This window comes from Amphiprion ocellaris, chromosome 5 (assembly GCF_022539595.1).
Source record: "Amphiprion ocellaris isolate individual 3 ecotype Okinawa chromosome 5, ASM2253959v1, whole genome shotgun sequence".
NCBI lineage: Eukaryota > Metazoa > Chordata > Actinopteri > Pomacentridae > Amphiprion > Amphiprion ocellaris.
Window position 1 is genome coordinate 35,001,264 of NC_072770.1, and position 288,358 is coordinate 35,289,621.

The 288,358-nt window shown below is 39.7% G+C and overlaps 10 protein-coding genes across 16 annotated transcripts in view; 8 read left to right on the forward strand and 2 right to left on the reverse strand.

The window, feature by feature from the left end:
• The first annotated feature begins 3,687 nt into the window (after positions 1-3,687).
• LOC111588016 (alpha-1,3-galactosyltransferase 2) lies at positions 3,688-17,611 on the forward strand. 2 transcript variants are annotated; one of them, XM_023298113.3, is made up of 6 exons: positions 3,688-3,917; positions 8,484-8,580; positions 8,716-8,805; positions 9,162-9,257; positions 13,939-14,076; positions 14,238-17,611. In XM_023298113.3, exons 2-6 carry the CDS (start codon positions 8,576-8,578, stop codon positions 14,920-14,922), a joined length of 1,014 nt encoding a protein of 337 aa, XP_023153881.1. In that variant the 5' UTR covers positions 3,688-3,917; positions 8,484-8,575; the 3' UTR covers positions 14,923-17,611. The 2 variants fall into 2 exon arrangements, with proteins under 2 accessions (XP_023153881.1, XP_035798740.1); XM_035942847.2 differs by lacking the exon at positions 8,484-8,580.
• A 971-nt stretch (positions 17,612-18,582) lies between these two features.
• si:dkey-264d12.5 (coiled-coil domain-containing protein 30) lies at positions 18,583-31,217 on the reverse strand. Its single transcript, XM_055010445.1, has 18 exons — positions 30,934-31,217; positions 28,681-28,854; positions 28,469-28,589; positions 27,617-27,828; positions 26,715-26,810; positions 26,194-26,359; positions 25,819-25,890; positions 25,068-25,183; positions 23,392-23,502; positions 23,116-23,214; positions 22,910-22,980; positions 22,662-22,788; positions 22,062-22,174; positions 21,715-21,856; positions 21,319-21,455; positions 21,062-21,179; positions 18,963-19,024; positions 18,583-18,880 (listed from the first exon to the last, which is right to left on the reverse strand). The coding sequence occupies exons 1-18, from the start codon at positions 30,949-30,951 to the stop codon at positions 18,667-18,669; spliced, it is 2,169 nt and encodes a 722-aa protein (XP_054866420.1). The 5' UTR covers positions 30,952-31,217; the 3' UTR covers positions 18,583-18,666.
• Positions 31,218-32,746: 1,529 nt separating this feature from the next.
• emp3a (epithelial membrane protein 3a) lies at positions 32,747-36,925 on the forward strand. The gene is made up of 5 exons (XM_023298133.3): positions 32,747-32,905; positions 34,283-34,423; positions 34,642-34,744; positions 34,857-34,997; positions 36,404-36,925. Exons 2-5 carry the CDS (start codon positions 34,346-34,348, stop codon positions 36,577-36,579), a joined length of 498 nt encoding a protein of 165 aa, XP_023153901.1. The 5' UTR covers positions 32,747-32,905; positions 34,283-34,345; the 3' UTR covers positions 36,580-36,925.
• A 528-nt stretch (positions 36,926-37,453) lies between these two features.
• Positions 37,454-45,243, forward strand: fam83e (family with sequence similarity 83 member E). The gene is made up of 9 exons (XM_023298134.3): positions 37,454-37,812; positions 37,909-38,583; positions 39,021-39,167; positions 41,737-41,861; positions 41,944-42,378; positions 42,609-42,668; positions 42,909-43,140; positions 43,230-43,430; positions 44,629-45,243. Exons 2-9 carry the CDS (start codon positions 38,125-38,127, stop codon positions 44,809-44,811), a joined length of 1,842 nt encoding a protein of 613 aa, XP_023153902.2. The 5' UTR covers positions 37,454-37,812; positions 37,909-38,124; the 3' UTR covers positions 44,812-45,243.
• An 11,859-nt stretch (positions 45,244-57,102) lies between these two features.
• On the forward strand, positions 57,103-66,920 carry utp3 (UTP3 small subunit processome component). The gene is made up of 16 exons (XM_023298109.3): positions 57,103-57,297; positions 57,664-57,751; positions 60,013-60,069; positions 60,161-60,217; positions 60,303-60,408; positions 60,488-60,556; positions 60,663-60,784; positions 60,897-61,052; positions 61,189-61,260; positions 62,532-62,572; positions 62,651-62,747; positions 63,370-63,507; positions 64,875-65,011; positions 65,089-65,158; positions 66,395-66,502; positions 66,626-66,920. The coding sequence occupies exons 1-16, from the start codon at positions 57,281-57,283 to the stop codon at positions 66,713-66,715; spliced, it is 1,425 nt and encodes a 474-aa protein (XP_023153877.1). The 5' UTR covers positions 57,103-57,280; the 3' UTR covers positions 66,716-66,920.
• On the reverse strand, positions 66,779-70,131 carry ppcs (phosphopantothenoylcysteine synthetase). The gene is made up of 4 exons (XM_023298110.3): positions 70,010-70,131; positions 68,385-68,922; positions 68,207-68,310; positions 66,779-67,518 (listed from the first exon to the last, which is right to left on the reverse strand). The coding sequence occupies exons 2-4, from the start codon at positions 68,917-68,919 to the stop codon at positions 67,192-67,194; spliced, it is 966 nt and encodes a 321-aa protein (XP_023153878.1). The 5' UTR covers positions 68,920-68,922; positions 70,010-70,131; the 3' UTR covers positions 66,779-67,191.
• foxj3 (forkhead box J3) lies at positions 67,385-149,170 on the forward strand. Of its 3 annotated transcripts, XM_035942844.2 has the most exons (13): positions 67,385-67,525; positions 67,716-67,820; positions 104,048-104,548; positions 126,997-127,071; positions 130,207-130,290; positions 131,736-131,837; positions 135,775-135,903; positions 138,063-138,237; positions 140,267-140,779; positions 141,391-141,492; positions 142,076-142,267; positions 143,210-143,308; positions 143,474-149,170. In XM_035942844.2, exons 3-13 carry the CDS (start codon positions 104,228-104,230, stop codon positions 143,584-143,586), a joined length of 1,905 nt encoding a protein of 634 aa, XP_035798737.2. In that variant the 5' UTR covers positions 67,385-67,525; positions 67,716-67,820; positions 104,048-104,227; the 3' UTR covers positions 143,587-149,170. The 3 variants fall into 3 exon arrangements, with proteins under 3 accessions (XP_035798737.2, XP_054866549.1, XP_023153909.2); XM_023298141.3 differs by lacking the exons at positions 67,385-67,525; positions 67,716-67,820 and adding an exon at positions 73,364-73,612; XM_055010574.1 differs by lacking the exons at positions 67,385-67,525; positions 67,716-67,820; positions 141,391-141,492 and adding an exon at positions 73,362-73,612.
• A 1,387-nt stretch (positions 149,171-150,557) lies between these two features.
• LOC118469543 (fibrous sheath CABYR-binding protein-like) lies at positions 150,558-155,699 on the forward strand. The gene is made up of 4 exons (XM_035942855.2): positions 150,558-150,787; positions 151,994-153,127; positions 153,347-153,456; positions 154,433-155,699. The coding sequence occupies exons 1-3, from the start codon at positions 150,715-150,717 to the stop codon at positions 153,448-153,450; spliced, it is 1,311 nt and encodes a 436-aa protein (XP_035798748.2). The 5' UTR covers positions 150,558-150,714; the 3' UTR covers positions 153,451-153,456; positions 154,433-155,699.
• A 4,740-nt stretch (positions 155,700-160,439) lies between these two features.
• prdm2b (PR domain containing 2, with ZNF domain b) lies at positions 160,440-178,844 on the forward strand. 2 transcript variants are annotated; one of them, XM_023298105.3, is made up of 8 exons: positions 160,440-160,649; positions 162,935-163,052; positions 164,123-164,226; positions 164,960-165,112; positions 168,105-168,231; positions 170,646-170,750; positions 170,913-175,450; positions 177,121-178,844. In XM_023298105.3, exons 2-8 carry the CDS (start codon positions 162,938-162,940, stop codon positions 177,136-177,138), a joined length of 5,160 nt encoding a protein of 1,719 aa, XP_023153873.2. In that variant the 5' UTR covers positions 160,440-160,649; positions 162,935-162,937; the 3' UTR covers positions 177,139-178,844. The 2 variants fall into 2 exon arrangements, with proteins under 2 accessions (XP_023153873.2, XP_054866443.1); XM_055010468.1 differs by lacking the exon at positions 160,440-160,649 and having other exon boundaries at positions 162,923-163,052.
• A 5,731-nt stretch (positions 178,845-184,575) lies between these two features.
• Positions 184,576-288,358, forward strand: part of LOC111588010 (kazrin-like) — a 117,675-nt gene continuing 13,892 nt past the window's right edge. For 2 of the 3 annotated variants that reach the window (XR_008601634.1, XM_023298107.3), the window contains exons 1-5: positions 184,582-185,033; positions 185,163-185,258; positions 208,066-208,223; positions 241,251-241,458; positions 276,355-276,462. Coding sequence is in view for 2 of the 3 variants with exons in the window: in XM_023298107.3 (XP_023153875.3) it covers positions 184,760-185,033; positions 185,163-185,258; positions 208,066-208,223; positions 241,251-241,458; positions 276,355-276,462 (844 nt within the window). In the remaining variant the exon portion in view is untranslated. Of the gene's footprint in view, positions 185,034-185,162; positions 185,259-208,065; positions 208,224-241,250; positions 241,459-276,354; positions 276,463-288,358 lie in introns of all 3 variants that reach the window. The other variant, XM_023298106.3, reaches the window with a different exon arrangement.

Here is a 288,358-nt window from a genome sequence, read left to right on the forward strand (position 1 = left end):
TGTACATATTGTTGTACTGGTAATGGAAACATGGCAACTTCTGCATTTATTACATGTAAAAAAATACAGTTTGTTACCAGTCAAATTGATGTACTTTTGTGTTAATAACGGACACATGCTTACTTAAAATACATATATTTAATGTTAAATACACTAACTGTTGTGCTGATAATGGAAAAATGCTGTATTATTTATAATAGGTCACACAAATTTTATTTTATATTGTATTTTCATGTAAATTTTTAAAGGTTAAAACTTTTTTTAAAGTAAAATATGGAATGATGCACGTTTTTTAACCCTAAAATCAATGATGTCAATACGTTTCTTCACCGCAAATGTAGAAAATGTTTTACCGTAATTTTACAGTAACATTCTGGCAACCACAGCTGCTGGAATTGTACTGTAAAAACAACTGTTTTTTTTAACAGTGTATGTGCATGTAAACAAAGCAAAGTTTGTGAGAAACAAATCAAATTCTTTTACACATAAGATGATTTTGGAATTAAGCAGACGACAGCATTAGTCAAAAAAACTGCAGCACAAATTTTGGTTTGATGCAATGACGACAAAGGAATATTGCAAAATAATGTTAAGACAAAAAACTCAGTTCTTCTGAATAAAATGCCACACAGACCCAACACCATTTCCCAGCACTGTAGCATACAGTCACAGGTGTTGGATTGGGTTATCCAACACCTGTGGCACCGTGGTGGCATCAGTGTGCCACTGTGGCACCGAGCCACAGGTGTTGGATAACTCAGTTCAACAACTGTGAAACTCTGGCACTGGTGGTGGTTCTGGTGATGAGTAATCCACAACAGAATGTTTTCTCAGGAAATGTGAATCAAAGCTGTGAACTTGAATAGCGCTCATCTTATTCCTCACCTTAATGTTAACCACTGAAACAAACAGGTTTAGAGCTGGCGAAGGAGGAAATGTTGTCGCCAAGTTACACTTTGATAAGCAAACTGATTGTCATTTACATGGAGTCATTAACCCTTGTGTCGTCCTGCGGGCCAAAATTGACCCATTTTAAAGTTTGAAAATGTGGAAAAATATTTATATATTTTCACAGTGAAACTTCTGATGTCCACATTTTCAACATCCTTGGGAAATCTTTGAACATTTTTTGATGGAAAAAGAGAAATGTTAAATTGTTTCTTAAGAACATTCACAAAAAAATCTACCAAAATCCAGCAAATTTCGCTGGATTTTGGTTGATTTTTATTTGAATGTTCTTAAAGAAAATATTAGAAGTTTTACTGATGTATATATAATCACTTCAGATATTTTTAGGATTTTTTGGGAAGATTTTTACTCAGTTTTTGAAAACATTTACAAGAATTCTCTTGCCGAATTTGGGGGATTTTTTAAAAATAAAACTTTTAAGGGAAACTATTGGAATTTTCTTCCTGAAGGTTTTGCAAATTTTCAGAAATTTGGGGAATTTTTTTGCTGAATTTTGGGATTTTTTTCAGACAAGGAAACAATATTTTTTGGTGCCTGTAAATGAAGACAGCAGGAGGGTTAATGTGAGATCAAATATATTCCACTGAAGAGGACTGTACGGCCTAAAAATGTATGAAGCCCCAAACTGGCAGTATGAAATACAAGTGTCCTTGGACAAATAACACATCTGAAAAAGAGCTTTTGACAAGTTGTGTCCAAATCACAAATATTTCAGTCCTGGGTGAGCAACACACCTCCAACCCAGGTGGAGCATTCCGCTGGTTTCCAGTAAAGGACCATGGTCTCAGACTCAGAGATACTGATTCTCATGCCAACCACTGCATGCTAAATGTCACGGCTCGATGAAGCTAACAGGGCCGCATCATCTGCAAAAAGCAGAGCTGCTACTCTTGGGTTCATCAACTGTACAGCCTCCTCACCCTCACCACACCTGAGATCCTTTCTATGAAACAAACAGGATTTGAGACAAGTTGCAGCCTGATGAATTGTAGTTTACTCAAGGTGAGTCAATGGATGGAAACCAGTTCTTCTACTTGGTCAGCAGTGCTCTTTCAAAGACATGCTGTAACAAGGAAAGAGGTGCAGACTGGGTCTTTGTGGCTCCATGGCATACTTCAGGACAGAGAACGTGGAAGGTAAAGTGGAAGCAATCTCTCTCACATCCAGATCATGCGTTGCCTGTAAAGGCAACAACCTGTCCTTCATGTTGAACTGTGAGCAGCACTGAGCACTGCTGACTGAGGTGATACAAAAAAGCTCAGATTACCATTAACCCCTTCAAGCTAGTTGACGCCCCAACAGAGGGCAGCTAAAGCAGCTACAGGAGGCAGAGAACTTCCCATTTCTGCAAGTGCAGCAGGAATTATGGCTGGTAAACTTCCTTCAGGGTGGCATAGTGCCATCATTGTAAAAGACTGGAAAACTGTCATGAGGTCTGGATGCAACTGGGCAGATTTCCTTTAGAAATACCAGCGTGCATAAAGATGCTTATCCAAACAACTTTTTCTGTGTTCAAACAAAGAGTTGTGTTGTAATATGGGTTTGTAAGAGTTTTCGGTGGTAAAAACAGGATGAAAGCCAGAGGTACTGAGGTCTAGCTATAGTGTTGTGGAAATAAGCAACAGCAGAAGTGACATTTCTTTCCTAGAGCTCTGATTGTTACCAAACACCTACAAAACAGCATGAGGTTGTTGGACAAGAAACAACAGATTTACAGGTTCAGCAAATTCTAGAAGCAAAGATCACATGCAGCCTAACACATTTTATCACTCTAGTGGTTGGCAGTGATTTCCTGAAACCAGTGTGTATCAAAGAGGCCACCGTCAGCTGGTGTCCTGTAGTCATCCTTTTGTTTCAGATCTGCATGTTGGAACCGAGAATAGGATTTGTCCACTCAGTTTAGTCCGCTCCCTTTATTCCACCTGTCAGTGGGATTCTAATGCAGGCCAGAAAATCTAAATTTTAGAACAACAACAAACACAGTTTGGCACTGTGAGAAAACATTTGTGTTTTGTTTTGGTTTTTTTTTTAATCTCTTAATGGCGCTATTAAAACGCTTCCTACACCGTCCACATCTAATGAAACTGTGTGCGATTGCTTTATTATTTTTTAGCTCCATGTGATGCACAAATGATCCCTGAGCCGTGCGTAATGGTTCCCGCGTAAAGACAGCTCAGCCTTTCGCTGTTAATGTAATTAACTGACTGAGAGGAAGAATGCTTATAAAAAAAGAAGAAGGGCGCATTTACATCTATTACTATTTAACTGTGGAGATCAGGCTCGTGGATGTGAGCGTGTTTTAACGGTGATGGAGATTTTTTACAAACAGGACAAGACGCGCTGACAGCTTTGTGAATCTGACCAAAGGAAGTGCGTTTCTGTTCTCAGGGATTTTTTAAAAATGGTCGTGAATCTACATGTTTTTTATGCATTTTTCACTTCCGGGGTCCTGACACGTGATCATATTTTGTGTTTGAATTTAAGCGATTGTGCGTAAAGTCAGTCGACTTTTTTTTCTCCAACTAAATTTTACTTTTTGAAAAAGCATTTTCTCTCTTTAGTTTGATTTCTTTTCTGACTCTAACTTGTCATGCATCAGGCATCTCATAACAGTCAAGTGCATGATGAATAAGGACACATGGGACTCGTGACTAAATAAATTCATCTGTTGGCGCAGCAGTAGTGTCCAGTGCCACAGTAACAGTTGCTGCTGCAGTCCAGGTACATAGACAACCATCGATGTCAGGCTGCAGCCAAGCAGAGCCGTTCACGCTGTACCTTTAAGGTAAATACCTCTGTAAGGGGCCACTCCCTTTGTGCTGCTCCCTTTGGGGACGCTGCGTCTTCAGCTGCTCACGGCGACACTCGGGATAAAATTTACGCGCGTCCAATTGCCTACCTGAGGATTTATATGGGACGAGTTGTGGATACTTGCAAGTCACCCACAGGTAGGTTATTAGCCCGTTTCATCTCAGTTTTAAGATTTTTTTAAGGCTGTGATCACACTCTTTAATGAACATGATGTAATATATATGGTGTTTTTTTACAGTTAAAATGTGCTTAGCTGGTTTTAGTGCGATATCAGGTCTCAGGATGAGTCATACTACCGGCTCCCTAAACTAACAGAGGGTAAAATCAGCAGTTTCTAATTTAATTGGACAGCAGCTGATCGCTTTCCACATGTGATTGTGAAGGCACAAGGAATTAATGGGGCTATTGAGATCACTGAACCAAAAAACGACGAATTTGTCTAATTCTTGGTTTCTTAACTTTTTCACCAAGCACAAACGTTGATGATGAAACTCTAGACCAGCTTTAGAGAATGAGGAAACACCAAGAAAGTATTTTAGAGCATTACTGGGGGAAAAACAAAAGAAACTTGATAAGATAAACCTTATTGATCCCACAGTGGGGAGAGTTCACCGTTACAGCAGCTCCAAAGGAGAAAAAAGTATAAAGACAGTACAAGAATAAATTAGAAACACAGTGCAAAACGTGGAGAATATTATACACACATAAGATGAGTTTTTAAAAAATATTTTTAAGAAGACTATTTACATGAGGATGAGGTTGAAACACTTATTGCACTAAGCAGTATGCAGATGTAAGGGGGGGAAGTGCAGCAGTAACAGACCAGTTTATAAGGCGGTGTTGTAAAGTCTGACAGATGCTGGAATAAAGGACCTGCAGAAACGCTCCTTCTTAAAATGCACTGGGCCATCTGGAGGAAAATAATGTACAGTAAGTTAAGAAAAAAACGCAATTCTAAACACACGTGTCTGTGCTTTGAAACCTCACCTGCCTATACAAAGCATCATTACTGGCGAACATAGGATAGCCATTTTTCTTGGTTTGATATGCCCAGCTATATGATAGGAGTGTTCCTCTATGCATATTTGGTAGCAGATAAGAGTTGCTCATTTAAGATTGCAAAAGACGTAGTGCTTAACAAATTAATTAGACAACCAACTAAAACATGTATTGTTATTTATTAGGCAAACAAAGTGAAAATTAACACGTTAATGATAAATCTGATTAAAGTTTTTAGCGCAATTAACCCGATCTGTAGCGCAGAAAGACTCAAACGTCTCTGGAAACGCATTTCGGGCAGTTTGTCCAAGCAGACTTAGCGTCGCGCATGCGCAAATGGGCAGTTGATCCGGTGGTGGCAAAAGCAAGAAACTTCAAATGAAAGAGGCTAAACAGCACCTTGGCTATCTGGGTAGGAAATGTATATGAGAAACGCAATTATTATAGTTTAAAAATGAATGATATTTAATGGTAATTAATCAAAATTAATCCACAGCAACCCGGTGATGAATCTGATTGAAACATTTATTCGTTTGTCAGCACTGATTGAGCAAAAATCTTTTGTATGACCTCCTTTGACCCTGGATAACAGCTTGCACTCTTGCTGCTATTATTTTTCTGTACTTTTGGACAGTCTCGTTTCTTATTGAGTTCCAGATAGTTTCTAGCTGTTCCCAGAGACTTCCACTACCAGTCAAAAGTTTGGACACACCTTCTCATTCAGTGCTTTTTATTTATTTCTATTGTTTTCTACATTGTAGGTTATCACTGAAGATTAACGCCCTTTTGTCTACAACATAATTCCATATTTGTTCTTTTATAGCTTTGACGTCTTCAGTATTAATCTGGAATGTAGAAAATAATTCAATAAAACCCATCGGATGAGAAGGTGTGTCCAAACTTTTTGCTGGTAGAGAACTTTGAAGGAAGCTTTTGTGCGATCTGTTTTTGAATTCAATAAATCCCAGATCTGTTCAATAGGATTCAGATTCTTTTCCAGTACTCCAGATTCTTTTTTCTTGTTCAAGTAATCTCTGCACAGCTTTGAAGTATGCTTGGGATCATTGACTTCTTGGTTTATGGACCCAATGCAGCGACTCCAGCATTAAAACATTCTCCAGCTTTTCTATGGACGTAAACACGACGATGCTGACTGAGGAGTTCAGTCCTGGAGTGGTCCGTCTAGCACAGGGGTGTCAAACTCATTTAAGTCCAGGCCCACATTCAGCCCAATTTGATCTCAAGTGGGCCGAACCAGTAAAATCACAGCAGAGTAACCTACAAATAACCACAACTCCAAATTTTTCCTTTTGTTTTAGTGCAAAAAAGTACAGTCTGAAAATGTTCACATTTAATGAATTATCTTTTACAAAACATTATGATCAGCCTGGAATTTCTAAAAAAAAAAAAAAGGTTCGATATCAGCAATATTATGCCTCAGATTTTCATTTACACATTACAACTTACAGATCACAATCTTTCTACAAAGGAACAAAACATTTAGTCAAAGGTGTCTGGAACTGAACAATCTAGTATTTGACGTTATGTGTTCTCTTGCTTTTCTTACTGTCACTTTGCTGCTGTGACATTGCAAATTTCCCCTTGTGGGACTAATAAAGGATATTCTATTCTATTCTATTCTATTCTATTCTATTCTATTCTATTCTATTCTATTCTATTCTATTCTATTCTATTCTATTCTATTCTATTCAAAGCTGTTCAGACCATCAGCAGACTAAACTCATGAATAACAAACTACATTCTGCTTTGTTTAAAAAATATAAAATCAAGACATGCGCTGCTCATTTCATTGCCGGATGAAGCTTTATGAAAGACAGACAATGAAAGGACAACATGCAAGATGGAAATAACATGTAAAGGAAACACATGAACCAAAGGCTCAGTGAAAAGTGACAGGAAGTTTAATAATGTATTCACAGTTATATTCTTTTTTGTATGACCTCCACTAAATGTTTCCCTTAGTTTCTGATGCCTGGTGCAGATTTTCTGAACTTTACAGCATTGTTCAACCCTCCTTGTTTTCCGTGCTACAGTGGATTTCTTTAAATCCCGCCGAGGTTTTTCAGTCGGCTTCAAATGCAGCTACTCCGGAAAGTTCCAGGAACCGTCAGGGTGCAAAACTATCCCTGGACGGTCTCGCTAGAAAGTCCAATAATTACCAAGCTTCAGTTTGTGCTCTGAGGTAAACCACATTCACCTCCAAAGCGGCTGCTGATGCACAATCCCAGCATCAACTGTTGCCGTTCCTGCAGCAGTAAAGCGCCTCCACTGATGCTCCTTCATGCCCTTTTTACAGACGTACCGCTGATCAGTTCACTCTCATTGCTCTGTAAAACAGACACACAAGACTCTGCATGTCTATCCACGCTTTTTCTTGCATTTTCAGATCAATATTTATGTCCTTTTTGGTCAAGAATTGGACTGCGGCAGCGTTTCTGGGTCAGAAGTCTTTGCTTGTTTTGTTCTGTTTGAGTCAAGCTGTTGTTTGCACTTCTGTTCCCGCCATCATCAAAAAATTGACAAAAAAAGTTACAAAGTGACAGAAAAATGGACATACTACAAAAACGAGACAACAAATTACACAAATGAAGTGACCAAGACTAAAAATGACAAAAGTGAGAAGCAAAACAACAAAAAAAGTAGACAAACAACAGAAGTGAGACAAAAAAAAACACAAAACGGAACAAACGATACACAACGAATAAAGCAAAACAGATAATGACAAAAATAAGACTGAAAACACAAACGAGACAAAAAAGAAACACAAATTGACAAAAACATGAGATAAATGACAAAAGTCAGACAAAAAACAATAAAATATGACAAAAATGAGACGCAGAATGACAAAAGAACAACGAGCGATGTAATATTTTACTTTATGATCAAAACAACTTGTTGAGGTCTGGAAATGATTTTAAATTTACAGTTTTACAAATTTACAAATTGCAGTTAATGTCTTCTCTGTAATTTTTACCCTTTGCAAAGTTGTCCGGATTAGACCCTCTGGCAGGCCGGTTTTGGCCCGCAGGCCACATGTTTGACACCCCTGGTCTAGAATACCTTCCTCCAGTCTTCTACAGTCCAGCGTTGGTGCTCCCTGGCAAATTTTAGGCATTTTTGATAGTTTTCAGTTTAAGCCTCCTGTTGTCTTCATTTACGGGCACCAAAAAATATTGTTTCCTTGTCTAAAAAAAATCCAGCAATAGAAATTCTCCAAATTTCTGAAAATTTGCAAAACCTTCAGGAAGAAAATTCCAATAATTCCTTAAAAGTTTCCCTTAAAAGTTTTATTTTTTAAAAAAAATCCCCCAAATTTGGCAAGAAAATTCTTGTAAATGTTTTCAAGAAATGAGTAAAAATCTTCCAAAAAAAATCTTAAAAATATCTAAAGTGATTCTATATATATCAGTAAAACTTCTAATATTTTCTTTAAGAACATTCACAAAAAAATCGACCAAAATTCATCGACTTTTGCTGGATTTTGGTTGATTTTTTTTTGTGAATGTTCTTGAAGAAACATTTTTTTTTGATATTTCTTTTTTTTCCACCAAAAAATGTTCAAAAATTTCCCAAAAAATATTGAAAATGTGAAAGTTTTCACTGTGAAATTTTACACCTGCCACCCCCCAGTGAGCCAGTAAACATTTAGAAAAGGTGTGACACACCTCTTCCTTTTATCTCAGAGCTGCCGTTTCATCAATGAACCTCTGACTGCTTTCAATGTCTTTGAAAAGACTCATGGTCCGCTGAAACTGAACACCGGCATTTTTCAACTATGGGGTAACTATATATATATATATATTCAGAATCCATCTTTATTGTTTTCTCTATGATAACACATGACTATACATGCTCAAAAACACTTGGTCTTGCTTAATTGTTTGAATTAACAATCAGCTTTTCTGATTCCTGCAGATACATTCAGAAGACCAAGAGTATTTTGAAATGTGTGCTTTGCTTCCCGATCATGCTCGGAGTTTTCTACTTCACTTCTCCATCTCTAAGGTGAGCAGCAAACAAGTCAGTATTAAATTACCAGAGTCGTACCGTTTGCTCAGCGGCGGTTTAAAGCAGCTAAATGCTGAACAGTGTTGCAGAAGAGCCTTGTTGATTCAACAGTGGGATCGTACGTTTTGGACGTGGTGTATAAATTGTGGTGATGCTGACTGTTTTTTTTAACAGTTCAGTGACACCAAAAACTACATCATCAAGACTCATTTCTCTTAAACAGCTTGTTTCCTCTAAAACCGAGCATTATAATCGTCACGAACGTTTGATTTACTGCAGGACTGTTGAACTACACAGCTAGTACGATTGAATTGTTGTTGTTTTTTAACACTGTCACATGTTTTTGATGTCAGACTTTTAATAGGTCTGTTGCCAATGGACAAGTGCTCTTTAGAAAGTGGAAAGATGCTGAATCTGGACAACAGTGTCGATGCCACCTTAGACCTTTGGTAAGAACATTAAGTTTTATGTTGCGCTGCTTCCTCTTCCTCACCAGCGCTTCCCTGCACACTGAACATAAACCAGTCTTCCTCATTGAAAAGCCACAGGTTTTCAGGGAAACCAAAGTACCTACAAACAAAGAAAGAAGTGCTGAAAAGATGTTTGCTCACTGATGGCAAGTTTGTGGTCTTGGCTCCACTCCAGTCGCTTGAGGTCAAGTTCAGGGTGTAGAACGATAAAAAACAAAAATAACCTGTTGGCTAATCTGTGGTGAAGGACTTGTATATTTTGCTATTATGGTGGTGTAGTCACCACCATAATAGCAATTCTGCCATTCTTATTAGCTTGCCTGCCACCATGCTGTGTATTTTACACTGTTTTATCTGCATTAAGACTGATCTTACTGATGGAATGTGCTGCAAAAAATCTGTCTACTGACATGAGGCGACATGTTACAACCTGAAATGATATTTAAACAACTCACAGAAATCTCAGTATTGTAATTATTTGAGTTGTTAAATTAATGGCTGTTTTATTTCAACTGAGGTTTACAGATAAATTCACTCTTAAGCAAAGTTAAATAGAAAAGAAAAGAATCAATCACAGAAACTGTCTTGTCAACTTGTTTTGTTAAAATTCTATATTCAGTTCAGATGTAAAATGTACTTCCTAGAATGCATAAAGCTTAGTGTGAGACCTGCTGTGAAAGGACACAGCTTTCATTTGTTTGAATAAGAAACACATAATCTCATACTAATGACTTGGTCAATAAAGTAGCCACAGTCAGAGCTGTGCTGGTGGCTCGGTGATAACACTCGAGGTGTTGCAGCAGAACGTTGTAGAATATTTACACAGGGCAGTTTTGTAGTTTCATCCGAATACTGGAACCATTTGGCATTTTGTTCCCTCTTTCTCCCTTTGTAACTATTAACAGTTTGACTCAGGCAACACTGAGTTCCCTCACTTTTTTCTTATTTTTATCATTTATATTGTGTATATAGTGTATATATTAATTTATAGTTGTGTTCTCTTGCTTTTCTTACTGTCACTTTGCTGCTGTGACATTACAAATTTCCCCTTGTGGGACTAATAAAGGATATTCTATTCTATTCTATTCTATTCTATTCTATTCTATTCTATTCTATTCTATTCTATTCTATTCTATTCTATTCTATTCTATTCTATTCTATTCTATTCTATTCTAAGCTGTTCAGACCATCAGCAGACTAAACTCATGAATAACAAACTACATTCTGCTTTGTTTAAAAAATATAAAATCAAGACATGCGCTGCTCATTTCATTGCCGGATGAAGCTTTATGAAAGACAGACAATGAAAGGACAACATGCAAGATGGAAATAACATGTAAAGGAAACACATGAACCAAAGGCTCAGTGAAAAGTGACAGGAAGTTTAATAATGTATTCACAGTTATATTCTTTTTTGTATGACCTCCACTAAATGTTTCCCTTAGTTTCTGATGCCTGGTGCAGATTTTCTGAACTTTACAGCATTGTTCAACCCTCCTTGTTTTCCGTGCTACAGTGGATTTCTTTAAATCCCACCGAGGTTTTTCAGTCGGCTTCAAATGCAGCTACTCCAGAAGGTTCCAGGAACCGTCAGGGTGCAAAACTATCCCTGGACGGTCTCGCTAGAAAGTCCAATAATTACCAAGCTTCAGTTTGTGCTCTGAGGTAAACCACATTCACCTCCAAAGCGGCTGCTGATGCACAATCCCAGCATCAACTGTTGCCGTTCCTGCAGCAGTAAAACGCCTCCACTGATGCTCCTTCATGCCCTTTTTACAGACGTACCGCTGATCAGTTCACTCTCATTGCTCTGTAAAACAGACACACAAGACTCTGCATGTCTATCCACGCTTTTTCTTGCATTTTCAGATCAATATTTATGTCCTTTTCGGTCAAGAATTGGACTGCGGCAGCGTTTCTGGGTCAGAAGTCTTTGCTTGTTTTGTTCTGTTTGAGTCAAGCTGTTGTTTGCACTTCTGTTCCCGCCGTCATCAGGTCCTTCTATAAGTCTTTGTTTGTTTTCATTCTCCTTGTAGATATTTGGCTCTATAATCCACCCCCAGGAACGTCTACTGCTGTACCACAAGTTTGAAGTTGAAGTGTTTTTTTTAAGTTGTGTTTTTTAAGTATTTCCTCTCTGTTGTAATGAAAAAGATCCCTGTAGCTTTAGAGACAACGTCCTTTTATTTGTCTTGTTTATTCTCTGCTTAAACACCAGGATGTAGGCATCGTTTACATTATTTGTATATTTGCTCAAGCAAATCCAGTGTCATTACCGAGTTATCAAAAGCCTAACTGCACTTTGCAATGACTTTAAATAATAGTAACATAATGAGAAGTGATTAAATAACAGTAACATTATTTACAGATTGAATATTTATAAATTGGCTGCATTTGAAATAAATCTCTTCCTAATTTTTATTATCCATTTGGTTCAATTACAGGCTTCATGCAAATGTAACTCATAAAATTACTGGAATAAAATAATATGTAAATAAACGTAGCGATGGCAGTGGCTCACTGAACATCTGATGTGGAGTCCACGTTTAACCTTCCTGTTGTCCTCATTTACAGGCACCAAAAAATATAGTTTCCTTGTTTGAAAAAAATCCAAAAATTCAGCAAAAAAATTCCCCAAATTTCTGAAAATTTGCAAAACCTCCAGGAAGAAAATTCCAATAATTCCTTAAATGTTTCCCTTAAAAGTTTTATTTAAAAAAAATCTCCCAAATTTGCCAAGAACATTTTTGTAAATATTGTAAAAATGAGTAAAAATCTTCCAAAAAAAATCCTGAAAATATCTAAAGTGATTACATATATATCAGTAAAACTTTTAATATTTTCTTTAAGAACATTCACAAAAAAATCAACCAAAATCCAGCGAAATTCGCTGGATTTTGGTTGATTTTTTTTTTTTTTTTTAAATGAATGAATGTTCTTAAGAAACATTTTTAACATTTCTTTTTTTCCACCAAAAAATGTCCAAAGATTTCCCAGAAATTTTGAAAATATGGACATCAGAAGTTTCACTGTGAAAATATATATATTTTTTTCCACATTTTCAAACTTTAAAACGGGTCAATTTGACCTGCAGGACGCCACAAGGGTTAAACTTTTGACTTAAACTGTATTACTGGAGTTTATTTTTCCTTTTACTTTTTAAGGTGATGCACTCCATATCCAAGCGATGAAGATGCTCTTTAGTGTAATGGATTCTTAGTTCATGCAAAAATAGATGAATCATTTCAAAGACAGTTGGGTTTTTCAATCTTCGCTTGAAACTTTTTTTCATATCATAAACAATGGATTTTAAAAGTTGCGTCTTTGAAATTTTAGATTGATGTGTCCAATACTTTCTAAGATTTTTCTTTTTTTTTAAATTGCCAGCTTTTATTTGTATATTGAAATTTGAGGCTATGTTTAGATGACAACATCTCAGGAACTATTAAGAACCTTTTCTTAGTTCTAGCTTGAGACCATTTTTAAACTACAGAACTTTTACTTGAATCAGGCTAACTTGCGGTATTTTTGGGGTTTTTTGCAGTACAGCTTGTCTTACCTGCTCAATTATCAAAACTGAATGAAGCTAGCTATTTTTTTCATTTTCGGGACCAAATATTTTCTATTTAAAGTATTCTATGTTTTGTTTGTATTATTGTTAATATTACTAGTTGACTTCTGCATTGTCAATGTTTTTGTTAATGTGCGTTCAGACATGGGACTTGTCATGAGTGTTTATTTTTTCACATTTCAACTCGTATATTACAAAACATTATCAGACATTATTTGTTCTACTTGTCCAGTATTACAGATTCTGGATTAATGGTAAGAAATAATGAAAATGTCAGGCCTCTATCTTCAATAGTTCCTGAGATATTGTCAACCAAAAAGAACCTCAAGTTTCAATGTGTGAGAAAAAAAACACTTTTAAATAGGACAGGCAGCTTTTTTAAGTACCTTGGAAAGTACTTGATATATCAAGCTAATATATCAAGTATGTTATTTTCATAAAAATCCACATTTTCTGCCATAAAAATTCCAGACAAATGAGAGATGGTTGAGCACAAATTGTTCAAAGAAACTGATGATACTGTATATGTATGTTTGTATTTCTTCCCTGCATTGTTCATCTACCTCCCATATGAAAGGTGCCATTAACTGTATTTGCACTAAACTTGGTTCTCTGTAATTTTTCACTAAAACTCTGGCACACTTTAAACATGCTCTTTTAGTGGTAGTTACACACTCATTTTCATGTTTCCCTGAGATGGAATGGCCCAATATTGCTGCATGTTGTTTTGCTATCGTGTTCCAGGTCTCTTTGCCACTTTTTTTTTTTTTTTTAAATAGCATTTTGGCCCATAAATCTTTCAGATAGTTTCTGCCTAAGCTCTCCCAGCATGAGTACAGGAGTAAAACCTGAGATATGTATGAAGTATTTTGGTTGATTTAGTGCATGTTGGATGGTGGGTTGTTGTCCTGAGCTGCGGTATAGGGACGCCTGGCTCAGAGAATGCAAAAAAAGAACACTGAAACAAAACTAGTTGCAATGAATTCCGCTTCTTCAAAAGGATGGCGCAGTCACTATAGAATCCATGGAAGTCACCAGCTGAAACCAGATACGTGTGTTTAAACTTTAAACAGTCTTTCTCTGTTTCAGGTCTAGACGTGACGTCCAAACATGCACATCTTGGAAAGCTCCCATCATCTGGGAGGGGATGTTTGATCCTGATCTTTATGACCAGATGCACAAAAAGGAGGGAACCTCGGTCGCTTTGACTGTGTTTGCAGTGGGCAGGTTTGTGTTCACATTAATACAGTGAGATTCAGGGTTGTCATCCCTAAACACACCCTGATATCTCATCTTCCATTCATTTAGTGAATGTATGCAGAACTGTGGTCACTTTTAAGGTGGGAAATTAAAACATGAAACTGCTCTTGTCTCCACTACCATCAAAGGTACCTAGAGGAATATCTTGAGGTCTTCCTGAACTCATCAGAGCAACACTTCATGTTGGGTTTGCCCGTGTCGTACTATGTATTTACAGACATGCCAGAGAAAGTGCCAGAAATCAGGCTTGGTCCTGAGCGAAGCCTGCAAGTGATCAAAGTGGAACGACACTCCAGGTGGCAGGACATCTCTATGATGCGAATGAAGACGATATTAGATGTGATAGAGTCGGACATTCGCCACCACTGCACGCACGTCTTCTGCTTTGATGTGGATCAGGTGTTTTCTGGGAGATTTGGTTCTGAGGCTCTGGGAGACTCTGTGGCTCTGCTCCACGCCTACTACTACCGCATTCCAAAGAAGCTCTTCACCTACGACCGCAACCCGAAGTCCAAATCGTACATGGGAACTGGAGATTTCTACTACCACGCCGCGGTCTTTGGCGGCTCGTGGAAAAGTGTAAAAGCCCTGACTGAGGCCTGCTACCAAAACATCATGGAGGATAAACAAAACAATGTGGAGGCTTTGTGGCACGATGAGAGTCATCTAAACAAGTACTTTTGGCTTCACAAACCAAGCAGGGTGCTTTCGCCAGAGTACTGCTGGGACACCAGTATCGGTTACAGAAGTGACATTCGAGTCACTCGACTACTGTGGGCACCAAAACATTATGATACACTGCGCACTCCTTAGTGTGTTTTACATGGAGAAATGTGCCAAATCACCTACTGTACAGTGCCTATAAAAAGTATTCACCCCCATTTGGAAGTTTTCTCCTTTTGTTGCTTTTTAACGCTGAATCGTGGTCAATTTGACTTTCTGACAAGAATTTACAAAAAAGAGCTTTTCATGTCTCAGTGAAAACAGTTTTACACAAATTAATGTCAACCAATTAAAAAAATCTAATGTAAAATAAGTGATTGTGTAAGTTTGGCCACAATTACAGCTGTGTCTCAGTCAGCCCTGCACATCTGGACACATTTTACCCAGTTCTTTGCAAAACGGTCTGGTTGCACTGGGATAGTGATAAGTCCAGTCACAAATTCTGAATTGGATTAAGGTCACTGCAGAACTTCCACTTTGTTGTCTTGAAACCACTTCTGTGTAGTCATGACCATATACTGCAGGCCAATGTCTGGCTAGGAAACAAATCCTCTCCCAAGTCCAATGTTTTCTTGTATTGGGTTTATCCAGGATTTTTATTATACTTTCTGCATTTATTCTGTCCTTTACCTTTACAAACTCTCCAGGGCCTACTGCCAAGAACCATACAGACATCATGATACTGCCACCACCATGCTTTAGGGTGTGTTTCTCATCATGTGTTTGGTATCGAGTCTGATGGCCAAAAAGCTCAAATTTGACCTCATCAGGAGTCATAGGTGTCTTGGTGGCCTCCCTCATTATTTTCTTTCTTGAGCGGTCACTCAGTTTTTGTGCCATATAAATGCGTTGTATATTAATTGCGCTCCTCATTGATGAATTTAACTTTACTGTAAGGAATATTCACAAACTTCAACATGTTCTTGTGTCCACCCCCGGCTTATAGTTTCAGTAACCTTCTCATGAAGTTGCTTGAAATGTTAACTTGTCTTCAGGGTGTGGGGAGTACTAGACCATCCAGATACATGCGTCCAATTACTACTACTATCTCTCAGATAATCTCTGTTTCACGAATTGTGTGACTTTTAGCAGCAAGTGTCGAATAAAGTGAATCACTTTAAAGGCTGCGAATACTTATGCAGTTACTTATTTTACATTTTATATTTTCAGTTGTTTGACATCACTTTCTTGTCAAAAAGCCCAATTAAATTGACCTTGTGGAAAAGCAGTAAAATGGAAAAACTTCCAAAGAGGCTGAATATTGTTATGCTGTATTTAATTAATGGCATGAACTATGACAGACATCATTTTTCCAGGTTCCCGTGCTCCCTTGATCTTTTTCTTTCTTTTGCAGAGTTGGTTTACTCATCTGTAGGCGTGGGTTCTTCTACTGTAGTGACAGCGTCTTTCATAAACCAGCTGCCTTTACAGAGGAGTTATTTTTCATTTGTCATTTGGCATGCAAATGCCACATTTGCTTCACCATAACTGCATACAAAGTGATGCACGTGTTTAAATATACCGATGACTGAAAGCCGTAATGAGGCATACTGCACAGCTTCATGACTCTTTAAGTAGTCATGTTATTTGATTAATTTGATTCATTTTTTAAACTATATTACAGTTATGACTTGAATTGCCTTCTTGTTAATTTGTGTGTTCAAAGAATATCAAAGTTGATGTGTATTATTTTTTAGATGTTAACTGTCTATACTAGTTGATTCAAGTTATATTTATGTATCCGTCCATCAGCTTCCTCCACATTTCTCCCTTTCTGTACAGACGATACGTATTGAGCCTGAAGCTGCAGTGGCGTAAATGATGAAAGGTGACAGGGAATTTTCTATGAATTAGTAAAATGGCTCATTCGTATTTCCTTTCCCGTGAAGCAACTTGCTTTTTCTAAATTTGTATCCACAGTGTTTAAAAAAAAAAAAAGTAAAATGCCCAATAATAAGCCTTTATGAATTTCAGGTGAATATATATTATCCATGACGTCAAATCTGAGCATTTAAAAAAATATAAAAATGTGGGGGGATAACATGTTAAAATAAACCCTGTCTAGTCCAGTTTTTGAACCCTGTAAAAACTTGAGTAGGAGCCTGTGAACTGAGAAATATGATCCAATAAAACACTCAGACGTATACATGAAACATTAACCGCAGGTTTTAAGCTCAGTTGATTAGACTGTCAAATTTTCACCATTTGAATATTTGAATTTGTTTACTTCACATTTTGCATTGACAATGACAAGACAGTTCTGGCTGCAGATAATTCCAGGGTTTTTTTTCTTTTTTACCTTGGGGCTCCTGGTAATTTTTGCTGGTTGCATCTTTGTTTTATTGTCCATTTGCCATTCAAAAAGTTTGATTCGCTTGTTCGGTTTTATATTCGTGTGTTTTACACTGTTGTTAATTTTGAATAGTTCTTGTCAGGTTTCACTCAGGAGAACTTAATATGAACTGGTGATGTTCAAAATTACAAGCTTTCTCTTATATTCATATTACTGTACTGTTGTGTGTTGTACATTTTTAATTACAAATGTGCATAAACTTATCTTGTGCTGAAACTTTACAAGATTACATGTGTGCAGGGCGTCGTTGAGCTCTCTGTGGGAGATGCAAGGGTGGCATTCTTAAAGCAGCAGATTTTGCTAGTCGAGAATTTTTTATACTTGCATTGATTGCTTTTCTGCAATGCAATTAGCAGTGTTTGTTTTTTTTTATTATATATTTGTAAGATTCTTTCAAGGAAAAAATACAATATCTGAGAATCAGCACCTTGTGCCAGAGAGGTTTCTTTTAAAAACAAGCCAACATTTACATTGATATGACCGTAAATAATGCAGGAAAGTCTCAGAGAACCATGAAGTTGAAGGTCTGACCTCTTCACAGGATACTGGATGATCCTGGCTGCACTGGTAAAGCTGCAATACGAGGAAAATGTTGCTTCTGAAATGTTTTTTCTGACGCTTTTTTAACTTTCCTGCTGTCCTCATTTACGGGCACCAAAAAATATGGTTTCCTTGTCTGAAAAAAATCAAAAAATTCAGCAAAAAAATTCCCCAAATTTCTGAAAATTTGCAAAACCTTCAGGAAGAAAATTCCAATAATTCCATAAAAGTTTCCCTTAAAAGTTTTATTTAAAAAAAAAAAAACCCAAATTTGGCAAGAACATTCTTGCAAATATTTTCGAAAAAATGAGTAAAAATCTTCTAAAAAAAAATCATAAAATTATCTAAAGTGATTAGACATATATCAGTAAAACTTCTAATATTTTCTTTAAGAACATTCATAAAAAAATCAACCAAAATCCAGCGAATTTCGCTGGATTTGGGTTGATTTTTTTGTGAATGTTCTTAAACATTTTTAACATTTCTTTTTTTAACCAAAAAATGTTCAAAGATTTCCCAAGAATGTTGAAAATGTGGACATCAGAAGTTTCACTGTGAAAATATATTTTTTTCCCCACATTTTCAAACTTTAAAACAGGTCAATTTCTACCCGCAGGACGACACGAGGGTTAACTGATGATGCCTCAAAAATGTTGGAGTTGTGCAGCAGTAGTGTTGGATGCAAGACTGAGCCCCAATTTACTTGCTCAGTTCTCATTAATTTACTCATTCTTATGAAAAAATAAAACTCTAACTTAGTAGTGTGAAACCAGAGCTGGCAAATAGATGTAAAATCTATCTGTGAGCACTAACTGAGCTCGGTCTGATTGGTTTATTTTAACGGACGACGAACCCAGTTTAATTCAGTTCTGTTGTTTATTAATTTAACTTAGAAATAAAGTATTTTCTGTACAGTATATTCAGGTTGCAGATTGAAAACCTCAGGCATGTGTATTCTCAGAGCTGCTGAGGGCGGCTGGAGGAGCTGGCTGGTCGGGGCCGCTCTGTGTGGAGGTCAGGTTCAGGTAGCCCATCTCTGCTGATCGGAAAGGCCCAGAGGTCCAACAGTGAGGGGAAGGAGTCGCATCTGTCTGCTTGGTGGGACCGCTACTGTCCAATGAGCTCTGAATTTCAGACGGCTCCAGTGGCGTCGCACTGAGGACACAGTTTGCAGACATTTAATGGTGTTTTATTTTACCAAACGAATATTCAAGTTCTGAAGCACGATCAGACTTACCTTGAAGTGTGCACAGGCAGAGATTTAAAAACCTGGAGGTGATTTGATATTTTCTTTAGTTCCTAAGCAAACAAAACAAAAATTAATGTCAGATCATTTAAAAGAATATATACTGGGCCTTTTCTATTAGACTGTGTGGTGCAGGATATAACATCAAGGCAAATATTGACTGTATTAACATTAAATTTGGAAGGGAAACAATCCAGAAAGGTTGTATCATAGTACCTCAGGTGATCCCTTTGTCCAACATTTCAATGACAAAAAGCCTCATCTTTTCATTTGAAATTATAGCGGAGTCATTCCATCTCTGATAGACCATTTCTGATTTGCCCAAAACTTGTACAGCATGAAATACGGATATTTATAAAGATTTATGTGAAACTGCAACGACATGTGGCTCAGAATGTATCACTAGTTGGCTTCTGCGTTATCTTTTTGTTTTGTTTTGTGTGTGTCCTCAAAGATGGGACGTTTCATGACGGCTTCCTTTTTTTTTTTTTTTTCATATTTCAACTCATCTGTAATTGGAGATTATTTGACCTACTTGTCCAGTATTGCAGATTCTGAATCGATGACGAGCCTCAAATTTCAATGCGAGCAAAAATGTGTTGAAAGTGAGTAGATGGGCAATATATTAAATAAATTATCTCGGAAAGTACTTGATGTACACTAGCGTTCAAAAGTTTGGGGTCGCTCAGACAATTTCATGTCTTCCATGAAAACACATTTATTCAAGTACTAACATAATTTCACAAGGGTTTCTAATCATCAATTAGCCTTTCAACAGCATTAGCTAACACAATGTAGCATTAGAACACAGGAGTGATGGTTGATGGAAATGTTCCTCTGTACCCCTATGTAGATATTCCATTAAAAATCAGCTGTTTCCAGCTACAATAGTCATTTACCACATTAACAATGTCTAGACTGGATTTCTGATTCATTTAATGTTATCTTCATTGATAAAAAACTGCTTTTCTTTCAAAAGTAAGGACATTTCTGAGTGACCCCAAACTTTTGAACCGTAGGTATCAATCCAAACTTATACAAATACCATTTTAATTATCCATACTTTGTGTCACTAAGTATCAAAAACTTGCAATATCGCAAAGTCTGCCAGGGGCTGGTTCCAAAGAGCTCTGGCTCCATAGACCCCAATTCTACAAGGGAAAAACTAAGATTATTAATCTTTATTATACAGTCTATGGCTGTGCCTGAAATCAGTCCAGATTCACTATACTGTGTGGTTCACTGTGTCTGAGTTTAACCCTCCTGTTGTCTTCATTTATTGGCACCAAAAAAATATTGTTCCCTTGTCTGAAAAAAATCCAAAAATTCAGCAAAAAAAAAAAATCCCCCAAATTTATAAAAATTCAAAATCTTCAGGCAGAAAATTCCAAAAATTCCTTAAAGGTTTCCCTGAAAAATTTTATTTAGAAAAAAAAATCCCCAAATTTGTCGAGAAAAATTTTTAAAAAAATAAAAATTGTAAATATTTTCAAAAAAATGAATAAAAATCTTCCCAAAAAAAATCTTAAAAATATCTAAATATCTAAAGTGATTACATATATATCAGTAAAATTTCTAATATTTTCTTTACGAACATTCACAAAAAAATCAACCAAAATCCAGCGAATTTCGCTGGATTTTGTTTGATTTTTTTCCGAATGTTCTTAAAGAAACACTATTTTTTTAACATTTCATTTTTTCCACCAAAAAAATGTTCAAAAAATTCCCAAAAATGTTGAAAATGTGGACGTTTTCACTGTGAAAATGTATTTTTTTTTCCACATTTTCAAACTTTGAAACAGGTCAATTTGACCCGCAGGACAACATGAAGTATAATATATGTTGGTAATAATGTACACTATACAATGTTTTGCTCAACTAATAGTTAACCATCTTAGACTTGGTAAGCAGACCCTCCATTTGTCATCCCATTTTATTTTCTAGTGCATATAAGGCAATATGGACTCACAGGCGCTGGCATCTATATCAGCTTTATGACAGCCAAACTGAAATGTGATAAAAGGTAGCAAAGCAGCAGTAATTCTACATCCCAGCATTTGTACGAAGATAAAGCAGACTGTGACTGGTACCTCAGCAAACTGAAGCGAGTGAATGTTCTGCAGGCTGCGTTCCAGTACAGCTAGCTGGTTGGACATGTGGAATATTTTGTTTTCCAGTTTCTTGTTTTCCATCTCTAAAAAATCCACCCTTTGAGATCAAAGCAAACGTTTCAGTTTTGTCAGTGAACACACGTTAATTGAACAGATTTATGGTCTACTTTAGCCATTTCCTTCAAACATGTGAAGGAGATGTTTCATCATATACTGCATTTTGGTCATTTCAATACCTGCATTTGGACAAAGAAGCTGTTAGATTACTGTCCTTCTTGTGGTGCTCCTCCTCATTTAGCTGCTGTAGAAGTCTCCTCCTCTCAGAAAGTAGTTTCTCATTTTCAACAGTCATGCTCATGACGAGCTCTTTCTCCTGGAAGTAATAGAACAGCAATATTTTTTGACTATCGCTGCTTTTACACTTGAGCGCTGTCTTTAGAACACATGACCTGTGAATCAGTGACGCAGGAACTTCTTCCCGTGAAGATGATTTAGTCTTTCAGCACATTTGAATTTGAAAAAAAGAAGCAGTAAACCTCACACTGGCAGAAATAAAATGCATGTGACATGTTATAACATCACGATTAAGATGAGATACAGTTTGAAAACAGCGGAAGTAGCTGCAGACTCACCTTCGTTACTGAATGGGAACACAAGGACAATTCTCTCTCCAGACTTTTTATCTTCTCATCGCGCCACGTGGTTTCATCGTCAAATTTCTGCTTGGCTCGACACAGCTTTGCTTTATGTTTTTCCTTCATTTCATGGTATTTACTGTAGGTACAGGGAAACATAAATGACTCATAAAGTCAGGCTTGGATATAAAAAGCTGGTTTCACTGTGGTGAAAGAAAGCTACACCTTATACTCTTCGGTGTATTTTAATGGACTTGAAAGGACAATGTCATTTATTTTCACTGTCTCTAGTTTGTGTAGTTTGAATATAACATATTTACTAGATAAAAGGATGCACCTCTTACCTTCGTTCTTTGTCGAGGCATTTCAGAGTTTCACAGATCTCCTTCTTTAGAGTCTCACACTCCTCTTGGGTGGACAACAGACTCTTCATTACATCTTCATAATCAGGACACTCCTACTGTCCAAAACAACACCATCAGTATTGTTTCAGTGTTTACAGTTTTTTCACTACCTGGCCAGCCCCGTTTCCTGAAAATTGTGTTCCTATACAACTATATTGAAATATGTATTAAATGAGGCGGGACTTTTAATCTTGGTAACCCAGAAAAATGAGAAGAAGATTCAAACGTGTTGTGAAAGGGCTATATTTTAACCTAAACCATGGTATTTCCCAAAAACTAACACAATAGTTTTGTTGTCTAAAATCAACCAGGCTTCTAAAATGTAGCTAACATTGCAAAAGTGTTCATTTTAACCTAAAGCTTGAGGTTGTTCTAAAACTTTCCAAACTGCAAATGAAAATGAAACTAATTTGTCTGTTCTGACACATTCAGATCTTTTTTCTTTGAACTGAACACATGGATGGCAATAGTGTTGACCCTTCACTGCTGGCAAATAAGTAAAAAATTAGAGTCATTTTTAATCCATTGTCCATACATGACCTTATTTAGTGTGTCTTCTTTGCACAGCTGTGTCTGTAGCTCTTTATCTTCTGTCGAAAAGGAGTCTTGCGGCTGACAGTGAGCGTTTTCACAAGGATGTGAAACTGCCTTTTTATGCTTCAATAGCCTTCAAACACAGACATGGACACACCCATAAATTCTCACTTTAGGTATATCTTGTTGCAAACTTGAGAGGTGGCATACACATGCATTATGCAGCTGGAAGGTACAAGGATCGAATGTCTTACTTTTGATCCTGGAGGTTGTTTTCTTCGGTGCAGTTTTTAGCATCGCCCAGCTGCTGTCGAAGGGAACGTATCTAATGGGGGGAAAAAACAAATTGACATCAAGTAATAAGAAAAAAAAGTCTTTACGGTACATTTCTATAAAAATAAAAGAGAAATGTAAATATTGGAAACCTCTCCGTATTCTTTTAATTAACTGATCCACTCACTTCTGACTCCTTCTCCAAAAGGGATCTCACATGAGCACCGAGTTTGTTTTGTAAATCTCTGCAGGTGTGATCGCTCTGAATCAGCTCAGCTGCCCTGGACTGGAGACACGACAAGATTCAGACACAGCTTCATTTCATGAGGTATACTTAACAACACAAAATGAAGATTTTCTAAAACCCTGGGTCAGCATTGTTTGATTGGTGATGGAAGTTTAGGCTTGATGACAAATAAAAGCTTTTAGCATCATGCTCAGGAATCTGTCCAGTGGGACATACTTTAGCTAACTCATTAGCTTGGTCCGCCTCAACCTGCACAGTGATGAGCTGCTGCTGCTTCTCCTGCAGGGCCGACCCCAGCCGCTTCACCTCCTCCTGCAGAGATTCAACCTGAGACAACAGTACGCAGATCAAAGTAGTTAGCAAATGTATGTGTTGGCACAGTCAGTTATGAAAGTTGGCGGTGCACGAGAACAAATTTAAATGTACACACTGCAGTAGTGTTATGTGTAGGGTACAGTGTTGTGTTATTTCCCTTATAGAATGAACAGATGGGAATGTGAAGACTTTTATAACCTATTTGTATAAAAGTCTTCACATTCCAGAGGCTGAAATCTGTGATATTTGCTCATTTTTACTTGAAAAATTATTTAACTCTCATGTCATCCTGCGGGTCACAATTGACCCATTTTAAAGTTTGAAAATGTGGAAAAAAATATATATTTTCACAGTGAAAATTCTGATGTCCACATTTTCAAGATTTTTGGGAAATCATTGAACATTTTTTAGTGGAAAAAAAGAAATGTTAAATATGTGTCTTAAGAACATTCACAAAAAAAATCAACCAAGATTTTGGTTGGTACTTAACAACTGCAACTCAATACAAATCCTTTCAATTTTGTCAAATATTTTCTAATTCATCACTTTAGAAAAACATTTAAAAGCTGCCTCTCGTGACTTTTTCTACCTTGTCATGTCCATAAGAAGATTTTTATGTCCTAGAAGACACATCAGGAGTAAAATAAAATGCCATGTCTGAGTATTTCCACTGGGAAACTGCAGTGTACCAATAACAGTCTAAAAACACAGACTCAGACTCCCAGGATTTCATACGTAACAAACCTGAGTAACCAATCAGCTTGAAGGGTTTCTGTATCATTCTTCTTCTCTAGAAAGGGTTTCCCGTTTAAACATGCTGGGCTGAATTACTCTAATATTACAACATGCTACTGTGTAGTGTAGACTATTTTAATAGGGTTTAAACAGAGTTGTAGGTGAGCTGGTGTGCTTGAGGTGCCACGAGTTGGGAGGGTTTGGGCGGAGAGCGAGGCCGGGCTTCATAGAGCTGCACATTCTGAAGGAAGCAACAGTGCTGAGTTACTTTTAAGTAACTTTAATGCAGGGAAGGGTAATTTAGTGGGAAAACAAACTTCTAAATATGCAACTTTGATACAGCGAGATGAGTTTTTAAAAACACACCTAAAACCAAAAATACAACCGAGTGTCAGACTGTAGTCAACACTTAAAATCCACATTTCAAACATTTCTTTCTCACACTACGTCATCACACCGCGGTTAGCTATTCTAGGCACAGCGCTGTCATTTGTACATTGTACCGGTGGAGTGAACAGGGAAGCTGTGTGGTTAACAGCAGTGTGAGTTGGTTGGTGCAGTTGTTGCTGATCATGTCTACACTGTGCATTTAGACTCCAAATAAATGCTGTAAAGTCTCAGCTGCTGCAGCCAGTAAGCTTGATTATTCTTGCAAACATCCAGGACAAAAGGTGCAAGTCTTTACGAAACTGAAAGCAACAATTAGACTGAAGTATGAGGAGTATAAATGTAGGCTTATTCTGTTATTGAAGTCCTTGATATGCCTCAGTACAGTGCTTTCATGTTCGGGTTCTGTGAGGATCATATGCTGGTAAATCACCGTCCTCCTGCATGTATCTTACCGTCTGCTGCAGGGAGCTTTTCTCAGCATCCAGGGAGCGTACTCTGTTCCTCAAGGCCCTGATCTCAAGGTCCAGACGATCATTCAGCTCTTTGGCTTTTCTCAGTTCCACCATTTCTTTTGAGATAAAGTCAGACCATGTACTCATCAGGTTATAAATAACACATGTTGAAGGATTTCACTTCCATTGTGCATTCTTTTCAGTGAGTCAGTGATGGATTTTAACACTTTGAAGGTTCTTTTTTATTTGATTTGAAAGATGGGCTCACGGTTTTTGGTCGCACTGGAAAATAAGAGATGTCATGGGGTCACATTGAGAATGAGTGGATCAGGGAGCATGAGATGGATTGTCCTCCACAGAGTCCAGACCTCAGCCCCACTGACAGTCTTTGGGATGTTCTGGAGAAGACTTTGAGCAGCAGTCTGACTCTCCCATCATCCAATTAAGATCTTGGTGAAAAATTAATGCATCTCTGGACAGAAATAAATGCTGTGACACTGCAGAAGCTTATCGAAACGACGCCACAGCGAATCAGTGCCGTTCTTAACGCTAAAGATGGTCCAACAAAACATTAGAGTGTGTGACTTTTTTTTTTTGGCCGGGCAGTGTATATAATGAAGCATGTATACGAAAAAATGGATCTGAGCTATGCGGAGACTGAAACACATCTCCTTTTACACTCCATACACATCCACTGACTTTGGGCAATTCAGCTCACAGAATACAGCTGAATGCAAAAATCATTTCTCACCATATTTCTTCAGTTTTTCTACTTCTTTTCTGAGCTGCTCCACCTCCTGCTGTGCCGACTCCAGCTCAGGCTCTGAAAAACACACATGCTAGAATAACTGCAGTTCCAATGCTTCACTTCCATGGTTTCTTCTTATTAGAGGAGCAAAAATTCAGGTTTAGTTCAGAGGCTGTCTGGGTGTTGTATGATGGAAAAATAACTTCAGAACATCAGTAAGATACATTATTTATTAAGGACTGTGCTGGAAGTCTGAGGTGTTTTCTTTTCCGGCAGCTGTGGCTGACTGGTTGAGGGATAGTTGTTCATGTGTATCACCGTGAGAAATCACTTTTGGAATGACAGTGTCCTAATTAGTAGCTGATGAATATCTCTCACCGTACGTTCTTTGGGTCAAATGAGCAGACTCCAGCTCATCAGTCAAGCGCCGGATCTCGTTGTGGGCCATGGCCAGCCGGCGGGAGCCCTCCTCCAGGTCCCTCTCCAGACGGGAACACTGCCTCTCCAAACTGCCTGCCTGGCCAGCCAAATGCCTGGCCTCAGCCTGCACACACACAACGCACAAAAACTTCACAAAGGGCCAACACAGATGTGAAGGAGCAGGAATGCGAGTGAGAATGTTCAGGAATATACGCAGAACCAGACAGGACACCTTGAGAAGTGCTCTGGATCAAGATGCATTAAGTGGTGTTGTAGCTGGAATCTCTTCTGCCATGCAAAGTTCTCTAGCTTGTGCTGGCAAAAGAGCTTAATAACACTGGAGCAAAAAAAGAAGATGCAGTTAATGCGGTTGCAGCCGAACAAGAAGAGCTATGATACACAAACTAAAGTCGTCAGTTGTGAGTGCAGTTTTAGTGTTTGTTAGAGTTTTGCAGGATGTACTGACATTATATACGTACAGGAATGAACGAGTGTTTGCATTGTGAAGCCTTGTGGAGCCCTAAGAGTCTCTTCCATGCGCTCTGCCCGTGTCGTGGCGCCCCCTTGTGGGTAGACTGTGGAATAACAACATGACAGAAACAGAGGCATTTAACCCTCCTGTTGTCTTCATTTATGGGCACCAAAAAATATTGTTTCCTTGTCTGAAAAAAATCCAAAAATTCAGCAAAAAAAAAAAAAAAAAAACTAATTTCTGAAAATTTGAAAAAAACCTTCACGAAGAAAATTCCAATAATTCCTTAAAAGTTTCCCTTAAAAGTTTTATTTTAAATAATCCCCCAAATTTGGCAAGAAAATGAGTTTATAAAAAAAAAAAAAAAGAGTAAAAATCCAAAAAAAAATCCTAAAAATATCTAAAGTGATTACATATTTATCAGTAAAATTTGTAATATTTTCTTTAAGAACATTCACAAAAAAATCAACCAAAATCCAACGAAATTCGCTGGATTTTGGTTGATTTTTACGTGAATGTTCTTAAGAAACATTTTCAACATTTCTTTTTGTCCAACAAAAAATGTTGATATCAGGAGTTTCACTGTGAAAATATATTTTTTCCCACATTTTCAAACTTTAAAACAGGTCATTTTGACCCGCAGGACGACATGAGGGTTAAACGAGTTATGGTGTGGTTATAAAAAACGTTTCACAGGGAAAAAAAAAAAATCACATTTAAAACAAATAAATAACGAGGGAAAAGGGGCAGTAGTGGCTTTATTTTTTCATATATTGGAAATTTAATGCTTTTATTTATTCCTCAAGAAGCTAAAAGTGTAAGGAAAAGTCTGAAACATGTCTCTTGCTATTGCGCATTCTGTTAATCATCAAAAAAAAGTAAGGACTAATACAGGGGTGTTCGTCTGACCTGGCGTACGCTGGTGTTCAGCATTTGTGCTTCTGTTCCCAGCTGGCTGGTTGTGTTTCCGTCACCCGGCAGCTTCTCAGGACCCTCGCTGGTCTCCAGAAGGGAAGCCCTCTCCACTAATAGGTAGGCCACCTGCTCACTGGGGCTGCTGTGAATTAACTCTGTCAGACCCTGCTGGTACAGCATTTTAGCCACCTCGCTTATCTGGGCATCTGTCACAACAAAGAAGGGAGAGGAAGGGAAAGAATCTGTAATTATAAATACTGATTTGGTGATCTTGTCCGAAGAAGGCAGTCGGTTCAAGTATTTTGATTCACGTGTCTCAGAAAACTGACCAGTTGGACAGAACAACTCAGATTATTTTCTAATAAAGTTCAAATTTGTGAGTGAGGTAAACTGTTTTTAGGATTATATAAGAGCCTTTATTTTTGCAAAATCTACGTAAATTATACAAATTTATAGCGAGATGCTATACAAGAATGTTGGAAATCTGCAATAAATAAGTTTTTTTTGACTATATTTTTAACTGTTGTGCTCTTGGATCTTGAATCCATTTTTTTCTATTACAGTTTTTCAAATGTAAAAATATTTTCACTACTTTGCTCTAAGTCTTCAGTACGTTTTAGTACTTCTGTGAATACTCCTGCAGTGTTAAATGTGGGTTGTTGACTGTGAAAGAAAGAAAGAATCTATCTATCTATCTATCTATCTATCTATCTATAGTCTATCCATCTATTCATCCATCCATCCATCCATCCATCCATCCATCCATGTTTGCAGTCTGCAATAGAGAAGTTTTTTTGCCTTGGATTATTCCGATCTGTGGGTGTTGTGTAGGTAAGAACTACTAACCTTGAAGTGATATCAGGCGCCGCAGCTGCTCCTTGAGCCGATCGTTCTCGTCTTGTATCTCCTGAGCCAAAACGTCTTTGTGCTCCGTAAAGATTCGGATCTGCTCCAGCGACTTGCGAACCTTACCGACAGACGGACAGCAAATGTCTTGGTTGTTAACAGAGAGAGATCTCGTCTTATTCTTGCTCGTCTTGACAGCAGTGATAACTTACCTCTGCCATTTCTGCTAGGTGCTGCGAGCGGTGGGTTTCCAGCTCCTTTGTCACATTGCTCAGGAGGCTTCTTGTGTACTGGAGGGAACGCCATAGCAAACACAGCTGAGCCTCTTTGGGGGCATCAGGAGAAAGACCCTCCTCACTGAACCATGTGGCGATCTGCTTCAGCTCCTGTTTGGGACAGCAGTTGAGGTGACATGTGGTTGCTGACTACCATCTTATTTCATGCTGCCTGCATTGCATATACAGCAGCTGTAACTTCATTAGCACAGGATCTGAAGGTTCCACACAGATTCCAGGTTTGTAAAGTGGAATTATTTGTATAAAAGGATCTTTGAATGAAACCTGAGAGCCATCAAAGATGTCAGGGCGTGTATATTAAGATAGACTTTTCACTACACATAGAATTACATTTCAGTCTTTTTAATTAAGTTATGTGACGGGAGTTATGGAGGTGAACTTTTCAGTCACTGACTCCCTCAATGACAGACAGACAGACAGACAGACAGACAGACAGACACTTTATTAATCCCGAGGGAAATTCAAGTGTTCAGCAGCTTACATACAACAACATAAAATAACAAAAAAGGCAGGTTAGTAACATTAAAGGTTAGTATATACTCTGAAAAATCTTGCTGTACAATACTATACTATAAAAAAACGCTTCTAATTTTAAAATCTACAGAATACTAAATGTAATTAAAATTCAATATACAATATTTACACATTTCAAGGCCCGGTGATTTAACCCTCCTGCTGCCTTCATTTACGGGCACCAAAAGATATTGTTTCCTTGTCTGAAAAAAATCCAAAAATTCTGCAAAAAAATTCCCCAAATTTCTGAAAATTTGCAAAACTTTCAGGAAGAAAATTCCAATAATTCCTTAAAAGTTTTATTTTTTAAAAAATCTCCCAAATTTGGCAAGAAAAATCTTGTAAATATTTTTTTAAAAAATGAATAACAATCTTCCAAAACAAAATCCTAAAAATACCTAAAGTGATTACATGTATATCAATAAAACTTCTAATATTTTCTTTAAGAACATTCACATAAAAATCAACCAAAATCCAGTGAAATTCGCTGGATTTTGGTTGATTTTATTGTGAATGTTCTTAAGAAACATTTTTAACATTTTTTTTCCACTAAAAAATGTTCAAAGATTTTCCAAAAATGTTGAAAATGTGGACATCAGAAGTTTCACTGTGAAATTTTTTTCCCCCACATCTTCAAACTTTAAAACGGGTCAATTTTGACCTGCAGGACGACACAAGGGTTAAAGTGAATTTGAGTGATTTAAGGTGACTTGACAGGTAGCAGGAAAACAGTTTTATCAAACTAGTTTTATCAAAAGCATTACTCATACCACGATATATGTCTAGATAAATGCATTATGATGTTTTTATGTATACAATTCAGCCCAAGTGGGACTATTCTGCAACCTTACGTCTGACAGATGATTCAGGCTGCAGAATGACAACACTGCTGCACATGAATACAGTTCTGAAGCTCAGTTTTAGAGAGTGACTGTAATTCTACGTTCCATAATAATATATAATAATAATGTCCCCCCATGGAATCGCCTCCTAACACCAAACTTAGCAGACGCCTCTCTTGTCTGTGGCTGAGATTGTTTGCACATTTTTTGGAGGAGCAGCTGTTTGTCTGTGGAGACAGCTGACATTGTCAAGATGTTTCTGCTGAGCTGCTTCTTCCTTTTGTATCTGGTGGCCAAAAACTAGAACTGCAACCATTTACTGATCAGTTATCAACCACTGAGTCCATTCTCGGCTATTTCAACAACTGATTAATCAATTGAAGCATTTTTTTAAGGACAAAAAAGTCCAAATCCTCTGATTGCAGCTTCTTAATTTCAATATTTTATTTTTTATTTACTTCTCTGTGATATAAAATCAAATATATTTATGTTGTGGACAAAACAAGACGTTTGAGGACATCATCTTACAGCCTTATTTAAAAGCAATCTGAGAAATATGTGACTTTATGCCTAAACACTCTGACTGAAACCCACTGAACTTTACTATAAAGCTCCCACTGGGTGGATTTTAGTGGGAAAACGTGTATTAAATGATGCACAACATTTCCATTAGATGGTAAATACACAGACCAACAACACACAGAGCTAGTTCAACTGATGTGTGGAGTTTTTTTTTTTTTTTTAGCTAAAGTTGAGGTTTTAGCTCGTTAGCCTTGTAGCTGCCTTAGAGAAAAGTTAGCAGATGTTTCGGTACCTCTGCTGGATCCATCATTCCTCCGGCGACAAACAGCCTTCAGTCCTGACTTATGCTCACATTTTAGCTTTCTTTTTTTTTTAATTTCCGTTAAATGTCCAACTCAGACCGACACGAAAATAAACCAACACCGAGCCCGGACGAAGCCTCGGGCTCCAAAACACCGTAAACACACCAGTCTGCTGTTGTTTCCTCCCCGTTGTTCAACGGTTGTAACGGAGAGGAGGGCATTCACTGTACTCCAGACAAACAATGAGATTTAATTAAAATACGCTCAAAATTACACTCCAGACCAGCCACAGAGATAAAAACATAACCTGAGTTGACCCTGGAGGGATGTACAGTACAATATGACTGTCTAAGAACGCGTTTCTTGTTGTAAAAAGTCACTGCGCACTGTAGTTCTGAGTTGTCCGTGAGTTCCTGAAGGCGTCACAAGGGTCATTTAACAGCGTGAATAGTTTAGGTTCACCGCTAAACATCAGTAACTACTAATTACAGTTAGACTTCTCGGTAAAGCTGTAACTCTTACAGAACGAAATGATGGGATGTCGCTGGGGTGGAATATTATTCTTACAAGGACAAACCTAAGATTTGAATCTAAATCTAAACCTTATTTGACACGTTGAGTTTTTTTTTTGAAAGATTGTTCTGTTTAATGGGCAGAAATAAAAGCTAATGCTGCTGTACTCCATGTAGAGGAAACTGTTGTATAATTCAAGGGATTTTGTTGAGATTTTTGATTTTCAAGACATTTTTGCACACTATATTTTAAAAAATATTCCAACAATTACCTTAACTGTCTTTTGGTTGCCAAATATAACTGTACAGAACATAGAAAATATTTATTGATGACACGCTCATCCAGGTTGAATATTGTTACTTTTCTTTAACGACATGAATACTTCCTCAACCATTGATTGTTGGTTAATTAATGAAATATTACTTGTTGTTTGTATAAGCATTCACTGTTGCTGCAGCTGCTAATAATATATAAAGAAGTAATATATAAAGCATGCTTCACAATTTAAGAGTTGCAAACATACACATATCTGTTAGGAACAATCAATACAAGGAATTAACAGCACTAGACTTTATTTAGCTGATTTTTTTTATTCATTTGCATCAGGTGACAACAATTTTTGCACGTAAAAACATCACTGGTCATGATTTGTGATGCATATTGTGTATTTATTTGTATTTTTTATTGTATGGAATTGATTTGTTAGTGAGAGAAAAAAATCCTCCTCTGGTAATAGAACAAGTCTCACTTTTTAACACAGCATCATTTCATGAAGCAGAAGTTGCCCCTGGAGACTGAATTAAGGATTAAACACTCCATGTTGTGTCTTGGGTGGTCTGAGATTTCCTGCACATTTACAATCAAAAGTGGGCAGCAATCAGCCCAGATTTCCTGCCATTCAATCACCTCACATGGGAACTTGGTTGGTGGTTTTCATGCCAAGCTGCACAGCTGCAATAACAGCATGAGCACACGTTGGGCACATAAAAATAAAAATGTGGTTTTAATGATACAAAATGCAACCTCTGGCAGCCCACACATCGGGGACTGTTATGTTGAATACGTTTGATTCTTTTTGTTCCTGCCTCTAATGGACACGCAGAGTCTTATTGTATGTTGTGCCTGTACAGATTGGACGTCTGCAGTGCAGCTTTTGAGAACAGATTCTGTGTTTATGCAGGTCCGGAGGAATGTTTTTCTTTTTCGGTACTGAGTTGGTCCAGACCACAGATTTGAGGGGGAGGGCAGGGCAAGTTTGGAGGAAATGGGTGTTGAGAACTCCTCCTATATCTAACTCCACATTCCTCCTCGGTGCCCTTCTCTCCAAGTTGGTGAACTAAAGTGTCTAAAGGGGAAGAAAGAGCAGAGAAGGAGGAGAGCAGCAACAGAGAAGGAAAAAAATAAGAGGATCACTGAAGGGTTTAGACTCCGAGGCCTTCAATCTAACGGGTAAGAATTTCATCCAAAAAAGTCTTGGTTATGTTTACACAGAAATGATCTGGCTGGTTTTCCTGACACGTGCAGTTTTAGTATGATGAACTAAGGCCTGAAGAGATGGAGGTCACACCCAGATGTGATCAAATGCTGGCAAAATACTCTTTTATGGTATTTTTTCTACTTTATGACAATGTTTTTCTGTTTGTCCATCGTGATATACTTACATTTACTGCAGTCATTACTGTAGTTCTGTCTGTGCCAGGTACCTTAAAGTGTTACATAAACCAGATGTATGTAATTCAACACATGCCTCTTTGAATAGTATAATAGCAACAGTAATTTTCCCAGAGCTGGGAGGCAAATACAAATATGTACAAGGTTTACAACACAAACTCCTGCGAGTCTAATTGCATAGTAAAAGACATGCAATGCACAAAAGATGAAAGTTCGAACAGTTTTGTTCAGTAACTCAACTGTTGCATCAAAAAGTGAACCACATTTAATTTGTTCACAAGTTTTGTAATTCAGCCATCAAAAACAATTGAAAAAAAACCTCAACTGAACATAATTTAGGAGAATTCCTCAAATAATTTGCACTGTAAGCAAAAGTCAGTGTTTAGTCATTTCTGGCAGCTGTATCTGAGGGAAGTGAAACTAAAGAGTCGTACTTAATATGACTCTCTCTTTGGATAAAGTTCTTCAAATATAATAGGATTACAACATCTGTGATCATCCTGACATCTTTTGTTGCTGTAGTAACTGTTGCTGTCGTTATATATCTGAGTCACTCAGAATTCAGAGATTTTGCCTTTTATATTAACTTTTTGCTGTTAATGATTAGTGAATGTGTTGAAAACGATATGAAAAGGCAACACATTTGTAGTTTTTCATACATCCTGAATGTTTTTGAATGACAAATTGCCACCTTGTGTAGGTTTTAAAAGAAAGGTTATACCCAGATTCACAACAAAAGACCACAGCAGTATGTTGGATCGTTAGTTTCAGGCTCCATGTTTGTTTACAGAGGTTACAGGGTGCTGATGTTCTGATGTTTCCTTCAGAGACTGTACAGACTCAGAGGATACATTGACAACCCCTCCTCCTCCTTTTTGTCCTACATGCTTGAGGCCTGATAAATGGCCAGAGATTGTCAGTACAGATGCAGAGATGCATGATGAAAGTGCTGCTAGTTTCCTGGAGAGGCAGACAGACGCTCCACTGTTTCAGGCCACTGAAGTCTGCAGGCCATTTTAAATCACAGAAAATGAAGGGAAAGTGTTTAACAGTTGTAAATAATCTTCCTCTGGCTTTGGCAGCATTTGTTGTTTGATTCTTTAATAAAACCTTTCATTCATTAAAAATGCATTTTTCATTTTTTATCATTCTCAGAATCACTGCAGGGTTGTTTGTACTCAGGACACTGCAGGGTCTTCCTCTCTTCACAAAGCAGTCATGGTCTTTCTGCTCGTATCTCTGACTGTGCTGCATTTGGTCACATTGGCCATGCTGCTCATCGCCACACTGGAGAAGGTGAGAGACTGTATGTCTGTAAACTGCTGGGTTAACTTCCCGGCTTCTTACAGTAGATGTCACTGTTATTGTGTGTTGTATATAAAGAAAACCAGACATAGAAATGCTGCACATCAACATACTAACTGTCTTCAGGGTCATCACTACAGTGCAGACATTTTTTTGGATTGTATCTGTTAACTTTCTTGTCTGTTAACTCTTCTTCTTTCTTCCTGTAGTCTTGGTGGATCTGGGCAGATTCAGAAATTACTGATCTCTGGTATAACTGCTTCCATGATAACGCCACAAAAACCTGGCTGTGTGCTGCTACTACTGAAAGCGGTAGGTTGTCAAAAGATGTTTTCATGGATACACGTTGATTGGCTCATGTTCTGGATTTCTACAGCATTAGATATTACGCGTCTAACGTTTATTCTCTAACCTGTTCTCCCAGACTGGCTGCAGTCTGTCCAGGCCCTCATGGTCCTCTCTGTGGTCTTCTCCTCCATCTCCTTCCTGGTTTTTCTGGGTCAGCTGTTCACCATGTCCAGAGGAGGCCTCTTCTACTTCACAGGCCTCTGTCAGGCTTTTGCAGGTTTGTTTAAAGCTTATTCCCTTATCAAATTAAACAGTGTAAAGGACAACTCGACAATATTTTTATTGCTGTCATTCTGATGAAGACTACTGGAGCTCTTTTGCTTTTTTTGCAATTCAATTTACACTTACATTGGCTTTCCAGAAATATGGACACATAAAGATATACAATTTGAGCAACTTAAACAGCTTGCTTTCAACTATTTTCTATTTTTATGTATCATGCTCATTTCCTCCTATATACATTAAGGTTTGGGGTGTTATTTTGCACAAACAAATCAACAAATTTCAGTTAAATACACTATATTGCCAAAAGTATTGGCTCACCCATCCAAATAATCAGAATCAGGTGTTCCAATCACTTCCATGGCCACAGGTGTATAAAATCAAGCACCTAGGCATGCAGACTGCTTTTACAAACATTTGTGAAAGAATGGCTCGCTCTCAGGAGCTCAGTGAATTCCAGCGTGGAACTGTGATAGGATGCCACCTGTGCAACAAATCCAGTCGTGACATTTCCTGGCTCCTAAATATTCCACAGTCAACTGTCAGCTGTATTATAAGAAAGTGGAAGTGTGTGGGAACGACAGCAACTCAGCCACCAAGTAGTAGGACACGTAAACTGACAGAGCGGGGTCAGCGGATGCTGAGGCACATAGTGCCAAGAGGTGGCCAACTTCCTGCAGAGTCAATCACTACAGACCTTCAAACTTCATGTGGCCTTCAGATTAGCTCAAGAACAGTGCTTCAGCAGAGAGCTTCATGGAATAAACACACTCCTAAACCTTGTGGACAGCCTTCCCAGAAGAGTTGAAGCTGTTTTAGCTGCAAAGGGTGGACTGATGTCATACCCTATGGATTAGGAATGGGATGTCACTTACGTTCATATGCGAGTCAAGGCAGGTGAGTGAATACTTTTGGCAATATAGTGTACATTGGGACTAGCAGTGAATTGGCTCGTCGAACAAGCTTTGCCCCTATTGGCACTACCTGTTATAGCTTATTCTTTTGTGCCATAGACATCTTTTTTTTTTTGCCATAAACTACTATAATAAAAGCATGCCAGTTCACTTCTGTCCTGCTCCTGTAAATACTCAGAAGAAAATGCCAAATGTGTATGAAACCACATCGGAAAACAGCCATCAACTATTGCAGCATTAACATTTGTTTCAGCAATGTTTATTTTTAACTACAGTGTCCAACTGTTAGAGAAATTGTGCCTTTAGCCGTTCAAAATGCTTCCCGTTTTAAAAGATTTTTGTGCCACACAGCTTCGGGAAGTTGGAAAGTATTAAGAGAAACACTTTTTGTCTTTTCAGTGAATTTGTTGCAACACCTAAATACTGTTGAATATTGTCAAGTTAGTATATATCAAGCGTGAATCTTCTCTATTTGGGACTTTTGCAGGTTTCACAGACTTCGCCGCCTGCCTCATCTTCACCTTCCACAGAAAGGAGATCTTAAGTGACACCAGGGATCTGAGCAAAGGGCGCTTTGGTTACTGCTTCATCCTGGCGTGGCTGTGTGTCCCTCTGCTGCTCGTCAGTGGATTCCTATATGTCCACCTGCGCAAGAAGCAGTGAGCCGAGAGACGGAAATAAAGACCTCCTATTGAGAGTGTGACACTCTCTTCAGCCACTTAACAATAAACACACGTGAGGAAACAGGATGAATGTAATGTCAGTTTAATTGAAACTATTCTATTTTCTTTCCATACTTGCCCAACCCAGTTTCACTGTATGTGAGACATTCAGTCACCAAGGTATGAGAAACACACAGATGTGTCATACAAGAATAGATCAATGTAGCTAAAAGTTATGAAACAAATAGTCATGTTGTGAGATGCAAAGCTCATAATAATGTCTTTGTTAAAGGATTCTGTCTCAGAGAAATCAGGTAATAAATGCATATCTTGTTGTGTTTACTGAATACTAAGTGGAGCTTAAATTACTTGTTTTTGTATTTTGTATGCAGTATATATGTTTTTACGTCATGAAAAAAAAAATTAACTCGTTGTCCCTTTGTATACATTATGATGATCTGTTTTCTCCAAATGGGGAAACACGTCAGCTTTACGAAAAAAGCGTTCCAGTGTTTAAACAGTAAAATCAATGTAAACCCTGTTTTGTTTCCAATTAAGCGCTTTATGTGCAACATAGAGTGAATACAATCCTCTGACATAACACTGCGATTGTGAAAGCGGGCAGCTTCTTTGTCATTTAATCACTCTTCAATTTGTGGCATCCATTGTTTTCTTTGCTAAAGTACGTTCATGCGGTTTACTGAAGAATAAAGGTGGAGCATAATATCAAATTTACTGGCTGCAATCTGACCGGTGGCATTTCTACAATGTGAGGCTTCATAAAACCAAACTGATTCTTAAAGTATTTCCAAAGAAATCCTGAGGAAGCTGTGGTGAAGTCAGATACAGTCTTACATGCTGCTCATAAACCGACCTGTCAGGCTGGACCAGTCCAGAAAAGGAAACAAGTGAGGTAAGTGTCAGCCTCTTAGATACAGAGTACATGGGAACAATATTCAGCAACACACTGAGGCGGTTTAGGAACTGAAACCTGAATGCAAGAGTTTTGTGGTTTAATTTAAATACTACAGTGAAAGCCAGGGGAGATAAAGCAGAGTCACAAATGGGTGGCAGATTGGTTCGCTGCACAGAATGTCTGGAATCTAAGAACAATGTCAGAATTAGGGAGTGGAAGTGTATTGAGGAGTGACAGGACTTGAAGGGGAGGAGACACGTGAACAATCACAGCAGCTGAGAGCTCACTAGTGATACTGAGAGACAAACTGGCCAGCAGGTGAGTGTCACAATGTCTTGATCTTTGTGTCTTTTCTTGAATCTGACAGATAAACTGATCAACTCAACTCCTTTTTCTTTATGTTTTGGGGGATAGAGCTGAAGTACAATGTGAAAACGGAGTGACGTGGAACTGTCAAGACTGACAGCAACATCAAGATAACCAGTTTATTCCTGGCAGCTCTTCTCGGCATGGAAATGTAGCGACTTTTTGCCTGAAGGATGAATGAAACTATCCCTTGAGTTGGCCAAGGATGGTCTACTGAACTTTGAAAAGTAATTCTCAGTCCCAGAGACAAACAACGCTGTGGTCATGTCAGACTCTCAGGAACAGAGTCTGGATGAAAATGCAGTTTTCCTGCCAGTAGATGAGTCCTCCCCAGAGTTCCTTCACTGTGAGAGGGAGCGTGAAGCCGTGGAGAGACTCCTGAGTGCAGGACCGGAGGCCTTCTACAGCTCCATCGGTACTGAGTGCTCCGGCTGCTTCCTATCTTCTGAAGAGGTCAGCCAGATAACCAGCTGGGCTCAGAACTATGATTTCAACCACCTACAACAGGAAAATGCAGTGGAAAGCAGCACAGACGTGGAAGACTTCAGTTCCACCTACTTCCCTTGCCACTCAGACATGCCGACACCAAACCTGGAGCTGGGCTGGCCTGAGAAGAACAACTGGGTGCCACAAGGAAGCGTTACGGTCCACACCAGTCCTCCTGCTGAAGGACAACCTCCGGTCCGAGAGGTCATCAGACGGCACTTACAAAAGGCCAGCCAAGTACGCAAGTGGATTCAGTTTTTATGGATAAACACATCTTTTTATGAGTCGAGATGAAATACAAAACTGAGGCTTTTTACTTTTACATGTCAGAAGGAAGCGTACTTTTGTTTTTGCATCATTAGTTTAGTCGTAGTTAGTTACTTTACTTTTATGAACAAACTCTAAAGATTTCAGTTTAAACTCCCTCACAGTTTGAAGTATAGTCAGACATGCGGCAGCCTACACCATCTACACCATCTAAAATGCTGAATGAATACATTATTACCAGAATATAACATTACGATTTTATGGTTTCTTCTTCAATCGAATTTATTTAGCACATGTTTAGGTATGTTTTGTGTTTTATCTGATTGTGAGCTTTAGAGATTTTAGTCAGTAAAAGTCTCTTTCTGAGTAATTCTCCCAGTTAAAGTGACATTTCCCATGCTGTGCAGGTAATTGCCATTGTGACAGACAGATTGACAGACGGTGCAATAATTGGGGATTTATATAATGTAGCCTCCCGAGGTGTCCCTGTCTACATCATCCTGAACCAAAGGTCCATTCAGGAGAATTTCACACTCAACAGGCTTAGGCATCCGGTGAGTCAACACCTACACATCACATACACCCAGCAGCCGTCCTCCCGTTTATGTTTGACATGGCGATGAATAAACCGAAGATTTTAGTTTGACAGATCAGCACATTATGCAACAGGGTTCTTTCAAATGTGGTGAAAGCAAGTCATGTAAAACTTGACACACTGCATATATGCTGGAGGGAGGTATCTCATAAACTGGAAGTATGTCTTTTACTTTGGCCTGCTTATGATAGGAATGTAACATGCCGATTTCACCACACATAGCTGAACTGGTCGCACGGCTTTTAGTGTTGTCTCTGTTTTCTTAAAGTAATGGAAAGCATGCCTGGTGCTGTTGTTTATAAAGCAGATGAACACTGAGTTCAAATTCGGAGTCGGTGGGAAGATCTGGTTTGCAGTGGCTACAACAATGTGTTGCACAGATTTTGAACCTTCTCGCAATGTGGCTTTAGGGATGGCTAGTTTAACTCTGGGGTCCAGACTCAAATATCACAGTTATGTACTTCCATGTAATCATGTACATGCATTCATGGTGCGAAGAGAAAGAAGGCTGCATACTTTTGCATAGATTGGTGCAAAATTTGGTCCACACATCCAGAGTAAGGAGTTTCAGCAGAACACGAGTGGATGCTCCATATCCGTCAGTCCTGTCTCTAATGGTTCTGAAATGGCCATTTTCATTGAGGATGGCATAGTCATGTTCTGCAGAGATCTGTACTTGGACTTCCATGGTTCCCAGATGATGTATTCCAGTGTCTTGATTGTTCCCCAGACCTTTCATCTTGCACTATCAATAGGTCAAAAATTCTATTTGTTCTATGACTGAATATCTGTAAAAAATAATAATTCTGGTACAAATTGGTGCGAATCCAACAGTACAACTCCATAACCGGCTCTTTCAGGCTTTCTGATAGAGTCCAACGGGTTCTGTGTCGATGTTAACTTTAAATGCACCAAAACAACAACAACTAAGAGTTACTGGACCTAATTCTAGATCTATAAGCTCATAGTGGAGGATTTGTCGTGTTCGGCTATATGGTGAAGTGTGGATGGTGATGTTTGAGAGGAAAATACTGCTACTCATAGGCAACATTGGGAGGGAAGGAAAATGGAACCCATAACACATTTTAGGGCTCCTCAGAAGTATATATACTGGAATAGAATTACACTGTTTACTTCAAATTTATGCAGTAAACAGTGTAATGAGATTCCCATGAGCCTCAGTTGAATATTGAGTTTAGTGCTAATTAGCGCTAAATAAACCATGAGTCAAATAAACCAACCCCAAATTTATTCAGTAACAGTTCCACAGATGTAATGCCACAATGAGCAATCTGCTCACTATGGATTAACCCTTGTGTCGTCTTGCCTTCTGATTTTTATGTGAATATTCTTAAGAGAATATTAGAAGTTTTACTGATATATATGTAATCACTTTAGATATTTTTAGGATTTTTTTGGAAGATTTTTACTCATTTTTTGAAAATAGTTACTAGAATTTTCTTGCCAAATTTGGGGGATTTTTTTTTCTGGAAAACTTTTAAGGTAAACTTTTAGTAATTATTGGAATTTTCTTCCTGAAGGTTTTGCAAATTTTCAGAAATTTGGGGATTTTTTTTCTGAATTTTTGGATTTTTTTCAGACAAGGAAACAATATTTTTTGGTGTCTGTAAATGAGGACAACAGGAGGGTTAATGACACTGTAAAATTTAAATGTGAAATAATTCTCTTCAGTGAATCACCAGGCCAGGGTGACATTTGAAAAGCTACCGCAAAAAGAGCTAGAGGCAGCAACGCTACTGAACCTGTTCTAAAAATTCTCATCTGCAACATAGCTGATGCAAGAGCATGACGCACAGCAATGCTACACCCATTATAAACATAGTATTACTAGGCGGCCTCTTAAATGTTTTAACCCTCATGTTGTCCTGCGGGTCAAAATTGACCCAGTTTAAAGTTTGAAAATGTCGGGGAAAATATATATTTTCACAGTGAAACTTCTGATGTCCATATTTTCAACATTTTTGGGAAATCTTTGAACATTTTTTGGCAGGATAAAAGAAATGTTAAAAATGTTTCTTAAGAACATTCACAAAAAAAATCAACCAAAACCCAGCAAATTTCACAGGATTTTGGTTGATTTTTTTTGTGAATGTTCTCAAAGAAAATAATAGAAGTTTTACTGATATATATAGAATCCCTTTAGGAATTTGTAGGATTTTTTTGGAAGATTTTTATTCATTTTAAGGAATTATTGGAATTTTCTTCCTGAAGGTTTTGCAAATTGTCAGAAATTTTTCGGATTTTTTTGCTGATTTTTTTTGGACTTTTTTCAGACAAGGAAACAATGTTTTTTGGTGCCCGTAAATGAAGACAACGGGAGGGTTAACAACAGATAGAACTTTTACAGGCTAAAGCATCACTTTACCAAAGTGCTGCCTCACAGGGTCTTGGTCTTGTTTACAAATCTTTGTCTATGATTTGCCAGTGGACCACTCACAGTCCATCCTGTATGAACTTTTAAATTATGATACATTCTTGAGTTTCAACTTGAGCTTGTGATCTGACAGAACATGCGGGTCCGAGTTCTTGGAGGGACAAGCTTTTGTTCGAGAACAGGAAGGATGGTGTTTGGGGAAATGAAAAACAAGTTCCTTCTGGTGGATTTAGAGACCGTGATTCATGGCAGCTACAGGTAAACACACATGCCTCTCTTCCTTCATTTACAGTCCACACGCCTGACAGGGACCTTAACAAGCTGCTGTTGTTCTCTGCAGCCTCACGTGGACGGACGCCCACCTGCACCGGCAGCTCATCACTGTTCTGAGTGGACCAGTTGTTGACGCCTTTGACAGGGAGTTCAGGATCCTTTTTGCTGCTTCGCTCCCGGTCCCCAACACATGGAGGGTCACGGGCACCAATGCACATGTGAATCACCAGCTTAAAGACTTCCCACCTCTTCGGTTCCAAAAGCAGGTCTCTCTGGAGCCCGACATTTTCAGCCCTCCATCCCCTCCTGCTGATTTCCTCATGGACTGGGAAGCGATGGGTGTTGTTCAGAGAGACGGCAGCCTTCTGGGCAATTCTCTTGGCCAGCATGAGGAAACTGTGGACAAGGAAATGCCACGAAAGAACAACATGCTATTTGATAAAAGCACACCTAATGCGGACAGACTCGCTAACAATGTGAACCAATTTGTGGATAAGAGAAGGTACCACTCATCACATCATTAGGGAGTTTTGAAGATGAATATAAACCATGCATTTGTGTGCTTGTATCTATATGCTTTACGCAAAGTTTTTGTTGATTTTATTACTTTTAGCTTTAATTTACTCTATACTGACACTAATACCAAAATCTTGAAACATATTTTCAGCTTCTTTTACATTCTTTGAGTATTTGAAACAGAATCTTTCCTGATGTCTTTTTGTTTTTGAGCAGGTTTTGTGAAAACACCTCTCCAGTGACAGCCAGACCTCCAGATGATTCAGCAGTTTTCAAGTGAGTCTTGTTACAACCAATAAAAACACAATATTGACTCATAACTGTTAGCTTTTTTTTTAATGAAAATCCTTGATTGGGATTTTGATTATTTTCATAGCAACAAAGAGCCTCTATCAACAGACCAAGCAGCTACAGAATGAATGAGGAGGGAACATGAAAACAATAAAAGAAGCAAACAGAATAAATTAGGTCTAAAATGTCACATTCAATATAACAATAATAAAAATTCTCCCACAGGATGGAGCATAAAATGGAGAAAGCTATTTCCAGGCAACTCTCCATGGAGAAGAAAACTAATTTACACGACAGAAATGCAACGAGACTCGACAATGAAGCAAAAGAACCAACACATGTACTTCCACCTGCTAAGAAAGGAGAGCGCTGGAGGAGGAGGAGGGAGTCTATTTTGGAAGAGGAGAGCATAACAGAGGAAGTTGTTTCCAAAATGGAGAACAAACCATCTTCTAGAGTAAGTAACTGCCCTTTGGTGTCAAAACACTTGATCTGACCTCAATATGAAGCTTCTGGAGATGTTGAAATGCATTTCTGTCCCTTTAGAAACCTATAATCTTGAGGATGCCACAGTCTGAAAGCTTCAGCTCTCTAAGTGACATCATGAAGAGGATTAAACAGGAAACTTCAGGAGGATCAAATTCTACTTTGTCTGAGCGAACCCAGTCCATGATGGATCTGAGCATTCACGACATGGACCAAAATGAAGACAAGAGAGGAGTCCCAGTGCCGAGGTTTAAGGCCAGTGTAAGTGTGTAGATTTGATGTGTTTCTCTGCATGTAAGCTTGAAGGACCACACATCTTACAAACATACGTAGATCTTAATCTTCTTACAAATGAATTGATTAGTATTAATGTCTGTCTACTTGTATGAAGACAGTGTGGATTTCATTTGTTCAATTTTGAGCTATTCACCTCTGCCTCTTCCTAAAACACAGCAGGGACAAAAGTAATGTCTGTTTGGAGAAAAAAAATGTCCCCCATTTCCTGAAATACTCCACAAAACAAACAGTTTGCGCTATTTTGTTTGTAGAAACTCTTTTAGTGAAGTCCATGCATAACTAAGTCTGAGCACAAAAATGATCAGCTGTGTTTTCTCGAAAGCAAAAAAAATCAGAGCAGCTGGTTTTCACAAAGATGTAGAATTCTCAAAATTTGGTTAAGTAACAATGAAACCATCTGCTGCTAGGAGATAATATGAAGGAAAAAATGAAAAAAATGTTTTCCTCATTTTGATTAAATCATCCTTTATCCTTTAAAGCTTTATTTTAAAAATTATGATGAGGGGAGGTGTCGGAATACTAGCAGAAAACTCAAACGTACATACCAAAAGCATTACTTTCATCAATCAATCAATCAATCAATCAATCAATCAATCAATCAATCAATCAATCAATCAATCAATCAATCAATCAATCAATCAATCAAAACTTATTTATAGAGCACTTTACAATACTCAAAGTGACCAAAGTGCTTTCCAGTTAAAATCAAACAGTAAAATTAGAATAAAAGCAAATTAAAAGAAAGCAACAATAGAACACGTCAATAAAATAAAATAAAATAAGATAAAATGTTATTTTCATCTCAGATCTCAGTGTCTTTTTCGCTTGTGACCCTTTCTATAAACCGTGTCCACTTGAGAGTCGTGATCCTATTGTGACTTATGAGCAGCTCAACTAAACCATAAATTGTTCTTTGTCAGAAAGACAAGACATTTTACAAGCCGGGGAAAGCAAAAATGTCCAGTATTACAAAGGAAAGTTAAAAAATGTGAAACATTTCATCAGTTTTATCCCTTTAATCACCTTGTGACCTCCCAGCATTGATTAATATTTCACTCATTTGTGAAAATATGTTATTTGTTGCTCAAATCAGATGTGGTTACCTCAAAATTGTGCAGTATTCCATACATTTAAATTAAATTATCTCTTTTTTCTTTGCCAGTATGAACCGGATTACATGACACCTGCTTTAGCCCTGATGAGGAAGAGGAACGATGAACTAAAATCTACATTGTACAGAACTCCAAAGTCCTTCCTGCCCAGAGAGAGGCCTCGCAGCACCAGTTATACTCTCCACATGGACTGGAGGAAGCCACTGGCAAAGAAAGAGGGAGAGCAGGAATGAGGAGCGATGAAGGAAAATACATGAACAATATGTCGTGATCTTGTGTCACTGAAGAAAGGCAGCTGCAAGCAGCGGATACTTTGGATATCTGCAGTGTTAACTACCTAAGCTATAAGCCAAAAACAGACAGCGAATGTTCAAATAAAGCTACTGTTACTATGCAGATTATATATAAATTTAATCTGTTGATTTGCCGCCTCACTAAATCTGATTAAGATTAAACGTTCCACATGTACAGTATGTTTTACACAAATGAAGTACTTCTGTTAATGCTGCTCACCGTCAATAATGAAAATTGTTTTATTTGCTGGACTGCTGCTGCAAAATACGAAGCCAAGTAATTACAAATTCAGAAAAAGAGATTGTTGACAGACAGTTTGCTTGAGATTTGTAGCAGTAACAGTGCTTATTTTACTAAACCTTTCGCAAGTCTGTGGAGAGTTTCTGGTAAATTTGAAAAAAGTGATCAATAAGTCAGGACTAATTTAACCCCACAAAACTCATCTCTGACTATCAAAGTTACATATTTAGAAGTTTTTCCTGTGAAAACAATCTCTTCCTGCCTTGAAGTTTATTAGCTGTAACTTGATACCATTCCTTTCTCTAGAATGTGCAGATCTATGTGGTCCCTGCATCCTCTCCTTTCTTATGACCTAATGCGACTTTATATGGAACATCTTAAAAATGATATATGACAAAAGGTTTGTGAGGGACATTTGAAATTTGTGCTCATAGGATGTAAAAAGTTCAGTGTAGAAAGTGACAGCTGGGATTTTGTTGTGATTTTTTTTCTGGAAATAACAAAATGTTTTAGAATTACAGCCTTTAACTCTCGTATCATCCTGTGGGTCAAAATTGACCTGTTTTAAAGTTTGAAAATGTGGGAAAAAAATATTTTCACAGTGAAACTTCTGATGTCCACATTTTCAACATTTCTGGGAAATCTTTGAACAGTTTTGGTGGAAAAAAGAAATGTTAAAAATGTTTCTTAAGAACATTCACAAAAAAAATCAACCAAAATCCAGCAATTTTAGCGCCAAGAAAAGTGCACAGAAACACATCATAGCTGCCACATATTCCTGGGAAAGTGGAGAAATTTCTTGGAATGTTCTAAAATCAATTTCAAAAAAGAAAATAAAACCCCAAAAGAAAATAGCTACTGACTAACTTTAATCTAAAAAAAATATGAAAAATTAAAAAAAATCTAAATTGTATGTGTTCATTAATATCAATTTAAGGCTGACAGAATCAAAATTAGAAAAGAGTAGAGAATTAAATGATTGCTAGGGATAAAAAGATTAGACGTTTTATTAATTCTTTCCAGATATTTCTCAGACAACAAAATTACAGAACATGACCTTAAATGTAGTACATAAAAGGAAAAAAAGAAAGATTTAGGTACCATGAAACACTGAAAATAAGTAAGCTAATCTAAGACTGAAATATAATTGTAAGTATGGTTCTGATTTAGTAAATTAATTTGGCAAGAAAGTTCTTGTAAATATTTTCAAAAAATAAGTAAAAATCTTCCAAAAAAAATCCTAAAAACATCTAAAGTGATTACATATATATCAGTAAAACTTGTAATATTTTCTTTAAGAACATTCACAAAAAAATCAACCTAAATCCAGTGAAATTCACTGGATTTTGGTAGATTTTTCTGAATGTTTTTAAGAAACATTTTTAACATTTCTTTTTTCCCAAAAATGTTGACGATGTAGACATCAGAAGTTTCACTGTGAATATATATATATATATTTTCCCCCACATTTTCAAACTTTAAAATGGGTTAATTTTGACCCTCAGGACAACATGTATGGAGTCACAGGAATGACACAATAAAATATAAATAAATAAATAAATAAATATAAAGAGAAATGAATAAATACATAAATGTGGAAATATAAAGAGAAACAAATAAATAAATAACTAAATGTGGAAATATAAAGAGAAATAAATAAATAAATGTGGAAATATAAAGAGAAAAAATAAATAAATGTGGAAGTATAAAGAGAAATAAATAAGTAAACAAACAAACAAACAAACAAATAAATAAATAAAAAGGAAAATTTTGTCTTTGCTTTTCCCTTTTCGCTTTTTTTCCTTTTATTTTTCCATTTTATCATTGTCTTTTCCGTTTTGCATTTGCTTTTTCATTTTGTCATTCCTCAGTTCACCAAGTACAAGCAAAGACAAAAGCCTTTGCTTTTAATTGGTGGACTGAGCTGTCAATCAAATTGTTCTGGGCGGGGCTTTCTGTCCAGGGTGGGTCGTCATACCCATAGATATGAATCAGTAGATAGGACACGCCCCCTTTGAGCTGCGTGCCTACGGCGAGGCTAAGCTAGTGGGGGCAAAGTTTCAGTGCATTCCGTTGATGTAGACGGCGTGAAAACGGAAACAAGAAGTATTCCGGCTCACTGTGCTGCATACAGTTACACACTACGTCGTACGATTGAGACAAGGAAACTTGGAATGACTTTTCATAGGTAAGAATAGTTTTTGGCTATTTTTCCAGTATTAAATCTTGTTGAGAGCTTCCAGTCTATGAGAGCTAACTAGTTATCCACTAGCAAAACACTAACGCGAGCTAGCAGCTTGACAACCAAATACCAGACGATTAATAGTAGCTGTAGTATAGTTGTACAAGCAGTAGTAGTAATACTAAAAGTACAAGCAGCAGTAGTAGTATAAATAGCTGTTCGAGTTGTAGAAATAGTATCAGCATTTGTAATAGTATTACAAGTTGTAGTAGCAGTGCCAGTATCAGCAGCAGTAATATACTACCACCACTACTAGTAGTAGTCCCATTACTATTACTACCACCAATACTACCAATAGTAGTTATAAAGCCTAACTCATATATATCCAGATTAACATCTATGTTCTTCCTCCAAACCCATTTTATGATTGGGATTACAGGCAGTTCTTTAGCACTGCTCTCAAATAATTGAAATGTTACTAAACAAGGTTATACTTATCAAATTAAATAGCTCTGGTCTCCAGTATATTGGCGAATTTGGTTCTTTGTACTTAATTTATTAGCATGATTTCTTTTTAATATGTTGTGTACAAACTTAATTACTTCTCTGTCTACTTTTCTTACTCCATGTAGGTTTCCCAGAGACTATGGGTTGAGGAGGAATTGAAAGTTTGTCGGCTTAGACCTGATGTCATTCTATCAGTGTTAAACTTCCCGGCTCATCTTGGAAGAGTACGTGCCAGAAAGACCACGACCAAGCAGCCTTGAGATCTTTGGCAGCGTCTCCCTGAGGTGGATGTTGACGGTGTTCACGGTCAGGTCTGTGGTAATCCCGTCAAAAAACAAAACAGAAAAAAATCTAGATTTTAAATCAACATGTAACCAAAGCACTCTGTGTATAACGCCATAGTATAGGATGTAGTTCAGAAAATGTCAAAGTATAGTATGCTTTACTCAAGAATAACATAGTATGGCCTGTAGTTCATAGTACAGCACGTTGGCAAGAAAAAAAAAACATAGATTATTATGTGGTTCAAAAAGCGCAAAATGATAGGATGTTGCCTAAAATTGTCATGTATGATATGTGGTTAAAAAAATGTCACAGTGCAGTATATTGTCAAAATAGTATGTAATTCAAGAAAATATCAGAGTATAATGTGTCGTCTAAAAAATGCCATAGAATAATATTTCATTGCACAAGTAAAAGTATAGTGATTTTTAACACTGTTCAAATTCTTAATGTTGCTAAAAAACAACCAAAAAAACTAAAACAAAAAAAAGTCATAGTAATATGTCAATTAAAAAAGCCTATAGTATAGCGTGTCGCCCAACGAACGTCATAGTATAGCATGTCGTCCAAAAAACATCAGAGCATGTTGCTCTAAAAACGTCATAGAAAAGCCTTTAGTCCACAAAACGTTACGTCCCGGCTGTCTGAAGTAGGTGAGGAGCAACACAAAAACAGTCCAAACGCTGGTTTCCAGAGGGTTAGACGAGTATTTATTTAAAAGAGAAAGTTTACAACAACACAACGTGAGGGGGTTAAAAACAAATTGGTGTTAATAAAATAAAAATAAACAGAACTAAAAGTGAACTTCATGTTGACATTGATGGGCATTCCAACCAGGAACAAAGTAAAAGATAATCAATTCTAAAAAAAATCTCTTCCTGTCCACCTCTTAAAACCAAAAACACACTGCAGTAGCACCCTAAACTAAAACTACCAATGGGTTCTCTGTTTTCCTTTCTGAACAATTCAAAGGTCCCTCTCTATCTCCCTACACATCCACCAACCACTGGAACACATCTCCAAAGTTCTGCCGGGCCAGCTCAGCTTCCCCTCAGAAGAAGTGCCGCCACCTGCCAGATGAAGGAGCCTTTTGAGAGGCAGCTGGCATCGTGATTGGACTGTACTTTGGTCTGTTCCAATCCAGCTTCAGCTCCAGAGACGGCAGGCGGGACGAGTCAACGGAGGCCTGGTGGACGAAGGCATGCAGCTGAGTACAATCCAGAAAACAACAGAGGAGGAGTGCAAGCAGCCCAGGGCCAGAACAAATAGAGTAGTCAAAGTTAAAGTTAGCTTTATTGTTAATTCTTCAATATGTACATGACATACCAAAAATCGAAATTATGTTACGTTACGAGTAGCATAGTATATCTCTTAGAAGACATTATAGTATAGCCTTTGGTATGAAAAAACGGCATCATATACATCGTATATTGTACAAATAACAAGTCAAAGGAAAGAGACATCCACTGTAGAATTGTAGTAATTGTGGACTGACTGATTTACTGATTATCAATATTTTATTTTTTACTGATTTACGGTAATAAATACATTTAAAAATGGCGCTACTTTGGCTCTGAACCTTTATCTACCTGTGGTCGCTCTGTCTTCTGGAGTGATTTGACTGGTTGTACGTCACGAATAAAACTCCTTTAACTTAACATCTGTAAACAAAACAAAAACGTATCAACAAAGTTTTCTGTTACAGTTTGTGTTCTTCAAAGTTTAACTACAAGATTTTAAATTCTTTCATTTACTGCAAATGAATATTTACTCCAAATGTCTCACTAATAATCATTATCAGCCTTAAAAACCCACAAAACACCCCTTTATACTCCACCACACTTAGTACAGTCCTGTTCCCCCTTCTATAAATCTGCTTGGAATCGTCCACTTCCTGTTTGTCAAAGTGGCCTTCTACCTGGACAGGTTTTGTTGGAGCTCATGCAACAAACATTTTGGGTAACTGCACTTTAATATGGATGGATGACACTGAATTAGAGTCTGTTTTAATGAGACTGAGTTAAGATGTGTAGCTCTGTCATTAAATAGGAAATTATTTCTCAGAATTCACAGAGAAAAGTCTGAAATGTTTGCTAGGTTAGCGTCCCACATGTTCTTCGGCTCAGCTAAAGCTAACTCTCTGCAACTTCTGGATGTCTTGAGTTGCTTGTTGTTAAATTATCTTGCTAGAGGTGCTGAAGCTCAGAACGTGTGAGATGTTTGTTCAAAATAAGCTCATTCTCAAGTCTTATCTAAACTGTCCTCTTTTGTTTGAACTTTCCCTAAACTTATGAGTTAATGACAGAGCAGCACATCCAGACTCAGTCTCATTTATGTAGCGATTAAACTTCAGTGTCATTCATTGATGTTAAAGTGCAGTTTTTCAAATGTTTGTTGCACATGCTCCTGACCAAACCAGTCCAGGTGGAAGACGATGTGAAGAGAAAGCTCCAGAGGATGAATATCACACATTTCCGTTGGAAATAAATGTCCTTTAATTAGACATTGTCATGCAAAAGTTGGATTTCCCTTTAATGATGTTCAAATCTTTGAGTGTTTTGTTGATGTTGGTTTCTCAATGTTTTTTGACATTCGGCCACAAAGATTAAAACCTTTTGTGGCTCACAAGCTCCAACAATTCACACATTAACACGTTTTTATGACAGTAAACTGAATATATTTGGGTTTGACATTTTATAAACCAAAACAAGAAATGAATTAGTGGAGAAAATAATCAACAGATTAATGAACAAAGAAAATGTGTTTTCCAACATATATGGCTGAATTACTCCAACATTACAAGATACATACAGTTTTAATACAATTTTATTTATATAACACCAATTACAGGTCAAATTGTCTCAAGACGCTTTATTTTTATATTTTTTTGTCATATTTAAAATATGACAAAGTAAAAAATTTAAACCTCTTGACTAATCCAATTTATTATTTGTTTTTTAAGAGACTAATCAACAACTAAAATAACTTTATCCACCTAAAACTAATAAACAAGGTAAAATAGAAGTAACAGTTTTAAATACTGCAGTCCCACGACGACAAGAATAAAGTATCTCAACAAAAACTAAATCTGCTGGTGGATTCCATTAAAGTCCTAATAAATGATAATAAAGTGTGACACTAAAGATTTGTGGTGCTAAAAATGTCAAAGTAAAGATATGAAGTTGAACATCTGGATGGAGGTTGATAAAAGTTGACCTCCCTTCATTTCTCTGGAGTCGACTCCATGTATTTTCTGGATGGTGGTTAAAGACCTGCTCTTCTAGTGGTCTTCCTTCTAGTCACTGTAAAAAGTCAGTCCATCCTGGCCGACTTCAACACCTCTTCGTGACAACTTGTTCTGCCTCCGACCTGGTGGAAACTCCAGAAACTCGGGAAAACCCGTGGAGACTCGAAGAACTCGTGGAGACTCGAAGAACTCGTGGGGCGGGGGAAGGTGTGGTGGGTGGTGTGGGGAGGTGGGGGAGTAGAGGGGGGAGGCCACCACCCACCTCCCCGCCTACTCTCCTCCCTGACTCCACCCAGACTCCGCCTTGGCTCCACCCATGTGGTCACTTCAGGAACTACGATGCCAAAGGGACGACGAAATTATTTCTTTTTATCTGATCTGTAGCTCAGTGAGTTAAGGATTTGCCTATGGAGCTGCAGGTCGCTGGTTCAAGACCAGACACTTCTTAAATTTTCTCAAAATACTGACAAAGACAAAGAAAGAAAAAGGCCGGTGGCGGGTCTCGAACCTGCGACCTTCCGCTTGGTAGTCCTCTTCTTATCCCCCTGAGCTACTCGCTCAGATACTAATTTTTCTTTTTTTTGCGCATTTATCATCTATTTTTTTTCGTTTTCGACTTTTTTTTTAACTCGTGTCTCATCTCGACTGTTTTTCTCGGGAGGTTGGACTTCGGCCTTTGTGCTGGAGGGTGGAACCCTCAGTTCCAAGACTTTCCAAAGCCTCCACACCTCCCGAGTCCTCAGGACCTGAGCTTTCCCACAGTAGTTCTCTGTTAGATTTAACTTTCAGACAGTCCAAGGACTGATATCTTCTAAGTTCCTGAGTAGTTCTCTGTTAGTTTGAACCTTCAGACAGTCTGAGGGCTGAAATCCTCAAAGTTCTTGAGTAGTTCTCTGTTAGTTTGAACCTTCAGACAGTCTGAGGACTGAAGTTTTAAAAGTTTCTCAGTAGTTCTCTGTTAGTTTGAACCTTCAGACAGGCTGAGGACTGAAGTTTTAAAAGTTTCTCAGTACTTCTCTGTTAGTTTGAACTTTCTGGTTAACAGAAGCCTTAAAACTTGTGACCATGAGTCTTGATTTCACATTTAGACCATCCATCTGAGTTCTTCTCAGACCTTCACCTGTGAGTTTTTTAGAAATCCCCAACAAACTTTGATTCTCTTCACTAAACAGTAAAGTTTGTAGAGATCAGAAGGTAACATTAGTTTGATCGATGCCTTCAGCTACTAGTAGACTTTATCTGGAAAGCAGTTTTCTGAAATGAGCACTTAGTAAATCTGTCCACAATCAAACCAAGAACATAGAAAGAGGAAATGTTTGACGAAACAACTTGATGTTTTCATTTCAGACTAGAAAACGCTTTAAGACCTTTATCTGTTATTGGTCTTTTTGATCGTTTTATTGTCTCTTCTGTTTAATTTGATCTTCTAAAGTTTAACTGGTGTCTTTTCAAATGTTTTGTCTTTAGTTTGATTCTTCTTAAATGTTTAGAAAAGAATAACAGAAAAGAGCAAAACTAATATCTGATTTGATTTCCAAATGTTTTGTCTTTTTAATGTTTGTTAATTTTTCAAATGTTTTATCAGCTCGTTTGAAAAATGTCCTTTTCTTTCCCTGTGTTTAATTTTTCAATTAAATCTTTGTTGAGGTTTTTCTTTTTAAATGTTTTACCACCTTTTAATGTTTAATTTTCTTTTTAAATGGTTCACTGTATTTTCTGTTGAATTCCTATTTAAAGTTTTATTGTCTTTAAGATTTAATTTTCTAATTAAACATTTAATTTTTTAATTCAATGTTTTGTCTTTTTAAATGTTTAATAATCTAATTAAATGTTTTGTATTTTTTTAAATGTTTATTATTCTTGTTTGTGTTTTTTAAATGTTTATTTATCTAAAATATTTCGTCTTCAATGTTTAATATTTTTGTTTAATTTCATAATTACATGTTTTGTATCTTCTGTCTAATTATCTAATTAAATATTTTGTCTGTTTTATTTAATTGTATTTAATGTTTAATTTTCTTTCTAAAAGTTTTATTGTATTTATTGTATTTGCTTTTGATTTAATCACTTTTTTTAAATGTAGTTTATTTCTTTAATCTTTTTCTATCAAGATTTTAACCCCAACCTTAAAAATGAAACAAGCCGTTAAATCACAATTTTAATACTTCTGTTGTCACAATCATGAGTTAGTCAATTATCAAGTTTATCAATTCAACTTTATTTGTTTAGCACCTTTCACACAGATGACAAAACTAAACAAGCAAAGAGAAAAAACTACGCTAAAACAATGATTAAAACTCAGTAACATTTAAAAAAAAAAAAGTTTTAACATGGTAATAAATTACGTTGTGTCCAGGGGATGGAGGGAATTTATTGAAGTCTTCTTGGGCTCACATGGTAAATCATTTAAAATATAAACTTGATATTTAGTCTAAGGAAACTGGAAACTGCAGAGCGACAGAAGAACCAACAATATCTCCTGTTTTCTCCTTTAATGAGTCAACTCTTCTTGTGCTTTCAGACCAAAGAACTACAGACTCTTCACAACCTGCTCAAACTCCTGGTACAGGACCTCACCACACGGGTCAAGAAGGTTTCCTTCTCCTCATTTCTACTCTGAAGCTCACCTTCTCCTGCTCAAACTGCTGACAAATGTTTCTGCTGCTCTAAAGTCTGATCTCCAGAACTTCCTAAAAACTCTCAAAGTCTCTTCTGCTGCAAACAAACCGTTAAATCACAATTTTAATACTTCTGTTGTCACAATAATGAGTTAGTCAATTATCAAGTTTATCAATTCAACTTTATTTGTTTAGCACCTTTCACACAGATGACAAAACTAAACAAGCAAAGAGAAAAAAAACTATGCTAAAACAATGATTAAAACTCAGTAACATTTTAAAAAAAAAAAAAAAAAAAAAAAGAAAAGATTTAACATGGTAATAAAATGTGTTGTGTCCAGGGGATGGAGGGAATTTATTGAAGTCTTCTTGGGCTCACATGGTAAATCATTTAAAATATAAACTTGATATTCAGTCTAAGGAAACTGGAAACTGCAGAGCGACAGAAGAACCAACAATATCTCCTGTTTTCTCCTTTAATGAGTCAACTCTTCTTGTGCTTTCAGACCAAAGAACTACAGACTCTTCACAACCTGCTCAAACTCCTGGTACAGGACCTCACCACACGGGTCAAGAAGGTTTCCTTCTCTTTATTTCTACTCTGAAGCTCACCTTCTCCTGCTCAAACTGCTGACAAATGTTTCTGCTGCTCTAAAGTCTGATCTCCAGAACTTCATAAAATCTCTCAAAGTCTCTTCTGCTGCAGGTTGCTTTGTAGAACTGTTCCAGAAAACCTCACTAAACCACATGGAGGGGCCTCAAGATAGTCGTCCAAATGAAACTGTACAAAAACCAAACTAGCACAACCCAAAAGCTAAAGTCTCCTGCAGCCTACCAGAGAAATTCTTTAAACAGAGAATCAGGACAGGAACTCTTACCTTCTGGACAACCAACGCTGGTTCTCAAACAAGAATACAGAATGTGTCTGACCAAAAACCTCTGAAGACTCACTACAGCCAAGATAAAGACACAACTCAGCTGCACTAAATCCACTAATCACTGCACACATTAGCACCATGTGCTAACTGTGGCTAAAGAACCACATGTACCAAGACAACTATCTGGTACAAAGCCCTAAAACACACCAAGAAACACATTAAAGACAATTTTACTGCTGGAAGCTGCAAGCCAACGCCTAAAGAACAAGCTAAAGCAACGGAGCCAAACCCAGTTCAGTGGTGAAGAGAAGCAGAGGAAATGTTTGAATGCAGCCAGATAAACGAGGAAGACACTGAGCTGCTCAGGTGTTCCTGATAACACCAAGCTGCTCAGGTGTTCCTGATAATACCAAGCAGCCACCTGGACAGCCAATAGGAACACAGCTTCCTGGAAGTCCAGAGGGCTGGCTTAGTGAAGGAAATTTAGTTTAAATTTGAAGCAGAAAGTTAACAAAGAAAGTTGAAAACCACCTTCTGATACCTGAAATCTCTGAGTTTTCACACAAAGAACACCTGAACATGTCAAACTGGTTCCATAGTAGAAACCTCATTGTAAAAACGTCATAGTATGGTGTGTTGCTCCAAAAACATTAGGACCCGGCTGTCTAGGGTTGCAGAGGAGCAACACATAAACAGGACAAACACTGGTTTCCAGGGGGTTAGGAGGATATTTATTTGAAAGAGGAAGTTTACAACAACACGTGAGCAGAAAAATCACAATGTCTGTCTTTAGTTGAGCTGAAAATATTGTTTTTTGTCTTTTTTATTGACCAAACTTTTCAGGAAGTAGATGAAGAATAATTAAAGCTCTCATGTAGAAGTCCAACTTATTTTGGATCCTTGTGGAGAGTTTAATCTTAGAGTTTGTAAAGCTGTTGTGTTTTTAGAGTCCTGAAATAAAATTACAGTTGTGGATTTCTGTCATTTAGTCTGGACTAAACAAATAACAGCAGCATAAATCTCAAACATCATTATGAGGAGTCTGGATTTAGGTTTTTCACTTGATAATGATCAAAACATGAAATTTAGGTTGGTTGAAAGGAATATTCCACCTTAAATCTTTGAATGTTGAACTAAAAGGTTGGTTTCAGGAAGTATTCCACCTACACGGCCCTTACACATCCACCTTAAAGGAACATTCCACCAAAAATCCTTGGACATGCACCTAAAATGTTGGTTTAACCGAGTATTCCATCCAAAATCCTCAAAGAGACCTGAGGGGCTGGTTAAAAGGAATATTCCACCTAAAACCTCAAATATAGACCCAAAAGGGTGGTTTAGAAAAAAATCCTTCAATGTAGACCAAAAAAGTCAGTATGGAGGAATATTCCACCTGAAATGTAGACCTGAGAAGTTGGTTTGGAAGAATATACCATCCTAAACATCCTTAAATGTAGAGTAAAAGAGGTTTGGAAGAAAATTCCACCTAAAATCTTTCAATGTAGACCAAAAAATCAAAAGACAAAATTTTCCTTATTTATTTATTTATCTTTATATTTCCACATTCATTTATTTATTTATCTTTATATTTCCACATTTATTTATTTATTTCTCTTTATATTTCCACATTATTTATTTATTTCTCTTTATATTTCCACATGTATTTATTTATCTATTTCTCTTTATATTTCCACATTTATTTCCTTATTTATTTATTTATTTATATTTTATTGTGGCACTCCTGTGACTCCATAAACACGAGGGTTAAACATGACAATGAAACATTTCACTTGAAACTGAAATATAGCACAAGATAATGGGATACTCCACATGGAATTGAAAGCATGGATGAATAGTGTATGAGTGATTTATTCAGATAGCTTTGGGGGAAAAGATGTAATAACCACAAAAAACTGAACAATTTTAATCTATTGAGCAGTGGTCATCATCAAATAAATGTTCAGTTTTTTCTCAATATCGAACAACTGCTTCTGCTTTGAAGTAATTCAGAGATAAACGTTCAATCTGTGCTTATATTTGAATTTTATCTGATATATATATATATATATATATATATATATATATAGATAGAGAGAGAGAGAGAGAGGTCATCTGTCAGCCTTTCCAGTCTTTTTCTCTGTCACTGCACTTTCATTTGTATTGGTACTTCGGTTGTAATTTGTGTAAATGCAGTTGTGTTGTTACACCTCCAGTCCGGTAGGTGGCGCGGGAGGTTCACGTTTCCTTTTAGACTGCCATTTAAAGTAGAGACGAAGACGAAATTACGGAAGCACATGGTAACCAGTGTTGAATGTGTTCAACTCAACTGGACTATTTAAAAACAGTTTTTCTTTCGTTTGAATGCAGATATGTACATTAGTTGAACGTGATTTTCCTTGTAGCGCCTTGTCTTCGTTGCAAACGTGTAGCAGCACAGTTTAACTTATTTCCATCATGGTTCGAGCAAAACGGTGAGTTTGACTAAAGTTAGCTGAAATCTTCATCGTGTTTTCTTTTCATTGCGATGTAATGCTTTCCTGTTTTTCTCGGACTCATAAACAGTTAGTTGACTGTATTGTAATAATCTGTAGCTGCTGTACATTTGATAATTTCTTGGTTGTATCCCAGAAGTTCCACATCGCTCTTTTATACTTAAACATGCTCCTGGGCTGTGATAAGCAGAATGAGGGGTCCTGGATCAGAGCCAGGAAAATCTGTATAATGCAGAAGTAAAGCTGTACAATAATGCAGTGCAGTATGGTACAGTGATATATATGAAACCCCTGTTACAGAGCAGAGATTTAACCACTTGCCTGTCCCCTATTTTTCCACTTTAGGGGTAAACCAGTACAGAGGCCAAAAAAGACTCAGCAGTATGGTGAAGATGACCCAGAAAGCTACAGGAACATGCCTGTCCCTGATAAGGTAAGAGATGCTGTCTGATCGAGTGTTGTGATTCATCCTGCTAAGACCAGCTTGTACATGTGTTGTTATACAGCTAAAAACAGAGGCTCAGCGTATCAAAACAGTCAGGGGGGGGGGGGACATTTGGAACTGATTTGCATTTGCATTAACATTAAACATCTTGGTGTCAAAACATTCCAAACTCGAACACACAGCTTTGTTAAAATGCCTTTGTTTGTTTATGTTTTCATGTTTAACTACAAGATAATTTTTTATCATTTATTCTTCGGTGCTAAGAGGTTTTTATTTGAAGTGTAACCAGGCATATAGTGCTGTTGGTGGGACATTGTTCAATAGTGTTGACCACACATAGAGAAAAGTGAATGCATCACAGCTAAAAAGCAGCACATTTTCAAATGTATTTATCTTAGTAGACCGATTAATAAATGTCAGAATTGATTGACACTTATCTGCAGTGCAATAACATCTGTCAATGTTATAACATCAGCAAAACTGCTCAAACAGCCCATTAAAACGGAGTTGCCAACTGTAAACATGCTTGTGTTTCCCACAGACTTTCTTGTCGTAGAGTACTTTTGTGTCACATTACAGTTATAGGAGGTAACCCTCAGTGAAATGCCATAACCTCAAGTGTAAAGCTATTCCAGTTATTTTGCCTTACAGACAGTGTAGATATGTTTACAAATATAGCCCAAACAGTTTTCACATTTTAAAATGTATTTTTTTGTGATGTATAGTACACAAGAGAACTAAGTTTTTGTTATACTGTATGCATCCAGCACCCAGTTAACTGTATTAATAGTTGGCTGCAAAAATATTTCATATCAGTGCATGCAATTCACCTAGAAAGGTAAGTTCAGAATTTATTATTGCGATTGAAAGCATAACTCATGGGTCAACCAGATATTTGGGGATTTTGTTCCTCACCTTCTTAGCAGCACCAGCCCTCCTGTATATCAGGTGCTCATGCTTTGTTTCTCATAAATCTTCTTCATTCGTTTTCTGAGTTTGTAATCAGTGACAGTGGCAGTGTTTTGACTGTTGAAGTGTTTAGATTTAGTGGATACCAGAACCAACGACGAAGAAGCTTGTATGATATCAGACAAAACAAAGTACTTGGTCTTAAATAGAAAATGAAAGCATTTGAAGTCAAACATATTTATAAAGCACATTTGAAAACAAGAGTAGAACCAAAGTGATGTGCAAAACAAATCAGTAAACAACAAATCAATCATTTATCATTTATTTAATGAAAAAATCGTATAAAAATAAACTTCTAACACAATAGAAAAATGAAGTCAGGGTGCAACACCCTACTCGAATTGGATTCCAGTTAGAAAAGATGAATCTTCAGCAGCGACTTAAAAGTCTGAACAGGCTTTATGTGAAAAATTAAAATGTTCCAGAGATGAGGGGCAGCAAAGGCTCCATCAGTCTCAATGTAATGCCTGATTGTTTGACCGTGGTGCTTTAACCCTCCTGTTGTCTTCATTTACGGGCACCATAAAATACTGTTTCCTTGTCTGAAAAAAATCCAAAAGTTCAGTAAAAAAAACTCCCCAAATTTCTGAAAATTTGCAAAACCTTCAAAAAGAAAATTCCAATAATTCCTTAAAAGTTTCCCTTAAAAGTTTTATTTTTAAAAAAAATCCCCCAAAGTTGGCAAGAAAATTCTTGTAAATATTTTCAAAAAATGAGTAAAAATCTTCCAAAGAAATCCTAAAAATATCTAAAGTGATTACATGTATATCAGTAAAACTTCTAAGATTTTTTTAAGAGCATTAAGAAAAAAAATCAACCAAAATCCAGTGAAATTCACTGGATATTGTTTGATTTTTTTGTGAATGTTCTTAAAAATAACTTTTTTTTTTTTACATTTCTTTTTTTTCCACCAAAAATGTTGAAATTTTCACTGTAAAAATATGTTTTTCTCCACATTTTCAAATTTTATAATGGGTCAGTTTGACCCGCAGGACGACACAAGGGTTAAGAGTTCAACCTAAAACTATAAAATATTTTAAAATGTCGAACTCTTACTCTAACTTAACCTATTATTTTCCCTTAAAAAGCACAATCTGACATTATGAGCAGGGTCAGATATAAAAAAAATGTTGAAGATTAGTATGGTTTCATTTTGTGACATTGATTCAACAGTTTATCTCCCAGCCACTTCTTACCCAACTACCAACTTTCATCACACCAACTCTCCTTTTGTTTTTGGGCTTGTTATTTCCAACACCGTCTTCTCTTTTCTGTTTTAGAAATCGTCACAGTACACAAAGGACAAAATCGACGAGTTTCACGATGAAAAGATTGCAGTAAGTTCTTCTCATCATGTGTTTACTGTTCAGTGCGTGGCGCTGCTGTTGCTACTCTCTAACTTCTTCTGCTGTGGTGTCTTTGCCTCAGAAACTTCTCGCCCGCGGTGTTCAGATGGAGAGCGACGAGGAGGACCTGGATGACGAGGTGAGGGCTTACGTGTTTATTTGGAAGTAACGTCAGATGATAAATGTCGTTTCAAGAACAAATCCAGCTCATCTGAATTTCACAGGAGGAAGTGATGGCCCTGGACGATTCTGAGTCAGATGAGGAAGAGGAGGATGAAGAAGAAGAGGGGACAGACATGGAGAGTGATCTAGAGGGGAAAAAGGATGAAGGTGGACATTGAACATAATATTTTTTTCAGTGCATGCTTTGCTGTTGATCGAGGCTGTTGACTGTATTTGTCTCCCACAGATCTCCCTAATGAAATGGCGTGGGGCACCAGGAAGAAAATGTTCTATGACTCGGATTATGTGACCACCAGTAAGGGTCTTTTATCTCCAACCATTTTATTGAGGCATTTTGTCATGATTTTGCCATCTGTGTGACTGATGTTTACTTATATAACCTTTTAATTGTGTTATTACAGAAGGGAAGTCACAAGAAGAGCTGGAAGCCGAGGAACAAGAGGAAGAAGAAGAGGCCAAAAATATCCAGAAACGTTTAGCTGCGAATCTGAGCGAGGAGGATTATGATTTAAACTTTTTTCAGGTATCTTTATCGTAAATCTCTCTGGTACGCATGCAGTTAATTTGTCATGTGGTAACGATGCCAATGTCCTCCTTCATGGATTTTGTTGTTTTATGTGTCTCCTTAAATGAAGGATTTTGCGGTGGAGGAGAAGGATGAAAGTGAGACTGTGGACAAACAAGAGAGGATTGTGAAAGACCTCAAGCAGATGTCTCAGAAGGAAAAAATGAAGCTTTTGAAGAAGGAATCACCAGAGCTGCTTGAACTCATTCAGGACTTCAAGGCAAAGGTAAGACATACACGCAAAACACATAAACAACCTTTACAGCCTAAAACAAACCCAGACTTAAGAGGCCTTTAGGTGTTTAACACAGAACAGCATATTATTAATGTGAATTTTTCCTCTTTCTGTGTGATGTGTGCAGCTCACTGAACTGAAAGATGAGCTGCAGCCCCTCGTACAAATGGTCAAGGACGGAAAGATCCCAGCAGGGAAGGTGGGTGAACTTAACCTCATTTCAATCTGTGAATTTATCACACATTCTACAGTGGATGAATCAGTTTTTAATAATAGTTTAGTATATAAAAATTCAAAAACAATCCAAACAGTTTGATGAAGTAGACGAGATTGTTAGTTATGATAACCCTACAGAGAATTATCACCTGAATCTGCTGCATTTCTTGGCTTTATTAAGCTTTATGTTGAATTTTAGCGTATTATTTAGCTGCCCTGATTGCAACTTTGCTGTTTTGATTCAGACTTAACACTCATATTGTTACTGTCAACCACTACAGACTGTTTTCTTTGATAAAAATATTTTAATCTTTACTACTATGCATTACCTGATCAGCACCACACCACAAGGATACAATGGCCACTTAACTTTTATACTTAAAGCGCTTACCAGCTCAGTAACCTGATATCTTCTCCACAAACTGCTAGAGACCAAAACTGAGCTATAATAGAATAAATGCTGGACTTGCATTTGCCAAGTGGTCAGAAACGCCAAATAGGTATTATTATTATGATTTTATTGTTAGATATGAAATTGCTGCTTTCAAGAGGCCACAAAAAGTTATTGCAGGTTTGATGTTTTATAAAAGTACAATCACAATAGTAGAACTGCCAAACAGTGACATTTTTTTTCTGGTAGATCAGAAATAGTCTGAAATCAACTCAGAACATTTGATGTTTCGTTATTATTTTTACTGGATTGAATTTTGATTGACTCTTCATTCTTACAGGCTGTTTACACATTTAATCACGGGCAAATTAAAACCTGTCTAACCTTCAGTACAGTCCGTGTTGGCTTGTATCTCAAAGTTGATCATTGCTGAAGGTGGTGTCGAACAAGCTTATGGCTCATCTCTCCATCTTGATCTGTTTTTTTGTGCTGCGAAAAATGACATAATCAAAATGTGCTTTTCATATTGCCCTCAGTAAGAATGGTTTTGAAGTGTCACAAGCGTGGTGACATGAATAGCCATTACAACATCAACAACTCAACATGAGTGTATTGTATGATGTACCGTCTGTAGCCTGTTTATAATGAAAACCAAATTATTATTTTTCAAAGTTTGTATTTTTTATATTTATATATAATATATGGATTTATTCATTTATGTTCATAATAAGTTTTTTGTTCTTTGTGGCGTGAATAAGGAAGAAATGTTTGGTGCTGGTGTACTCTTGTACTGTGGATACATGCTCTAGTAGCAGGAAACATGTAGTCATGAATCTGAATGATGTTCATTCTGTTCTCCAAAGGGTGCAGACTATCTCAAGACAAAACAGCAACTTTATCTCAAGTAAGTTAAATGTTTACATTACAAGTGACAACATCATGCCACGGTACATCACTGAATAACAATTCTTTCTTTCCGCAGTTATTGCACAAACATCAGTTTCTACTTGGTGCTCAAAGCAAAGCGAATTCCTGCTCACAACCACCCTGTGATTGAAAGACTGCTCACCTACAGAAATGTGAGTCAGCATGTTAACACCTGAGGCATGTTTCAAAAAGCAGGTTAAAGTAACTCTGAAATGATCTCTGAACCTTGAGTTGCCTGACCCTTAGATGGGAAACTCAGAGTTTTCAGTTACAGAACAGCTGTTCACGGTTCCTTCAATCCGTTGTCTGTAGCTTCACTCTGAGTTAAGCATGTGCACATGTTGAATGACAAAATAACTCAGTGGAGCTCTGATACTATGATTTACCATGGCAACAGGTATATACAGTTTATTAGGGAATGTTCCTTTAATGTCGCACAAATGTTGAAGTACAGACGTCACTGAAACATTCAGTTGAGCTTTAATGTGATAATAACATGGTGAAGCTGTTCCATCAGTGCAGCCTGTCACAACATGAGTAATAATTATTCATGAACCAGTGTCTTGTAGCTTCACGTCTTAATTCACACTGACATGTGCTTTTATATGTATGAACGAAGAAATTAAATGCAGCTTTAGACAGTGCTTCAAGCTCGACAGGAGGGGAGGAAACAGACAGACAGAATCATGAAATGACTTCACACACACTCACACACATTGCTTAGAAAACTACTCACAAAACAAGCCTCTGTTTTATTGACTCTTTTGCCTTCAGCTCATCAATGAACTTGGTGCAGTAGATGCTCGGCTTGTGCCAGAGTTTCGCCAACTACTAGCTGGTGAAGTAAAAGGAAAAACCAGCAGCGAGCCAGCAGAGGGCAAGAAAACCAGAGTCCCCAGTAAGAAGGAAAAGGTGAGATTTTGGTGTTTTTTCTTCTGGGTATAACCATTAACCCTCTAAATGCCAAATCTGGAAGTTGATTTTAAGGGCGTGTTTTCTTTTTAAAAGATGGCAAAATTCCACAATCACTCATAGCCAGAATCTATAAAAAACAAAACGAAGAATCAACAGATTTTTATTCTTTCAGCAGTCCTTGAACGTATCATGTCAGGCATGTGGTCCATCACGAATTCCAGTCTAAGCTTGAAATATTGGTATTGGATTAAAATTACTTTTTTCATTATGTCTTTCAAAAAATGCAAGAAACTTCTTGTGTTAACCTTTTCCTACAAACACTAAACATGTTGCGCTCCTCAGCCTAACTGAAAAGCCATATCCAAGTTAGCTTTGACCAACACTCCCATAATACACTGCCTGTCCAAAAAAAAAGTCACCACCGGGATTTAACTAAGTAAGCAAATAAGTAAGAGTCTTCTACTGGATAATTACAGCTGTGTAGTTCTAAGAAAACCACTGATCTGCAAGGCTAATCAGAAAAAAAGCTTCAATTTGCTATGGAGCATAAAGATTGGACTCTGGAGCAATGAAAGAAGATCATGTGGTCTGATGAGTCCAGATTTACCCTGTTCCAAAGTGATGGGGGCATCAGGGTAAGAAGAGAGGCGGATGAAGTGATGCCCTCATCATGACTAGTGTCTACCAGCCTGTGGGGGTTAGAGTTATGATCTGGGGTTGGTCAGGTTCAGCAACATTATGTTCCCAAAGAATGAGGTCAGCTGACTACCTGAATACACTGAATGACCAGGTCTTTCCATCAATGAAATTTATTTCTTCACTGATGGCATGGGCATGTTCCAAGATGACGATGCCAGGATTCATGGAGCTCACATTGTGAATGAGTGGATCAGGGAGCATGAGAAATAATTTTCACATGGGGATGATGTCCTCCACAGAGTCCAGAATCTCAAACTGAGAATCTTTGGGATGTTCTGTTCTTATATAGAGCACTTGTTGTTTCACAATATTGGTAACACCCATGGGTACTTGAAAAAATGTTCATTTTTCTATTTTTGTAAATATTTAAACTTTAGTTTTTTGTTTTTTTTAGAATGACATTATAACTGTCATTCTTCACAACAGACATTTTTGAGTTCTCTCTACTTCTAGCCATGATTGTTGTGTTTCCATAGAAGTGCAGGACTTTATATTGCAGTATAAAATTAGCCCACAGTGAGTAAACAGGTGATGAGAGTGAAAGACATTTTCCCACACTGCTTGGTGTCCAGAGGGTTAACTTACCAGAGGGGCTCTTTCATTTCGAAGCTGTTGCTGATGTTTAACATAAAACTTGAATGCTAATGAGTGCACATTAAATCCAGGATTCTGGAGACGCGACGCCTGAGGCTGAGGAGGACTCAGACTCTGACCTGGATGAGGAAGCAGCTTTGCGTTTTTACAGAGAAGTGGAGGAACGGATGAAACTGAAGAGGAAGAGCAACAAACCAGAAGCTGAAGTGTAAGAATGATCTCAGTCTTAAATGGTGGGTTGGACAGAAATAAACTAGGACTTGACTAATTCTCAATTTGATGCAGGTTGGAAGAGAATGAAGGTGATGATGATGAGGACGAGGATCCAGATGCTAAGAGAGGAATCACCTACCAGGTACAGAGTGACCTTCATTCACACACAGACATATGACATGAATATACAGTGCTCTCTCATTTGTTGCAAGGGCTGTTCCAGCCTTCTTGTAAATATTTTCAAAAAATGAGTAAAAATCTTCCAAAAAAATCCTAAAAATATCTAAAGTGATTCCATATATATCAGTAAAACTTCTAATATTTTCTTGAAGAACATTCACATAAAAATCAACCAAAATTTTGGTTGATTTTTATGTGAATGTTCTTAAGAAACATTTTTAACATTTCTTTTTTTTCCCACCAAAAATGTTCAAAGATTTCTCAGAAATGTTGAATGTGGACATCAGAAGTTTCACTGTGAAAATATATTGTTTTTCCCACATTTTCAAGCTTTAAACCGGGTCAGTTTTGACTCGCAGGACGACACGAGGGTTAAGAGAACACAGATTAGTTGAAGATAGACATTTCACAGAAACTAAATGGTTTGTCCCAATGATTAGTGGGACAGAAATGCAACATAGACCATGGGAAGTTATCAATGAATTGATAGTCTGACACGGGCTACCAGAGCTGTTTGTTACATGGAGAATACACATTTATGCAGGGCCTTGTAACTGCTGAGAGGCCCTATTGCAGTAACTTTTTCGCTGTCTTTGCATACAAACACTTTCAGTGATTATGGGCTTCTAGAGTGTTACAGTTTCTAACAATTGTCCCTCTGTCCTTGAAGCACAAGTCTGTTCTGTGTGTGTGTGTCTGACTAGTTGGTTAGAGCTAGATGCTACTAAATTGCGAAAAGTATTTTTTTGTGCACGAAAATAGCATATAATGCAGACTTACTTGAGCATTCAGTCTTTCAGAAGCGCAGGTTCCTCTATGTCAATGACCTCGTTCCCCCATTAAGGAAGACAAATCTCAGAAGGTGATTTTTAAGATGTTCTTTCAGAGAGGACCCCCTGCTGGATAGTCTCAGTACAGTTGTGTCAACACCACAGCTTCAAACAGAAGTGCATCAGAGAAAGCTTATAAAAATGCTTCCCTCACCACTGCTCTCGTGTCTGTGAATAATCATTATTCGCTTCTTCTCTTCTACTGCTTTCACTTTGAGGCTTAAGAGAAATTTCTACATGCATCTTTCAGAAAATAATTCACTATACTTCAATACAATGTATAAATCACTTAATACTGTTTGACTTCATGCATGACTTTGTTCTTTCTGCACTGTTATTCTGACAATGTGTGTCTAACAATTCCACAGATGGCTAAGAACAAGGGGCTCACACCAAAGAGGAAGAAAATTGACCGTAATCCCAGAGTCAAGCACAGAGAAAAGTTCAGACGGGCTAAAATCCGCAGAAAGGGCCAGGTTTGTATACCACACACGGATGAAACCACATTTATAGCATTACTGAAGTGCATCACAAAGCTTCCAGGGACTGTCTGTAGTTTCATCAGTTTGAATCAAGAATGTGTTGCTCATTTTCTCCAGGTCCGTGAGGTCCGTCGAGAGGAAACGAGATACAGTGGAGAGATGTCTGGTATTCGTGCTGGTGTCAAGAAGAGCGTCAAACTTAAGTAGACAAGAGCAAATTCAAAATATGCTGCCCGGTGTCGCCATGGGATTGAAAAAATAGCAGTGGACTGTCATTTTAAATGTTTATTATAGGTGAGCTGTGTAGTAAAGCATGTAACTGATTATTCAGCACTCAGTCACTGCTGTAAAACCTTAAAATGTTTTCCTGCACTAGATTATTGGACCACGTAAATAAAAATGTTAAAATCTGTCCATAACTTGTATCTTGTCCCTGTACAGAGACGGCATTATGACCTTCAAGGCCTATTTTTAAAATACAAAAACAGACAAAGAAGGTAGGATCTGTTTGAAGTACCGTTATACTAAACTTACGCAGCCATGTAACCTACTAAATATGCAGGACTTTGTTAGCAAAACAGGCAAGTATGAATTTAAGCCAAACTCAAGCCCAGAACAGGTAAGAGCACATAAACCAACAACTTACATCTGCATCTTTGACTCAGACATGCACATAATTACGGTCAAACCACTTGCTGAGTTATGAATTTGTTGTGTGCCGATGTGAGGTTGCTCACTATCCTCTCCTCTATCTCCACCTCATTCTTCACATCCTCCTCAGTGAGGATCAGCTCGGCCTGAGTCTCAGGGGTCACCACCACCACATAACCCCGTCTGGAGTCCAGTACGTTGGCCACCACTGCCTGGTGCCTGTAGGTGTCCAGAGCCCGTCGAGCCTTGTCCAGCAGGATGGTCGCATCTGTCTCAAGCTTGAAGGATGTGACAAAAGCCTGAGGCGCCCATTCCTTCACCAGTGGGGACAGTATTTTAGGGACCATCTTCATGCTGAGCTGAAAAGTGAGGAAAGGGGAGATTTTAATTAAAATCAAAACTAGAATAAGCAACCTTTATTAGTCCCAAATGCATTTCAGCACTGTGAAATTCTGTTTTCGCATATCCCAGTTCAGGTCAGGGCAACTCAGGATACTACTAAGGATGCTAATTATTATTCCAACTAATGCTTCCTCATGCTCTCTCTACTCCCTAGATTGTTCCTTATCCACCACCTTGGAGGTCTTAAAATCGTTTGAATGCCCCTTGAGGAGACAAGGAGGCTTCCAGAGAGGCTTAAGAGTGTGTATTTCACAAGTTGGTATGTTTGCCAAAGTTACTATCTTAGTTTCTGCTATATATGGTAATTAGCAAAGAGTATAGCTGAGGTCGATGACGACATTGTCAGTTTTTCAGGTATTTAGTCATTAAAGTATTAGAGAAATAGAAATCTGTACCTGCTAATGATGTTAGATAAAAGTACTATTTGCTGGGAGGATTATGTCCTTCGTATTAGGACATCATCGGTGTAATTAAAGGCTAATAACCTGTTGACCAAAATTTGGTGCTAGTTCACAGACTAGCTGTAGAGATGTGTGAGCCTGAATCAAACCGACATTACCATGCATGGAGCCATGGCATTAGCTTGGCTGAAAACAAATCTTGTATGCATAGCAGCATTTACTGGAGATCTGATTTTTCACTCACTTGAAGAGGACCATTGGAAGACTGGATCTTGTGTTCAGGCATCTCTGACGCTGGGATGTAGAAATCAGACACAGCTGCAGCCAAGTAAAACATGGCCTTTGATCCTAAGAGCAGAATAAACATCTGAGCACAGGTTTTAAACATATGCTTGAGCCTGTAAATGATTGTTAATCCGTACCTATCGTGCTGAGTGCCTGTGCTGCTGCTTTGAGCAGATGCAGATACTCTGACAGAGTGCTGAACTCAATGGGAAGGAGAAGCTCGCCGTCTTTGACTTCATGGTATCGCTTCAGCACTTTGGCAATGTTTGGAAGCACCTGTTGGTCAACCACCACTTCACCGGTGTTACTAGATGCTCCTTCTTCACCTCTAAACTGCAGGGCATCAAGCATGTTTATGGTTAAGAACATGCGAGAGTAGGGGTAGAGGGAGCGATGCCTGTGAAGGAAAATGACAGCATAGCCGGAGTCTATGAAATACTCTGCTGAGGCGGCTCCCCGTCTGCCGCTGCTGAAGTTGTCAAGGAAGCGAACAGTGCGGGACTCGAGGGGAACCTTGGTGCCTCCGGATGTGATGAGGACCACCCTGCGACCTGCTGCTGTGTGACAGCCGGCAAAGGCAGCCATCTTCTCTTTGACCTCCTCGACATGGGAGGGAACCGCAAACTCTTCAGCTAACTTCCCATCAATAGAAGATATTCTGGGTTCAGCCATGACCTGATGAGAGAGAGAGAAGCATCAAGAGATGGGATTCAGTACTAGAGAGTGGTGATGGAGACGTCAGGAGTTACATGGTGCTTTACAGAGCATTAAAAAACCACAACAATACATTTAAAAATGACAATAGAACATTAGCAGTAATGAAACTTTCTGGCTGTCGGGGAGCCAAATCCAGAGCACTGGGGCTTAAACAGTAAAAGTCAGTCCCCCTTTGTTTTTTGCGTGGACTGTGGAATTTTTAACTGGACCTGATTCTCTGATCTGAAGCTTTTAGGTGCAGATTAAGGGGTTAAAACTTCAGAGATGTAGAGCAGAACCAGATCATGCTGAGTTTTGCTCCTTCCTGTTAAACCAGGCTCACACTGACTAAAGGGGGCTTTCTAAAGTCCTCTAAAGGTAACTTCTGATGATGTAATGAAGGACATACAGCAGAACCCACAGCTGCCTAAGTATCTGTGTACATGTCAGACAATGAGTAAAAACAAAATGCAGTACATTAGAGGATATTAGAAACAGTGATTAAATTAGTCTGTTCATCAGGAAGTTATTTTTAGAACTGTAAAACTGCCCAGCTCAATAAATGTATTAAATTAAGGGATCCCCCTTAACAATTTGTGCAGCAGTTTTACGTTAAAAAATAAGACATTAGTATTGCCATCTGCACAGTTATACCCTTTAACAGATCACGCAAGCCACAGTGTGCAGAAAAACTACAATATATTGTTCTACATTATAGTACAACAGTGAGTTATGACTTTATTAGCTCTGCGTGAATGAGACTAGTGCAATACAATACGCTCTGCCAGCAGCAACACAAACTGCATCACCTTAAAAGCACACTTTATCTACAGGTTTATTAATATATTCATATAAACCGAAGCCTTGCAGAATGAACACAGCTGAACTCTTGACCTCTATAATAAAAGCCTCTCAGGTGGTGACTTTGTTTACGTGCAGATGTTGGGTAATGAGACAGGTGAGCAGCTCTGGACAGGTGACTCCTCCCGCACAGTCCTGGACAAAAAGTCACAACGCGTAACGTTTTCTGGTTGAATTAAACAGAAACGACGTGTATTATACTCACAGATAAACTGCAGAACGTCCTGCTGTGTATTCCGGTTAGTTGAAGACCTCCAACAACAACTTCTGCACTTCCTGAAACCACTGAGCTGCACTCTTTGGTTTTAATAAACACAGCAGAAAGCCGTCAGCGCCCCCGGCGGCAGCAGGCGGTATTACACCCATCACACAGACGGTGCTTTTGAGTCACATTGAAGCAGGAGTGCGTCAATTATTTTTCACTTTCATATGAGGTGTCAGACTCTTTGAAACATCAGCATCATCAGCGAGGCTCAGAGAGGATACGGGGAATTTCTCTAAAAGGGGATCTTTTTGGCCGGACTGTCCCACTGACTCAGCAGGTGTGGAGGCAAACAGGCAACTTGAATTGTTTCATGCTGATCTTCTGATTCTTCTAAATGTTTCCTTTAGAAAATCATTTTTAAATGGTTAGGAATGGCATCAGTGAAAACTCTCTTTGTAAGATGCTCATAAATGGAAATGGTTTCACATTTTTACCTCTAATTTCTGGTGAGTTTAAATATTTTCCTATTCTTCTTAATCTTCCTGTTATTATTATATGATTTTTTAAAAGTGTTTTTCTTTTTTTGCTACTGATTTTCTTAAGGGAGCGGATTTCATTAATTTGAAAATGCAGCTACAAAATGAAACAATGCATAACTATAAAATGTTTAGTATAAAATATTTTAATTAAAATAACACTTGAGAATATGTTTTGATGATTATAATCTTTGTTTCTTGCAATATATTGGCTGCTAAATTTGAATTCACAAATGTTCAGTTGAGTATCAGAAATTAATTTGAACTTATCTAAAAAATGAATGTATGGCAAATTTGGCATATCTCTCGGTCTTATTTTTTCAGTGTATTCTTTTTTAAAAACTCAATAATAAGAACAAAGTATACCTATAATTTCAAGGGGGTAAAAGTTGCTTTTATAGATATAAAAATCTTTTGCATGGGTGTATTGGAATAATGAGTATTTTCATGCACTGTCTTGGGAAATCAGCGTTGGTGATCTCTGCTAATCCCTGCTTTAATCTGTGTTTGAATCTTAACCAGTGCATTATAACGAATGACTCGGTCAGTTATTCTAGTTGCAAAGGTTTTGATGAAAGATTTTCGATCATTTTGCCAATTTGTCTTTATTAGCTGCAGTACCTACGATTGACCCACAAGAGGCGATGTTGCACCACTAAATAGACAATTAAGCATCCACAGTGTGCCTGTTTACGGTTCATTGATTACCCTGATCAATTTCAACGCATTTTCCTATATTTACTGTATTTAAACGAAACGGTCCCTTCATGACTGATATACCAGCAGTTTTATAGATAAATTAAGAGTTCAGATTTTAAAGAGAAAGCATATCAACACACAGAGCAGCATAGTTCAAGAATCAGTTATGCTGTTTGCAATTGATGCAAAAATCTAAAAGTTAATGTTGCAAAAATATTATTATATTAACAATTATTACATCTTCTGGTGAACATATTGAGGTAGAACACTATAAATTGAATATTTAGTTTGTAGTTCATGAATGATAAAAAAAAAAAAAAAAAAAAAACAGTTGTGAGCATTGTTTTTCTGGGATTGTCTCTTTTTCTTTCTTTGTAATTTTAGGACCTTGTTTACCACCACAGATCTCATGATGATATTTTTATTTTGATTGCCTGTAAGCCGATATAGTGAAGTTTGAGTTCCCTGGGTGAAATGGAAGAGTCTATGGTTACTGGTAAATTCACAGAAAACACATTTTAGAACCTCAACAATAAGCAATTATTACAACAATTTACTACAAGAACTCACAAAACAACTAATTCTACACCAAATCATTTATGCACAGTACTCCAATTCACACATTTTTTTATTTATGTATAATTTATGAAAGTAAGAATAAAGCATTATAAAGCTTTTCACCACTTAAAGACACTTATTACTCAAGAGGGATGAAAAGGAAATTAAGAAAAGGCCATAATAAACTCACCACCGAGTCTAAGTGCTCCAGATACCACTGTACATTGATGTCATGTCCTTGGTAATTTTTCTCTAAGAATTTATTGGATAAGACACACTGGAATTTTAAAGAGCAATAGACAACATTTTTTTTAATAGTCATAACATTTGAATGGAACAGTTCTCAGGCCAAGAAAACCTAAGATTGAATGGAGGAGATCAGTATTTCCTCTTGTCTGAAACACATTTAAACTCAGGTGTGCGGAGAGTTTAGGGGCATACTGATACACTGGATGTGATTCAATTAATTACTATGTTTAGAGACTAGAGACAGTTATTTTTAGTAGTAGTCTATATAATTTACATTTTGTAGTAATCTTACATGTATTAGGCCATGCATTCTGGCTTTTGTGGAGTCAAAAACAATAGTTTCAACATAGAATTTAAAATAGTTCCTCTAAAACGAATGCTCCTTCATATTTTAATTATAAACCAGAATCTTTGATATGTTTTCTTCAGCTCTTGGGTCTGCATTTCCTCTTTGGTATTACATCCTTATATGAACACCTTTTACACAGGGCTGGAAACTGTAACTCATCCCTTTATTAATGATGAATAAATAATTAACTTTACAGATCAGCCATTAATAAGAACAACTTGTGGGTTTCCAGGCTGTTAAATTTTAATCTGAAAGGTGTTTCTTCTGCAGCAATATGCTTTAATTCAGCAGAGAGACCACTTACCTTCTGGAATATTCTACTGGAAATTTGGAGCAGAATCCATTTATTAACAGCTTATTAATATTTAGATTAACTGCAGACTTAATGACTCTTTAGAAAGTGTGGGAAAAAAATGAATTATTACCATAAAGAAAGAATACACACAGTCAGTGGATTTTGCTTAAACCTGTTCTCTGCTGTGGCTTGTAATTGATGTGTAAAGCATTTCCAAATGATTTATTACCCTTTAAATAAATGGCAGTAAAAGTCATTAATTACAACGTATAAACCTTTTATAAAATATGACTGATCAGACAGCGGTGCCCACGTGGAGTGGACTGCTTTCTACTTTTTCTGCCTCTATTCTGTGGTGCTGACTTATTTCATTGTGTTCGTTAATTATTAGGCTGTCTTACCTTCGAAGGCACTTTGACTCACATCCACTCACAGTGCGCTCCAAATAAAGCAGTTTTATTGATCGGGGTATTGACTGATGTGCGTGCATGTGTGGGTGCAGTTTCCACCGCGGGCGTGTGCGTTTATGGTTTGACCGCGCTCTAGTTTCTGTGGCGGCAGGGGAGGCGAGAGACGGAGAGGAAAAAAAGCCCTTCATGTGCGCCGTCCTATGTGAAAGTAGTTCCGGGCAGTTAACCCAAACGGGGGGAGAGTCCCGGATGTTGGCTCGGCCGCCGAGAGAAAGGCGAACGGGAGAAGGCGGAGAGAAGCTGAGGAGGGACGCCACGGCACCGCAGGCACACCGGCGAAGCTACGGCGGCTCTTTGCACAGGACGATAACGTCAAGAGCACAAGACACTCCCGGGGAGGGGGACCCGCTGTACGAAGAAGAGGAGGTGGAAGGAAGGGGAGACAGTTACTCTGAAACTACCGTGAGGATTTACAGAGAGCTACCGTCACGGCAGCTTTCACCCAGAGTAAGTGAGCTACACGGGCATGGAAGTTGAACTAAGGCCCACGAAATGGACGACTTTAACTGGGAAGTGAGCTGCACTGAAGTTGTGGGGATTGAGCCCGGCGAACAGGCCCTGACACACAGCTTTGGGCTCGCTGTGGCGGGGCGTGCGGGGACAGCTTTTTTCTCAGGGAGCCAGGCAGTGTTTCCCCCCGTGGTCAGTGTTAGTACACCCCGGCCGTGTTGCTGTAACTCTCCAAGTTGACAGCTCCTGCGTTAGCCTGCTAGCACCCGCCGTGCAACCGGTGACAACTGACAGGGCAACTTTGACAGCTAGCTAGCCAGTTTTAGTAGCCAGCTAACTTTAGCTGAGCGCTGTCGGTGCTGTCTCCAGGGCCAGGGCTAGGTGTGTGTGTGTGTGTTTTCCTCGCATTAGGTGGCTATCCGACAGCTATCGTTAGCTAGCTGTTTGTCAGACGTTGTGTCCAGCATGAAGTGAGTGTGTGTACGAGCCCAGTGTCATTTGGCTTCCCTGCGTGCTCTGACGGTATTTGACTCACAGCTGTTGCAGTGTGTTTTCTCGTCTGTCAATCGTCCGTTTCTCGGGCGGCTAGTAAATTTCTCCAGAAAATAACGATCGTCGTCTGTAAAACTAGTCGTCCGGTGCGACGGGGCGCAGGATTGTCGTGTGGCTGGACAATCAACAAGTGCAAAACATGTTTTAGGTGAATTTTTATGCCTCCGATATCGATCTCCAGACTGTCTCTGGTGGTTCACCGCTGTGGATTGTCCTGAGATGGCACAGGCGGTGTTGCAGTTAAATGTGCAAAGGCATTTCTCGGGGCATGTTTTCCTTTTACTTTGATGTTTCACTAGTTGGCTTGTGATCCCACACAGAGCAGACACCGATTAGTTAACGCGGCGACTTTAAACCAAACAGCTGTGGTATTTGCGTGCAGCTGTATACAAAACAACGTCCTTGCTTTATCCTGACGGCCTTTTATTAGAGGATGGATGACTGAACTCTTAATCGGCCCCGCTGTCAACTTGTGCAGGTTCTATCAATGAAGGCAAGGTGTTAGTTAATGATCTGCTTGCAATGATGTGCAAATTATTAGCTACTCATCATATACCTTCTTGCTCAATTTATTTTGCCGTAAAGTCAGCATAAAAAGGTTGAATTTATGACTAAAAGCAAACATTATAAATTGCCCCCTGAACATCCCAACACTGCTAGACCTTATGCTTCAACTAACAAAATGCCCATAGCGTTAGTCAGCACCCACAATCAAAGGTCAGACCTGGTTTGCTTCTTAATCACCCATCCTTTAAATAGCAGGCCTACAGAGCTGTCTGGATTGAGGCTATCTGTGCATGCAGCTGTAGAAAACACATGGCGTATAAGTTTTGATGCTGCTTCATCCAGGTGAGTGGCGCCAGATCAGTTTTATTCAGCATATTGTCCAGAAATGAGTGTGCCTATTTGTCACGTAATCCTTTTCCTGTTACTGTAATTACTGTAGTTCCGCCTTTCAAGAAATTATACTAAAAATGAAAATCTACCTAAATTACTATGCTATTGCTGTGTACAAGGTTAATTTGATGTCAAAAGACATCTCAACTCCTGCACACGTTGGTCCTTGTGCCATTTAATTCGTTCATATCCTCATTCAACTTTTTGCAAAATGTATTGTTTTTATAAGCAACAACTTATAGCATTTAAACAACTGTATGAAAACAGCGGTGGAATTATTGGCAGAGACAATGACGTTTTGCGGCTCTTTGCTGGCTCCAGAAAGAATAGAACCAATGTACAGTGAATGTGTGCTTTTTACAGATTGCTTGCAACAGTATGAATCATGGCATACACGTCAAGAAATGTGTTCTTTAAAGCAGTACTATATCATACATTTAATTCAGATTATGAGCACTGGGGTTATTAATTTCTTTTCACAGTGGAAGATGTTGTGCAGGCTCAGACTTAAGGACTCCTGCATATGCATTTTGGCTGTTTATAAGCACAGACTTAGTAATAAGACGACACTTTATTTTCTATTTTGCATCAATTTGCTCAGACTTTTAGAGATTTATTTATTCTACTTTCTTAAGCAGCGACGATCTTATGATGAATGGACTGAGTAGTCGAGAAGAAAGTATAGAGAAGATTACACATTTGTTTACTCCCACAGTAACCATTTCTCAATCTGAATAGGAGGATGTGATACGGATTCTTTCAAATGGTGATTTTAGCTCACAATAGTCTTTGAAATGTCTACTGCCTAATGATTTAAAAATGCAGCACCTACTTTTCCAAGGTCCTCTGGTGTTTGGTGTGTGTGTGTGTGTGTGTGTGTGTGTGTGCGCGTGTGTGCGTGTGTGTGCGTGTGCGCTGCCAAAAACACATTCATCTATCATCTCTGAAGAAATCAGGCATCATCATCATCTGTAGAAGATGGGGAATATAGAGTAAATGTAAATACTTACTAACATTTCATTGTTGTCTCACATACAATGTTCAACTTGGGGTTGATAGTGTATAATTTAATAGATTAAATCGAATAATGTCATGATGTGGGTCTAATCTAGATATATATGTCAAGGGTCAGAAAGCCAGTATAGGTGAGTGAATTTAGAACGGTTTCTACTTTTTGAATACAGGCTGCTCATTTGGAATTCAGTATGTGGCCCTGTGCCTTGCCGGTCTCACTGAGAGGGCTTTTTAATTTCTCCCCTTGTTGAAGTGATTATTCAAATGGCCATCCATGAGGTGCAGTTATCAGACTCCTGGTGGTAGTTGAGCCTGTGGCAAAATGAATGCCCACCACCACCACCACCACCACCCTGTGTAGTTGGACAGCACCCAACAGGTACCCTCTGTTGCAACCCCTATTAGGCCGTCACATCTTACCCCTCAGGCTGAAAACCTATTGTGTTACGCGATTGGCAGATGGCAATCTATTCGTGATGACTGCTGATGCTGCTGGTCAAAGGCCTCTGTTTAGTATTTTTACGATAACTTATTTTTGGTCTGAATCCAAAGTGGGCTTTTTTTTCAATCTCTCTCTGCTCTGGAATGTGGAGTTATTTTAGGTTGGAGTTTTTTCTCCTCACTTCAGCGCCCATCATCTTGTCCTTCAGTGAGTTTTTCTCCTTGGATGGATGAAAAAAAAAAAACAGGATCCTCTTTTTCGTTTCAACAGCTGTTTACTCTATGTGGAGGCTGGGCTGTCCTGTAATGCGGCTCAGACCAAATGACCGGATGCTCTTGTTAGAAATTTCTCCCCATGCACTGCTCATATGTGTGTGTGAAGTTCTGCTCTCATGGAAGCCGTGTTGGTGAGAAGGGACCGGCTCAGTCTTCATTAGCAACGCTGTGCATCACTAGAATGCAGATGAGCTATGAAGCCATTCATCTGCTGGAAATGCCTCCCTGATTCCAATTTGAATCTTGTTTGCAGTCACATTGTGTGAGCCCACTTCTCCATGTTAAAGAAGTCTCTTTATGTGAGAGATCAGAGGGGGATAATTGCACTTAAGTGAACCTCATTTAGTGCTGGCCAGAGCAATTACTGTAACTGCAGTTCTAGGCGTTTTTTGGGGCCTGGAGCAGCTGTCATTGAGTCTCTGTAGCTGAGATATCAAATAGTGAATAGAATGGCATTGGCATGGCATCATGGGAATGGCATATCCTTGGATGGATTTTAATTAGTTTTTGCAGGTTTTTGCTCAGATCTTTTTTTTTCATCCGAAGAAAAGTTTAATTAAAAATGACAATTAGAAATGCATTATTTTAGTAATGATTGAAAATAAATTATTCTCAAGGTGCTGTAAGGTGAAAAAAGCCAGCAATGTTTCTTCAGGCAAAACCCCCTGGGCTTGAGGGAGATGTTTTATCATTAATGTTATTCAGGAGCCAAATTTTGAGTTTTGCTCAGCTGGGTGCTTTAATCTATTTTTGCTGTAAATTAATGAATTTTTAAAGAGCCCCTCGCTGGATACGGGGTGGATGTGGGAATGCAGCGCTGGTTCAGTTTTCAAACAAGCCTCTACTCCACCGTCACCCCCACCCCTTCACCACCCACCCTCCTCACGGGATGAAGAGAGTGAATTTACTGAAGCACCACACTTTCATTTTTTATTCATCCAGCAATGCACTGTCTAGTTTTCCTCATCCCACCACCTCCCAGTCTATTGAGTTGAATTTGTCAGTGAACTAGTCCTGTATGCTTCAATTCATGTCCTGGCTTGAAGTTGGATGTAGACATGAATCACCGAGGGGAGCATACGATATTTAATTCTACTGGCTCGTTGCCTATTATCGGCACATTTGCTCAGAAACGCGTTTTATCAGAAAGTGTTTATGCGTTTATTTCCCCAATCTGACTAATCAGGGATTATCTCTCTACAGGGGAACTACTGTAACTACCCACACTGCAGCTTGCTGGGTAAGTTTAGAAAGTGTAGGAGAAAAGGGTGGGGTGGGGGGTTGGCGTCTCCTGTAGTGCATGTTGGTTTCTGTGACTCATACAGGCCTAGTGGTAGCAAAAAGGCTAATAAATTTTGTGGCAGCCCTATTATAAATGTTAGGTTTGATCTTATCTTTTTATTAAGTTCAAATTTAGGAATTGGAAGAGGTACACAAACAGGAGTGTTTATATTTAAAAAAAGCATTAGAGCGACATAATCAGGGAATGCAAATCAACCTTATTAAAGGGAAATTAATGTGCTATGCTTAATGGCATGTAAATCAGAAAATTTTAGAGTAAATGCAGTGTATGTAGTAGGCGTGTCATGTGAGATTTTACTTCCATGGGTGTTAACGAATAGCCAAATCCTAAATGAGTAAGACTGATGTGAGTTTTCAATGCCTTGATGGATTAAAAAAAAAATCATCATACTGTATGCTTTGTCCTTGAGTTTTGACAGGCCCTCGGTATCAATGTAAGTGTTTTTTGTTCTTTACTCAGTAGAAAGAATTGATATGCTTATATGATTCACACTCTTAGGAGACCTTCGTGCTGTGTGCAGGAAGGAGAGCTTGCTAAGCTGACACAGCTTAAGTAATAAGAGTGGAGCTTTCATTATAGTATTTGGTGTCTGTTTTAATCATTACAGTGGCTCCTGTGGCAGATATAATATTTACTCTCAGGTAACAAGGCAGCATACCTAAGGATACTTTTAATATGGAAGAGACGGGGCATGCTCTCAATTTAGAATGTGGAAAATTTTAAACTAAACACAGTAGCACCAACAGTGCAGCTTTGTCTGCATATGAGCAGCCACAAAGCTGTTATTTATGACAGATCATACAAATGGTGGCAACAGCGCCTGTGCTAAAATCTCTCCAAGAAACGACAATTTAATAACATGATATTCCCAGATGTTACCTTCAGCTCCCGTGTGTGGACTGCATGCATGACATGGCAATTTAGAGGTGATACCATGGCAATGACACATGGAGAGTCTGACATAAACCGACTTGATTGAATATGATAATCTGTCTGCTCTGTGAGGCGGTAGATGGTTCATGTAGCCAAGCATAGGAAAAACACTGCATGTTGTGTGTGCAGTTCACCAGAACATAAGATATACTGACTGTTGATTTAAAGAGATAAAATATCAGGTCTAAATTTACAGTCAAGGTGTGCTACCAGACTGGAGCAAAGTGAATCCACTTCTCTGAGAGTGATTTTAATTCTGCTGCTGAAAATAGTCAGCGATGCTTGGTGGGATAATCTCTTCTGTAAACCGTTTGGTTGTTTACTACAGCAGTATTAATATCTGTAAAGGAAGTGTGCAATGCAAGTTGCAATTGTGTCTGCCCTCGTAGGTTTATTGGCTTATTGCTGTGTGCTGTGCATTCACTGTGGCAGTGTACCAACAGTGAAGATTTTCTCACATGTTTAAATGCCAATCTGCAGAGTAGACTGAAAGGAAAGTCAGAGAAGGTCAAGTTTAATTAAGTCTACAGTCCTAAGTGTGCTTAGTAAGGTTGAGTAGTGGAGTCTTGAGAATGTGGTTTACTGCCACATCACTCAAGTTCAGTAAACTGGTGGGAGACGGATCATTTATCATGAAATCACAAGGCAGTATGCATTACAACAGTCCTGTGTTAGTTGGTCAGACGGGAACGTTTTGTATTGCTTCTTCATTTGTTTTGTGATTTCAGACAATGCTGATGTGGGCTGGTCCAGAAATAGCTTCATGTAGAAGTTGGAGACTGTGTGTGATGTGGTGTGTGAGGCTCATGATCTGTAGGGGCGAGTGCCAAGTTTTGCAGATGTGGTGCTATTTGGGAAGGAGCTGTGGTGGATCTGTTAGACTCGATGATTTAACGCTTTTTCTTTATACCTCTTGCTTGTGCCTCGTTATCCTCTGCATGCTCAGCAGAACCGCACGTCAAAACCTCGCTCTGCTGTCGTCATTTGTTGCTTTTTTTTCTGTGTGAACCCTGATGGATTAGCCTTAGATGTAGTACTTGGAGTCTCCATCTGTGATTCAGAAAACCCCTAGCAGAAGCCAAGGATTCTCTCGGTGGAGTTGGAGGAAATGTTGATCTGTGTGGACCAGGAAACCCACACAAGTGATGACTCGCTCTTGCCCCATCGTTCCCACCCCATCACTCTTTCTTGCTCTCACACGTAGTCTGTCTCTTGATTATTGTTTTATTTTGTGGCTTCTATTCTTTTCTTTATCTCTCTCTGCGCAATACTCTCCTGTGCTTTTCACTTAGCAAACAACACGTCTGTAGAGAATTCAGAAGAATGCATCTTGTTACTCAGATGAGTCATACTTCCTCTGGCCTGCATGCCTTTCCCTCAGGGTGGATGAATGAGAGGGCGGAGAGGTTAGCTGGAGGAGGGGCTCAGTGGCTGAAGCTACGTGGTCTGTGCCAGTTGCCCAGTGTAATTAAGAAAGTATCAGTGTGTCGGTCATAATGCTTGAGACATCTACCACCTCAAAAATGTGGTCGTCCCTAGGTGGCTGCCTGACTGACGGCCTTGACCCGGCTGAGTCACCGCCTTCAAATGTAACTGCTTGGAAATCTCAGGCCCAGTTTTGACCCCACAAGTCAGCCACTTTGCCAAGGTGCTGTGGCCCTGGGAGAAGAGCCCGGGGCCTCGGCTCTGGAGAGAAACGAGACTGCACCTGCAATCTGAGACATCGGTCTCTGCCTCAGTGAAGTAAATTTATATGGTGGAATGAAAAGACTGTAGACGAGTTTGCATGCAGTTACTAGGATTAAATGTTCCTCGGGAGGCCTGGCTACAATATAATTTTTTGTGTGTAAATTTTGGATACAGTTAAGCGTGTAACTCTCCAGTTTTCTGTTTTTTATTCCCTAAACATATGCGTTCAATTTAGCTTCATGTCACTTTGTACCACAGAATGCACAGAGCTGTAAGTAACCTTGATTATCTTTATAAAACTGAAGAAATAGTATCAGTATGCCATTAGGCCTCACTCTGCTCTAGCTCCGTCTCCCATACCTGCTCCTCTTGGTCCCCTGCCAAAACCTATGACTCACAAGAGACTGAGTGACCTACTTTTTATGTCTTCTAGGAGTGCCAGAAGATCTTTTTTTTATTTACAAGACAATGCACTGGGTAAATATAAGTCAATTAAAATGCACTTAATGCACCCATTTTTGGATTTAAGCACCTAAAGGCTGTGTCAGCATGGCAGCTACCTCAGAGGATTCCCTTCATTATCACAAGCAAAGAAGATATGTAGCAAACAGTTGAGCTTTGATATCTCATTAGAAGCAAACTGAGTTTAAGGCCACACTGGCTCCCATGAAGCCAATTTGAAAATATAACTCATTTAAGTGCTCTCATAATCCTGCTGTATCTGTGCGCTTTCATATTGCTCATTCCTATTTTATCCAGGTTGTCAGAGATTATGGTTTCTACATGTAGACAAAGCATTTATCTGCTGAATCAGTGAAAGTTGCCTCAAGGCCTAGTCAGTTTGTTTTAGTAATGATAGAGTTTTGGCTGTACTGTCAAGGTAAAGTTTGAACAGTTGCGTTTACATATTATATGGATTAGGACGGGATAAAAAGTTTGGGAACAGAAGCAGTCTCTCGAATGCCTGGTTTCCAGTTTGCCGACCTCTGAAAAGAAAAACAAGAATGGGATCAAAGGCCATAGGATCACTCAGATGCTTTCAGCTGGTTTTTGATTGGAAAAAGATGCTGCTTTGCAGCAGATGGAATTTCCACTTTAATCGCTAATTGCCGTTTTTTGGTCGTGTTGTCTCTCATTGATGCAGAAACAAGCTGTGCAGTTGAATATGTTGTCTTGGCTGCTCCTTTCCCTTCTACAAGGCTTGGCTCCTTTGATATGTCAGTTTTGTTTTAGTCTGCCGCCTTCGTCTTGACACGATTGGCCCCGCTCGCGCCGACCTCCTGGAAACCCCCCGGCATGCCCGCCCCAGGGTGTGTGTTCAGTCATTTATTCGGCTTCCTCTGAAAGACTGCCATGCCTTCACTTCCCTTCTAGTTTCCCTCCTCTTATTAAGATGCAGAAGGCAGAGCAGCGTTTGGTCTGAAAGGCTTAGTGCTGGGGAGTTACTGGTGTGTACAGTGGGGGGTTAGGGAGGGACGGTAAGCATGGGGACTTTAATGACTTAATGTGCACTGTATGGTCTGGCCACACTCCAACTAAGTTCTGCAGGCAGCTTACACTACTCTGATTTCAGCCTTTTTGTATGAATCCACTCACAGAAAGTCAAAATGATGCTCTGACAAAAGTGACTATAATTGGAGAGGAACAAATTATCAAGTCTTTGGTTAATGCTGATTTCTGCTTGGGTTTATGCCTGATAATCCCCATTTAGTCATCCGAAATGACTGCCTTTTTGAAACCTCTTTTTTTTTATCTTGTCTTTTCTCCAATGAATTTTGCCATCTATTTGCTTCTTTATAAGTCCCAGTGGTGAACCACTTTGGCCTCCACTTGGGCATTTTGACTTTGTTTTTTGTTTCATCAAACATTCTGCTTTTAGTAAAATCCTTCTGGTGCCTTTTTAAAGCCCAGGCATGAAAATTTCAGTCCAGTGTCACACCTATATTGTTGCCTATTCACTGCACTATATAATCAGTCGGCCACAAAAGCACGCACTTATGGAGGTTGTGTGTTTCGCTAGAATATTGCTACTAAACCAGGACAAAGGGCTACAGGATGGTACTGGTGCCAGTTAACTTTTTCTGTTTCTGGCTCCGGCACAAAATATGGTCACCCCCAAAAATTTACTACGACACCACATATGATTTGCCATGAAACCGCACTTATGCTTTTTAATCATGGAAAGCATATGTGTGGTTCAGTGACGTATGTTTTTTAGGCCAAGCAAATCAATGTTAAAGCAGCAATAATGATTATTAATCTACTGAATCCTATTGGATGCATTTTAAGTAAAAGTCAAAGAGGTCACACAAGGCTGAAGAATGAATACACAGAGCAACATTAGGTGCTTCATTGCATTTCACAAACCAGATAGAATAGAATAATCTCCTTTGTTGCCAAGTAAACATCTAACTGTGTCCAGATTTAGTTCAAGCCATGGAGACACGTGGAGACGACAATGTAGTATGTAATGTCAGTAATTTTCTGTCGTGCACTTCATTTTGTCTATCTTTATCTTCTGGTTGTAAAACCATGACTTGCTACATTGGGAGTACAATGTGTAACATAGCCTGCCTAATTTTTGCATAAAGGATGTGGTCCTCCTGTTTATCACTACAGAGACTGAAGGTGAAAGAGTGAAGAACATCTCACACGTGGCAGAGACACACATCAAATGACAAATTGTGCAGCTAAATTATAGTTGCATTTATGGGGTCACTGAACTTTTTGGTGACTGTCTGTTATCATATCTGTCTAAAGTAGAGCTTTGATGGTTCTCACCTTTTCCCAATGTAGAGTTATTATGTATACTGTGGCAAGTTGATTCATACAAAGCAGCAGTTTCTGTTTGCTGTAAAGCAATGTTTTTGTTGTGCAGGGGGAAACTGTCAACAGACTGACCTATTCAGCAAAAGAAAAAAAAAGTTTCATAATTTCGAGGTGTGAAGAACTTACAGTATCTAGCACATTGCTTTGAGAAACATTTAGAAAAGACACTGACTAATTCTGGGACTTTTGAAACTGGCATTAAGTTTATCTTAAAAATGGTGTAGGCAAATATGTGTAGCTAAATAAGAAAATTAAACTTCTTAAATTTGCAACGTGTCAGTAAAGAAATAAAATCCATTGCAAGTAAAGTTTTGTTGGAGTTGGAGGTTGTTGTTTATTTATTGTTGTGGCGGCAGAAGGGTTTTTGTGACGTCAGAACTGCCTGAACCACCACCGTCACCACCTTTGGCTGCAACAGTGCAAACTCTGCAAAAAAAAAAAAGAAAGGGAAAAAAAAACAAGTGAAACACTGATTCATTTTTGGATCGCAGTGAACATATTTTGAGGTCATTTACTTCTGTATGACTGTGAACTCACACTGCTGTCAAAGTGGAAGCTTTGTTAATTTGTATTCACATTAAATAGTACTAATTGTGTTTCCCAAAGCAGATTCTTCTTTCGTCCTCAGGGCAGATTTATGTCAGATGACCGGGTAAAAAAGTTACAAAGTGTATGGGGAGCTAGCAACTTCCTGTTTAGTGCTGGGGCTCTCAATCAATACTGTTGACTCTTATTTTGCAGTAACTGCTTTGTATTTGTTGTATATCTTCAAATACAGTAAGATAGCAGTTGAATTGTATGAATCACATTTATCTATTCTTGTCCAAGAATATGGATCTGAAAGTATTGAAACTAAAATTATGCCTGAGTTCTCATTTTTAATTTCTCCTTATTTTATTTGTCTGCTTAGTAAGCCGTCACATACGTATGACTCAGAGCAGACTGAGTAGGATTTTCCTTTTTCTTGGCATCTTATATGATGCAATAAGTGTGTTTCAAACTGCAGAATGAAATTGTTAATGCATGTTGATTTATGTTCAGGTAAAGTGTTTAAAGTATATAAAGCAATTTAAAGCTTTTCAAGCATTTCTTTTTTGTCTCAATGGCCTTCATTCTTGATTGAGACTCAGTGCTGTTTTGCCAAAGTGAAGTCTGCGGTCAGTGGGGAACAGTACGGGTCAGGTCAGGAGCTTGTACGCTATAGGACTTAGTGCCCTTCTCTTTCACAGTGACTCATGTTTCATGGCACATGATGCACCACTTTCGCCAAGTGAGTCATCCAGAACAAAAGCACCTAATTTGAAGAGGACCAAAAATGAAACATGGACTGCGCCCTCTCCCCTTCCACCCTCCCGTCCTCCTTTCTTGTGGTTTTGCGATTTATTTAGCTAGGTGTGTGACATTTACTCATTGCTCTTGACCAAGAAGCTTGCTTATTATTTGTACTGCTGGTGCTAGTGTAACGATGGTCGCTGTGTGGTAGTAGTTTGTATTCAGCTTTTCTTCGTTGAGTGTAGTACCAACTTGTACAAAATTAAAGATGATCTTTTGAATCACTTTCAGCTTTACATTTCATCAAATAACAGACAAAGGGCGAGACAGTTATTTTTATAGAAATTTTGCAGCTTTACAGTTTTTACAGTCCAAGCTATGAACTGTGCATTTAGCTTCTTGTACATAAAAGACACACAAGAAAGAGAAATTCTTTGGAGTGTTGTTTCCTGTGATGACACACCTTCCTTTCCTCAGCTTCTATTGTCCAAGCTCATTTGAGTTGTGGAGACCTGTGAACAAAATTAAAATTGCAGTAATTATTGGAACCGAGCAGTTTTTAAATTGCATGTTTCAAAATTTATTAAGTATTGTATTTCAGACAATGCATCCCAAGTGATTAAAGTGTTTATCATATTTTTTTATCACCGTAAATAATGGTTATTTACTTTATCAATTAGTGAATATCAATTAATAAATAGTCTGACCAACTGTTGGAAAACAGATTTGCAATGAACAAATCCTCAAATTTGAATAGCGGGAACTAGCAAAACAGAACTTAATAAGTGATCATCAGTTGGTCGACTGATTATTATGGCACTTATACAACACAACAAAAGGTATCCTAAAAATAGTTTTTAAAAAAAGCTCAAAAGTATTTTTTTATAGATCTGATTTAAATTTAAATTATCTCAATATGAGAATGCTTGTCATGGTGCTGTTATTTTTATTTAAAAAATTTTTAAAAAGTTAATAGTCTGCAGTTTATAATGATCACCCAGTCATTGCTGTCTCATAAATTGATTGTGATAAAATCCAGAGGACAGGTTTGGAGACCTCGACACGCACATAAAAAAGATGGTCATTGGTCTCTCAGCGGGAATGGAGACTGATGGCACAGTAACTTAACTCGAAGCCTCATCTTTCCCAGGTGAGCAGTCTTGATTGGAAATGTGCAGGAGGGGAGCAATGTGCTGAAAGATAGACGTCTGTGTTTCAATTTATTTCTTGCATGCAGATATATTTAAACTGAAAACTGTGCAGCGTAAATTCTTTCCATGGGAGTATCTCTGTGTTTGTTTGTGTGTATGGCCCCTTTAAGAAGCCTGCATTTGTTTGCTGGCTGTGTCTGGGGCCCAAAGTGGAGCTCTTTCTGTCAGATGAGTGAAGCTCTGCAGAGGCAGCCACTGGGAGTTCTGTTTCATCTCCTCTCATACTGCTCTGGAGCAGACATGCAAATCCGCTGTAATGAGCGCAGCCTGTGTGGTGGTGGTGGTGGTGGTGGCGGTGGGCGAGGAGAGGGGGGATGAACTCAGGAATTTAAACTGGAGAAAGGGAAGGTGGGGGGAAGAAGGTGAGACGCAGACAGCCTTCCCAGATAGCAGAGCATGAGAATTTAAGGGGTTTAAGAGAGGGTTATGTCAGGAGCGCTGGAGGTGACAGAGAGACTTCCCTCTCAAATCAAACATTCATTAGCCTGCTGTGCCTGCTGTCTTCCCTTCGCTGTTGAAACACAGAGGTAAAGATGCAAATGGTGCCATGTTAATTAGCCTTATCTTTTACACCAGCACGAAGTGGTGTGAAATTAAAAAAAAAAAAAAAAAAAAAGCCTCATCATCATCACTGTTAGTTAATGTAATGAGGCTTTTGTATGGATTCTGCTGAAAATTTAGCACCCTAAAATGCTTGTTGTTGATGCAATCTTTAGGTTTCTGAATGTCTGGGGTTTTACAGTTGATGACAAAGAGGTAACAAATTAACTTAACATGGCAACAAACATTTTGAATGACAGTTTCTTTTATAAGAAGAATCACACCAATAGTTTCAAGATGGAACACACTACTTAAAAACGGTAATTCTACCCTCTTTACATTCTTCAATATAGAATAGAACTGGAAAAAGATGCTACTAGGCAGAGAGGACTGAGAGCTCTCTGCCAGCCCGGGGTGATGCATTGGATGGAGGTATTGCTTGTGTAAATTAACTGAACTGTTCTCAAACTGGATACTTCATTTACTGATTTATAAAGATAGGTGAATACAGTGCTGCTGACTAATGTGCATCAGGAATGTGCACCATCCTCACTGCATTGTGTGAACTGTATCATAAACCTCATTAGTCTGTGCTGGGCTGTCCAGTAGCCATGTGAATGTAATTATATTCCCTCATAAAGGATTAAATCCCCAGTCAATGTTGGGTTGCTTTGGCCTGTCTCCATCCAATAATGTACAGCAGTCAAGGCTTTTGATGAGCTCTGCAGATCAAGCAGAGGTTAACACTTCACATAAGCTGGCACCTACAATATGTTATCGAGTCTTTAAATCCAAGTACCTTTTTATGGGGCACAATTGTTGAGCTTTTGGCCCAAATTGTCCCAGAAACTATAAGCTTTTGGATCTAAAAGTCAGAAACTAACTTAGGAAACAAATGATCCTTTTGTTAGCTTTCTGCCACACTTCCAGAACCATGAAGATTAGGCAAATTAGACAGATAATGGCTTAAAAGGCTTTGTCTGAGATTACAACGCTGTGATTGTGTTGTTTCTTGTAATGCGTGGTTGTGTGACATATGTTGGAAGGGAGATGCACATGTGGAACAAGGAAGAATTTTTCATCAAATGAGTCTGTGTATCTACGAAACCTCAAATTTGAGTAATAGACCTTATATCAGACAGACTCCTCTTGTATATTAGTCATGGAAATTAAGAACTGTGCCAACTTTTTTTTTATGCAAACGGCAAAAATGTCATTGCATGATGTGCTGATTTGTTTAAGTTCACAACACACTTACGGTAATGCGATGTGAATACTGTATATGCATCTCATTGTTGATCCTGAAATGATATACCATGCATGCCTATGAGAAGATTTCCAGTATAGAAAATCTGCTAATTGTGTCTTTTTTCAGTTTTTTGTTGTTAATCTTGAGTGTATAGCTAGATTGAAACAACTGACCAATAAACTTAAGTTTCATTTCACCCTCTAACTTTTTCAACCAGTCAGAAGTGAGCCACATACAAGTAACTGTAATTTCTTTTCTGTCAGAATAAATATGATATAATTACTGAAGTCTAAGGCTTTTGTTTAACAAGTAAGCAGTTAGTTGCTTGTCAATGCAACAAGTAAACTCTAAGTGTTTAGTTGTTTGGCCACTGGAACATAGTACCTTCAGAGCAGACACTCTGAGAAACTCTGGGACTCAACCTTGACCAAGTTTACTCCAGTTGATATTCACCTCAGTCCTCCAGGAGGTTCTGTGGCACAGAAGGCAATCTGTTTGATCAAGTGTTTTGTTTTGTTTGCACATGGCTCACTAAGAATCAGTAAACAGACTGAAAAATTAACTAATCGGTGATCAAATTTCATCTTCTGAAGTATAAGATGTTAGCCCATCGTGGACAATATTACCCTAGACAGCAGAATATACACGTAAATGTCAGCTGCCCACACAGCTTCTTCACCTTCCTCCTCTAAAATTAAAGTTCCCCCTTGGAAACACCACAGCTAATTTCACAATAGTACAACAGTATCTCCTTCTGCTCGTGCCTTACTCTTTGGCACACACTTAGACTTCTGCCTGACTGCTTCTTCACACTGAAGGGAGTTCCTGTGTTTCTGATGGGTTGGGCTGTCACAGGGAGCACTAGGTGGGGACATCATTGGAGTTTCTTAGGGCGTCTGAGGTGACAATGGCCTTCATTTGCCACTGACTGACTAACAGGTCGACTATTGTTTATCCGTAGTTGAAGAGTGCACTGAGTGGCGTAATTGAAAGTAAATGTACAGGTATTGCTTTGAAATATTGATATTTGGGCTCAGCCTGATGTGTGACTTGTAGATTTAAATGGTTGATTCGGTAGAGTTCAGTGCTGCAGCTTTTGTAATGGAATTTAGGGGCCTCAGCAGTGTTTTGTATGTTGTTACCCAGTGCATTTGATTTGATGATATGGGTATTCATTTGCTGCCGAGTAAAGTCATTGTCTTCCTAATGTAGGATTTAGTCGACTGCTTAACAACATCCCCAAGTTACTAAATTCATGTAGGCATTTCTACGATGTCTGTGTTAATAAATGAAGGATTTTAATTTTGTTTTAGCATTATTCCATCTTGTTGCCCATTCCTTGTGAGACTACAAGATACCTTTGCAAAACATCAGTAGTGTTTACCGTGCACAGTTTTCCTTTGCATGAGTTAAAGCTAAGGACATACAACAGTCAGTAGGATTGAATTACTGTCCGATTAAGGCAAATCTAGGATAGATTTTCAAATTTAGCATTTAGATTTATCCTGTGTTACACTGAGCAGTTATGTGATGTTCTTTTCCTTTACATTTTCATTCACTATTTTGTAGCACTTTTGCTATCCCCTGTAAATGCTATAAATCACATTGTGATCACTATGTTAAATTTTCAAAACCACGTTTGATTTTCATTCAATATGATGAAGGAATGTTTAGCAGCAATAACAACAACAAAAAAATACATAAAAGATGTGTATTTCAAGGCTATAAATGGTTGTAACGGACACACAGCAACCTTAAATTAGTCATGCTTTTGCTTTATTTTAGTTTCTCTGTTGTATTAGACTGCCTCATGTGCTGTTAGCTAATTTGTTACTTGTGCTCAAACAATGCAGCAAATCCATTATTTGCCTAAAAGCTTTTAGTCAAAGGCACCACAGGCAGAGTGCCAGTATATTTGAGTTACCATCAAATCTTGTCTTGTCAGTTAAGTAGTGGAAGCCAGAAACCTTTGACTCTAGGCCTAAGTCACGTGTGTGATGTTTAATATGGTAAATCCTCCGGTTTTGTGATGACCTGTTGTGACTCTTGGTGAGGCGGTAACCTCACAGTGATGAATTCATATCTCTGCCAGTAGGTATTTTGACTGCAGAGCTTAAACCAACAGTGACTGCTGCTACCTTCCCCTCTTATCCACACCCAAATAAATAGCAACATTGTCTCCAGGAAACCAACTTATTTGAAATTATCTGGAACGAAGCAGAGTGAAGAGAACAGGTATAGACACCGACAGCTGTCTGTTCCACGTGAAAACAAATTCCTGGTCAGTCATTCCTGGTCAGGCTGTAGACAGCCTCAATTTCATGTTTTACTCTGCTGCTCTCTCCTTAATCAGCAGTAGACGAAAACCAAGCTTCCCTCAAATTACCATGGAAGTCATCTGGAGAATGCCCAAGGAATTTATTAGCTAGTATAAACACAGACAATTCCTGGTGACGCAAGACAAAGTTGGCTAAATTCAACAGCTGAATGGAGTGCCTTCAGACTATTCTGTAACATTGGTTAATAAATCTTTCTTTAAGTATGTGATGATTTTTGACCAGTTAGACTGAAACTGACAGTGTGTCTGGAATGTACACATGAGCTGTTGATGTGTGTGTGTGTGTGTGTGTGTGTGTGTGTGTGTGTAGGTGTGTGCGTGACCTGCATATTCTGTATTTGACAGAGTGATTCCAGGGTCTGAAGGTCAAAAACCTCCTGTCCATTTGTGGCTACAATGTCTGAGTAATGCTGAAGATAGAGACTGAAGAAAATGTGAAACTATTGACCCGTGACTTCTAATCCCACTAATAGGTTCTGTGCTGTGTTGTTGTGTAACTTCCAATGCTGGATGCATTATCATCAGGGGAAAGGGCACAGATTTATGGCAGGTGGCTGCCTCTCAGCAATATGCTATGAAAACCTTGATCATAGTTTGCTTTCATTTCCTGTGACGGTTGTGCATTCAGTAGACTTGCATAAGCCTTACATTTGTCACATACATGTTCACTCAAGTAGCTCCTGGTGTTGCATGTTAAAAGCCATGTCTCAGTGAGAGTGGGAGTGTATACATGCTGCATGTTATCACTGGACTGTGTTATTATCTGCAGATACAGTATGACTCCAGGAGCATTTTAAAGAGCCTGTATGGAGGCGCCGTAAACCAGTGAAATGGGACATGAGGAGTCAAAGAGCAGCGCTTCAACAGCTTAATGATGTAGAGGCATCCAGCTCCGTCAGGCAGTAAACTCTTTAATATGCTGTTAATTATTTCTGAGAGATTGAATATTGATTAAAAAGCAAAACGGTTTTAATTATAACTCCAGCTCTAGTGCCATCGTAAATGAAGACGATTTTCGACTTTACGTGAGAGGAACATCTAACGGATCAACCAAACCTCGAGCTATTTCAACTCCATTTGAATTCTTTCACTTTGTACTTACAAGAGACTGCTCTTTCTTTGTGTAACCAGTGTTACAGCTTTATAGCTGCCAATGCTGATTCACTGTCTTTGTATTTGAAATTCATGACCTGATTCCTGCTCTGTGTTGCACTCTAAGCATGCATTGGCCACTCAGGTAATTCCTTTAAACCATGCTTGGGTAATTCTAGCAGGGTTTCATTTTAACGCTTCTTGTAGCACTTGGAAATGTGCTGAAACTTTTTTGATAGAAATGCTGATGACACATTTAACCACTCCACATTGTGTCTGAGTTTTAATATGACAAAAAAAATCTCAAGATGCATAGAATTAAATATGCACTGTTGTTTTAACCTAACATTTTTTGGTACATTTTTTATCACATTATAAGTATTTGAACATGTTTGTCACTCAGGGTTAATTTCTACTATCGATATGTGTGCTGATTATTTCTTTCATAAATTAACATGGCAATTATTTTCTTGATTAAATAATTAATTGCTTGGTCTCTAAAATGTCACAGGTAGAAAGTAGTTTGCAATGTCTTGAAGCCCAAATTATCAATTAAAATTGCTTGTTTTGTACAAATAATTTAAATCCTTTCAGACGTGCAGTGTCATATGACATTAAATAAAGAAATTGGCATATTCTCACAGTTGAAAAGCTGGAACCCATGAATTTTGGGGTTCAGAAGGACTTGAATGAATGAATTGAATATCAGCATCATTGCCACTTCATTTTCAGGCACTTACTGAACTCCCTCTGACTATTCTAGTTTGGACTAAAATCATTTTTTCAGATTAATTTTCTAAAGAGGTAAATTGTAATCCCAGATGGACCAAGACTTTCCTGGCTATGAGTTTTTTTTTTGTGAGAAACAGCTTTCTGATCCCATGGCAGACACACTCAAGTTCATCTTACCTCAGTGCTCGCCTCAGAGACTGGCTCAGTATTTAACAATGACACAAAGCTAGATCTAGCCAATGCAGATGAGGATAGGCCCTCAAGATTGCCACCAAATGCTTGGCCTGCCAGTGCCTTAAGTGGTCTATTTGTGATTCTGCAGCAGGATCTTGCTGGCTGCCAGGCTGGCATGGAGTCAACCTCCCAGGGGGACTGTGTTAATGCGGGCCCTCAGGCCGTGGGACTGGGGTAATTGGGTTCGCATGGTCGGTGTCAGGGCACCCCCACCACCTCCAAAACAAAGGCCACCTCCCAGGCAAGCTGTTAGAGACAGAGAGACAAACCCCTCCTGATCAGTGCTGTGATTCACTGGAAAGGCTTATTCAATTACTGGAATGTTGTATGTGGGTTTTTTTGTATTGACCTGTAGATTGCACAATGAGCTGTGGGCCTTGTGCTTATGTGCACGCCATTCATCTGCTCATCTATCCTTTTATCTATATATACATTTGTATCCAGCCCACCAAACCCACGACATGGAATGTGGCTGACGGCTGAGCATCTTTCCAATATCTGTAATATCTACTGCTGCTGCATCCATTCACATTTCTCTTTTGGTTTGACTGTCTGGATTCAGGGGTTACATACCCTCGTTCTCGCTTTGTGGTCTCTCCAAACAGCCTGGAGCAGCTCAGTTGATCCCCAGACAACTCCCAGATCTTTGACTACTCTGATCCTCTGTCCCTCTGCCCAGCCTGCCTGTCTTTCTGTTTGCAGCAGCTGGATGCTTTTCGTCTTTACCACATATTTAGAAGAGCTGCCTTTGTTTGGCACTGACTAATAAGACAAAGGTGTCTCTCTTGCCTTTTTAAGGTTCGATGGGTTTAGAGGATCTCAGGGTTTAGCTCTGCTTTGTTGACATCTCTCTCCTCAGCATTTAACTGCCCCACAGCCACAGTTGCGCTCCCGATTGATTGGCAGAATAATTATGGACTTGATTTGTTCAACCACAGGCGAAGTGGGATTTAGGGGGTACGGGAGCAGAAAGAGCATGTATACCATTTTTCTTTTTTAAGAGCACAGCAGAGAGGTCTGCTTGCCTGCATCTTAAAAACCAACTTTAACAAAATGTACTCTACTAATAAAACTGACACAGAGATTGCATTGTAAAACATATACACTCTTGCACGTTCTGTAAGTGGTGAGAGGCCTCAGTTGGTGACCGGCTCAGCTGTAGGCTGCAATAAGCTGAACAATGTGCTCAGCCGTGTGAGCGGTGAAGCGATAATTGACACATCCTAAAAATGCAAGTAAGGACTGGGTTATTAATGCTTTCTTCCTGGGGGTGGTTTCAGCGGAACCATTAAGCCTTTAATTGAGAAGGAAGACTGACATTAAAAGCTGTTGCCTTGGCATTGCTGTTACCTACTTTCTGTTTTTTTAATGAAGATGAGGCTTAGGGTAGTTTGCTGCAAGATTACAGAGCTCACGTGCAATCACAATACTCAGACACACTGCTATTTTAGTTTGAGAGATCTCAAAAATAACTCCCTAAGTCCTTTGCCTCCAGGGGTGGAAAAAGTGAGGAGTCTCTCTTTGACTGAAGGGCAGGTGAGCAGAGTTCCCACCCCTCCCTGTTTATCCCCCGTGCAATCACTAGGAAAACAAGGGCTTCTCCCACGCTGAATATAAAGCCGTTGATATGGAAGGTATGACCCGGGTTTCGGTCGAGAGTACGGATGCCAAAGGCTTGTTACCAGGTTACATCACTGTTGTTGTTGTGAGTGCATGTGCCAAATCTTCAGGCATAACAGAGGGAGCACACTTAGCGATTCCCCTCCCTTTTGCCAAGTTACCATCACACTACAGGAAGATTCTTGTCATATTGAGCTCTCTCTGTTTCTCTCATTCTCTCTCTCTTCTCTATCTCTCCCTCTTTCTTGCTCCCTCTCTCCACGCACACCAGAATCTGGGCAGCATTTAACAATCGGTAGTGTAAATATTTATTGTGGTTTGTTTGAATCCTAGTGACATTGTTTTTAATGCAGCATTCATCACATCTGCAGCTCTGAAGTAGCATGTACGGCAGCATAGTCATCAGAGGTCTTAATAGTTGTGTCTGTGTTGCTGAGCAGACACATGCTGTCGTAGTGTTACCCATGACGGATGTATGACTGCAGTAAAAGGGGATTAATCGCGGAAATTGCAGATAAGTGCAAGAGAGCGCTGGTCTGGTACCTATCAACAGTCTTCTGTCTGCAAGTGGGAGTGAAAATGTGAGTTGAAGAGCCTACTCTTTTCTCAGAGAGGAAATGATGACAGTAATGCACAGGTATTTCAAGGGAAGTTGTTCTAAGTAGACAGCTAGGTGTTCCTGGTAGAAAATAACATAGGTTAACTGTGTTGCAGTGTTATTATATAATAGTATGAATACATTTTTGTCTGTTTGTGTAAGTGTTTGTTACCATGTAGATACCAGGGATGCAAGAGCAAATTGAAAACTTAAAATGGCAAAGCACAACATGAGAACATGAGAAATGAAATGCTAATGCTTTTATTTAATGTATCCCATACATTTAATAAAAGTAACTGAACATGGTACCATTGTATTCATGATATCTTCTAAGAAATATTGGTACGATTCTAGCAAGAATGTAAAATAAGAGACTAAATTATCACAATGTTACCAGTGTGTTTACAATGTATCACAATTGAACTGACTCAAGTGGGATGAATGTCTCAATGAATCATGAGTATTAAAGAAATGCAAGTCAAGCCCTTTGACTGATTTTTTGCATTTCTCCCTCATATTCTGTGGTGTGCATGTATATATTCAATTAGTGTCTTTTGTGTACTGATGGATTTCCATGATCTTTGATATCAGATTTGATATCCCAGAATCTTTCAAAATAAACTATTAATTTAAAATTCTGCAGCTCACAAAGTGTGTCATCAAACAAACTGTTCAATTTTGCCAGACTGAACTTTAATGATGGGAATGGTATGAGCAGTATCCTGCTCATGTTAGGAGCTATTGCTATGTTAACCTAAACATGCCAAAGTTAGCCTTCAACAGATGCAGCTGTGACACATAACAGTAATGCTAGAATTTGAGGATATGATCATTTTAACAAAATGTTATTAGTATGAAGTCATCTACTTAAATTTGCTTGTGTTAAACTGTACAGATCTAGATACCTGTGTTTGAGCTGCTCAGATACTGTAATAGCTGCAAATGCTCCGACACCTTTTGCAAACTACTTTTAGGTTGTCTGTAACAATATATGTTGTGTTGGACCTGCATTTGCACATGTACCTGTTTTTGTTAGTGTCTAATATCTCCACTACTTACGGCGTCACTGGCATCATTGGTACCACCTTTATTGAAGATGAACAAGGATGGAGACATTTCAGAATTTTGGTGGTAACTTGGTACCAAAATATCTTGTTTTCATGATATCCCCATACTGAACACAGAGTGCAGATGGGTTAGTGTTTTGACCAAAAATGGACATCCTTTTTTTGTGATGTCACATCATTTAGGTTACTCAATACAACGACATAAAAAACTATGATACTATAAAAGTTTTATGTTGTGTTTAGTTCTGTTCCACCTCTCACATGTACTTCCAAGTGTAACGGCATACTGAACACAGGTTTAACCAATTTAGGGTCTTGGGTGAATACTTGGTTATTGCTGTTCATGAAATCAGCAGCTACTGTTCCATACATGACAAACCAGTGCAATGTTAGTGCAGAGTAGTTTTATTTACAGACATTGCACATGGTGTGCAGGGTGGACAATCAGCGAGTTGCTCAGGCAAGCATAGAAAGGAATCGATTGAAATCTTGGATAATGTAACCTCTTCCCCTACCTTCCAACTCTATAGACAACATATTTATTGGTGGGCTGTAGAGTGGTTGGTATGCAGATTTTTGAACTTTGGGGAGGCTAGCTATCTCCCAAGCTTCCAGCCTTTTTAGGTTAATTGGCCCTCGTCGGTTCTAGCTCCATACTTCAGTCATACACATTAGAGTGGTTTTGATCTTCCTATAACACCCTCAGAAAGAAAGCGAATCATTATTTTTCTTAAGCTTTAATGTTACGGGATTTCTGTACCTTGTTCACTTTGAAGACTGTTAAACTTGTGGTTATATAGTCACCTTTATGTGTTGTTCTACTCCAGCGGAGTTTGAACCATAGCTTATGTGTTTTAAGGAAAAAAGTCCTTGTGTTGTCCTCGGTAGCTGCTGTAGTGAACACAGACACAGTGACAAATGCCTTTTTTCCTTTTATGCTCTCCATAAACAGGTAAACTGATATGAATTGGTTTAGTCAAACACAGTACAAATTCATCTTGTCAGGCTTATTGACCGTACATTATTGAACAGAAATGTCAGATGACAAACATTCAGTGAGCATGCTGTCTGTTTCAGTTACACTACTTATCCTTGACTAACATTTCTTGTGGGATGTCATGTCATGTGTTTAAATACTGATCCCTACTGGGAACGTGCTACATCCGGATTTTTGTTCATGTGTTTTTCTCTTGATCGAGAAGACTTGGACTGTAATTGAAATAGTAAAACTATTTTATTCACCTTTTTTGTTTTACCTACTTCCCTTTAGTGTGGCTCTCGTACTTCTGCTTCAGTCAGTAGTTCCCTCTTTTTCACAGAATGCCTTGCCTGTGATTCATTAGTGTGGAGGTTGTATGTGACAAGAGTGAAGTGGGCTTATTATAGAATATTTTGTGGGACGTTTATCTGAAATCTTGAAACCAGTGGTTTGAGACTGATGCTTGTCGTTCAGTAATCGCAGCTCAGTATTTCTCATTTGCTGTTTAAAATCCGAGATGTTATTGCTGCATTTAGTATTCAACCTGTAGTGTTGGACTTTTGTCACCCTCACCTGGCAGTGACAGTAGCTACACAAACACTTTTGTTGCATGCTCATGATACATCCCTTACTGTCAGTCGCTTTTTGTTTAGACTAATCTTTTCTCTCACTGATGAGTTTTTTGTTTTTATACGGAGCACAAGAAACTTTTCTTGGACACTTATTAGATTTTCTGGCCTTGGGCTCAACCTTTCTTCAAGTTGCTGTAGTCTACTCCAACTTCGTTGCTACCAGTGCACCAGCATGAAATGGTCCCCACAGAAGTCAGATTATAATTGTAGTGTACAGCCATATAACGAGAGATTTACCTGGAGCTGATAGGCGTTGTCTTTTTCCGCTACATTCCTAGCTGCTGTAGCCTGCTTTATATCTGTCCCTACAGTCTCTCCCCTCTTCAGCTCTGACAAACTGATTGGTTGACGTAAAACGCATCACTACTGGTGCGCCAGTGTGGGAATGTTGCCATAGAAGGCAGATTAGATATAGAGAGATTCACCTGGCACTGACAGGCTTAATCAGAATTGTGGGAATTCAGACAATAATTTATATGTAAGAATTCTGCAGTCCAGCTTTAACACCAGACACTCAGTGTTAAAGGTATACACTGATGTGTCTGTTTCTAATAGTGGTGTTACACTTAGAAGTATGAAGTAATAACTGTTTCACATTGATTTTTAGTTCCCAGGTTTCATGGCTTCGCAACAGATTGTAGAACAGACGTTTCTGATGCTGTCGACTGCTATGCACTATAACGGAATTTTGACAAAAGCAAAACTGGGCACTTTTTGTAAGATGAATTACTTAAGTCAGCAGGTACAAGGTGATATTAATTCTGTACTGTAGAATATGAAAAAAAATCACATTCAGCAATTTGGAACAACATGCTTTATACTGTAAAAAGCTCAGCATTATTATGAAGTTGACATTACTTCATTCTGTTGGGATTGGACTTGCAAACTGGCTTGTGCAATAAATGATGTGGTGTGTTGCATTCGTCAATGCTGTGTACATGCTCTATAAAACTAAATGGACTCAGACATGCCAGAACTATGCTTTGGGGTTTTGACTTTGACACAGTTAAAAATCAGATTGTATTTCTATTTGTATTTCTTAAATTTTTATTTGTGTCCTCAGTCTGTAAGGTGAAACGACCTCATAGCACGGTTTTTGCAGTTTTCCATAATTTAAATAAAGTGGTCTAATTTAGTTAGAATAAATTTTATGCTGCACCTGCACCTTAAAGCATTAAGTTATACTTATAATGACTATACATTACATTCAAGCTCTTGCCAAACAAGTTAACACAATGCTGATTTAGCCCATGAATGCCAGGTACATCTCTCTTCACAGTATACCAGAGTTTTAAATTTGATTTCTGTGGCAACATTCCTGCATGGCATACCAATAGCAATGGCTTTTATGTCAGTCAGCAGTAAGTGATTTACCCATAGCAAAGACGGGAGCAACCATAGTGACAAAGAGAAAGTAGGCAACAGCAGAAAAACCTCAGAAGTGTCCATGAAAAGTCTCTGGGTTTTGTGTGTTTTTGAACCCAGCTGGATTAATTAAGAAACCACTATTTCAGGTTTATGCTCCAATTGAACTGATAAGTGCGATGTGTTGTCTCATCACATCTAAAGACAAAACTGATCCAACAGGCCACCATTTAAGGCCGCGCAGACAGCCTGCCGTTAAAGAAAAGGGGAAGATGGGATTATGGTTCAAACTTTTGTTCACTTTCCTGGAAGGCTTTGATTTTTCTGTTTTGTTTTTTTTTTTGTATTTGTGAACAGCGATTATGAGACAAATTCAACGATTGCATATATTCTCATTTTCACACAGCTGCTGCGTAAAGTGGGTGTGATCGGGGACTTACCTGTTTTACAAAGATACAAAAAGTATTTTTTAAGATTAAGAATTGTACAAAGCGCTTGTCCACTACTCAACAGAGTATGCTAGCACCATTGTAGGTCCATTGTAGGTATGTACGTACATACATACACACAATTATCAATCCTCCATACTTTCTAAATTAGAATTAGAATTTAGCAAGCAGTTATTGTCATTATATAAAATGTTGAAGACATTTAAGTGCCATTCACTGTAGCAATATCACAGCTGAAATATTAATTTCACCCCGGGCCATGCATTGTTAGGGGCACTAAAATTTTAAATGCTTGCTAAGTACGGACATCAATTTTGCAATAGTTGAGATGGGGAACAGCACTGATTTTATGACGCAGTTGATGACTTGCACCCAGTACGTACTTGCCTAACGTGATGAAGTTGACGTAATCTGCTGTGTTGCGTTGAGTAATCCCTGGTTGTTACTCAGCTTGTTGCCTCGTTGGGGGTTCTTGAATTAAAGAGGGCCTGGCACATGTATAATCGCCATGCTGTCAGTCTGATTGAGCCACTTCAGACTTGGTAGCTGAGACACAAAACACAATCACTGATTTTCTGTCAGTGCTCTGTTGGCAGCAGGACGGTTGATAAGTCCTGTCAAGAACTTGGTAAATTAAGATGTTTCAAAAACGCTTTCAATTTCTCATTCAGAACTAAATCTGCCATTAATCCCTGGAGGATAAAGAAACTTTGAGTGTTGAATAGAGAATGAATTTGTCCATCCATTTCTCCCTCGCAGCCCTCCAAAATACTCTCAGCGCTCCGTTCTAAAAAACAAATTAAAGTCGAGAAAGAGAAAGAAGTTTTCTTTTTTTTGGCAGTGACAGTGACAGAACCCCATTTTCTTAAAGCCAGATCAAAGCAGCTCCGTGTGTGGGATCGCAGTCTGCTCCCTTGGGCTCGTAATCATCGAGTCTAAACTCTGACCCCTTGGATGCAGACCATTGGCACTTTCTACTCTCTGCCAAGCCTGATGTTACGTTGTGCCCTTCACACCCACCCATACTGCTCCATCTCCTCTGGCTTTTTTTCTGATCTTCCCCGCCTCCTGAACACTCCTTTGCCCACCCTCAGACCCGTTAGTGAGCATACTCAGACAGTCTTCCCTGACGCTGCAGCACGCTGGGGCTTGTCCCTGCTCTGACTGTCCCACAGCTTGGGTAATGAAGGCAGCAGGGGGGCCGTCTTACTGACTGCCTGTGTTGCGCTTCATCATTCCTGCCACAGCCCAAGGTTCTCTAATTAAAATACTGTCTTGGCCCTGCAGATTATGTAGCAGCTGGATCATTAGTGTGGAGGGTCAAATGGCATGTGTCTCCGTGTATCGGGCGGAGCGCCTTTCATCAACCTTTGTCTCAGTCGCCTCACCTCTGGCGACCACGTGAAGGCCTGACCTGCTTACTCCTTTCTAGCCCATTTCATACTGAGTCCTTGGTGTGAAAACATTTACATCAAGACCACCAAGAATCAATGTCTACATGTACACCCAGCTGCTACTTAATTGGCTGCAACTACTTAAACCAAACACATTGCTTTCCTATCTTTTTTTTCCACTGCCTTTTTTGATTTTGTTATACAGTATACAGAACAAGATAATGTAGAGGTGAACAAAATTTTAAGAACAAACTAACATTGTGCCGTACATGAATACATGCATTACACATCTATACAACTATGTTGTTTGGCAATTTGTTTTCCAACAACGTTGATTGTTTTATAGACGCATAATTTTAAAATGAACGACTGCAAATCCATGTTTGTTTTGCTCAGAAAGCTTTCTTTAATGCGTTTTGTGGATTTCAAACTTGAATGTTCTGGTTTGTTTCTATTTAAATGATACTTAACAGTTAGTCGATTAGTAGATTGACGGAAAAATAATGACCAATTTTGATCATTGATTAAATGTTTAAGTTACTTAACGAGCAAAAATGTCAAACATTGATTTGTTCTAACATATCATTTGTGAAGATTTTCTGCTTTCTTCTGTTTTATCATTTCAAAACAAATTATTTTGGTTTTGGACTGATGGGACTAAACGGACAACTTATGTTTACTGTAATTGTGCATATTTCTTTATTTTATAGACCCGACGACTAATACGACTAAAAAATCAATCAATAAATTTATCAGCAGATTGATAAATTACTTGTAGCCCTAATTAACAGTGTGGTGAACATATAATTATATGGATTACTGAGTGAACCGAGATTAGTTTAACCTCTACAGTGCAGCAAATTTCAGAATGGCAGCTTTACTGGTTGGAGTTGCAGTGATGGCTTGACACTGATGCAAAATCTGTCCTGGAGGCCCAGTGAAATGGATGGAGTTTTTGAGTGATGCTGCAGATACTTTAATGAATAATAATATGTAGATTAATATTAAAAACCTAATTGTCAGTAGGTATCTATTCAAAGGGGAAAATTACTGCCATTAGCAGCCTGTGAGTCACCTTCATTTCAGATACAGGGTGGAGGTACCTTGTGTATGATTTGTTTCTTTTTGGTGATGAGGAACTCTTCTGCATCAGTCTGACTCACATGTCCATATAGTCAGTCAGCAGGTCTGCTCATTTGTTAGTCTACTCATGACTGCAGAGGTTGGAAGAGTTGCTTTCAAGCCTTCTGTGTTTTCATTAATACCTCCAACCTTTGAAACATTATGACACAGGTATTAATGAAGAAAGAATACAAAAGCACAGTGGGAAGTAAATCTGTGGATGTTCTCAGTCATCCAGGTCATGATAAGTCTCAAGCAAGCATAAGTTATGGCAACTGGACTAACCTCGTGTGAGTCGGAAGTAAATAACTGGCTTTTATCTGAGTGAACAAATTAAAGTGAAGTTCAGATCAATTCAGTTCAATTGTGTATTATTTATATAGCCCCTATTCACAACGTATGTCATCTCAAGGCACTTCTCATAGTACAGTGAAGACCTTACAAAACTTTTACAGAGAAACATAGCAAAACCAAAATGAAGTTTATAGAGGCCTGAAAGGTTTTGGATAGCTTGATTTTGGTTAGTTAGAATAAATTCCAAAGGTGACTGCGTCACAATGGGATTACAGAATCAAAACAGCCACATACATTTCTCAAAACATCTCCAGCATGATTTGCATCTTTCTTCTCCACCTTCATGCTCTGTATGTTTGATTCACAATTTAGTAAAAATGTGGCTAAACTAGTTGCTTCTATGTTTTGCCGTCTCCTTTCCCAAAGCTTCAAAGCTCAGCCATAGTTTTTGTGAAAACATAAAGCATAATTGTAAAACAAAACATGCTGATCATAGAAATGGATAGCATCATTCGGACCTTTGGTATTTCTTTTTCCCCAACATAAAATCTTTATTATGAACATGAATTCAAGGTGACCTTAGCTGGTGTTCTTCATCACATCCACCAATCACATTTATTCAAGCCTGAAAGGGAAAACTTTTGCTACTCAAAGCATTCTTTACAGGCAGAGTATCACTTTGAAAATAGATAAGAAATTGAATGAATAAAAAACATTTTGCTCCGAAAAACTTAGATTAGAAACTTAACAGTGCCTGATGAAACCCAACTCTGATTATAAGAGAAGATTTAAGATCAGTTTCTTACTCCATTAATGATCTCCTGCAGACCTATTTGGTATTTCTCTTCTCTGAATTCAGTTTGGATGTGTGAAAATGCCTTCATCATCTGCTCTGCCTGTCTACACTGATAGTGGATATTGAATTGGCTGCTGGGCACTAGCTAACCCCTGCTGTGAGAGATCAATTGAAAGGGACAACCATAAACCGCTCCTGACCAACTGCAGTTTGCCCAATTTGGGAATGTCTTGCGATTCCTGTTACATCTAATATTGAAAGCAGAGGCCCATAAAATTATGTTTTTTTTTCTATGTCCCTTGCCACATTCATGGTAAAGTAAACAGATGTAAAACAAATACGAGATGAAATGTTCCATTTAAGTGTCTAGTTATACATTAGATATTTTAATACTTCAAATCTTTTTTAACCTATTTTAATAAAGAGAAAACCCATATTCATGAAAACATATGTAATGCTGCCAGATTATATGTAGAAAAAAAATATAAAAATGATTCTTAAATTAATTTGAACAATTTGAAAAGAGAGTTAAAATAATTAGAGGTAAAATTCCACATTACTCAGAAATACATAATTTTGGTGTATGACCTATTGACTGCTGTCAAGTCTGTGTTTAATTCCAGCCTGACGGTGTACTCAGGATTACACATACTCTCTCTCTCTCTGACACACACACACACACACACACACACACACACACACACACACACACACACACACACACACACACACACACACACACGCACACCCCAACACCTACTTGTATGAGCACGTTTAGTCAACAGAAAAATCCCACAACTTGGTGAGGATTCCTCATTCTTCCAACTGTTCGCTTTTTTCCCCCTCAGCCAGATTGCAGTGTCATCCTGCTCAGGTTTTTTTTCCCCCTGCAGATGCCCATATTCACCTCCGTTTTGTAACTTTAGGCCTTTCTACTCTGCTCCTCTATTTTAAGACAGGGAGGGCAGTGTGCCGAGAGGGACGGAGAGACAGGCTGTTGCAGGCTGCACTCTGCACAACACGGCCAACACGCACAGCGCCGAGGACAGTTTGCGAGACGACATTAGCTGGCTTGTTTACGGCAGAGGCTCTGTTTGGGGGAGGAAGAGGGGAGGGATGGAGGCAGGCAGAGAAGAAAGGACAGAGGGGGTTTACTATCCTCAAGAGAGTCGGAATTCCTCCTGAGCCATTCCCCCATTTGGCTGGCAGTTGTGAAAACAATTGCCTGGCATTTACTCCCTCTGTGCAGATGGAGTCCCAGCTATGAGTCAGCTTTGAGAGCAGCAAGTGGTGGAGAAAGTGGTGGGCTTGTGATCTCCTGCACAGCGAATATAAGCATACTTTACAGAGACGCTTGGTTTGTGATGTTGGACAAACTCTACAGAGCTGCGTCGTCACTTGTGTTTCTTTTTCGTTCTCTGCAGTACCGCTGATATGCATATTTCTTACAGCCAGTGTTTAGGTAACAAAGTCTAGTTGACTAATAAAGGAATGTCTTCTTCCTGTTTCTCTAGAGTTGACTTACAGAAGACGCTATGCTGATGTCCTGAGGTGAGGGAGCCCTGACTTCATCCCCACTCGTCTTTGTTTGTTATTCCACACCTGGCCCACTCTCCATCAGTCACCAAGCACCAACCCCGACCACCACCACCTCCACCTTTTCCCCACCCCCTCCTGCCCAGCCTGCCGTCACCATGACGTCGGAGCTGGAGAGCAGCCTGACCTCCATGGATTGGCTCCCTCAGCTGACCATGCAGGCAGCCATCCGCAAGGCTGATGCCCAGAATGCACATGGGCCAGGCATGGGCAAGAAGAGTACTCTACTGGATCCTAACACCACGCTGGACCAGGAAGAGGTGCAGCAGCACAAGGACGGCAAGCCGCCCTACAGCTATGCCAGCCTTATCACGTTCGCTATCAACAGCTCACCAAAGAAGAAGATGACGCTGAGCGAAATCTACCAGTGGATCTGTGACAATTTTCCCTACTACAGGGAGGCGGGCAGTGGCTGGAAGGTGAGCAAAAAGTGACATCTACCCTTAATTTTCTGCAGATGGAAACGTTTAATGCAATAGCATAGTAATAGTTCTAGTGGTTACTGTGTGGCTTTTAAGTAGTTTTTATTTTGTGGACTGGGTGCCATTTTTCTTGTTTACAGATTGATAATGACGATTGCTTTCCCAGGAAGTTGGTTCGTGTAAGGCAGAAAGCTGATAGTTCTTGGACAACAGTGACAACGGCTAAATTGAACTTTGCACACAACCAGTATTTGTTATTAGGATCAATTCGTTGATCTATTTGTCTTTTCCTGAGATTTGTTGACATCAGGAAAATATAGAATATCACAAAAGTTGTCCCTCAACAAACACCCTGGTTTGATGTTAAATGATACTGAACATTATCTTAAGTGCTGTTGAAGATTACAAAGGCTCAACTTTTGGCTTTTGTCAGTTTGTTTGAGCTGTTTATTCACTTATGGAAGTTCTCCTTCGACCTTCCATTTTGTGATCAGCTGTTTGCAGCATTTGTAGAAGAGTTGAAATTGATATTCCCTGACTTAAATCATTGTCTTGTGGGTGCTGGGCATCTCAAACAACGTGAGATGCCATTGGTAATCACCATTGTCACTTCTAAAAAAGCTTAGAGGAAACTATGAGTGTGCCAAATTACACTAAGTGCCTTACTCCTCTGAATGAAAAATGGTGCAGCCCTGAGAGAACCATATGAAGTGTAAAACCCTGGATTAATATTCAGAGAAGTGGCCCCTATCTGTGCGAACACAGACTAAATAGCCCATTCATGGGTGGTATTATTCATTGCAGATGCCTTGATAGGAGAAGGCCATTATGCAGAAGGAGAGAGCCAGTGCTGTGTCATCATCTCAAGGAGCCCATGATATACCGAGATGAAGCTATGCTGATTGCCTTTTAAAGGGCCCAGATGGAAATTGATATTAGAATGAGTTTTCCAATCAGTCGACGTTTATTGGAAATAGAATCTTAGGCACTGCTTTATTGCAGTCAGACAAGATGTATGAAGCCCATTTCCTGGGGCGACAAGATCTGGCGTGTGTACAGGCTGCATGGAGGTGTGTGCGTGTGTGTCTGCGTGTAGGTGAGGGGGAGATGAGAAAGCATGTGTTATTATAAATGGATTGATTTTAGCTTTTGTGACAAGGCCTTTTGTAAGGAAATGAATAGTTTTATTTTGCAACCTTTTGTTTCCTCTTTTGCCTTCATCATCCCTTATTTAGTTGTCAGCAACACAGCATCAGCATCATGTGTGCTGTCAGCCTGCACATGTTCCCGCATGGAGTTACAGGCATTTTCACCAAACACCGGTGTCAGCCCTGCATTTTGTATACCACTTACCTTTTTTTATGGGCAATGAATTGTTTAACTCACTGCCAAGCCATTTTCTCTAGACACTGGCACAAGGTTGCAGCAGTATTTTCCACTGTCTTTGTAGCTGGATTTGTGAACAAATTCAGTTGCAGAGCCTGTAGCTCGATTGGTCAGTCTGTTTGTATGAAGATATTTAAAGCAATATATGTTACTTTTTTTAGTTTCTAAAGATCATTTCAGTGGGTTGAAATGGATATGATAAATTGTTATACATATCCACAGACCTGATTGCTCAGAAATGTGAGTGTGACTGACTTGCCCAATTAAGATAACTGAAGATAAGACAAAGGCTTTGGTTGACACTCATCCCAAGCAGTGTGAAAATATACACGTTTTATAAATTTTGGAGTAGGTGGCCTCAGCGGGAATCGAACTGATGCTGCTGGCAGGGTTGACGCTTTGCTCTACCCACAGAGTTACAGTTCCACTGTAGATACCGCAGAAAGGACAAAATGATGAATAATGAATTTGCCAAAGCTTGGCTAATGTTTCTTCTGTTCTCAAGTGTGGCTTTTGCTCATGGTCAGTACAAAAACTTTTGGATATGATCATAACATTTTATTAACATAAAAAAATAGCATGAACGATTTGGAAACGCTAGATAATAATAGTAATCGATGCCTGTTTTTGTGTGTCAACATACACTGACTTCTAGTATTATAGATGCAGCCAGTCTGACATAGTAATGTTTCCATGGATTTTTCATGATTATTATTTTGGTTTTGTTTTTTTTTCTCTTCAGATTTTTCTTGACAATTGATTAGGTTTAATACTCTTTGCGATAATTTCCAGTATGGAAATAAACATGATCAAGCAGTGTGAGACCATGAAAGATGTTTTCTTTAAATTCAAAAGAGCCCCCTGTGAATCAAAAGTGTCATACTTTAAATGTAGTATGCAAGATTTAGTCCACAACAACCAAAATTTCAACATTACAAACTGTGTAAAGGTTGCATCACATGTGATATTACAGTCATATAGTTGTTGTGAAGTGGTTTCTGAAAGGTTTAATTTGATAATTCAGTTTGTCCAAAGGGTTGTGTGTTTTTAAATTCGCTTTACTGGGATAGTGGCTCCTAATTATATAACACATATTGATAAATGCTTTTATTTTTATATTAATTATTTCTGCTAAGGCTCTTTTTGTCTCTCTAAAAACCCACCAAATTTTGGGGGGCTTTTTAATTACATTGTTACTTTTTTATTCAGAAAGATAAAGCAAGCTAAATATATGATGTTGAAATGGAAAGTGTTTCTTTTCAGTGTCAGGTTTAATATAGATTTGACGTAACTGGAATGATGTCTTGAATACAAGAGCAAGTTATTAAATTAGTCAGCGTTGGTGGAGATTGACGCTCTTCAAGTACTTTCTAGTTGAGTAAAAGCTTGCATAGATCAACGGATTCTGGCCTAAATGTGGGTTGGAACTGTAGAAATACCCCTCACATTTAAAAGTGTGAAAAACCACATCACTCTAACCAGGATGCTGTACAGCACAGGAAACACTGAAAAAGCGGTCTGAAGATGTGCTCATAGGCTAGAGCCTGCGTCACAATTTTTTTTCTCACTTCTTGTTAATAGGGTGTTTTCCCTGCTGTTATAGTTTTTCTGAGAATCCAAACAACTGAAATAATGTCTATAGAATATGTATAAGATCTTTTTATTACATAAGACATTTGAATGAAATCCAGTATTACTGTTTCCATGCCCAGGGCATTTGAACAAGCTCCAGTAGCCTTAGGTTTGTTCCTAATGTTTTTGTGCTTGGAGAATTTTCACATCCCATCACACAAATGATATTTTCATCTAAGCCTGTGCAAAAGCCTTGGGAAAGGTTCCTCTCCCAGTCATCAGGAGGTCACTTGGAGCTAGAACAGTTGTGCGGATTTTTTGGCTTCAAAATCCCCAGAGATACTCAGAGATTTGGAAATGACATGACACCTAATTGAAATTGTATGATTCTGTAATGTGCATGCAGTAGCAATGTTCTTCCTCCACTGTGACTGGTACTATGATAGAAATCCACCTATAGTGTGACTGAGTATGCATATTTGTGTGTGTAATTAGTTGGAAGCAAGCATGCTGGGGTGGGGTGAATGTAGGTCGGATGCAGTCATCGCTCCTCTGTTCCACTGGAGATGTCAGTCGTAGGAATTTGGGACTCGACGCACGCATGTGTCTGTTCTGTATGATAATGCAAGCTGTGCCTGTGAGATCAGACCTGGCTAATCTGGGCACCAGCAACTCATTTAATCATCTCAATAGAACTCCATTAGCCTGCGCTTTTAAGAAATATCAATAAGTGCTGTCAATAAAAACAGATAATTCATCAAGGTCAAAAAATTTGAACGCTGCCTTGGAGAGTGCAGGATATGTGCTTGGCATCTGTGAGCAAGCAATTAGTTGGTGCTTTTCTTAACACCCGCTCTGGCTTTCTGAGGCACTTTGGATTCATGTTTTGCAGGTTTGTCTAAGCAGTCTTGTGCATGATTCAGCTCGTATACTGTAGCTTCCCTGTCCTTCTGTTCCTTGCATGTAAAGCATGGCTTTGTAATGATCTGCCAGCTTGCTTAAAGATATATCACATATTAGGAACCCATATTTCCAAGAAAAGTATAAGTGCTTGCAGCATTTTTTAATTTTTTTTGTTAATTTAAAAATAATGCACTATACTATGTCCTCTTTGTCATAATGCATATCTGTTGCTCAGTCCCCACAATTTCAAAGCTATTACAGGCAATGTAAGCTGGCCCACATGACTCCATTGAGACTAAAAGGTAAATGGGAGCAGTCTTCACCCACAAGGTCAGAGGACCACGTCTTTCTCCCTGTCGGAATCGCTTAGCAAAGATGAGACTTTAATGCTATAAAGTCTTGAGTTAGATTCATGTTCAGTGTTTTAGATCCCATAGCAGGGCATGGCCTGCATAGAGGAATTTTCTGCTCCCCCTCAAGCCGGTTTAAGTTAAAATGATGAGAATTGACAGGAAAATATGTATGTATTTTTAACCAGTTTTGTCAAGTGGGGTTTTGTTTATTCCAGCATGATGGACATTTTTATTTAAAAAATCGTCAGAAATACCAGCAGCATGCATAAATATAAATATCAAATATGGTGATACAGAATCATTGCCTTAACAGTATATGCTGCCGTCATGCTCACTGTCGTGTGTATCCTCCCACAAAGGCCTTTTCTGAGCCAGGAAAAACCCTGCATAGGAACACAGTTCATGTTTGGGTTTTTTTTTTTTTAACTGTTTGCAAAATTTGGAATTTTTGTGAATCATGAATTTAAATAAATGACTTTAAATGTGGGATTTTGATGTGGTTAGCATTTGACTGACTATAATAGGTGCTGGATATAGTTTTCAAGTCTGCTGTCACAAATTCTCAATCTGCCCCGTCTCTTTACGGATGCTCTTGTGCGTGTCATGAATGGCAAATCAGCGTTCTCTCGCTTTTGCTACAACTGTTTGTGGGCCAAATGTTGCATAAATGATTTGCAGACATGTGGCTTTAAGACACCTAAGGAGACGTCTGCACGGCAGGGGTATTCCCCCAGTGAACCTCTACCTGCATGCATCAGAGAGGCCAAAATGGTAAAAAAAAAAACAGTTGAACAGTCTCAATCAACAATCACTTCTTGATTTTATTTTAAGTTATTGATTTGCCACACTGGTCACCTTTTGTAATTTCTGAGCCTTTTGGAAAAGTAGTGATCTGTGTTTATTATTTGTCAACATTAAATTTTTTAGTGCAGGTGAGATGATTTTGCCAGCTTTTAACTAACAGAATCGAAATGCACAACGAAGACAACCACTTTAAGATTATTTAAACTCTTAATATTATGTGAGGGAAATCCAGATTTAAAAGGCATGAGTTACTGTTGCCAAACATTTTCATTACAGGAAATGCATTTACATAAATACACTAATTCTAGATATTTTATTAGATATATGAATATTATATTGTTGCATTACATAAGCTATGTATATAGTTCTCCGTTGTACATTTCATTTAGATTTTTTAAATATTTACAAATAAAGTTCTTTAATTCAAATTTAGAATAATAATTAACCTCCCAGGTGTGCAGTAATTATGGGTTCATTGAAGCAAACAGTCCTCTTTATTCACTGATGTCTTTCTTTACCCCCTCTGACTGTGCGGTCCTCCCAGCTTTGGTTCTGATTAGGCTGTCTGAAAATATAAGACGCTGCTCACCTCAGCTCAGCCAGAGACAGTGACAGTATGTGTGATTTCTTCTCTGGCATATTTTCTGTTGAAGAAAAAAAGAAACAACTCGAATGTTGACCTCCAAGCTCATCTCACACCTTCTCCCAGCTCCTTGTAGCCTCACTTCAGGCAAAGTGTGTAAATTCCCCTCTGCATTTCTTCCAGGTGAAGAATGCCAAAGAAAATCGGGAGCAATTCTCAACCAGTTTAAAAATGCTTGAAATGTTTGCTCTTGAACTTTAACTGTGGAGGAGATTGTTGCTACTGGCATGATTTTATTTTTTCTCTTCCACACCTGAGTACAAGAAAAGAAAATTAGTTGGAAGAGAATGCAAGATACTTTTGATTGCCTAAAAAACATTGAATTTCCCAGTGCATTTTCACTGAGGTCCATAGCTCTTAGATGATCTTGTTAACAGGGAAATATAGCTTTGGTCTGTAAATCGTTGAGTGTGCAGAGATGGGGCACAGAGCTGCCTTCTGCAGGGGCCCTGGACCTTGCTTTGATCTCATTATAAAATGCAAATACATAGTACCCTAAACAGATCAAAGGTTCAACTTCCCATTGGATCTGAGGCTTAATAATAGCAGCCTGGAGCAGTTTTCTATTTTTTAAAGAAGCGATTTGGGTAGCCACTGGTCCTCCAGGACATTATTTACTCTGGAGATAATGTTCCTGCTTCTGACTAGTGACTAGCCACTGCTCAGAAAATCCCTGCTCCTGTTGCTTATTTAAATAAGATTGGTCAGGTATGAGCATTTGCGCTTCCTGCCCCTATCTCCCACCCCAAGCTTAGGTTTGCAGGGCCTGAAATCTGAAAGTGTAAAATTGCTTCGGTGCTAGACTCTCTGATACCTTCTTCTACTTTCTTAGCCTGTATCGTCATTACACCTTAAAGCGAGTATTTAAATTTTAAGGACTTTGCTGGTACTGATTTTTTTTCAGCAGTACTGGTACATATTTAGAGCGATACTCTGTTCCTTTTGTAACATGCACACCTCAATTCCGAAATGATCATGAACATTTTTTTTCAAGTCCAGTCTCATATTAACCTTGTGAGTGATGAGGTTATACAGCAGTATTTTTAGCTCTTTTGTCTTATCCTGCATTCCTTGTTAATTGTGGAGACAGCAAAAGTGGCTGCATGCTGGCCCGGCGCTGACTTTTTCAGGTTGTGGGAGGGGTAGTGATTCACTCGGCAGCCAGTTTGATCCTGCTGTGAGGCGGGTTCCCATGTCAGGAAGCTCCAGCCTGGCCACCCGCCCACCAGCCTCACCTTGCACCCGCCTACCGGCGCCCCACCGCTCACGCTCTGGCCCTTAGAGTGGGCGGGGAGAGCAAGCTGGCAGGCCTTGGCATGGATACATTTTGGCAGGAGCTGCTGTCCCCACACTCCGCTGAGTGAAGTGCTGACTGCAGTGCAGAACATAAAAGGCCTGAGGCTTCTATCGCTTCCTCTTGTGGCCTGCAGGCCTGTGTAGAGATGTTGGCTTCAATTTTATTTGAAACTGTAGCTGTCTTTTTGACAGTCACAGCCATGGTCACACAGTTCGTCCACTATATATATGGCTTCTGTTATCATTCTAACAGTCATTAACCCATAACAACTCCCTCCCATCTGCTCTTTTTGCTCAGTTACATATGATTCAACAGCTAGCTGTAAAATCTGTTGACAATGGTCATCAATTGATTCTGTGAACTTCCTCCTCCTCTGTGATAATAAGATCTGTTGAAGTCGATACCTGGATTACAGAGGGGGACACACCATTTGTGCTGCTGCTTTTTTGCCTCTTTTTTTGTAAGAATCCTTTATAAGGCAGATAATACTGGACAATGATGGGCTTTCTGATCCTTCCATACACTCTTGGTCACAGCTTCAGACCTTTGGAAAAAACACAATTATTTGGCATTGTTGAGGCTTGCTCTTTAGTAATAATGGCGAAACAGGCCAAGGCTATAGAATTTCTCTCAAAGTGTATTTTGTCTGTTGGGTAGCCGGTTTTCCTCTTTTTCCCTGGTTAGTTAATGCTTGGCCATTGCTGGATAGAGTCTTGGATATGAGAACTGAGAAACAGGCTTGCGTATTTAACTGACTGGAATTAATGAGACACGAAAGACTCTTTAATAACTGAGGGAAAGGTTAGAATGTGGATTTCTGTATCTTTTTCAGAGCTGTCCATTTGTGTCGTGATTGAGAGCAGGACCTACAGCAGGCATTGCCCTTGCCTGGTCACAGATCCGTAGCCTGAAGCACAGTTGGACTACAAAATCACCCCCAGTGTCACAGTTAAAGTTATGGACTGCAAGGAATTTGAAGCACATTTCAGAACAACTCATAACTGGAAAAATCATTAGCTAGTTCTTAGATTTTTCAGAGGGGAAGATGAAGGGCCATAGGGAGCGTCTCAGAAAATCTTCAGTCATCCTTCTGTGGCTAGAAAGATTTAGACAATAATAGCTTTCCTTTGCTTTCCCTGTATTTCAACTTAGTTTTCTCAGTGAGTGGACTTCTCCCCTCTATCATTTTTCTACTTGATTGGTTGTCGCCTTTGTGTAAAGCAGACTATGTACAGTAAGAATTTAATATTAATGAAAGTGCCTGCGAGTATTTCCACACCGCTTTTTCACACAATCAGGATAGCCAGTGTTCTCATCTTTTTTTCAGTACTGTTTATTCTTTAAGTGTTCTTTAGATGCCGCTCAAGTGCCCATTTAAGCAAAGCTGATTAAATGACAAAATACATCACTAACTGTAAGCACAGGAGGTAAGATTTCATTTTAAATGAAATTTCATCTTTGCATTCTGCTTCATCAGTCATCCGATCGTTTATGTGCAGGTCCAGAGTTGGTGATATGACCCAGTTGTTTCAAAGACTGGGTAACTGACACTGTAATTCAGGTTAACAGTTTAATCACTGCTCTAAATATATTTGCTAACTTAAGCAAACACTCCAGGTTGCTAAAAGGATACAGTGCACACATGCTAGGTGAGCAGGCACAGCCTTCAGTAAATTGCCTCAGATATTTGTCTTGAGATAATAAACAGCTTATTTCTTTGATAACTGTCCATGTCATAACAGAGATGCTGCTGCTCTGGTGTCTTTTTTTTTTTCTTTATTTGAATTTTCTTCGAGTTTGACGTATTTACATGTGTGATATTTTTGAAGCAAAATGCCTTTGCAAAACTTAATTTCAATATCAAATGCTGCCCTTTGTGAAATTGCTTAAATTTAGCTGGAATCATTTGTTTAGTGGCTGATTAAGGTAAAATCAAATCCTCCCCTTTAGACAACTACAAATAAGAGGGCGATGTCAGACTGAATAATAGCCTAGTAACATAATGGCTATTCAGTGTGAATATCAGGCTTCCTTTTGTTTACATTGGGATCACAGATGGCTGCTTTTTACATAGCCTCTTGTATGCGCACTGATTTTTGCCCTGACAAGGAGGAGTAGAAAGGAGAGGGGTTCGCTGATGAACTCTGCATGCTATAAATAGAGTGCAGTCGATGGAATCCGCCTTTAAAATGAATCTGCTCTGTTAATTTCTTCTACGCTGGGTTAGAGCGGCCACTGCTGCCATCTGTATACAGAATACATCATAGAATAGAATTTTCACACTACTTTCATGCAAACAATATTTTAACAATTATCTTTATGTGTGTGGGTGATTGATTGATTTATTTATTTTAATTTCTCCTGGCCTTTTTTTAAAAAAAAAATGTAATTAATAATATTCATAATTAAGGTAGCCTGGTCTCCCTGAAGAACGGTTGCCTCCTGTGAAGCTTGCAGCTAATTTATCTGCCAGCACTGTAGCTGCGTGCACACAGCATTTCCTTTTTGGAAATGAAAGGGAAAGAGGCTGCAGGACTAATTAGCAGAGGCTGGAGAAGGATCTTTTAAAAAGTCTACAGCAACCTGAGACTGCTGATATGGCCAGAGGTCTGCAGCCTGACTGAGGTAAATCCTCCAATGAATATCTACTTAGAGCGACTGGGAGCTCAGCCATGCCGTCTTACATCCAGCCTCTAGGTCATTCACATCTGATAGGAATTTGAAAAGGAGTAGACTGGCCCAGATGATTGGCATGTTGATAAAATCTGCATGGCAAGTAATTATCGTGGGAAAATGACTGGCCAACGTTGTCCCATTTCATCTTTGTTTTCATCCACCCTCTCCCTTCTCTGGCAATTATTTAACCCCCGTCACCTTCTGTGCCAGTCTCCCGCAGCTAATGACTTCACTCTGCTCTTTGCAGTCCCTGCTTTTTTGGAATGAAAGTCGAGCAGCCATGTGTCTTTACATGACTCTGGTTCCTGGCATTAGCAGCTGCTTATTGATAAAGATGTCACTGTGGCAGAGAATATGTAGGGAAAAGGCTTTTTTTGTCCTCTGCCTTGTCAGTGAAGCAGGATGGCTGTCTCTTATCCCAGAGCGATATTTGATCATCCTGCTGGTGCGTCCTCAGTGGGGTCAGCAGTCTGTGAGAGGGGGAAAGTGACACAGCTGTGGCAGCCGAGTGGAACCAGTGATGGATGACATGCCAGAATGAGCCACGCTGCCTTCCCAGGCGCCTGTATTGACAGGCACAGCTCTCGCATCTCACATTCAGCATCAGCAGGGCTAATCGCGGGTCATGCCGGCCACAAATGTGACACGTGAATATCGCTCCTGTAATTGCTCATTTGTCAACGTCACATCTCAAAGAGCACGTTTCCGCAGCCATGTTGTTGAATGAAACTTGCTTTAATGGACAAACATAAAAAGAAACCAATGAAATTAAATCACAACACGAGGCAGTGTAAGTGTTTAACACTTTGTCTTCTCATGCAAATTTGCCCTAAGGAAGGTCCTCACAGGATAAAAGCATTGCTGGTGTTAAAAGCCACTATAATGTTTTTGTATTTACAGTGGATCACGCTATGTAAAAGGGGTTGCTTTGCTTTCAGTATTCAGTGGTAAAAGCCACATTCTGTTATACTACAAATTGTGTTGGGCTCTTTCTAGTAGTATGTAAATTGTTTTGTGAATATGTGTGTTCATGTGTGTGCTCACAGTGATTATAATCCAAGCCATGGCTCTAAGCCCTTCAGCCTGTGCTCCACCAGCCGCAAGGCCACAGCCTCTCCCCACCAGTTAATTGCATCTGAATTAGTCCATTAATGTGGCCGTGTAGAGGGATGAAGGGGTGCACGGAGGTGTCTGGCCTCTTTTGACCACTGCAATGTATTATTAATGGGTCAGCAAGTCTGGTAGCTCTTCATTAACTTGGCTAATGGACTGTAGGGTGGGGCTGTGATTCCCTTTCAGAAGGAAATCAAATCTAATACATATTACCAAAAAAAAAAAAAGCTTTCCTTAGGCTATTTTTTTTCAGAGTTTGTCAGAGAGCTGTGTTTCAAAATGAGGAATTTCTTCTCACTGTTCCTTTGTGGTTTAGCTCCTCACTGACAGGTAACTATGGGGAGTTCAAGGTTGCACTAAGTCTTCACCCTGTGTCTGTCATGGACATGTACTGTAATGTACTTTGCTAATGAAAAAAAAGAATCAGATCAGATTAATGTGAATAGATTTCTTTTTACAGCTTGTATTCTACCCTTCAGAGGGTACTCAAGAACCTGGGGATGACTTCAGTAAATGTAAGGGTGAGTTGCATGATGAGAACAAATTGAATAAGAACGCAAAGCACTTTATCTCGCAGATCATTAATGTTTGCTACTGAAGGATAGACTGGATGCTAGATAACTGGGATGTAACCTCAGCGTTACCAGACAAAAGGTGTCACCAGAAGCCAAGTGGTGATCATGTTGAACAATGCATTCCTGTTGGTATGAAATAAAAATATATTTTAATGTCATGAGTTTGTACTTTACCTCTAACTAAATAAAAAAACAATATAATGATTGTGTTTGTATTTACGGTGTTATTGTGTTAGTCACTTTTCTTTGTAAACTGTCAGTAGACAAAAGAATTTGACTATGCAAAAAAAGAAGGTTAAGGAGTTCATGTGAGTATTTTATTTATTTGTAGTTTGGTAACTTGCATATTGAGCAGCAGCATAAGCTCCATAATGTTTGTGCAGACATGCAGGAACAATAAAAGGTCAAAACGTCTCAGTTTTTTCCTCTGCTTGATATAATGTGTTTTCAGTAGGCCTTGTTCTGTTTTGCATTTTATCTTCCAAACAACCACATTTTATAGTCATGGTATTTGTATTTGAGAAAATTGCTCATATCCCCTTAAGCCTACAAAAAGGAATATATGTTGAAGTAGCAAGCACACAAAAGGCTTTCTGTGCTGTTACTTAATTTGTCTAACTCTTAAGTGGGCAGCTGGCACTACCTCGTCACCATTAGTAGCTGCAGTCGGTTCTTCATTGTTAGTGGGCACTGTAGTCAGCAGGCTGCTGTGAGCCATTGTCAGAGGATAGCATCAGAGGCTCTTCTTCTGGCTGATAATTAAGTGGCGTACTGACAAACGGCTTTCATCAGATCCCTCATGTGGAACTGAGAGCATGCGAAGGCTTTCAGGGAGGATAAACCGGAGGACGTCACTTTGCCTCCAATCTTTCATGGCCTTGTGCTGCCTCTGCAGTGAAGGAGGGAAGGAGGGGAAAAGCGCCCTGTGTAGCACAGGAGAAAAGCGTGAGCTGGTGCCGCTCAGAGAACTGGACTCAATTTACAGCACTGAGCAAGGCGGCTGTCTTTACTGATGTTATCACTCTGCACTGTACCAGTTTCCCAGTTTGTCTCAAGTGACCAAGCATACAGCTATGTGCTACATCTTTTTCCCCATTTGAGAATCTGTCAATTATTTTTGTTTCCTCAAGGCTGACATAACTTGTGATGACTTTAGGCGCTGGGAGTGTATGAGAGTAGATTGACGGACAGGGTTTGAGCCGGAGCCCATGACTGTGACAATGATTTAAAATGTGCCATCACTACATTTTCCATGCATCCCACATAAAATCAAGGACATTATCCATGGCGTTACAAGGCTTCTCTTATTTTAGTTTTTGTTATCTGTTTCACTGCTTATGTTGCGAGTTTGAGGGTAAGCTTATATTTATATAAAATCTTTAGCTATAATTTTCAGATGTAACTCACCAGCAGTTACCTCATGTAGGCAGCCATAAAGGAATTAAAGTAAATATAATTAAATATAATTCCACATTTGAATATATTTATTACAGAGCTACAGTCAATTGGTGTGTTTTTTGAGATGCTTAGGCTAACTTCAAGCAAAATTCTGACTAAAATATTTTTTGAAGGCACGGTAAAGGCTTGGTAAGGGGTTAACTTTCTGGATCTCCCACTCACATTTTCATTGTAATCAAAGTCAAAATATATTATGAGATCAATTCTCATATGTTTAAGCAGTAATTTTATTAAGGGTACAGTTTACATTAATTTACAGGAGTTATCCCTCTGTAAAAGTAGAAGGCATTTTATTGGGAATCAGGCTGAGTCCTGATCTTTTTTGGAAGTGGATGTAGCACACTTATTTTCTTTACTTGATGTTTAATCTTGCCATGTCACAATTTTTTCCTCCAGCCTAATGTACTGTGTTGTATTGACAGGTTTACTGTTTCTGAATAGTGTTTGCTATCACTCAATCCTGCCAATTTCCAAAGAAGTCTGGCCCATCATCATTTCTTCTGAATTCTTCCTGGTTCATTGCCAACGACAACCCTGTTGAAGGTCAGAGATGCTCTGAAATAATCCACTTAATGGAATCATGCTACACTTATGCTCGCTGCACCGTGCAGTAGTGAAGCAAGTATAGCAACACCAGCGCTTGTACTAAGTGCTTTGACTGTGTGCGGTTTGGTTTTGAGACGGAGTGGGAGAGGCACAAATATTGGCAAAAAAGAAAGAGAGACAAAGACAGATAGCTCTCTGAGGGACTGTGATCAAATAGGCCTCATATGAGTGGCTCAGGGCTTTTGTTGTAGTGTGACCTGCCATTCAGTGTTGCATTAAGTGAATTTTTCCCCCACAGCTTTTCAAATCTGCAGTGACCGCCTCCCAATTTATAAGGGGAATGCTCGAATTTCAAACGCAGCATTCAAGCCAGAGCTGTAACCTCAAGTGCACCCAGAAAATAATGCAGAAGTTTTTTTTTTCTTTAATATCTGCAGGTCCATTCCAAGGTTGGCCTTAAAGCAACAAAAAAAAGAAAAACACACACACAGTTAGAAAAGGGAATGTGGGTGCAAGTGCCTGAGTGAGATTGAGTTCGGAACATTTATATTGGAGCTTTTGGTCTCTAACCCCACTGCTTCTGCTGAAAAGGGAACATCCTTGGTGCAGCATTCATAAACTTCTTATATTCCACTAGAGAACTATGGAGGTTTTGTGTTGGCTCAGCCTATTGTCTGAGCTCTATAGGATGCAGTATCCTTGGATCACCCTCAGCAAAATTACTTGGCCATAAAGTTGGATTGCTGTGCTTACATGGTGTTGTAGAGGATTCCACACTATCAAAATAGGCAGGTAAGCGTAATGTGTACCTGTACTATGCATTTTTCAAATCTTCACACATTCAAATTTGGTGAATGTGTACCTGACAGTAGTTAATATGTAGACAGCTCAGTTCACTATGACCTGTTGTGGCTATCAGGAGTAGTCTTATGTTGCTGTAGATGTGTGTTGGCTTTCTAGTATTTATCTAGAATAAATGCCCCACCTTACACACCTGTTTGAAAGGGTTCTCTTCTGCTGATGAAGGATATTTTATTGCTGCAGCCTCTTCTGTCTCTTGCAGTTTAAATGCATGCCGCTACCCTCTAGGAAAACAAAATACACCTGATGCAAACCTGTGACCTGTTTTGTCATCTCAACCGTAGCTTTCCTGTAGTCGCAGCCACACTTATTTGATTCTTTTTTTTGTCCTTTATTTTTCCTTTCATTAATTTCAAGTCCAAGCATCTCACCTTTGCAAATGTTCTCAAAGCCTTTTTGTTGCTGTCACTGTTCTCAACACTCCCGATAACATGTCCTTTTTGAGTCCACACATGTAATCGCTTATCAAGCTAATTTCTTTCTTGCATGTATTGGCCTCATTATATGAGTCTGCCAATGAAAAATGAGTTTAATTTAGCCAAATGCTCACTGTTGAGGGGGAGGCGGGAGAAAAATACAATTTCCCCATAGTGTCATCTCCTTGTGCAGAAGTGGCTGTTGAGTTTTAATTACAATAATACCTCAGTGTGCTACACAAGATGACCCGGGTGTAGATAACAAAAGTTAGTCATTTCGATTTTTCTGGTGTACGTGTTTTGGTTTGTCTTTGCATTATGTACGTAGACATAGAGCTCTCCTAGCAGTGAGTAACAGGTTATTATATTTATGACAGATTTCACCTTGGCGTGTATTTTTCTGTTGCAGGCAAGCAAACTGGTCATGTTTTATTAAAACTACATACAAGCGAGTAAAGATCAGAGACTAAGGGGTTTAAAACCCAGCATGCCAACACATTACTACTAGATGCCAAGGGAGGCAGATCAAATGCCTTTGAAGATGGTTAAAAAAAATGAAAGTTGAAAATCATTATAGTTGACTTCATTGGTATTTGAGTGTGGGCTTTAGGTCTCTCGGTAGCTTTGCTAGATACAAGAGAGCTTTGCGGTGCGTTGGGCGGCATGTGTTGGCTGATTTCTTTAGTCCGACAGTATGGCTTGTTGAAGAGGGGTCACTGTACTCAGTAAGGCTTTAAGTAGTGCTAAATAGAATCAAACATGCCTTTAATATGTGCTTAATGTAATTACTTTTGTCAGTGAAGCACAGGAGCCACATTCCTAGCCACTACGGAAGCTTTACACATGCCAAATGTAATAACTTTGTCTAATGATTTTATTTCTTTCTTTGTACATCTTTTGAAGGTGCGCAGTAAAATGGGAGGTGACAGTGGTTTTTAGTGTTCAAAATTCTGAAAGTAAAACGTATTTCACCCCCCTTTGTCATCAAACAGCAGGTTTTCATCCGATCAATCGGAAGAGCCTTGTACAGTGGCCTTGAGGCTAGCTAAATCATCTGGTGATTGCACCTGGATGAACTTACCTTTCTCTACCTGTGTGTATGTGTGAGTTTTTTTTAACATTTTTTTTTTTTTTTTAGCGGTGCCTTGCTGAGCAAATACAGTGGCATCCCACATGCCTTCCCACACCCACTACAAATAGACAGCGAAGGTGCTACATTCCGTGGCCTCGGTGCAGATCCCCGAGGCTGAGGAGTATGTTCTGTGTTGGTGGGCATGTCACAGGGTCCATATGAAATAACAAAGGCCTAAAAATACAGTAATCTTACCTGTGTGTGTGTTTCTGTGTGTGTTTGTGTACATACATGTGTGCGCACGTTACTGTATCTGTGCTGATTCACTTCCCGTTTCCTTTATTCTAGGCTTGTTTGTTACTTACTGCTCCTTTCTGTCACTTAAGCTCTTTCTTACTCGTTCACAGTTCTCACTTTTAAATCACTTTAATGCAATTAAAATCTCCCACCGCTGGATTAAGAAATTATAAACATTATTTCATATATTATGAACATGTTCATTATTGTCAAATACTTCACATCAAATAACATACTTTAATCAAAGTATTAGTGTTTTACTGTTAGACTAACATATCAGCATGTTCTGTAGGGGCTGCAGCTAATTATTATTTTCATTGTTGGTATATCTGCAGATTATTTACTTTTTTTAAAATAAATTCTTTTATAAATTAAATGTTAGCAAATTATGGAAAATGGGCATAAATACCATTATGTTTATTGTTGTACAATCAACCTCAAAATTAACATTTAAAAAGGGATTTCAGTTCTCTAAAACACACAGTACATATATGACACTGAGCCAAGTCATTTTTATAAGGGTGAAAACTAGATTTTAGAAATTATTGCCATTTGGGTGTTTTTTGCTTTAAAATCTTGCTTAAAAATAAAAATTTACAAAATATATTCAATTTTTTTTGTCTGTTTCACTGCCAGTTTTGTCCTCCTTTGATGTATTTTAGGATTGTCTTAAGTTTTCTGATTCAGGCTGTAAATGTGATTTTAATTCCAGTTTTCAGTAGAATTAGACTCCCATAAGTCGTTTGTCTTGACACTCATTTTTCTGCCATGGTATTGACTGGAAACATCAAAAATGCTGTATTCTTCTAGCATGTAGCAAATGAAAGAAATGCTTCTTTGTGCTAGACAGACTTCTTCCCCTGCAATAAATAATTTTCACACTTTGATGAAATTGTACTATTTTACTGCTCTCTACGAAGACATTGGCCACTTGTTTAGGCGATAGCTCCAGTTCATCAAATTGTAAACACATATCCAGCTGTAAGGTCTTTCTGTCAGTCTGTCTTTCTTGCATTTTGTCTGACTGTTGTTTCAATGGCTCATCCATTCAACGAACAGTTCTTTTCCTTCTTCTACCATTCATTCACTTGAGAGATTTTATTTCTGTATTTCTGAACACATCTGAAGCATCTGTCTCAGCAGCAGCTCAAGCCTTTATATCTGTCCATCATTCAGACTTGCTGGCAGGTCAGTCAGAGGTTGAGGTCCTATCTTCCAAGCAGTAGTACTTGTAAGAATATTTGCTCTGGTTATTCTGATTTGTGATTCTACCATCATCTCTACAGATACTCCATACAAGATGTTAGATGTGGTACCAGGGTTGAATAGAATTTTTGCATGACCATTTTTCCACTCTAAAAGCCCTGTGGTGCATTCTGTCTTCTATTTTATTGTGAATGTGGGAAAAAAAAAATTGAGTTTCATACAAAATTCGATAAACTTAAAATGGAGAGGATACTATGAATAGATATGAATGTCACCTTAACTAACCTTGCATACTCTCGTCTGTAAACTCTGCATCCTTTTGGTTTCCTCTCGAGACCTGTTCTTTTTTTGGATTCATCTCAGCTCAGTAATATTTTTACTTGAAATATTTGCGTTTATGAGCAGCTCCTGTAGTGGAGGTTACTGTAATGTTTAACCACTGGTTCCTGACACTGCTTACCCCCACCCATTTTCCCACACACTGCAATGTAAGGGAGAACACTTTGATCACAAAGGCAGCAAATCCAACTGCATTTAAGTTCCCCTCCACTGGAGTTTAATCAAAACACTTTAAGAGCACCTCAAGGTCATCTCAGATTCTCACTTGGTCGCCCGAATGCTTCACGGAAACTTAGAACTGGACTAATACCTCTTTGTTGCTTTTTGTTTTTTGTGGGAAATATAAGAGTGGGCAGAGTGTTGGTTGGATAGAGCCCCCGCACACTTTACTTTTCCTTTTTTAAGTTTTGTCTAGAGGCATAAAGATGTACAAAGATGGTGTGAAAGTGGGCATTGAAGTTGGACCGCAGTGTGAGTCTTCCTGTCCCTCGGTTGCTGGTGTTCGTCCCTATGTCACAATTGGTATGTGTGCATACGCCTCTGTCCCAGCATGCAGAGTTCACTCCCTTGGGTCCCTGACCATGTGCACAGGGTGCCTCCTTCTCCCCAGCTGTGAGGAGCTGGGCTCTGACGTGGCCTGTCCCTTTAGCTGACTCTGAACGTTTGACACGCCGAGCGCAGAGGTCAGCCTGACCTACTTTCCCCTGGCGGCCCTTCTGCTGAGCTGCAGCGCTCCTCAGCAGGGGGGACAGCGAGGGCGGAGCTGCTTACGCCTCCACTGCTGTCCTGGTGTGTTAAATCACCGCCATTTGTTAGGAGACACGTTCCAGTGTGTGTGCGTGTTTTTTAGGTGTGTAGGAGGCATCCCACATACATGGACACACACACACACACACACACACACACACACACACACACACACACACACACACACACACACACACACACACACACACACACACACACACACACATATCCAGGCTTGTGCTGAGGTTGAATATGAAGTACTCTGTGGGGGTTGCAGGTAGATGCTGAGCAGCACTTGGGCAGGACCCCTGCAGTGAGCTCTGTCTGACTCACTTTGTGTACAACTGTTAACACCCTCTGACCTCTTCCACCTACTTCATTTCCCTCTGCTGTAGATCCACTTGTACCCTTATACCAACTTATAGCTTACTGTCTCAAAGCAAAGACATCATACAGACCTGGATGGTAAATCGTAGGAGTTGCGGCTCAATCACTGACATGTTGTTTATTTCCTCAGTGGTAACTGGCTTTAAATTTTAGTCATTTGATTGTTGTCTTGCTCTCCTACTCAACAAATACACTACAATCTCTCAAATGCAGTGATTGGACTGTCATGTTTTGTTTTTCTTCCTCCACTGCTGCTGAAATATTTTAATGTCCTTTCTTTCTGGTTCATCTCTCTGCCTACAAATGACCCACAGCTCGCTAGTTTCACACCACAAATGTGTCTAAAGCAGTGAAAGCGTTTATCTGACACAATATGAGATGTTGCGGGCACAGGGCCTGTCAGGAGAAGAGAGCAGGCAGGCAGAGTTCATTAAAAACTAAACTTCTGATGTAGCTGCAGGCCTTGGCTGCTTGACTGTATCAATGATTTAGGCTCAGCAGAAGGTCCTTAATGGATAGAGCCACCTTTACTCTGTGCAAGTTCAGCTGCTCCTGTCCGCCTGGTATCAAGTGGCACACACACTCACACACTCAGACACACAGAGATGCTGTGAAGGAAAGATGGTTTTAAGTACTTCTGTGTGTATGGCATTGTACGGCTTCCATCGCTAACGCTTCGCTCAGACACTCTCCTGTTAGACATGTCTCAGGGTTTTAAAGTAGCATGGGATGGCTAAATTGAGAGCCTCTTATCTCTTTGTCACCATCCACTATGCATGATCACACTCAGCGTGCATATTGTTTTATTCACCTGAACTAATGTTGAACTATGACAAGGCAAGGTAAAAGGACGGGTCTTTTATAATAGTGCTGACACTTGCAGCATTGCGCAAAGAAGCCAGACTGTATTTAGCATCTATTTGCCTGAGCGTAGGCAGTATATCTAAACATGCAGCACTGGGGTCAGTCAGTAAGGCCTGTGCTGGCCGAAGACCATCAAACTACTGTTACTGTCTCACAGCATGCATAATGTATCTGAAGTCTGTGTGACTTTTCAGATCTGATCCTACAGATTAGGTTTTTTTGTGTCATATCAATGCACATTCTTACTTAGAAGAAAAGTGATCCGCATGTGGCTGGATTAAATTTAGACCACATAAGTATTCTGATCACAGTGCAAGCCTGAATGCTTCCATATCTAGTTTTGAAGATCTGATAACAGTGTAGCCAAAACATGTTGTGGTTTGAGATCTTTCCATAAATTCATTCTGGTGTGTAACAGCCGCTCTAATGGTTGATAATGTTTTCTATGCATTTTGCTTGAAATAAGCTAGACTATAACTAAAACTATTGGTCAGTGAATTCGTCAGTTGCCAAAACATTGATAGACGGTGATTCTGGTAATCAATAAATAAGTCTAATAAAACCCAGCTTCTAAAATGCATTCAGCTTTTCTGCCTTTTATATCATTCTTAATTGAGTATATTTTGGATTATGAGCTGTCAGATTAAGATATGGTTATTTTTCACCAATTTGGAAGATATAATGATTAACTAATCTAACAGAAAAGAATAACTGATTAATTATTTCATATTGAAAATATTAATCAGTAAGCTGGACTATACCATTTTTCTTTTTCTGTTTTTGTGGGATTTTTTCATTATTTCTTCTTCTTTTTTAAAATGATGTTATGTTTAAAAGTCTTGCATGTAGGCGTAGGACAGCCTGCCTGCATATGACTTGTGAAAGTCTGTGTCTCTTAATACCATGTCTATTGTATTCTGTTTTTGTCTATAAGGATTCAGCTTCCTCAGTTCAGGTGTTTGGGTTATACTTCACCCAAACTGTTTAATATCAAACATTCAGACTTGCTGTGTTAAAAGGCAGCAGTTTAAAAAAAAAAAGAAAAAAGTATTAATATTTATATTTTACCCCTTCACAAAGAGCAGCAGCTTCAGTTATCTTGAATTTGTGTCAGCTATATTGGATTATAGTGGTCAAGAGATGAAGTGTGTTTTCTGCTGTCCGTTCTCATGCTCAGTATATTACAAACATTAACTATTTGTCAAAATAAGGTTATTTACATTACTTTAAGTAGTTCTGTCGTTTCAGGAAAGGCAATATTGTGAAATGGCAGGAACCTCTTAAGCCACATTTTTGTGAAACCAGGACTGCTTGGAAGATGCTTAGCACCCAGCCGTGTGTCGAGAAGTTTCACAGGACAGATTTTCTGCTCTTAAAACATAAAATTTAATTTTGCAGTGCTTTTTAAAAGAGAGATTTACATTCAGTGCATTCAACCTTGACTGAAAAAAGAATGAGATACCTTCAAAAAATATGAAGAGCAACCCTCAACTGAAATCATTTTCACTCTTATATCTCAAGTGTTTCATTTATTTTAAAGAAACAGGCCATTGATAAATGTCAACATGCACGCCAAAGTGTAACCTGAAAAGTTTGGCTTTCAGTTTGTGTCAGAATAAGGGCTTTGACCCTGATGTCCCGATTTAAGTGGAAAATTCATTCCACCAGTACAGGTTAGAGAAGTGTAAAGCTTTGATGAAGATGACTGACTATGAGATGAGTGGCCACAGGGTCCTTTGGACCAGCCAGTTCTCTAGAGGTGTAGGAGCTCAATAGCTGCATTGAGGTGTAGAGTCTGACCATGGCCCTTTTGTGCCCTAAAGGCTAGGAACAAATATTTTTTTGATGCTCAAAAGACAAATTTTGGGTTGAGTTGTACTTTCAGGAGACATTCCCATCTGGCACAGTAACAGAATTTTTTGGACTATGACATCAGTTTTCTCCATATATTTTCTCTTGGAGAAGAATATTCGACTTCTTTTGGATTGCACTGGCATTTCAGAGTGATTTAATGAGTGAGATTGACAGCATTACAACCAGGTTGTCATTATCATCCCTCCTGTGGTATAATTGCTATACTGTTGAACAAGCAGCTCCCATCTTTTGCACTTGGGGGTGTTTCACTCTGTCTCTCTCTCTCTCTCCCCCTCTCTCTGCTTATCTCCTTCATCCGTTAAACTCATCAGAGAATCCTCCTGCTTTTTAGTGTGACCATCTGTCAATACCACTCCATAAAGTGGAGTGGAGAAACGTGTGCATCCATTGGCTCTTGTAAGCCCTCAGCTGGTCTGGCTCCAGCTGGCTCTGAGGGCCTTGCTGTTACTGGTTAACCCAGGCCTCGAGCGTTGCTCTCTAGCCCTTGTGGCTACTTCAGCCCACCTCGCCTCTCCTATCAGGCAGCTGGATGAACCTCTCTCTTCACTGCTGTGGAGTAGCTTGTAACACTGTAATGAGTTAACTTTCAGAATGATCTACATAATTTATTTCCTGCCCCCACAGGAGCCCGCTGAAGCATTAATTAATATCAGGCCCTGCTATCAGCAACCATCCCAGTGTGGGATTCCTTCTGGCTCCTATTTTTGGCACCCGTGGAATTCGATATGTTGTGCAACCAGAATGCAGTTTGTTGGACATTGATGAAAGATATTACTTTGTGGTGGCTTTGTGCACAAATTGAGCTTCTGTATTTGTGAATAGATTGAAATCTGGACATAGTAGAAAACCAGATCTAATGTCACTGAAACAAGCTGGTCTTAGTGACATGAGCTGTGACTAAACTGAATGATACATGCCAACAAGTTGTGTGCCCTTGTTGCTGCTGGCAGTGATGTTCTCTCCACACTCGGACACCGCAGACCTGTTTGTGTAATCTGATTTTTGTGATGTGTTCACTCACCTTGCCACCTTTCTGTCTCTGTTCTTCCTCACAGAACTCAATACGGCACAATCTGTCATTGAACAAGTGTTTTCTCAAAGTGCCTCGCTCCAAAGATGACCCGGGAAAGGTGAGATCTAAAGACATTATTTTCATTATAAAAAGATATGATTGCATGCAAATGTTTAAAAGAAAACATAGAATTTGTTAAGCTTCAAGTAAGTACTCTCAATTAACAAAATTCACAGTTACAACATTTTTTGTGGTGTGTATCATGCTATCTCTGGTAGAAAAATGTTACCTTTGAATGGCTGCCAGGACTCTGACAGTCTGGAAATGCATGGAATGCTCGTAATCTATTATGAACCTCCCACCCTCACAGAACTGCATTTCAAATATAAGGAAAGGGTAGTTTTTGGACAAGCACAGGCAGCAGATGTGGGTGATGAGGGGGAAAAAAAGTCAAAGACTGGTAGAGATGGGGCTGTAACAGGGTAGAAGTCAGGTCATTTCCAGAAGCTGACATCCCTAAAGTATTTACTCAAGATGAGGCTGAACCGACCGGGGGAAAAAAAAATCAGACCTCATCTGCTCTCTGCTCAGCTCTCTGTCTCCTGTTTTTCTACTCTGTTAAGGGATGTATAGTCCATGTTAATTTGACATTTGAATCTCGGTAGGACCACCGACATTCCCGACTTCAGTACGATTTACTCCGCGATCTCTAGTGACATCAGCCTGATAAGTAGCATCCCCTGATGGACTGTGCGGTTCATGGGGAAGGAGCCTATAGGTCTATATTTAATATGATGGTTTGCATAGGTCTAGCCATATGTAGCCTAACCCAGATATCATCCTGGCACTGTCGGAGCACACGGTACATATGCTTAGGGAACCGCACAAATAATTACACACACACACGTACATACACACCAACACATGCATGAAGAGCTACGCCTAGCGATGTAGAGGATGGGGACTGAATGCTAATTTCATGTTTTGCTGTAATCCTCTGATATTGACACTCCTGGGAGCTGCTCCACTAAATACAAAATAATCTATTGCTGTATGGATCCCATTCCAAATGCATGGCCAACATGCTCGCATCCTTAATGTTTAATTTGGAATTTTCCTCACTCCCTTCCCCCCCGAAGACAACTTCAAAGAGGCGCTAGCCGCTCTTGATATGTTGCATCAATATTGTAATGTGGCAGGAATATGAGAACTGCTGGTTGGATGAGATAGGAGAGTCATGTCGCTCTGTGTCTGTCTCACTCTCTCTCTGAGATGGTGTAAGAGATGACAGTTGGTATTGTACGTACACACACCCTGTCTACCTCGGAGGTAGTAATGCAGCCTGTGAAGGCTACTGTTAATAATCCTCATTTTAATTGGTCTTGTGTCTCGGCCTGGAGTTGCAAGGATAACCGCCGTACTTTTTTGTTTGTTTTGCCTATATTTACATACAAAAGGGGAAGCAGATGACATAATTTATGGTGATGTATGAAAATGAACTGCGTCATTTAGGGGAAGAGGACAGGTAGTGTACATCTGTTATCAGGATCTGTTTTTAAAAAAATCTTTACACCGGCCTTTGTTTTATAACTGAAGAGAATATTGTGGCTTTGCTCTGTTGTTGCCCCAGACTCCAAGGATACACTTCGCTTGGCATTGCTACAGTATCTTGCAGTATATTTGTGAATAATTTAATGACTCTTTATATGTTTTTCCTTTTTCCTGCCAACTCTCTGGGGGTGGGTGTAGGGAAATGCAGAAACTCCTATCCCATGAGAGTTAACTTAAAGTGTTCATCCCCCCCTAATTAAAAGACACACCACCCAGCCTGGCTTTGTTTGTGTGACACTTAATTTTAAAACATCTGTATCTGCACCTCTGCACTTAACCCTTGCATTTTAAGAAAGATATAGCTCACATGTAGAGATGCCGTGTCTCGCTTTTCCATACGTTTGTCAGTGAAAGATCTCATGGAAAACGTGCATGTAATGAGGTTTCTGCAGCTTTGTACTGTAGCCTACATCAATATGAGATGCTTCTTCATCTTATGTTGATTGTGCTGTGAATTATTCTTCCCTCTGAGGAAAATGTTAATTGACCCCAAAGCCTCACACATATTAAAAGTTATAATTTTAACCCCCTGACAAATATAGGCCAACCCTGGATTTTCATTTTTTACATTGCAACAATGGTTTATGTGAGCTATGAAAATAACAGATTTGCTAGATTTAACAAGAGCAGGCCATTGTGTATGCAGCTGTTATTGTATACATACTTGAGATACAGCTTGTTCTCTGGCCTCTCCTGTTGTTCAGAGAATTTCTTATGGAAATATCAATTATTCTCTCTGCTAAGGAAGTAATTTTAAAGGTCCTGATCTCACTTTCTCTTGACAATTGAGATTTTATCGGGGGTCATATGAAATATTAAAAATAAATTCAGAACTTGCAGGGCCTTAGGGTGAAAATCTCATTTTTAACAACTTTAAGCAGCAGTCCTGCTGGCTTCGAGGAGGAACGCCATTGAAAAATAAATTAAATGGGGCCGAATGCAAAGATAAATAATGCAGCCTGGTTGTGGAATTACTAGCTGCAGCCCCAGAGCCAGCCCCAACTGTTCTCTCCTCGATTAGCCTTGCTCAGACCTTAGAAGAAGGCAATAGGGTAGCGCCAGCGCTTCCTCGATTCCTGGGCTGAGACTGTGGATCCTTCATCTCTGGCAACAGCGCTCTGACTCCAGTACCTGAGGCTGAGGAAGTACAGCTTCAGGAAAGGCTTAGCATTTCACCACCACCAGCTGCCCTCGCCACCCTCTCATTGAGGAACAGCCACAGAGGAGGAAAAGCCAAGCCTTTCTTGCTAACAAAGCCCTCCCACACACCGCACAAACTCTAAACACACAGCTATATACTCATATAAATGCTTGGGCTGATAGGACGGACTTTAACAGAGCCAATGATGCTCTTGAGTTTTAAACGTATTTTACTAGCATGTATATTTCAGTGCAATAGAAAGATTTGATGTTTGTGATGTCAGTCAAAAAGTCTCAGTTCAGATTTTTTTAAAAGCCTTTTTTGTCTTTATTGGATCAGAAGACTCAGGACCAACTCAAACCATCAGTGTTACATTTCATGTGCTGCAACCATTTGGCAACAAATGCACAGAAATTTCTACATCCAATGCAAAATTCCCATTAATGTCACATAAGAAAGCAATCAGTTTTATCAGCTCACAGGTTTTTCTTCCATCTGCAGGGCTCTTACTGGGCCATCGACACCAACCCAAAGGAGGACGCGTTGCCTACACGGCCAAAGAAGAGGCCGCGGTCTGGAGAACGGGTGAGTCTGATCAGAGAAACTCTAAAAGCATAAGAAAACGCATTTCTACAAATATGCTATTCTTCTGCCTTAATCTCTACTGGATTCAATATTTTTCTTCACCATTACCTTTCTAATTCTGCCTCCGCTTTCTTTTCATTCTGCACTCCTTTCTCTCCCACTTTCCCTTTGCTCTTTCTCTACCACATGCAGACATACGCATGCAAACTCGCACACACACACAGCGACTCAGTAGGAGTTCATATCCAGACTTTATGTAACTGCCTCTCCATGCTGCTTTGCTAGCCTGTCATGAAGTGGGCTCCTTATTAATAAACTATGCCCCAGGCAGCCATTACATACATTACATTTTGCACTCACTTTTTTTAACAAACATCAATTAATGCAGAACTGTGCGCACCGGCTATTCTGAGCGGGAGCTTTTGTCTTTAATTATGCATGAGTTTCGTCCAGCATTACGTACAGCTGTACAGGTTTTTAGTGAGCTGCTCAGATTGACCTGGCCCTTGGGCATCCCATCACAGCGGGCTCTTGTCTCCTCCTTCCCCACAATGTGGCTGACCAGAGGCTATGATGAAGAGAGATTCTCTTAAGCTGGCGAGGGAGACTCGTGCGCACACACATCACACACAACGTTGTTTCTGCCACACACATACACGAGCACAGAGACTTAAAATGCTGTTCATGTAGTCGCCCTACAGCATCAAAATACTATCACATTCATTCAACAAACTGCTTTGTTACTGGTGTGAGATTTTACATACAAGAAATGTAGAAGTACAGAAAAAGCACATTGTTTTTAATATGCAGCTCTGCCAACAGTTTTAGCTAAAGCATCTCCTGATGCCGTTGTGTTCGTTTGAGTGTAACACAAAAGAATGCACCAAGCAAAGAGTGTGTTTTCTGTAGGACACATGCTCCGTGCTTAACCCCTCCCCCCTTAGACAGTGTCTGCCTACAAGGCATTCTATTAAGAGTCTCAGACATTGAAATTGAGAGTTTGTGAAATCTCATTTATGTTTATCATGAATTAAAAATGGAATTGTTGGCAGCCAATCCTCTTACAGTAAGCAGTTTTGGGAGACAGGCATGGCAGAGTTATCTCTCGCAACAGTGTGCTTTACTGCAAGACGAGGGCATGCATGTGTGTATACTTTGTGTGTTCGGGTGGGAGGTGGGGACGGGGGCTGTCTCCGTCTTTTCAGAAAGCACAGTTCAAATGTGACCTAAATAAAGGTGTTGCTCTGCCATGAAACAATGGTTCAGATTTTTTTGAGATCTCACAGATGGATATGTATCTAGTATGAGCAGAAGATTTGTTACAAACATAATACAGGTCGTTCCACGCAACCTGCAGTAGTGGGATCTCGTGTATTTAATAATTGGATTATGTTGACTTTTTTTTTTTGTTCTGCCTCCACCCCCCCCGCCCCCAACCCCCACAGGCTTCCACGCCGTACAGCCTGGAGTCAGAATCTTTGGGGATGGAGTGTATGATCTCTGGAAGTGCCTCTCCAACGCTGGCAATCAACACTGTGACTAACAAGGTACTACAGCCAGCCATCCAGCCTCCAGCTCCAACACACACCTGGCTACACTGCTGCACCCTGACCCCACCCACTTCTCCAACCACCTACAGCACCATTCCCCACAGAGAGAGGAGCACTCTTGTGGAGGGGAGATACGGGCACACACGTACACACACGTACACACGCTAACACACAAGCATATGCTTCATGTGCCTAAAGCTTCTCTTCATTGCAACCCACACCAAAATACACAACTACCTGCCCTGTTGTACCTCTTTCCTCTACAACAACAGGCAGCGGGCTCTTGTTATCTTCAGCGTGGAAATACGATGCTCACACTGATACTCGGTGTTCGCAACCTGATAGACCTTGCAGAGTCTCATGCACAACTGCAATAGAATACTCACCACGCTTCACAGGGTGTTTGTATACACACCTGTAGTAGAGGTTGACACCCAGAGTTGTGTTTCCTCATTCTGTGACCACAGTGCAGGTGACCACCCCTACTGCTGGCTCAGTCTGCTCTTAGTAACTTTATTTTTTTTTTTGTATCTGTAAAAGCCTGGAAACACTTGTACATCATAGAGCAAAGCTACAGGGACTGCTAGCTGTTAGCTGTGAGTGTGCTGCTCACTCTGAAATTTAAATAGGCTTTTTAACCTTAAGCTCTCATCCTCTGAGCCCAGTGGGGGCAGCTCTCAGGAGTACTTTTAAAAAGCCTACAAGAGTCGCTTATTCATTTGCTGCAAGCATTACAAAAAACGGTTTAACATGAACAGGGGTGCTCATAGGAAAGATGGGATAGTGGTGGTGTGTGTGTGTGTGTGTGTGTGTGTCGGGGCTCCTACATATTGAGTGTGAGGCTGAAGTCTGAGCATACGTCTGTGTGTGTTATAACTTGTGTGCACATGTATGGTAGACTATGTTACAGAGTGTTTCAGCTTGTTTTGATGAGCGGTTCAGTGACAACTAGCTAGGGGCTGTTTCTGTGGAGAACAGAAACAGCAGTTCTTTGTGTTTCTTTAGCAGACAGATTCATGGGCCTAAATGTGGAGAAAGATAACCCTTTTTCCTCTCTGATTGCTAAAAACTAGCACTCTCCACAGCGCCAATCTCCACCAGCAATGACTGCATAATAAGGCTCTAATGTTAAGAGCTGACAGTTAAATCTGGACTCCTGCCATTAAATACCTCCAGTCAAATAACTTGGAAGGGCAACCAGCAGAAAACATTAAAAGAGCATAAAACATGTCTACTGTGTGATTTCAGGAGCTGATGAAAGGCAGTTCTGACTTGTCTGTTGTTGTTCATTTGGTTGTGACAAAAACTGTTATGGTGGTAAAGTGAACAGGAGACAAAGTGGAATAGCAACAGATCTGAGGCCTTAACTCCTCGGAGAGCTTGTTTCTCACTGTCTTACACTGTAAACACACGACAGGCCACGCCTCTTTCGGTGTAGTGTGCCAAGCCACAGGAATTCCCTCTCTGTTTTTCTCTCTCCCTTTTTCTATTCCAGTCTCTCTCCCTCATTCCCGCCTTCTCAGATAGACCAATGGGAGAAGCTGGCAGGACGACTACTGAACCAGCAAGAATCGCTGTTCTCTTTCCCTCTTCTGTTGGACATTCCTCACAAGATTGTACTCCCCCTCTCTTTTTCTTGTGCCTGTGTCACATAGACTCAGACTTCTCTTTCCCCCCACCATCGGTTGTGTACTGAGGTGGCTCCAAACACTGGCGTGAAGGAGAAGAAACTTTGCCATTGAAGTGTGAGGATGAAGGGAAAGAAGGAATTGTTGAAATTATGCTTCCTAGTGAATATTATGGCTTTTTCCTCTTCCTCTCTCTCTCACCCGCCCCCTTCCTTCTCTCTTCCTCTGTCTCTCTTTGTCTGTTCAATCCTGTATGCAGGGATTGTGCTGAACATTGGCTGGTATTGTTGGAGACACCTGGGCCAACCTTGCTTTGATTTCATAATCCATGTCTCATGCTCCAGATTAGGGCCCCATGTAAAAGACACCTCTGGCTTTTTACTTAATTCATTGCTAAGAATAGAACTCTGACTCGCTTGCCTGCTAGCCGTACACAGTATTTACTGTGGAGCTGCTCCTGCCTGTATGAGCATGCTTGCCTCTGTCTGTGCACATTTGTGCGTATTATTCTACCTGTGTGCACATCCGTAGCTGTAGAAATGTGTGTGTGTGTGTGTGTGTGTGTGTGTGTGTGTGTGTGTGTGTGTGTGTGTGTGTGTGTGTGTGTGTGTGTGTGTGTGTGTGTGTGTGTGTGTGTGTGTGTGTGTGTGTGTGTGTGTGTGTGTGTGTGTGTGTGTGTGTGTGTGCGTGTGTGTGCGTGCGTTTTATGTAGGTGCATGCTTTTGTGTATGTGGGTGAGATGCGACTGGGTGTTAGTCTGCTATGGTGTGTGCTTGAGTGGGTGTCTTCACTCAGGGGTCTGGGTAAACCACAGAGGAGTGAGGTTTTGAAATCATCACACTTTATGGTTGAGTAGAGTAAAAATAGATTGTGGTGAGAGACTTAAGGCTAAAAGCCTGTTTTATGACTTCATTACACATAACATTTATATTTCTGAGGCACGCTGTTTTTGATTAGCATTGTAGAGCTGATTTTGTAGACGTGCTTAAGCCTTCAGTCTTAGCTGCTCATTGAGTTCCCCTTCACGCTAATGAACACTGGAGCCAAGCCCACACTGAGTGGAGGAAGGCTAGAGTTGCCTAATGAGCTTCTCTTACTACCCCCCTGTCCTCCTCTCCCTCTGCCTCACCCCTCTTCCTTTAGCAGTGTTGCCTGGATTCAGCATTTGTGCTCTCAGGTTTTTAGAATCACGTTATTTCTGTCACATTCTACCAGTGCTAGGTAGAAGGATTAACATGATCAGACGCTCTGTATCTGCATCCTGGATTCGAACCAGCACGTTAGTCAGCCAGCCAATCAGTCAGAGCAGAGAAGACGGTCAGGGCTGCCGGAGTTTCCTCCCCTCCTTGTGGCCTCTGTGGTAACACGCTGCAGCTCAACAGAGAGACAAGAGGCTTCAGTCCACTGCTGCTGAGAGGCAGGGTGCTGGGCAGGGCCGGGCCAATCTGCCTGCCTGAAGGCTGCTGCAACTGCTGTCTCATTGTGCTGAGCACAGAGCCCACTCTGTTCCACTCACAGTGATGAGCAGAAGCCACCATGCTGCACTCAGTCATGGACGAGCACACATACTCACACACATATATGAACACTCACAAATCTTAGAATGCCAGGCCTTCTTCCACTGCAACACCGTCAGTGCATTACTGCCATTCCTTTCTCACAAAACAAACCTCAGCACATGGGCTATTCCCTGTGGGTATCATTATATTCATTATCTGGATTGTTCTTCTTACTATTGTCCTAATTGTCCGACGGCACACTTTATTTGGGAAGGGTGGGAGGACTAAACCCTGTTAGACGATAATTAAGATTGTCGTCCTGAAGTGCTTCAGCTAGTTTCGTTCCTACATTGAAAGGTCAGTGTCTCGGCTGCACTGAAATCTTTTGTTAGCTGTCCCAAACGGATTTGCGCTTGGTGAGCAGATGTGGCTGACATCGCCAGCAGTGTGACCTTTAGTGATGGGAATGTCTCAGCTGTCTCCAGACCCCTTTACACATTCAGATGGAGCCCCTTAGTGACCATGGAGGTTGTTGAGCAGCACCCTGTGTCTTCCACACACACTCAACAAAATGAAAAGCTGCTCTGCTTTTATGACATGTCATTGCATGCAGCATACACACATTTGTCGCCTTACATTTCTACCTGAAATGATCTTGTTTATCCAGTAATACAAACATTACCTTTCTTTTTCATTTTCTCCAAGGAAAACCAACATTCTTTACTTTCCACAAGAGGAGACATGACTTTGATGACAGTAATCAAAGAAGAAAAGAAATGAAAGCTAATGCACATATATGTGTTTCAGGTGGCGTTATACAACACAGACCAGGAAGGGAGCGATAGTCCAAGAAGCAGCCTTAACAACAGCCTGTCTGATCAGAGTCTGGCCTCTGTCAATCTCAACAGCGTGGGCAGTGTGCACAGCTATACACCGGTAAGAACAAGGACAATTTTTCAATTGGTTATAACTCTGCAATGATGAGTGTATTCTGGAGGTCTTTACTGATCTGAAACCCTGGACTTAATATGAAATGTACCCTTGGAAAACCTACCCAAATCCAGCATGCATAAATTAACTTTTAAGAATAGACACCCAAACCAAAAGGGCCCTAAGGACAGTCTAACTCAGCCTGAAATGACCTAAGGACAATTAGACACTATCTGGTCGACTGAAACAGACCTAAAACAACGGAGAACACCAACACCTGCAACAGCATAATGAGCTACAGCGAAGCAGCCTGTAGCTGGAAAAAAAACTGGAACACTATACGTTTTCCCGGCACTTCGTGGGTCACACATTCCATCTGGTATCAAGAATTTTTCTCTGCAGTGATTGTGATGACCATCTGATTGAAGCTGACATATGGACACAAAGACAGTAGAGTAGAGTCCTGCATGACCCAGTTAGACTGCTTCTGAGTTGTGTCTCGGTTAGGCTGAACTGAATGGGCCCATGAATACCTTTGGTTTATTTCCAGCTATTAATCTGCATCATGCACTGGGATAATCACAAAATAACAAAGGTACCAGTGCTGCATTCTGGTTGCCAAATACACTATGCCCCTGCCATTGTGTGAAAAACTGAATAGTGTGGAACGATGGTATTTTTGGTTTCTAGAAACGCTCCAGCTCATGATTATCTCATATGTTGATATTTGTAACAGGATATTTATATGAATTTGGTGTAGTTGTTGTTCTTTTTGAGCATTTAACACTGAAGTCAAATGATTAATTCTCATTTTAGCAACATTTTTCAAGCCCTGAGGGAGCTACAGTCACTAAAATGAATGAAAATGCAACACTGCCAGACTTAGAAAGTGTACTGTATCCCATATTTCATCTGATCAGAAAGCCCCAGGAGGCTTTCTTCAGAGGAGCCAGCCGTAGACAGTAATAGACCGAGGTTCAGAATGGACATGAGCTAGAGCACAACATCAGGAAGGGGGTTAAGGGAAACAGAGAAAAATGTGCACGCTCCTGGAAGCCAGACAAAGAGAAACGCTTCTTGTGATGTCCTCCCACCAGAGATGCCCCCTCTTTGGTGTGGTCCTCCTGCATCCTAGAGTGCTCCCTGCTCCAGGCGCTGGGCATCGATCGGCTCAGCCTGATGGATGTGCTCTCTCTCTCTCTCTCTCTCTCTCTCTTTCTCTTTCTCTCTCTCTCTCTCTCTCTCTCTCTCTCTCTCTCTCTCTCTCTTTCTCTCTCTCTCTCTCTCTCTCTCGCAGTCAAAGCAGCAGCTCACAGTAAACACTCTGGCTTTATTATCACCTCTTCACTCTTACCCAAGCCAGTCTGTGAGCCATGCACTTCAGCTGCCTGCCCACATATTGGAAGAGGAAGATGTTGTAATCAAAAATTGGACATGACCTCTCTTGTAACGCAGCCCCACAGTGCACACAGGTCAGGTCCTACTTTGTGAAATAGCAATCGCTGCCCTTACTGTGGTGAATCTCGTAGACAAACTGGTTGCTGGAGGGAACACTGATTGCTGCTTCACACCCAGGGGCAGTGCATAACATTGGCTGCCCACACAAATACATGGATAAAATGGCTGCTTATTTGTACAAGGTATTGCTATTGATTTTGTTTTAAATACATTTTGCTCAGCCACCTGAGTATTGGCTTTGTGTCCATTCCAGTTGCTCTCTTAATGTTGTGTGAGCCAAGGCGGTAAGCACTGACCCACACTGTTATTGTTTGTGTAATTGTTTTATGTGTTGTATGACTGACGCCTTGGCAGACAGAAATAAACACTGTTACAGTCACTCATCAGCACAATTAAATAATCTGTGTGTTTGATTTTTGTTTGACGATTTGCTTTAAATCTTCTGGAGCTTATCTGTTTTCTTTTCTGTGGCTCCATGACCAGATGAGCATGGCAGGTATCTATGGATTATTGATGTGTTTGTTTAAACATTATAATGCGCTCGTCTTAGCATCAGTAGCCCCTCTAGTCTGTGGTTCGCTTGTAGCAGAGCTCTAGCCAGTGTAATTCAGCAAACTGTTTCACAAATTAAACATTAAACGCAATCTTATTTTGCAAGTGATATTGCTCCATTTTGTAAAACTGCTTGGCATTCCTCCCCTCCCCAGGTGACCAGTCACCCAGAGCCTGTGTCCCAGTCTATGAGCCTCCAGCAGCCCCCCCAGTCCCAGTACAACATGCCAGACAGGGACAAGCAGCTCCTCTTTTCAGAATTTGAAGATCTCAGTGCCTCCTTCCGCAGCCTTTACAAGTCTGTTTTTGAGCAGTCCTTCAGCCAACAAGGTGAGTGGCCTCACGGGAGCGTCTAGTGGAAACCTAATAGAGAACCTAAGCTTCACTTATCAAGGAACAGGATGATTCTCAGAACGATTTTCCTAATGTGGGTTTGTTCTTAACAGCTGGGACTATAGAGAGTCTTTAGGCACTAATGAGGTTTACTAAGAAGTGAGCAGGTATTTGACAGACTGTCTAGCCTATAGTGTAAATCTATGTTCGGTATTTTCATGGTCTCTTGCCAGAGAAATGTAGGAAAGACCTCATTTGATATTCAAACGCTGAGTCTGAGAGTTCATGTCATACATATTTTAAAGAGATGTTACTGCATTTACTTTATGGTTGATTCTCTACTTTATATTTTTCACATTACATGAAAGTTATCTGCATCTCATCACGTTGGAAATGTTTTTTCATCGAGGCTGTGCTTCATTAGAGGAGTGGAAGAGGTTATAGGCAGCCCAGGTCCTCAGTAAATCTGTTGGATTTGTCATTCATTTGTCATAATGATGTAATCTTTGTTTCATATAATGCATAGTGTGGATGGTGCATGGCTTTCCAAAATGATGAGTCCCTGCAGAACAAAAAGCAGTTTTGCTTGTAATCTGATTGACTGATAAACATGGAGCACTTGACAAGCGAGTTACGAGCAAAGTAGACTGAGCTTTCTGTGTATAACCTACTTTCACAAATCAAATGCATTTCATGCTAATGTTTTCAAAGAGTTTCTCTCCTTTAATCTATCATCTATGTTTCATTAGTTGAAAGTTGTTACCTTTTTTATGCGCATAAAAGTGAAATCTCTTAGTCAGACAAGCTCTAGCAATTAAAAAGCGTAAATAATCGAGCTAGAGGATTTCACACTCTGCCGCTGTAGACAGTGAGCTAATTCACTGGCTTTGATAATAGGTAATGAGCTCGCATTATTATTCTGGTGCCGCGTTAATTGCTTTCTGTATTTCCCTAGTTGGACAATGGGCTTTCTGTGCCGATAAGAGATGCACCTTTGTCACCCCTGCAGTGAGTGTTACGTGCCGATTGTGGAGGTGCAGGGCTAGAGTCAGCTCTAAAAGCACTCCAGTGAAATAGGTTTACTGTGCCAAAGCTGTGAAGGACAGGGCCTCTTAAGACCACTCCCCGCCACTCAGATGATTGCAGTTGGTTGTGCAGATGTTCATGCGCCAGTCATGTCTGTTGAAAAAGCTAGGCTGCAGCACAGTGATTTTGTCAAAGACAATCCAGGGCCGTATAGCTGGAGAGGAGAGACGACAGCAACTCGAGCTTGCGAACCTTAGAATCACAACCGATGCTGAGTCATTCCCTCATACAACAAAATGGCAGCTGGTCTGTCTCAAGTGCAGAACTACTTAAACAAGGGAGGCCCACATCCCATTACTGTAAGATGTTAAGATAGATGACCTCAAGTAGCCGCTTTACACTTATTCAGCTCATTCTGAAACCATGTGAGTGCATTTGTGTCGGAATTAGTAGTCTCTTTTCAACAGCTGGGGCTGCCACTAAAGATATTATCATTTAATTTGTCAATTATTTTTAGATTCATTGATTCCCTGGGCTCAGGGTGACATCTACAATAGATTTTTCTGTTATAACAAATGATCCAATGAGAAACTGAGGAAAGAAGCAAACCCTCATGTTTGAAAAGTTAGAATGTGTCATGTATTGCTTTGTACATGATTACTTGATAGATGGATAATTACACTATTTTGATGATTTTTTTTTTTTTCCAATAAAGCACCAAGCTAGCTTCTTCGGTGTGAGCACTTGCTGATTGTTGTTTTTGACTGTTGGTTAAATGACACTAAACATTTAAAGATGTCAGTTTGAGCTCTGAAATGTTTTCTGACATTTAATGGAAAAAACAACTTATTAATCAAGAAAGTCATCTGTACACTTATGCATAATAATAGCTGTAAGTTGCATGCCTATCAAATTGTTTGCGTAATTTTCTGTTGAATCTGTTATTGGCATTTCTTGTCAGCACTCTGACAGCTTGGTGTTGGTGTGTTTTGTTTCCCAGGTCTGATGGGCATACCGTCAGATTCCTCCCAGCAGACCCACACCTCCTGCTCCTATCAGCACTCCCCCAGTGGCACCATTAGCACTCAGAACAGTCTGTCAAACAACCAACCCAACAACCACCCCAACAGCCACTCCGCCAACAGTGGCCAAGTGCCGCTGTCCCATCCTGCCCAAGCCCACCCTGGCCACGGCTCCCCCCACGCACAGCACCTCCCGCAGCACGGTGGACCCCACAACCAACACAACCAACACAGCCAACACGCCCAGCACAGCCAGCACAGTCAGCACCCACAGCACCAACAGCACTCTCAGCACTCCCAGCACGGTGCGCACTCCCAGCACGGGCAGCACCCATCGCAGCACCCATCCCACGGCCAGCACCCACAGCAACACACGCCACACCCCTCCCAGCACACGCAGCACAGCCAGCACCCTCCTCAACACGGACAGCAGCACCAGAGCCTCTCCCACCAGCCCCATCCCACCCAGCAACAGATGGCCTGCAACACAGGTAAGACCCTCTGTCTGTCGCCGTCTTCTCGTGGACCAGCGTCGCCTTGTGTTGTTTTTCTCTTCATCCTGTCCATCACACAGACGCATGTGGACCAGAGCAAAGATGACACATTTACTGCTGCGTGTGGTTTCATGTCAGCCCTCATTTTGTAGCCATAAAGCACCATTGTTGTTGTTTTAAGTGCTAAATGGTAAATCATCATCTGATTTATTATATGTGCTGTTGAGAACAAAGCACTACTGAAGCCAGTGACTTTAGCGGCTTTATAGAGTCACCTGGCTCCTCCTAGTGGCCACACCACAGTACTGAGCTGTTTAAAAGCCTCATCAACTGTTTTATTTGGTGTTACCTTCTCATTCGTTTGACACCGTAAGACTGCCTGCACAGCTATAAAAATGTGACCACAATGAAAATGCATCATCAGACCTTATTGCCTAACCCACAGTAAAAAGCAGTTACAGCAATTATTGTGCAATGGCCCATAAATTATGTAATTAGGGATAAATCTGTATTTGTCCCAGGAGTCAACTTGGCACTAGTACCAAATTACCAGAATTTCATCTCTTATTTTGTAATGTTACAGGTAGTATGCTGTGTGTTTGTTACAGGTTTACTGTCTGACTGGTACCCAAATCTGGATGCACTGAAAGAAAGCTGTCGTATTGCTAGCAGCTATAACTGGGCTGATGTCGACCTTTCACCTTTCCAAGGTGCGGTTTGGACACTACAAGTAGATCTCACTGCACTGACAATAATTAAATCATACGTCCAGCGCAAACATTTTACAAGATTGCAGTTTTCTCTGTCAGATTTACCTCCTGACTGCTCACACACAATCAGAGGAAATTAACATTTAAAGCTAGAAGCTGATAGTACAGTACTGCCCCAGCTTTTGATTGAGTGCTGAAGCGTTGACACTGTGGAGTTGATTACGAGTTTAATTAAACTGAGCTCTTCAATTAAATAACACTGCCTTCAAGTTTAATTACCAAAACACCAAGCTCAGCAGGTCAGTTTATCCAATTACAGTCTAGGATTGCAAGGTAGGATGTTTTTTAAATATCACCCACTGAAGGTTACTGACATAATGAATATATATTGCAACCAAGTTCTTGCTTCATGTTTGTAAATTAGTTTCTCATTTAATACGTTTATATTCCGTGGACAGTCAACTGGTGCAGAGTCATACATTTCATTGTCACGAAGGCATTTTAGCGCTTAGAGAAGCCACCACTAGCCCTGACTGTGACTCTGCTGTTTGTGTGTTTTAATGTGTGTTTTTTTGTTCCCAAGGATTGAGAGAGAGTATGAGACAAGCAGAGTTGAACAATTGGTCTCTGGAACCCACCCAGATCGCAGACCTCTGCTCATCCATCAACCAATTTTTTGCCCGCACCGGTGTAATCCAGCCACAAGGGGCAGTGCAGTCTCCTGTTTGCCATGGCTCCATGCACACCAACAAACCCAGCCAGCACCTCAACACAGGTTAAACAGCTGCTCCTTTACCCCAACAAGTCGGCCATTGTGATCAGTGCAGAGGTTGTGTAAAAACGAATCACTTTAAAGTGCTTTTAAAATAATGTTTACGTGATTATTAAGAGACAGTTGTCATATTTTTTACATTAGTTGGGAATACAGTGATCTGCATAATGTATCTTGCATGATTTTGGAATTTAAACTTTGGCCATTTGGCCTAATTTAGATGCTTTTTATGTAATTGTACAAAAGAGAAACTTTAATTGCAATATGTCAGTGTGTTCATGAGACCTCTGCCTGTTTACAGACAAATGTGTTTTTCTGTGGAGTTTTTAATTCATTCTGAGCCCTGTAAAGTCTGTAAAGATGAAAGCACATGCCCAATCTCTGATTCATTTATTCCACTCTTCTTTCTGTAAGGACAAACAGATTTTTCTAAATATGAGCCATAGGTTCCCACCCCTTAAAAAGGAGTAATGTTTACTGGCAACCTCTTGTTATTTGCAGTGTTTGTATACCGGTTTGATTATACAAGTTTGAATTCCTTTTCAGTAGCCCAAAGATGCTAAATAATACAGTAAATTCTAAAGAGGAGGCAAAGATAAGAGGAAAATTTGATCCCCCATAGGGTGGAAGTCACTGCTGAAACACTAAGAGCAAAACAGTTTCCCTTATTCACAAACTGCAGACATTAGAAATTCTAAAGATCACTTAATGTTTGCAAGAGCAACAGCACATTGCAGCTGTAGCAGCATAAATTATGACCTTCCACCTGTGTGCATTTACAACAAATTCTGAGAATCTTTATGGAAGACTGAGAGGGTATACCAAATTACAAAGCCAAGCGGCTGCTCTAACAACTAATGATGTTGAAATGCTTTACTGGAAATGCATCTGAACAGGTTGTGGTTTAATAGAGGTTTAAGAAGAAGTTTTGATTCTCTCCTCCAGGAAATCTCTACATGGACTCTAGACAGAGCATGTCCATGATGGGTCCTCCAGGATATCCCCACATGCCCACCATGAGCACTGCAGGACCCACTATGACAGGTAACAAGGAGCCACAAAAAACAAACACGAGTAAAAAATCATTACTTATAGCTGTTGTGACAACTAATAACCACTGCCTTGTGCACAAACGCAACTTTTTTTTCAGTCTTCCCTAACAAAAAGAAACTACTGGATGAATTTGATTTGCTCTTTCTGTCTTCCCAGCACATCATGCACAGATGAACCAGCAGCACATGATACCTACCAGAAACTTCCAGATGCATCGCATGCCAGCTGACGACATCCAGGATGATTTTGATTGGGACTCCATCGTCTAGCCCCTAGACCTCCGTTTTTGCAAACAAATGGGAGCGAGGAGAGGAGGTGGAAGCTGGAGGAAGCCAGGCTGAGCTGAAAGGCCGCAGGTGGAGGAGGCCACTGTGGGTGGGATGCAGAAGAACATTTGACGAGCTTTGGAGAAATACAGACTTCAGAGTCCTGACAATTTTACAAAAGCAAAACATAACTAGAAGATGTTACTTTGAAGACAATCATATTTAGTCGGACATGTCAAAGTGATTGCTTACAAACTTGTCTGAAGACAAGTAGAACACATTCACGTCTAAACCACATGCTCCTCAGCTCTTCAGCCAGCCCTCTCCCCGTCCCTAGTGAGCAGCCTTCCAAAGTCTGAACCCCTCTCCCCCCCAAACCCCTGCTCCGTAACTGTTATGTGATTTGAGCGACGTGTTCAGCTTGTAATTCTCGTGTTGACATTGGCATCAGCTGCCTCTTGGATGAGTTTATCTCTCTTTTTTAAAATTTGTTTAGGTTTTTTTTGTTTGTTTGGTTTTTTTGTTTTTTGTTTTTTTTTTTTTAAAGAAACACAGGCCGTCTCTGTGAGTAATGTGATGGTGCTCGTTGATCACTTTTTGGGAGAAAGTGGGCCCCACTGTGGCTGAATTGGCGGTAAAGTTAGGTTTACAAAAACCGAGGTTTTGAACAGGGTGTTAAATGTTTAAGCAGGCTTGATATTCAACAAACCAGAAGCAAGAAAGAGAGAGCGAGAGATCATCGTGGTCCGTTTTTAAAGCCAAACAATGTGATCAGACTCGCCGCGATAGAGCAGGTATCAGAGTAAAGCAACGTTCTTTCTTAGTTCTCTTTCTCAAGCACTTAAAGATGAATGAATCTGATGAGAGTGAGCAGAAGATAATCACAGGGAAGTCAGACATTTGAGTCTTTAAAAATTCTGTCAACCCAAAGTAACCTGAGGTTTAGGTTCTCCATGTGTGTCATGTGGCTGATATTTGTTCCACCAATCATAAGTTCGTGAGTTTTAGAAAACCTGCCTATTGATCATTAAACAAGACTTGATCATTCAATAACAGTGAAGTAATTTGCAATAGTGTCTGACTAAAATATAGGTAAGAGGGTATTTTGGGTCAATCTTGACTGATTATCAGTTGTTGTTCGTATCAATATTGAAATATATGCTGGCCAATAAATAACAAGCAAATGTTAAAGATATCTTTGAGGTCATTTAGACATTTTATATCAAAAACACACTTTTTTTGAAAATTGTAAACTCTGAATTTTCTGATTGAGTGTCTTAATTCTTTAAAAATACAAACGAAACAATGAAATTTTGATTGTTTATGTAAGCAGTACATAAGATGAACTTTCAACTCAAGTGTCAAATTGGCCTCAAAACTCCAATATTAGTTCGGACTCTAGTGTGCAGAAGATAGTTTTCAATGCAGTTGTTCAAGTCAGTAGGGTTCAGATTTATTGAATGAATAGTCTGACATTTTAAGAAGTGTGTTTCTTCACCTTTAGTTTGTTGAGCACATTGTAAATAAGAAGCAGACACCAAGGACTGTTAGCTTTGGTTATCATGAAGACATGGGGGGAAACGGGTAGCTCAGCTCTGTCCAAAAGAAACGTGTGTGATTTTGACTTTGATTAATGATCAATAGAATACACAATACTTATTGAAATTTTTCTTTACAGTGGTCAAAAAACGGCCTGATTTTTACTGCAAGTTTCTTTTAAAGAATGAGTTGCAACCAAATTTTTCCGCTTATGTACATCAAAGCTTTTGATGCTGCATGCAGTGTTTATTGTCACTTCTGACATTTAAATTATGGAGATATGATTCTTTTTTTTTTTTAACTGCCCAATGTTTTGTTGTGATAGATAGCGTAAGATTTTGCTATTATACAATCATAACAGAATGAGAAATGTGACTCATTATACAGTACATACAGTGTGTATGTGTGTTGGTTGAACATATGGTGTGTGCGTGCGTGTGTGTGCGCGTGTTTCGGTTTTATTGTAATTTTAGGGCTATGATTGATTGCTGCAATCATCTCTATGCTATCTATGAGCACAAAAGCAGATGCACACAGTGATTAAAGACTAGATTCGAGACGTGTTTTCGTGGAAAGGGTTTCTCAAGCACAGAACAGGGAGATCAGTGGTTCTGGAAACCTGTCCTCTGTGTCCTGTAACAAGTGGCTCGTCAATCAGACAGGTGCTGAACTTTAGAGACGCTATGTTAAAAAAAAAAAAAAAAAAAAGCCCTTTGCACACCTATACTTTTTGTTTACTTAACCATTTTAAGATGCAAAGCACCTCCCTGGTCTAGAAAGCTAATCGCACCTGTTAGTTCCATTTTTCATCCTCTTATTCATCATTTCACTCACATGTAGACTATCTGATGTCTGGATGCATTGTCCACAGTTGACAATGAGCAGGATGACTTCTCTCTGTCATATCGCTGAACTGTGTATGGTGCTCTGCATCTATGACGCTGTTTGTGTCTTTGTTTAAAGGAATAGTTCAATATTTGGGGAAATGTCTGCTTATTGGCTCTAAGATAGGAACTGATATCACTCTCATGTCTGCATGGTAAATATGAGGCTTATTCTAAAGACTGCAAACATCTAAACTGTCTCCGTCCAAATCTGCCTACCAGACGTTGTGAAGCTCATTAACCCTCGTGTCGTCCTGCGGGTCAAAATTGACTGGTTTTAAAGTTTGAAAATGTGGGGGAAAACATATTTTCACAGTGAAACTTCTGATGTCCACGTTTTCAACATTTTTGGGAAATGTTTGAACATTTTTTGGTGGAAAAATGAAATGTTAAAAATGTTTCTGAAGAACATTCACAAAAAAATCCAGCGAAATTTTTTTTTCAAAAAAGTTGATTTTTATGTGATTGTTCTTAAAGAAAATATTAGAAGTTTTACTGATATATATATGTAATCACTTTAGATATTTTTGGGATTTTTTTTTAGAAGATTTTTACTCATTTTTTTGAAAATATTTACAGGAATTTTCTTGCCAAATTTGTTTGTTTTTTTAAAATAAAACTTTTAAGGAAAACTTTTAAGGAATTTTTGGAATTTTCTTCCTGAAAATTTTGCAAATTTTCAGAAATTTGGGGAATTTTTTTGCTGAATTTTTGGATTTTTTTCAGACAAGGAAACAATATTTTTTGGTGCCTGTAAATGAGGACAACAGGAGGGTTAATTAACACATTATATTCTCAATTTATGTGCAGTTTATAGTCTCATTTTATGGAGAAATGCTGCATGTTCTTGCACCAAAACAAACATGGACAGCAACTGCCAGCTTGTACTGTTTACATGGACTACAATTAGCTCTAAAAGGACCTTAAAAATGATTAGAAAAACTTTTTTCTTTACTAGTCCTGCTGTGGAAGGGTGGATTTATTCACTTGTCACTTTTCTATTAGTGTCACTTTCCTTTCAGTTCTCCAGTGAACTCTCACACCACCAACCTTTCTGCTCACAATTCATCTCCCTTGGGTTTCCCACAAGTAATGTCATTCGTTGCTGAAATTTTACCATATTTTGATCTAAAATCAATAATGTAGACAGTAAAGTAAGAAATGAGAGAAAAGGTGGTTTCTGAGATAAAGCTGAAAGTGACACACCAGAGAAAAGAGTCGACTGAAGCGGCCCTTTTTACAATATACATTCTGTTGGATGTGAAGAGCTAACCTCAAACTAAAAAGACCCAAACCTTACAGAATCCCATTTGTTCAATAAATAAACATGTTTTAGTCATAGGTGAGCTAAATAGGCAAGACTAAACCTAACAGAATATTTGTGCCATCAGTTTCCAGTCTTTGCACTAAGCTAACAGTCTCCCAGCTGTGGCTTCATATTTATGATACAGACATGAGAGAGGCATTAATCCGTTCATCTAAATCTCAGCAAGGAAGCTAAAGATTTTTTTTTAAATTACCCCAAAATTTCAAACGATTTCTTTAAGAAAATTTAGCTGCTAGGGAGTCCAGCAGTGGGCGCAGTTTTGATTTCATATTTTGGATGACAATCATGGATTCTGCATGATTTTATGATACTTAATGATGTTTTGTGTTGATGAGAAAAGGCACTTTTGAGTCTCACATGGTTGTTTTATTGGACATTATTGAACCATATTTCTGAACGCATAGGAGGTTAGTTGGAACTCTAACCAGCCCGGTTTTATACTGTAGATCTTCTGTTTAACTGTCCAGAGCTGCACTGTGCAGAAGAAGTCGACTTCTCTTCTTTGAAGTAATGATACTGCCGTTCATTTTTATATTTCCAGCTAATGGTTGTTCTTTTTTTAAATCTCTGCCAATCACACCTGTCCACTTCTGCTTCTTTCTTGCCATGCGTCGTCCGTCTGTGTGTATCGAATGTCCGCCGTGTACGGAAGATTGCCTCACCTGTGGATGTCAGCAATGACTTTTTAGGTTTTGCTCAACTGCCAGGATTTCATATTTAGCGCTCAGACAGGATACTTAGTGAGCTGAGTTAACCAAATTGTGACTTTTGGGTGAGTGCGGGCCAAAGGACTGCAACTGAAGACGGCAGCGAAAAAGGAGAATCGGTGTGTATTAATGAGGACTCTGAGGAGCTGAAACGGAGAACAACCTGCAAAGTCCTCGCTGGGTGTGAAGGTGAAGTGTTCCTGCTCTTCCAGGTGAAGACTGTGAACACAAAAGCTACTATAAGAGCACATCAGCCCACAGGTAAAACGCAAGATTTGAGCAAACAGATGTGGCTATAAAGGGAAAAAAGGTGAAGACAATGACTGGATCACAATCACGGTTATGTCTCTGTGTGTGTGCGTGTGTGTGTGAGTTTGCTTGTGGGAGTTTAAGTTTGTTTTTTTTTTTTCAGATGACAATTTAAGTTTTTAAATACCGCTGAACATGTACCTGCCAGAGAGATTATTATTATTATTGGGGGAAAAAAGCTGAAAAAAAAATCCTTGTTACAAAATGGGAGAGAACTGCCAACATCTACTGCTGATTGGGGCCTATTTTATTCAGTGCTGGTGTGTTGTTGTGCTTGTACATATATGTCTTTTCAATCATCCCTTTTTTTCCTCTTGGGGGTGGGGTATCAAGGCAGAGGGTGGGTCTTATTCACGAAAGAGAGGAGGGGAAAAGAATAGAGTATTTTGTTATTGTCCAATCAGAGGGTGACAGTATGTATATATCTATATTGTATATATGTGATGAAAATGCGTTGGCTTTTTGTGTGACACTACCTTTTACCTGTACTATGGTTCTACATTCAGTGTTTCAGTGTTGATAATATATATTTGGTTTGTGTTTTATTTTTCAGTTTGTTTTGTTTTCTTTGATTTTGTCTTTGTCATTTCTTGTAATTTTTTTTTCGCCTATTTGTCCTCTTTTCTTTTGTTGTTTATTGCACGGTTTATTACTTTTGTTGTCCAATGAGGTGACACAGCTACTCTTTGTATTCGTTTAGTGCTGTAAAATAACTCAAGTGTTATTAGAATTGTCGATACCACCGCCCACCCCACCCCCTTCCCCAATATGCATGAATGGCACTTAAAGAAATAAAATATGGTAACTTCACTGTGGAATAATGTGCTGTTTGAGCTTTCTTCCTGGACGTTTGAGCTAATGGTCAATGGAGATTTCATTATCAACAAAGAGCTGACTTGAGTGTAGAGTTTATTTTCACTTATCACAATCTGAGCAACACATCTGAAAAGGGAGAGACATTCACAGATTAAATGAGCGAGTTCCCTGTTATTCTCTCACCATATGGGTCAATATATAATTGAGGCACTTTTGAAGTCCATGGGATATATCTTGCATACATTTTTATTAAAAGTAAAAAAAATAGTGTTTTTTGTGTTCATTATGATCAAATTTTTACAAATCCCATCATTATTTATGATGGAAACAGCCACTTATTAATGAAAAAGGACTGGATATCACTAAAATGTCAACTAAATAACCATCTGAATTTAATAACAACCACCTTCTAATTAGTTAAACAATAATACAGTGAGCTTATTTATAAATTGTTGTGATTGTGTTCTTTTTCTTAAGTTGAGATAATCATAACACACATTTCTTTTTTGGCAATAATCAAATTTTATATGGAAAATAACAAATTGTCTCTGTCTCCCAGAAATCACTTTCAACTAAGTTCCACATTACAAAAACACCTCTCAAGGAAGTGTGTTAATTCCAGATCACATGACCTGCTCCATATGATGTCATTTCCTCCTGAAGGAAATTTAAGGGAAATTTTTAAGGAATTATTGGAATTTTCTTCCTGAACATTTGGCAAATTTTCAGAAATTTGGGTGATTTTTTTGCTGAATTTTTGGATTTTTTCAGACAAGGAAACAATATTTTTTGGTGCCCATAAATGAGGATAACAGGAGGATAAACAACACAGAAACTTCTTATCACTCCCAAAGAATGTGATATATCCTCCCTAATGCAACCACTGGAGAGTCGTCCACACTGCAGACAGGCCAGCAGTTTAATTTGTGCAGAGGAGAATATGTCCTGTGAACCGATGCGTAGCAAAGTTTAATATTCTCAAGCTCTACTTCAGTTAATGGAAGTATTAAAAACTAGTATATCCTTTCATCAGTTTAAGATTGGGTAAATATTTAATGTGGTGGCTGACTTGGTAATTCTGCATGCCACTGGGCGCTGCGTTCACAGAGCAAAGACCTTTATTTATATCTTAGAAACTGAATTCAACTCTTGCTAAGAGAGTTTTTCTCTCCATTGTGGTTAAGTATTTTTTTTAGCTATATATTGCTTAGAAGCAGCCATATGTTGCTTAGCTCCATATTACTTTTTTAAATTTTTAAAGCAGGAATTGGTATCCTTTTAATCTTTTTCGAGCTGTTGAAATTGTGACGTATGTAAGAGGAATGCCTGGTGGGTAGTGCTGTGAAAGAAATCCATGTGATCGTGTCTCAGGAGGTTTCTCTTCGCCCTCCATATGGTGTGACACCTCACTGACACTGCACCAGAGCCTCACCCCTGCAGGATATTCACTTTCATCGGGGGCCACCAGCCTGACGGCGGCACTGGAGGTATTAGGAGCTTGGAGTTTGACTCAGACCCAGAGGGAAAGGACACTGACAAGACCGACATCATGTTCAAAAGTTCCTCTTTGCTCCTGCTGATCCTTCTCCTGAATGTTCAGCTGTACTCACCAGCACCAATACGTAAGACACGCTTTTCCTATGAACTCTTTTCCTGTGGTGCTTGAACTCAGAGAACTCTTATAATTAATGGAAATGGGCTCCTGTGTGGCTTTCGTGACATTTATATGATGGTAAATTATTTTAAAGCTACATTACTAAATTATTAAGGAACTGCAGGATGGCAAATTACCTTAATATGGATTTAGACAGATTTTTACACATAGTATATATTACCCTAAATATTATTAGTATCTAAATGTGACGCACTGTTAAATAATATCCTGTGTCCATATTATAATTGTGTATCAATCGAATTTTGTGCTGTAATTTTTACAACTAATTCAGAAGATTGCTGGAATAACGTCATCAGTATTTGATGATTTATTATTGCATCAATACCAGAATATACTGAATAGACTGAATTATTCTATTGACAGATATTTGTTATGTTTTATATAATTATACATATTGTTATATGATTAATTTACTATAGTTCTTACATAAGTTTGAAAATGTTGTTTAATAAGGACAAACCAGACTTTGATGTTACCTAACAGGTAGCTTGTTAGTCAACAGAGTCTAAGGCAGGGAAAGGCAAATGTTGCTTCAGGTGTTTTCTAGCTGTGAATCATAAAAATTTGCATTCAGTTTGGAAACCAACCTCAGTCACCCTGATAAATTGAAACTAAAACCCCTCTGCCTGAACTCTCAGATGTGATTAACAACCATGCTTATCTCAAAATGCTTTCAGGACCTGTTGAATGACACACCTGCCCCGGTTTGAATGTTACCAGAGGTTTGAAGTAAACTTGGGTTGCTGTAAGCCCTCCACGTCTGCATCTGGTCACTGAAGATGGTCCGAACTATTACATAATCTGCCATCGTTAAATCTGACGCCGTTTTCAGTGCAGAGTTAACTTTGTGGGAAACAGCTACCCTTTTGTTAAGCTTCTGGTTATTTAAAATTACCACTTGTCTCAAGTTTATGATGGAACTTTTGAAACCAAATCACTAGATAGTTTTCTATGGCACAGACAGAGAGAACACAGATGATTAGCACATGTTTAGCACTTCCAAAATAAACTGTAATTTCATATATCGGTGAAAGTGTACTAATGATACTATATGAATTGAAGCAGATAATGTAACATTCTTTTGTTGACTAATTTAGAGATCCAATCAAATGTCTGGTGAAGCAGTTAAATGTGGATCTAACTCTTCTTGCAGCTGCTGAAGTTGCTCAGTCTCCTGCTGCTGCTGAACAACCAGGTCCAGAGGAAATCACACCTGTAGAGGAGGAACAACCAGTTCAGGAGAAACACATTCCAGCTGCTGAAGGGGAAGAAGCTCCGTCTCCTGAGGAACCGCCGGCTGAGGAAGTAATTCCAGCTATTGTAAAAGAACCAGAACCAGCCCCCGTTGGAGATCCAGATGAAGCTGCATCTCAGTCTCAGTCAGACCCTCAAGCACCTCCAGCTGCACCTTCAGAGGAATTTTCCGAGGAGGAAACTGTAGTAGCTGCCTCCGGAGATGAAACAGTAGTGGTTGCTGCAGCAGAGCGTGAGTCTCCAGAACATGATGATGTGGAGGATCCAGCTCCAGAAGCACCAGTCCCTGTCATTCCTGTAGAGGCTTCAGAAGATCAAGCTACAGAGAACAATGCAGATGCAGATGGACGTCCTCCCAGTACACCTGAAGAAGAGATACCTGTTATCCTCATCCCTGTAGAACCTGAAACAGAAGAAGCAGACCAAACAGAACTTAGAGAAGAGGAAGCAGCACTAGAAGATGCAGCCCCACAGGACCCTGTTGTTGTTGTTGATCCTGTAGAACTTGAGACAGAAGGTGAAGAGCAGGAAGAAACGGCAGCGGAGTCAGTCCCAGAAGAACCTGCTGTCATAGTACTTATAGAACCTACTGATGAGGAACCAGCTCCAGAGGATGCAATCCTCACAATTCCTCTTGAAGATCCAGAAGAAGATGGTCCAGAGGAAAACACAGAAGATGATGAAGTTGTCCCATCGGATCCTTTTCCAGAAGAACCAGTCCTAGAAGAGGAAACAGCTTCTGAGGAAAGTGAATCAGAAGATCCAGTCATACTTACAATACCTGCCACAGAGTCCACAAATGAGACTGTCACCATAGAGAATGTATTGGACCAAGCTGAGGAAGCTGCAGCAGCTGCAGCAGAGATTATAACCGAGGCTCGGGCTGAACCTGTCACCACTCCTGCACCAGCTGTCACTGATGGAGACGCTGAAACTGTTCCTGCTGCTGTGGAAGGCGGTAATCACAGCCACATTCGGCTGCGTGAAGATGATTTTATAGCTGCAGTCACAGTGATAGAAGATGAGCCTGTAGGTAAGAATCCAACACCGAGCTATTTTCAAAGCATTTGTTTGAATTATTATTTCTCTACAATGTACAATTGTCTCTCTGCAACATATTCTTCTTCTCTCATAGGCCTACTAACCTGAGAAGTTACTGTTTTTCTGTGCTGCGTTCAAGCATTCAAGGATGTAATCGTGACCAATTATAGAGACATTTAAACAAATACTGAAAGTCTTTTTCATCTCCCAGTTCTTCTAAACAGAGGGGCGGTGCTCGGAGCAGCATTCTTCACACTGATGTCTTTTATCGTTGTCGGATTTATTGGAATGACTATATCAAAGAAACTACGGTGAATACATGTGAGTACAAATGTCACCAATTTACTGTTTGAATCCACAACTGTTAGCAAATGGTTTGTTGTTAAAATTACATCAGTCCCTGAAAACCTGGTCTCATATCTTTGTTTGAAATATTTATCACTTCAAAAGCAACATCAAAGATAGAAAGAAAAAAGTCCCCAGCATTATTTATTAGGAGTTTTACACCAGACTAAAGTGTTTACAGGCATGCTAGTGGGCCTGTAGCCGAACAATAAATCAGCAGGCTGACAGTGACAATTAGCTGATGTTTAGCGGGTAATTTTGCCTTGTTTAACCATCTCTGTGTAGCCTGTTAAACACAAAGTACAGCTGAGACTCCTGGAAAACAATTCAAATCCCTCCTGTTAAATAACAGATCAAACCTTTTAACCCTCGTGTCGTCCTGTGGGTCAAAATTGACCCGTTTTAAAGTTTGAAAATGTAGAAAAAATATATATTTTCACAGTGAAACTTCTGATGTCCACGTTTTCAACATTTTTGGGAAATCTTTGAACATTTTTTGGTGGAAAAAAAGAAATGTTAAAAATGTTTCTTAAGAACATTCACAAAAAAAATAGATTTTTATGTGAATGTTCTTAAAGAAAACATTAGAAGTTTTACTGATATATATGCAATCGCTTTAGATATTTTTAGGAATTTTTGGAAGATTTTTACTCATTTTTTGAAAATATTTACAAGAATTTTCTTGCCAAATTTGGGGGATTTTTTTTTTTTTTTAAAATAAAACTTTTAAGGGAAATTTTTAAGGAATTATTGGAATTTTCTCCCTGAAGGTTTTGCAAATTTTCAGAATTTGGGGAATTTTTTTGCTTATTTTTGGGATTTTTTTTCAGACAAGGAAACAATTTTTTGGTGACCGTAAATGAAGACAACAGGAGGGTTAAGACTGACAGCATGTTCAAATAGCAATATCTGTTCCTGTAACTTGCACCTACAGTTCTGTCTCCTGTTTCAGGACACTGAAGTAAAGGTGAAACAACTGTTTGGGGCCATATGGAGCAAGAGAAGCACTGACCAGAACAAGTTTTACGACATTGAATCTTGGCTGAAGGAAAGTCCCCTGAAGGTGATTCTCACACAGCAGGTTCTCCAAGGTTTCTACATCGCAAAAGTGCATCTTTGCACCAATATCCAAATGAAGCAAACAAGTAATGTGTTTGTTATCCACCTGAATCAATGCTGAAGGAGGTAAAGACTTAAGATCTTAACAGTGCATCAATGTGAACAGAGTCTACTAACAGTACAAGGCCCATATTCACGTCACCAAAATAAATGGATGGAAATATTATCAGCAAAATTTACTTTAACTATCAAAGGTAAAAATATTCATTCATTCAGAAGAATGATTCATGCAGTGATGTTGATTAAAGTGGAGCTATTTTTAATTTAATCATAATGTAAAAGTATATGATTTTATATACAGTTAGGTTGTGTAAACTCTAGCAAAACAGGATACTTAACAGTGCAATTATATGCTTTGTATGAAATCTTAATTTATAGATGCAGTTGAGCCAAAAAAAAAAATACTTGACATAAAATTTCCCTTTGAAATGTGGTGTAAAGTTATAAAATGTGTACACAAGAAAGGGTTGAACGTTGGCTGACTATTATAAGTAGCACTGAGCTACACGAAAAGGAGATCAAATTTTGGTGTAAAACATTTAAATCTGTCCATTTAAAGGGGACGTGTATCTACAGGAAGACTATATGAATATTCTGATTCATCCGAGAGATCGTGTTTTTATTTTGAAATTTATAAACAATGACAACTTTGCACTTGTGACTTGTTTGATATTGTTGGGAAAGCCTCAAACATTGTTTAGCTGTAAATCATCAAATGTACTTCACGCACAGAACATACAGTTCCCTCGTGGATGACACATACTGTACACTGCAGCAGCCTACATGTCTTAAAAAACATGCATGTCCTGCATACTGTTGAAGAGCACGAGGGCCTATCACTTTCCCTGCTCTGTCCTGCAGCAGGAGACACAGAGGTCTCCTATTAATCATGCTCTGGCATGCTGCAACACCAGCTACATGTGCATGGCTCATCCTGCACACAGTAAATATTTTTAGGATGGTGAAGGGGACACTGTGTTCCAATTAAACGGTTCAAGCTGTGTTCCGCATTAAAATTGCATATCCCATCATAACTGTTGCCTGCTTTTAATTGCACTTGTTTTCAGGAGCCTGTATGAAATAAATGCTCATTTATAAGACCTCTTATAGTGGGATTTTTTAAAAATAAGTTTTACGGGTTTACAACAGGAACATTCGCCTTTGCAAAAGTTAACTGAACATCATTAAGATGACTGAACAAATTAACAATTACACTTTCAAATATTTTTACATTAGCAATTAAGCTTCATAAAAGAAGTGGAGCCACATTGATAAATTAGTCAGGGTGATGTTTTCTAATATCAGCTTACTGCAGATGCTGTATATTTTTATCCATGTATATGCAAACCTGTAAGAGCAAGAAATTGTGAATTAGGTGGAAGGTACATTTGTTCACCTCAGAGCACTGACAGGTTACTGTTTCAAAGATATAAGATCGAGCTTGAATCTTGCTCACACAAAATGCAAATAAAGAATTTGCATCAAGTTTGTTTGCCATGTGTTGGTAAAAAAATACTCTCTGACTTTTTAAATGAGCAAATATTAGTATGGGTATCTTCTTTAAAATTATGAATTGTTGTTCTTAAGCAAAAATAGTCATTAAAGCTTCAGAAACATCGACAGCTATCCAGATCGTTGCTGCTTGTGGGTACCTGTTGCAGATGTAACTAAATTACATATTTGTGTTTGGTTTGTGCATGAAAATTGGGTTGATATATATATATTAATATACCACCTTATTAGGTACACCTGTTCAATCACTTGTTTACACAAATAGCTAATCAGCCAGTCACACAGAGGTTTACAGAGAATGATTTGAAAAAGACAAAATATCCAGTGAGCTGCAGTTGTGTGGACCAAAAAGCCTTGTTGATGTGAGACATTAGAGGAGAATGGGCAGCCTGGTTGGAGATGATAGAAAGGAAACAGTAACTCAGATAACCACTCGTTACAACCAAGGAATGCAGAATACCATCTCTGAACGCACAACATGTCCAACCTTGAAGAAGATGGACGACAGCAGCAGAAGACCACACCGGATGACCAAAATTGGACAAGATTGGAAAAATGCCCAGTCTGATGAGTCTCCATTTCAGCTGCGACATACAGATGGTCAGAATTTGGAATAAACGACATGAAAGCATGGATCCATCCTGCCTTGTATCAACGGTTCAGGCTGCTGGTGGTGGTGGTGTAGTGGTGTGGGGGATATTTTCTTGGCACACTTTGGACCCTTTAGTACCATCTGAACATGGTTTAAACTCCACAGCCTACCTGAGTATTGTTGCTAACCATGTCCATCCCTTTGTGACCACAGTGGACCATCTTCTGATGCTACTTCCAGCAGGATAATGCTCCATGTCACAAAGCTCAAATAATCTCAAACTGGTTTCTTGAACTTGACAATGAGTTCACTGTACTCCAATGACCTCCACAGTCATTAGATCTCAATCTAATAGAGCACCTTTGGGATGTGGTGGAACGGGAAATTCACATCATGGATGTGCAGCTGACAAATCTGCAGCTACTGTGTGATGCTATCATCTCAATACGGAGCAAAATCTCTGAGGAATGTTTCCAACACCTTGTTGAAAGTATGCCACCAAGAATTAAGGCAGTTCTGAAGGCAAAAGGGGGTCCAACCTTCTCCTATGTTAACAAACTGATAAATATATAAGAGGTTTGTTCAGTTCCTTGGAATGAATGATTTCTATTTGTGGTGTTCGGTAGCAGATTTGTCCTTTTCTTTAGGTAAGTCTAAATGTGTCTGTTTGAATATTAATGCGAACACTCAAGGTTTATGGGCATAATGGCTTAAAACAGTCATAAAAAACAGGGGAAATTTCTTATTTCATTGTGCGGCTGAGGTGAAGCCTTTTGAAGAGACAGGATAGGAGTCACCACATCTGATTAAATGATGTTGACTGAGGTCACTGAATGAGATGAGGTGAGGAAATGAATGATTTACAGCATGATTTGTCCTGTGTAACTGCATTTCTGGGATATTTTAAAAGAAACACAACAGGAAAGGAGATGCAATTAACATAGAAACCCTGGCTGAATGCCCTCAGGTGTACCCAACCACAGAGTAGGAACTTGTCCACTATGTCCTCATATGACACATAGACATGCCTTAAGAAGCTGCAACACAGACCATTAGCAGGAGGATAGTAGTGCTACCTTTTATTCCTGACAGGAAACACACACCTATATTAGACACAGACATACCATGTGGTACAGAGATGGTGTTTAGTTAGAATCTCCATTAACTGAACATAGATCACACATCTGCTCACAAATGCTACAGCTCATCCAGGACCTTCTGCTCTGACACCAGCCCTGTTCTAACCATGCTTCTAACTAGCCACAGGGCACAAACCTGCAGCCACAGACTTTGATCGGACGCTGCACTACCTATTCATGGTATCACAGCAGCCTCTAGTGGCCACAGACTCAACCTGTCAGTAGAGGTAGCTGTCATGCTCACCTTACTTGCCCTTTGAGTGCCAATATGATGACTATCTGTGGGAAGTCTATATATGGCAAGTTACAGTTCAGCCTAACAGGATCCACAGCTGCTGGAGCTTTCTTGCAGCTGTTTGCCTTGTTTTAGTCTCGAGATGAAGACATATAAAAGCAGGTTTGCGAACTGTACTTGTGTGTATTGTCATAATTTCTTGCATTTTCTTCAGAGGATAGAGTTTGTTGATGATATGAGAATGTTAACTGAACTGTCATACATTAGATTTGTATCAGTTCTGTGTCCAGCTTTAACATCTCTGTTGTTTCGGGGACACTGTGGACAGTTCACAAGACTGTTTTACAGCATTATTGGATTTGTATATGTATTAAACTTGCATCGATGTGTTCTAGTGCTTTGATTGTGTATTTGGTTAGGAATATACAGGTTGTATTACTGTATTTTACTCACTAAGGGATTTTCTAGAAAATGTTCAAGCCTATATCACAACACAAATTAAACGTGCAATATAAGCTCATTTATATTGTGAATTTGAGAGTTAGTTTTAATCTAAATTTTTTTTAAAAATTGGCATTTTTTCTTCCAATTCAGCTAAATTTCATTTCATTTTATTCCCACCACCTTGCAATGTTTTATTATAGAACCCCAACATATCTAATGATTCCCTTTGAGCAGAAACTTGCTGACAGCAGGAAGAAAAAACAAACTTCAACAGGAAGAAATCTGCAGCAGAACTGGGCTCTGGCATGGTAGACATTTGCCTCGATGGGTGGAGTGAGGGCTGAACGTAGCGACAAAAGCACAGCAGACAAACAGCAAACAAGACAACAATAAACACTTATCAGGTCATTGAGGTCAGTAAGTACAGATCAGAAATGTGAGCTTTGGAGAGCACAAAACACAAACTACAGGAGAGAGAAGACACAAAGTTAATGACATGCAGCGATGGCATATAATTATATGGAGAGGAGAGGAGCTCAGTGCATCATGGGAAATCCCTCAGCAGCTGAGGCCTACAGCAGCAGAACTAAGGGATGGTTCATGGCCACATGAGTCGGCTCTGATTATAAACTTTGTCAGAAAGGGGAGTTTTAAGCCTTTTTTCATTCAGAACTCACAGTTTTCACTGAATTCTGCCACCAAGTTAGATTGTGAGGAAGTAAAATTCTATATTTTATTTATCTGTCCACATCCCCTTGACTTCAGTTTCATCAGGATTGTAGTATTTATGAATAACTTCATATCAGGACCTTTATGAGAGCTACAACAGTGTATGTTTACGCTGCCAGAGATATCTGAACACTGTGTAATTTTACAGTACTTAATAATCATCATCAATCATCATCATGATCATCAATAAATCAGCTTGAAAAAGTTCTGTAATTTTGTCCCTTTTGAAATCTTATTTTTTAAACAATCTATTAAAAGTCTGTTCTAAACAACTGCTGCATGAGTAGGCATTAGTTTTAACCCCCCTGTTGTCCTCATTTACGGGCACCAAAAAATATAGTTCCCTTGTCTGAAAAAAAAAATCCAAAAATTCAGCAAAAAAATCCCCAAATCTATAAAAATTTGCAAAATTTTCAGGAAGAATATTCCAATAATTCCTTAAAGATTTCCCTTAAAAGTTTCATTTTTAAAAAATCCCCAAATTTGGCAAGAAATAAAAATAAAAAAAAAAATTTTAAAATGTAAATATTTTCAAAAAATGAATAAAAATCTTCCAAAAATATCCTAAAAATATCTAAAGTGATTCCATACATATCAGTAAAACTTTTAATATTTTCTTTAAGAACATTCACAAAAAATCAACCAAAATCCAGCAAATTTCGCTGGATTTTGGTTGTTTTTTTTCCCTTTTTCCCACCAAAAAATGTTGAAAAATTTCCCAAAAATGTTGAAAAAAATGGAAGTTTTCACTGTGATTCCCCCCCCCCCCCCCCCCCCCCCCCCCACACACACACACACACACAGACGCACACACACGCACACACAAATTTTCTAACTTTAAAACGGGTCAGTACAGGACAACACGGGGGTTAAAGCAGACTTAATAAGTTATAATGGGGGGAGGGATACAATAAATAGGGGGAACAAATGCGCAAAGCTCACTGTGGGAAGGAAATTTAAAATGAAAAATGTGAAAGTTGAGGGCGTTTTTACCACCAATCAGCAGCGTTCTGCCTGCATTTGCCTGCTTTTATTGAGTTCTTTTCAGCTATTCATGGATGCACAGATGGCACCAGCCTACAGGCCCATTATGCTACCAGATGAATCTGAGCAAGGTACTTAATTGACATGGTTTGGCGTGAGGCTGCAGTGTGGACAGGACCTGAGCCTCAGCCTGCAGGAGAGGCGACCCGGGAGCTTCCTGTCTTGTTGTCGGCTACAGAAACAAACAGCCTCCTTGCTCCCAGGCCGGGGTTGGAGCATTTCTTCTGCCCCATCGCTGTGTGAGCTCGGCTCTGACAGGCTGCCTCTCCCAACTCCACTCCACCACGATCCGAGTTACTGAGAAGGTTTTCGACTCAAGCCTCTCCATCCGCCATTTTCAGCACATTGAAAGCAGGTAGAGCACAAAAATCACAAGCCCCCGCTCACATACGGCAGGTAAGTGCGCGTAAGAGTATCCTAAACCCAAATGTAACCCACCCTACGGAGGAAACATTGAGGGAGGAAAACGCTCCAACCACCTTACTCCGGCCAGCATCGGGAAGAATAAGGGGAGCGGACGGGTTTGCCTACCAGGGTAACAATAAACTGCATCCTTCAGGCGCTGTAGTGTTCGGTTTACCACCTATTTTATTTGGCAACTTTTCTGTTTTTTTGGATGAACGGAGACGAAACGCTTTGAAAATCCGCTTTTACGCACGCAGCCTCGTTTTAATCTCTTGCTGTTTGTTGCTTGAACTTCTGCTAAGGAGGGATTTAAAAATGTCTGGTCACAACTCCAGCAGCAGCGGTGCCAGTAGGGGGGAAAATCAAATTAATCTGGATGAACCGGCCAATAAAAAGTTCATGCATTTCATGCTTTTCTTTGAAGGAGGCTTCAGCAGCCTCAGCTCGAGTATCACACATGTAGACAATAAGCTTTATTGTCTTGGCTGTGTCATTTATCCGACATCGAGATAATGTAACATCATTGTTTTGTCAAGTTGGAAGCCCTGAGGTTAAAATTTCTGCTATATTAACTGTGGAGGTTGTATATTTGGAGTAAATGTAGTGTAATGTGTGAGCCCAGCCCACTAAACATGGGCAAGCTGCTTATTGTGTGGCTTTTTCTGCCACTTGGAGTAAAAAGAAGCTGCATCCTCCCAAACATTTGACACACAAATCTTTGGTGAGCTCAAAGTTATAATACGAGTTAGTTAATGGACAGAAACCTTAACCTTAAACTACTCTGATGATGATTTTCCAAGCAAATAAGACACTGGCTTCATTCATAAAAATGTAGAGATCTCCTGCCTCTTTTTTTTGTCTCTCTCTTTGATATCATTGTGAATAGAATATCTCATCTAACGTGCACATTTAAAAAAGTTTAATGATACGTATACCGTGTCAAAATACACAACATGCATTTGCCCAATATCCCCTTGAATCTGTGTGGCTGTAAGTCTTCCTGGAGATTTTAAGGCTGTGACTCCATCCTGATGCTGTGCTTATCGCGGGGCTTATCTTCAGGAATGGGGATGGTTAGTCTGACAAATCAAGCAATTTGAAGATGTCACGTTGTGCTCGAGAAAGCTGTGATGAACGTGAAAACTTTCTGCTAATGAAAGTATCGTTAGTTGCACCTCTAAAGAGCTGCCTGAGTGAATTCACAGGCTACACGCCTCAGCTACTGTTCATGAAAACCCCGCTAATGAATAAACAGTCAGAGCCACACGAGGCTTTTAAACTGGGTAGAAGGAAATATTTTCAAAATGCTGTCTGCCTGTGGTTAAATTTGCATGCCACAACTTTCATTTCTTTCATAATGTGAGTTTGGACGGATGAGGGTCACTATGGAAATAAGTCATCGTATGTTAAGCTTTAATCTGGTGTCATCTCAGTTTCATGCAAAGACAAAAAGGAAAAAAACACATTTCATATGAAACCTGTATTCATTGCTGTTGCTGCGATGCTCTTGGGAATAAATGCCCCTTGAAAGCATCCATTCAAGTGTGTTGAAGCTTCTGTGTTATAGTTCTTAACATGCCACAGGCATTTGGTGCCCCACTGTCTTGTGAAAACTCGTCATAACCCTGGTGTCGTCCTGTGGGTCAAAATAGACCCATTTTAAAGTGTGAAAATGTGGGAAAAAATATATTTTCACTGTGAAACTTCTGATGTCCACATTTTCAACATTTTTGGGAAATCTTTAAACATTTTTTGGTGGAAAAAAGAAATGTTAAAAATGTTTCTTAAGAACATTTACAAAAAAATCAACCAAAATCCAGTGAAATTCACTGGATTTTGGTTGATTTTTTTTGTGTGGATGTTCTTAAAGAAAATGACTTTAGCTATTTTTAGGATTCTTTTTTTTGGAAGATTTTTACTCATTTTTTGAAAATATTTACAAGAATTTTCTTTCCAAATTTTTAAGGGAAACTTTTAAGGAATTATTGGAATTTTCTTCCTGAAGGTTTTGCAAATTTTCAGAAATTGGGGGAATTTTTTTGCTGAATTTTTGGATTTTTTTTCAGACAAGGAAACAATATTTTTTTAGTAAACGAAGACAACAGGAGGGTTAAGAGGTGAAATTTTTCCTAAAACTGAAGAGCAATGTGAATATAACTGCGTTTTTTAAAAAACAAACAATAGGTTTGATGGTTTTAATAATCACAAAACTTTGCTTCTTATCATTTAATGCAGGTCATGGCTATTACTGGAGGGACAGTGGAGTCTCTGGAGGAAATTCCAGCTCATGTGTGGAAAGGTTTGCCCGACTGCCTGAATCTCAGACCTTCTGCTGTAAATCAAAGCCGCATTGGTAAGCAATGAGTGCCGTACTTGTTTTCATAGCTGCAACTTTAACATTTGTTAAGACATGGCAACACTTTGATTTGCATTTGCATCTCACCGATATACATCCTTGAAAGTGACACACAGTGGAGCGCAGTCAGACCAGGCAGGACCGGAAAATAAAACTTGAGAGCTGCGGTTAACTTTTAGCAAAGTCGCAGATGATCAAATTGTGTAAACAAAAGTGAACTTCAGTGCTATTTATGTCTCTAATCAAAAGGCTTTCAGTGTTTTCCTCCCCGGCCTCAGATATGCTTATTGCTTTTAAGAGGCCTATTAGGATTCATTACTCTGAAGTCTGGTAAACACCCAGGCTTTGGACTCACTTGATCCACAGTGAACTCTCAGATCGGAAACAGGAACCAAAGATGCAAGAGAGCGAAAGAAACTAAAATGGAGCGATGGGCAGCACTTGTTGTCCAGGAAATGAAGTCAAAGTGGGAAAAGGCAGCACAAGAATGAAGATGACAGTAATAAATAAATAAATAAATAAATAAATATTCAAATGAGCAAACAAGTGCACTTTGGAAAATTCTCTAGTGCTGCTTAAAAGTAGTCATTAATGTTTGCAAGTTCCAGTAACTTTTTTCTTTCAAACTTCCAGTGCTGGTGCTAATCTTTGAATTAATATGATTACTATAAGTGATCATCAAAACAAAGATAAGCTAATATACAATGTTATTCAGGACCTTGATATCCTGTCAGACATAAAATACGTGTCTTGAAGCATACGTATGTAATTATCTTTAAAAGTGGAAGATTGTGAGTACCACACCAAACAAAATCAGTCCCAAACAACCCATCATTTTCACTCTGAGGTTTATTATATACCTTATAATACCAATCCTTAACATGCACATCACTGAGTCGCAGGCCGCCACTGTTAAAATGAAGCACAATATGTCTCTTTTGTGCCTCTGTTCTACAAATGTACTCGAAATTGTTCATAAAATGACACATTTCCAGATATTTAGAACTAAATGTAATAATATATACGTCTCAAATGTAACATGTGTAAATGCTTTTATTTATTTATAGGCGTCTGGGCCACAAGAGTTATTCCTAAAGGCAAGAGGTTTGGTCCATTTGTTGGAGAGAAGAAAAAAAGGTCCCAGGTGACCAGTAATGTTTACATGTGGGAGGTACGTCACGGTTCTGTTGGCTCGTTTCCCTTAACCCTCCTGTTGTCTTCATTTACGGGCACCAAAAAATATTGTTTCCTTGGCTGAAAAAAAATCCAAAAATTCAGCAAAAAAAATCCCCAAATTTCTGAAAATTTGCAAAACCTTCAGGAAGAAAGTTCCAATAATTCCTTAGAAGTTTCCCTTAAAAGTTTTATTTTTAAAAAATCCCCCAAATTTGGCAAGAAAATTGTTGTAAATATTTACAAAAAATGAGTAAAAAATCTTCCAAAAAAATCCTAAAAATATCTAAAGTGATTCCATATATATCAGTAAAACTTCTAATATTTTCTTTAAGAACATTCACATAAAAATCAACCAAAATCCAGCAAAATTTGCTGGACTTTGGTTGTTTTTTTTTTGTGAATGTTCTTAAGAAACATTTTTAACATTTTTTTTTCCACCAAAAAATGTTCAAAGATTTCCCAAAAATGTTGAAAATGTGGACATCAGAAGTTTCACTGTGAAAATATCTTTTTTTCCCCCCACATTTTCAAACTAAACCGGGTCAATTTTGACCCACAGGACAACACGAGGGTTAAACTCTCACATCCACCTGTGGTAGATGCTGCATAGCTATAACAACCCCAGCTAAGCCTTTAAGTTCAGTCTTTCGATGTTTTGGATGAAAAATGAAAATACAACAATGTTTCCACAAGTTTTACAACATTGTCCGTGTACCTGTGCTCTCTAGGTGTATTTCCCAGCACGAGGGTGGATGTGTGTTGACGCCACGGACCCTATGAAGGGAAACTGGCTGCGATACGTGAACTGGGCTCGATCCAGTGAGGAGCAGAACCTTTTCCCGCTGGAGATCAACAGAGCCATTTACTACAAAGTTTTAAGGGTAGGTCAATCACACATTGACGTGTCCACAAACCACATGCTGGAGTTTATGGACTCAAATGTGAATGAATTAAGTCCTCTGGGTTGGATTATAGAGATAATGTAGGTAGTTTGTCACTCAGCCTTGTTACTTTCTCAACTGCTGGTAATCATCAGTCACAGTGAGGCAGTCATGATGGAGATAAGCACCACTGTATACAAAAAGGGGGATAAAAAGAATTGAAAAGCATTAAGGTTGATTCTATCAGTGGTTTTCAGCTGGAGTGACATAGATAGGCTGTAAAAGATTAGAAAAAACACCTAATAAACTGGCAACTGAGTGTATCCATTTGTTAAATCAACCTAAAACAAATACTGTCTTCTTCAGAGTTTAATTTTGTAGGGAAAACTAGCACCGTTTAGCAATGTTATTTTATTCTAATGTCATTTTTTTACATTACAGAGGAGGACATTGCACCTCTTTGGCTGCATTAATGCACATATTTGACAGTTACAGTTACCAAAGCTGTCAAATTGTTGCTTATTACTTTGCATATTATGAGTCTGACTTAAGAGCATTATGAGCTAATTTCAGATTTCATTACATGCATTACATTAGTGTCACTAATAATGCATTATGACATCATGATAAATCACTCACATTTTCTTGGACCATTTTCCTGCAGATTAAGTGCTTTTACTTTGATAGTACATACACATTTTGCCGACAATATTACTGTAGTTTTAAGCATTTGCAAGGCAGATTTATCGCTGAAGTCTCGATACTGTCATTCTCGGGGCTCGTTATGAGTACTGACAGAACTGATGCCGAAAAAATCTCACATTAAACGACGTTTTGAACAATCTACCTGATTAGTTTCTCTGCATGTGTGCTGCAATCACCTGTTTTAGTTTTCACATGTTTTAGCAAGCATGTGATTTAAGTAATTAACAGAATGTACAAGAAAGAAATACACAGTGGTCTTTGAAATAAATTTGTAAGCATTTTCTCTGACCATTTTAGTATGTATGCATGTCCAATAAACAGTAGTACATTCAAATATAACACCTCACTCATAAATTCTACCTTTTACAAAGACAGAAATGTTCAGTTAGGCATTGATTTAAAATAGTTTATCTCTGAGGTTGTAGCAAGGTGTGCTTTTTTTTGTACTGGGCTACATGATATTGATTATTTTTTTTCTAAAAGTCTTCCTCCATGTTTGTAAAATGTGGTGTAATAAACAAACACTGGAGTGTAATCCAGTCCAGTAGGCACCACTGCAGACTACCAGCACCAATAATTACCAGATCTATAACAGATTCAGTCAAAACTGAGCTTTATTATCTTTGTAAAGGTGGAATTTATGGGTGAACTGTTGTGGCTTGCAGGTATAGTCATTAAAGCAGCCTATGTGATATTAAATTAACTACTTTTAATATTATAAAGCATTAGTATTGATTACTTGGTTGGATCAAAACCAGATTTCATGATGTAGCCCACGTATATTGTTGTTTTTGAACTTTTACACAACTAACCCTTGTTAACTAACCCTAACACAACTGACTAAATTGAACCCTCTTTAACTGTAGCAACAAAAATGAGATTTTCACCCTTTTCTTTTAGTCAGAAAAGAAGATAATCAGCACGTTGCATTTACACACGTGGACAAAATTGTTGGTACCCCTCGGTTAATGAAAAGAAAAACCCACAATGGTCACAGAAATAATTTGAATCTGACAAAAGTAATAATAAATAAAAAATCTATGAAAATTAAGCAATGGAAATCAGACATTGCTTTTGAACCAGAATTATTTTAAAAAATAAACTCATGTAACAGGCCTGGACAAAAATGATGCTACCCCTAGAAAAGACTGAGGCCTTGTCCACACGTAGCCGGGTATCTCACAAAACGAAGATATTTTTCTACGATTCGGCCTATCATCCACACGAAAACGCAGATTTACGTCATCAAAAACGATTCTTTTTAAAAACTCCGACCAAAGTGAAGATTTGCGAATTCTCCGTTTATGCGTCTGCATGTGGACATCAGTAACCGGGGTTTTGCGTTTCGAAACGTCACCGCCTGCGACAAAATATGTTCTTACGTCACATATGCGACCTGTGTTTACATTCGGTAACAGTATGGATGCTCTCACAAGGTTTTGGACGCTGTTTCTTGTACAGGCGCTTTTTACTTGCTTGTTTTTACAAGCCCAGATACTGCTCCACATTCAACAACACAGGCGAAGGACGACGTTAAGGACGGTTATTCTCCACCACCTTGCTAGGACTTGGGGAACTACTGCCACCTAAAGGTCCGGCATGCTTATGAATGTGCTGAAAAACGCACTTATGCGGTTAGGTGTGGACGAAGTTTTTTTCTAAAAACGAGGTGGTGTGTACGTAAGTTTTTTTCTAGACGGAGGGGGAAGGATATTCGGTTTTACAAAAACCCTGCTACGTGTGGACAAGGCCTGAGAATAATGTGACCATAGGAACAAGTTCAATCAAGGTGCGTCTTCTAATTAGCATCACAGGTGTCTACAAACTTGTAATCAGCCAGTCGGCCTATTTATAGGGTTACAGTAGTCACTGTGCTGTTTGGTGACATGGTGTGTACCACACTAAACATGGACCAGAGGAAGCCAAGGAGAGCGTTGTCTCAGGAGATTAGAAAGAAAATTATAGACAATTAGACAAATACCAACAATTTTGTCCATGTGTGTATGTTTTTGCTCAGTGTAGTTTTACATGTGTACATAATAAAGTGCATGCATGTTTGAAATTGCAAACTGAGATATGTCCATCTGAAGAAATTAAAGTGAGTTTTAGTAGTAAAATAAGAGTACAATTGTTAGATAATACACAGAATATACTCCAGTCTGTGGTGAAAACTGTCAAATCCCCTAAGCCTTCAGACAGATAGGATGCACAGTAGCCCAAATATCCCCCTTGCCTCTCAGCAAGCCGGGCTGTGATTGGTGGCCGAGCTCATCTCTCATTGTTGCAGCCTATCGGGCCGGGAGAGGAGCTGCTGGTGTGGTACACAGTGGAAGACAACCCTGAGATAACAGCTGCACTGGAGGAAGAAAGAGCCAGCAGTCTGAGCAGGAAAAATTCACCCAGGGCGAAGCGAGGTAAGGCCTTACTCCTACACCGTGATGACATTACGGCTCGGTTTTACTCTCCGGTGTGTGCGCAGCTCGCGTGTGACCCGAACCGAGCCGCGAATCGTTTCCTTTTGCAGCCCAAGTCGAAGTTGTAACAGGACGAGCTAGCTAGCTGCGAATGAAGGAAGGCTAGTGGAAGCTAACGGCTGCGATGTGTGGGGCTTTTCTCTACTTTCATACCCGACCTAAAACTCGTCCGTGCCAGCGGATTTAGCCCCAAATAACGGCCGATGAGCCGTCACTGTGCCGTAAAATATTCCCTGTAGTTGTTAAACGAGTATCTGGGCAACTTTTTAGTAGCTTTTCCTCATCTGGGTCCTGACGTTGTCGAGGATGTGACCTTCCTTGAGTTCCTAAAGCATGAAAGCCATCCATCGGCGAGCCTCTCGACTTGATGATGGCCTAGCAGGTTAGCTAACTAGCCAGCTTCCTGACTCAATTCTGGGATAATTTCGGCGCAGGTATCGGATAACAACCTATAGTATGGCTGTTTCATTTAATAGAGAGTGTTTAAAATGAGCCTGTACGAGGTTTGGATCTAGAATAACCAGTTCATCGAGTTGTCAGACTTGGGTGCTGGATGCTAGCATTAGGCTAAACGGCTAGGTCTGAACGCACGGACAATCTCGGTGTACAGGAACAGATGGCAAACCGTGTCCTGTAAATTATTACTAAAAGCTGATCATATTTGTAAGATGGACAGGTAATAGTACAACTTTAGACGTCATAGTCGGTCGATGTAGTGTCAGATTCTGGTTTCATAGTGTTAACTTGACGTGGCTTAGCACATCATCAAAACAATACCTTTAAGAAACTCTCGTTATTTAATCAACCCCGTTGATACATCCAACATTATTCCTGTTAAAATAAGAGGTTACCAACATCTAAACCTTACTGTTTGTGGAAAAACAATCAACTTGGCAGCTGTGTCACATTCACATTTGTTATAATGAACTTTGAACATTGTGTTTCCATTAAAAAAAAAAAGCAGGACCGCAACGTCAAATTGTTACAAACGTCATATATAGTGTCTGCTGTCTAATTTTTAACTGCTGTGATGTGTTTTGCTATAATTTTTGCCATGCAGATGTGGTTGCGTAATATGAAAAGATTGTATGTCTGTGTAAAGACATATATGCCATTTATATACTTGCAGATGTGACAAAGAGACACTCTATTAACATGTATTTACAATAATGCACAAACTTCTGTTGTACACAGACAACATGCATAAAGACAAAATCTGCCTTGTAACACCTGAAATGTGTACATTAAAGTAGGAAACAAAAGCTGTGGACTAAAGGCAGCATCTTAAAGGGTTTATTTTGCTGCATTTCTCATGAGAAGAGCTTGTTTAAATTTCTATGTAACCCTGCAGGCAATAACCCCTAGCACATCATCTTTCTGTGCTGCAGTGTAGTGATTTTTGGCAGCCTGGTATTGTACTGCAAAGTCACCATCAGTGAAGCTAGCTATCCTGTTTCAGCCTCATCGTAATATTAAACATCATCCATGTTACCTAACTAAACTATGCTGAAGTTTTTTTTTAGTGTAATGGCTGCTGGATTAAAAAATGACAGAAATTTCTGGTGCGCTTCAAAGCTAGTAAAGTAAAATTACACAAAGGCTTATTCTAGTTGTATTGCTGCTGTAGATTTAGCAGAATGCCTCTGACCATGCTGGTCAGATGACTGACCTGCAGCATGTGCTTCTCTGGTATGAATTAGGCTTTGTAGGCCAGGTCAGGTGACCTTGTTGACACACCCAGTGACAGGGAGGTGCAGGGAAACCTCCTCAGTCAGAGGAGGCTTTGAAATTCAAAATAGTGTCATGTTAGGCTTAGTGTGAGACTTTATTTTATGTAGCAATTGTCTGTTGCAAAACTACGAATGCATGCAAGCTCATAATTGTGATTAATACACGAAGCTGCTTTAGGACGGGTAGAAATGTTGAGTTATGCATTTGAATTTTAAAGAAGTAACCCCAGATGTGTTAATGCCATTCTAAATATCTGCATGTTGTGTGTTGGGATAATTAGGTGTTGTCAATTCAGAATATTAGGGGTAAAAAATTGTGTTTGATGTAGAATTTGTGGGCCTATTAACTGCAAAAGAAATAAAATATTTGAATGTATATTGATCTGATTGTGATGTACCTCTCCAGAAGTGGGGTTGTCAGGAGTAAATGTGCAGAGTAGCCAAAGTGAAGAGTTTTTAATTACAACAATAAGTTTGCGATACATCACAAAAGCCTGCTATTTGGACAAAATACACTTGACACCACTGTCCCATGGTTTTTGAAAGGAATATATTTTTCTGTAAAGGCATCAGTATGTTAAAGTGACTAAAGTTTAAATTGTGTGTGTGTGTTTGCATTTGCAGCCAGAAGGAAGCTCCTGGAGAAAGCCAGGCAGGCTGGTTTGGGTGGATTCAAGAAAACAAGTGGAACCAAACCTACTGTCAAGGAGATGTGGGATGGGGAAGAATGTAAGCTGGTTTATTGTCAAGTAGCAGTCTAAATAAGATACTTTCAAGTGCTTTTCATTTGGATGTGTCTTTAGTTAGTTGTTTATTTTTGAGGTGTTACCTGTGTTTGTTGGAATTCCTGAAATTTTGTTGAAAGAACACAACTTTGACACATGTTTACAGGTGTGAAGGAGGAGGATGAGAAGTCATCATCCATGAGGACCTCACAGGAACTCGAGGCAGCTCATCCCCTGGGAAGCACTGACTACAAAGATGTGCAGGACATGTCAGCAGCAATGAAGGACAGGGGAAATTGGGAGGAAGAGGAGGAGGAAGAAGAGGAGGAGAACGGTGACGACCTGGAAGATCCACATGATTTACAGCACCAAATAGTTCAGCCTTCAACTGATGCCATGCAAAACAAGCAGTCAGGTCCATCGCTAACCTGTGGTGAAGAAAGCCATAAGGATTCACAGGTAAAGTTGGAGTCTTCCTCTCTTGTAGGGCGAGAACCAGATGCGGATCCTGATCCTTACCTTGACCCTGATGGTGACCTTGAAGGTGATCCACAAGGAGAATCGTATCCCTGTCAGCACTGTGAGCGCCACTTCTCCACCAGACAGGGTCTGGAGCGCCATCTACACATTCATGCCATCACCAACCAGCAAGCACAACTGTTCAAGTGCCGGTATTGCAATAAGTCCTTTGGTTCCCAGGTGGGACGGCGGCGGCATGAGAGAAGACATGAAAGTGGACTGAAAAAAAGGCCCGGCTCCCTGGCTGGAGCTGCCAATCTACTCAGTCCTGGGGTGCAGACTGATTCAAGTCCTGACTGCACCAGCCCGACTAGTCACTATATAGCCATAGGGTCCCGGTTTACAGGAGGTCATCTGCACAACTCCGAGATGCAGAGAAAGGAATTGGGGCCTCATGCCGACCGTCCCTTTATATTGGATGAAAATGGGGAGTCAAAGGAACTCCATCCCTGCAAGTACTGCAATAAAGCATTTGGTACACACACCAACATGCGCAGGCACCAACGCAGGATACACGAACGACATTTGTTACCAAAGGGAGTTCGCAGGAAAGGTATGTTGCTGCAAGAGGCATCAGCGCAACAGCAGAAGCAGCTACCCGATGAGTCCCCCAGCACCAGCCCTCCCCCTGTCTACGTGCCCAGCGCTGACACAGAAGATGAGGTAGACAGGGATGATTATGCAGTTGACATATCCAAAAACATCTCTGAGAATTTGAGCTTCTACATTGATGGCAAGATTGTGTCCACCAGTGCGGTTAGCAGTTGTGAGGTGATAGAGGTGGACTCGAGATCTGCTGCTCTGTTTGGTTTGGACACGGTCATAATCAGCCCAAATCAGATCAGTCAAGCACTGAAGGTGGAGGGTAGAACAAGTGCTGCAAAGCAAATCCCTAACACTGGGCAGTCAACAGCCAAAAGGAGAACATCTACTCCCCCACTTGTTCCCAACCTCAAAGTGGAGACAGAAACAACTCCATCATCATCCTCTTCATCTTCCTCATCTAACTTGCTAGTGGGAGGATTGTTTCAGCAAGCCACAGATTCGTCAGCATTTCAGCGAGAGAAAACGGTTTACCTGTCTCCTAAGCTCAAACAGCTCCTTCAAACACAAGACATACAGAAATCAACCATTACCCTGATAACCGAAAGCCATAGACTGGCCTCACCGCTGTCAGTCACGCAGCTGCAAGGGTCTTCAGGAAAGTTCAAAAGAAGAACAGCCTCTCCCCCATCCTCTCCACAGCTCAGTCCTGCATGTAAAACTGAGAGCTGTAAAGTTGAGGTGGCGACCTCCTATACCCTTAAGGTGCCAAAGCTGGAAAGCCACAGTGTGTCACCTACCGAGAGCCTGCTGGACAAAGATGACAGGGACAGCCTGAGCCCTTCTGGAAATGCAGTGCATGGCCAGCCTCCCTCTAGTAGTGGAGGAAATTCCTGTAATCAGCAGCCCTTGGATCTGTCAAACTTTGTCAGTAGGAGAAGTGACTGCTTGAACAAGGTGCACGGGGATTCAGCCCTTGATTTAAGCTTGCATCGAAAGACCGCTGCAGAGCCTGAATTAAAGGGAAGTCCAGCGCCACAGCCACTAATCAAAAAGAGAAAGCCCAACACCAGTATGCTTGAAAAGGTGCTAATGAATGAGTATGTTGGCCTAGCTCTGCCAGGAGAGGAAGGATCCTTAACCTTGACAAACCTAAGTTGCTTCCATTCCCGCTCTCCAAATGTTGTATCAGACTCAGCCCACCCCTCTCCTCCTTCTTTGACCCCTGTCACCATGAATCCCTCTTCACCCGGTACTTGCAGTGTGACATCGCCAACACCGCCTCCCCCTGTACTACCTACTATACCGTCTCCACCAGCTATGCCAAGCTCTCCTCTCTCTCAGCCGTTAGACTCATCTGCACTGAGACCTCTTCCTGTCCTCTCACCAAAGATGTCTCCAAGGTCAGTTGAACACAAGTCCCTGTCGGACACGGAGGAGAACTTCTTAGCTGAGGAAAACGAAGATAAGGAGGAGAACCATATCTCTGAGCCACTGGATTCCCCAAACACTCCACTTGAAGGCCCCTCTAATCGTACAGCGACACCAAGCCCTCCGGGGCCTGCATCAGTAGATCTGCCCACTACAGAAGATGATGTTTCTCTGGATGCAACTTGCAACAGCCTGCTAAATGGCAAAATGAACCAAGATATTGTCTCACTAACAGAGAAATCTTTAAAATCTGACTTTGCTGCTCTGTCTTCCCAACCAGAATCGTCATCTTGCTCAATATCACCTCCTCCTGCATCGCATGATTCACCCCCATCTCTAGTTTCACAGCCTCTACTTCAGATTAAAGTAAAAGAAGAGCCTCAGCACTGTGTAGACGAGTTGTCAGTTATGAATTACACACCTCAGGAAGAGGATGGTGTTGGTGCTTCCCCTCAACCTGCTGCTTCTGAGAAACCGTCTGATAAAACTTCTGAGGCAGAGGAAGTCGACTCGACATACTGTAAGACCTTTGTGTGTAATGTCTGTGAGGAGCCATTCAACTCCATCAAAGAGCTCAGTGGACACATCACAGAGCATGCAGCAGACTGGCCCTTCAAGTGTGAATTTTGTGTTCAGCTGTTTGGTGAGGCTCCGGCCCTGCTGGCTCACCGGACGACGCTGCATGGAGTGGGCCAGATCTTTGTGTGCTCCGTTTGTTCCAAAGAGTTTGCCTTTCTCTGTAACCTCCAGCAGCACCAAAAGGATTTGCATCCAAATGAGGCATGTTCTTATACTACTTTAGAAAGTGGCAAACTTAGGCCACAGAATTACACAGATCCAGCCAGAGCCAAAGAGGAAAGCAGTCCCTCAACACCAGCACCAGAGATGACGGATGAAAATGCTCCACCCAGTGACTCTCATTTAGCAAAAGAAGAGCCTGATGTTAACGGTAATCATGCAGAGGACGGGGTGGAGGACCCCAATGAGGAGCTTTACACTACAATAAAAATCATGGCTTCAGAAGGAGGGAAGCCCAAAGGCCCTGATGTCCGCCTTGGCATTAATCAACACTACCCTAGTTACAAACCACCCCCTTTTCCTTATCATAGCCGTTCCCATGCTGGCTCTGTGGCCTCGGCTACAAACTTCACCACCCACAACATACCACAAACTTTCAGCACTGCCATTCGCTGCACTAAGTGTGGCAACAGCTTTGACAACATGCCTGAACTGCACAAGCACATCTTGGCCTGTGCCAATGCCAGTGATAAGAAGCGTTACACTCCCAAGAAAAACCCCATCCCCCTCAAGCAAATAGTGAAGAGTCCTAATGGAGTCGTGTCACCCACAGCATCCACTGCAGGCCAGAGTGCTTTCCGTAGAATGGGTCAGCCAAAGAGACTTAACTTTAATCAGGATACTGGTAAAACAAAAATGAGTGCCCTCAGTAAGAAGAAAAATCAGCTGGTCCAGAAAGCAATTTCACAGAAAAATAAAGCTGCCACTACTGCAAAGAAGGCTACCATCAAAGCTGAAGAAGAGCAGGCCTCTAACGTCTGCCCTCACTGCAGTCGGGAGTTTACTTATCCTGCAAGTCTGATTAAACACATGGCAGTCAGCTGTCCCATGAAGCCTGTTGCTGTTAAAAAGGGCAAAAAAGGTCTAGCAGAGGTGAAAAAAGAGGCAGTGTCTGTGGTAGACAAAAACACAAGTGTTAAGAAGAAAGCTTCAGACTGTGAAATACAGACAGGGCCGAAGCGTAAACCTCTGGGAAAGACCAGAGCTCGTAGCTCTACAGCAGACTCTGAATCCCTCCAGACGAGCAAAGGAAGAACTGCTGCTACAGTGAGCCGACTAAAAAGGCCCGCCTCATTCCCAGCACCAGTTCCTGCTAGCAAAAAACCCAGAAAGGGCCAAGTTCAGTCTCTACCTCCCACCCCTTCAGCCCAGGACCCTCCCAGTGACGCTGCACAACGGCCAGCCATGAGGATGCAGCGTATGGGCAAAGAGGCAGCATCCAAGAGATTAGCAGACGCCAAATCACCACCACTGCCACCACAACAGCAGTTGAAGAAAGAGGAGCGGTTCTCCCTCCGAACGAGGGAGAGAGTGGGTGGTCCTGTCACCAGGAGCTTGCAGATGGCCAACACAGCTTCTCCTGCTGAGGTGAAAACGGAGGAACCACCAACTCAAGAGCCAAAAGAGACTCAGGTAAGATATCCAGTGTTTGTTTAATACATTGCCTTGTCTGTTGGTATAATTCAGGCTAAACAGATGAATTCTCTTGGCCAGTAGTAGCTTATTGCAGGTATATTTGTGTCACTGTGTGTCCATCAATGCAACAAAGCTATAACTGTAATTTGCGTCTCCGTTAGAGTGAAGATAAGTTAACCGACTGGTAAATATACAGCCTGCATTTAATTTCACCTTCAATATTTTGTTTTTCCACTGCTGTCCAGTGACTACTGCATACCTCCAAAGTGAGGTGATTTTTTTTTTGATTTGAGGTAAACAGAAGGATTGAAATACCCAATCTAGTATTTTAAAAATGCCTTCTCACAAAACAGGAAACAAAGCTGTTCAAAGCCATCATTTCTGAGATACTTTTATGATTGCAAATTTGGCTGGTATTTGAGATTTTCAAAAACCAAACAAATATCTTTACTGTGCTTGTGTCTTATCTGTCCTATTTCAAAGTAATCCAGCTCTATGAATGCAATAACATTCGCTTTTTTCCAGGTGATTATTTTCTCAGTTAATCATTAGGCTCATAAAACATTCGAAACCATGAAAATTTTTGTGCCAACATTTGGTGTAATTCCATGAATGATCCTTTTGAGATGAAAAAAGCAGAAAATCTTTTAAAACCTTGAAACTTGGGACGTGGCATTGTTGTCTGAAAAATAAAAATTGTCACTATATAAATACCATCTCCAATACAAATCAGGTTTTTAACCTATTTTTTTTTTAAATGCTAGAAGGTGGGTTATGAGTAAAATAAGACGTCAAGTGTTTCTGCCTTGAATGTGATGAAAGTATACTAACGACAGTAATAAAAACACAGGCTTTCATATATAACAAACCTAAGCAAGGATTCCGATGTGAAGCAGCAAAGAAGAGACATGTTCTGTTTTGGGTTGCAACAAGTAGGAAAAATAGCAGCACATTAATCTGAAGTCTCATGTTCTGTATTACTGTTCCGTTACTAATGTTGTAGAGAGCAATACATGAAATACAGTACCATCCTGATACATTGACTTGGAGGTGACAATGTACAGCTTGCTCTTCTTCAAAGTCAGTTTCGGGCTCAAGCATGTTTAGCTGATTTACTTCAAGTGTTACAACTTGTCATTTTATAGCACAGACCAGTTCTGAGCTGAGTTGCAGGTGAACAGACACGTTTCAGCTGCAGGAGAGCGGTGGAGGGCTTGGTGTGTAGATTGAGGGTGAAGATCGATTTGTGTAGACCTGCACATTCTAAAGAAGTTACATCTAAGCCATTTTTAGGCGTACCACTTCAAAATATGTATATTTGATAAACAAAGAAGTTTTTAGGAGTTTAATCGACGCCAGGATCGTCGCAAATTTGCATCATACCACTGTCATTCAGACTGCAGCCGAGATAGCCGGTTGTTGCACAGTCAGTACTTTTTGCAAGCACTGGTTTCTTGTAGTGGGACCTAAATTATTATATATCTGTTATTATTATATATCTGTTCTATGTGTAATAGACAAATTAACAGTCTCCGCTTAATTTAGCATCAGCTGGAAAGCAAAAACATTTTTTTTATATAATTGTAAATAAATTCAGGCATTAAGGGATTAATTGATTGACTTGCACTGTAGCTCTTTGTTGCTCATTTGTGTCTCTTGTGTTACAGGAGGTGCTGATGAAGTGAGCCATGTGGACATTGTTGAGCCCTTCCTGGTAATCCAGTGTCCATCTATCAGGCAACTCTCTGGACTCATAAAGGCACTGAGGACGACCTTTGCGGTGGTTTTATTCACTCGAAACAAGTCTGCTTGTCTCAACTGCCTTTTCTGGATTTAAGGAGGGAACTCTTTTCATCTTCCATCTGTCTGAACTGAACTGAGCCTCGATTTTAGCCAGCCTTGCAAAAAAGGAAACTGTAAATGACAATGAGTTAATATATACAAGATGTGTCATTACTTGACCCAAAACAGTACGCTTAGGGCTCCGTTATTTTGGAAAGCTGATATATTGCAAATGGCAATCACGTATCAGTTAGGGTTAGGGAAACTTGTTAATTCTTCAGTTCCGTATTTTCCCCATTTGGTTGTCTAGATTTTTGGATGTTTCCAGAGTCTCTTAATGCATGTTGCTGAATAGAGTAAAAATTAGATTAATCCAGTTCCCATGTCTCTCCCGACGGGCGCCTACTTCAGTTTATACATGATTTGCAGACTGTATGTTTGATTTAAATTTTTGTTGTCCTTATATTGTAGAATATATCTTTTTGGCATATTTTTGTTTGGGAAACAAAAATGAAAATGGCAGTAGTTTACTGCAACAATTGGTCCTCAGGAACACTGTATATGCGTGTGGTAAGTATATGTATGATTTATGATTGGATCTGCAGCCTGACAGCTATTCCTTAGGTCTAAATCTCAATATGTCTCATGTTTTTACTTGCTTTCTCTTTTGTTTATTTGGTGTTGGCAGGTAATTCCAGTTGTAAAATGATGGGAATGATGTTGTAGTCTCCTTAAAATAATGTCTGTCTTGAAATGAATTTTGTAATATCACTCATATGGCCCAGTGTTCTTACAGCACTTTAAAACAAACTGCCAAAATTACAAGCTGGATCAGTAAGATTGGTTTACTTAAACAGTGAATAATGGAATGTATTCAGGTCTGTTGCACTTTGCAGGCAATGGCAATTCTGCCCCAAAGTGGAGCAAGTCATTCATCTAACGTTAAATATTACTTTTACTGCCTTTCCTGCAAACAAATCTCCAAACAGGTTGTCATCATTAAGCAATCTGACACATAAAAATGACACATGACACAACTTTAATATGCCAAAATGCATGATAATAACTCAGACCTTTAAATGAGAAAATGAGAATGCAGCAGTGTTTTGTATTTTTTTTCTTGGCCGTTGTAAATGGACGTGTGCAAAGTTGTTTCATGTGTCGTTTTTTTTTTTTTTTATTCGAAAGCCATGCCACAGTACTGTAACTGACAGGTTTCTCTCCAGAAGACAAGGTAATCTTTAAGTGAGTCAGTATATTTAGTGATGAAAATGTCATCAAGGCCCTACCAATGAAAAGCCTCTTAGTTTTATTATTATTTTTAGTTTGTAGTCTCTTCAGTGCTCACCCAACTTCTTCACTCTCGATTATATCCAGTTGTACCACAGAGATCACAAATTCAGGCAGTGCTTCAGTGCTTGTAGCATGTTATGGGAAAGTAAATTGAACAATATGATTTGAAGCTAATTTATATTTCCTTCAGAAATCTTCATGTTTTGCCTATCAGCATCAAGATTATGTATTTAAGGATGAACAAAGACAAAAATCCCAAATGACCTCAAGTAAAACATTGCTGTAATTGACATAATAAAAAAAAAAAAGTTTTTCAGTTTGTGTAAAGCTTTGGTTGTTTTTGCACAATCGGATTCTTGAAGATGTTGATATGGATTAAAATTTAATGGGAGGAAGCATTCTTTTAGGGTTGACGTAGATTTAACTAATAATATAGTTAATGTTGGTTATTCATAGAGCACTGTAGTTCGACATTATCATACCTTACTGATTATGTAAAAAGAAAAGAGTTACTTTTTGGAAGTAGAGAGGACATGTGATTAACTGCACTCATGACTGAGTCTGACTTCCTTTATATACTGAGACCTTTTTTATTTAACATAATAGATGTCCCTGCCATTGCAGCTGTAATAAAATTCACCACATTACATTTGCTGATTGCCTTCCCCACTTAGAGTTTGGCAGGGACCTGCCAAATTATGAAAAAGGAATTCCAGTTTCCATTTTATTTGAGTTTGATAGAAGGTAGTACCCTCCATAAATCAGATTTTAAGTTGCTGCCTTTACTCCACAGGTCAGCGGGCTGCTATCGCAGGGGCCACAGCCATCGTCGGCCTGCTAGATGCTATGAGATCTGTATCTATTTTGGGAGCAGTTCACTTGTCAGAGAGGTTGATATGTGAGTCATACAGCACCTTACATTCTTAACTCTGACTTGTTTCATGTGGGGCACCATAGAAATAGGGAGTGAGTTGTTAAAGAGGTGTTGAGGGATTTAAGATGTGCATTCTGAGCTTTATATGGACGCTGAATCAGAAGTGACTTTTATTGAATTAACTGCTTAAATCGATTAGACTTTGAACAACTTAATCATATAAAATGTAAAGTTATCTGTAAATTAAATTGTGAGCATCGCTATCGCCCATCACTGTGTTTACAAAGAAGGGCCACGCTTTAGCTTTAATTGTATTTATGAAGCTATATTTTCTCATGGCTGCTGTTGTGCATAAGGTCACTCTCATACATTACAGTTATAAGTCAAAGTAGAAATGATGTCATACAGGCAATAAAAATACAAAATTATACACACAATCATAAATTATTGCAAATAATTCAGAGTGCTATATGTTTGGAACAATCACAACAGCAACAAAAAAATGGTTAAAAAAAAAGATATAAAAACAGACCACTGTCTACGTTGCAGTCATAAATTTACTTTATTATCCCTTATTAATCCCACGAGGTGAAATTCTGATTTTCGCATATCTCCCAATTGGGGGAGTCAGAGCGACGGGTCAGCCGTGGTACAGCGCCCCCTGGAGCAGGAAGGGTTAAGGGCCTTGCTCAAGGGCCCAACAGTGGCCACATCGGGGTTTGAACCTCTGACCTTCTGATCAGTAGTCCAGAGACTCAACTGTTGCCCCACCACTGCCCCACTGGTGCAACGTTTCACTACTAGACCTTCATCAGGCAAACAAAACAATAGAAACACCAAAGTCAGACTAAATTAGACCTGCAAATCCACATATAAAATGAACAAACGTCTCCTTTATAACTAGGCGTAACCATAACAACATCAGCGTATATGTAAAAGTAACAAAAAACCAAAAAGAATATAAAGTCTTGTATACAAATGAATACTATTATTATGCTGAAAATATACTCAACTTTCTCAGGATAAGTATCAGATGCAAATGCATTAATAATTAATTGTATTATAGGCTCAGCTACAGTAAATGTCTTTCAAGGTGTTTTATTGGTATAATTTCTGTTTGTGGATTATCCTTCCAAAATAAACACTCAACTGATTAATATTCAATGAATCCACCTCAGCTGCTTTAAAAATACACATTTCCCTCAACAACAACAGCAAAAAGTTACTAATGTAACTTTAAATTTCTTGCACATTGCAAAAAGCAGAAAGAAAGATGTATTCATCTAGATGGAGAACCAAAGCATCTCTGATGGTGCATGTCCCCACAAATACCTTTCAAGGTCTCATCTGGCTCGAATGCATCTGCTGAGATTATTTTTGGCCGGACCTCATCCGTCACACTCACGTACCTTAATGAGCTATCGAGTCCGCTGGGCAGACGCTGTAACAGAAGTGTGCTTCTAGCATTGGAAACAAACCCACCATAAGAACTGTGATGTCTGGTGGACTCAATCCACACAGAACACATCATGCTGATGGATGAGGTTCTGAATTAAATGCAATCTGTATGTTGGATTTGATGCCCAGGCTGGATTTGTCTTTATTCTGTGGGATGGGGAGACGTGTTTATTTGCCCCAGTGCCATGATGGTATAGTTTATGGCTGGATGTAGTTTATGGCTGTGTGTTTGGAGGGGTGGGCACTTGGAAGAGTGCTGCACCGTACTCATGCTGTCAGGGTGAAATATTGCAGCACTCTCTCCTGATTGCTGTGTACGGTGCTTCAGCCCTATTCATAAAAATGCAATTCCATGCAGCTCTGTGCCTGACTTGACGAAATAAACTACGATATACCATAAAGGCAGATTTAAGATGTAGATGTGTAGAACAATTACCTATTTCAACCTATCAAGTACCTCATGCAGGAGGTTTAGGACCAGCATCTATTCTGAAAACCACATCCTGAGGCAGATATCCACTAATAAAATCAAATCTAATTAAATATTTAATCTTATAAATTGATTATGCAGTGCAATTCTAATTTTAGGATGACCTTCTGTAGCAGATATCGTTGCTGCTACGAATCTCCAAATTGAGTAAATATGAAATTTTCAGATGAACTCAGTTATGTAACTGAAAACTGAGTTCAAGAAATACTTCTCCATTAAAGACCTCATTGGATTATCTAAAAGACTGTCTAGTTAGACACTGCTGATGTTAATCTCTCTCCACATCTTTATATTTTCTGTTAAGTTTTAGTTGCATTTTCTCTCGTTTCCCCTGCAGCTGTCCTTCAGACTCTGGCTACCAGCTTCAGTGGTTTCTACATCCTCATTTAAGTTCTCCTCCTACAGCTAGCTGGTATGAACTCACAGTTTCACTTATATTTGTGACACGTCTTGAATCTTATTTGCAGTGAAACCACATTTTTTTCTTTTTTTGTTTGTTATTGATGTTTACAAAACTAAACTCCAGTTTAAAACTCCACCTGAGGCTCAGCTGTTACTGTCTTTTCCTTTAGTTTAACACTGGCTCATTATTTTTACAAAAACAAACACCTCTATGTCATAGGTGTAAGTTAATCCACACTTTCCAACCAATCAGGATCCAGAGTTTTCACTGGCCGTGGCATAAGCAGGTATGACATTCATCACGTTCAGCACCTTGCTAGAGTGTCATAGCACGCTGAGATCTGGCTGTTAGTGCACTGGCGGGTGACGGGAATGTCTTCAGATTTGTGAGCAAGTATTGGAAGAGTTGAATTTTTGACCTGATGGAGGGCGAGTCAGGGAATTGCAGTCCCTCCTGAGGGAGGCATAAATGTCTGTACAAATATTTCAGTCTGGACCAGTGTGGTGGATGGATCGAACAACATGCTGACACCGCTGGCTGCAGACCCACTAGCATGGCTAAACCTGTCACAAAGATGACAGCAGGCCTGAAAAGATGAGAAGTTGGTTCTTCTTGTTGGTACAAGGTCTTCACAGGACATTAACTTTACTGAAATAGTCCCTGTGAGGCAAGAAACTTCTAGATTATACAACATTTCAGCTACAATATGCTGTATCATACTCTCTGAAGCAATATTTATAATTTACTGATACTGCTTTGCTGAAATTCGTTTTCTAGAAACAGTAAAAAATAAAAAATTCACACATTCCTGATGTATTAAATTTGCTTTTTCCAGGTGTCCAGATAGTTCAGCTGGCTGAGTGGGCGACTCATAAACAGGGGCTATAGTCCGACGCAGCGCTCATAGGTTCGAATCCAGCCATTTACAGTATGTCATTCCCCCACTCTTCTACCCATGTTTCCTGTCTCTCTCTCCACTGTCCTATATTATAAAAATAAAATGCCAAAAAAATGCTTTTTCCAACCATAATCTCAGAGCTCATGACTGATAAATATACAGTAAAATGTGCTATTTTAGATACAGAAATATGCAGTGGAGCAGATTCTTACACTGAAAGAATTTATTTGCATTTTTGGCAGGGAATAAATTATGATACATCCATTAGTAATGTCAATAATTGTTCAGTTTGCTAATCAGTTCATGAAGTTATTGTTCCTACCTTCTTGTAAACTATTTCGTTGAAGCTGTACAGTTGTAAACTTCTTCCCTTTTCCGAAAACAAAATACGTGGTTGAATATATGAAATCTGGAGCAAGCTGAATTGTTCTTATTCAAATGTGCAGTTATTTGTTTTCTGGTGAGAGCTAGCTGCTAGTGACAGGAGACCCAGTGGGAGGGAATGACAGTTGCTCATACATGACAATGCACAGCCTCCTTAAAAAGCTCACCATGCCCCTATTTCCTGTTCAAAGAGAATAGCATTAAAGCTGATGAAGATGGAGAGGAGATTTATTCTGCTGGGCATAGACTTGAAAGTGAAGCCGTGTCTCCAGTCTTCTCATTGTTGGTGTTCAGTTTGACCTCGACATATTGCAGATTTTTGTTGTGTTTGCATGCAGACACACACAGTTTGTTGCTGCCTCTAACTTCAGTGACTATTTAACCCTCTTCTTGGCAGAGATGCTTAGTGTTACTTGCTTTTTAAATGCTGGTCATGGCTGTAATATCCTCTGCTTATTTGTATTTTTACTTGCAGCAGCACCTGCTCAAGGTGGCCTGGTCGAGCCTTCCTCCTACTGTGGTCAACTGAGCGTCCTGCCGTTTCCTTTCAAAACAGGAGGATGTGATGCGAGGATGTGAGTGCTGTGGTCAGGTCCCCGGTGAGCTCGCCTTGCACAGCAGCGGTGTGAGAGATGGCTCCATGACAATGGGTTTCCTGGCAGGGTTTTTTCTTTTTTTCTTGCGTGGGAGGAAATTGGCTGTTTAACGGCGGTTTATAGGCTGCAGAGAGGTTAGAAAGTGCAACGACGGCCGGAGTGTGATAATATGCTGGAATAACTGTGTCAGCCTTGTCTGTGTTGGAGGTCTCCATGCCAACCGCTGCACACTGGGTACAATACAACTGTGCCTCCAAGGCTTGGGAGGGTATTTTAAGATCTTGTAACATGTGCTCATTTGATCTTGTGGTATTGTTAATTTTTTATTATAACACCTTCTTGTAACTCTTTGCTGCGGCGTGTGGAAGGTGTTTTCACACTTGCCAGTAAATCTCATTTTTCACGGCGCACTGCCTCACCAGTGCTGTTGCACTACACGGTGAGGCAAGTAGAAGTTTGCAGGAGTGATATTTTCAGTGGAGTGGGAGCTAATTTTTATTTTATACTCAGCAGTTTTCTACAATTCCTTTTCAAGATGAAGCCTCTGGAAACTAGCAGCTGCACCAGCCCTACTTTCCACTTCTCATACAGCCCCTCCACTTTCTCATCCTCCTTTTTTCCCTCAGCACTGGGGGAAGATGAAGCACTCGAGTTTGCTAGAATCTGTTTCCCAGCAGCGGCCCGAGCTTTAAGATGGATCGAGGGGATTTGCATGGGGTGGGGTGGAGGGAGTAAGAGATGTGAGAGAGAACAGGAGTGTGAGAGAGAGAGCAATGTTACTGCTGAGGCGCAGCAAATGAGGGCTGTGGAGAGGGGAGGAGTGAAAAGGGGGCATATACTCACACAGATCTGAAAACAACAGCCCCGTCCTATGCCCAGAGGACAGACGCTGCCGTCTACTTACGCTGAGAGTAAAGACGGGAGGAGAGAGGAAGGAGGGAGGGAGGACTGACTTTACCTGTTGTAGACGCTGCCCTCACCCCCTCGCCTCCCCTCTCTTTTCGTTCCTCTCATCCACCCAGCCTGTCTGGAGCCGCAGAGGACTGTCAGCCAGTACAGGCGAAGCACCAGATCAGTGCTGGCAGAGCAAGTGTGCCTACAGCTCTGCTACCTGCTCTACCACCCTGCATGACTCTCCCTCACACATGCACATCAAAATGCTCTCGCAGACACACATTCAGGGAACTTTCTCCTGCGTGCACACACTTACATGCTGACAAGCAGGCAGGCAGGCACACCCCCTCCCATTATCTGTGCAGCGAGCAGTTCTGCTCATATTTGTGTGAGCAGCGAGGGGCTGCATTTCACTCCTCAGCAGCGGCAGCAGCAGCAGCAGCAGCAGGACGGGTCCAGAGGAGAGCGGTCATCACCAGAGATCACACACCAGCTTCTACAACTGAAGGCAAGCCTCCCTCCTCCTCTCTCGTTCTTTTTTTTCTTTCTTTTTCATTCCCCTCTTTTTTCCCCCGTCCTGACGTGACGCAGTGTTACTGACCTTCCCTTATCATTCTCCCCTGTCGTTTCTCCTCAGCGTGTGCCAGTGGGACAGCCATGGAGGACACCCTCACCTGCAGCCATGCCACCTTCTCCCAGGTGTTTGGACGTCAGGGACAGCTAATGCAAGCCAGTGAGTAGCCTCAATTACACCTCCAGCCTCACATCACAAATCATTAACCACCTGCATGTCCCTCACGCCAGCGTAACCGATCTCCACCCTCAGCTTTTCTCCACCATCCCATCCTCAGTCTTAATGCCGTTTTAATTGAGCTGATGTTAAGAGGTGCAACAAACCTCTGTTGAGCTACAACAAGAATCTGTTTTTGGCCACAACTGGGTTATATATCTTCAGAAAGAGAAGGATTTCAGAGATATGTATGCTTGTGGAAAAGGCTGATTGTGTGTCATGCTCTTGAAGTTTTTGAGGAGCAGTTTAGATGCATTAAGTTGCATTGCATTGTTTTTTTAAAGAGGCGACTACATAAGCACATGTTTGTCAGACAGCACTCAGGATGAACTTGGGGCTGTGGCGCAGCTGCACTGAGGGTTGCATGTTAGCAAAGAGAGGCACTTCATAGGAACTTAAATACAAGGGTTTTTCTGACACAGACTGTTTAGTTGATTTGTTACTGTTTGTTAATGGATCAGTTATAAAGGCTTGTTAGCAAACAACATTTCTGCATGTTTTTAGTAGTTACATTAAATTCTAAAGTAGCAGGTCTGGATTTTTACAGGTGTCACATCAATAACAAAGACGCCAGCTGAAATATATTCATAATGCAGGTGCACGGTATTAGTGAGATTGAGTCTAACAGGCTGTGACGCATCCAGAGAGGCTCTCAGAGCTCTGAATGATAACTAAATTATTGAAAACTGAATCTGTCAAAATTTTCAGGGGCGTAGATACATTGAGCACAACCTTGGAGCGCTACAAATGAAGCATACTCAAGTGATATCTTATTATGTAATGCACACGGTCAGAATACATATTTCCCCTGAGATGAAAAAAAAAAAGTGCAGAGATTGACTTGTCTCCAGAATGAAAGTGTCAGCTGCATCCTCCCTCATCTGGCCTGGTATCTCTCCTCACGCTGCGAGAACTTAGTCAATGCCTTTGATGCCTCTATGCGGCCATAAATGCAAAGTGATTCTTCACACAGAGTTATGAGGGATAATGAGGAGAGTCCAGGCAGATATCAAAATAAAACTGCCTTTTGAGCTGCATCCCATACGTTAACTTTGTCACATCAATTTAAAATCCCTGTGTTTCTCATCATTACCACCTGGAGAGAGAAATGTTGGACTGGAGTTTCAAAGCAACTCAGGAGCTAATAATGGAAACACATCAGTCATTTTTCCTGTGCTGGAAAATTCATGCTGCTCGACACGTGTTTCTTAATTAAGCTGTGTTTTAGAAATTTCATCTTTGGCATTGTGAATCATGGAGTTATTTAAGAAGATAAAAATGCAAATCTTGCGCAGCGGATTATTGTTGTCTTTGCTGAAGTTCTTCGCCCCCTCTTTCCACAAGAGCGCCCTTTAATAAATAATGCACTTTATTTGAACGTATCCCTGGGCTTTATACTGCGTTGATAAGAGCATATTACTGTTGAAGGTTCACAGGGCCCTGATTAATATTCTGCTTCTACCAGGCAGAATGTTGGAAGCATTTTGCTAAATGAGTGGTTTTGATCTCACTGGTTTCATGTTTTTATGGAAAGCAGGAGGGGTGACCTTCTCAGGATGTGTATACAGCACGCACAAAGCACAAGTCAGACATGTAACACAAGCTATAAATGCTCAAATGTGTGCAGCATTTCTCACATGAACTGGTCTTGTATTAATGTGCATGAATGCATGTTTCATGGTACTGTATGTGTGACTGGGGCAGTTTGTCTGGAGGGCATCTCAGTTTAAAAGGAGGTAAAACAAGAAGAGGGTGTGTCACTGCTGAATGATTGTATCACATTGCATCATGGCTGACAGCAAAGCCTGTCTAACCTTCAAAATGGAAGTCTGAAAGTTTGAGGAATTTGAACATTTATCCAAGAGAGACTACAAAAGTCAAAATACCCACGATATTATTGAATGTTGTTCTTAACTATGTTGACTTGTGACATTTTGAAGTGACATACTGGCTTTTTGTGACCCATTACCACAGTTTGCACACAGTTGCATGCAGAAGTTTGGCCAAATTACATTTTTTTGTTGATTTGTTCAGTGCAAAGAAGTAAATACAACCCCTGCAACAAGCGGATATTAAAATACCACTTTCTTCAAATGTTATTTTTTGGACACTTTTCTAGTTTTACTCATTAGAGCATGCAATGAAGGCCAAGAATTTCGATTAGAGACTGTCACCCGGTGACAGTTCCAGAGCTGATAAATTCTCTGAGTCTTCAAACCTTGTGCTAGCACTCAACAACCAAGTGACTGAGGGTCTGAAAATGAAGCTGACTGATGCCCACTGAGCAGAGGAAGGCTATAAAAAGATATCAAAGCGCTTTCTGCTTGCAAAGTTCCACCGTCTGAAATGACATTAAGAGATGTGAAAGTCAAAACAAGATCTAAAAGAGCAGGAAAACTTTCTGAGAAAATAAGTATGCATGTGTGCTAGCCAGAATAGGTAAAGCAGAACTCCAGTGTGACTGCAAATGAGCTGTAGGAAGCTGACAGAGGAGTGGCGTCGTGTTGTTCCACTGGGCGGTGATGATGTACCAACATGGGGAAGAGTTCTCAGAATGAAACCAAAATTAACTTTTGACCTCTGCAAAGCCACTTTTAATTCAGTCTTTTTTGGAAAATGTACTGTGGACGGAGAATGTTAAAAATTTGTTTAAAAAAAGACTATCAAGCAGGAGAGTGGCAATATTCTGCTGTTTTGATGTGTGGCAGCTAGTACAGCAAAAACCACGGATAGAAGATTCCACTATTATCTGCAAATTGTAGTTGCAAATGCCATGCTAGTCTATTCCCTGACCGGAACATCACTGAGAGTCTGTGGTGATGTTGCTGAGTACATTCCAAACTTTAAAGTTCATTAACTACAGGGCACAAACATTTCAAGAAAAGCCATTTTAAATATCCGCTTAATGAGCTGTATTTCATTCTGTACACTTCATAAATCAACAAAATGTATCATTTAGCCAGAGGTGGGCAAATATTTGCACACAGTTTTATTTGATTCCTTTGTAGAATCCTGAAGAGGCAGAACTCTGCAATCTTCTACAATAGCAACTATTAGAAAAATGTTATGTACAGCAGAAATATCCATTTTTTTCTTCCTTTTTGTTTCTTTTCTCAGTTTCATTGAGCTCATTGTGTCTTTGTTTGATCGCAGAGCCTCGTGAGGGTTCGGTACGATGTGTGTACACTATCTGCCTTATGCAAATCCTGTTTGATCGGGCCATGATGAATGGGTTAATTGTCAGAGTGGATGCACAAGCAGGAGGGACTGATCTAACAGATATGCAAATCTGAGTTCCAGGCTCCTGTTGTGTTTTGATGTATTTAGCTGAAATTTGCTGTTTTTCTAAGTGACTTTTTTGTTTTTTACACAAACAGCTTGTGAGAAAATGGAGTTATGACAAAGCACAAGAGCTGTTAGTATACAAGCGCAGCAGCTTTTTAGAATTAGAGTTCTATCATTTGCAGCGTTTACAAGATAAAATCCTTCCTCCTCTGCAGAGCACTTTGTGTACTCAGACAAAATATGTGAAGCAAATCTGCAGGAAGATTGTCCTTTTTGTCCTAACAACATTTTGCAGGTACAGCTGTAATTTTGTCCTAAGTAAATAGCAAGTAAGGCCTCTGTTTGTCAGAGCTACATGCATTATTTACTACATTTTGGCAGTTTTTTTTCCCTGCATTGCCTCCTCACCCTCCTCTTTGTCTTTGCTTTTAATTTTACCAACATTTTGTCCTACTTTTCGCTCTCAAACTGCTTGCGGCAACAGAAAGTTCACGAGGCTTAACACCTACATGGAAAAAGCCTCGCTGCATTTGCACAAATCTCTGCAAGCTTAGGCTCTGCACCTCCTTGCCCAAATGGCCGTGGCCTGACAGTGCAGTGGTTTCAGTCACCTTTCTGCTCCACTGGACCAAAGTGCTGTGAGGACAGGCACAGTGTAAGGTTGCCTGCAGTGTAGCCCACAGAGACCTATAACTCTGGATGCCTTTATTCTCCCTCTCGTGTTGAACCATCCTCACGTCGCTGCTAAGCAGTGGGGGGGAGTCAAGGTGCTGGCTTGTGGCCAATGTTCTCATCCCTGTTAGATTCCAGGATTGCTGGCCATCGACCCTAATAGTAATATAATTCATACAGAAACACTCTTTTAAGTGCTTCTCTGACTGAGTCACTTTAAGTGCAGGTGTGTACTAAAACTAATCCCATAAGAGCAAAATGAATTTTTGACAGATAAATAAAATTTCCTCCATTTTTTTCCCCTGCACTCTGTAAAAGCTCAGTGAGATATATTAAATATGCAAACAATGTATATGACCACTGCTCAATTTGCCTAATACGATCCTCACAGTGGTTTATCTACTCTTACTTGCATTATTGATCCTGCTTTCGCCCTGGGTTTCCCTGGCAGCACTGAAAATCACTTCCTCCGAGTCAATACAAGCCTTAGATCTTCCTTCGTCTTCTTATCCCCGTATTGGATTTGAAAACCTCTATGGAGCCGAGAGCAGACGACCACACGTGTCTGTCAGTCAGTGTATCCACACCAAGCTGTGACAGCCTCAGGTCAGTCAGACAGCCAGCTTAATTCTGGTAGACTGCTGTCAATATTTACTGAAAATTAAATCATTAGTTGGTCAAATTCAATTACATTTACAGACTGTGCATATATGGCACTGTGTTTTTGTATATAACTGAATGTATTTAATTGTACTTGGTGAGCAGCATGATGGTTGTTAGCAATGTCTCCTCACAGCAAGAGGATTCGGGGTTCAGTCCTGCTGGTTTCTGTGTGGAGTTTGCATGTTCTTCCTGTGCCTCTTGTAAGCGTGATGGACAAACCATCCTGCATCACAGCCAGTGTGAGTTTGGATAAGCTCCCCCTGCAGCCCTCTGCAGGCTAAAGTTGTTACAGCTGGATGGATTGATGGGTGGTTAGCTGCAGATGCTCCTTCAGGCAGGTGGAGATCACATGTATCTTCATTAGCACGCTGTCCCTCAGGATGGTCGATAAACCAATGGGAGTTCACTGACCGCTGTGTTTGCTCTGAGAATCAACTCGTCTGGTCTCTGACAGGAGATCAACATGTTCTACTTGACTGACAGCAATCTTGTCCCTGAATGGAGATACTGAACTTAATTGAGTCTTGACCTCACAGCATGAGAAGACAGATTCTAAGCTTGAGTGGTATGGTGTGACATTCTGATTATATTTTATATTCTTTTATTAGCTTTTTGGCATTTTGCCTTTATTTGAAGGCTGACTTTAGTGATCTTTATATAAGAGTCACAACTCAGAGTCTACAGCAATGCTAGAGGCTCTGTCAGGTTGCACTTTGACACGGTGGTGCTTGGAGCTAAATCAGCATTCTAAAATAGGCACATTGACAGTGCAGCAAGCTGGCGTTTTGCAGGTATAATATTTACCATGTTCACATCATAGTTAGCAGGATAACATTTACTAATTGAAACACAAAGTGCATTAAAGGCTATTGGGAGCTTCAGTAGCTCAATAAGGTTTTATGTCATAAACCAAGCAAGTGTTGAGCAGAACCATAACTGTGAACCTCATGAAGAAGAAAACCGTGAATTTATGCACCATTTTTTTATGCAGCTTTATTTGACAGTCATAATGAGAGGAAGACAGGAAAATGGGGAGAAGAATGGGGGAATGACCTCCAGCAAAGGGCCATGGGGACTGTAGCCCCAGTTTATGGGTCTCAACCTGTTGTGATACGCCCCTTGTGCACCAAAGTTTGTGCCAGTCTGTCCTGTAGATGTTGAGATATTTCACTGGACAGGTAAAAACTTTGATGTGTTTGTCACCTGGGGAAAATTCTCATTGCACAAAATATATCGGAAGATTCATGAAATCCTGCAACGTAAACACAATAATCAGTTTGCATGCCATGATTGTGCACCATATTTTCTGAGCGAATACTGGCTTTGTCTGTTTTCACATAACAGAAGGTGAAGATAAAAAAGAATATATACTGTGAGACTAAGATCGAAAATTCAGCTTGAAAATGTTACATGAAGACAATGGGAGAAAAGGTGTAGAATTTTTTTTCGAAGATTTTCTGTCAGGTACTGCCTTCCAGAGTTAAGAGGAAACTTTAAGTCTCAACACACTGCATATAGTTATGCATGATTTATGTGTTTTATATTTCTGTAAGGCAGCACAACATAATCCTTCACTTTACTGTGCAAAACTAATTTCCACCCGGCGTTTGCTGCATTCTTCCCTGCACCACAAACAAACGATTTGTTGCCACAGTGCCGCAAAACTCTTAATGTGTCTCCTGGATCTTTTGGACAAAGTACTTTGCTGTTTTTTTTTAAGCATTTCATCCATTGCAGCATTGTTTTAAAGGATTGTAGTAGTTTCTCGCACTTTTAAATTGCCGTGCCTCTCGCTGCTCCTCTTTTTTCTTAATCTCCTCTGTCTTGCTCCTATCTCTTTTGCACACATACACACAAACTTGTAGGAAAGTGAGGTTATTGCAAAATTTTAAGTGGATGCACATAAGCTGAATACTGTGCGCTCAGCGAACACATCTCTCGGATTTAATAGTCACTCATCTCCAGCACTTTAAAGCAGCTAAATTTGTCACTGCTCGATCTGCAGCGTGCACACACTGAGCTGCCAGGAGAGTGTTGAAGCTATGAACAACAGCAGATTTCACAGAGAGGCTAATCCCGCTCATCCTGTCGACTGTATGATGGCTGTGTGTGTCTCTGTGGGTTTGTGTCAACATGTGTTGTGACTCCACGTCTGTACTGTATGTTTGAGTAAATATTCAGGCTCCTAACAGGGTAAAAACACACATCGATATTACATTAAATTGCTGGGCAGAAATAAGAAAACACTGGCGTTGTGGAGGTGAAAAATGATCTTAATGCATTCAAACACCTCTGGAGCAGCTTCCAGACTGCTGTTTCTTGTCCCTGCTGTGTTTCCTGCGTCATTGAACCCTCTGCCTGAGTGCTGACTCTGCATATCTGCCTCACCGGGCCCAGCACTTCTGGCCTCTTTTTCCCCCCTCCTCCCTTCCCTTAGTTCCACTTAGCTATTTCCCAAAACTTCAGCGTTCATCTCACAGTCTTGTCACAATCCGTCACCGAACAGGAGAAGAAACACAAAGTGAGGAGGAGAAGAGGGATGCTGGGATAAGATCAGTCAGCACCTACAGCATAGTCAAACTGAGAACTTACAGAGAAAACTATATTTCAAAAAAAAAAAAAATTCAAGGTCTGATTTGCAAAGCTGTCACCGTATTGCAGCTACCCGAGTACCTGAGCTGCAGAATGTTTAAGCCTTGTTATAGACCACAGCATGATTGTTAATACTAGCCTATTCCATCAGACCACAGCTCTGTATTGCAGAAAACTGTTCTAAGGGAAAATGTGGAGTGCTTGGAGACTGAATAAATATGCATCACTAGTTAGTGCAGGCGCTCCCGTGGTGATGAAATATAGCCTATTCTCCCCTGGGTGCGTCTCTTTTACATGCAGGGCATGCAGTTCAGGGCCGGGACTGACAGTGCACAGTGTGTCTACGTCTCTGTTGACGTGAGACTTTTCACTGGATTGATTCCCTGCCCATGACCAGAGAATTTTGACAACTGTGGAGGCATTTCTGTAGTTCAAGTTGAGCCTTTTGTTTTCATTAAACATGTCTCCCTGTGTTTTTTTTTGTGTGTGGTTCGTAACGGTTGTTTCAGTAAATTAGAGAGAAGAAAAAGCAGCAAACGTTTGGCTAAAGTGCACAAAGTTCAATGATGTTTTGACAGTGTACGAGCTAATGAGCAGAGCTGTGTTTGAACCTACGCACTGTAAATCAGATATGCTCGTGAGCCGAGCTGCTTGACTGTGCATGGGCTTTGCCACCAATTTATACCGCAAAGGGAGGAATATATTTAATGCCAAGAGTTTCCTAAGATGTCTGCAGAGTGTAAGAAAGGAGCTGGGTTTAATTTAAGTCACTTGATCACAAGAGAGTAGAAACAACCAGAGCTGGTGATAAGCAACTCTTAATAAGAAAAAGCTTCACAGTGAAACCCGCTGAGGCAACGCCATCCTTCTGGAAGGAGGAAGTTTATAAGGAGGCTGTGAAATGTCTGCAGATGAGAGTGTCTCTGTGTCAACATGTGTGAACCAGCCACTCAGTGCCTGCTTTGTTCACTACACATGCCCCTGGATAATGCGTCTTAATACGGGTCTCATCGCATCACTTTAGCTGCTAGTTTTGTTGACGGATTTGTTACCGACACCTCCACAGTCTCACTGAGGTCCCATGTCAGGCACTTAATGCTCTTAGAAAGGTCTTGGCTGATTTCTTCATAAGTGTTCACTGCTGCGAGGATGCCTTTTCAAACCAGCAGTACCTCATACCTCAGTATGCCTCAGACTGATGCAGCTAAAGTAAAGCACTCAGAAAGCGCTGCTGTGAATGACAGAATAGTTTGTGCTCATTTGACCAAACACATTGCAGCCGTGATTCCCCTTCTAATGCTCCGCAGCCTCCAGGGGGGCAAGAGACACCGCTCACAGGCTTTGACTTTGCCTTTAGCCATCACAACACAACCCAGCGCAAAAACAACCTCCATTTACCAACTTAAATGCACTCTTGAGTGAAAAAACAATATTAATCATTAGTAAGATTATAAATACATTAAGCAATAAGCCTGGCGAATTAGACTTTTATTTTTTAACTGAATACTAACTAAAGCAAAGCCGTGTTGCCAGTGGAGTAAAGCTTTGTGCAGTTGGCAGGAAAAAATAAGCAAAACATTTAATGGAACCAGACTTGCATGTTTAAGGAGTCAAAATGAGGCCTGGCAATTAGCACTGTGATAATTGAGTCTTTAGAAGTCAAATGATTCATGTGAAGCTCAGCCTTTCCTGCTTACACTCAGAATTTATTTAGATTTCTGCTTTCCTGCTAAATAAATAAATGTGTCCTTTGGAAAGAGCTCCTTCAGTATGAGTTTTAAATTAGACATCTTCTGCACTCTTTCACGTCCACTCGTGTCTACACTCAGCTTTTGGCATGACTGCACCTGTAAAATGATGCCAAAGACTATCTCTTGTATTTTTTCTATTGTGCACACACTATATCAAATACATTTACTAGTGGTGAAACTAAAGATTTGTTTTAATTATTGTTTCCAGTACCGAAAAACAATGAGATGAAATGTCCGTCACAGTCCGTTGGGATGTCTTCAAATTGTTTGCTTTGTCTTACCAGCTCAGTTTATTTAGTTTGCAGGGATAGAAAATAGGTAAGCAGAAAATTCTTGCATTTAATAGGCTCAAACTATTGCACTTCTTTGGCCATTCTTGCTTGAAAAATGATAACTGACGAGTAAATTGTCATCAGAACAGTTTCATATTTATTTCCTGTCATAGCTCTATATAGCACTGTTCATTCAGATGCAAAACAAAACTGTCTATCACAGCAGCATAGTGTGAAAAACAAACGGTATCAAAAGAGACAACAGCAGATATATAGATTAAAATAAACCAAGCCGATGTATAAAATTGGTGCACTAATGCAGAAAAATGAATGCAGCCAAAGATAAGTGACCTTTGCAGCACAGTTAGTGCCGTTGATTTTTTGTAAAGTCCCTTCTTATGAATCTTTTATGCTCCTTTTTTCCAACCTCTGTGTGCAGCTTGTACCAGACACACTGAACGGACGGAGCTGAGATCAGAGATGCTGGACAGATACTGTAGATCAGAGGCGCCGGCTCCGTTCACAACCGCATCAGACCAGCAATTATGTCAAGTGATTTCTGCATCACAACTCTGATGTCATTTGAGTCCAGAGCTGTCCTTCACAGACATTCACTTGGAGAGACCTGCTCAGCATCATTAAACGGCGCTCAGCTCTCTCCTCTCCAGGCTCACGAGTAGCAGCCATGTGAATATGGAGAGTGAGCACGGTTTGGAGTGTTTGATGTGAGAGGGAAGTGAAAAAGCCCACAAAATGTGTTGGAAACAGTTTTCTCCACGCAGGAATGTCTAACTTGGTAATGTGTTCAGTTGAAGTGCCTTTGAACTCACAGAGTTGTTTACCTGCAATGAAACGTGTTAATGAATGATAGTGGTAATACCTGCGGTCGGAACTCAGAGTGGCTCGTCTACTGTTGGAGACCTGCTCTGAAATTGAATTTCTGAGCATCAAAGTGGTTGATAATGGTAATGGATTCGGAGCCGTCACCCCATATTAGAGCAAATTTGAAGTTCAGCTATTTAATCCCCCATCTGTCTTATTTCAAGTTTGTGAGTTGTGTGCTACCTGCCATTGTGCTGCGACTCTGACCCACTTTCAAGTGAAAGACGGGTTCAGAAACTCTCACAAACAGTCCTAATTGGCTGCGGCCTTGTCACTGGTGTCGCCTGCAGCCCCGGCTTTCCAAAGGCACTCCGGCATGCAGCCTCTGGATTTTGAAATGTCATGTTTGAGCTCACACAGGTCTGCTCTAACAAGCAGTGTTTACCCCGACTCTAAGAAGACGAGAGGATCCTGATTTCCTCTCCTTATCTCAGCCGATGCAGAGAGGTTTCTTCTCTCTGTCTGCCAGTTGTATCTTCAAAGTTTCTCCTTAAGCTCGTTTTCATGCTTTGAAACTGCCGTTGAAAACAGCTATTAGCGATGCACCTTGCTTTCCTCGGTCCATTTTCTGCCGTATGTTTGTTATTCCTGTGGATAACCAGCCGAATGGTGACATTGTGTCGTAATATTTGGAGCACATCGCTGGCAGGAACTTTCTCAGCTCTCTAAAATTTCACTGGTGAAATCCAGATGGAGGATTTTACTGTGTAAGTGGAAAAGGTGTCACTTCCTCCAACAATAAATCTTTAAAGAACACAATGCAAATGAAGAGATGTGTGAAAGTTTGTCTTCCTGTGCATCTGCTGCTGCGGCTGTCATTTATACAGTTTTTCTCCACCTACACATCTCAGTGCAACATGTTTGCACCTGTTCTTATCAAACACATTTTTGGAAAGATTTGAAGTTTCTAACTGGTGTACAAGTAGAAGAGGTAGATTGCAGGAACACAGGAACTTCCAGAGTGCACAGAACGTCAGCAAAGGATCATTATATAAGAGAACCTGAGGGAGGATTTTTTTTCTTTCTATTTTATACAGCCGGTAAAGGATTTCTGCTGTCTTTACCTTCTCTTGCTCTGTAATTGAATCTGGCTATTATTAAAGACTTTCCGTGGGTGCTAACATTAACCTCAAGATTAAAAACACTTTAACAGTCCATTGACTGACCTCTAACCTTTGAACAAGTGCACAGTTACTCGCTCTTTTTGCCATTACACAGACCATTGCACCTGATATCAGTGAGTGCTGTTCCTTATCTGTAAATTAATTGCCTGTGTGTGAACCTCTGTCTTGGCTGAGTGGAGGAATTTTTTGTTTGAGTCACAATCCTCCGAGTGGTTCCATCAGGTGTTGAAGAGGAGGCCTTAGACAGATTATCAAAGGACCATCGGAGGCTTTTATGTTCAGCTGACGGTTCAACTCTCCCCCCGAGATTTGTGTTTTTTTAAGTCTTTGACTCAAAGGAAGAAAAGAGAAAGCAATTGCTCACTGTTGATCTCTCGTACTTCTCACTAGGTGGCACACTGATCAAAGTTATGCAAAAATCAGTGGAGGGCACTTTGCCCCTTTTACGCCACAGTGGAGGGAGCTTTCTGTGTGATTAAAATAAAGTTATGTTTTATTTATACATCAGACTCGGAGAGAGCAGAGATGATATTTTTCTCATGATAATTTGTGCTATTATTGGAAAATAATTACATTTTTATTGGTAAAAGTGCAACCTGTGGACATTTTATACAGATGAAATGTTAATATGATTGGCTGGAATTAATTATGTAACACATTTTGCCTTTTAAATGTGTGATGATTTGGATTCATGGCCCCAAGTAACTTCACAGCCTTGCTTGTGGAGGCAGTGGTGGATGTTTAGAAGGAGATACATATATATATATATATATACACCTGTCCACAATGATAACAAATCTGTTGCAGTCACTCAGAGTGCAGTACTCCACTATATATATATATATATATATATATATATATATATATATATATATATATATATATATATATATATATATATATATATATATATATATATATATATATATATATATATATATATATATATATATATATGTGCATGCACACATGGATTTGTCACAACTTCTTGAAAAAGAAACTTTTCAGGCTGCTGTCAGTGAGACAGCTAAGAGAGGATGTTCTCATTCCATTGTTTGGAGCATGCATCAAAGCCACCAGGTGGTGGCAATGTTGCTGTGGGCAAAATGAAATCCCTCCTGCAGTTTCTGCTTCCTCATTGGAGCTTCATGCTTTTATGTAGAACCAGTTGTCACAGTGTGATTCAGTTTGCTCCATCCTAAAGTGCTGGAAATGGGTTCACCTCATCTGACTATTTATGATCTCTCTGGCAAAAAAAACCCCTTACACCACTTGCTGTACATTTGTAGATTAGAGACTTGTGCAGAGGTGCCTTTTTGAAAAGTTATTGAGAGTAAAACCTTCAACATTAATGTCCTGAGCTGAGAGAAGTGTTTGATCTGTTAGCTGGTATTTTCAGACATGCAAATCAGACATTGCATCATAATCTGCAGGATTTCATGTGAGAAGTAGTCTGATCTTCATAGTTTGACCTAAAGCGTGACATCGCTGTCCGCTGACGTTTTGTTTTTCACAGTTTGCGTTCCATTATAGGTGAAATCATAAAGGGGTGTTAATTTACACCTGGAGATCAGTTACTCTTCATGATGCTCAGCCTGAAAGACTAAGCTGCACAGGGTCTTTTGTGGGTCTGCAGAGAGTTTTCTAAAGTCTAAGAAAATCACCTTGATGATGTCATCTTGAGACTTCACAAGTATTTTTTGGGGCATTTTATGCCTTTTTAACAGAGCCAGACAGCAGAGATGTGACAGAAAGCCAGGGGAGAGAGAGATTTGGAATGACATGCAGCAAAGCTCCCCTTCTGGGCTTGAACCAGAAATATTACGGTTCACGGTTGGTGTCTGAAACGCCCCAAGACTACAAATTATTACCAGAAAGTCTGATTCTAGAAACGAGAGGTGTGGAAAGATGGGGGCATTCTTGGGGTTTAATGAAATATGCTGTGGAGCTGCATTATAGGAAATGTAGGGTTGAGGGATTTTGGAGCTGGACTGATAGTATGAACTAAAAGTCAGGAGATCTATTGGTCTCCACTGTTTTGATCATAATTTCTTCTTCTGTCTGGTTGCACAAATCCCTCAACCTTATGTGAGTGCAATACAAACAAACCTCTAATATGCTTCAACATACATTGCTAGGTTTTAGTCCTGCACAGAGACCTGACCCTAAACAACATTCCACACCTTTGAGATAACCTATAATGAGCCAAATCTTATCAAGAAACATCAATAAATAAAATAACTAATGCACTAGTGACTGAAGGGTTGCAAATTTTTGCCCACAAATGTGATTACAAGTAGGTGTGATGTCAAAATGTCTTAAAACTTCAGGACACACTGTGTATCTCAACATTTTAAGGATTAGATTTCAATACCACATTTGTATTTATTGCTTCTAAACTACTGCAGGCAGTCTTCAGAAGTTGTTACATTACACAATGCCCAGTGGTAGTTTGAATTTTATACCTAAATGGTCAGCGGTGTTCCCACTGAGTTGTTTTAAATTACATATAGGTCTTTTAATGAATGTGCTCCGGCACTGTAAGAATAGACTGAATAAATTACTCCTGTGGCCGTACGTAAACAAACTTAAAACAGCAAGGTAATCAAATCCTTAATTTGGCTTTTTGGATGTATGCAGACTTGTTATAAAAGTGTGAGTTTTCCAGAAGGATTATTTTTTAACAATTCGATATGGTGTATCCTATTGAAACTGCAGTGTGGAACATTTGCAGGGAGAACTGGAAACTTTTTCTGCCCTGCAGGCCTCATTGTGAAGATGTTTTCCTCCAGGCTGCCCTGAGGCCTTTACTGTTTTACCTTTAACAGATTCACTTGTTAATAAAGAGAATAGTGCACAAGGAAATTAAGAATCTGTCTGAGGCAAAATGAGTTCAGTTTCTTAGCAGCCGTATGTCAGATCTTAAAGTCAACACAGTCCTTCAAGCAGTCCACAATCAACAGTTTTAGTAACTTCTTTCAGAGATGAATAACATTTGAAGTTTGAATACAAGTGTTTTCGAAGCTTAAATTTGATTTTCTAGATATGCAATGATCAGCCACAACATTAAAACTACCTTGTTAACCCTCATGTTGTCCTGGGGGTCAAAATTGACCCGTTTTAAAGTTTGAAAATGTGGGAAAAAATGTATTTTCACAGTGAAACTTCTGATGTCCACATTTTCAACATTTTTGGGAAATTTTTGAACATTTTTTGGTGGAAAAAAAGAAATGGTAAAAATGTTTCTTTAAGAATATTCACAAAAAATCAACCAAAATCCAGCAAAATTCGTTGAATTTTGGTTGGAAAATATCAGAAGTTTGACTGATAAATATGTAATCATTTTAGATATTTTTAAGATTTTTTGGAAAGATTTTTACTACTTTTTTGAAAATATTTGCAAGAATTTTCTTGCCAAATTTGGGGGATTTTAAAAAAAACTTTTAAGGGAAACTTTTACGGAATTATTGGAATTTTCTTCCTGAAGGTTTTGCAAATTTTCAGAAATTTGGGGAATTTTTTTTGCTGAATTTTTAAATTTTTTTTAAACAAGGAAATATTTTTTGGTGCCCATTAATGAGGACAACAGGAGGGTTAAAATCATCCCCCAAACAAAACCACAACAGCTCTGACCCGTCGGGGCACGAACCTGTGACCTCTGTTGGTGTCTGGTTCTGGGACGCTGGCAGCAGATCATTCAGGTCCTGTAGGTTGTTGGCGGGGCCTCTGTGGACAAGGCTTGTTCTGGTGCTTCGGATGCTTGATTGGGACTTTGGGCTTTTTTTGTTACTCAAACTGTTCCTGAACAATTGTGGGAGAAATTCTGCTTCGGGAGAATACTGCTGTTCCTGCAGGGGTGTATGGTTGATCTGCAACAATGTTTAGGTACTCTACCAGTCAAATTTTGGACACGCCTTCTCATTCAATGGTTTTTATTTAATTATTTTCTACATTGTATATTATTAATACTGAAGACATCAAAACTAAGAATACATACATATGGAATAAGAATACATATGGAATTATATTGTAAACAAGAAAGTGTTCATCTTCAGTATTATTGTACAATGTAGAAAATAAAACAAATGAATAAAAAGCATTGAATGAGAGGATGTGTCCAAACATTCGACTGGTAGTGTACGAGTGAAAGTTCCAACCAGATGAATGGTAGGACCCAAAGTATCCCAGCAGACCATTGTTTTCTAACAAGATGACCGATAATACACACTTAACCTGTTAATGGTTTTAATATCGTGGCTGATTGATGCTAATAAATTGTGCATGTTATGACTGGATGTCATATAAAAACACTATATGTGGTTTATTTATTTTGCAGGGTGATAACATCTGACCAGTAAAAACAGTTAGAAAGCAACCTCTTGCTCATTAATATTTTCTGCTTCATGCCCTTGGCCCTGAAAATAAACTGAAAATAATTTGCTCACTAATAATAAACGAAATAAAAGCCGTAAATATGTGCAATATGATTTAATATGCCGGGGTAAGCTATTATAAAGCATTTCATGATTTGCTGATATTCTATATAAGCTAACAGCACACATGCAGTTATTTTCAGATTTCTGCATGCCTGAATTAAATGCTCACAAAGCTACTGACATTATCAATGTCAGCAATACACGCTTTGTAAAATCCATAAAGTTTTAGCTGAAATGCTGAAGTGAAATCGTGACCATGGTAAACATTACACCTGAAGAGATTAGGATAAAGCTTTTTAAACATGCCAAAGCACTGACAGACCAAAGCAGAACCTCCATTTGATGATACTCTTGACGAACACTTTTCTAACATAAATCTGATTTTACACATTTCACACGCACATGATTGTTCATTGGCCATTCTTTCTAACAAGTAACAAAGCAGGATACAAGACATGCACAGTGGACATGTGGTAGACTGCATCTTTGTGAGACTGACTGAATTTAGTTCCGTGTATGGACGTAAATCTCATTACATCAGATACAGTTTTAGTATCTAAACAAGTCAAAACACGATTGTTGCATTGTGGGAACTGTGGAAATGAGAGTGAAATGCGGACTTGAGGGACTTTTGTTGCCATGGACAGAGAAGAGACGGCTGGCAGTCTGCCTCAGCTCCTGTCTGCCTGATTGTTTTGGGCAGATTTTCTGATTCTTCAGAGCCTCAGTTCTGGGGAAACGCAACAACACACAACAACACACACAAAATACAGAACCCATGCAGTTTTGTCATGGTCAATCTCCTGCTGAAAATCTATTGTCACAATTATTCACTCTATGTTCACACATTAATGGGTTTGCCCATGAAGACAGATGAATGCTTTGCACACACAAAGGCAGTTCTGCATCACAAATGACTGTCATAATAAATCAAATGCTTTTTGAAGTACATATGTTGTCCCCTTTGAACACGAGTTGAAAATACCGAAGCTTTAATCGGACACTTGACTTATTGGCATTTTACTTTATACCCAAAAGACCTCACACACAGCTTTGAGATGATTCAGGGTTGAGAGTTGCCATTTAGATTGGGGTGGAGTTGTTCGTCAATAGGTATCATAGAGGTGATGATGCAGGTGAAGATGATGATGATGAGGCTAGAAAAGCTGTGGATTGGATGTATAGAAAATAGCTGGTTCTCCAAAACAGTTTCACTCTAAAAAAGCAGGAGTGGCCAGGAAAAATAAGTAGAGCGATTAAGGAGCACAAACCTGCACATCTATTATTTCGTCAGTCAAATGCACGATAAAAAAAGTCCCTTATGACTGCACAACAAGCCGAGCATGCTCTCCAGGATGTAGATGATTTCTTGTCAACAGTCATGAGAAAACAGCAGATTCACCACAAGATGCAAACCCCTGGCAGAAGGTTGGAGTTGTTGAAAACACACACAGACAAACCAAAGTTCAACTGACGAACTGATGAAGCCAATGACCCAAAACATCCCATCCGTCAAACATGGTGATGCTTTTGTTGTGATTTCACTGCTGAAATGAATGCGGAGGTGAACAGGAGCATCGTGTGTGGTCAGATGCATCAACCAGCTGCTTTCAACAGAACAGCATTTGTAAACATACAACCAAAGCCAAAGATCTTTTCAACGTGAGGAGTCTGATGCTGATGCTGCTCTCCACTAAAAGCAGAGAGACTCAGTGACAAACAGGAGCTCAGAGCTGCAGTGAAACCCGAGAGCATCGACAGGGAAGATGTAGGATGGCTCCATGTGTTTGTGTCTAATTACTTTTCATCCCTGAAGTTTGGCCACAGCGTTTTTAAAGGGCTACATCTCCAGTACAGTTTTAGAATGATTTAAGCTCACTTGAATTACAGCTGAGACTTAGGCGTTATAAACAGTATACATTATTGGATTTCAAATTGAATTTTCTAAAGCACAGAACCTAAAAAAATGTATCTCCATCCAAATGCCTAAATACACTTATAGGTCTGGATCTTTCAAAGGTTTTGGCAAGTTTTATCTTTCTTCTGATCGATCTGCACAGCCATGAGATTCATTCTACATTTCAGAGACATTCTCTCCTGACATTCTGACTTGAATTCCTTGGGGAGAAAAAACGGCCAATTTCTCGGGGGCATTACGTCGTACAATCAGTGGGTGAATCGGATCCTCCTGAGGACAGTGAGCACAAAGAGCCCAACAAGAAAATTATAGGCTTGTGTTGATGTTGTCAGATACAGAGCGAGGTTCATTTATTTCTGTGAAAAGCAAACTTCTCGCAGCTATAATTGATCTGTCCAAATCCCTGCTTTTGAACAAACCTGCAGTTAACTTTGCAGTGGCATGTTTTTGCAAAGATTCAACATGAACGTTTTGCTAGCTCTCATCCCAAGTGCAGGAGATGCCCCCTGGTTTAGGTTCAATGCAGGCTTTTGTGCCTCCGCAGCATTGTGTTGTGTATTTATCTGGCATTGGTGTAATTGAAATGTAGCCGAGCTTTCTCGCTCCGTCTCCTCTCCCGGGATTGCCTCGGATTCTTACAGACTCACCCATCCTTTCATCTGATTCGAGGCCTTTTGGGATGGAAATGTGACGTTTTTGGAGCCTCCTCAAATTGCTTTGGCAGAGGCCGGCTGCCAGCCGTCTCTCACCACTGGTCTCCAAAGCAAGCACGAGCAAAAGAGTCGTTTCATATTCCTCCTCATCACACTTCCTGGTGGGACAGCTCGCTGAACTCATTTGAATATGTTTGACTGTATTTCAGACATCTGCATTCTAAAAACTCCCTCACTCATATTTTGTGTGATTTCACAAATTAACAAGAAACCTGTACAGAAAGTGGAGCGGGTATTTTTTCCCACAGCAGGGACAGTTTTTTATGAGTGAGCTGTTTTTTCCTTTTTTCTATGCATATTATATCCTCCTTTCACAAAGACTGTACCGGCTGACAAAACACCAACATGCCTCATTAGAGTTCATTGTTGATGTTGTTTTGCTCCTGTGGGTGGCTACAAAGATTGTAATGAGCTGTTCGCATCTCACAGTCACCAGCAGCTCTGGGCCACCTGTGTGTGGGAGTGAGCTTCACAAAAAAATACAATATCCCTCTGATTTGTATGATTGCGTATATCATTTTTTACATTCAAAATACAGTGAATGGCGAATAAATGGAAGACACTCTGCTAGAGACATTTTTTAATCAATTGTAACATGGTTTCATTTACATATCAAGAAGAGACAAGCGATGTGGTATTTCAAAAAATATCTCAATGTTTGTAGACCTTTTTTTAAAAAAAATGTTAACATTTAACCCTCGTGTCGTCCTGTGGGTCAGAATTGACCCGTTTTAATGTTTGAAAATGTGGACAAAAATATATTTTCACAGTGAAACTTCTGATGTCCACATTTTCAACATTTTTGGGATTTTTTTTTTTTTTTTAGCATTATTTGGGAGAAAAAAAATGTTAAAAAATGTTTAAGAACATTCACAAAAAATCAACCAAAATCCAGCGAATTTTGCTGGATTTTGGTTGATTTTTTTTTGTAAATGTTCTTAAAGAAAACATAAGAAGTTTTACTGATATATATGTAATCACTAGATATTTTTAGGATTTTTTTTTGGAAGATTTTTCTCATTTTTTGAAAATATTTGAAAGAATTTTCTTACCAAATTTGGGGGATTTTTTAAAAACAAAACTTTTAAGCAAAACCTTTCAGGAATTATTGGAATTTTCTGAAGTTTTTGCAAATTTTCAGAAATTTGGGGAATTTTTTTTGCTGAATTTTTATATTTTTTGGTGCCCGTAACAGGAGGGTTAAAGCTGAATTATTAATAATTCTGGTGTTTTGCAGTGGCCTTTATTGACTGAAAAAGCTGCAAGTTAGAGTGCTATCACTTTACAGTTAACTAATCTTTAGTATAGTCTGATATGTATTTATTCTTTTTTGGAGTAAGTATTTGTGTAAAGCAATTGTAACACAATAGCCTTCTAACTTTGAAATGTTCTGCAATTTTGAGGGATATTCACGAAATATTTGTAAGTTTTATTTTCTTTGCAGCTGCAAACTTTGTTATGTTGTCGATCAGTACGCTGTGCGACAGACTAGTTTTGATTGATTTGATAGACGGGTGGACCTTGGAAGAGGGTTTACCAACATTATGACCCTCATGTATGCATCAAAATATCCAGTTATTTCTCTCTGCAGAACAAACTGACTCAAATATTTTTTTCCACTTAAAGAAGATCTTAGTAATACCTCTTTTCTGATGTGGATAAAAAATGTGATTTGACAAATTATAAAATCTGACTGACACTGCAACAGCAAAAATATGTGCAAAAAAGCAAGCTCGAAAGCAAGATAAAACCAATTTATAAAGAAAAAAGTATACAGAATACTAAAAGGGAAGAGAAAACAGAATAACGACTTATACAATCAAGCTCTAAAATAAAATATATAAAAATACTAAAATATGAAGGCCACTAAGAGCAACCAAAGGCCATTGAAGACATGAACACCTTGATATTTCTGTTAAAAGTGTCAATGTAAGAGGAGCATTTGATTGAATGAAGAAGGCTTTTCCAAAGCGAAGGTGAGATCCCTCCAACCCACCGGCTCCATTGTGGAACAGTTAAAAGCAGCTGTTCTGAGGATGTAAATGGCCTTGGTTGACCTGTGCATGGCTTTGTGAATACATGAAAGGACCTGAAAATCAATTCTGTATTTAACAGGTAGCCAATACAGGGACGCTAGCGAAGGTGAAAGCTTTCCAACAAACACAATCATAAATATCTAGACCTCCGAGGGTTACTGGAGATGTCTCAATACACCAAGATTTGTCCTCTCCTGACAGAAAAAACTAAACATTGAATTCACAAACGGTCAGCTTCAGCAGGCCATGTTGAACGCTTACATGTGCTTCTGACTGAGACCAGTGATGTGAAAACAGGGTTTGACTTTTTCTCACTTGCAAATTCTCTGCAGAGGACAGGGGTGTTCACTCATATGCTGCTGCCTTGTCTGGTTTGCTCCAATGAGAATATTAAATGTAGAAGTGTAGGAGACTTGCAGATGTACACCTCAAAGCTGAACCGCAATCAAACATTGATCAGGGATGTCAGCAGCCTGGAGACCGGAGCAATTTGTAATTTCACAAGTGAGAGGCAATCAATTATTGCAAATGGTTCTGCGAATTCAAACTTCAACATGTTTTGTTTTGTTTCTTTCAATTCGATCCGATGCTTTATGCTTTTGGTCAAAAGACTGTGGCATTCTGATTGTGATATGGTGTGCTGACATATTCAGGGTAGTCAAAGCTGCCTTTATAGAAAGCCGCCTGTCTCCTCCATCATGTATCACAGTGTCTCACAGAATGTGCTGAATAAAAATTGAGACGTAGCAGAGAGGAGAGGAGGGTGTGTCTGCTCTCCCAGTTTGACAGCGTATCATTTTCGGCGGCAGCGTCGCCATTACCCAACGCGTTTCGGCCATCTTTGGGGCCGAGAGGTAGCCCGCACCTTGTAAATGTTGAATGTCAAATTAGAATCCAGTCATCAACCTGTGTCGTAAACATTTTATTTCCCCTCCACACCCACCCATCCTGCTCTGATTTGATGCCGTGTGCTCGTAAACATGCCTCTCTCTGCTGCGCTTCTGCGGTTCAAGAGAAGGCCGGAAGGTGTGGCTGTAAATCTTTGATCATCTGGTTGAAAAGCCGACCTTGACTGTCTTCAGTGAGTCACACGTTGCCTCAGTCGCTCTGTCACTCTTGCCCAAATTGACCTCTTAGCCTGAACAGTGGTGTCAGTGTGAGAGAGAAAGTGATGCTTGACTCGGAGCAAATGTCCTGACAGGTTTCAGATTTCTGTGTGTGTTCTGAAAAAACAAGCACAGAAGCTTATTAGTTTGTTAAACTGCTGGTTCGCTGACAGAAAATTACAGTAAGTAGCTATAATTTTCATAGTCATTTAATCTGCTGATTGTCTGGTTGATAAAATCATTGTTTCTTGAAGATCTGGTTGTTTAAATCACTTGTTCTGTTGAACCAACAGTCAAAACCCAAAGGAAGTAGTTTGATGTCTTAGAAAAGTAAAGAAACCCAACAGTGATTGTTATTTTAGGAGCTGGAAGTGCATTTTATCTTGAAAACATTCATTCACTGTCAAAATTGCTGCATTTTTTTGTGGCTATTATGATGATCAGTGAATCATTTCCACTCCACAACAACTTTTGTTGTCTATAGTTCGTATCAATAGTTGATCAATTGTGAGGATTTGCTGTGTGTGTTCTGTTTTCCATCATTCTAAAATTGCTATCTTTGGCCTTCGGTTTTTGGACAAAACAAGTCTTGTTCCTTTTTCTGTTACTCTCCTTCCATTAAGTGCACCAAGGAAACTCTCGGGAAGAGAAAAAGCAATATTTTTTCAAACTAAAAGAGTGTAACTTTAAAATGTATTTGCTGGATTTTTCAAACACGCTTCTCTCTGCAGACAGCTCAGTAAATGTTTTCCTTTTTGTTGTTTTCCTCTGAGAAAATGCTCTTGTATCACTCCACTGGTTTGCTTTGAAATTTGTATATTTCAGCAAAACTTGTCAGTATTGATCAGACGTTTCTACATCGACGCCCACAAGCTTTGACCAGAGAGCTTTCTGCAGACCCCTGAGCAATCTCTCTGCTTCTTGACCCTGCATTGTGTTAATACAGTTTGAGGCAAAGAAGAATAGACATTATTACTGGCACTGTGTCCATTACACAATGGATTATATAATGGGTTGAATACGAGATTCTGTGTCTTAGTAATGGATTTAGCCTAATGATCCCCCTCTTGTCCAAAAGAGGGATTATTCTGAGGAGAACAGTGGAGTTGTAACCATGAAGTGTCTCGAATCACACAAGTCTGATCCAGAAAATGCCACCAATGAGAGAGGGAAAAATGCTTTACAAAACATTCAAGAGCTCCTTGACCCACATGAGTGCAGCAGGAAACACAGATCCACTCCCGTGCTTTCATGTTGTTTGACGTTTCACCGCCACGACTCTCTTTTCCCTGTTTTGCAGCCGTCCAGTCGCTGAACAGCCTGAATGACCAGATCGCTCAGTTCATGGTGACCCGACCTTGTAGCCTGACGGACGAGGACGAGGCCTTCATACCGGGAGAGAGGGATACCTTGAGGAAGTCCATGACCCTGATGAGACACCTGCTCATGGATGCTCAGGTACAGCCGCCCTCCTCTCAGCAAGGTCACTCAGCAGAATGCTCATTCCTCTAATCAAAAGCCGTCTCAGAGAAACTACAAATAATGTTGAGCCCAGGGGGAGATAACGCAGCTCGGATGGATAATTACAGATAGATGACAATGAGTTTATCAGGCACACAGTGGGACAAGTCACTGATTACTACAAGTGGGATTTTGCTCAATTATTGCTCCCTCAGACAGTGTATTGTTTGACAAATTTAAGGTTGTGAATTACTTTTCAGTTCTTATTATTATGCATGCTTACATATAGAAACCAGAATCAGTGCAGTGTACCCATCACAATACAGAAATCACACATTTACTATAATATTGACAGAGACAGAGACTAAATTTTGGACATGGAAACTAAGCAACCATTCTCATTTTTGATATCTGCATATTACAGTGATTTCAGCCATTTCATTGAAATATAACTCTCTTAAGTTATATTATTCTATTATCTCTTCTTATCATAGTTTGTACCCTCCTACACTAACCCAAACCTGATTAGATGATTGTATTGGCAGCGTTATCGTTTCTATTTGTCGTAAACCTAGTAACATTACAGTGGTAGCAGAGAGCTGCTTCCCTGAGCCCAGTTCTGTCTGGTGTTTTTTCTTCCTTCTCACTGTTGCCAACAGCTTTACTCAAAGGGAATCCAAAGGAAACCTTGAATTTTTGGGGTTTCTGTGTTTAATATTTGAAAGGTCTTAGCCTTACTATATGAGGTGCTTTGAGGTGATCCATGTAATGAATTGACATTATATGAATAAAATTGTATTGATTGAATTAAATTTCACATAAACTATCAATAGGAACTGGTTTTTGAATACACCTGCAGAAGTAGAGCATGCATTTGACAATAAAACCTAATTTTAATCTCAAAAGTCAAAAGTTTGGATACACCTTCTTATTCAATGCTTTTCATTTATTTGTATTATTTTGAACATTGCAGATCAATACTGAAGATGAACACTTTATTGTTTACAACATAATCCCACATGTATTCTTTTATAGTTTTGATGTCTTCCGTATTAATCTACAATGTATAAAATAATTAAATAAAAACCATTGAATGAGAAGATGTGTCCAAACTTTTGACTGGTAGTATATGTGGACATCATTTTTATTTTTTTATTCATAATAATAATACTAATAACAATAATACTACTACTAATAATGATTAAAACTAATAGTACTAATACGAAGAAAAATAAGAATAATATATTTGTAATATTATAATATACTATAAGGGCTGCACAGTGGCGTAGTGGTTAGCACTTTCGCCTTGCAGCAAGAAGATCCCTGGTTCGCGTCCCGGCTTTCCCGGGATCTTTCTGCATGGAGTTTGCATGTTCTCCCTGTACACGCGTGGGTTTTCTCCGGGTACTCCGGCTTCCTCCCACAGTCCAAAAATATGCTGAGGTTAATTGATTACTCTAAATTGCCCGTAGGTGTGAATGTGAGAGTGATTGTTTGTCTCTGTATGTAGCCCTGTGACAGACTGGTGACCTGTCTAGGGTGTCCCCTGCCTTCACCTGAGTCAGCTGGGATAGACTCCAGCCCCCCCCATGACCCTAGTGAGGATTAAGCGGTGTATAGATAATGGATAATATACTATAAATATTTATCATATAATATAAATAATCAGAATATGTAATAAATATAGCAATCCGATATTAGATATTATCTGATTATTATAGTTAGTGATTACTCCTTATCCCTCAAAGAAATCTAAAATGCAAGCCCAACCAAAGCTCAGGTCTGAGGAGGCTGCATCTGCAAGTGTAACAGTGAGCTTGAGGAGTTGATGTACAGACAGGTGAGAAATTAAAGGAAAAACACAGATAAAGTGTCAGAAAAAAGTGTTGGGTCCCTATGTGCTATCAGTACAGCTTCAGTGTGTCTTCACATTGATTCTCCGAGTCTCTAGATCAGGGGTAGCCAACAAGGTGCCTGCGGGTGCCTGGTTGCCCGCAGAGACCATGTGAGTTGCCTGGACACATGACATGTTCTAAAAATAACACTAGTTACCATGAAATTCCTCATAAAAAATTATAGCTGCTGTTCTTTTCAAATCAAAAATACTTACATTAATGCAAATTTTAAATTACAATATTTATTATAATTTTTTTTAAAAACAAAAATGTCTTTGGTGTAAATGAACTTTGTTCCTTATCTGAGTCAAAGTTCACTGCGCATGTCCAACCACCACGTCACTCTGCTGAAGCTTCCACCAGAACCCCTCAATAACCAGTCAGTGGGTCAGCTTTTGTCTTTAACCAGTATGTAAACCAGTCTCAGTAGTTTACTAACTGCTCTGCCACCCAGCCGACTAGAAAAGTTTCTCGTTGCAACTGAATTTTTAGAGATGTTATTACAAGCTCACGTGAAGTGTCAGTAGTTCCACAACAGAGTTTTTTTTTTTTTACTGGCACTACATAAATGAAAAATGGAACATCATTCATTCCTTCATGTTTGTTCAAAGACAAGTACAACGCTGAGTGTATCAACACCAGATTAGACTGCAGGTATTGATTAATTATTCCTCACTCTTGAATACCTGAGAGCTTTTGTTTATTTTGTCTCAAACTTTCCTTTTAAGTGACGATAAAGCACGTCTGTTCTCCCACGACATATTAGTGTGACATCTGCTCAGGATAGCATCCAGAGCGTTTTCTTCCTTGGCCTTGCCCAAAGCACATCCAGTCCAACGCTGTGAAAACTTTGCCAACCTCAGCAATGCTGTGAACAACTTACAGTTTAACTGAGGAGGGTGTTTTTTCCTTTTAATCCTCTCGCCTGCTTTTTCTTTTGAGTTACTTCCAGAGCTTTAAGCACTGTTTTAGTCATTAGGGAAAAGCAAAAAAAAAAAAGGGTTGTAGCAAAAATTACTTTTAAAAACATACCACAGTGATAAAATTTCTTCCTGTCTGCTCCGCACCAGATGAGATGATAATTCATCCATATCTTTTGCAACCATTTGTCCTTTTATTTGCATTCCCTCTACATTTTGATGAATTCCTGATGAATCTTGACACAGTGATGCATTCGTGTCATCCGTTAGCACTACTGCAAGCTTGCATGATGGATACAGACTTCTCCTGCCATTCTCCTGGAGATGTTTTCTCAGATGCAGTGTCATTGATTAAAGAGAAGGTAATTCAACAAAAGGCCATCACTTTCACCTCAGCTCAGTGGTATGCAAGCTGGAATGAAAGATTGTTAGCCCGCAGTCTGTTATTTATTTATTTTTTTTCTTTTACAATATAGCATTGGGAGGTGATGGATGAGTAGGAACCTGGGCTGCGGATAGAGTGCCGATTATCTCCCCGAGAAGTTGTACTTGGAAAAATAAAAAGTTTGCCAGTAGTTCAATGTTAAGTGAAGCGCTCAGACGCCAGTCAGCATGACAGATTTCTCTGCCTGTTGGCCTTGTTTGTGTCAGACGGTACACCCACAGCCTTTACATGTTCGCTGTTTTTTGCCTTCGATGGAGTGTCAAATGGAGGCTCGCTGCTCTGAACTGTCAAGAGGACAAAAAAAAAATATCACCAGGGGGATACTGGCTGTTCGAGTTCAGTTCAGAGCGGACCCAGACGCATGGCGCTGGAGGCAGGTTGAAAAAGGCAAAACAAGCTTTACTCACTTTAAAGCCGGCACAAAATACAAAAGGCAGGCAGGTAAACAAACGCAGGAGGCAGGCTGAGACAGAATTCAAGATACAGACACGGGTTCAAAAACAAAGCGAGGCGCCAACTGAGAGACAAACGCAGGGAGACGACGGTAAACAACACAATCTGGTGAATGAATGGCGGCAAGCTGACAGCATATGTACTGAGGCACCGGTGGGAACAGGTGAGATGACTGGGGAGCTGTGAGCAGGTGAGGTGGGTGTGGCAGGCAGGAAATAGCACTTAGAGAGAGACAATGAGGACCTCTGGTGGGGGGAAGGAAGGACACAAGGAACAAGCAGAGGGAATACATGAGTTAGAAAACCCTAAAGTGTGACACTCACCGTTGTTATAGGTATTCATTTGTTTTGTCTGAGGCTGCAGTCAGTTCCAAAAGAGGTACCATGTCCCACAATACACATTATACACTAGATATGTTTTTGAATATGTAATCATCCGATAATGCAATGCACAAAGAATATTGAGGACACATTGATAAATGGAAAGAAAATATAGAAGGATCTTCATACCAATAAAAGCATCAGATCTGAAGAGGGACATTTTGTTCTGTTTCCGAGTTTTATTGAAATTGACTTTCCAGATTCATAAGTATTGTATCCTTTGCTGTCACAGTATTCTATAATGATTAGTACACTGTATAGAAATGCTTTGCAGTAGTAGATTTGGGACTTTGTATGGAAGCCTCTGTAAGAATTGGCTTCTATGTTGGATGAGGCTCTGGCATTAATATGTGACACTAAGCTGCTAAGCAATCTTCTAACAAATCTTTTTATCCCTTAATGCACTTTTTATTTGTAGCTAAGAGCAGCGTACAAAAAATCTATGTGGGCAGGCTTTTTGTTTAAGTCGGTGCTATTCATACTTTGCCAGTTTCAATTAACAAATGTTTTTGGTGGCATATTATCCACTGCTAATAAATGGTAATTCTGCAGTGACTGTAAAATTGCATTCACATTGGCCCTCAATTTAAAAAAAAAAAACTGTTCTGCATACAATTCCAAAAACTGACATGATGCTGTAATTTTGATCTGGGTAATAAATAAACATTGATATGACCAACTGTAAACAGTGTGGGAGAGTGAATCTGTACTCTGGCAATCAGCTCAAAATGACAAATGACGCTGTGCAACTTCATAGAAATTTTGTTGTAGATATTTGTATTTTTCTTCTAGAAGGAGAAGTCTATCTATCTATCTATCTATCTATCTATCTATCTATCTATCTATCTATCTATCTATCTATCTATCTATCTATCTATCTATCTATCTATCTATCTATCTATCTATCTATCTATCTATCTATCTATCAATCATCTATCTGTCTGTCTGTCTGTCTGTCTGTCCGTCCGTCCGTCCGTCCGTCCGTCCGTCCGTCCATCCATCCATCCATCCATCCATCCATCCATCCATCCATCCATCCATCCATCCATCCATCCATCCATCTATCTATCTATCTATCTATCATGCTAGAATATCTGCTTCTGCATTTCTAAACACAGTGCATCAGTGTTTCTGTTAGTCAACCGACACACTAAGAAACTCCAAGTCCATTGGAGACACACACTGAAAGAGGACTCACATGGACAAATTTGTTTATGTATTCAATAAAACTAAATGATTTCAGATTACAGAGGTGGATTGTGACCATACCTGAGATAGAAACATCTGACTGTTGTCTGGTTGGTCTTGTATGATAAAACATTGGCCTTCAGTTAAATAAGGTGTAAAACAGTAAACAGCAGAGACAGGAAACAAGGCACTAATTACTGGGCTTTCTATAATAATCATCCAAGGATTGCTAAATTAAATAAACATCCTAATGTTGACTCTTTGCTTTTGTCTTTAGTTTGTAACCGTGACTGCAGCTGCTCCTGAAAAGAGATGTAGTTTTAATCAAATCCGCTTGTTTTTGCATGTAAACCTAATCGAACCTCAACCACAGCATTGTTTCTTGACGTTGATTAGAAACAATTTTCTCACAGAATAGACAAATGAAGTTGTCCTGCCAACAGCAACATCAGATAATGTGCGTTTTTCTCGATCAGGATTGTTCTCTAATCCATCACTCATTACACATTGCTACACATGTAAAGGTACTTACATTGCTCCACTAATTACTTAGCAGCAGTTACCCCAAAGTCATGTTATTTTAATTAGAATGCCAAATATTTCAAGTCACTAATTTGGCTCAAGGGGCTTTACAGTTAACCAAATGTAAACCTACCTGTGGGTATGTTAGCGAGGCAGTCAAGAGCACACAACATTTAAAGTCCCTCTCTGGTCATTGATTTGACCATTATTAATTCATCTCTTCTTATCAAAAGTTTCATATTTAGAAGTTTATTGCATGAAAATAGTCTGTTCCTAGATGTAACTCTACATTGCTGTACAGATTTATAAAGTCCCTGCCTCTCTCTCCACTCATTCCTCCCTGCTGGTTGCAACTTGAGCACACCAGCTCACCTAAAACGCTGCTTGAACACTATAAAACTACTCTACACTATGCTATACAGTAAGTCTAAATCTGTGTAGCTTCAAGGCAGAAATGCTTAGCCGTGGTGTTTAATGCTTATTTCACCCGTGATGCACCTACTAGCATATAAAAGTCGACATATGTCCATGATGACAAGGTAAACAACATGATCTTCACCAGAGGGGGTCTACAAATAAGCTCATTTCAAACTGTAATCCTCTGCCCTTTCTGATGTTAAAACAATCATCACATTTCTGTTGCATGGTAATAAATGATGCTTTCTGCCCAGCACTACTGAGGAGGTCACTGACAAATCATGCATTTTTAAATTTATTTTGAAATAATTGTAGTTACTGCTCTCTTAAAAAACCAGAACCTCATTGGAGATCTTTGACTTTTATTGATTTATGACTTGAGTTACTTGCAAATGTCGAAAGCTAAACTTAATCAGGTAAAATGTAGGATTTGATTTCAGTAACTGAATTAGATATTAGATTGAGATTTGATTCTCCAGCCGTGGTCTCTGTAGTTAATTCACCTGTCTGAGCAGCACAATCGGGCTTTCAGGCTCTCCATCATCACCGAGGCTACAGCAAACGCACAAAATAATTGTGGCCAAATTATGCATCAGACTTCTTTGTTCTCTGAGTCTCAGGGGTCGAAGTCAAGTGTCTTGTTCCATGAGTTCTGCTCATCAGGAGGGGTTTGCATTCATACAGAGTAGTGGTTCTGCTGTCAGATGGAATACGAAATTAGTCCAGCGCTTCTCTTTCACTCTTTTAACTCCCATTTTTAAGTGCCTACTAATCTCTGTGCAGTTCGAGCACGGCAACTTATCATGTTGCTATGATGTCCAGTATTCATCGCTGCCAGTGGTCGGAGGGGACTCCTACCACTGAATTGGAAGAATAAATCACTCTCCAAGGCTTACTGTCCGTCACGAACCTTGCCGTTTTGTACATTATGCATATCTTTTGAAAACATTTTCTGACACCAAATGGTTTCGTTTGTCTGTGGAAGTCGGGGTAAAAACATTGTCTGATGAATTCAGCATTAAAATTTCAAGTTCACGGCCACTAAAAGGCAGAAAATTAATTTAGAAGGGATTTGAATAGTTTCTCTTTGAATGCTGTCCCAGAATTGATTGCCTCATTTGTCATTTGCACAGATGAATTATTTATATCCCTATTGCTGTGCTGGGGTGACTAATCAAATGCATTTCAGTGGGTGTGGAAGCTGTGAATTGATGTAGTGGAACATTGCACTGCATTAGGTACTTTGGTAGAGGAGTCAGCGGGGCTGCAATTGTGGCCTGTTGATGGTGTGACAAAGGAGACACTGCTCACCATAGTTCTCTAAAAAAAATACACAGAAATAGCTGTCTGTTCATTAAAAGTCTTCACAGTCTCCTTCTCACCTTGGACAGTGGATCAGTTCAGAGTAAATACACAGCTGTGTGGGTCAGTAAGCACAAACAGCAGCATCTCAGAAAGTTGGTCTGTGAAACTCTGTACAAACAGTAGAGGCTGCCTCCATGAGATCCCATTTTTAGGAGATTTGTAGAGCCCTCATGGGTCACAGAGGGAACTTTTACTCTGCTTTTGCATTGCATCACCATAACTTCTGCACGTCCACTGATCCATGATAACAGCTATAATTCGTTGCCAGTTTAGGGAAACGCTAGGCAGATACTTCACAACAGAGAACTGATGTGACACGTTACATGATGCGTTTATTTCTCATTACTCATTTTAAAAGGCCGAGCTGTGACAGTATGTGGCACTGGCTGATCGCAGCTGCTCTGCCCGGCTGTACGAGGTGAAGCTGTGGCTGACGACGTGCTTATTGCCGAGAGTTTGGCAAACAGGCACAACCATGTCACTTTATTGCAAACACAGCTGCTACTACATCTGTTATGAACTTATGTGTCACAGCCAGATCAGTAACAACCAACCTGCAGCTACAACTACAGCCACAGTCACAGTGACACCGATGTAAGCTGACAGTTACAGTCATAATCACAGCTGCAGTCTGTCTCCATCATCTCGGCAGCAGTCGGTGAGAGAACTGGGTGAACAGGCTTCTTATCCACATCTGAGGGTGTGTCACCACCTGCAGGGATCTACTGTATCATAGTAGAGCTCAGTCTTTCTCATGGATCAGAGGAGATGCATGCTGATATTTTATGACTTTAACTGACTAGCAGGTTGGTCCATTATGAGCAGGCTGCTACTCCAACTCTTAAGCCCTTAGGTTATCATTTATTTATAGTCTCATTATTTGTTCAGCTTCTGTTTATGTGTTGTTGTTTGCAGGTTAACTATTTCATAGAAGACTTTCTGTCTTTCAGAAGTTGGACTTGGTAATTCCTATGTGATATGGAAAACTGATCACGGCGTTAAACTTACCAAACAACATAGACAGTCTAATGAAAAGGAATTCCTGAGTTTCTGCTCACTATAAATGCTGTTACATTTGTGCTTCTCCTCAGAATCTGAATCAACTCTGTTATTCTTTTTTTTGTAGACAATGATAAACTTACCAACTACCCAGCAAGTGTTCTTGTGTTTTGCAAATTTAACAGTTACAGCGATTACACGACAAGATGTGAGAGTCGTGAGTTAAAATATTATTGCAATTTTAAAGTGGAACAAAAATGAGTTGCATATTCCAGGCACTCAAGTAGAGAGATAAAAATCCATTAGAGTTTATTATATCATGACCTCAGAGGGAATATAGCACTGACTGAAAGATAAGATAAGATAAGATAAAGTTCTTTATTTCTCCCCACTCCAGGGGAAATTTACATTGTTACAGCAGCTTATGTAACAGTAGACATAGTGATAAGAATAAAAGAATAATAGAACAATAGTAATAATATTTACAATATATACAAGGGTGACAGATGAGGGTAAAGTGGCTTAACAGAAAAAATAAAAATAAAGTTTAAAAGTGCAGAGATGTTTGGAGAAAGTTTGGACATGAGCAAATCTGCAGATCTCTCTCAGCTCTGTCTCTCTCTTTTTATAGCTTTGTTAGTGATTTTGCTGTAGGGATGTTAGCGTCATTCAGGCCATCACTTTGATCCAGATTGAAATATCTCAACAACTAGTCAATGGATTTCCAGGAGATTATACAGACAGTCATAGTTTTCAGTGGAAAAAATCTACTGACATCTATGATCCTGATGCTTTCTCTGTCATTCCATGATTAGGTTGAAATTTTTATTTTTTTTTTTTTTAGTGAAGTCTCTCACCAACAATTGAAATTTGGTACAGATGCCAATGTTTGCCAAATATGAATTCTTGTGACTTTGGTGATTTTTTTTTTTTTTAATCTGGTTGCACCACCAAACAAAGTTTTCACTCAGTATTAACTTGTGAATCATCAAACTTTGGTGTGAATATTCTTTTCCCCTCTTAGACCTGAAGACCTACAGTCATCCTTTAACTTTTCATTTAGCACCATCATCAGGTCAAAGTTGGAATTTGTCCCAAACTTTGGTTTATGAGGCAAAACTAATGACATTCCTCCCATGTAGCTGCACTTTATGTTTGGACTCTTTTTTATGATTTTTTATTATAACCCTCAGTTTCCACAGTTCTAGTCAAGTGAAAACCTGGCATGTTTATGTTTACATTTATAATTCATACAGCACTCCTCTTATTCAGCATAGCAGGGCGCCTTTCAACTGACAGTTTATGTTTTCCCTCTTCTTCGCAGCCGCACAGCCTCTGAGAGGCTTAATCTTTACACAGAGACTGTGGGTTCAAACTAAAGCTTAGAAACCTATGAAGAGAAATGAAACTGAAAAGTTTCATATGAGTCAGAAATCATTGCTGATGGCTGCGCAGCAATGAGCTACCAGTGTAGTCCTTTCAGCTACAATGTTGGCAGATCTACCTTAATTCATTATTGACTTGCGAAGTATTAAAGGAGTAATATGAGTCCAAGCCCAAAGCAATATAGATTGTGAGGCTAGATTAATGATCCAGGAGGTAAGGTTTGGGTTGTGCTGCAGTTGAGAAAATGGATCGGATCAGATCTGGTACTAATGAACTAATAAACTATTGACACAACAAAAGACAGACAGAGGAAGAGAAATAGACATAGAAACAGATAGAGACAGGACTAGGTGGTCCAGGGATTGCAGCAAAAGTGTAGCTCCATCCAGAGATCTGTCCATGATTTCTGTTATTTCTGTTCAGCCATTTTGAGCCTCATGCCTGCAGGAAAAGTAGGTTATCATTTATAAGAACCCCTTCATGTGAGGCAGTCTTTGTACTTTAAGTATCATTGACTGTTTGGACACAAAGACACCATTATTGCAGGAACACGTTGGAGGAAAACTACAGCTTTCATCTCATTCCTCATTTAGATTTTTCCTCCTAACTCTATTGTATGGAAATCAGTCTGCTCGTAATCCTTTACATCTATTTCAATGTTACATCCTTTGTGTTACAGTGTGAGCTTGGAGTGGGCAGGACTTCAAAGAGCTGGCGTTGCTCTTTAAAAAAAAAAAATACAAAAAAACCCAGCAGTTTCAGATGGTATTCGTCTCTCACCAGTTTCCACGTTTCTGCCCACTCAAAAACACCGGGGGAGCAGAAAAGATTAATGAGTACACATAAAAATGACCGTATTGGAGCTGACTGCAGAGGAGATTTTAAAACACGTCTGTCACAGCTGATGATTTGGTGAACCTGAGTGCAGGGATAAAATGACAGTGTAGATTTAAATTTCCTGATAGGGCACGATGGATGAGATTATTTTTCAAATGCCATGAAGCAGACACATTCATTTTGCATGGTTTCCAGACCCCATCACATTAATAGACACACACAGTGATCTCTCATCCAGTGAAACAAATGCTATTTTTGTGTATAAAGGAGGCATAATTCAGTGGATCAAACTTTTACCGGGGATAATTTAAGATGACAATATGGCCTCCGTCAGATGAAATGATGCATGCCAGATTGTGAGACTTCATCATCTCTCATCCTTTCCACAAGCCATCTGTTGATGCGGTTCAGGATGTTTTAGTCTGGTGTGTTTGGGGCACACATGTTTCCATGGAAACCCTGAACACTGTCACAAAGCTGATCCGGATCACCACACGCATCTTTCTGCAGATCAAAGGTGTTCACCTCAATTTCAGGCTGAGTGTGTGCGATATGAAAGAGCCTCTCTCGCTGTCAGTCTCCTCTTGAGTGACAGACAGTGTTTGTACTCTTTGCTGCCTTTTGTTGTGGGGTTGTTTGTGTCTGGCTGATGTGGATAAGTGTCTAGGATTTGCTTACTTATGCAGGAGTCGGTGCAGAGGCAGCTTCATGTCCTCCTGTGACTTTCTCTGCCAACCACAGGAAGCTTAAAGTTCCTGGAGAGATTTTCACTGCAGATATGTGAGCCCGCAGTCGAGTTGATTCTGTTTTGACTCATTCTGGGGAAAGAAAACACAAACTGATCCATTAGTCCATTATTTAGCATTCAGCCTTAGGTGTGCTTCCTTGTGGTGCTCGAGTCGCCTCCACAGAACTGAAATGTGAATTATTCATGAGAAAACATCAGCCACTGTGTGCACAGCGCAGGCACGAGGGGAGACATTAATGTGATGTGGAGTGACATTGGTGTGCCTTCTCTTTCCCTTATCTCAACCTTTTCCACGTGTCAACTCAGCCTCCTAAACACACTTATTCACTGTTGTCCACATCGTCTTGTTTATTTTAATCTTCTTGCAAAGCCCTTCATCAAACGCAGAATTTCTACAGAGCAGAGAAGAGTGTGGAATCAAAGATAGGCTACTTGTTATCAAAGCCACTGAGTTCCCTGTTGACCTTAGACCAGATTTAAATGCTCCCTGCCTCCACAGCTTGTGGGGTGGTGCAAGAAATATAAATGACTCTCCTTTCTATCTGATTCCCTGCCAGACGCAATCGCTCTGAGGGCTTGGGCCAGGTGGGCATCTGGCCCAGAGCTGCTTCACACACCTCTTTTTTTTTTTTTAACCAACACACAGTTTTGATTCACTTGCTGCAGCTTCAGTTGGCCACTAGTAATTTGACTGTTTTAAATGAGTTCTCATCTTGCTTTTGAACTTTAAAATTAAGTAATTAGACATTTATGAAATAGAGGTATAAATTAGTAATACATAATTATAATTATAAAAGACCAAATTTTGAGAGAGGAGTCCTCAGAGCTTCAGACGAAGGCAACTGCTGTTTTTTGTTCTCGAAGAGGTTTCACTTCTCATTCAAGAGGCTTCTTTAGTTCTAGCTGACTGATGGGAGTCCCAGATAAATACTGTTTTCCTCGACTCACATAGCTATAAACTGCCAGGTCTGACTCGAGATGTTAATTGTGGTTAACCTTCTGTGGAGAGATGTCAAGACTGCATTATAAGTACCTGATCATAACACAATCTTTAGATTAACCATTTACACCTGGAGGCATGTAAGTCTTTTGTCATCAACAGGCCATTAGCCATGTGAGTTGGGGTGATGATATACATCTGAAACTCTCCATTAGTCAGTTAGAGCAGAAGAAGCCCCTTCAACGAGAGGTTCAACTTCTTGAAGCACTACAACGAGAAGTCCAGTTTCCTTCTAGTGAGTCTCTTGGGATTACCATGACCTGAATGATCAAGAACCTAAGCAGACAATTTGAGACAGGACACTGATGTGTGTTTTGTATGAGTATTATTATCAGCTGCAACATGATGTGTTAAACTTTTTAGCTACAGAGGAAAAAATAAACAGCTACATAGACAATAAAATTAAACACGGAAAGAATTGTTCATTTAACTCAAAACTATATAGGTTTTTCAGACTGAATGTAGATTAAATTTCATGCTCAAAATATGTTCCTGTTACCTTTTATGGGCTTTCTCAGGGTCACACAAGAATACAAGTGCAAGCTTAATACCCATAACCCGAAACAATACTCAGGATCACATCATTTGGATCATAAAGCTCGCCCCTGCTGATGATAATCATGTAAACCATGCAGTGTTCAGGGTTGGCTGCCTCACAGTATTATAATCTGGTCGTGTAATCTACAGTAATGCAATTAAACAGAAAGGCTATCTGGCTTTAATCCCACCATGCAAATCAGGCTCAGGGGGTAGTGGGTGTTATAGACTACCAGAACTCAGCACTCATATTCAGAATAGTCCATTTAACCAGCATTATACCTGTATGATGAGTGGAACGTACACCACCATGTGTTCATTACACAAAACACAGGAATTTACCCCACATATTAGGTCAAAGTTCTGAAATCCATCAGATTATGAAAGACTTTGTTGTGTTTTCTGTGCCTGTTTAATGGATTTTGCTGCTTTCAGTTTTGTTCAGATCTCATACATAGAAGTAATTCCACATTCACTGCTAGCTTTGCGACTAATTCTGGACGATTAATTAATTGCATGGAGGCATTTTAAAACATTCTCTTACTGCAGTTCTCTTTGTTCATTTAGGATGCTAAAGCAAGGTATAACTCAAGGCCAGATTGTTCAGCTAATTGGATATTACTTAGCTCAAGAGAAATAGAAGAAATATTTTTAGGTTTTTATAGTGATCGTTAAATGTATGACATGACCTAGAAAATTAGCTAACAGAACATGTTTTTCATTTCACTGTGACTTTAACAAGTGTGCTGTTCCTATGCATGTATGTATATCATTAATGAGAACACTCACACCAGCATGGGCGCTAAATCTTAAGGCTCATTATTAATAAATAATTGTAGTAAAGTGGGGCAGCAGCACGTTTCTGTGTTGAGTTTCCATGATTTCCACGCAACTGGGTGGGTTTTCTTCGGCTTCCTCCCACAGTCCAAAGACATGCTGAGGTTAACTGGTGATTGTGAGTTGTCTGTAGGTGTGAATTTGGGCGGTTGTGTGTGTTTGTGTTTGCCCTGTGATGGATTGCTGACCTTGTCCAGGATGTATCCCCTCACTCAGTGTCAGCTGGGATAAGGTTCGAGACCTTTGTAACCCTAAACCACATGTCCTCTGTGCACTGTGAGAACGGTGAGTGTTTGGTCTGCTTGCATTTTCTTGCTGTGTGTTTCCAGCATAAGTAGTGTTTGCTGACTGTGGAGACAACAAACAATCATCTTAATAAGATACTTAGTCTAGGAATTTTATGCTAATGAGTGTTGGTATTGTGGAACAACACAGAGGCACATTCTTGCAACAGAAATTAAAAAAATACATCGTATTCTCACGATTTCTCCAAAAAGAAATGCGTATATCCCAGTGGAAGAAGTTTCACCTGAAAGACAGATTAGAATTTTTTACTTTTTCACAAAATTACCAAAAATATATGACTACTAGACCAAATTACTTGTCAAAAACATTGTTAATCAGGCTGAGGAAAGTTGCTTAATATTCTTATTTTGAATAATGTAACTTTAATCCACCAGTTTGATGTATATTCTGTTTGTAATAACTGTTAATACTCTGCATCTTAAAGTAAACATGAGAGAAATGTAACCACAAATGTACACATTGAATTCAGCCCTGTAGCAGTCAGCAGGTAAAGACGACACATAATCCTAAATGATTCGATTCGCTTAGAGGCCCTACAGCAACAACTTGAGGAGTAAATGACTTGAATGATTCAGTCTGTGGAGATTCTCCTGCTCATATTTAGCTCATTTAGATTTGTTTATTTTTGCTTCGGATGCATGATTTTGTACATTACGCTTTACTTAGCCCTAATCTACATGGTTCCCACTCAATTTACCATATTGCTCATATATTATCACTCCTCTGCTGCATATCATCAGTTCCTGGGAAGAAGAGGACGTGCTGGATGCATAAACAGCCACAAACATTTAAATGGAAAGATTAACTGGGGAAGCACGCTGAAGTGTAAATGCAGGAAATAGGATCAGAAATGTCAAACACAAATGCTCATAATGAAAGCCCAATTTCGATCCGTTTCTGTAAGCCTATTACTAAAATGGAAGCAGTTGCTTTGATTGTACGCGTACGTAATGAATCATGTTCTTAATGTGCTATTCTGCTCTTTCACCATCTTGTCAGTATTCATGAGCATGATTACGATTGCTCTCCTAGACTCCTACTCTGAATCCTCTTACGTTCTCCCACAGTTTCACGTGTATAAATTTGCTGGTGTGTGTGATGCTGGCTGGTCGTGGTGCTCTGCTCTGCCTGAATGCTCCACTTATTGCAGTTTGACTACTTCAGTGAACATGTTCCAGGAACCTCAGCTGAAAGAATATCAGAATGCACAATCATACATTATCGAACGCCACTGTTGACTGATTACTGAATCTTTTGTTGTTGTTTTTATTTGCATTTTAGTTCTTTTGGTTGTTTTTTTTGTTTGTTTGTTATTTACGATTCTCTGGAGAGTCATTGTGCTCTGTCATGAAACTTTGTGTTTCTTTCCCTGAGCAGATGGTATTTTAATGAACTCCACAGAAGGTGTTTCAACATGATGCTCATCCTCTTGCAACATAAACTGCCAGGCAGGTTCTTCAGGAAATTGCAATAGTTGTTGCTCTTTAGAGGCAAGGTGAGGTTAAATATTTCTGTTATGCAACATTTCCCTCGGGATTATTTATCTATCTATCTATCTATCTATCTATCTATCTATCTATCTATCTATCTATCTATCTATCTATCTATCTATCTATCTATCTATCTATCTATCTATCTATCTATCTATCTATCTATCTATCTATCTATCTATCTATCTATCTATCTATCTATCTATCTATCTATCTATCTATCTATCTATCTATCTATCTATCTATCTATCTATCTATCTATCTATCTAATTAACCCAGGGAGTCAAGTTCACAGTCATAAATCACTTGATTTTATCATGCAGTGATGACTGAAATATATCAAGAAATATGCCAAGAAATATTTCCCTGTCGGTGTGGCAGCAAACAAAGACGCTCATGAAAAAGAATATGCAAATACCTTTATTTTGGGCTCCCAGGATGCTTCTTAATGTTCTGTGTGACTTACTGTTTCAGTCATTACACAGTACATTACATGCTGCCAGAAGCCTTCCCAGGTTCCTTCAAAATGAGGCTCAGCAGGTTTCCAGTGAGATATTCATGTCTGATCTGGAACATAGCCGTTCTGAAAAAGGACTTTAAGTGGAACAGTTTGAGAGCAGTTGTACTGAATAGTTAAAGTCCCCCCAACAGGCTGGCTCTTTTAGTTTTATTTGGAATACTAAACTGTGGTAAATATTTAAAAAGTCAAGGGATATGAGTAGACTTTACAAATATATATATTCAAATGTAGCTCTGCAGAGGGTTATCAGGACAGCAGAGAAAATCATCAGCTGCCCTCTGCCCCCTCTGGAGAACATCATGACCTCCCGCTGCATTAGCAGAGGGAAAAAGATCTGGGCAGACAGAACACACCCTGGCCAGAAGCTGTTCAGCCTGCTGCCATCAGGGAAGAGACCGAGATCCTCAAAATGCAGGACAAATAGGCTTAGGAACAGTTTCTATTCATGGTCCATCAGACTCCTGAACTCCAAACACCTGTCCACCTGAATGCACAATGCCACGTTTTGCAGCTTTCGTGCAATTTCATAACATATTTACCATATTCTACTGGTTCTTATTCCATTTCATTTACCTCCCATATTGCACATATCTGGCCTCCTTTGCAGATGTTGTCATTTTTAATATTGTTTTGTTTTATATGTATATTTGATTTCATTATTTAATGTTGATATTTTATTACTTATTGCTTGCTGTTGTGCACCGTCCAGTGGAAGCTATTTATATTTTCATCATGCCATGTATGATGACACTAAAGCCATTCTAATTCTAATTCTAATTCATCGCAGCTGAATGTACTTTACAAAAAAAATAAGACTTTGAGAATTTAGAGAATATAGGGTGAATTTAGACAGAAACATAATGCTTCCTGGAATAAGTATTTTTCCATGACAGTGGCATGGCTGTGTTGATGGCCATTGTTGATCCATCCGTCAGTCCGCTGCTTCACTTTGTTTCAGACAGAAAGATCAGCAGCTTTTGGATGGATTGCCACTGACTTTTAACAAAAGCTCATCTCATCTCTCAATCGTGAGCCTCATCATCTTCTCTCTCCTTCATCCTCATGGCTGTGACTCAGAAATTGATCAGCTGGAGAGCTATGAGTGGAGATGTAAAGGTGTATACTCGCTGCATCATTTTGAGTTTTTGGTCTCTGTGACATATAACAGAGATGTGACACACTGCTGCATGTGTGTGTAGAATACAAGAATGTGTATGACATCTGTAGATTCTTGTCGTATTCTGCCATGTTGCAAAATGAAATGAAAGTAAACATATAGCGTAAGCTGTCAGGAGCACTATTTATCCAACAGAGATGATAAAATACAGCAGCAAGCTGTAACAAAGCAGCAGACAGATGATGCAGCTATGCCATACGTCATATTTAACTGACGTCATTTTAAAACGGCAGCTCAGAGGTGAGGATGTGTCATTTGGTAAATACCTGTTGGCTCGACTCCACTATCCTTGTCTTCCTACAAACTGTCTGTACAAACAGACAAAACGAGAAGAGGGGTTGCATGCAGAATGTGGTAAACATGAACACATTAGACTTTGTTGGCATAGTAACATGATTGTGATTTAGCTCCAAGTATCACTGTGCCTGAATACAAACACAGATAAAACGCTCCAACATCAAGAAACTGTCCCCCTCCAAGTCCTCACTTCATCCATAATAGAACATTTTCACCCATACCTATCACATACCCAGAGGTAGGTGATGCTTTGATCAACTTAAACAGAAGAAAGTCTTCTTGTGAGGATAATGACCCGTGGATCTGACGCCTCAGTGCTCCGGTTATTGCTGTTATGGTTTCTGTTGGCCGAGGACCCAAATATAGCTCACATATAAGGCAGGTTGTGGCAGCAAAAACAATCTTTAATTCCGAGCTGATGCAGGCTAACAGAAATTTAAGGCAGGCAACAAAACACCGGTAGCAGGCTTAAGCAAAAAAATCCAAGGCGAAAGGTACAAAAAAAACTAAACTAGACACAAACTAAGAAAGCTGGAGAGCAGACGAACACACGAACAAAAAACAGATGAAGCACACAAGCAAGAAACACATGCAAAGTCCGCAGAAGCTGACCACTGATAGAGGGAGAACACACAGGATAAATACACAAAGAACTAATTAACTAATGAAACAGAAGACACAGAAAACTGGTGGAAAAAAAGACAAAAGCAACAAACAAAACATGACTCACAAAGAAAGAAGCTCAAAAATAGTAAAATCAAGAACCAACTTCAAACAAAACCCAAGAACACGACAATTACTGCATCACATGGACATTCATTTCACTCAGCCTTTTTTTCAAGCTAAATTCTCTAAATGTGCAAACTGCTCAGATGTTTCTAACTCGTAAAGCTGGTGACCTTAACAACCATCACTCGATTCCAAGCTATATAAAAATCCTTGAATCACTAGAATCAACGTATAACTGTGTGGCCCTGTGGAGGATGATCATGTCCTTCAGCGTCAGCAGTCAGGCTTTAGACCTGCTCATTGTACATCTATCCAAGGCTTTTCATTGTGTTGATCCCATGTTGTTAAATAAATTGCTTTCTGTAGGTTTTGACGTTACGGTTGGCTCAAGTGATATCTCTACAATAGAGTTCAAACTGTTGTTGCAGATGTTTTTCAAATCCCCAGATGTATAAAGGTGTCCCTCTTCTTTACTATTGACTCTGTCAATAGTAAAACTAAATAATTTTATGTTCCAACTCGTACCCAGTTTAATGCTGATGAGACCATCCTGTACGCTAACAGTTCTACTCCTACCCTCCACAATTGTCTGGTAAATTTTAAAAAAGCTCTGGCTCAGATGGAAGTGTGGATTGAAAGCTTGGTGTCTGATTTCTCCACGTGCCAAAGTGTCTTTGGGCAAGACACCTAACCAAAATTTGCTACTAATGGCATGCATGGCAATTTTGTCACTATTGCTAACAAAAAGTGCTTTGGAACTGCTAAAGTAAAGTATACACTAAATTGCTTTTACCATACCGTGGATATTTCCAATCCTGTCCATTTATCCGTGTTCTAAATAGAGATCTAATTTATAGGCCAGGATTGTAGTTAATTAGGGATTATATTTCCGATTGTTAATAATTTGTTAACATTTGGACTGTTTTAACTCATTAAGGGACTTGGGGAGTTATGGCTCAGGTGGCTGAGTTGATCAAAGTGTCCTTGGGCAATACACTGAACCCAAAGCTTCTCCAGACAAGAACTGTGTATGGCAACCATGCAAGGTCGCCAGTAGTGTGTGAAACATGAGGTGTAAAACGCTTTGAGTACCACTAGAACAGCACCGTAGAAGGGCACACCATTTACCATTTAACTAAATAACACAGCTGTTATCTCTTTAGATTCTCAGTTGTGTTCTCAACAAAATGACAAACTGGAATACAACAATCTGCAAAGCAATCAAAAATGTATCTTACTATAATACGACAATGATTATAATTTTTAGGGTTTTGAGCGTGTACTCAAAGCACATGAGGATGTCAAGTGAAACTCAAGATACAAAATGTTCATCTCAGCAACAGTCTGCTGTGCAAGAAAGTAACTCAGACTGGAAACAAGTCACCTACTAACACAATCTAGGAAGCTAGTAACTTTTCTTTTGAAATTAACTGGAGGAAACAGTTTATTAATATTATTAGGGTACATAAATAATTATGTCTGTATGAGAACAGAAGAGAACAACATGAATGTGACAGAATCTCCACAGCAATTCTGCATTTCTACACGTCGTAGATTTTGCGAATGTGTAATAACATCTCATTATATTATAAGTGACATTTCAATGAGAGTTTACACATTTCAGCAGGGTAAGGGGTGGAGAACATTTTGTGTATTTATCCAGAGTGATGCTATTGCGAACAGAGGATGTGCCAACTGTGTGGTTGTGTACATCAGCTGTAAGAGCTCTTCACTGTACTCTGCAGCCTCTCTACCTCAGCTGTGGTTTCTGTTCAGCCATGGGTTGTCTCTTTAGGGAGTAGCAGAAAGAACATTAAGCTTTGGAGGACTTGTGTAATGAAAGGTGGTTTTGAAGTCTTTGGAAGAATTGCAGTCCGACATGATTGTTATCCTCAGTAAACAAACTGCCTTTGATTGTGGCTTTAAGCTATGGTGATCACCAAATACTCTTTGTCATCCACCCTGCTTCAGTCGCTCTCTGTTTCGTCTGATTTTGTTTGTCTCCATTTTCTTCTCCTCTCCTTTACATGTGCACATGCAGGGTATTCAAAAAAAGTCGCATTAGGTGCGCAAACAAATTACAACTACAAACACTTTAGTCACCAAGGACAATAAACACACAGGGACATGTCTGCAAGGAAACTGCCTGCGTACTCGGGAGTATATTCATTTATTCGGCATGTAAAGCAATACTATGGTAATTAGTTTGCCCACATGAAACATTTGTAGAAACAGAAAGGAACATTACATTGTTTTGCTTTCCATGGATCTTAGTATTAATGCCCTGTTCTAATCCCTTACAAGAGCTCAACTCCCTGAGCCAGACAAGTTTTGGATTCAGACAAACTCATTTAGCATGCAGATTAATGCAATTCCCAGCTCCTGCAGGAGCCAGCTTATTAAACACATTTAAATCACATACATTTACAATTAGAATAAGTTGAAGCTATTAAATAAAAGACAAAATACAAAAGTAGCTCATCAGCACAGTTTGTCTCTCTAAACACATTTGCATAAGTGCTTCGCCCTTTCGCGCTAAAGCATAAAGCGTACAGCAGCCGCACTCTCTAACTGAAGTCAGGGTCTAAAACAGGAAAATGAACCTCTTTTTTCTTTAGTTATATTCATGGATGAGTCAGCCATATTGCTCTAATTAAAATAATCAAAGTCCTGCTGTCAGGTTGGCATGTCTTAGGCACTGTTGTGGCTTGCGTTTAATTGCTTTTGCATTTTAATGTTTGAGCTATCTCTGTGCGTGCATATGTACGTGAGGACAGGTGTGTGTGTTGTGTGTGTATATACATGTGCATGAAAGGCTTTCCATGCAGAACAGTATGCTAAGCCTGGAATACTGAGAGACTTTGTGCAGGTCTGGTCATCAGTGTTCCTTCTACTGACTCCACTGCACGCTTGAATGTCTTTCAATTTAGTCCTTCTGATAACTCGGCTCTCTCTCGCCGAGATAAATGTTGAAATATAATAAATGACTTCACATGTTTTGGCTCCAACCTCGTCTTTCTCACACTGTCTCCGTGCCCTTCTATTTCTCTGCCTTATTTATCTGTCTCACTCTGCGCTTCCCTTGTTGCTCATTTTTCAACACGTTTGAACGAGTTTTATATCTTGTTGTATTAACTTTAGCAAATAAAGACAGTCGTTTCCACCACATAACGACTTGTACTTCCTGGGAACAATTCTGAATGCTCTTGATATTACAAGAAGGAAACATGAATTGCACTCTGTTATGCTTTTTTTTTTTTTTCAAAATATTTTATACGTTTTATCATCTTGTGCAAAAATTCCGAGCTTAAGCACATTACTGAGAAAATTACTGGACAAGAATATTTTTTACCTACTTGCGTTATGCATCTATTTGCATAAGAGGCGGACTGAGGATGTCACTTAGACTTGAAGAAATTGGAAAAAAGCTGTACAGTGTACTGACATGCATACAAAGTAGCTGTGTGGGGACAGTGATAAAGTGGTGATGGAGTGATCATTGTCTCCTGTGTTGCTATTCATTGGAACTATCCTCTGGAGTGGGAACACATGATAGTGAGAGGAGTCTCTTAATCAATAGGCTCTGCAGCTATGCCTTTACATACACCAACAGAAAGGATAAGCCTTTTATCAATGCATTGTACCGAAACTGTTCTCAGATATCGATTAATCTGTCCTCAGTGCTGCACATTATTTTTTTTCCCTTTAACCTGTCTGTCAGTGATTTGTCTGCAGTGCTACAATAAATCTGACAGTGGTCCTCTTTGCTGCAGAAAATTCCTGTCTGATCTCAGCTACAATGAGAGTTTTCACTGCAGACTGCACTGGCCTCTGCTACTGTATGCTGGTCATAAGCATGTGGTGAAAGGAATCCTTTAACAATACGCTTTAGATAAGAAGATCAATACCACTCTTAATGTCTGTATGGTTAATATGAGGCTGATGTCAGCAGCCAGTTTGAATATTTTAACACAAAGACTGGAAACAGCTTCTAAAACTCACTAATGAACAAACTTCCTGGAAGATACTGCAGACATGTAACCTGCTGTAAAACCACAATGTGTTGTTGTTGCACTTAGTTCTTCCTTATGCAGTAAACAAATGTCATATGACATGTTTGCTTGTGAGCTTTAGATGTGCGATCACTGTTTCTGGTCTTGGTGCTAAGTTAAGCGAACAAAGAGTTGGCTGTAGCTTCATATTTGCCATAAAAATCTACTCATCTAATTCTGCCAGAACGCGGTTAAGCTTATTTCCCAAACCGTCAAACAGTCAGTTTACATTCTCCTCCTTTCTTCCATCCATTAGTGATGAGTTCTTTAGCCTTGAAGATAGTCAAGCTCTCCGGTACTCTTTGCTGTTCATAAGAAAGCCAAACAGCAGCAGTGCCCCTTTCATCGCTCTGTCCAAGGCTTCAGTAGTTGTCTTGTGGAGGTGTACTCTAACCTGCCCTCAGCAGCCCGCCGTGATTAGCCAATAAATAACTAAACGCCTATCATAAATCAACGGGGAGAGCTCTGTCAGGGTGATTTTCACTGCAGTTTCTCTCTGAAAATCACTGCTGCTCTGAGAGAAGAAAGAGAGTGAGTGATGGAGAGAGGGTTGGCGTTGGTTCTTCATGTATTGTGGAAAAATGTTTTACCTTGAGACGTATTCTCCTTTGATCTGTCGATCTGCCGGTCAGTCATTATAACCTGCAGTATTTTTCCTGTTAGATTAAAACTGTGACAAAGCTGCCACTAGACTATCCATTGGCAGCAAAATGCTGCTGTGATTAGCACTGTCACCTCACAGCTCAATGAACCTGGGCTGGAATCTCAGCTGGGGCCTTTCTGTGTGGAGTTTGTATGATCTCTCTTTGCCTTTTTGGGTTTTCTTCAGATACTTCCACAGTGGAAAGACATGGTGAGGATAACTGGGGTCTTAAACTGGGTGGGTGAGTGTGAGTGTGCTTGGTAGTCTGTGTCTGTGTTATCCCAGTGATTGACCAGCAACCTGCCCAGGGTATTTCTATAATGAGTGTATTGATACTCCATAACATGATTCCATGTTATTTGGATATCTGTGTTTCATTTCAGCTTCTTGTGTTGATGAATGCACTGTCTACCGTCTTTCCCATCTTACCTGCAAGCTTTAAGCACCCTTCTCATTCTCTCAATGTCACCCTGTAATTGTGTCTCCTGCAGAAGAGAGCACAGAACAGTGACAAGGGTTGAGGAACTCATTTAGACGGGAGCACAGAAGCTGAGTGTGTAATGCTCTGTGCAAAACATGCACCCTTTCCATCAAGGCTGGCTTAGTTTCTGATCTCACCATGATCTGCATGTCATTAGAGATAACTGCAGCATTCAGCTCTGCATGTCTGCATGCTTCAATCCGAAAGGAAAAGTATGATAGGAGCAGAGTGGGAATATGAAGGCAGGGAATAACTGAGCAGTAGATTCTGACACCTCTGGACTTCTTTGTCAGCAGGGAGCACAAGCGAGACTGAGGAGAAATGAGGCAACGAGCAAAATGGGTCTCAGTGGAGGGAAGGAATGTGAAACGATGGAAGGACGTCATTTTTTGTAGTTTGATTCTTCATCATGAGACGTCTGTTTTCCATTCGGCGGGTCTTGAAGTTCATCATAACCAATCCACCCTCCCTCATCCATGCATCCTGTCTCCCTTCGATTTCCCCAGAGTCCTGTAGACAAGCCTTTATCTTGATACCCATCAAGGCCTCTGGTAGTGTGTTTCATCCACAACCCTGTCGAGTGTTATCTCCAGGTGGAGAGCTTGTCAAACTGTTTATTATTGCCACACTATCAGTGACGGGAGAGGGACATGACTGTGAGTGTTGGAGTGGAACTTGGGAGCAAGTTTGGGTGACAGACATGCTGAGTACGACAGCAGATAATAGGCGCTCCTCTCCAGGTTTTATCTCAGTTTCCATATAGGAAGCTTCAGGGATCAGAGTTACCAAAGTTTAAGCTGCGGAGGAGCAACGGAGCTGCAGCTTTTCACTGTTCAGCAACCTGTTGATTGTGCACCACTGAAGCTTTGGATGTGTGATACTGAAATGTGTATTAAAATGAGGTGCGAGCCTTAAAAAAGTGACCCTTCTGTTCAGGTGTTCAGTTCCTCAATTTGCTTTTGGTCAGTCCATCCTCTCTCAGTAGCCATGATTTTTCTACCTGTACTTTAATTATTGTGCCAATAATAATTTCAGGTAAATCATTTATAAATAAACAGAAAGGCAAAAGGCATGTTATTTAACCTTGTATATGATGAATTTGCAACCTAAAGTAGTGATTTCTCACAAATATTTTACCACACTGCTGTTTACATTCTGTGTAAGACTTAAACCATTTCACAGCTCAGTCTGAAGTTGTGTCAATTTATTTATAAGAGCCTTGTGGTTCACAGTATCAAAGGCTTTCTTAAAGTCGACTTAAAGTCTTCACTGTGGTGCTGAGCAGGTAGCACACCGTGGGTTTATCAGTGGGATTCACTCGAAACATCTGCCTGCTGTGGCTGAAAACAACACAGATGAAAGCAGTGAGACTGAACCAAAAAGGCAAGCTGTGGGCAGTAAAACCAAAACATTAAGTAAAAGCGACACTCAGTAGAGTTGAACTGCAGAGTCAAGTGATAAGTCTTTGTGGATTTCTCTCTGCAAGTGACACCTGCCACATTACACAGTCATGTGGTCCATTGTTCATGATGATTGGCCGTGAGGTGAAACCAAACCGCTAAATAAATAAACTGAATAAATGTCAGAAAGAAAGTGACAGAGCCGGGTTGAGAGAAAAACTAAAACTAAAAAGTTGAGTTTCTGCTCCCTGCCATTCACAGTTTACTCCATCAATGCCCTTCTGTCCCTGTGTGTCACCACTTTGGGCAAAAGGCTTTTCTCTCTTCGTCACTTGAACAGACATAAATACCCAATTGTTTCTTCCAGCTGTGACATTTCCATTTGGTAGGTCTACTTTCTGTGTGAGCATTCACAGCAGTGAATTGCATGTGACAGAAACTCAGCTTTCTATAGTTTTAGACTGTCAGTCCTATTTCAGTCCTGTCACGCGTGTAATGCATACTCGATGATCTTTTTATGTTGCATCGCTCTAAACAATGCACAGAGCACAGATTCTCATAGAAATGCATAAGCCACTATGTTAGGACAGTGTACACGTCTTGGTGCTGTCTTAATGCTGTCAGAAACGAGTTGCATTCAAACAGCCTCACAACGGCCAATTTTGTCTTGTTTGCTTTAAGTGTTAGCAAAAGGAAGCATGAGGTAATGTCACAGAAAACACGTTTTTATATAATTTTGATGAGGATTTACTCACTCCTCCAACAGCTCTCATCCTTTACACGCAACATTTTGTTTTTCCCTTACGCACACACACACTACACTGAAGACAAAAAGACTGAAGTAAAATCCAAATGAGATGCCAATTAACCTGCCTACAAGTAAATGGAAAGTCTTGTTCTCTTTGATGTCAGCAGACAGTGCGCTGTGTACTGAGACAGCTCTTATTGCCAGAGTAAAATGTCCTGAAACCTGCTGTTCTGTTTCAGTCCCCTGCAGACTGAATATTTTTGACAGACTGAAATGTACTAATTCAAAACTGCTGTCTGCCAAAGTTTAGATTCAGAGCAGCTCCATGCGGAGGCTGAGACATACTTTCAATTCTATCCAGAGAATGTAAACAGCTATAATGTTCACACCCTGCTGTGTTACAGCCCTCCAGAGATGGCCTCTGGCTTCATTTCTTGGGAGAAATTTTTGTCATTCTTACTGCCCTTTAAGTGAAGAGGCCTGTTATTACTCGAACATTGAACGCACCACAAATATTTCCAATTTCCGATCTGCCCATATCATAAACAGTGATCTGGAAATCAAATTAAAAGTATTTCTTGCGTATAATCATTGGTGAAATGTGAAACTTCATGACCTCTCAGACAGTCTGGTGGAGACGATCTTCAGTCAAAACAATGTGGATAAAATCTTCTGTTATAACATGTGTAATTATATAAATATATATCATAATACCTAGAGGATAGTGTCTGTTTTGTCTAAGCCAGAGACTTGAATGCCTATAAGAAAATTCAATATGTCTGATGTTGTCATAAAGAAGTCCTTCCCAGAAACCAACATTTGCTGCAAAGATCAGTGTTTTCTATATTAACAAAGCATTAAAAAATATGTAATGTGATGAACCCATTGAGAATTATCGCTAAACTCTGTAGTTTCTGCAGTTCTGCAGAGCATCTCAGCTCATTGTTTTCCAGCCTTTTTTGGGTTTGGCCTCCAGCTACTTTACTGTCGTGGTGAACTCTCACTGTGCTTATCATCCTCGTTTTCTTCCACAGCAGGCATCCGTTTTATCAAAGAAAAACCCTGAAAAGCCACTGTGCACTCTCTGCTCAGGACCAGCAGCAGACAGACATAGATGGTAAACATAGTGAAACCTTTAGCAGCTAAAGAACACAGATATCCCCCCGGAATTTGGTGGGGACCAAAACAACACATCTAGAAGACAGAGAATATTGGACTTACATCATCAGGTGGCAAAACATGACTCCCAATGAATGCGGATGTTTCTTAGTGTCTGCTGATGTATAGTTTGCTGAAATGTTTGACATATTAGCTGTACAAAGTGATAATGTAGCAAGGCAGTGTTGTATTTACAACTTTAAGTGGCCACAAAGTGGTCAAAACTGTCAGTTAATATAGTTTTGAGGGAATAAATGGACATTGAAATAAAGAGTTGTGCGATCTGTTATAATGAAAATCTAGTTTTTTACCTTTCCGTATGGTGTGTTCTATTTGCTGGAGGAAGCAATGCATGTGTAAGATAAGCAGTCAGTGCCATGATGGAACATTTCCACCCTGAAGCTACAGTGTAACAGTGACTGTCTCAAAAACACAAATTCAAACAGGAAGGATTTCATATGTCACAAACTTTAGGAGCCTTTCCTGTCAACTTGCAGGGTGGTGTATCATCATTCTTCTTCTGGTCCAGACATGTATGACTGAAACACACCAACACAACAACTTACTTTCATGTTGTGTAGTAGTAACTCTACAGTGTTTGAGCAGAGTTGCAAGTGAGCTGGTGTGCCCGAGCTGCAGCTTTTAGTAGAGTTGTGGGTGAAGAGGGACTGACAACGGTACAAAATTACATCTAAGCTATTGTATGGTATGAAGGCTTTATTTGAATGGAAAAAAAATCTAAAGATGTAACTTTGACACATAAGTGAGACTTTAGGAAGTTTAAATGTGAGACTTTTGTATTTTTCGTTTCTTTCAGGCAGATTTGACCTCTTGAAGTAAAGTTATGACATTATGGCATCCTTGTTTTATGACTAAGTTAGTGGCTATAATGATACTCAAAAGTCTGAGTATCAGCTCACAGCCATGAGCTACGATGTTACTACACCAGCCTGGTCATACTACGTGTCTTCATTAACAGTCCACTCTCCTCTTTAAGTGAAAAATGTCTCCTCTCACCTACTCCTCTCCTCTGGATGTAAAAATCTTAACCCTGCAGTGCAGCTGCTGTATGTGGGAAGACCAACAAATTGCTGAGGTCTGAGAGTCAAGTGTTCCTTTGCACTGTGATGGGTCCTCCTGCTCTCACATCAGCACAATGGAAGCTATTCTGTGAAACATGGTTGCCATTTTCTTCATGGCTCGTGATTGCATATTTCTGAGCAAAGAGAAATAAACACATATATAACACTCCTCCTAACACACCTTTTAAAATACTCTTATAATTTTTCTTTCCTTTCTCCTTCCTATTTACACATAAAACTGTCCTATATTCACACACCTAACATTCACAATATCTCTTTTTCTATTTCTATTTGATGGAAACCATGAGTCTAGTGGAGTGAAGTGGATATTTTCCCCAGGCCCCTGATAATACCTGTATAATTAGTTGAGCGCGGCATTATATCACTTTGTTATTGAGAAAAAATGGAAAGCATTCCAGTGTGTGGAGGATTAGTCGATATTCAATTAACCCAGGCAGACAGTCATGGTGACCGTTTATCAATACCTCTTTTAACTGCACACCCTCGGCATGCTTAATTAAACTTGCCATTAATAGCATCAAACAAGTGAGCAAACTAACAACACAAACACTCGGGCCAAGTTTTGAAAAGTGAGCCAAATCCACTAGAGCACCGATGGGAGAACTGGTTTATTTAAGGGAGTCAGCTCAGCTCCTGCGCTAGCCGAAGGTCTCTGCCACGGTCATCCATGCTATTCGCCTGGTTGTAGAGACAGTGGAGGACTTTGTGTGTTTTGGACACGCCGCAATTATGTGTCCTCAAAGTATTTGTCTGGCTATTGATGCGTATCTGGGACACGTCACAACCCTAGACCCTAAAATCATTAATTTCCTTGCATTCCACAGTTGAGCACATGGAAGCCCTGCATAGATAGCTCTGAGCGCACAGTGATTTTGGCCTCGCATGAAGGAGCTGTCACAGTTTAAGAAAAGCAACTACTTTGCTAATAACGAGAGCCTTCTATGTAAAGCAAGAACTGGAGATGACCCTCACTGGTAACCTTTGATACAGATCGTGCCACATTTGTCCTTTGCTAATCAGCTATAAACCAGGGCAAGAGCACCAATCGGGGGCAGTGATGGGACTGTCTAGACGACGATAATGATCTGCTAGCATGTGATCAAACATGCTTGTGCTGCTGTAGATCTTCTCCACTAACAGTAATAATCACCCCATTTGGAGATAACTGGCTGTGAGCTGAAAGGCTGACATTATGACAGACAATGCAGAAATGTGTCATAAGGAGACCAGAAATAGACGGCAGAGCAGTAGAAACAGTGACATGCAACAAAACAAGCACTGCTGCAAAACTGTATATGCATGGTCGCTAATACGTGTTGGGCTGTAACTAATCATTTTTAGTAATGCTGATGCTGCTGGTCAACCCATTTAGAATTTCTTTATACTAAAAACATCCTGAGGAAGTGCTATAAAATAATCACCAGACAGTTTTCTTTTAGTTCCCAGACAGAATGTTCCTCTTAACCCTCATGTCGTCCTGCAGGTCAAAGTTGACCCGTTTTAAAGTTTGAAAATGTAGAAAAAAAAAGCTATTTCACAGTGAAACTTTTGATGTCCACATTTTCAACATTTTTGGGAAATTTTTGAAAACTTCTTGGTGGAAAAAAAGAAATGTTAAAAATGTTCTTAAAGAAAATATTAGAAGTTTTACTGAGATATATGTAATCCCTTTAGATATTTTTAGGATTTTTTGGAAGACTTTTGCTCATTTTTTGAAAATATTTACAAGACGTGTCTTGCCAAATTTGGGGGATTTTTTAAAAATAAAACTTTTTAAGGGAAACTTTTAGGGAATTATTGCAATTTTCTTCCTAAAGGTTTTGCAAATTTTCAGAAATTTGGGGGATTTTTTCAGACAAGGAAACAATATTTTTTGGTGCCTGTAAATGAGGACAACAGGAGGGTTAAATGCAGGATCAAGTTCTTTAAAGACACTCTCAAAATATTCCTAAAACATTTTCCAAATGCTGCATTGAGAATATCCATCCTTTGTTATCATGCAACATTGCAGAAATGTTCTACAGAGGAACGTTCTAAACAGCAGCATCATCAAAACATCCTCAGAATATTGCAGGCAAAATGATCCACCTTTGTTAATATATCAAATCATAGGAAAATTTGATATATTCTGTGATTTGAGGTCTTGAAAACATTTTTTGAATGCTGGTTTAAGAATGTTCTTTTATTATCATGGAACATAAGCCGACAACATCCTCCAAACATCCTCGAAATGTTAAAATGTTCTGTTAACTTTTAACATCATAGGGACATTATTTGAAATTACTATTACTATTACTATTACTAATACTATTATTATTATTATTATTATTATTATTATTATTATTATTATTATTATTATTATTATTATTATTATTATTATTATTAATAATAATAATAATAATAATAATAATTTGTAAATAATGTTGTGGGAACATTCCCTTCTTGCTGACTTTATTAGGTGCTGTGGGTGTAAACCTGCCACTAGCTGTGTAATACACTCTATTACCAACAACAACAACAACCTCCAGCAACAACCTACCACACTGAAAATTTCAAGTTTTGCAGAGGATTTGGATTCAGCTGTAAGGCAGACCTGCTAGTTATTTTCAGGGAATTTTCAGTTTTAATAGCAGTGCTCGCCTCTCTGCATTCAAACGTCCCACCAGAAAGATCTCCTCTGTCACTGTTTTGAGGTAACACCAAAGCACATCCTTTGCTTAGCCCCACTCAATATGATTGCAATTAAAAGAAATACAAACAAGCCAGAGCATTTTTCCATACAGTAGAATGATAGTGAACTATGTGAGACTAGGTCTAAAGTGAACTTGACGTCTAATAGATATATTGTCAGGATATTCACTAAAATAGGTGAAAATGGAGATGTGCTGTTAATTGTTTTTTTATTTATTTACCCACCCAAAAAAAGTCTGATAAATATTATCAATCCAAAGATATTCTATTTACAAGGATATAGAACACTGATAAAACTTTAAATCGTTTTACTTGAAGCTTTGGATGCAGAGTGTTTGGCATGTTTACTTGATGGCTTACATAATTAATTACTTACCGAAAATATCATGAAGATTCTGTTGACAGACTTTCACTACTACTTCAGATCTGGAGAAAATGCTGCTTGGGTCCACTGCTACACAGGTCTTTGAAGCTCTGTGCTTTTTAACTTTTGTGCTTTGATAATACAGTGTGCCTTTAATGTTTTTGGTAATTAGCTCTCGCCATAGATATTGACATGTGGTAAATAAACTAGAAATTTGATAGAGAAATCATTTACAGATGCAGTCTTGTTGTGGTCTCTTTAGTCTCGGGCTATATGTTGTTATACCGTCCAACAACGTACTGACACTGACTGTATAGAGTATAAAAGCTGAGTTAAAGTAGACCAGTGAAGGCCACAGCAATGGGCCCCTGTCTGATAGTAACGCAGACATAAACCGTAACACCAGCGCTCTAAGGATTTTATCATAAACCAGTCGGTGGTGAACAAACTACCGGAGTAACTAACAAGTTTAGTGTCTCATTTCATTGTCAGTCTCACACACTCGCTGTCCCATCTTTGTTTGTCTCTCTGTGCCATTGTGTGAATACAAATGAACACTGAGCCGTTATCACCTGAGCCTCGGATGACAGCGTCTGAGTGATGTATCGCTCATCTGCCTCAGCTTCGTGCCAGACAGGATGTGTTTTCTAACTTAGGAAATGAAAATGTCAAATGCAGATTCTGAATTGTGATGGCTCAGCAATATCCACAATTGCTTGAAGTTACAGCGAGCCGCTCCCACTCTCTAACCTTTTGTATGTGTGATGGAATTTTACAGTTGTACAGATAAGAATTGATGGCGGTGGTGTTTGTTTACTCGGCCCACAGATAAGCTGAAATATAATCCTTCCAACAGTTTTTGATCAAAAAGTAAAGCTCTACTATGTTCTCTCCGCAGCCCAATTGTAATTCTCTGGGCCTCTTCTCTTTGTGTTTAGCCCATTAGAGGGCTGTCCCTGTGTCCTCTGCTAAGTTTGCTCTGAGAGTTGAAATGTTTTCCCCTTGGGCGCCTTGTGCCAGCCCCCTTCCCCTTCCACCGATGTGGGGGTGAGCTTTCCCAGGACAAAGAGATGGATATATAATGGAATGAAAAAAGAGGGGGGCGGGAGAGACAAAAAGACAGCGGGAGTGTGAGTGCGATGGAGGAAGGGAAAGTGGGAGCACAAGTGAAAAGATACAGAGGGCCTGACAAGTGCTTGTCAAAGGGTTCAATACTGCTGCCAAGCTCTGAGTGTGGGGACACAGAGAGAGGAATAAGTAGAGAGAAACAATCCGTGCTTTTTTCGCTTGTACAGACCCAATTGCTAACTCATTACAGACTCCACAGGGTGTGGGATACACACCACACAGAGTAGTTAGAGAGTTGCCGGAGAGCCGCTCAGTCCAACTGCAGCCCCTGTCTCCCCTGGTCCTCCAGCACATGGTACAGTCCATTTAAAAGGCTGCATGTCATCTCAGTGTGTGCAGGGTCCTCTGTGAGAGCAGCTGCTCACAGCGCATTCTCCTCACAGGGAGCATTCACTTTCCCCTCTGCCTGCTGGGCTGCATCTCTTTTTCTTCTCTGTCTTTTTTCTCCCTCTCTTTCTCTCTCTGCTTTCTCTGCTTCCTCTCTTTCTCCCGCGCTCACTCTTTTCCTCCTCTGCTGCACACGTGTCCTCTCTGACTGACTGGTGCTCGGCCACACAGACGTTGTTCTTTATGCAGTAACAGGTAGACATCATCTCTGTGCTGCTCAGCGCAGAACAGAAAAGGGATTGGTGATTTTTTTTTTCTTTTTATGTGCGAAGTAAACTGTGAGAGAAGAAGCGCAGGTGGAGGTGGAGGAGGAAGAGGAGAGAGGGGAAAGGAGGTGTTGGAGGAGGAGAGAGGGTCTCAGCTTCACCCCCTGTAATGCTCCTCTTGACACCATGCTGCTCTGTGTGGATTTGGTCCTCAGGGGAAAATCCTTAAAATGATGGAAGACAACAAACAGCTGGCACAGAGGATTGATGGGGCCATCCAGTCTGCCAGTCAGGAAGTGACCAACCTCCGCTCCGAGCTCTCTGCCACCAGCCGCAGACTGGCAGAGCTGGGCGCCAGCAGCCCCCCTGCCTTGGAGAACCACCACCAGCACAACCACCACGATGACAGCCTTCACTACCGGGGTGAGTGTCACAGCATGTACATGTATGTATGAGTGTGTGCATGCTCCCACCTAATCCCCCTGCCTCTTTCTGTCTGCATATATGTGTGTTAGAGTGAGAACATGAACATGTGTGGCTGCTTGGAAATCAACAGTGGGAAGCATTCGGAGAATGTGCAGTGGGGTTACTAATACCGTTCCACCGTTCCTTCTCTGACTTATTTTTCCCTAAACTCAGTATGAGAATGACAGCGGAAAAGGCAGCAGATTGAAAGGAAAGAGAACAAGAGACAGACTGAGGAGTGTTGTTATTAGACGGGAGGGGTTCGGGTTAGAGAGCGTGGGCCAGAGTCGACCAGGGTTTGGTTTCCCAGGCAGCAGCTGGGCTCCTCTGGGGCTGCACTCCCTCCAGCTCTGGCTCCTTCTCTACTCTCGCTCCGACTCTGGCAACGGGTCTGTAAGGAGAAACTGAGCTTCAGGCCCAGAAAACTGCATGCCAACATCTCTGAAGGAAGCTGGCGACACCATGGCACCGTCACTTAGCTGGGAAAGAGATGTGATGAATGAGGAATGAGTTTCAAACTTGAGTTTTCATGGGACTGCTCGTTGTGGCTTCACTGACTCAAAATACTTCATTCTGGCTTCATGTTATACTCTCTAATACCTCTCTTGTTGCTATAAGTAATAGCTTAGAGACCATTTTAGATTTAGTTGTTGCATGACTGTGCCTGTGTCTAATTAAACCTTCTTTCGACATTCTGGTGAGCTGCTTTTATACAGCTGACATCTTGGATTCATTAATGATAAGTTTTATTGTGTTTGAGTGGAACAAGAGCGATGAGGGAAATCTAGTTTTCCTCTTGCCCTGATGTGTGAACAGTAAAAACCTCAGTTTGTGATTCAATCAGTTTATTGAGCAACTACTTAGTCAATGCAAACTTCTAGCAGAACATAGGTTGCAGGAGAAGTTAGATTTTGAACTGCCTGCATGTACAGACAGCCTGACTTGCTGAAATAGCGAAGAAGTCCTATGAACTCGCAGCGTCTGTGTTCTGTGTTTGATTTGGATATGTTTGGAAGCCCAAGAGTTTTGGAGATCAAACCCTATCAGGCAGGTCACTGTCAGTGCCTGTTTAATTCTTGGCAATCTTAGAAGTGTGGACTCTGAAAGTCACAGGAGTTTACCAGGCAGGGAAGGTGTAATGAAAAGGTACAAGATAACTCAGCTGCACTGAGTTATCTGCTGTGTCCATCCAGCTCGCTCTCTGTCTCGGTCTTGTTCGAGCAGTGTTAACAGGCCGCCTGACATTCCCACATTCCTGAATGTCAGGGCGCTGATGTCATATTTCCTGTTCCCAGAGGCCAGGCCAGCAGTCAGGTGACTGATCAAACCAAGCACAACCCCTTCACGTCCCTCTTCTCCTTTAAATGTAAACCTGCATAGAGAGGTTTGAGCCCGAGAGCCGCTTAGCTCGGATGTATTATTTTTAAGATTTTAAGTTTAAGGTGATTTGCCTGAGAGATCTCTCGGTTAGGCAGTTTGGGGTGTGATGAGCCAGCACCAGCGTCCAGTGGCTTAGGGAGATTAAATGTTCTTTAGGTGTGTATCCCTCCCCAGGCCTGGCTGTTTGTTAGTCCATTTGTTGGCTCTGCCCTGTGCGGGATCAAAGCAGAGGTATTTTAATATGCATGAGCTGACTTCCTGTAAATATATTACACTGTGCCAAAATGTCAGAAATTCTGCTGTGTTTCGCCTCCCTGTGGAGCTACAATAACGCCTCTGACAGACGTCCAATAAGGCCATAAACAGCACTTCAGCCTGCTGTTCATGTTGCCCTGTCTGTCCTTCTATCTGAACTAAACGAGGAACAAGAGGATAAATCACCCCAAACTTTCAGTCTCTTCACTGCCACTGTCATTTTTCTTTTGTACATTTTGTGTAATTTTTCTGTCCATGCTTAAAACAGATAGTTTTTTTTATGTCTTGTAGTTTTTTTAAAGTACAGTAGAGTCAGTTGAAAGGTCTTTGGCTGACTATTAGGAACGACCAGTCTCCTTTTATTCAAGCTATTGACAGTAATGTATTCATTGCCAGGGTGATGGCACCCTTTTATTATTGGCCCTTCCTCTTAATCCATCACATTGATGTCTAGACCTTGTTTAACATTCCTACAAGACGTGGATGTTTCCACACTAATCGACTGCATCGCTGCCATATCTGTCCAACTGACTTGCGAGGAAAAACACACACACACACACACACACACACACACACACACACACACATATCCAGCCTGCTCTCAATTTGTCTCAGTGAACAGGAGATGTCTGAAAATATTTGGTCCTCTAAAATCAATGTGGACTAACCTTATGGAGTATTACTTTATTTATACTTGGTAGATCAGTGGCTTGCAGTCTGTCGGTGGGAAAGTGCTCATCACAGACTCATGGGAACCTGCCAATACTAATCCATAAACCTTTCTTAAACACAACCGTAAGGCAGCTGTTAGTGAGTCATTCAGCATGGGGAGCATGGGTGACTCTTGGCTACTTAAAAACAGAGCACAGTTTGTTAAACACGAAGGGGAAGAACACTGATGCATGTATAAATTCATCAATTTTCACATGTCCCGGTTACAGTTGGTTTCTAGTGAAGGTAAAATGAGGGGAAACACGAAGTTTCACAAAGTGAGAGGAGCTGATTTTTGACATAGACAGTATTTGATGGAGGATGAAATTCCTCAGGCTGAACAAAATATGACCAGCTGTCTTTTAAAATGTCTGGTTCGCTGATGGGAAGGTACGAGATGAGAGGTCGACTGCAACTCCCAAAGAGTGTTCAGGTGAGAAGGTTCACAGCTTATCAGAGGTTAAAGTTTGGTTAATTGTGTTGCCGAACAGCAAGTGGAGGCTAAAAAGAAGGATTTAACTGTCGAAGTAAGTTCACTTCCAGATTTGGGGCCAGTTTTTGATGAATCCAGCAACTGTAGCTGTGTATTTATTGATGACAAGATCCTCTGAATTTGTTACAGGTCTGATCTTCACCGTTAATTAGTTTGTCCTCCATGGTGACGGTGGAGGAAACTCATTGTGATTGTAGTATTAACAGCAAAACACCATACGAAACATAAATATGGATTTCTGATAAACACCTCTAATGGTTATTATAGTGTTGTGAAATGATTTAGGAGACTCCAGTGTCGCCAAGGATGCCTTTGATTTTTTTCCGTCTTGTTTGCAACGTAGTCCTTGTTTCCGCAGTGCACCATTGTTCTGCTAATGCAACTTGAAAAACAAACCAAAAAATATAACTTTTGTTCATAAAGCACGCTCCACAATTTCTCTACTTGTTACCATAATATTTTAAGGCACATTGGAAATATAATTGAACTTTCACACTCTTCCAAAATGAGCTACTCCACCAACTTCTCTGTTATTGCTGCTTGTGAGAGATATAACTAAATACCAGGATATTGTATGCGGCCACAGAGGAGGAGAAGGCACACTCCAAACTGTACAGCGTGCTGTAAGGCATGCATGTTGATTAAATATTCTCTAAAAGTGATTATCTTTTCTCCATAGAGGAGAGGCTGCGCTGGCTCTAATGCTCTCTGCAGCAGAGTAATTGTAAAGAAGTATCCTCTCCCCATCTGGCCTGAGTTTGTCAGAGGCCCAAGTCTCTCATTACTTCATCGTGCACATGAGCAGGGCTGGGAACACACTGCCAAACTACAGGGGCAAAAAATCCCATTCACTCCGGCTCTTTCTCTTTTCTTTGCAACACTCTCGGGGGACCACCCGCCTTCCTGCTCGCTGTCCACATGCAGAGCAACTATGCAATGCACTGTAAGCTTCCCCCTGTATCCACCAGCACCCCTCCCCGATATTCCCCCGCCTGGGCTCCCTCGGCCACGCCCTGTCTGTGGTCAATGCCATGTGAGAGAAACTGTGTCCAAACAATAGCCAGAGAAAGGCAGACCCTCACTCCCCCAACATTTCTCCCTCTCTCTTCCTCTTCCACACTAGACTTCCTCCAGTAAAAGAACTAATCACGGCATGGCAGGGACTCCAATACCAGATGGAAATACTGGCACTGGTGGGTGGGAGGATTTGCTCTTAGTTTTGGAAAACATGCCGACAAAAGTGATGTTGTCAAACACGGAGGCACTGCTTTTATATTTAGAGCTGCAGAGCTGATTATGCTCCTAAATGATGATAAGCTGATCACAGTTTTCTTTTTCTTACATAATTTTGTTAGATGATTAAGTGCAGACTATTACAAAAAGCCAAGTATAATATTGAGTCTATGATTACTTCAGTATGTCGTGAATAGCTGCAAAATCTATGAGAAAATCTGCGAACGGATTAAGTGGAAACACCAAAACCGTTATGACAGATACATACAATATATGAGCAAACAAATACTGCTACTTGGCTATATGGACCGTCTTTATTGCAGTGTTTCCAGTTTAGTCATTTCATAGATAGGGCCCTTTTTCATTAAGTGTTTAATTTATTTTGTCTTCCATATTTTTTTCAAATTTTGTTGAATATCTGCACTTAATAACTGAAAAATGCAGAGAAATGCTTACTTTTGCGGTTTGTTCTACAGAGGCTGATAATGGTCTTAAATAAATAATGACTATGTGATTATTTGTTTTGCTTTGTAATGGAATGCAAGCCCCAGTAATGAACTGACGGAGTGGCTGTCAGTGGGAGTAGAAAACCGGTGGACTTTGAGTTTCCACTCTTGAATTCAGCAGCCCAGAGAACGGGGAGGACAACTGGGTGGCACATATTCACCCTCATGCAGATACAGGACCAGAGGAAGCCAAACTGTATTGCTTCGATTGCTTTGAAATCTTTCCAAGTTTGCGGTCATCAGGAAGGCGTTACTAATTTCATGTCGCAGCGTTCGTAGAGGTCCAGAGGTGACAGATGACAGCTGACCTCAGCATGTCTTATAGGTCTATTAGCAGAGGTGACAGAAGTGCCCCGGACACCAGCTGCCCGTGGCATTCCTTGGGTTTGGTTTGGGTGGCAGATGGCTGCAGCGCCATCACTATGCAGCCCATGTTGTAAACTGCCACCTTGGAGAGAATGAGCCCGCAAAAAAGCCAGGCAGGCAGGTATACAGCCAGACAGGCAGTGGAGCAGAACCAGAAAAAGGGAGCTGCAAGAAAGATGCCAACTCTGAGGCAGGGTACATCTCCAACAGACATTCCTCCGCACTTGAATTTTCCAGGCAAGCTTTATCTGAATGAAACTTCACAGAGCAAGCCAGCGAAAGCCATTTCAAGGAGAACTGAGGAGTACTTTAACCGTTACACTAAGCATTGAATTGCTTTCCGGTATGACACTCTGCCTCTGCGATGATATTATTCCTATCAGTGAGACTGATATGTCTCTGTATGCTAATTATATCCACAGAAGCCAAAGTGCTCATTTAACTATTTCCTTCCCACTGGCTCCAAACAGTCTTGGGTTCCCAGATGATTTTTGATGAAACTGGCATTTAATATGGATTTCCTGTGTAAGGTCATAACTTGGGTTAAGAGAGTGGCTTTTATTAGCAGGGGAGTACGCAGAGAGAGAGAGGAATACACTAATGAGGATGTGCCTCGCTGTTATCACTCCTTCTTACCGTACTTTTCTCACCCATTTCCCTCACATCATAACTTTGCATGCAGTAAAGTATTCTAAGGAAACTGACTGAAGACAATGAGATGAGGAAAACTCTGCATAACTTAAGTGTGTATCCTGTGTTTATCATCACCATATGTTAGAGTAAAGAATTTATGTTCTGGACTGGTTGATGTATTACTTCCTGGTTGTGTTTTATGGATCTACTATGTTTCACCTCTATCATGTGCGTCTGGAAAGGATCAAACTGTACGTCCAGGATGGGGAATCTTGCAACACTTACGAGGATTTCCTTGACTCTGGCTGAAGTGGTAGAAGACAGTGTACTGGGAGGAAGGATGAGGCTTTATGATAGTACAGGTTTCAGACTGAAGCCCAGCGCCTCAGAGGCTCACGTTGTGGATGATATCTCCATTAATGAAACACACGGGGCACACTAGTCAGAGAGATTTATTGTATGTCTGTGCTCACACAAAAAAATGAGCTCTGACAGAGTGTTTAGTATGATTCTCCCAAGTGGGATGTTTCAAGGCCACTGCCTGGGTGTTGTAGTGCCTGCTTCACAACAGGAGGTGCAGATAATGATCAGGCTTTAAGAACCCATCTCCCCCATCTCCCCCATGCCTACACTCTACGCATCTAGCCCTTCATTTTCACCTTAAATCATCCAAATCCCTGTTGAGTCCCAACTTCAAACAGTTGCCACTCTCAGAAACAGAGGAAGAGACAGACAGCGAGGGAGAAGAAGCCCGGCTGCCTTCACAACAGTCTCAGTTCATCCTATTAAAATGCCTCATTGCTTTAGCAGCGGAGACTTTTTATTGCTGCTGGTACATATTGTTGCCTTGGTTGCAGTTTAAATCCATTCCCAGAAGAGAATGGACCAGGCATGGAGGAAAATAAGTTTTGAGGAAATGCAGAACACCCCCTCCTGTATCCAGAGGATGCAAAGCGTGACATTCCAGCAGAGCAGAGGATAAGCAGAACACTTTTCTGCTTCTCTGAATCATCTGCTTCATGCAGGCCTCTTACAAGATTGATGGACTGAAGACATCTTGAATTGAGACAGTGTTGTACACCGTTGAACACCCGCTCATCCCATGAATGGCAAATGAGATGTCAGTCCCAGACATCCTCAAATCATGTAACTATTGTAGCAATCATTTATCCTGATGTAAACATGAAATTCTATTTAGAGTGTGCTGTTTATATGGTAACTGTATGAACAGTAGCTTCACTACAGGAAACAACAACCTTCAGGCAGCAACCTACATGCTGAATTTTTTTCCTGAACATTTAGCTCATGCATAAAGGCAACCCTGCTAGTTTTTCTTTGTGATTTATCCTTTTAATGACAGTTCTTGCCTCCCTATGTCCATAAAAACAATCCCCCATTGCTATTTTGAGATCACACCATTGCTGCATTGACGGAACACCTCCCAAAATGATTTTGATTGGTTCAAAGAAATGCAAACAAATCAGAGCAATTTTTTCTCTCTCTATATCAGAATAATAATGAGGTGCAGCCAGTTAGGCGTGACTATAAACAGAGCATGCATATAGTCTCTCAAATCAGAAAAAACTACGGCTGCAAATGTAATCTGCAGTCTTAAGATCATCACATAAAGCTCTGTCATGATTGGAGCTGTGATTAGGAAATTGATTATTAACTACAAATAAAAAAGAAACCATTTTTAAATTTGGTGTTTAATTTAAAAAAAGCTGAAACATTGCTTTCAAAATGTTAACTATTTACTAGTTTTCAATGACAGCTAAATGATGATTGTCAGGTTTTTAACTGCTGGTTGAACAAACAGTATAATTAATATGTCAGCTTGGAGTTTGGGAAATTTTGATGAACCATTACCCTACATTTTACTGCGAAACTAATCCTGACATAATCAAGAAATAATCTGCAAATTTTAATAATCAAAAATGTGGTTGGTAGTATGAAAGTGAACTTTTGGCTTGCTTGCAGCCTCTTAAATGTAAGAATTTTCAATTTTGCTGTTTTGTGCCCTTATAAGATGCCATTTTTGGGCTCTATGACCTTGAGATTGCAACAAAATAAGTGTTAAAAAGTGTAATTTGTTGCTACCCCATGTAGGATCTATGTCTGCGTGTAGTGGTTGTGGTTGTATCTTCACTTTGCTGCTGCCAGACTACAACAGATGGCTCACACTGCAGCACACCTCACTGTTTAGTTTCCTGGGGCACTCCACTGAGTGCCCCTGCTCACGTTGTTTCCAGTTACTCGAAAATGAATCAATCCAGTGTTTGAATTCATCATTAGGGAGAACATGGATTTCACAAATGAGATTACATAGTCCCGATAAACACGGCAGAAAAGTTAGAAAGGATTTGACTGAACTTTGTCTGGTTCTATCTGGAGTAAATCATCAGAATTTTTGGTCACATTTTTTGTTCCTGAGCCTCTTTATTGTTTTAATTTTACTTCATTTCCGTTTTACTCATGCTGTTTAATCTGTCAAGTTTTCTTTTAGGTTAAAACCCTTAGTGAGATATTACAAAACAGCATTAAATTTTAATGTTTCTGTTGACACTTCATCATTGCATCGCTGGGCCCCTGAAATGTTGACATCAAGCATGTAAGTGGGCTCCATCCCTGAATTATTTTTGGTCTGCCGCCTGAAGGCATTAGTTTGAAAGCATGCCTCTCCATTTTCTCCTGCTGAGGAGGTCCTACACAAATATTTATCAGGTCGCCAATTACTGTACCCTGCGTTCTCAGGCATATACACAAAAACAGCCCGCTGTTCCTCAGAGGAGAGGGTTTTGTGTGTGTTTTCCCTGTGAATCTGTTTATTGTTTGCAATTAGTGTCTGACTAAATTTTACCTCAAACCACATGTGCTCCACCAATATCCTAGGAGACAGCATGCAGTTTCTAAAAGCTTATGTGTGTTGTTAGAAGCATTTTTGTGTGTTCCCATTTTTGAGAAGCCGATTCACAAAGGCATCTTAACACCAGGCGTCTTTCTCACAACCAGAAAACAGTAATATCAGTGGTCAGAGAGATTGCTTTCTTTTGCTTAAAAGCGTCTGTTTTCAACCTCAAACGCCACATAAAATTAAAAGATTATTTGCCCCATGTTAACCCATGATATGCACATATAAATCATATTCATTGTTCTTTTTTAGGATAAAGACGTGTGCATTCACAATTAAAACAGACAAAAATGAAACCTGCTAATCTACTTCAGCTGATAGAACGACAATTCCAAACCGACTACAAATCTATGCAAAGGCTACTCTGTGAAACTGCTGTGGGCCATTTGATCCTGAATTATGCAAACTGCATTGAAAAATAGAAATTAAGCAATCAGCAGTTTTACTCTTTCCAGCTTTAGAGTATCTGCTTCCCATTGGGCTAATAGGGTAAACCAAGAGTATAGAAAGCTGTGTTAATATTCCCATCAGGCTACTGCTGACTTAGACTCATTGTATCAACATAATTTTAGTTTTCATGCATAGCAATAAGTCAAATTAATCTGTAAGACTCCTCTCTGCAGGGATTCATGCATTCACATTGATTCAGCGGCATGTCATTTTCTCATCAGGTGAGTTATTGTCAAGCTCAATATTTTGTTTAAATGTTCATATACATACAATAAAATGATGTGTGTGATGTACAAAAGCTCTTTTGCGAAGTCTGTTTCTTACTAAGCATTAAAAAAAAATATATATATATATGTATAAATTTTTCTGATGTATATTTAGAATTAAAAATACTGAGTAAGAAACAGACTTCACAAAAGACCTTTTGTGTCATTTTATTGTATGTTTTAGCCAAGAAAGTTTGTTGTCATTGTAACTTGTAATTGTACATTCATTGGAGTTTTTTCACTTTGACATCATTTTTATACCTTAAGCCAAGTTTCTAACTCTAATATCTTTGTCAAGGTAGCATTTTTAAATCTGTCCTGGTTAAACATGTTTCTTATTCATGCCTGGACATGCCCAACATTTGAACCTGAGAGACTCAATCTCACTAAATTCTGGATCCTGCATGCAGCTCAATTGTGTCTTTTTATTTGTATTTGACTCTTTCTGCTAAATAACTATGCAAACATCAGTTAGTACCCACACAAAGTTTGCAACTTCCACAGGGCCTCAAACAATAAGTTGAATTAATGTCATTACTGGGTTTTGTGTTCGGGTCACTTGTTTTCACTATACTATCAAATAAAAGGCCTCAGCGTGGAACAATAAAGCCTTGTCCTGGTTAATTAAATCTAGTTTTAAAGTTTTATTGCTCTAGTCAGTGTTATATGTTTGCTGTATATGTCTCTCATTCAATCTGTATGTAAAAAAAGTAACGCAAACTAAGAGACACACTGCAAATCCAGGGGCAGGAAAGTTAAACAACTTATTCAAATCCCACCAGCCAGTCCTGTCTTCACAGAATTACCTTCCTTTGAAACTGAACTGCATCCTCAGTTCTATTTTGAGGGGAATTTGGTTTTGAAATAGATGTAATTTGTCACTTTTGACATCGTAGGAAAGGTAATCAGTTTGAAAGAACCACAAAATGGTGGGATGCAGGAGAGGAGGATGGAATCTTTTACCCAGACAAATAGATTTTACGTCCCGTGATGGACAAGAGACATTATTGTCCGGCTTAAATTTAATTTTCACTCATTGTTTAGTTTTGGTTTCAGGTTATGTTTAGGAACAAAACTGCATTGTTATGTTTTGGAAAATATCCTACTTTGTTCCACATTTTTACATGCAAGAAGTTTGGTCAAGGTTAGGCAATAAACTAATTTGGTTACAGTTAGGAAAATATCATGGTTTGCGTAAAATGAGACACTTTTACTTCATAATTGAAGCTTCTCCTGTACTTTCTGGGTTACCACAGTGACAAATTCGCCCTGTCTAAGATATGGTTGATTGACTGAAAAAGAGCGACAGTAAAGCAACAAAATGAACGGCAAAGATACGTTGACCAGAAACATATTAACGAGCGCAGTCCAGTAGAAAATGTGTTCCTTTCAAAATGTAATTGATAATTCAGCGTAGTTGTGTAGGAACCTTAATTTGTGGGGACTGGGTTGAATCAGTAGGGGTCCACAGCACATCTTTGCCAGTTTTCCTGGCACCCATATCTTTCAAACTCCCTGCCCTCAGTTTGTGATGCAGGTTTTCCTTTCAAAATTGTAGTTTCCAAGCCCACGCAGAGATAACCCTAGTTAAGTTGCCACGGTTGTTTTCTGAAACTTCACCAAGCTCTGTTTCTCACGCGCTGAGTCATTCTCTGAGTGACTGGTTAATTCATTTCGACATGCAAAAATCGTCAGATTGCCGCTTTAAGCGCCATCATCCTTCTGCTATTCCCTCCTCTGTCGTCTAGTATTATTACCGCCACCACTCTCTGCTATTGGCCCTCTCATAGTTTGGATGACAGCTCCGACGACTGGACACAAGCGATGGAATCTTCCGTTCTGGCCACCGAACAATGAGCTCCATTCAACATGGCCACCGGTACTTGAAGTGGTGTGGGTTTTTTGGAGGAGGGTTTCAGATTCAGGGGTTTCCCACAGACTCCCCTAATTAACCGCAGCGAGAGACTCAGCTACTCTTTCTGTCCAGGAATGTACTCCCAAACCTCCAAGTATGCCACTGTTCCATCCCTGCTGAAAAAAATAGTTTTTTCCCCCAAACTACATCGCCTACACCAGATACACTAATGAGAACAAAGCTGTAAAACATTTGAACCGTCACTTTTGTCTGCGGTGGAGGGCTACCTGTCATACCTGTGTGTTTTACTGAGTAGAGTTTACCTGTGGGTCTAGCTGCGGGAAGGTACTTGCTCAATGAAACAATTTTTTTAAATGGGTATTGTGTAGCAGCGAGGACAGGCTCTATTACTTTCCCAGTATGAAGTTAATGTGTGCCACAGGGTTGCAGAACATCCACTGCTTTGTCAAAGAACCGGGCTGAAGGAGAGGAGCTGGGATGTGTGCAATTTACAGTCCACACCGAGGTCCTGGAGCAAAAGCCAGAAAACAAGAGTTGAGGAGAGACGAGGGGATAAATATTAGAGGTTATGAGGAAAGAGGCTGCGAGAAGGAAGGAGAGGAGGAGTCTCATGCTTTGCTCCATTATTAGACCGTGTGCTGCTGAATTGATTTTGAGGTCAGTCCATAAAGCACACTGCCTCAGTACTGTACTAACAGTGGCATCATTACGGCGTTATTAGCGCAGGGGGGTGACTGGCAGAAAGGGGAGGCTGGCAGGGCTATGTGGGAGTAATTTACAGGTGTGTTAAACATGGCTGCTGGTCCAGAAAGAGAGAAAAGAGCTGAGGTGGTGATCAGACTGTTGTCCAATTATCTTTAGAGACTAGCTGAACAGTTTTTGTCTCTTTTTACCTCCATCTTACGTTCATTTTCGGCATAAAGGTGCTTTATTTGATGTCATATGAAACCCATCCTGAGAGCTATACATGTAACAGGATACTAAGACACTACGTATAACTGCTTTCACTAGCAGTTATAGAAAAGGAGTTCAGATAATTTAATTAAGCAAAAATAACCAAGAAGATATGAGGGAATAAATGTATACTCTTAATATTATTAGGTAAAACACTGAAAAATAATAGTAATAATAGAATAATAGTAAAAAAAGTACTCACTATGCACATATGTCATTATATTAGTGCTTTATTCTACAGTTAGATACATTTTGAAAGAATTATCAGCATAATTAATAAGCATGAGTTGTATTTTGATGAAGATGAAACAGATTTTAACCTCTATCATGTATATATATATATATATATATATATATATATATATATATATATATATATATATATATATGTACATTCGCAACCTGAAAAATGACAACTATAGGTGGGAAACGTACAATATTTCACTCTTAATTTGTAGTGGAGCACAATTATAGCAAGTAATGAGCAAAGCACCTCAAAAGTACCTCATGTACAATACGTAATGTTTCCTTTGTTTGCTTTCCACTGCTTTGCATCAGCTGTGAAACATTCGCACAACTGTCAAAAGCACACCTTCAGAGTGTACATCCTTCCTTGTGAAGAAAAAGGAAGCAGTCTAATGTGGTGTTATGTGTCTGTCGCAACTGTATGACCTTGTGACTAGTTGAGCAAGACAAATAAAACAAGGTAGAAATGAATAAATAAAACTTAACCATATAAAGAAATCAAAACATCCCCACCAGTATGAGCACTGAGGCCCTCTACGGACTCTCTGTTTTGTTGAGTCGGACTCCACCTGGAATCAATTAGAGGTCCTGGTATTATCTGTTGCGCTCAAGTGACCATTAATTCCCATTAATCGATGTAACTTTTTCTTATTAGTCGTGTTTTGACCTTCAGCAAGTGAGCACAAGCCCAGTAGGGATTGAAGGTTCCACTCACACTGTGCTGACTTTATGAATAAATGAAAAGGTACCTGGAGCAGCAGACCTGGACAGTAATTATTATGAGGCTGGTTTCACTCTAATAGACTTACAGCTTTATGTAATACAGGTTATGAGTGTTCATTAGAAATTATTATAAGATGCTCTTATGAAAATCAAATAGTTTTGAGATGTTTCCGACCACCGCTACTGTCATGTGGGAAAATTCCAACCATCTCAAAGCTGAAGTCAAAATGTGCTCCAAAATTACAGCTCATTTCTGAGACGTTTATGGGTACATAGTTTGTAGCGTGTTTTGCAAGAGGGAATGTGGGAATTTGGATCGTTCCAGATATGTCATCCATCTCACACGGATAAACTGTTTGGACAGCTTCAGCAAGGCCGTACACACACAGGAGTTCAGCCCTTTGTACTGCAACATCTGAGTGCTTCGTTTTATTGTTGTGCATGCCAGCAGCAAGGGGAAATGTTGAGAAACGAGTCTTTTGTCAGTGTTTGTGAATGCATGTAAGTTCTGATGCCTCTGCGTTGTTTCCTTGCACTGTGGGGCTTTTCTATATTTCAAATTCCCATGAGCTCACAAACACACTCCTACTTAACTTTCCTCATCTTTGTGCTGATTATAACTTAAACTATACATATGTCCAAACTGTTTTATAATTATTTACAGGCACAGATGCTCTTCTCTGTAGGCCTGCTGATGGAAGAATATTTTTGGGTGCTGATTCTGTTTCTTTCGGTGTGAAGTTAAAAAGAGGAGACAAATAGGAAAGGAAGAGATACAGAGCACCACTAAAAGAATCAGAAACACAAGATGATATAAGAGGATAAAACTCAGAGAGTTTCAACAGACCATTGAGCTGCAGTCTGAAAAGCAGCAGAGCACTGTGAGAGACAGGTAATGAGCGTGTGGTAATACACCTCCAGACCTTAATTGGTTTGAATGAGCGGGCTGGAGAGGCTCTTCCATCAGACTGTGGATGAGCAGACTGTCAGGTGACAAGCCGTGGAGAGAGAACTAATTGGTTCTTTCCTCCAGACACAGCACCGGCGTTTCCTCATGTAGCTGACAACCTTGGCTGCATGGGTGGTTGGCTGAGTGGCTTCTTACAAATCTGAAGCTTTGTTGTTTAGATCTCTATCTCATTTCTTGAAGGTAAATGTGGTTATATCCTGAAATGGAACTGAAAAAGCTGTATGTATGATTTAACGTAACTTATTTTTCTCATATCTGATCAATGTTACAAAAAAATACTACAATGTTTAGAATATTGAGAAAAATGAAAAAAAATTTTCATCAGTATATGTCATGTTCTTGTTGCTTTAAACATGGATTCGAAATAGGTGAAGCCCTGAAAGAAAACACATTTGAAGTGGCAAATGAAGTACACTTACAGAGAGACTTCAAAATTATACTGAGCAATAGCATCTTCATCAGGGGGAGGCTGAGGTCGATAGATGAGTCAGCAAACCAACTTTAACAATGGAGGTTTATTGATGCTCTCTGTGCCATTGTTCCTCAGTGCATTAGCAAATTACATATTTGTTCTGTAATTCTTTAATTTAAAAGAATTGTATCTTGTACTTCACTTAGCACTACCACTTAATCCGATGCTTCTTTCAGTACTTACATTTAATCATAAACTTTTTTCAACACTTCTATTTCAAGTAACACCTTTCAAAAGCCGCCTGATGTCCTGCTTTGCTCTTCTAATAATTGCTACAGCAGTTAAATGGCTTTGTCACTTGAATTCCACAAACAAGGGATGTTTGTCTTAAGAGTACCTTCTTCAGGAAGCGCTGAAAAGAATTAAAATGTCAGCCGAAGTGTAAATTTACAAAAAATAAAGAAATTTGTGCTATTGAAAGAATAGGAAATCAAAGAAGAATGCTACTTACTGAATCAAAAATTACTCCAAATAAATGTTGATGTTGCATTCCACTCAAATCTGAATGCTCAAAGTAGTTGGAGTACATCATGAATGAATAGTGGAAGTTGTAGATTGAGAAAGTTTCCTTTGATTTTAAAGCACTAAATGCTGCTGAAAGGCAGAGATAAAGCTACAATGCTGGTGGAGTTGCAAAAACAGCTTTAATTGTGATTTAAAAAATACATGTGTAAGGGAGTTGGGGTGTGCTTAAAAAAAAAAAAAGACCATAATAATAATAATAATAATAATAATAATAATAATAATAATAATAATAATAATAATAACAACATAAATAAAAGACCATAATGTGAGGCATGTTCAGCGCTCATTATGTACCTACTAACACACATTAAGCACTCTCTGGGGAGAAAGCATAATGCTGTCATTTGATTTCTCCAACAGGGGTGTGAGATACTTATGTGGCTATTAGCATGACTGTAACTCAGCTAGATTCTCATTTTCCTGTTCAAGAGTGTTCGTGGTATTAGTGGAAGTGGAGACATTGTTGCTGCTGTACAGTGCAGTGTGTTCCTAGCGGAGTGGATGCAATCCTTTAATACTGCAGATGTCAAAGGATTACACCAAGATTGTCTCCGTCCTTACATATGTCTCTGTGTCACTATCAGGTATTAGCTTTCTAATACAGTCTACTTCAGCTGTCTGATTACACAGCTGGAGGGTGAAGGTCCTGCTTAGGAATGACTGTAAGCCAGCAAAGTATGAGTGTCATTGGCCTGCATGCGAACGTCCCATCTGTCATCTGAGGAGAGTTTTTGAAGCAGAATCTGTGGGGGGTTAGACCAGTAGGGGGTGGGCCAGACCATCTCAGGGCAGTGTGGGGCTTTATGACAGTTGATAAGGAGGGTAGATGGGGGATGGAAATGATGGGAGGGCGTAGACTGATCCCCATGGTAATCTGTGTCCCATCCCTCATCTGGGGTCCTCAGAGCAGTAAACTGATGCTGCAGGAGCAGCAAAAAGCGTACGAGCGAAAGAGAAAACGCAAACGAGGAAGGACAGATATAGATTCTTTTTTCTTCATGTTGAGAACTGAGAAGATGCTGCGGCCCAGCTGTATACCATGGGAACTGCATGGAGCTGAGATAAATGGAGGTACAGCAGCAATGCATTTCATTTTGCACCAGGGTCAGACATGCAGCGACGCTCAACATGCACCAGCTGCTGTCCACCTCTGCCCTCTATGAATGTCGTGCAGCTGCAGTGCAGTAACTTTTGATTTATGAGGCTGCCTTTCTGCAGCCTTGTAATGAGATATGCGTGGATATGCACACACCGTGCTATCATTTAACCTTGTGATCAGCAATATGTGGACATCTGATACCGAAGGCCTCTCTTCTGTTCTGAGTGACGATGCCTGTGTATGAATGTGTGCATTTGTGAATGGGTGAGTGCACATGATTGGGTGATATATTTCAGATTAATTAAGTTGGCATCACAGGGGACACAGAAACCTCATGAAACAAGAAGTCGGTGATTGTGAATTACAGTACAGCCCTGCTCCATGTGATGATACAACACTTTGACACAGTAAATAAGGAGCTGGCTGGAGCTTCTGTTTCCTTTTCTATCTCTCATTTCTATGGATCCAGGTTCTTGATGGTGACATACACAAAACAGCAAAGCTTACATTCCATTTATTCTGATTTTATCAGCTCTTTCTCTCTTTTTATCAGCTTGCTAAATCAGTTGAAATATTATTTTCTCAGGGGTTTGGTGACTTTGCCACTTTCTGACATTCTTAAGCTCTAAATTAGCCTTTTTACCTTGCATCACGCTGATCCAACAGCAGCCAGCTGCTCTGACATATCTAGGCCAGGATCAGGTATGGAGATGAAAGATGGTTAATTTGAGAAAGGCCAACCACCCATTGACTTTTTTCAGAGCGCTTAGGTGTTTGGAGGAATTGTACAGCATCAGTTTTATCTTTTTTGTAATGACTCATCCACATCAGCTATAGATGTGGTTATATATGATGTGTTTTGTTATTCTATTATAAAACAAGAGCAGCTGGACTATAAAATCTAGAGGATTTTATCAGTTCCACTAAGAAGTAGTTACATTGCATTTTTGTCAGAAAAATGACTATATAGCTCAGTATTCCTTTTTCCTTTTTTTAGTCTTACGTTGGGCTTTATTGTAGTGTATTGGTATTGATAGATGTTTGAAGACTGTTTATAAGGTTTATTTAGGATAAACTGATCAGGAGAAAACTTGGAATATTACCACGTGCTGTTATTCTGTAATGGTTAAAGTTTTTTCTAAAGAATATATAGACATAGTTTTATAATGGTAGCTGAAACAGTGTTTGTTTAATATGAACCTCCACCATAAAACCCTGTTGCAAAAATGCAACAGAACCATGACAAAAAGCAGAACAGAATATGTAAATGTTATTATTAACCGCTTTAAAACCCACTCTTGACAATTTCTGTTAAAGCTAAAAGGATAAATGTGAAATATTTGTCGGACCAATTCAGAGAACTTGAGTTTACCGATCAGAACAGCGGCTGGGAGCTCCGAGTGCTTGTGTAGTTTAATGAGAGTTGTGAGCTGTTTGTAGTGAACATGAGGTTTCTGACTTGTGAGAGTTTTGACTTCAAACATCCAACATCAGTGGTTTGGTGACTTCCCGTCCAGCCTCTACTCATCAGTCATGCATTATTCTGTGGCTCCGTTTTATCTGACGTTCCTTAACATTTCCTTTAGAGAGGATTAACGTTTAACCAAAGGTTGCCAGCACAACTGTTACTTAGCAACCCTGGTTGGATGGAATGCCAAGGAGCAACAATGGATGTTAGGTCAGCTGGCAGAGTGATCAGATATGTCAGCATCAGAGGACAGCATCTAGTAGAATAAATTATATTTGATAGAAAACAGCCTCAATCATGCATAGTTTGGGATTGTATAGAAAATAACATGTTTTAAATCAGTTCATCATTTAGAATTATTTGATCAGGCAAACGTACCAAACAGCCACTCAGATTTGAAGATTTGCTGTTTTTCTCTGTTTTTGTCACAGTAAATGCCAGCATTTTGCTTTCAGATATGTTGCTCCATCCACTGGGAATAATTTAGGGCCATAGCTACCACAAAGGACACAGATGACATGTCTGTGATAGTGTCTCTAGTTATTTGGAGGCTTTGACAAGCTGCAGAGAAGATTGAATGATACAGTTACAAATTATCGTGTCTCTGTGTTGAATTGCATCCTGGTATTGGAGACATTTAAATTTAGAGAAAATAAAATGTAATACTTGAAGGACTGTGTAAAATGTGAACAAACAACTGATATTACATTTGCTGGTGGCTAATCAAACACTTCTGAGACTTCTAAAATCCTGCCCACGTCGTTTTGGTGCAAAAAAAACTGTAAAGATTTGTAGTTCGGTGTCTTTAGAAGAACTTATTGATAAATATTTTCCATTTTTTTGTAATTATTTTTGAGCCAGTCTTTCCTTATGTCTGTGAGCTTTAATGCTCTTGTTTATTTTTCTTTGTTTTGTTTTTTAATCAGATTTTTCCACGATTTTCTCTCTTTGTGTTTGGCCATTTGCTTTCGTATTTGTCTTCAAATCTGGCACAGGAAAAACGAGGGCTCTTGTTTCTGAGTGTAAATAAAGGCTGAACTGAACTTAATCTGGGAATACTCATGAGGGTTGATGGATAAAATGTTATCACAACCAACAGAAATAATGGACTATAAAATTAATTTCATATTTTTTCAGCGAGACATAACTTTCCTCCCCTTTAGGCATTTCAGACACACTTTCCTGTCTGTGAATTCTAAAGTAATCTTCCGCTCAACACAAGAGTCGGCGTACTTTCCCTCAGACGAACCTCACACAGTAACTTTAATGGTGAATTGGTCTCTGGGAATAGCATCGTTCTTTGGCTCTTCAAAGTAAAAAATAAAAAAGATGCTGTATGAGGTTGGCCGGGTGCTCAGGTCTGCCTCAAGAAAGATGGTGCAAATAGGTAGCAAAATGGTGCCGTAGGAATCTGGGCTGACTGTTTGTTAATTAATCAGACAACACTTTGGAGGAAGAGGAAACTGATGAAGGTCTCCGCTCAACAACTCTGTCTCTCCTGACGATGCAGCACCCTGAGGAGACACAGGAACATTAAACTGTTGTTTGGGCCTTTCCGATTCTAACAATGCAACAGTGATTTAACCATGCTGATACTCGGGGGTGCAGTTGTAGCTGCACGATGGTCCGTGGAAAACAAATGATTAATTAGAACTGATCTTTTGAAAAGTTGAATTCTTACATGTTTTCTTCCTGCTCTGCCTGTTTGACTGTGTGCTACGTGTTCCTGACTTCATGGCTCTGTGTTACTGTCGGCCCTGCAGGGCGCCAGCAGTGTGCATCTCAGAGCCTCTCTGCTCTTATTACTGCAGTTACTCTCTTGGGGGAAAAAAAAAAAAAAGCCTCAGCAGACCGAACAAATGGTGATCGGTGACGCAGAACCGAACGGCAGGAGGTGGTGGAGGGGCGTTAGAAGCAGAGGAGGGAGAAACAGTGGCACACCGAGAAAGAGAGAATATCTATCACTGCAGGAGTTACAGTACAGAGACCGGAGAGGAATCTTAATAATCATGAGGAAAAAAATCCTATGAGAGAAAGAACTAGATGAGTTGAGGGGTTTGGGGGTTTAAAAACTTGGAGAGGGGGTTGATTGATGAAGGAGGATGCGGTGAAGAGAAGGCGGTGAGGGAGTGGAGAGGCTGCTGGACTCTGCACGACTGTAGTGCTGGCGGCGACACATGAAAGGCAGGTCAGATAGTGAGTGTACACACTGACATACAGAGAAAGAAGGCCTGTGTCGCTGTATACCTGTAGCTAATGAGATGACATCAATCACACAGTGGTACAGGAAGCTGGTGGACTATTTTCTGCACTTTCAAAATACAGTATCACACAAAAAGGTCAGCTTCCCGGTCAGGTGGAGGAGCCTCCTCGCTTTGCTGCTTATCAGTAATTATCATCACAGCCTGCACCAGTAGAGCTGGCAGACAAACATAATGAGGATGAGAAGACTAGAATACCACTGTGAATGGCAAATGGGCAACAACAAACCACATTCTCCTTATTTTCTAAACATTAAACAATGAAATTATGTGCAGATTTTCCCTTAAAAAAATTGATTTATCTGGTTTTTGAGCAGAAATCTTCAACACCCGCTTGCATCAGACTGTTGTCCGGATGGTAGCTGAGGATGTTGTGCTGCCTGCCACTGACACACAGTTTCATCAGACAGGAATACTTTCAACTTGGACATAAAAATTTCACATTAGATTATTTCTGTTTTCTGCACATTTTCATCTCTCAACAATGACCTACAGCCTGCCATCTCTGTAACTTGCTTTGCTCCACGCATTCCACTTTGTTGGCCTTTTTCCTTAATGAGGTTTCTGTTTCTGCAATGTTATTTCTAAATTAGATTAGCGTGAAACTAGTGCAGATGTGATTTAAACCTATTGATAATATTGCACATTCTTTACAATATGTAAGACAGACAATGTCTGAGTATTTATTAAGGAATGGTGGAAGGAAAAAACTACTCATCACATAATAAATAGCTTATCGATATATTTTTAAATAAATCAAGGACTGTAAAATAGATTATGTCAAGACATTAGAGAATCATACTGGTTTTATGTTTTGTAACTTGAAATTTTCTTTGATATCCCTGAATCTGTTCAGTTCCATGAAAAATTAAATTGCGAAAAGAAACAAAACATTTAAAAAAAAAAAAAATCCATGGATTGGGAGATGCATTCATGTTGCTATTATTCTAGCAAAGTTAAACCTATTAGGATCTAAACCCTGCTTATGTGATGTTGAAATACAGAAAGCTTTATACCACATCACTACAGTAAATAACACAATGACATTTCCACAACAGATTTAAAGGCCTTGCTGATCCCCACAGGGGTTCTCTCTTATTTTGGGTGATTAGATTTCTGTTCAAGTTGAAGGAGGGCAAAGCTACTCTGGGAATTACATGAGACTGTGTGGACCACTGAGAATCATAAACTTAAAACGCTGACCTGCCCTAACAGGTAGAACAAAGCTGACAGGAGAGTCAGGTAGATGTCAGTCAAACACAGTCGGTACATGCTCACACTGTCCAGAGAAGAAAGGCAGATCAGTCTGAACAAGTGAAATCCCTCGTGCATGTCCGGTGTCTTTATGTTTATAAAAAGATGAACATATCATGCGAAACTCATTTCTCCTGTCTGTCTATTAACCTAAACTAAATGTAGCAATAGTGCTGCAGTTAATGCTTAACCCTGCAGCAGTCATTAACAAAGGACATAGCATGAAGTATATTTCGAGAATGCATGACTAAAGACACCTTTAAACTGTTTATTTTGATTGCATGTCACGATTGCATTTCGAGATGGCTCTGCTAAAATCTTGATGTGGTTCTTTGTCAACAATGTGAATCATTGCAATGTAGATACAAAACGTATATGTGAGCAGAGGCACATCTTTAGCTGGTATCATCCATCTGTGTCTCTTTTATGCTTGGAATATGGAGCTCTGTGAGGCTTTCTTCTTTAGAGGCTCATGACCTTGTTAAGAGAGTCAAGATGAGTGGGAGGAAGCGATCTGGCATTTGACTTGGCTGTGGACCTGAGAAGACAACCGGCAATGGCAGCAGATTTGTCAATACTTTAATTTCCCTGCAGACGTTCGGTCTTCCACAGCGTTTTTACACTTTTTATTTCCGACATGGTCAGGCGACATGTTGTACAAACCGCTGCTTTTCTTCTAGACCAGGTGATATGTTTTCAGGAAAGGTGATGCCTGCCCGTACGTTTAATGGTGAGGGGCTACGAAGATAACATGTCATCATGAATACCACCAGTTAAGAGTTAATGAGGAGATTTCAGAATATAATGTCTATTGGATGCATGGTGTGAAGAATTATTTAGGGTTAGTCATTTTTTTTCATAAAGCCTGATAACTGTGGGACTGTAAAGAGCAGAACAATATTCAGTATGATCGTAGCTTACAAAGAATGTGTCAAACACAATGATTTTCCTTTACTTCAGAGACACGTTTCATTCTGTTGCTGTTGCTGAATATGTTCTTCACTGCTTCACATCTCCTCTGTGCTGAAAGTGTTGTGCTCTTTTTGAATTTGCACACCCCAGTGGGGTTTTATGCATCCATAACTTGAGAGTACAAAGACAGACTTTCTTGCCTGTGGAAGAGTTGACCACAGTGGTTTCTAATCATTTGGGTGTATCCATCCATAGGCTGCTGGACATGGTGAATCTGCTTCCACCTCAGCTGCTTGTGCCCAACAATGTTCTCTTGGTACATTACATTTTTGAGGTGTTGCTCTGGTGCATTCTTAGTTGTGGTGATTTGCTCCATTCCTCTTGTTTATGAACAGCTCAAGATGAACTTGATCAGTGTTGAATTGGCTGCTGGTGTGAACCCAGAGCAAATGTGTGAAGCCCACTACAAAAGAAATGGACTCCTCTGGAACGCCTTGTAGAACTTTTGACAGAACCTTGAATGCCTCGGATGATACCATGTTTTTGGTAGTTCAGGTGTCCCGTGTTGTCATGTGGGCCCTGTTTGCAAAAGCAGATACTGAGTCACCGCTGAAAACGTAGAGAACACAGGAGGTGCTTCACATTTAGGACCAAAAGATTTCTTGCCAGTCCCAAAAGTCATCCACAGCTCCACAAAGTCCAGCTCAGACGCATGTGCAATGAGTGTGACCACAACATCTGTGTCCACAGTGTGCAGCTGATTGCTGTAAATCCTTTTCTTGTAGCATCTGCTGCAGTAGCAACTCTGTATTTCCCCCTTCATACGTGCAAAGCCAAATTGGATCTTTTTATTATTGGTGAGATGAACACACTGGACCAATATCCAACCAAAAAATCAACCAAAATCCAGCAAATTTCGCTGGATTTTGGTTGATTTTTTCGTGAATGTTCTTAAAGAAAACAGAAGTTTTACTGCTGTGTATGGAATCACTTTAGATATTTTTGGGGTTTTTTTGGAAGATTTTTACTCATTTTTTGAAAATGTTTACAAGAATTTTCTTGCCAAGTTGTGGGATTTAAAAAAAAAAAAAAAAACAAACCTTTAAGGGAAACTTTTAAGGAATTATTGGAATTTTCTTACTGAAGGTTTTGCAAATGTTCAAAAATTTTACGAATTTTTTTGCTGAATTTTTGGATTTTTTTCAGACAAGGAAACAATATTTTTCGGTGCCCATAAATGAAGACAGCAGGAGGGTTAATACATCTCAAATTAGGAGGTTACGCGAAAGCGAAAATCTATTTTTGATTGAAAAACTGCTCTTTTTTTTTAGCATGTCTGGCTTATTTTAAGACATCTAAGCTTGACAATCCTGGTAAAATAGAGCTTGAAATAAGTTTTCCTAGCTAATTTTGAGATCTCAACATTCTAACTATCACATCTTATTTCAAGAAATCTTACCAAGCCATTTTTCACTTGTTCTATTGGCAGATTTTTTCACTTATTTCAAGGTAGAAGTTCCTTGAAATAAGTTTTTTTTTATTGTTTTGAAAGGAGCGTTTTTTCCAGTGTGCTGGTAAAACTCTGATGATTTCCTCCTCACTCACTAGTTGCAGCATTTCTCTGTAGCACTGCTCTCAATGCTGCCGAAAATGGGAGGAAACTATTTATTAGCTGTTCATTAGATAGCATTTACACTCATATAAAAGCAGGAAGAATACTTTCAACAAGAAGGAGGTTCAAGTTCAGCAGTGGAATGGCTGCAGTATGAAGTTCCAAAGTGCCTTAAAATAATCCTTGCATGACAAAGTGTGAATGTTTTACACTTTCGCAAAATAGTTGCAATCACAGTTATATACAAGATGTGTCTGTGTATGTTTTTCTAAAATGAGGGTAATTACTTTAAAGCAGGCATGCCTCATGTAAATTTAATCTAATGTTAAGTGAGAGATATGGGTTAAGAAAATGAGAAACATTATTTCTTTAACAAACTCTACGACCCTAACTAGAGGTCATCATTACAAAATTACCAAAAGCTTACTCGGTAGCTGCAGGTACAGAAATCCTCAGTAATTGGAAGACGTGTGAAGTGCACTGCACCAAGAAGAGAGAGCCACTTTGTGGTGTGTGCATGACGTGCATGAAGCACTGTGGTTTGTTGTAAGACTTAGCTGAGACGCTAATTAGCACTTCCACTGCCATCCAACTAATTACAGTGTCTTGTAGACTGCAGTGCTGACAGGGAGGAGAAGCCGGTTATATTTTAAGTGTGGACATTCTGCTATACAGGAACTCATCTCTTTGCTGCTCTTTGATGCGGTTGGAAAGGAGTAAGTGGTCAACTCTGCGCTCGAGACTGGCCTGCACCAAGGCATTAGTCATTCTGAGCGGTGCATACTGCTGAGCGAAAAGCTGATTCAGGATCCTATTGAACTGTGAGGTATTGCAAGGAGATGGCAATGACCTTAAAGACTTTAGCATCTATTGTAACAATAGCTGTGAGTAGAAGTCATGGTGTGGATAGCTCACCAGGTCATTTTTCATTTGCTGATTTTTCTTTTTTACCATTACAGTAAACCTCACCACCTCAAGGGGTAATTCATCACTTCAGCAGAAAGATGTAACGCTGTGTAATACATTTCATCCTCCAAGGATAGCAGAATGACTTCTCTGTTTGTGTTTGTCACCCTCATATGTCCCCTCTCTATCAAAGTTTATTAGTCTAATAATGTGAAGAATTCCTGCGTTCGTCTTTTTAATTCCTAAATAATATTTTCACAGTTTTTTCATGCCTGCCTTGAAACAACAGTTAGGTGCCCATATGAATATTTTTTAAAGTTCTGTGTGCTGTAATAAGCTCTCTTGTTCAAACCATTAAAATCATCTTTTCAAATGTGCTTCCAATGGCATAAACTACAGCAAAACACACACTGCTAGTCCTGTCATGACACTAGTACGAGACTTCAGTTGTCCAATTTAGACAAATCAAGTGCTTATATTCCAAAGTTAGAGTCTTTTTAGCATAGTTTCTCTGGGTTGTGTGAAAAACTGTCCAAGGAATCACACATAGAGAACTGTATATTTAAAAGGTTCTTATTTTAGAGGATATCAGCTTAATTTTACTAATGTAGCTTGGATTCTGACCCCCATGACTTACACTGCAATCACTGATTATCACTGTGAGACAGATTTGAAAAATTGTGAATTTATCTCAAGTCAAGCCAAATTAAGTCAATTTTATTTATATAACCCAGGGGTGCATCAGAATCTGTACAGAAAACAGCAACCTCTATTCATAAACCCTGATAACCCCTTTTTAACCAGGGAAAATTTGAAGAAACTCCCAGGAAGAGCAACATCACATGGAACCCTCTTCAAGGAAAAGACATGCAAAAGATATATTGCATATGTGTGTGTGTGTGTGTGTGTGTGTGTGTGTGTGTGTGTGTGTGTGTGTGTGTGTGTGTGTGTGTGTGTGTGTGTGTGTGTGTGTGTGTGTGTGTGTGTGTGTGTGTGTGTGTGTGTGTGTGTGTGTGTGTATATGGAGGTACCATAGTGAATATACAATTCGGACAGTCAAAATAACAAATTTAATGGTAGATGTAATCAACTAATGAATTTGTTATATAAATGAGGAGTGTGCCTTTATAAAATACCTGCTGAATGTGAATAAGTACAATATTTATCTTTTAGAATTCCACCCCTCTGACGACACCAAGTCAGTGTAATTGGTGGCATTTTTATTATTATTATTTTATTTTTTTTATTAAGTTCTGTGCATGTTTTGCAGAAACTTATGTACTTCCTTATTTAGTAGTTATCTTGTCTTCTATATTTATTAACAAATGAAGCTCCAGTCAAAGTTTCCCCACAGGGAAAACAAAGTGCAACTTTATTCAGTTTATATATTGATAAGCCCTGCTGATGTAATAACACAAGCTGGGAAGTTCTAATTATTTAATATATTTAATTGAACGGTTTTATTGGGAAACGCATTACTTCACAAGAACATTACAGTACGCGTGACAAAGATTGCAAACCAACCAGTGAAGTTCTTCATGGTAAATACAGATTTTTCACATCTGTCAGATTCCCAGATTCATTGTGTGCTTGCCAGTTCAAATATCATTACAGCAAGAGAACAAATTTTGAAAAATAGCTCTAGACTTTGTTGTCACTTGCAGGGTGGCACACGAGCACTTGTGGCTTTTTTTCCCTCATATTATACTCAATGCCAGGAGCACAGCATGGCTTTGTGTTATCTCTGCTTTTCTCCTGCAATTAGCAACAATAAGAGACAGTTGTGGCAGCTGCAGTAGGCAAGACTTGTTTATAACAACAGCAAGATCTGTCACACCACAATAGCATCTTTTACAATCAATAAAACACGTTGCCATCTGAGTTTGGCTGTTATTTTTTGCTCCAGCAGAGATTGGTTTGAGCTAAGCTTTGCTATATTGAGTTGTTGTACATTGCAGATGATATTCAATTCTGTTTGAAGACGGTATGTTGGCTGGTGGAGCTGACAGCGCGGGTTCCTGCGTGGGTGATTCCCACCCTTCCATCAGTAGCTGGCTTGTTGAGGCCCAGTGAACATGGTAGTCTCAGTTCTATTATTCACACTTCCACCCAGCTTCTCTCTTGGTCAGCACTTCATCACATACTACTATAGCTATTATACTGTAGCAGCCCTGACACAGAATCTCTTCTCTCCATGTGTAACGCCTGACGCTGACACCACCATTACTGTGTTGTATAATTCAGCTTGATGGTTTCCCCCTGAGAAGCTGCTCTGCTCTCCCACCGGACCTCTTCAATCTTTTATTATCACCATATCTGGAGCTATTATTCCTCTTTCCTTGTTAAATCTTCTTTACAAACAAACTGTTAATTCAATCATTTATTTATAATTTTGGTTGAAAAAGACTGGTGTGTAAAAAATAAAAAATAAAAAAAAATTGGCCATCTTAGAATGTTTTGCTATTTATTTCTCAACTACAAAGAGCAAAGCAGATGATGTCCAGTCTGTCCAGAGAGAGTCCCTGTTGGATCCTGCAGTGGCAGCTGGGATGGGTGTGGCAGCACTAGCATGTGTGAAGAAAGTGTTAATCAATGCCCAGGCTACAGGGAATAGAGGTCAGCACAACGTCTAATATTTTCCAAATGTCCCTGAGCCCAGCCAGGCCAGCTGGCTACCAACATCACAGCTTTTTACCAACGGCAGGAAAGGCATTGGCACATGGAGTTGGGGGAATTTTTTTTTTTAAGTTGTGTCAGTTCTGGATTTCTTCCAGGCAGATTTCCCTGCTTAATCTTCACTTTAAATCCAACCTCATCTAGTTTTCCTAGTCCGGCAACGCCTTTGGGTTATGGGAGGGCAGATGAAGCCCTGCAGTGACCAGCTGTGACCTACAGAATCAACCAGTCAGTGTGCACTAGCTCACATTTATGAATGTGCATGTGTGTGTGAGGAAGAGGGAGTTTTTCTGTATGTTTTTGTGCACCTACATATATAGCGTCCATAGGGTAACGATTGTATTTGTGAGGATACTGCAGCATTTATGACATATTACGGATGCTTTATCTTCTCCTTTAGATGGGAATTCATTTAATTTATTGGGTTAAGCTGCTAAATCCAAACTGAAGCTCTGAAGTTGTTCTCAGCCACATCAGATTCTGGCTAAACCAGCTGAAACCTTGAGCTCTCGACGCTGCTCTTTGGGAAGTTGAATGACGAGTCTCCTGACAGCAGCTAATCCAAGAGGGACACATTTATTATCTGAGCCGTAATGGATTCCACATTTTTCACCGGTCTAGCCACAATGATAATGATTACAAATGCTTGATGGACTGTCCTACATCTGTCCTATGTCTCCGTCTATAAGGTAGCCAGCATGAAGGATGATGTGATTTTTTTATATCACTGTACGCTGATTGCTTATCGTTAAGCTCTAGTCTCTTGCTATTCCAGTTTGGCAGGTCAGCCCCACTGTGATTATTCATCAGCCAGCATGGATCATCATATCAGTCAGTGTGGGATGATGCGTAACTACATCAACCCAAGGTTAGGCCTCTTCCCATAACCTTGTTTTCCTGATGGTATTGTCATGAATAATTGACTGAGGTAGTTTCTGCTCTCTGGAGCCCTTCAGCTGTTTTGGTTTCGACACAACAACATAGCTCAGTTTAATCACAGCGCTGAGAACGCTCATATTGTTTTGAGCAGGTGTGATACTGTAGCAGTGATTCAAAAAGATACTCATTCAAAGGTGTCTTGCATCATGTACTTTCATTGCGACTCTCAAATGTCTCCTTTTAGTTGACATGCCAGAGTGCAGTATGTTACTATAAGTACAACCGCGCTATGTTTTTCTGACAGAATTTCATTGCTAATTTAAGTGCAGTGACTTATTATGATGATACGATATGAATAAAATGCCAAAAGTATTTTATACTGGGGACTGCCATTGAGTGTATTTTCTGCAAAATCAACTCAGAAACTCTTTACCGTGGAAAAAAGTATTAGGAGAGGTACAAGGGATCAGAAAAGGAGCAGGGTTGTGCGATTTCTCGTTTAGCTGCAGGGAGGGTGTGCTACTTTTTTGGGCACAAAAAGGAAAAGTCTTTTATTATTATTATTATAAGAGGGATTGCTTTTTTTATAGTGTTAAATATGGACTGAAAGTCATTTGTACACCACTTTGGACAAAAGCGGCAGTAATTTTCCTATAGCCTCTTGTGAATAAAATAACCAAATGGGAATGTCTGTTTTATCTGATACAGTGAATTAAATAACTAACACATCATTAAACTTTATCACATTGATGCGAAAATCCACAACTACCATAAAACTGTATTATTCGGTGATGTGCAGCATTAATGGCCTAAAACACAATGAGATATTAAAGGGATATCTACCCCACAGGAAAAAAATGCATGATCTGGCATAATATGACTTCCTGTCATTGATATATGAGCCTTGCAAAGAAAACTTTAACATCACTGAGCAGGAGGTCGTAAAGTTTGCGGGCACCTCTCAGCACACTCCACCTCTCTAGATGTTGCTGTTTATTAAAGCCCTTCCTTCACTTTGCACACAGACATCATTACAGTGGGAGAAATACAACAAACCGCCGGACTTCTGAGCTGAGCAGCAGCAACCCTAACGCCGCTAACCCTGGACACTCATCTTCCTCCAGCAATTTCTCCTCATTGATGTAATGGATGTGTCCCTGAAGGGGCTTTTTGTTGCCCATGTTTCCTCAGGGCAGGCTGCTGTTGTGCTCTTAATGGCAGAGCGGCATCCAGAGGCTATGGATCACAGCAGCCTTGCAGCAGCTTTTCAGGTCTATGTTATGTGAGCAGCAGGAGTATCGATTCGCTGTGTCACGGATGATTATAAACACAGATTAATAGACAGTAAGTTTTCAGCTCCAGGCAAAATAAAAATGTTAGAGGAATGACATTTTGCTGCAGTGTTAAGGCTGCGTTTTTGGGTTGGATAATAGAGTCATGGCAGCTGAACCTTCAATATATAGTGTGTAGTTTCAACTTAAATCTGTCCTCAAGGAGAAATCTGTGAGCTGCCTTGAAGTCAAATTTCCCCCCAAAGTGTTTTAACTGCAGTTGTCAAATAACTGACATATTTACAGCTTGTGTTTGTGGATTCATCAGTTTGTCATCTTTTTTTTTTCTGCGGACATTTTTGTTTAATTTCCTGATTTGATATCTGACTCCATCGCAAAGGAGATTTATTTTCACTTCATCACTGCTATCTGTGTCAGAGGCAGCTAATGATACCTAACAGTGGAGATGCACAGTGCTGTGGGAGTGTCATGTCAGCATTCTGTACACTGAGAATTGGATGAGCTCCACGTGCCTGTGCCTGATAATACCAGACGGGACCTGTGAGCATCCAGGTCAGGGATGAGCAGTCTCCTCGTGAAATGCTGAAATGCTAAATAACCAGACTCAAACCTGTTGTCTTATGTAACCAGGTGGGTCTTTTTTTTTTTTTCTTCTTGGCGTCGGTCTCGTGCCAAAGGTTAGAAACCCAAAAGGATTCACATTGTTTAGCTTTGTTAATTTATTCACTGTCGGCACGGCTGTGAAATTCTATTAAATAGTGTTTAAAATTCTTCTCACATTATGTTGCATCAATTTAAATGCATGAGAGGAAGTAATGAGCATTTGAACACTGGTTAATGCTGTGCCAGCTGCTTATAATTACTGTGTATCTATGAGATGGTTAAATTCTTCAGGGTTTTACTATCTGCGATTATGACGGAATTATTTCACACATTAAACATCTCGTCTATATCAACATCAGAAAAACTGTCACCATTTGCTCTAATCCTTTCTTTTTATCATTTCTCTCTACAATGCGCATATATATACAAAGCATTAACCCAGTCTTTTACACACAATTGACCTCCTGGTATTAACACAGCGTTTCCAGTCATTATAAATTAGTCTAAGTGGTGCCTATACATGCTTGTGCCAGTCTCCTGGAATGATACACCACATCCAGCTCAGCAGGACCACGTTTCAGGGCGTTTTGACTCCACAGTAACACGGTGATTCTCTTTCTGGTGTGTTGACTGCTACAGGAATGAATGTGTCTGCCACATGATGGACTGAATGCCAGTTTAATTAAAGGTTGGCTGAGGGTGGGCAAAGATGAGCTGTCTGCACACCACTGATAGTTGGTCTCATATTTCTGCTTGAATACCTACTCAAGCTCCTGCTGAGGGTTTGTCTCCTCTTTCCATCACATCCCGTCCAGCTGAGTGTCAACTACGAGGGGAGGCTGTGTCAGGAGTTTGAATAGCTTCTCTGATTTACTGCCCCACCTTGGGGCTGTTTCTACATGCACACACTCTCTGCATATTCTCATTAATAACTAGTCAGTGGTTTCTCCTGTGATGCTGTCAAGGCTGTGTTTTTCCCTTGTCGTCTGCAAGGAAGCAATTTTAAAAGATTTAATGTCACCTCTGAGTTCAGCTGAAGTAAAAATGCCCATCTTTTGCCACAGTAATATGAGTCTGCTATGCGGATGTGATATCTTGTTTTTCTTTGGAGAAAAATAATGCAATAACCAAAAGGGAGAAATTTACATGTAATATTTTTGGTTTGAGATTAGTGTAGTGCATCTAATCCTGGAGGCGTGTCCTTGACAATCCATCACTGTAGATGGAGAGCAGATTTGCATATAACCAATCAAAATGTTTTTTAAAATACTATTTGCCTAATGTGGGGCTGTCACTCACTTTTCATCAGCATGGCTGTGACACCGCCAAGTCACATTTACCAAAAACAAGTTTGTTGAAATTGCGTCTCTGTCCCCATCTCACAATTTGAACCCATCTCTCAGAGAGCTGCTGCTGGAAAAGTGGAAAGTGGAAAAACCACACATATCGTTCTGTAAAATGAGGTGGTGCATTCTGTCAGTAGGGGGAAAGAATTGTGGTTAGATTGGACTACCAGCATAAAGTGGCTGTATAGCTTGTACAGTTTAGTAGAAAATAAGGATCAGAATAGAGACATGAGAAGTTAAATATAAGACATTTGAGTAAGAAAGGGTGTAAATGATACAAATAATGTCTGAATTCCACATTAGAATGTTCTCAAATGTGACCGATCTATCAGTTCTGTGCCGCCTATGATCACATTTAACAATGTCGCAACCTCACAGACAGATTGGTTTATTCTAAAACCAAAAAACTACCAAACACCTACAGTGTTGCCTCTGTGCACAATGTATGAACTCATCAGACACCAACTACTCTACATGTCCACATTGGGGCGAAAGACATCCCATTAAATCCTTTTATCAACCACAGTAGCACACTTACTGTTTATAGCGTGAAATGCCCCAGAGGCCTGGTGTATATTGGACAAACAAAAAGGGCTTTAGAGATTTGCATTTCTCAACGCAAGACAGCAGTACGTACACAACTCATGGATTACTGCTGCCCGACATTATGTACGGGCTAATCACGGTTCTGCAGCATCATTAAAGTTCTGAGGTGCAGAAAAAAAAAATCCTCTCTTCTCCCAGAGGTGGTGACATCAAAAAGTGACTTCTCTGCAGGGAGGCACATTGTAGCCACACTTCAAACTCAGTGAAACCTTTTGGCATTAATGAACAATTGTCACGTTTTCCCTAGGTTGTCAAATCTGACAGATGGTTATAACTGTACTTTTTATCCTGGCAACCTTAAGACAGACTTGTTTTGTTTTTGACATGATGTATAGCTCTCTGACATAAAGGAATTGATTGACTTGTCATGTTCTCTCTGGGATGTCACTTGTAAGAGATGTTTCTTTTGATACTTTTTGTTCTTCAGTCTCTCTGACTTTAAGAAAAGTCTGTGTTCTTGTGCTTCTGACATGGTGTTGGGGGTTTAGCATTGTCTATATCAACTCCCACCCTTGGATTTTTTTTTTATCCAATAGATTTGAAACCCTGTTCAACCAACGGTGCACCTGGTTGAATAAATGTGAGTTTTTAAAAAATGTCGTAGTTCTCTTAAACTCTCATGGAGACACGGTGGTGTTGAAACATTAGTATGTTTGCACAATGAGAGGCAGCTCCCTTTGTCTACTCTGGAAATTTGCTGTCATCAAGCTGAGAAGCACTTGTTTCAGCTGTATTTTGCTGAAAGATGCGTAAAGAACCCTGTTTCTATTGATGTCTAAATTTCTTTGAGCAGCCTCAGTGTCAGGGTGCTCATAATGTGCACACTGGCTCCTGGTCACACTGTCGTGGTTAACTGGGACACTCAAACAGAATGGAGCCATTGTTAATGTCATTAGTACCACCTGTGTTTTCCCTGCTGTGACAAGTCAAGATGTCTGTTATGAAAATGCCTTTTTCTGTTGATTAGTGACGATGGGAGACCTCATGTCATTTCAGCTTAGTGCCAACTCCAATATCTGCAAAAGTAATTAGCAAGAGGAAACACTGGTGTGTTTGTGTAGGGCCTTTAAGTATCAGTAGGTCCTTCTTTTTGATAGAGTGACAAGATCAGATCAGACAGTATTATAAACAAAGTAGACTATATTATGCTTCATTGGTGGTCCACTTTGATTGATAGTCTTATTTGACAGGATCAGACGTGTCAGTTAAAGACACACAGCATCTCTCTACTTTTGAGGTTTTAGGGAAATTTCAGAATACAGCAGGAAAAACAATAAATCTATATAGTGGCTTTTGGCTGGTCTGGTCAGTTAGGTCAGAGATAGACCTGTTCAGCTTGGTCTCATCATTTCCATAACCTTTAACCTCTCACACTGCAAGTTCAACCAGGCAGAAATGAGGTGGTTTGATATATAGCTCACTTCAGTGCAGAGTCACATACTTTACAGCACAATGACAGGGTGTTTCCCCTTGAAATACAATGGACTGTGGCTAATCAAACCCCCACCCCCGGGGAATGGGAGGTCGCCTAAACTGCTGAAAAGCTCAGACAACCAAAATATGTCCCAAGGTGAAGTGTTCTCACAATACAAAGCGCCCACATGGAAAAGGCATCGTATAAATACTGTCTAACAGCTAAGTTATCATGCCAGATCGGAGAGTTGTTAAGGCTGTAATTTGAATGTGCTGATGTCTTTATTTTTAAATGTACGAAGAGCCGACACCTTTAAGTAAACGCTGCAGTAGGTTGTGAATTTCTCTCACTGCCAGCACCTTCATCCTCCCTCTCATTACTGTTGGTGCTCAGTAAAGCAGCGTTGGAGCCGCCGAGCATGAGCCTGCCTGCTGTCCAATCTCCATATTAACCACCAAATAAAGGTCAGCTTAACAACACCTAAACAGTTATTGACAGGTCAGGAGGGGGAGACGGGAGGGGAAGGTCAGTAATCTAGATAAATACCATACGGTTGTGAAATTGAAGCTGTCAAAATATGCAGATCAGGAGGGAGGAGTGAGATCATTGCTGGGGAAGAGTGTTTGTGCAGAAGATAATGCTCAGGATCGGCTGCAGTACTCACAGATGAGGTTTAAGGCTAAATGAGAAAGCCCTTTCATTCAAAACCTGCATTAGCATGTACACAGATGGTGCTGTTACACCTCTCTGTGGCATGAAAAGCTACATTTATCGCCTCAAAGGATGTATACGATCAGCACAATTACTTTCAGTTTGAGGATAGATCAATAGTGGGATCTGTAGCCCACTTCAGAGGGAAATCAATTCTGTTACAATGCTACAGTGTCTGCAGTATGAAAACACTCCCTGCTATAGTGAGGATATTCTGCCTGCAACAATCATCATCATTCTTTTGTAGCATTTCATGCTTTACACATGAGGGGAAACATTTATAAGAGGAGTTGGAGGAAAGGCAGTGGGTGATCTGGATGCTTTAAAAATAAATAAATGCTCCCTCAGTTAATTTTTTATTGTCCTCAGTGACAAAACAACTAAATGAAAGGGGGTAGATGAGGAGTAGATGAGTCCTTGTCACTGCAGGTCACAGGAGTCCTTGATCACAGTCATTAGCTGTCTGTCAGTGTATGAAGCACATCTGATTTCACCCTCACAAGGCAGAAAGATATGAAAGATAAAGCAGTGCGGGGAAAAAAAAGTCAAGGGTTAGTCAAGCTTTGTAAAATAATTAAACAAGTATGAATAATGACTACTACAGTTTGTGTGATATTGCGTTGGATTTATACTTGCAACATGTCTGAAACTGACAACATGTTAGCATCAGATAAATCATCAGATTTCACGAGTCGGGTTCAGTTCCACAGCTGTGCACATATACTGTTAGTGTGAACATTTAGAACAAGAAGCTTTGATGACTAAACATCAAAACTTGTCATTATGTGTCTGTTTCATCCTTTTCAGTGAAATTACATTGATCGTCATTTTTTTCCCTCCCACAGATCCATCAGTGCATCACAGGCAGAAGACAGTGGTGACAGACATGTGCTACCCAACAGAGATATCCAGCCTCATGGACTTTGGCACTCCAGACTGCTCGCTAGGCAAAGGTACGGCGCCGCTCGAAATGCAAGGTGTTGCCTTGGTGACAGCAGGAAGTGAGCATGATGATTTATCCTGGCAGTTGAAATGACTCGGAGCTGTCACAGTGTGACTGGGAGGTTAACGCCGGAGCAAAGGCCTGTGCAGACTGAGAGCAGCAGCACTCGGTACCTGGCCGAGGGGGTCTTACGTTCACTGCAGGCTCTGATTTATCGCAGCAAAATAACACATTGTGTCACCCAGTGCAGAGCAGAGAGGCAGTGGCATCACACTGTGAGGCTTGATTGAGTTCCAAGAAATGCATTTTGCTTTGCAAACTGCTTTAATCTGAAAGGAGCTTTATTGAAGTTTATCGCACTTGAGTTATATTGTAATGTGCAATTATTGAATTGCTTCAAGACCACTTATCTTCTCTTTCGCTATGAGAGAGAGGCTTGTGTAGCTCTGGATAATACTCTATTTAAGCTTCTCCTGAGTGGCAATCAAACTGACCAGCGTGTATCCATACCACAAAAAGTATTGATCATGAAGTCTATTGATTGTGTTTGTATTGTTGTTTCATCTTTAATCCTTATGTCAGTTTCTTTTTCACATCATAATAGCTGTTATTACTCTCTATTGTTCTCGTGCTGATATCAACACAGAAAGTCTGCACTGCAATTGTAATTCCAATCTTTTCATCCAATCTTTTCATCCGTCTAGCCGCCTGAAGCTGGCAGAGCATGCTCAATGACTGTTAGCCCGGCCTCATGTCATCTCCATCAACAATGAGCAGCAACAGTTGTGACCTCACTCATTCTCCTTCCTCTCCCGCTGCCCATCACTGCTTTCAGTCCTCCTCCCTCCTCCTCTTTTTTTCTCTACCTCCTCCTCCCTCTGTAGGCTGGCAAATATTTTAATGCCGTTGCACCCCAACTCTCTATCAACACTCCCCAGCACCGATAATGCAGACTGACAGGTCAACCGTGTGCAGCGGAGAGAAGGGAGAGCAATACAGCAGAGGGAGTGGAGGGTAGAAAAGAAGGCTTTTAGGATTTCTTCTGGCTTTAATGTGAGCAAAGCAAATGAATGACATAGTGATACAGGGAGTTAAGCCGAAGAATAAGGACACTGAGAAGTGGAAAATTTCAGACTGAAGAGGTGTCAGGATAAAAGCAATACTGTGAATAAAATTCTGCGTAGCTGAGAGGCAGGCTGCGGCATCTCTTTGGAAATATAAAGTGTTACATTTGGTCAAAATTTTCTATTCATTTAAATTACTGTAGCTCTTCAGACAAGTAAAAAAGCAGCCGCACTGAGACAGGTTCAAAATTGAATCCACGGGTGTGTAATGTGCTTATGTAAAACTTTTAATTATTCAGTTCTATAAGAAATTACAGTACTGGCCAGAGCAGGAAAAACATGCTTTTGCAAGATCCGTATCACCCTATAATGAGGAAACTATCAGCTGCTATCAAAGAGCTATCGTTGCAATCTTTTGTCTCAGCTCTGATCACTCAGAGAGAATGAGCCTGGCAGTAATCCTTGAGGTGTCAGCGTGTGATTGACAGATCCGTTGCCTCATGTGACAAGTATCTGGTTAGACCACGTTTGATCTTTGGACGGAGCTAAAATGCTGAGCGTCAACCTCTGACAGGCAGGACAAATGGCGTGGTTGCTCTGAACCGCTGTCACGTCTTTAAATGCAAGAGATTTAACTCAAATTTCTCTTCTGCACAAACACACACACACACACACGCTATGCTGAGTCTTTAGTATGCTAGTTATGTTACTCAAGTGCTCATAAACCACAAATTCCATTATAAGTTTCTATCTAGGTGGGCTCAGCAGGCTGCATTAATTCAGCTGCTGTCCTATCTCTTTTCTTCAAACCACCCGCCTGCACCTGCCTCAGGCTTTCAGGCCTAAAGAGCCCTGAGAGGCAGGCCTTAACCTTATTTACTCTGTCACTGTGTCCACACTCATCCCAGCTCCCATCTAACATGACAGAGTCCGTCCTTAGTCAGCATGGAGCAGAAGAGCAGCTGAATCCCTGCAGGGTTAAAGATAACAAGGGAGAGCTCACATTAATAAACTAATCTCAGTGTGTCGAGGTAAGGCAGTTTAGCTGGAAGCATGAACTTTGTATCACTTCACCGCTGTCGTGAACCATTTTTTTGAGGCATTTACATTGAAGTTTACACTTGTGGCGTTTACAGTATGTTCAGGGTTTGTTTTCCTATCTCCTCTGGCCAAAACACACATTCACATTCAGGAAGTGAGTTATGTAAACTCATGTAGGCTACAAAGGCATTGTGGGCTCAAAGGGAGCTTTCAGAGAGAGGGGGGGTTACTGTTCTCTGTTCAGCTGGCGGCTGTAATTGCACACGCTCTCGGCCGTCAGGTGGAGTGAGAGCTCCACTGACTCACCTGGTTCATTACCTGAGGCCTGAGGTGCAGTTTGTCTTCCCCTCCCCCTCATCCTCATGTGGAAAGAAAGAGGAAAGAATAGCAGAGCCGGAGTGGGCGTGGGTGAAAGGTGCCCTAGCTGCCTCTGGGCGTGTCGTTAAACAGGTACGCAGAAAGTGGGAGAGAAAGACAGGCCTATTCACAGGGAAGAAAGAGAGAAAAGAGCAGGAAAGGTAGCTGAGTGGATCTCAGGGGACGACTTCCTCGTAACCTGCCTGGGTGGAGCCTCAGCGAGCAGAGCTGGGAGCGGCCGGCTCTGGTAGTGCTGTGTGACTGAAGTCTGAATGGTGTGTGCACTGGCCTGTATGTGTGTGTGTGTGTTTTCTTTTTTTTTTCACCTGATATGAGAGCTCACACCAGAGCTGACAGTGGAGCCGAGTGGAGCCTGTGCCGAGGAGGACATGAGGTCCGAGAAGGAGGAGGGGAAGGCCGGTGAGTGACAGTCAGAAAAGGAGAAAGGCGCTGTTTGTGTGTCTTAGTGTAGGCCATAAAAGTGGCTTGAGCTGGCGATGGCTGGGTTCACTTCTCATGTACATATACAGTTATGTGTGCTTGCCTGCACTGATTATGTAAGAGGAATTTGAGTGTCACAACTGCTTCATTCCTGACGCTCTCCATGTTTGTCATGGAGACATTATACCGAGTACATTTACCTCCAGCACAGTACTTTAGTACATTTGTTAGGCATTTGTATTTCTTGTACTTCTTCTGAGTTACCATTCAGAGGGAAACTTGTACTTTAGATATCTGACAGCCGTAGAAAATGCTTAATTTACAAGTTGAGATTTTAATCTTAAATTTATTAGGCGATTATGACATAAAAATACTGTATAACTGCAACTAATTTGTGCTTCAATGGCCATTTTATCTATTTTCTTGATTAATCAGTGACTCTTTTGTACAATTAAATGTCAGTACACGGGTTTCCAGAGGTCATGCTGATGCCATAGAATGACTGGTTCTCAGGAAAACAGCCCAAAGCCAAAAATACTGAATTTACTATCATAGAGGATTATTCAAACCAAGGGTTATTCATGTTGAAGAGGCTGAAACAAGACAACTTACTTAAAAAAAAAAAAAAAAAAATACTAGTTACTGTACATAGAAAGACATCTGCTCACCATAATCTGGTTCTGTTGGATGTTTCTTCCTGTTTAAAGGGAGTTTTCTGTCCCCACTATTAACATGTGCTTGTTCATGAGGTGGATTGTTGGATCTCTATAATATTGTAAGATTGTGACCTTACTATGTTAAATACCCTCATAAAGAAAACGAGATGGTGCTATGTAAAAAATGGAATTGAACTGAGGTGATATATTATTTGTGATTTATCATTCATTATTAGTTTTACTCTAAGTATTCCATCATGGTAACTGTGATCTGACTGAGGCTTAATGCACTCCTTTTTTCATACTCACAGCCCTTGACTGTAAAAGCTGATTGATTTACATGTATTGCAAATCCCAGTTTTGTTTGTTGTTTTACTTAAGATAAGAATTAAATGCTGACCTACATATGATTTGTCCATAACGGTGATCTTTTAATCTCCTATAAACATTGTGCATGAATAGAGTGATGTTTGGTCCAATACTGGGCAGTATTACAGACTTTAGTGGCTCAGCAGACACACTGAAGCTCTCCTAATCTGAGAAAAAACAGCACTGATGGACAGTGTCTACACTGGCCCTTGTGCTTGGATTAATGTACCAACCAGACATGTTGTACTTTGCAGTAAATGAAGATGCATTATGGTTGACTGAGGATGTTAAGAGAAGCTGTTTTGTGTTGAATCCTATGGGAAGAGACGCTGTCATTGACAAAATTGTCTTTATTCTTTTGGCAATGTCATGAAAAGGTTTTTGGATGTTTGTGTGTGTGTCTGCACATTTTATATGTAGCTATGTGGGCTGTGCTGGTTTCTGAATGAATAGAGATGAGTTTGATCCCGCTGCATTTTGCATGGCTCCCACTGCAGCTCATGTACTCTGAACCCTGAGGTCACCGCTCAAAATTACAGAAGATAATGAGTTTGACCGATTGCACTGCGATAGACAGACGGCACCATCACTGTCAGCAACACACTTGCATTTTTGTTGTGAAGTCCTTCATCAAGATCATTAGACAGTAAATGCGGCACGTCTTCATACAGAATTTTTTTTCTTTGTTTCTTGTCCTAATTTCTGGTCCGTCTCTGTGAACTGTAGCTACTCTGAGCTCATAAAGGACGATTATTACTTTCAACATCTCCATAAGCAAAACACTGAATGCTAATGAGCGTAGGACAAGCATTTATTGCTGTATTTTTACATGATTTAAACTCCTCAGTAAGGCTTTTAAAATTTCATCCACAAGCTTCAGTGGCAGCTCTACCAGGGACCGCATGCAGTTTGTGGGATTATTCTGCATTGCCCCGGGACATGAGAGAGATTGTGTATCAAATCATGTAGATTTCAAGTCCTCCACAGACTAGATCCTGCTGTTTCTGGCAGATGTTTAGTTCCCCCTACAGATGCAAAACAGGGACCAGGCCCTGTGGCATTGTGTTCCTCTGTGGTCACCGTTGTGGACCCCACCCTTCACAGATTTCTCTGGTCAGCCAGTTTTATGTAGATACTAAGGCTCAGTCTTATTGTTCCTCATTGTAGACTCATAAACTCATGTACTTTGATGCCGGAAAGTCCATGACAGCTCCAGAATCTTGTTATGAAATGTTTTTAAGCTACTTATTGTCATGGTAGCATGACGGTGACTTTAAAATATGTTGATTTGGTTAAACTGTGCTCTTTTCTTGGAGAATAAACCGCATACATGCCAGTTCATTAAATAAATAATTAGTTTGCTGAACGGTTCTTGGCTGTTCCTTGGCTGTAAAATTCCCAGAAAACAATAACTTCATGTTTCTACAATTAGTTTTTGTATACTAATTAAATAAATTAGATATAATGTGTTTATTTGTGAGCTTTAAAAGTGCTGGTTGGCAGATTTCGTTTTATTTTTACACAGCTGTTTGCCCCTTTATCCAGGGCCTGGCCTTGACTCCAGTCTATTTATCCCTTTAAATACAGCCTGAAACTTTATTGTCCACAGAAACGTCCCTGCCTCATGCATAATTCCATCATGCAGTCCTCACAGCGTCCAGCGCTCAGACACTTGACACACCTTATAGTATGTCAGTTAAAGTGTGTGAGGATTCAGTGCTGAGAGCTTTTGGTAGACACATAAATTGTATATAAAAGATGGATGTACCCTCCGGGTCTGTAAAGTGAAACCAGTGCTGAAGAGACTTAAACTGGCATTCTCTGCAGTTGACAGCAGGGGCCGAAACTGCATTGTATGGAAATCCATGAGAAAGTGGCCCTCCTTCTATCTTGATTTTCTGCTACATTAAACATTTTCCTAATGAGTTTGTGTTCTCAATTGCTAGTTTCATATCTCTTTCAATACAAAGAGTGTGCATTTTGAAGTTTTATGGTCCCAGATAAAGTAAAATTGATGATAAAATAGGGTATGCTTTGGGGCGTGATTATCTTTCAATTGACAAGTTGCTGCTATATTCAGAGCCTCCTACAGTTCTCACACACTGCTTGTCATGTCTGGTTTAAAAACAAACTAAGAAGGCGATGGCCAAATTCCAAGCATCAGTGGGTAACGTCACAGTGGTTACGTCCATCTTTTACATACAGTCCATTCACTAACGGAGTCATAACAACTTGAGCACATGGACTGGCTGCTTGAACATCCCACTCACAAAAACTGGTGGAAACTAGACCTGGAGCTGTAGAGACAAGGGTCTTTGTGACTGATTCTATTGAAAACTGGGTTATCCAGTGATCATGAACACTGCAGTTCCTGTACAGTTACCTCAATATCATTACTCTGCCAGTATAAATCAAAGGACTGTCTGTCTCCTTTTCAGATCTTCTACGGCAATTTTCTTAATCACTGTCTAATTCACTTTATGTTAACCAAACCACTTTACAGTGAATGATACTAGTGTCAAGTGACAGTGAGGGTATGTTTTTTTTTAATGTACCTCTTGACTGTATTGGAGATCTAAATAGCTTTGTCCAGGTTCTCAGTGCCCTTCCTGTGGCACATCCTTGGCAGTGTGCCTAATCTGCACATAATAAACGTGTGAATCAATTACAACTATCTGCACTTGGCATCCTCGCACTGACCTCAGTTGTAATGTAAACCCACAGGCAATTAATTAATGGAAGCTGTTCCCAGTAGATACGGTACGCTTACACAGATATACTGCTCAAACTGCGATCTAGTGGACAGTTAAACAGTTTTTTGTTCTGCAAGTTCTCTGCTTTAAGACATTCGATATGAAATAATGGATGCTACAATAATGGGCCAATTGTTGGCTTTCATTTAAGTAGGGTTAAAAACTGATACAGCCCTTATAGCACAGTCCCCAAAGATCAGTGTTTCAAAAGTAAATGGACAGATGCGCACAAAGTCAATCAAAACCCTTTTAACACACAGCACCCAAATTGCAGCTCTTCAAGAGTAATTGGACACTCGGCTGCAAAATGTGTCTTCTGCAATTGCTGAGTTGTCTGTCAATATCAGAAGTAAAGAGGTGGTCATGCAAGTCAGTGAGACAAAAATGAGCACAAATCTACCAGAAAGATATCAAAGGTAGTTGGTCTGCCAAAAAAGCTGGGACTCATTGGAAAAAAGCAGGTGTGCACTGAAAAATAAGAGGACTGGTAGATCAGGAGAACGAGTCTTGTGAAGAGAATCGTTTGCATGATGAAGAAATTGCGCTTTATGACTGCACAGCATGTCAGGAATGCTCTCCAGAATGTAGGCGAACATATGTCTGTGTCAGTGATGAAGAGATGAGTTTGTGACCATAACAAGGAAAATCAACATGAGATGCACACCACTGATAAACCTCATAAACAGAAACCCCAGGAGGTACGCAAGAAGACGTGAAAGTTCTGTGGACTGATGTCAAAAAAAGATATTTTTTAAATCTGTCAAAATGATTGAAAGAAGAAAGTATGAAGACCAGCTCATGAGCCCGTTACCGTGGTGCTTCTGTTGTGGCTGGAGTATGTACAGCTACAGATGCAACTGGCCCACCATGGACTGGGATTTCATCACTTCAGAGGCATACATTTAGTCTACTCAGATTCAGCTAAATGCGTCGAAGCCACTTTGGACAAGATTTCATGACTCAGCAGCACAACAATCCTACACAGGGACAAGGCAACCAAAGAACTTTCCTCAACAGGCTGAGTCACTGTCCCGATCTCAATCCATCTGAGCTGTATCTCACATGCTGAAAGTAAAAGCAGAACAGCTCAACAACAAGCAAGAGTTGAAGATGGCAGCAGTGAAACCCGGGAGATCAACAGGGAAGATACAAGTCATCTGCCGATGCCTGTGCATCGAACGCCTCAGGCGGTCATTGACTGCAAAGGAATTTCCACAGGATATTAAATACGATGATTTAGCTCTTTTGAACTGCTAGACTGTGGACACTATGTGTAAAAAGAGCTTTATCTCTCACACAGTACTCTCTATATTGAAGTAAATCCACTCAAATTCAACTTGTCGCTTTGTTGTAGCATCTGTAATTATGTTTCAAACAGAATGTCCTGAAGTAGGTTTGAGAAACCAAAAATGTGTAACTTTCCAAATACTTTATGTCTAGACTGTACTATATGTTGGTACACTTTTGTACACATAAAGCTATATTATGCATGTATCAATTAAGTGACAATGTGTCTGATTTCATATTTGTTGGATTTATTTCGATGTACTCAACTGGCTCAGGCACACATCTGTTTTCTGGTTTCAACAGTATATTAAGCAGTTCTCTGAGTAAAAATGACACAGTGGCCAACATATATATTGAATTTTATTGACCCCAGAGTGATGTTTTATTTGCAGACTGCAATGAATTACCATTAAATGGCGAATCTTCTGGTCAGGGAGGCTTGAGAGGCAGCAACATGCATTATTTATGTCCATATGTATTATATAGAAGCAGTGTAATACCCTGAGTGGGAAATGGACCTGAACTTATGCATGCAGGTATTTTTCAGGATGCAAAAAGCACAGTGCCTCGGGTGTCAAGGTGTCAAAGCATCGGGAATAAGGTGTTTGTTCTTGGTTCTTTTTGATCTCCTGCTGTAAGAGATAGAAGCTCATCAGGGCTTTTTACAGCTATTTGTAGCTGGAGCATGTCAAATCTGAGTCTACACAGCCCACACTCTCTATACAACCTCTGTTCCATTACCAGACAAGTTTCTCCTCTGCCCACAGTGCAAATTAACAATAAAGATGCTAAATATAGCGCTGATGATGATTTATAAAAAAGCCACTAATCACTGTAGCGTACCTTTGCCTTACGCCCACCTGACCTCCCTTTTATTTGAGTCTCGGCAGGGAGCTGCTGACATATTGAAAGTGGTTATTTGTGCTTTTTATTCTCATTCTCCTTAACTCCGTTTCTTATTCCTTTTCGTCTTATTTTCAGATTTTGGTTTGGAGCTAATTTGATGCAATTCTTTGATAAATCCTTGAACAGCATTTGGGTTGCGCTTTTATGTTTAGTTGTAAACAGGTTGCTCAGGCATCCCTGGTTGTTCCTTAAAAAATAGACTTTTTTGAAGGTGCTGTTTTGTTTCACTAGTTTTAGGACTCATTTTATAAAAGTTTGCTTTTTTGCATCGGCTTCTGGATTTTGCAGCAAGACAAAGAGTCTCCAGTCAGAATTCACATAGCTTCTTTGATCCTAATAATAAAGCTAACACGCTGATATTTAGCCGGCAGGTTTACCACGTTCATTATCTAAGTTTGGCATGTTAACATGATAACTTTTAGCACTAAATGCAAAATACAGCAGGGGCTGATGGGAATGTGTGCTCGGGGAAAGGTCAGAGGATCACCAAAGTCACTGAGATTCATCCTTTGGGTACCATGACTGTCTGTACATATCAGCTTCATATTAGTGAGACAGACAGAACATCATATGAAAAAGCACTCTAAAGATATAAATCCAATGAGGCCTGTGATACATAACATGCACGAGCTATTTCAGTCTTTCCCCGTTGTGTTTTTCCTGCCCGTGAAGGCTGCAGAGGTACCTGCATGATGAGTTTACTCCAGAGCTGAGGCACACTGCTGTCTTCTCCCATGACAATCTCAACTGATCTTTAGTCTGTAATTAGTGGAGGCCAGAGCTCAGCAGACATATGCTCTTCTCATAATGCACACAGAAATAACCAGCTGTGAGCGCACACACACCCATATACACACACCGACATATCAAGTGATCCAGCTGCAACAAGAGAGACACTTCGCCACATGGACCAATATAATGATGAGTATGTGCTCATAACAGATTAGGCAATATTACATATATGATGCCAAAGCGTCTGTTTGCCTTCTGGTGTTCATTTTCTAAATTGCACTTTTCACCTCTGCATCATCCAGTCAGTTTTATAAATTCTTGATGAATTCGAAAGTGTTTAATGTTGACTTTGATCAGTTTTATTTAGTTGATGGACGTTTAAATCATGAGGCAGCAGAGAAATCTAATACTCCAGGCACTATGCGATGTAGAGTAAACATGCTGGTAGGAGAAGTGCGTTTTTTTTGGTCAGTGGATCCTCTGCTGCTCGTAGTTATTAGACTGAGATGGTGTTTAAGTGGCAGTAACTGAAGTTATTTATATAGTTTAGAAATGAACTGAGAAAATGAGCTTTAGTGTGAGTTTTTCTTGCAGTTTGGATTTTCTTTGTTCAGTCACTGCTTTTAATTCTAGTTGACAGTGCATCTAAAATGTTAATATTAATACAGTTCCTTGTATTTGTGATTTTGGTTCCGATATTCTACTCCTGACGTGATTAATGCTCTTTACTACAGCAAAAATCCATCATTTTTTAAATCCGGTTACAACAGGAGTGTTGGGTTGCATTATGCATTTCTGTTTTTTTTTGTTTTTTTTTTTTTAAATTATATACTCTGTTGGAGTAATAAAAACACCATTTCATTTTTTGATTGAAGCAAGTGCATATTAAAATGACAGCATACCAATTTTGAATCCTCCATGTCCAGTAATTGGTCAAGATTAGTCAGGTTTAAAAAGTCAGGGGATGTGACTTGTTGTGTCATTGAGGTAAACATAAGAAAGGGATAATTTGGTCCAGTGGTCATCGTATCATTCAGCTCACTCATTATAGAGACACACCATTAACTTACTGACAGTTGGAGTCAATCATCTACAAAAGCAGCTACGCATGGTTGCAATGTTTTTAATTTCACTGGGAGCCTCTGGGCAGGAAGTCATCCTGGGAAGTAATTTTTTGATATATTATTGGTTTATTTAAGGCAAAATTTTTCAACAAGGAGAGCTCATGATGAAGCATTTTAAAGACATTGTTTGAAACGACTCTGCTCATATCAGCCAGTTACACAAGAAACCTTTTGTTATTTTATTGTTGTTTTTACATCATTTGTTTTTCATAGTGCTAATAATTTTGTTGAAACAAAGCTTTAATATGGTTTCCTTTTGCTTTTTTAATTACTCGCTTCATAGAAGCTGGTGTGAGAAATGTGTCATTTAATGATGCTGCTTTGATGTCCCGCAATATTAGCTGAGTCCTCTTGCAAGGCTACAGCAGAACATCTCTCAGCCCTTTCTGTAGGAAGCCATCACTGTTTTCATCCTGAAACTCCAATTCACCTGAACACCTCCCTCACATACACACAACACCTTTTCAGCATCACAGATAGCATATTATAGTTTGCACCAATACCACAGGGGCCAACAAGGTAAGAGAAAACAATGAAAGGTTTTCAGAAGACCTTCAGACTTTACATTTATTGTAGAAACTGCCAAGTTCAATCCCAATACCATACTTAACCATGCTGAAAGAGTACAATAACATTCAATCCTAATCCTCCAGAAGGAAACCCTGTTCATCATGTTGTCTTTTGCAGGGGCTGAACAGTATTTTGGTGGTTAGCACTTTAGCCTTGCAGCTAGAAGATCCCTGGTTCATGTCCTGGCCTTCCTGGGCTCTTTCTGCATGGACTTTGCGTGTTCTCCTTGTGCATGCGTGGGTTTTCTCCAGGTTCTCCGACTTCCTGCCACAGTCCTAAAACCTGCTGAGGTTAATTGGTAACTCTAAATTGTCTGTAGCGTGATTGTTTGTCTGTATATGTAGCCCTGCAGTAGGCTGGTGACCTGTCCAGGTGTCTCCTGCCTTCACTCTAAGTCATCTGGGATCGACTCCAGCCTCCCCGAGACCCTGATGAGGATTAAGAGGTGTATAGATGATAGATGGATGGATGTCTTTTGCAGATAACAGCAGGAATAACCGCTGTCACATCTTGAACTGAGTTCCATGGAAGCTAAAGCTGTTCGACCTGACTGAGCAGCCCTCATGTCACACCTCCGTCAGGCAGCTGCATGCATGTAAATTATAC

What these genes read in the sequence shown, in the direction of transcription:
- prdm2b (XM_055010468.1), top strand. Translation starts at nt 162,929, where the DNA reads ATGCAGGTCATGGCTATTACTGGAGGGACAGTGGAGTCTCTGGAGGAA. An exon ending in TGTAAATCAAAGCCGCATTG is followed by an intron (nt 163,053 to 164,122) that starts GTAAGCAATGAG and finishes ATTTATTTATAG; the next exon opens with GCGTCTGGGCCACAAGAGTT. An exon ending in TTCACCCAGGGCGAAGCGAG is followed by an intron (nt 168,232 to 170,645) that starts GTAAGGCCTTAC and finishes TTGCATTTGCAG; the next exon opens with CCAGAAGGAAGCTCCTGGAG.
- fam83e (XM_023298134.3), top strand. Translation starts at nt 38,125, where the DNA reads ATGTCAGACTCTCAGGAACAGAGTCTGGATGAAAATGCAGTTTTCCTG. An exon ending in GATGATTCAGCAGTTTTCAA is followed by an intron (nt 42,669 to 42,908) that starts GTGAGTCTTGTT and finishes ATTCTCCCACAG; the next exon opens with GATGGAGCATAAAATGGAGA. An exon ending in TGCCGAGGTTTAAGGCCAGT is followed by an intron (nt 43,431 to 44,628) that starts GTAAGTGTGTAG and finishes TTTCTTTGCCAG; the next exon opens with TATGAACCGGATTACATGAC.
- si:dkey-264d12.5 (XM_055010445.1), bottom strand. An exon ending in AAGAAGACACACTAAATAAG is followed by an intron (nt 22,175 to 22,661) that starts GTCATGTATGGA and finishes TTTGGACAGTAG; the next exon opens with GAGTGTCCTGATTATGAAGA. An exon ending in TGCCTCGACAAAGAACGAAG is followed by an intron (nt 21,857 to 22,061) that starts GTAAGAGGTGCA and finishes CTGTACCTACAG; the next exon opens with TAAATACCATGAAATGAAGG.
- foxj3 (XM_035942844.2), top strand. Translation starts at nt 104,228, where the DNA reads ATGACGTCGGAGCTGGAGAGCAGCCTGACCTCCATGGATTGGCTCCCT. An exon ending in AGGCGGGCAGTGGCTGGAAG is followed by an intron (nt 104,549 to 126,996) that starts GTGAGCAAAAAG and finishes TCTTCCTCACAG; the next exon opens with AACTCAATACGGCACAATCT. An exon ending in ACAGATGGCCTGCAACACAG is followed by an intron (nt 140,780 to 141,390) that starts GTAAGACCCTCT and finishes TGTTTGTTACAG; the next exon opens with GTTTACTGTCTGACTGGTAC.
- ppcs (XM_023298110.3), bottom strand. Translation starts at nt 68,919, where the DNA reads ATGGCTGAACCCAGAATATCTTCTATTGATGGGAAGTTAGCTGAAGAG. An exon ending in ACAGGCACTCAGCACGATAG is followed by an intron (nt 68,311 to 68,384) that starts GTACGGATTAAC and finishes TTCTGCTCTTAG; the next exon opens with GATCAAAGGCCATGTTTTAC. An exon ending in CTTCCAATGGTCCTCTTCAA is followed by an intron (nt 67,519 to 68,206) that starts GTGAGTGAAAAA and finishes CTCACTTTTCAG; the next exon opens with CTCAGCATGAAGATGGTCCC.
- emp3a (XM_023298133.3), top strand. Translation starts at nt 34,346, where the DNA reads ATGGTCTTTCTGCTCGTATCTCTGACTGTGCTGCATTTGGTCACATTG. An exon ending in TCATCGCCACACTGGAGAAG is followed by an intron (nt 34,424 to 34,641) that starts GTGAGAGACTGT and finishes TTCTTCCTGTAG; the next exon opens with TCTTGGTGGATCTGGGCAGA. An exon ending in CCTCTGTCAGGCTTTTGCAG is followed by an intron (nt 34,998 to 36,403) that starts GTTTGTTTAAAG and finishes GGACTTTTGCAG; the next exon opens with GTTTCACAGACTTCGCCGCC.
- LOC118469543 (XM_035942855.2), top strand. Translation starts at nt 150,715, where the DNA reads ATGTTCAAAAGTTCCTCTTTGCTCCTGCTGATCCTTCTCCTGAATGTT. An exon ending in GTACTCACCAGCACCAATAC is followed by an intron (nt 150,788 to 151,993) that starts GTAAGACACGCT and finishes CTCTTCTTGCAG; the next exon opens with CTGCTGAAGTTGCTCAGTCT. An exon ending in GATAGAAGATGAGCCTGTAG is followed by an intron (nt 153,128 to 153,346) that starts GTAAGAATCCAA and finishes TTCATCTCCCAG; the next exon opens with TTCTTCTAAACAGAGGGGCG.
- LOC111588016 (XM_023298113.3), top strand. An exon ending in TTCACTTCTCCATCTCTAAG is followed by an intron (nt 8,806 to 9,161) that starts GTGAGCAGCAAA and finishes TTTTGATGTCAG; the next exon opens with ACTTTTAATAGGTCTGTTGC. An exon ending in GATGCCACCTTAGACCTTTG is followed by an intron (nt 9,258 to 13,938) that starts GTAAGAACATTA and finishes TCTCTGTTTCAG; the next exon opens with GTCTAGACGTGACGTCCAAA.
- utp3 (XM_023298109.3), top strand. An exon ending in TTCACGATGAAAAGATTGCA is followed by an intron (nt 60,070 to 60,160) that starts GTAAGTTCTTCT and finishes TCTTTGCCTCAG; the next exon opens with AAACTTCTCGCCCGCGGTGT. An exon ending in TTCAGGACTTCAAGGCAAAG is followed by an intron (nt 61,053 to 61,188) that starts GTAAGACATACA and finishes TGATGTGTGCAG; the next exon opens with CTCACTGAACTGAAAGATGA.